The sequence below is a fragment of the Symphodus melops genome (genome assembly GCF_947650265.1).
Source record: "Symphodus melops genome assembly, chromosome: 18".
Lineage (NCBI taxonomy): Eukaryota > Metazoa > Chordata > Actinopteri > Labriformes > Labridae > Symphodus > Symphodus melops.
In genome coordinates, this window is record NC_136708.1 from 19,441,175 (window position 1) to 19,729,532 (window position 288,358).

At 42.0% G+C, this 288,358-nt stretch overlaps 6 protein-coding genes across 7 annotated transcripts; 4 read left to right on the forward strand and 2 right to left on the reverse strand.

The window, feature by feature from the left end:
* Positions 1–3,630: 3,630 nt before the first annotated feature.
* On the reverse strand, positions 3,631–14,780 carry prdm1b (PR domain containing 1b, with ZNF domain). The gene is made up of 7 exons (XM_079367854.1): positions 14,607–14,780; positions 13,951–14,270; positions 10,379–10,498; positions 8,787–9,027; positions 6,431–7,359; positions 6,183–6,311; positions 3,631–5,665 (listed from the first exon to the last, which is right to left on the reverse strand). Exons 2-7 carry the CDS (start codon positions 14,119–14,121, stop codon positions 5,090–5,092), a joined length of 2,166 nt encoding a protein of 721 aa, XP_079223980.1. The 5' UTR covers positions 14,122–14,270; positions 14,607–14,780; the 3' UTR covers positions 3,631–5,089.
* Positions 14,781–27,707: 12,927 nt separating this feature from the next.
* On the forward strand, positions 27,708–39,472 carry LOC306839515 (prolyl endopeptidase). The gene is made up of 15 exons (XM_079368267.1): positions 27,708–27,995; positions 30,292–30,366; positions 30,462–30,595; positions 30,711–30,841; positions 31,340–31,549; positions 32,040–32,161; positions 32,506–32,611; positions 33,452–33,643; positions 35,082–35,279; positions 36,667–36,770; positions 37,021–37,157; positions 37,363–37,457; positions 37,558–37,689; positions 38,177–38,333; positions 38,971–39,472. The coding sequence occupies exons 1-15, from the start codon at positions 27,954–27,956 to the stop codon at positions 39,263–39,265; spliced, it is 2,130 nt and encodes a 709-aa protein (XP_079224393.1). The 5' UTR covers positions 27,708–27,953; the 3' UTR covers positions 39,266–39,472.
* A 4,827-nt stretch (positions 39,473–44,299) lies between these two features.
* Positions 44,300–193,807, reverse strand: epha10 (EPH receptor A10). Its single transcript, XM_079367751.1, has 18 exons — positions 193,445–193,807; positions 157,206–157,270; positions 154,904–155,576; positions 102,045–102,200; positions 94,102–94,431; positions 79,119–79,243; positions 75,080–75,356; positions 73,439–73,547; positions 62,441–62,496; positions 58,587–58,712; positions 57,181–57,366; positions 54,375–54,436; positions 53,196–53,312; positions 52,218–52,304; positions 51,722–51,874; positions 47,934–48,124; positions 47,673–47,837; positions 44,300–46,515 (listed from the first exon to the last, which is right to left on the reverse strand). The coding sequence occupies exons 1-18, from the start codon at positions 193,521–193,523 to the stop codon at positions 46,401–46,403; spliced, it is 3,072 nt and encodes a 1,023-aa protein (XP_079223877.1). The 5' UTR covers positions 193,524–193,807; the 3' UTR covers positions 44,300–46,400.
* Positions 193,808–248,037: 54,230 nt separating this feature from the next.
* LOC306839032 (uncharacterized protein) lies at positions 248,038–253,891 on the forward strand. Its single transcript, XM_079367500.1, has 2 exons — positions 248,038–249,352; positions 253,757–253,891. Coding segments are annotated over exons 1-2 (1,257 nt in total). The 5' UTR covers positions 248,038–248,097; the 3' UTR covers positions 253,759–253,891.
* Positions 253,892–256,534: 2,643 nt separating this feature from the next.
* Positions 256,535–257,625, forward strand: LOC306839033 (uncharacterized protein). Its single transcript, XM_079367501.1, has 2 exons — positions 256,535–257,442; positions 257,534–257,625. Exons 1-2 carry the CDS (start codon positions 256,569–256,571, stop codon positions 257,554–257,556), a joined length of 897 nt encoding a protein of 298 aa, XP_079223627.1. The 5' UTR covers positions 256,535–256,568; the 3' UTR covers positions 257,557–257,625.
* Positions 257,626–263,120: 5,495 nt separating this feature from the next.
* LOC306839401 (uncharacterized protein) lies at positions 263,121–268,320 on the forward strand. Of its 2 annotated transcripts, none has more exons than XM_079368081.1 (2): positions 263,121–264,435; positions 267,978–268,320. In XM_079368081.1, coding segments are annotated over exons 1-2 (1,257 nt in total). In that variant the 5' UTR covers positions 263,121–263,180; the 3' UTR covers positions 267,980–268,320. The 2 variants fall into 2 exon arrangements, with proteins under 2 accessions (XP_079224207.1, XP_079224206.1); XM_079368080.1 differs by lacking the exon at positions 267,978–268,320 and adding an exon at positions 264,653–264,769 and having other exon boundaries at positions 263,121–264,561.
* Positions 268,321–288,358: the final 20,038 nt, after the last annotated feature.

Sequence of the window (288,358 nt, forward strand, 5' to 3'; positions counted from 1 at the left end):
TTGAAGGCTGCTGTTTTCTGCAGGTGGACTGACTCATGACTTCTCCTAGAGGGCTCACTCAAAACTCAGCCTTCTTTGTTCCTGTCATGCTCTCTTTTTCCTCCTCCCCTTTCCATCTTCTGCATTTAATTAACTAACTTGGGTTTGTCTATTTCTTTGGAAAGGAGTGAATGTAATAGGATCAAGACGCCAATGGCAATACCGTGTGGGGGAAGCTCACGTTTCTCGCTCAATCTTTAAAATGTCTCTGATTCAGATCAACTAAAAAACTAAAGGTGCCAAATTAATTTCATGTTGCAATATTGAAAACAGCCCTGCAGCAACATGAGTAAGAGTTCTATTGATATGTTTGGCCGATCAGGACATCTTCTTTGGAAATTTGAAAGCAAAGGAAATGACTATTTATGGACACGTCATTGTGTCATAAACCAATGTTTCCTGTAAAGGACTAACTTATGACACTGGTGAATATTTTCCCAAAAACAAATGGGACATTGTTGCGTCCATCCACCTCTGGATGTCCGGATTCTATTAGATGCATAATGCAATGAATAACTTCCCTGGAAATTTTCTTTGGTGCCCTTCATGTGATGTGTACCAAATCAAACTTCCCTTAGCAGAATGGACCGGATGGGTTGGGTGTACCTTTGCATGGCTCATGCGTCTGCTCAGATCATGTTTCTAGTGATCTGACAATGCACACTTTGTTGTATTTATTAATACAGAAGTGAGGCACGTTCACTCCAAACGCCGCTGTGTTCCATGTCTCGGTGTGTTTGCCTCTTAACCTGTGTGGCATGAGAAAGGCTGTGTGGTTCTGATTCTGATGGGCTTTAGAGCCGAGTCTGATATGTGGCTGGCAAACGACAGAGAGAAAAATAAAGGTTTACTTTCTATTCATAACTCAGAAGGAGAAAATTAAGACAGGCACTGTGGCACACCTGTCGCCCTGTCTTTACTGTACATAGAAGGCTGCTGCTGTTTGACTCAATCAGATCCTGATCATTTCTGTAAATGCGTGAAAGTCTTTTTTATTTTATTTACATCATCAAACCAGGTTTGTGTGACTGCACTGTTGTACTATATACCACTGGGCCAATGGACTATCCGTGGATAAAGGTTAAAGGTGTTTTGTTGAACTGTTTTTTTTTTGTCTAGTTGCATCAACTTCTTCTCATTTCAAACATTACTCAAGTGGATTTTTTTTTTTGTATGTGTCACTCAATTGAAACAGGTTTAAACATCATGCTCAACACCAGGTAATCATAACCAGTCACTGTCGGGTACAGTAACTGTTAGGTAATACAATGACAAAGCTAAAAAACACAGAAGAGGAATATAAAAAAGTAACTCTAAATAATTTGCACTAATAATATTTTATTCTAATTGATTTGCTTGCTAATATTTTACCTTAACATTGACAGCATGAGATCGAGGATACTCGAGGGTGGCTGGGCTCAGCCTTAAACTTCGTTTCGAAAGGAGCCAGTTGATGTGGCTCGGATTCTGTTTTTTTTTTTCTTTAACATGTTCTGTCTCTCTTTTACTGTCTTAGCTTAAAAAAGCAAAAAGAAAAGCCCCAAAACAATCTGTGGAAAAAAAATAGAAGGAAAGGTTACAAAGTGCTTCACGACAACTGAAAATGAAGAATTTAGATTTTAGCAGCTTTATGAAAAAAACGTGCTGATAGGAATAAACTTTAACATACAGAGTGGAAATAAGGAAAGCGTACCTCGTAGCAGTTGTTTTTAAACTGTCTTTAGCCTATAGCTCTGAGTGCTGGTTCAGTTGCTTCATTTCACTTTAAGGCTGAAGCAGACAGCTTTGAGAAGAAAAGGATTTCCTGTCACCCGTTTTAACGAGCACATTAAAGGGCTGAGGTTTTTGAATTCTGGTCAGTGGTGTGTCGGTGTTTGCTGTGAGGTACTCCCCCTCAGCAGAGATCACAGGAGGAAATACTATAGAAAGAGAAGTCATTGCACAGCAAAAAGAAAAAGAAAGTGGTTAAGACAGAGAGCTCGGGAGAGCATGAGAAAATTACTGTAAAAAGAAAGCTACGCTTCCAGTAACTTTGGTGTGGATTTGGCTCTACGTCTCACTGCTGATGGAGAGACGATCATTAAATAAGAATCATATTTTGGGGTTTTGTCTTCTTGTGGCCATAAATATGACAGATTGTTTTAGTCTAGAGACAAGCGGTGGGACAGAGTCACTGTGATCGTGTCTCGTCTGAGTGAGCGGTGGTCTCAAGGCAATTCTCATTTCCTTTGAACTCAAAGAATCTTTCTGTCCTCAGAGTACATAATGACACTCAGTGTTACATACTGTTGTTGCTGTAAGCATTAAATATTCCTACATCTTTACTTTTTAACTCGACAAAATTACTCAACTCCAACAATGACTCTAAAACAGGAGCCTCTTTTGTAATATATCAACCAGATCGTTGGCAGTACTCCCTCGGAGTTTCATTGGTGACTGATTAGTTTCATTTCCTGTATTTTCGAGGAAAAGCCTGAAGAGTAAACAATGAGGGGCACACAGCTGTGGACTTCCTTACGTTTATTACCAGAACGAGAGGGTAGAAATCAGGATTCCTGTCAGTGTGACAGGAAGAGAAATTTGGCAGAATGTCCAGGGTTTGTGCTTTTTTTTTTTTTTTTTTGATACGTCTGAGATTTGTTTCATTTAAAACGAGATGCTAAAGGCATTAGCATAAAGAGAACCAAGAGCCTTGTCATTCCCGAAAACAAAACATGAAACTCACTAAAGCAGCAGCATTTTGCTTTGAGGTTTCAATATGGAATCTCTCCGCGACTCCAAGTCACATAGTTTGAAATAGTGCAGCGCTTCACATTAAATGTAGGGCCGAACCATGTTGGCAAAAATTTGATTTTCTTTTTTTTCCTGCGATATATATTTCCAAACCCATGGAAGGAAATGTTACCAGATAAATATAATGTCTTTTTTATGTACATCAAAAAAAAATGTAATCAAATATTCACAATTAATATATTTTGTTGTCCTAATGTCACTTCTTATTTCAAATCTAAACCCTGTCCTTCTTTCATCTCACACTGAGTCCAGATCTCTGCAGCAACTCTGACGCTGACAGACAAGTAGACAACAATTGTGGCGAGAGAGAACAGGAGGAGCTTCCTTCGAGTTTCATGTTTCCTTGACGGGAATATGAGACTCCTGAGTGAAACATCTTGAGCTGCCTTTGTCTCACATGACGCTTAACTGTGTGCGTCCTGATTTCTACCCTCTTGTTTAGCTGCTAAAAGTAAAGACTCAGCGGCACATCCGCTCAGTTAACAACCCTTAAAGGTCAGTAAAAAAGGCCACGGCATTAACAAAGACTCACCTGGGAGAAGGAACACTCTGATTCTGAACTATGCATAAATGACAACTGCCTCGAGCGTCCTTCTGAATATCTGTGACGGCTTACCTGTATGTCTACATTTTACATGCAGTGACTCACTGACTCCATACGTGTAAGCGTGACATACCTTGGGTCACATGATTGACAAAACATGTCCGGACCTGCGGCGTACGCATCACAACATCGTTCAGCCCTGCTTCTGACATCTTCTTATAACGCATGTAAAAGAGCACACACCACACTTCATGTATGTAGAAACAATATCTTTAATATGCTACATCGTTTGAATATAAAAGTTTAATCAAAATAGTCTCTCACATATAAATTCTTAACATCTCATAACCTGTTTCAGAAAAATAAACTACGCAGACAAACAATTTGCAAGAGGAAAAAGAGCTACGACATGTAAAAATAAGTACAATACTGGCTCAGTAGTTTCATGTTCAAGATCATTTCCTGCCTTCTGGGTTCGGCTCAAACAGTGAGCACACAGATCCAGCGACATTATTTTTCATCCAGTGTTACCGAGCAAAAATAAGAACGATGATAGAAAACGTAGTTGCTACTCGTTGTTGTCCGGCGCTGAATAATGAGGTTCTGGTGTCTAAAGTTAGATTTGGATGCAGCTCCGGTTCACAAACATTAACAGTAAAGCTTTGTAAGACAGTATGGAAACACACATGAATCCTGTAAAAATCTACTTGGTGAAAAACTGAGTTTATCAGCATGTGAGATTTGACATTAAAACAGTAGAAGAGTGCAGTGAGAAAGAAAAAAGAAAACCCTTTTTTTTCCAGAGGATCTTGAACATACTTCATTGTAATGCTAGAATACAATAAACATATGGTGTTGTTGTTTTTTCCTTTTGGTGTTGTTTGGTTTTATCCAGCACAGTGCATCTGTGATACTTTACAGTTAAATGAGCTGTGAGATGATGATGAGAATGATTTGTCACAACATCCTCTGAGCCTCTAATGTAAGAATGAATAATCCAAAAACCGCGATACTGTACAAATTTTCTGTTGTAATTTTGGCAATTTCATAGTAACACACAGTTTAAGTTACCTGATTTCCCTTTTTTTTTAACTTAAATAAATAAAATAGTTGCATGACAGTAAGTAAGGAGTGGAGAGGAGGTTTGTGTCATACAGATAAGAAGTTCCACTCATTACACACACCCAAAGCTCAGACATACAAAGTACAACAATGCACAGAACGACAAGTGACGACAGGTTTTGTGACACGTTATTTTTTTCCTGAGTCCATTTTTGGTTTTCCCAAGAGGATTCGCCTTCCTCGGAAATATCAACACAACGATAACACACTATGATACAGCTAAATAAATAAAAGACGACTCAAATTTAAAAAAAAAAAAAAAAAAAAAAAGGTAATAAGTTAAAGCACAAAAAAAAAGGTTCTCTCTACCTGAGTGAACAAAGTAATAACACTTCACAGTTTAACAAAAATCCTCCCTGTTTTGGTTTTTCTTTTTTTCATTGACTGGGAGTAAGTACAATCACTGAATCCCCTTGCTCAGTCTTTGGAATGCTCTTATTTTGGTGCCACGCTCATTGGATTGTGGAAGTTCAAGCTTCCCTTGTGTCTTTCAGGGACGATAAGGGAAGCTTTATTTGGCGACGTCTGTTTTCTTGGTTGATGATATGCTGTATGTCCTTTTGATTTATTTGCCCTTCCCTCAGTTCGCTCTCACTGTCCTTCTGTCTTCACAGTTGGCCGTTTGTGGAGGTGAACGACGCTGGCCCTCTCCTGATAGGACGGTGAAGGGCTGTGGTGTGACGAAGGTAGAGCTGATTGGCTCATTTGTATTGTCGGTGCATTAATGGCCGCTGTCAGAGCTTTTAGCAGTATGGTGGCCTCCTTCTGGTCCTCCTTCCCTTCTCCTTCCAATGTACGAGACAACCAGTGCTCGACAGCTTCCTCCACCTGCACTGCCGACGCCATCTCCGTGAGTGTGTCGGCCTCTTGGCTGGCGTCAAACCTCTCCACCATCTCTTTCATGTGTATGTTTGTGGGTGCGTTGGAGTTGGCCAGGCAGCAGCTGCACTGGTGTATGCGCAGGGAGAAGCGGTGGAAGAAGGTCTGGGCGCAGAGCTGGCAGCGGTAGGGGCGATCGCGGCTGCTGTGAAGGCGACGGTGCAGTTTGAGGTGGATGTACTGGGTGAACTTGGTGTTGCACAGCTTGCACTGGTAAGGTTTTTCCCCAGAGTGGAGTCGCAGGTGTGTTTTCAGGTTGCTGGTGCTGCTGAAGCGTTTGTGACACACCTGAAAAGCACGAAATGCAAGGTTACCACTTGTTATTGAAGATCATATGACTGTTAAGTCATGTCAAGAAACTAGGTAGGGATTATAAGGACATTCCGGAAAAACTTGGCAGGGCAGTAGGATGTCATTGTAATGAATTTGGCTGTGTGGTATCAGGGTTGACCAAGTAATTCCAGTTTTTGGAAGCACTTTCATTAATCATCGAGGACTACAATTCTTCATTCATTCACTGTAAGACCAGTTTTGTTTGTCCTCACTTCACTCACGCCCGCAAAGTCACACTAGCAAACAAAAGCCTGAAGATGCGGTGACATGACTAGGTGGGTAGTGGCTCGATGAAAATAAATCAGTATCTGAATTACCAGAAAGGTTTGTGAGTCAGAAAGAAGGTGGTGTATTTTGGATACAGTGTTTACTTTCCTTTGTTATGCTTTTGATTCTACATCATTGTCATCGCAAGGCCAGTTAAGAGCTTTTATGAAGCTTAGGTTTGGTTAGGTTTTTTTTTTTAACACACCTGACACTCATGAGGTTTCTCCCCTGTGTGGACCAGGTGATGTTTCTGGAGGTGGGCCAGCTGAGTGAAGCTCTTTTTGCATAGGTTGCACTGGAACGGTCTCTCACCGCTGTGCACTCGGAGATGGACCTGGAAGCGACAGAGATCATACGAGACAATCGATGAGTTTCGTGTGGATTGGTAAAATGGAAAGATTGGAAACCATTCAATTAAATTACAAACACAAAAGACAGGAGATGAAGTTGTACCTTGAGGTTCGAGAGCTGTCCGAAAGTCTTGGAGCAGATATTACATTCATACTTGATCTTTCCGTTCTGCTTCTTCAATGGGTAGGGCAGGGATTTGTGCCCAGGGCCGTTGCGTGGCGCTGTGCTGGTTTTGGTCGTAGCCAGGCTTAGATTCATGGCCTCTTCACAACCAGAGGGAGACTGCTCCGGCGACTGATGCTGACTGCTGGGCTTGGGGACGGGAGAGAGCTCTGGGGTAAGCGGAGCGCCTCGTGGTGGTGACACATTTGGCGTTAGTTCTTTCAGACCCCCTTGTGAAGACGGAGGGTACGGGATGGACACTGGAAGAAGATTGGGTTGTCCAATGGGTGGATATGGGAGACCATCTGTACCCAGATAGCTGCTGTATTGGAGGGATCCCCTTGAGGGCAGCATACCGGGAAAGGGAGGAGAATAGGAGGGGAGAAGGAGGCGAGGATAGTGTGAGCTGAAAGGTGGAAGAAGCTGGTAGGCAGGCTGGAGGGATCTGGACTGCGGGTACAGAGGGTAAGATGAAACGAGGCCCTCCCTGTGCCCATAGAGGCCGTGAAGGTGAAGAGGAAGACTTCTCTGGGAAGACTGGATTGAAGGATGGTGATCGGGTAAGTATTGGTGATTGAGACCCGAGCTGGGCTCTCTGCGATCAGGCCGAGGGGAAGGAATGATTCCCTGGTCTTCTGGCTCTCTGTCGCTCGGCTCCTCCTTCTCAACCTTTTTACTGAAGTCCATGATTTGGTCATCGGGTGTATCGGGCGGCGTGTCTCGCTCTAACATCTCCACGTCGATCTTCTCCTCTCCGTCTTCGTCCCTTTCCTCTTTCACTTCTTTTGCTCTCTCTTTGAGCCACGTCTGCTGAGGTAGGTGCTGCTTGGTGTACTCTGGCTCATGTTCTTCCTCAGAGCGAGCGTATTCTGGAAGACAAGACATTGAAAATGATGAGTTTTGTCCCAGGTCTTGAAAGAAAGAACAATATTGAGCCCATGTGTAAAATATCTCTCTCATGTATAGATCAGTCAGAGTCCCTGACAACATGCCGCCCACAGATGTCACTCCCTCTTATGGTAAATGATAGTAGTTTCAGTTTTGACTTCACTTGTAAAATCATACAGTGAAGGTTTCTGTTTGTCAGTAGCAGTAGTGATTTGAGTGTGAGAGAGTAGGTTGGTGGTTGAGGGTGTGGGAGTCCCTGCGACATTTCATGTATGAGAAGCTGTAAACCAATTCCGAGTTTCTTTTGTGAAACTTTTTCTTGGTATAGCTGTCATACCATACTGACCACGTGAAACATGACACATCTCTTCCTTTTCCCTCCCCTTCTCTATCTTTTTATGAGAAAGCCTTTGTCATCATTACTGGATATCCATCGCCTTGTGATGTCTTTCAACTGCGTTTATCACGATCGCATTAGAGGGATGTACATGATCTGCACCTATAACTGCAGGGTTTGAATGACCTAAAGGCATCTGTTACGAAAAGGATTTTATCACATCACCTTTATGCTGCATTAAAAAATGACCTCTGCATTCGAGCGCTTCCTACCCATCTGCAAGAACAACTCCCTGAACTGCTTGTTTTTTTGTGAACACTTTGAAAATCAAACCAACAACACAACAATAAGCAATGCCAGACTTGTTCATAAAGATAAAAGCTTTTGTGATCTTTTAAGCAGACGAAACGATGCCTTAGTCACCAAGGTGAATTGCAACGCATCTTGTGTATCCAGTTGGCATGAGTCACCAGACTCTGTGGCAGCAGAGAATGGTTCAGGGTGATGAGGGCATGACTTGCTGTTCTACTAATAGCTGACAACAAATGACTCACAAAGGTACTTTGACCTGCCATTATTCTCCTTCCACTTCTCCTCTTTCCTTAAATACTTACGTCATTTACCACAACTCTTGGAATACTGAGATTTGTTTTGTCTACGTGAGTGAATTCCCCATGATGTCACATGAATATTCTGACGTTTTCCGTAAACCATCGGATCAAATAGCATCAGGCCAACTTGACTGCTGATAAAAGATAACATCAGATCAACATGAAGAGCGTACTGCGTCTTTATTGGCTTTGACTCGTGACTCGACTGATGCATACTTTGTGTAGTCGTCATTTTATCACCCCCAGATCTTTATCTTATTCTCTGTGCTGCCTCACTCGCAAACAGCTGATAATCTGTCCTTTCCCTCCAATCTGTCCGAAGAGATGCTTTTGATTGTTTGTGAAAGATAAAAAAATAAGTGAGTCAAGGGCACAACTTCCATTGCGTGTCAAAATTACAATAAATCTATGAGTCTGTTAAAAAGGACAAACACAACAAATCGGCTCCTGTTGCACTCACTCTGTTTGATGTCCACTTGTTGACTGCAGAGCCTCTGCGCAAACTCCTGGCTGTACCACACTAGCAGCTCCTGATTGGGCTCCACCGGTCGGATGGTGTAAAAGTAGATGTCTCTGCCGTTTTGACAGGCCACCAGGTTCTGCTCGGCAGCAGAGCGGGCTGGGTTGACGTAGCGCATCCAGTTGCTTCTGTGCACATCGTAGCCGTCGATGAAATTTTGGAGTTGCCCGCCGCTGTATATCTGCAGAGGAAGGAAAAAGGACATTTAAAACAACTCGTTGAATGCTCATCATAATGTTATGTTTTAATGTAATATTTAAATGTAATATTTAGTGTACACAATTTAAATTAAGTAGAGCCTTATATTATCAGAGCACATGCGAGCCAATACAAAAGAGGATCAATTTCATAAAAGTATTTAAAAATCAGTTTGATCAAAATCTCAATAAAACAATCCAAACATTTTTTTTTTATGTTCAATTTTTGGGTAATTTTAAAATGTGAAAATAATCACCTCTGCCATGTACAGTTAAATATCCTTAATCCTCCTCAGTAATAGGTTGAGATATATTAGTCTGTTCTGCTCTCTGTGTGTCTTGAGGGTTTGACTGTTGTGTGTGTTTATGCCCGTGCTGTCACTTTATTTAAAGCTTGGAGGCGTGGCTCACAGTCACTGCCCCCTCTCACTCTCCCTTTTCCTTCCTCAATTTATTTTCTCTTTCTTTCTCGCTCAGTGTCGTTTCTGCCTTGCAGTGAACTTCTTAGAATACATGACGGCGGTAGATTCAAGCAGGAGCATGTCCTTCACACACACAAAAACATGTATTTGGAAAGGAAAATGGAATTGACGGCTGCTTGACAGGTTTCAGGCAGACTGCCAAAAAAAATAAATAGATACAAGGCATGCAGCTGGCAGCACGTCCGTTCTCCTCCCACACCTGTGGTGGCATAATTACTCCAGCGCAACGTCAGACTTTCACTCTTGCAGCTCGGCAGTAACACCCCTTTGCACAGGTTTACAGGAAACACAACCGGAAGGCGACAGGAGAAAATCCTTTTTGGGAATTGACTCAGCAGATAAGAAAATTTCCTGAGTGACACAAGTGGCAATTTACTGACCAGACAGAAGAAGATAAACTACAGCCAGAAGGTTTGAAGGGGGGGGGGGGCGGGAAGACGAGGATTGTCCCTTCCTTTGTGTATGTGACACATGTTGTATGCATGACCTGAGTGCCGGTAAGGCTCTGATGACTGCGTAAGCATCAGTCCATTGTTACGTGCCAACAGGCTCGACAACTTCCTCTAAAAGTTTGACCAAAACTCCTGCAGTCCGTGTGAAAGCCTTTTTGTTTCCTTATTTACGTACAAACACAGGACTTGATGTGAAACTTCTGTATCTGAGCAACTGATTTATTATTTTGTATGAAAAGGAGCCGAGCAGAGGAAACATGTCAAAGACACATTGAAACTATTTGCATTGTTATTTCACAACATATACATTTTAAAGAATGTGTTTTAGCAGCACCACAGTACATGTGTATGGATATACAGTATTTTACATGTGTGTAAATGCATTTGATTGATTTCCTTACCCTCCAGAAGTATTTCCTGTTGGCCTGTTTGGGAACGTTGTCTTTGGTGTAGATGTCTCCTTGCAGGGGGCCAAAGCGAGTCCCCTGAGGGATGTATTCTTTGCTAAAAACACCCGTCACCTGGAACACAGACCAAACACTTCATTAGTTTTGGAGTCACTTTCTCATGGTGTCCTCTTTCAGTTTTGAAGATAAAGTCAGTCCCCAGAGGACGCATCATCAGGCACACGAAAGATGATCTTTTAAGACTCGTTACGGAACCGTTGGCCCTCTTGTTCCAAATATATCCCTCGCCTGTGTTTCCGTGTTAATAAAGTCCAAGTCGTTTGTGTTGTCACGTTGACCCAGACAATCCTGAGCCACGCTAAAACCTACAAGGTGACACACTTTTCACACTAATGAGTTAAACGAATAAAGAGCATTACACTTTCTCTGACCTACTCCACTGATCTCTGACCCGCTGCCCTCATAAAACACCGGAGAGAGAAGAAGAAGAAGAAGCCGTGTCACCTGGTGTCGTCAGGGATTTACAAAAATCTAAAAGTGTTTTCAAATGCACAGAAGACGAATCCTACACTTTGATTCATGAATCACAGAGTGAGGACAGTGTGAAGTATGAGAGGATGTTGCTGATTTTGCTCACCCTTGAGGACACAGACTGTGGATGAGGAAAGGAGTTCAACCTTTGTCAATGATTCAAGGCTTGTCCATATAATTGAAAACATTACACTTCGGAATGGTCAATGAGTCATTTCTGGCCTTTTCTTAAAACGAAGTTTTTAAAAAATAAATTTAAAAAAGGCATTGTGTAACTAAAACTATGCTTGCTTCGTGAGGACCAACAGGATATGTCTGTGTCCTTTTTATTGAGCAGAACAGCTTCAGGATTTTTTTTTTTTTTTTTTTTTTACACTTTCATAGAAAGTGCTGAGGCTTGGGGTCATCCCTACTCAACACACCCAAACACACGCCATCAGGCGTTAGCATCTGTGGCACACACACAGCCTCAGTGTCTTGAGGAGCTTTGTGTTCAATCCTTAAATACCCCCCTCCCCACCCAACAACCCCATTTTTAAATACACTTGCGTATTCCTGCCATGGAGGATATTATCTTTCAAGTTTGCCGTCAGGGGGATTTGCATGTCCTCTTCTGTTAAGTACAAACCTTAAAAAACTTCGACAATAAACACTGGACACTTTGCGTTTATCAACTCCAATTTGAAATGTGGAGTAGGATTTTGTGAACGATGCATAAGTACTTAATTAGAAGAACAGGTCACAGGGGGCAGCAGGAGTGTGTGTGTGTGTGTGTGTGTGTGTGTGTGTGTGTGTGTGTGTGTGTGTGTGTGTGTCGAGGCAGCTGAGGTGATTCCCGGATGCGATGAACTAGTGTGACAGCGACATTGTGCTTTTCTGGTGTTGCGTGACTAACGAATCGCTGTGGCTGCCTCTGCTTCTTAACCGCTCAGTTTAGCCAGGTTGGGAGGAAGAGGCAGGCGGTGTGGGGGGGGTGAGGAGGGGGGGGGGGGGGGGGGGGGGGGGGGGGGGGGTGTTAGAGAGCGGAAGAAAAGACGATGGGCGCTCTTAAGTGAACCCACGCTATCACACTCCTGAACGCCCTCCTTTTTTTCTCCTTCCCTTCCCCCCCCAAATCCTTCGTCTTTTCTTAACCCTCTTGGACAAGCACGTGCGCCTGCCAGGTCGAGGCCTGATGCCTAGCTGGCTGCCTGGCCGGCTGCCTGGCCCCAACGAAAGTTAATCATCTGGTTTTAACCTAAATCCCCCCCCCCCCCCCCCCCCCCCCACACACACACACACACACACACACACACAGACACACACAACCTCCTCCAGCTTCTCCTATCCCCTGCGTTGCCTCTATCACAGCTCCCTGGCACCCGTTACACCTCCCATCTGCCGCGTACCCCCTTTTCCAGCCCTTCCTTTCCAATTACCTGAAAGCTTTGAATGAATGACTGTGTCGGGAAAAGAGCGTTCAAAAAAAAGGTGTCATGGTTCACTGGAAGATAAGAGATGGCACAACGTTCCTGCTGGAAGCCAAATGTGCTCGAGTATGACCAATGCATTGATTGTCTCCTCTGTTTCCATTCACCCTACTTCAAATTTGACTCATCTTGTTGACTGACACACACTCAGCTGTGGAAAAAAAAAGAATCCCTCTCCTCTGGAATTTTCTAAGCGGTGCCTAAAGGTGAGTGGTAATGTGTGGGCACCATCCTGTGAAACCCAAACAAGGAGTGCCAGTCGTTACGAGCGTTACAGGAAATACAGTTCCCAGACTAAGTCAAAGGATTCTTTAGGAAAGCAAGCAACTCACAAGCCAGTTAAGTCATAGCAGATCAATTGGCAAGCATGCGTGGGTGTGTTTGTGTTCATGTCTCATCTTTTATCGGATATTTTGGACTTCCTATGTAAAAATCCTGTCATCACACATGTGCCTGCCATGAAGTGTTACACGTGAATCTTGAGTAACTCCTCATTAAAATATCATTCTCAGAAGTCTGATCTGAGACCAAGCGCTTTTACACGTTAAGTTTTGTGGTAAGATGTCCAAGCTAGCCAATAAACAACGACTGGGTTCAAAAATAACCCCCCAAAGAGATCGTTATCACCTCAGGTTTGCATGCTTTTTTTTTTTTTTTTTTTTTTCATGCTGCAGAAGTGAAGGAGGAAGATGTGAGGTGAGAGTATAGAGAGCGAGAGAAGAGGAACAACTGCTGAAAGTGTCGTCTGGGTCCCGAGAAAGAGGAACGGGGGCAGCGCAAGTTGACCACAAGCAGAGTGTTTGGCGTCAAGAGCGACTTCAGCAGAAGTTCGACATCTTTGTTTTTCTCCTCCTTTTCAAGGTGATCAATTTCTCACTGTCCTCTTTGAAATGCTGCGTCATGCCCAGGCACATACCTGATGTTATTTCCAAACAGTCAGCTGACATGGCTCAGAGACATTGCAAACGCTCTTCCTGACTCATGAGAGTGTGAGAGGACATAAGTTGGAAAGAAGGAAAGGAAAAAGAAAGAGGAGGGAAACTCTTTATGAGATAAGCAGCAGGTCACTGACATCTGCTTTTATCTTGAGTAAGAGTATCCGCTTGTGTTATTGTTTGTGGAAGGCAAGAGTTGCGCAATGACTGCAACATTACAGTGACATAATAAAAGAAGACCAAAAAGGCCCCTTGACCTCAAGCTGTCAATGGACTCTACATTGACACACACACACACACACACACACACACACACACACACACACACTGAGCACTCCAGTGTATATGTGAAGAACTCATTAGTCAGCAGATCTTTTGTTCCAAGAGCCCAAATGCAGATGGCCAAACATAATGTTATGCAACAGAATGAATATGTTCAAGATCGAAGAGAAAACTGGAGACTCTGCAATCAGCGTCAGCGACGTCAAGAAACCTGAAGTAAGCTTCAAGTTACAATTTGCTGGATTCAGATATAAACTGTTTGGAGCATCAGATGGCTGCTTGGTAGCCGCTTCAATGGTGTGTATATTATTAACGCGAGGACTATCTGGGTTAACCAAAGTGCTCTTACCTCATTGTCCGTGCTGTATTCGAAGGTGAGGTTACGCGGGATTGATGTCATGGCTTTGGGTAGGTTGAAGCTTGGGTCCGACACCTGGTCCGGTACAATGTAGGTGCAGTTCAAGGCAAAGTCCAACTCCCTCCACCCACTCATGGCTCCAGGTGTGCTATCCAGCTTCATCTTGACAAATGTGAAATGTAGCGAAGGTAGGCGATGGATTCAAGCTTTTTGGTGCCTTTGGTTTGGTTCAGGTTGCTTTTTGGTATAGAAGTACTTTGGTTTGGTTGAGTAGGTCCGTTATCTTAGGAACACTGGTTAAAGCTCAAGACCTGAAAAAGAGGAGTGGAAAAGATGTTAGTGCCACCGAAGGTAATGATTTCCTTTTTACTTTGATAAACATGCATATCTGCCAAGCGCTACTAGAGTTGGCTGTTTAATTCAGTAATTTCTCTTATTATTCATTCATTATTCAGGCAGCCGGTTCCATTCATGAAACACCATAGTTCATTGACACTCTTCCTGGCAACCATCCCAGAACTCGCCTTCAACCTCCGCAGCCATTCTTAATAAGGCCAGTGGATCAGCTTCTTCAATGCTGCTCTTTCTGTGTCATTTATCCATTTCTGTTACGTCCTGTGCCATAATTTAAAAAAAACAAGACTTACTTTTACACATTCATTCAGCTGTAGGATCCTCATGTCTTTGGCTATGTCATCCCTTGATTCAGCTTTCTCCTCTTTCCACTCTCTCTTCTTTCCCCAGTGTGTTGTTGTTGTTGTTGTTTGTTGTTCTGCGATTCCTTTCAGATAGATCCTTTGGGTATCCGCTCTTGCTGTGGTTACTCTTGTCACCAACACCAGAAACTCATGAGCACCGGGATTGCGCCAAGCTTTTTTAGCTCAACGCTCCAGCCAATCAGAGGCCGCTGTGGTCATGTGACTGAGCCATCTGACACACAACTGCTGGTTTTGGACAACAACATCAGTGACGTTGTACACTTGACCAGCAGCAAGTGGCTGTTGTGATGAATGCTTACGTATGTGTACACACACACACACACACACACACACACACACACACACACACGTCCATGCGCACACAAAGAAGACATGTTAATGAATGAATAAAAGAAGAGCAGATGGCTGGCCTGTTGCCACTGAAAAACACACTCATAGACTTTTGCTTGGTTTGGCACTTAATGAGCAATCTGCTGCCACTGTATCTCCTTGACCTACATGTTACTGAAGAACATCTTTAAATCAAACCCCTGCTACACAAACACACCCTCTTTCTTTCTTTTTTTTTTCATTTACAAATCCTGTAGTTCACACATGTATGTTTTTTTACAATATTTTTTATCCAATCAAGATTAACAACATTCATATGAGATTATATAAATAGTAAGTGTCTTGTAGTCTTACACACACACGTACACACACACATACACACACACACACATATAGGTGCCCTGTGCCGATTAGTGTCGATTCACAGGTACAGATGTAGGCCAGGTCATCCCTGCACGCAGGGAAGAGACTTAGACACCTGTCTGCTCGGCGTCCCCGTTACTTTCAGACACACCATGCAGTTATATAGAGCTCTGGGTCACCTCACCTGAATATAGCTCAGGGCAAAGATAGCCCGGAGAGGAGAGAGCAGTTAAAACAACATATGGAGGGTAGAAAGAGAGTGTGATTGTTCTATAAGGGGCATCCAAACGTGTGCAAACAGAAAGAAAAAGGATGTGATATTTGTGTTTTATCAGAAAAGCTTTGAAAACACATAACCTGACTGAAAGGAGTATGCTGGCTAATTATCAATATTGATACATATAACTGTTCTGAAAACAGCTCATTTCTTATTTTAGGTTTAAACTCGAGCTTCAGCATGCATCTTTACCCAAGTGGATTTGCTGTTACATAACCTACCAAATAGTGTTGACATTTTTCAAAATTAATAAAGCAATTTAATTCCTCATTCCTAAAATAAAAAAAAATCTTTTTTTTTTTTTTTTTAAAGTTAAATAGTGTCAATAAGTTGTATAAGCTTGTAAAAAATTACAAAGATAAAAGAAGCAAAAAAAAAAAAAATAGATTTGGGTAACTTTCACAATGTAATATGAAGCAGAATTGGATTTTCCACATTTTGACAAGAAAATTTAAAACATCCATTTCTGAAAAAGATGACTGTTGTTCTCATATTATTAGTCCAAAGACTTTACAATATATTTTAACTTTTTGAAACTACTCAATATGGTTTTTATTTCTTAAAATAGTTTTTGAAATGTCTTTATTTAAACTTTATTTGTACTCATCATTTACCCCTCCTCCTCTTCGTCTTCCCCTTTCTTTCCAAACTTGGCTGCTGAAGTAGTAAATTGGCTGCCATATGGCAAGACTACTATTCCAAGAGTGCAGCTTTACTGCCCAGTGTGGCGTGGGGGTTAATGGTGGTGTTGGTGGTAGAAGACGTGTGTGTGTGTGTGTGTTTGTGTGTGTGTGTGTGTGTGTGTGTGTGTGTGTGTGTGTGTTGGAGAGAGGAAGGGGAGGTGGGGGATTTGGGCTCTTTCACTGTCCTGTGCCTGGCTGGGCTAATTTCTCTAATTTGCAGACAGTCTGGGCTCAGGCTCAGGGCTCAGAGGCTAAAGACTCGGCACTCCGGGATAGCAGGCGAGTCGACTCATCTCACTCCTGGGCACACATCACATCCAGGTCGTCAAATAGCTCCAGACACGCTTTTCTCAGGGAGGGAAACTTCATCCACAGGATGGGGGCAAAGGGGAAGTAGGCCTTCGACTTAGGAGGGAGGGAGGGAGATAACGGTAACAGACAGACAGAAAGGATAAGTGGAGGAAAGACATGAGGTCAGCTCTATGAAAGCTGTCTGAGACGGAGAAAATCGGACAAAGTGATGTGACCTGAGACGTGATAATGCTTTGGAGACGGTGTTCTGTAATAGTCTTGTCTAAAAGGGCACCTGTTGACATGCAAGAGTCCGCTTTAGTGTCAGGAACAGTGCAAAAGAAAGCTGCCACCTGCTCCACCTGATCTCAAGTTAAGTAACACGTATGCTGTAAGAAAGTAACGGATAGCAAAGACTGAGAACAAACCGCTTAGTATGAAATCGGTTCGGAAAATAAAGCACCAATAAAAGATGGCTCATCCTCTGAAATCAATTTAAACCTACTTTGACTACTGCTAATGTACTTTGAGTTTACATGTCTCAAACAGTATTAAAAGACTTGAGGTATAACAGCTGTTAAATGATTACAACCAGTTTATAGAATGATTAAAGTTCCAGCTGCGTTTCATTTAGCACGCTCTGTTTTCATAGTGACAGCAGTGTATCCAGTGTTAATGTGATAAAAGTTGAAATATACGGCCTCCCCGTCCACTGAGATAACAAATAGGGCAATTAGGAGTATAAACTACAGTAAATAATCCTATTGTTTATCCATCAGTAACCACTGATTCCTCCTCTTAAGCCCCTTTACAGATGTACCTCAACCAATGGGCAACCAACACATGAAGGTGTGTGTAGCGACTGTATTGTGGCATTAATCCAAACAGATTGGAAGAGAAGAGCTACGATTTAATTAAGTGGAAGGAAACTCTTGCGCTTCAGCCCGTCCACAGAGAAGGACTTAGGACGCACAAAAAAAATATCCTTCAGTGGATAACTGCTGAAATCACTTTGGGCAATTTTAATGTTTGAATGTTGACGCTTACACCTTCTTTCTATCTGAAGGGATGCCGAAAGAAATAAAAGAAACACAAGCATTATGCTTACACTCACAGTATTCTACACTCACAATCTCTATTTTGAGTGTAAAAGTACATTCATGACAATTATGAGTGATAGTATGCTAGGAGAACGGGAAATGTGTAGTTGAATATTATTATTATTTATTTGTTAGGGACGGTGCATATGAATGAATTACAGCTGTGAAAGATGTCAGATTATAGCAGAGGTGCTAATTTCCATCTGTTGTCCCGAGGCAGGTAACAGAGAGAGACACATTACGAATAAGCAACAAATCCAAAAGCACAAGTGACTCAAGACAACATGTGGAGTGCCTGAAATTTCCATCTCACCAAATGTCACCGTCATAGCTTCAGAGCAATGTGGAAGTCATGTCAAGGGCATACAGGCTGCAGCATAACTGTGACAGTGAATATTCACATGCTGTCGTTTGTTTGAACTTTTTCGATGGAATTGAGTTAAAGTCAAGAGATCAAACAAGTGTACAGTCCTTCTGACACACACACACACACACACACACACACACACACACACACACACACACACAATCAAAACCAAAACCAAAGGCCCAGAATGAAGAAGTAGAAGACACCATTATGGAGAAGTAGAAGTCAAGCTTTTTTTTTTTGAAGCAGTCAAATGTTGCAACAGTCAGAACATAGAAAAACGACCATATTTGAATTGAGAACACATAACTGATATGCTGTCCTTATTCACACACTATGCCTAAAGTACACATTGTTCTGCGTTTACAACATGCAATTAGAGTGAGCAAAGGTGGTAGAAACTTTTTTGGCGTGCTGGTTTCAGTGTGTGAATGTGTTATCAGATCAAGGGTTAGCAGGTTTTTATTTCTTGCTTTCAGTCAGAATGAAAGTAGAAATAGTCCCACCAGTCGCTGAAGCATGATGACGGCGCACATGGTTTCTTTACAGCTGATCAAGCGAGAGGCGATGACAATGTTTACATTACTCATTCAATCGTTCTTATTTCCCAGTGTGCCCCCAATCCCTCTCATTCAAGCGGAGCTCCCCTCCCTCTGTGTTTTTCCCGCTCCGCTGTAGTAAACAGCTGAGCAGCAGATTTCAGAAAACAAAAAGAGGATTATTTGTCAGATAATGCATTGTTATGTGGTACTGTAGTTGTTGCTAGGGGCGACTTCTCCAGGATGTAGACGACCTATTGGAAGAAGCCAGAGAAACATGAAAACGGCTTGTTGTTTACTGACGCTGGCCAGCTTAGTTTTCACTCAGATCCTTTTTAACCGGGAGGATTAACCCCGCCGGTTCAACCTTAAATATGTAAGATTACATTACGGAATTTCATCTCTGTTGTTTTCCTGGAGGCATCTTTGTTTTGTTTCATGGGGTAGATGTCTTAAGTGGTTGTGCTCCTTATTCTGATCAGCTGGTAATTTGGTCTTCAGGGAACTTTCTATTCATCAAACAATGAGTTATGTTTCCTCAAAAGATGCACCCTTATTCATCTTCAAAAGAAACGCAATTCATTTCCTGTGTTTACATATCTGTCTGTACAGAATAGTGTAGAACTCGTTAGACCTGTAAAATTGCTTCAGAGGAGAAACTAAATTTCCCTGGAAGAGGCGCCTGTGTTAAAACCAATAAAATGACAGATAAGAGCCGCTTTTCAGCTTATGGAAGCAATCATGTTTACATACGGAAATAAAAATCCTGCATGTCGTCTCAAGGTCAAAGGGGTCAATGTATATAATCCAGGTATGATTTGAAACACTAAAGCATACTTGAATCTTGATGTTTAATCTTCTAGAAAAGGCCATTGCCCTGAGCTGTGTTGTTTTTAGAGGGGGTGAAAAAAAAAAAAAACCCGACTGAAATCCTCCTTTTTCTTTATCCGTCTTAAGATCGAAAATGTTTTCTCTCTAAAGAATCTAACCTTATAACTTCCTTTATTTCTGTCTCTAGCTTCTTTGGAAATCCATTTGAATTTCTTCCAGAAAAAAAATGTTGTAACAGTTCGTAAACACGACATTTTAAGGTAGGTCTTAACTTGATTTGCTGCACACTACTTTTTTTTCTGGTCGTGCAGCTCGAGAGTTAGCGTCTGCGGTTGGGATTATTTTTCAAAAGACAGGAAGAACACTTCAGTTTAAAAAAAATACCTGTCGACGTGTGTGTGTGTGTGTGTGTGTGTGTGTGTGTGTGTGTGTGTGTGTGTGTGTGTGTCTGTCTGTCTGTGTTTGTGTGTCTGTCTGTCTGTCTGTCTGTGTTTGTGTGTGTCTGTGTGTGTGTGTGTGTGTGTCTGTCTGTCTGTGTTTGTGTGTCTGTCTGTTGGTCTGTGTTTGTGTGTCTGTCTGTTGGTCTGTGTTTGTGTGTGTCTGTCTGCGAGATGACTGAACGAGGAGCAGCAGAGAATTTTTTACCGGCTGTTTTTTTATGTCCAAGCTTTCCAAATAGGAATCTATGATTCTTATACGTACTTAACTCTTGCTTTCATTCAATTTTCGATTAAAGCAGAAGGCTATATAGATAGCTAGGTGCACCATATCATAACGGTATGTACTACCTGCATGCTAGCAAGATTCAAAGTCAATATAACCACTTATAAGACACGTAAAGTCCTTTGGCAGCATGTTTTACAACCAGACGTTTAATTATTTAAACCCAACTTCAAGAAGGAAGACAGAGAGGCAGTATTTACTGTCAGCTGCAGCCTTAAGTAGCAATTGGGATATGAGGTGATCACTTATGTGATACCAAATATTAGTCATTTAAAAGATGCAGTTTGTGTGTTAAGAAGTTTGAGCATCCTCCAAGACCAATGCATCATGGTACTGCCACGTCGTAGCAGGCAGAATACAGGGAGGAGGATCCAATTGCAGAAAATATTTAACAAAAAAGCAGCCTCAAAATCAAAAGGCAAAAACACAAAACAAAAACTTACTCCACACGAAATCCGAAAGGCAGGGAACAAACGATCAACGACAGACTACAACTACTCACAACAAAAGACAAGACAATGAACCGACAAGAAACTTAGGCAAACACAGAGACTAAATAGACAACGGGTAATCAGACACAGGTGAGACTATCGAGACAGGTGAGGAACATCAGGGTAATCACAAAGGCGGGAAACACAAGGAACAAAGAGCACAAGACCAGAACACTGAGGACATGTACAAAGTAAAACCTAACACTGACACCACCACCAAAACCAGATCTACAAAATAAAACAGGAAACACTAAAGACTACACTTAAAACACAAGACAGGAAATAAACTAACAGGCAACATAGGAGGACACAGGGAAACACACTCAAGACTAAAGTAAACACGAGACTATGAAACACATTAAAGCACACAAGGGAAACAATCCACACTAGGAAACAAGTAACACTAAGGACAGAATGAAAACTAAAACTAGAAGAAACACAGAGACAAAACCAAACCATGACAGGTACCTCAGACAGACTGTACTTCTGGTGTAGAACATATTCAGTGCATGCATTGCTTATGCTAGTGTGTCCTTATGCCCTTTGTTAAATTGTTGCTCCACACTGATACTGCCAATCAGTACATCATTCACTGTTACTGTGTATGACACGCACACAGCTCAGCCACGGTACAATCTTTGTCAAATACAATCCAAATCTAAATCTGTTTAAAGTAGAAGAAACGTCTGCAGATGTTGAAATCTGACACTTTCAAGCTTCTGCGCGTCTGATTAACCTTTGACAGCACAAAACTAAGTGAGAGCTCACACTTTGTCACCAGTTGTTCTTGGCAGGCAGTGACTGTGGCAGACACAAATAAGCTATTTCATTTTCACACCTTCTCTGGTTTGCATGCCATCACAGAAGAGGAAGCAAAGCAACGGATGAGACTGAGGCCTCACAAAAACAACATCCTTATCTTCAATATCATTATCAGTAAACGAGTATAAGCTTGGTGCTGGGGACTTGTCTGGTATTTCCATGACATGCACATCCCCGTTGGCCTCGAGTTCAAAATGTTTTAAGTGTGATTTTTCTATGATGTGATTGCCTTCAACTTAACTTTGTGGACAGTACAAAGTTACGTTTTTTTTTTAAAATTAGAGTTGTTTTAACTTTTTACAATCCTGATAAAGCTGTTGTTGCTGCTGGTAAAAGAAAAACAAAACGTTATCATGAAATGTCCTTTAGTGTCATTTGCACAAAGATTTTCTTAATATATTACTTCGTATTGAAATTCATCTTTTTCAGTTCTATAGTCTCTTCCTCTTTAGTGTTTCGCTCTCACCTTTTGAATACGGACTTAGTGATGTATTCACATCAGGAGATTCGTTGTGGTGGTGCTATGACTCTCACAGTTCTCAATGTTCACACATCGGCTCTCAGCTGGTGGAGCAGAAGGGGAACATATGGATCGTTAGGCACGGAGCAGCTGCATATATGTTCTGCTTATTTAGCAGAAACTTTTTAACACCCCCCCCCCAAAAGAAAAAAAAAATCATGTAAAAGATTTCATATGGCTTTCCATGCTGCAGTCGCTCAGTCTGTAGGGACTTGGGTTAGAAACGAAAGGGTTGCTGGTCCAAGTCGTCGAGCTGGAAACTGGTGTGGTTGCTCAAGAGGTTTCCGTTCCCATCCTGAGTACTGCCGAGGTGCCCTTGAGCAAGACTGCACCAGTTCAGGGGCGTTCGCTGTTGGCAAGCCCACTCACTCTGACATCTCTACATGTCCACAAGATCCGGTTTGTGCATGTGGGCGTATTTCAGCCTGTGTGTGTTTGTGTAGCATGTTCAACAACAGAGTGAACAACTGAATATCCCCTCACCTGATTCATACAGCATATATCTTCTTCTTCTTGAGTTCAAATCCTGTTTTTGTTGTGACCAGATTGAATTGCAGTGTCTTGTCTTGTATTGAGTCATGCCGTAAGGACATTACAACAAACAAAAGACTAACGATACGCTTATTTACCACCATTGACATTCTGTGTCAGACATGCAGGTACATGAAAACTGCACCCATCATGTTTTCCTTCACCTACTGTTATGAGAGCCACATCTGGGAATTTAACATTTGAAATATTGAGAAATTCATATATTTCACAACTGTGGGACTTTAAATCCAAAACCAGACTCCTTTCAAACGAGGATGGCTTGAAGCAAAAATGAATCACATTTTCCAAACAGACACTTTTCTCTAAGTTTGAGACGTTGACTTTAAGATGAGCTATACCACGCACTTCACAGAGCTGCTTCGAACCACTCCTACACAAACAAAAGTCTCTTCGATCTCAGGGATCTTTGAAGGGAATGCACAGCTATGAAAACTCTGAATTCATGTTAATGCTCTTTGTGTAATAGACACATGGGCCTCTTTAGGCCTCATATTTACCTCAATGAAAACATCTGCATATTAAAACTGGAGTTTCACTCCTACCAACAATTGTTACCGACTTGTAGATATTTTACTGGGAACTTTTTTTACAGGGTTTTAATGCTAGAGGGGCCATGTTCCATTTTGGGATTCTTTTTTTCAGGTGTTTAAGAGCAGCTCATTTTGTGCGATATCTTAAACTGAAAGTATTTACTTATTAAGACATACAGTATGTAGATGAAAAAAAGGTATTTCTCCTAAATTAAGAGAACTAGAAGGGTAAAACTCCTACCTGAAAATAAAAAGAACAATTTTGGACTAAAAGGACCTGCATGTGAGTATCTTGCACTGATGTTTATAACATGGAGAAATAAATATAATATATTGCTAATATCTGTATTTTTTGCTGCAGTTGACCCCTGTAACATGTAGGCTAGTTGAAATCCCTGCAGATTTACAGCTTCAGCTCCATGCTTCGCCAGTTTATGGTGGCTAATTAGATTTATAATGCTTTCATAATCTGTCCATGCCATTGAACTACCAGCTTGTCATCCTGTCTTTTTTTTTTTTTTTTTTTTTTAATCTAATGAGACCCTCCTAGCCTCCAACTGTAATTATCGCTTTTGCGTATGTAGAAGGAAAAAATCAAATGAGGTCCAAAGGCAGTACAGTGTGGGGGTCAAAGGTCTCTGGGAGACTTAAAGACGAGGATGGGGAGAACACGGATAAGAAAGAGGTGATGTATGGGGGTAGCAAAGTCTGCACGCTTTCGGCTTGTGGTCAACAGGTGGGCTCCACGCGCGCTGCACCCCCCCCTTGCACAATCTCAGCCAGCTAAAGAGGAGGACTTTAGCCAATATCTGTCTGGCAGACAGAGAAGGGGGGATTTCAGCACCAAATCCAGCGGATCAATAAAAATGTCTGCTAATTAGGCTTTCAAGAAAAGAAGGGAACATGGGGGGGGCGGGATGAGAGTGAGGGGGAGAAAGAGAAAAACATCAACACAGCCAGTGCTGATTCAGAAGTCTAGACAGACAACAGAAGGAAAATCCGCAGACAGACATGCCCACTGTGGAAATCAGGTAAAGTACACAAGGTAACACCCCACCTCGTGCCAGTAGAGTCTTGCCATGCATCACCCTCCCTCCTCCTCCCCCCCTTCACTCTCTTCCCGAGTCAACAAACGGCAACCTCGCTGTGCCTCGGCGATCAGTTTTCTCTGACCCCAATCCTTCCTCCACCTCCTCCCACCTTTTTCTTTCCCCCCCTCCTTTTCCCTGCCCCTCCTCCTTCCTTATACTCTGGACATCACCACTTTGACCTAAATCTTCTCATTTAATCTTCTTCTTCTCTTTCTCGTCTTTTGGATAACAATCAACCCCCTAATTGTCTTAATCTCACTGGTCTTTTATTGTCCCCGGGGCGTCATGCGAACCGCAGAACAAAAACATTAACCACAGATCAATACTTGGCATCAGGCTGCGACCACCACCAGGGTCTTCATCGATTTTCACTCATTTAAGGTCGGGCTGAGCTGCTTCTGGAATTAATTAGAATAAATTTAAGAAAGGGCCCGTCAGAAAAATGATTGGTTTGTGTTGTCAAGGAAACTGATCGTTAAGAGTGGCAAAAAAATAAACAATGAGTAATAACTCAAATCACAGTGTCATCATTCAGCTTTTTTGTCACAGTCGGCAACTTTTATTAAACAGAGGAGCTGCAGCACTGCTTAAGGTGAAGCATAATACAGTATATTGACAATTTGTACAATGGAGGAAGAAAAAAAACATTTTGAGCATCTGTGGATTAAAGCCATCTGGAAATAGCTACGACACAATCCAGCCAGTGTAAACACCTTCTTCAAATCTCCCAAAAGCCTCTTGTTATGCTCTCTAAATAAAACAAATCTGTACATTGTCAATTTCTAAAATGAGAAGCTTATGGAATAGCACTCTCGGTTATATTACAATATGACTTTGGGCCCTGAGCCAACGATATTAGCTTGGGAGCAGCGGTATAAGCCCAGGATCAAGCTAAGGTTAGCGGGTGATTTGTGTATGATTTTGAAATGACAACCAGGAAAAATAATCAAGATATTCAGAACAATAACGGATTATGTGTTTCAATGGCTGCGCTCTGCACCATCTGTTGAGGAGCGTGGCGGGGGGGGGGGGGGGTTGTTGGGTGGGGGTAATGTTGTGCACTTGTGTGCCTGCGTGTGTGTTTGTGTGTTTATGTGTGTTTACATGGAGACGCTTTTTTACTTCTTCAATTTGCAATATGCAGATGTGTGTATTTTTGACTGCTGCAGCATTTCAAGCTGTTTTCACCACATGATGACGTTCTCATTTTCAAGTCGCTGTTTCTTCTTCAGATTCTACATTTCTTCTCACTCCTCTGCACACTTTTATTTTATACACAGCCACTCATTTATTGACATGTTATGGCCATGCATGTCTTTTTTTGTGTGTGTGTGTGTTTCACAACATCAACAACTCACCCCCTCCCTTCCCTGCTGCTCTCCTCTGTCTCTCTCTCTCTCTCGCTCTCAGTGGGCGAGTCTGGAGCTGAGTCGCAGTCAGATGACACTGTCTGACTGTGCGCTACTGTAATCTGACATGGCTAATCTAATCTCTCTGTCTTCACAGATTGGCAAACTACCTGGGTCTCTCCAGCCAATTAGGGCCCATCTGCACAGCACGCCGTGCAGCCTAAATCCAGCGACGGCAGGGCCCCAGCCAGACTAGTCGGCCTCAAAGATGGCTCAGGCTGTCTGGGGCCCCGAATATCTGCTTCCATAACAGCCCATCTGCCTTTGGCTTGGCCTGGTCCACTTTCATCCCCGCTGGCCCCACAGATTAGGGATCTTCCGCAGACTTGATGGCCAATTAAAGCTTTTGCTGCCACACAGTTGTTAGGTAATCACCAACGCTATGATTCATCAGCGCATTAAGTGGGCTAATTTGTGAGCAAATGTTGTCTTTTATCATTAAAGCGATTCGGAGAAGGTTCTTTTATACATCATAAAAATCGATAACTTGCAAATACATCGCGTTTGCAGCCTTAGATCAAAACCATAAAATACATCAAAAAAATAATAAAGGATAAAAATGCATTTCACATCCTAATAAGATCCTCTTACATGTCCATAGCTAATGAGCTGTTTATCAAACAATATCCTGTTTTTATGACAAAAAGGTAATGCTTGGCTTCCTTTTTGGTCAAATAAATAATACAAGAAATGTAAAATGATCATACACAATAGTTATAAGTTGTAATTGTTTTTCTGGAATTCTTTAGTATATTTATATACTACATATACAAATAGTAAGGTAAATACACTGAAACAAGGTCAGAGGCCCTCTAACAGCTTATTTTCTCATCAAGCCAGTCTCACTTAATCACCTTAGCTAAATTAGTTAGAAATTAGCCCTCTTTCTAACTCCTCGCCCACCATCATTCCCCTTCTTTTGATCCTCCCCCCTTTTTCTCCGCAGTAGTTTTCACAGCTTTTGTGGATTAGACAGATTACACGTCTGAACCTCTGTTTTTGTTTCTCTCTCTCTCTCTGAGTGTGTGTGTGTGTGTGTGTGTGTGTGTGTGTGTGTGTGTGTGTTTCAGTCACTACTTCTCAATCCATGTTAATCCAAGATGCACACTGTCTCAACATGTTGTTTTACCCCTGGACCTGATGGAGATTAAAGCAGAAAGATGCAGATGAATGGGAGCCATGGTACGATGTGTTCACTATAGGTGACTGACTCATTTCTATAGAATTGAATGTGTTCTCACGCCCACACATGTTCTATAGGTTTAAACAGAACTGATCTCAGGAACTTTCATGTGTGGATGACTTGCTGTTGTGTGCTACTTTGTATTTCCCAATACAGGTGTTTAAGGTGACGCACGTTAAATATTTGTCAGGTGGTTGCAGTATAGGCTGTACTTAAAGTTTATGTTCAGGAAATGCGACCTTTACGGGTAAAGAGGAAGTAAAGAGGAATGTCATAAAGACAGATGAGTAATAATGTTGTTGGGGGCTGTTTTTTTAAATCACAGATGTACAAACATAAAGTGGAAGTGTGTTGGTTATCAAACTCATTTTTGTTCCATTAAACATTATCTCATTTAAATGCCATGAAAAATCAATCGCAAACACCAGCTTCTCTACAGTTATTATTATTAATATTAACGTTGACGTATCCAATGACTGAACTGTATCCACCCTTAAACTCCAGCTTCCCCTCCCAGAAATGTCCTGTCAACTAAAACAAAGCAAAACATCAAATCACATGTAAAGACTGTGGATTTGTATGAGCCTATATTTTATTTTCTATTGGATAAAGTTACTGACCTTGCCTTTAATGATGCTTCTGCATCTAAACTAAATTTGGATGCCATACCAAATTACAGGTTAGCTGCAAACATGTCTTAATGTCTTGAGTGATCTCTGTTACTGTCAAGTTTAGACTCATATCATAAAGACATGGATGTAAATTGTTGGCTATGTTTTGTTGCAAAAATGACATCACATTAATAACACTTATGACTTCTCAAACTATATCTTAGGTTGTTGATGTGATACTGATCCATAACACCTTATCGCATGATTTATCTAAAAATGCACGTGAGCATACGTGGCGTATTTTACGTATGCCGTCACTTGCCCTGGTGACGCACCACTTCCTGGATAGTAAGCAGCGGGCGCGTTGTACAAACGTGTGTGTGTGTGTACGTCTGTACGTGGTGGTTGAGCGAAAGATGCTTTCACTTTCACTCCGCGCTAAGAATTGATTCAGTCAGTGGACACGCCGAATTCAGAGCAAAGAAAAGACATTTAAAAAATACACAAAGCGGCAACTTTAGGACAACCCGACAGAAAAACAGGAAGACTAAGAAACTCCGCTATGGCGTTTAAGTATCCGGCTGCTCGTCGGGATGAAAGTAAGGTCAGTGTGGAGTACTTTATTCACCTCTCTCGCGCTGTTTGGGTGTGCGCGCGCGTGCGTGCATGCTTCGTTCAGAGTCGCGAGCATACGAAGCTCAGAAAACGAGAGCAGGAAGAGAAAGACGGAAGTCATTCCGGAACAGGGGGAGAAAGGCAAATAGCGAGATATTGAAGAAAGAAAAACAAAACTTTTGAAGACCAAAAGTCAAAGTTTGAAGTCTTTCACATCCATCAGTCATTTAGGGTTTCCCTCTGACCACTGTTTCACACAGCTGACTGAATCATCGTTTCCTTTCTCCTGCAAAACCCCAGATCCCTCAATACAATTTCCACTTAACACTACATAGCCTACTTAATCTCCCCCCCCCCCTCCACACACACATATACATACACACACACTTATAGAATTATCACGTGGGATGTAATGTTACTTTAAATATGCATGAACCTTACCTGTAAGGTAAGGTAACAGTGTGATGCTTCAATATGTTGTCTTTGGATTTGATTGATTGAATTGTTTCTTACTACTTTATGATTTTTTTAAAATTTTGTATCACTGAAATACAGCACAATATTGCACTTATTATTATTATTAGTATTTTTTTTTCTAACTGAGCATGCATCTTCGGGTCTATGTTTCATAAGATGCTTGTAAACAAGAGCTTCAAGGATGGAAACTGTTTACAGATTGTTATTCGCCGCTGAAGGAAAGGAAGAAAAACACACTGTACATAACAATTGAGACAAAGAGTTACACATACACACCCATACATGAATGCACATAACACAAAATCATGCGAACACAGCTCCACAAAATGAAAATAACATTTAGAATAAACCAAAAATTTAAAATGGAAAATAACTTTTTTAGTTTTGTTTAGTTTTGTTCTATTTTTTCAAGAAAAAGTGGGTCTGAGAGCGATGTCTCTAAAGTAGTTAAACCATCCTTCTGTTGATGGAGGTTCAACACAGAACCAAGAATGTGTTCATGTCTATTCTACCTCAGATGAGCCTGCAAAGGCGATATTTGAGATTTCATTTTTGTACTATACGTGTACATCTGCATCATGGCTCATCTGTTCATATTTCTCCCTGTGGTTTCTATACTTGTTTAAATGACTGTGCTCTATATCACGCTGAACTGAACGAAGGGATACATCAATACATTTACTTATTAATTGTTAAATGAAAGTGCAATCTATCGCCTATAAGGAGTAATGGAAAAACAGCCAGGCCCTTGAAATGTTCTGATTAGTCCAATAAACTGTCCAATACTTAAAATGATCCAGGAGATAATTTGGTCATGGGTTCTTCTTCTTCTTGCCTCCAACTGTATAAGTGTCAGAATGAGCTTTCTAAACCCACCAGATGTCCTTTCTGTTTAGTTGCAGAATGTAAACTCCTCTTAAGGTGATTATATCTGGGTAATGAGGATATGATGTCAGTGTCCTCAGCAGCGTTTATGTCTTTATTATGGCCTGAAAGTTCCCCCTTTGACGCAGCACAGAACACTGCTGTGTTTGCAAACGATGTATCGTCAGTTTTCAGTTTTCAGAACTGGACTGATGACGTAAGTGCAGAGGGCATATTTGTGGTACACGAGAAGGGAAAACACCAGCAGTTATCTGGAAATGTCTAATTGATGAGATTAATTCTGACGCAGGAGGAACGTGGAACCCGGAGTTTCTCCTGTCAGACCCCGAGTGTTCCCTTTCCCCCCCTGCAGCGAGTCCGAGTTGACGGATGTGAGAACGCAGCAGGATATCCTGTGAGAATTCACTCCGAGCCAGCCAATGGGAGAAGGGAGTGACATCTGTGTAGTGGGACTTATTTGTGAAGCACTTGGTTACTGACAATCATTTATTTTATTTATTTTTTTAAATGAAGAACAATCCCGTTATTTTTATCTGTTAGTAACTCGAGTTGGAAACTTTAATTTCATCGCGGTTAGTTTTCCACAGGTCACTGTGCGACACATCCTCCAGCTGATCCAAAGTGCTGCGCTCAGATTCCCCTGCAGGTCAAACCGGGTAGAACACAGTGATCACTTTTTAAATGCTTGCAGCGGTTCAGCAACAGATTACATTGCTGTATTGTTTTTCTTTCCTACATAGTGCCGGATCTAAGTGCAGTCTCAGAAGATAAAAACAGTGAAACCTGTCAACACTTTGAATTTGATTCTCTTGCAGTTTAGTGATGCGAAGCTCAGAGTAAATTCAGAAGAATTTCGAAGCCTGCTTCTGAGGAAAAACGGGCTCAGCTGTCGTTGTAACAACAGTCATCTGTCTTTGCTGCAGGTGGACGACTACCATGGAAACAAGATCTGCGATGCTTATGCATGGCTGGAGGACCCGGATAGTGCAGAAACAATGGTTTGTTTGAACAGTTTGCATACAAATGAAGCTCTTTCTTCACCAGAAATTCCTTCGAATTGACACCGTTCTTTCTGTTCTTTGCACGTTCCCAGGCGTTTGTGGAGGAGCAGAACAAAGTGAGCATGCCGTACCTGGAGCAGTGCGCCGTGCGGGCGCAGTTCCAGCAGCGCCTCACTGAGCTTTACGACTATCCCAAATACAGCTGCCCTTACAAAAGAGGGAACAGGTATTACTACGTACAATTAAGAGGACTGAAACACTGTGGCACATGAACGTGACGAACTTGAGTTGCAGATCTAGTAAAGTAAAACATTTTTTTAATTTTCTGCTTTTATTTCTAGATATTTCTACTTCCATAACAAAGGTCTCCAGAACCAGGATGTACTCTACGTGCAGGACTCTCTGGATGGGCCTGCGACTGTATTCTTTGACCCGAATAAACTGTCTGAAGACGGCACTGTGGCTCTGAAGAGTAAGAGCACTCACACTCAACCTGCACCGTGCGTACCGTGTTTTTTTTGTTAAAAAAAAAAAAAGCACGGGATGCTTGTTCGGCTCTGGCACAGGTGGAAGAGGTACAGGCACAGATCCTCATGCACAAACACAAGCACAGGAAGAGGATGTGGACATGACGTATAATCGATTCCCATTAGAGAGAAATCCATGATTGTAAGAGGGCCAAAACTTCTCCAAATAAGCCTCAAAGTCAGTAAAGTTGCAGTTGTGTTCTACGTGCTGTTCTCTTTTGTCAGAGAAAAATCACTGATTCGCTATCATACAGTCTGTGGCCGCTATTTGACAGCTGTACCAGACATTTTCATTCCTCCTGCTCTATGGGCTTGCTCTTTCTTGCTCACACAGCTCCGTGTATTTGCTTCATGCACGTCGAAGTAGAGACGTGAAGAAAAGAGAAACACAGAGAGTCAACCTCGCCCTTTTTTTCCTCTCCCTTGTCCCTCTCTCCATCCAGTGGGCCGCCTGTCGGAGGAGTGCGAGTACTTTGCGTACGGTTTGAGCAGCAGCGGTTCAGACTGGGTGACGGTGCGCTTCATGAAGGCTGACGACCTCACACTTCTGCCTGACGTGCTGGAGAGGGTGAAGTTCAGCTGCTTGGCCTGGACTCACGATGCCAAGGGAGTCTTTTACAACTGCTACCCGCCCCAGGAAGGAAAAACAGATGGTAAGTAAGAGTCACGATGCTCAAAGATTCAAAGCCTTAAACTAGAGCTGAACGATACGGACCAATCAAATCTCAGCATTCGATAGCTGTTTATATATCTTGATGTGTTGTCCTGTGTAGAAATAACAAAAGCAGATCCACACGGGCTGAATGTCGCGCAGGAACTTTTATTATCAGCCAGCTGCACAACGTCCACATGAACACAACAAACATCAAAAATACGAGCTGTTGGTGAAATAAAAAGAGTATTACATGAAAATGATAGGGGGGGGTCCTTCCTTTTTAACAATTAAAACCACAGCTGTGTATTTCGTCATGTAGGTGTTTTTTAAAGTGTTCCTCGGAGAGGGAGAGAGGCGGAGGAAGGGTGAAGAGGGACAGAAGGCTGTATTTTGGATGCAACGCAAACTGAAATCAAAGCCTTCCACATTCAAATATTCTAACAGCTGCGACCCCCCCCCCCCCCCCCCCCCTCTGTGTTTCACTACAGGCACCGAGACCACCAGCAACATCAACCAGAAGCTCTACTTCCATGTCATCGGCAGCCAACAGTCGGACGACATTCTGGTGGCAGAGTTCCCTGAACATCCGAAGTGGCACAGTTCAGTAACAGTGAGTCCAGAGATCAAACATCTTTTAAAGCTTCATTTAAAGGAATGTTGCAGAATTACATGCAGCGAGAATGAATGAAATTAAATCAAAAAAGTAAATTGTGAAATGTCGCCCATGCATCCATTTTCTTCGGCTTGTTTGAGGTCATGTTGCGGTGGCGGCGTTCCCAGGCGAGACGGGGAAATGTGACTCCCACAACTGCTCCTCCTAACGAATCATCTTCATTCCTCTTTTAGGGGGTTGATTATGTGGCTGGTTGCTCATGACGAGAGTTTCATTCATCCGTAGAGATCGTGAGCCGTGCAGAAAAGACGACATTCAAAGAATCATGTGTGTTTCTCCAGATTTCCGATGATGGCAGGTATGCTGTTCTGTCCGTCACTGAAGGCTGCGAGCCCGTCAACCGGCTGTGGTACTGCGACCTTCAGGAGCTAGCCGACGGCATCACAGGTTGTGGAACACGTCCGGCTCAGACCGAAGCACCTCACATACAAAACACGTGGATGTTTTCTTTAGAAGCAGGAACAGAAAGAAGTCTGAGGCCTGCATGTGTCTCTGTCGAACTTGATTAGGATAAGATAATGCTTTTCTTGCTTGAAAGTTCAAGCAAAAAAAAGCTCAGTAATCCTTACATCTTGTCACATGGAAAAGACAGAAGGTAAGAAGAGTACAAGTCACCAGCATTAGTATCAGCTGGGCGTGAGCTTAGCCGTGTGTTTGCTGGGAAAAGTGATAGTCAACGTGTTTGTAAAGATGGCTTCACCGGCGCTGCGGTTGTCTCAGCTTCCTCTTTTGACAAAGGAGTAAAAACACCGACAAACAAATCCTTTCTAAGAACTAGAATCATTACTTTCTTGCTGCCAAGTGTCACAAGTCTTTTCTCAGAATTACCAGCAAATTTCTCACGTTTGAAAAAAAACGTTTCATTTTACTTTCAGTGTTTACTCTCAATACAAGCCACGTACTGTACTGCACACTTTGTAAGAGTGAGCTCTTCTTAAAGCAAACACTGACATTTCCACACCTTCAATATAACAAGGATCAGCACAGGAGTGTTGGAGGACCATGCAATGACTCGATTTCACTTTGAAAAAGATCATAATTGTGCATTTTGGCCTTTTTATGTCCAGTAAAAGAAAATCTTGATTTTGATATTTTCTAATGCAAGCAGGCTGCGTAAAATGTAATTGAAAAGTATTTTTTTTTAGCATGTAATAAGACTTTAATCACCATTTTAAAGGCAGATTTAAATCTTTTAAATTTGTCATTTTTTTCCCTTTTCTCCTTCAGGCCTGCTGCCGTGGGTCAAACTTGTGGACAACTTTGACGCCCAGTACTCGTACGTCACCAATGAGGGGACTGTGTTCACCTTCCGCTCCAACCTGGACGCTCCTCGATACTGCCTCATCAACATTGACATCCAGAAACCAGACAGGCAGCACTGGACTACCCTCATACCGCAGCATGACAAGGACGTCCTGGGTGAGACTGAGCAGAAATTTTCACAGGAATATAGAGCAGAAGGTCAGGACCCCCCCCCCCCCAGTACGGTATCAGTTCTCTTCACTGTGTCTTAAAGTTCACTCATCATTGGCACGACAGCTGTGTGGTTGTGTCGGAGCGTGTGAAAATTCCACCGAGTTCGGCGTACGTAGATGGCCAATACATGGAGAAGTAGTTCCACAAATCAGCCCTCAGACACTTGCACAAGAGTTTTTTCGCTGAATCTCTGTCCTGCCGTGATGACTGCTCAGCCACACACACGGGGAAGTGGTCGAAAAACCTCCGTCACAGGGAACTCTGCTCAAAAAAGTGAAACTTGGTCCATAAGCACTTCGTTGTACACTTTTTTGTGTGTGTGTGTGAGTCATTGGAGTTATGGTAAGCTAACTTAAATTTTACTGATTCATACAGCAGTGAATTTCCATGTTTCGAGTTGGTCCACTGCGGTCGGACTGAAAGTACAATGATGCACTTTAGCCTCGCTGTTAACAGAAGGCGTGTCCTCATCTGTTTAAAACTCCTCTTATGGGCACAGAGAGTGGTGGGGGAAAGGTACAGAATAAAATAATTACAACACACTGATGGAATTTTGAAATGTTCAATAACAGACAAAATGGCCCTTCAGGGTGTGTAAAAGTAGTTTATCTACATTGATTTGTGTATTTAAAGTTCCTCTCTATGAGGTACAAAACCAAACTGCATCATCAGCATAAAGATTGAAAAGTTCCATCTAGTTATTTAAAAGAAGATGTCAAATGCTGTCAGGATGTTAGCGTCCTGTTTTTTTTTTTGTGGAGTTTCTTGTCCGATGTTAGTGCAGCACAGTCAGATAAGACTTACTGGATCTGTGCAGTCCAGGGTGTAGGAGCGGCAGTTACTCATCTGACTCTCATCCACATTACTCACGTCTGCCTTTAAAGAACTTATGTAATCAAACATTGCAGCAGTCATCTAGCCTATATATACTTTTATGGGAGCTTTCCATCAACTTGCAGATTGTCCTGTCTCCTCTGTTTAAACAGAGTAATAGATTAGATTTGGTTTTGTGACACTGATGACACAGCTAAAAAAAAAAGACCTTCTTAAGAGTAGTGGTAAACCTCTGTTTCATAAACAGTCACGAAGGGGAAGGTAGCCTCTGTATCACCTCTGATTTTTCATGTGCAGTGAGTCCTGCATTGACTTGTTTGACACTTATAGGATGTTAGATTGCCCCCTGCTGGCTGAAGCTAAGAATGCATCACGTTTGATTAAAATGCTCCACAGCCTGCTTCTTGATTTAGCTCTATGCTTTGTTTTTTATGCTCATCTGTATTTTCCCCACGATCCTGAAACGAGGAAGAAGATGGTTCATTGTTGAGATTACTATGCTGTACATAAATCAAACATTTCCCCTTCAATTTATTTACTTCTGCAGGCCTCGTCTCCTGTGTGAACCAGCACCACCTGCTGGTCAACTATCTCCATGACGTGAAGGACATCCTGCAGGTGTACGAGTTGTCCACTGGTCAGCTGGTCAGGGATCTGCCGCTGGATGTCGGCACTGTAGCCGGAGTGAGCTGCAAGAAGAAGCACTCCGACTTTTTCTACAAGTTTTCCTCCTTCACTACACCAGGTATTCTGTCACTTCACCAGGTTTTTTTTTTCCTTTCATACTCCTTCAATTGATAATGGAAACTCAAAATGTACACTAGCATGAAATAATGATGCTAGCCCCACACAAGAAGGATCCATTAAACACTTTAAAAAAAAAAAAAAACCCTTTACAAAAGAAATGAATAGTTTTCTTTTCATTCAAAATAGATGAATGTATTTCTGCCTTGAAGCTGCTTTGTACCAATGACGGCCTCAAACACGCTCACAGCTGTACGTTTCATTTTCACTTTAACTTTTAAGAGCGCAGTGTTAGAAATCGTGTCATGTCAGCAACTACATTATCAGTTATTTGACTGTACAGTCAAAGTGAAAGCTCATATTATCATTAAATGTTACTTTTCCAAGGTTGAAGGTCCAATCAGTAAGATATGAACTGAATTAAATCATAAAATGACAAATATATCGTAATGAGATGCTGAAGTGCTGGCTCCTCTAACAACAATGCAGCAGCCGGTGTGTCTTCCTGCTAAGTTTGAAATCGGGTCTTTAATGGTCTCGGGACTGTGCCGTCCCAACTAACACCTGACACCCAACCGCCGCCATCAGAATGTGTCGTCCCCGCAGACATCGGCGTCCTCATTCATGCCCGACCTGTTCCGACCTCCAACTCAGCTGCAAGGAAGTGTGGACAACAGGAAGGCGAGGAATTAGAAAACCTGCCTGCACATTAGTCTACTCCTCTTTTGTTAAGCGTTTTGAGATAACACTTATTATGAACTGGTGCTGTACAAATAATAATTGATTGATAGTCAGTATTTGATTAGCCCAGAGGGGGTAGGCTGTTTTAAGGCACCCCCACAAACTGCTGCCTCTTGGTTTCTCAGGTGGACGGGCAAACAAACTGGTGTTGCAGCGATGGAAGCGGGCAAGCTAACTGGTTCAGCTAGAAGTGATTGTACCCGACCTGAAAAGCCTCTGCATGCTAAGACGCTCCACGAGCAGAAACTAAGATCAAACTAGGATCAATATTGGAGCTGCTTTTGAAAAAGAATGCAGAAAGGTTTACAGACCGATTCAGAGCTGGCTAAACACTGAAGCTTCATTGTCCGCAACCTGTGTGAGCATCAAGTCTATAAGGAGGAGGGGGTGAGGGGAGGCGGCTCTCTCCACGGTTCTGAATGTGCAGTAACCCTTTTAACCACTAGGTGTCAGAGTTCCATGTTGCTCCTTTAAAGGTTTTCCTATCGTGACACACAGACCTGAAAGAAGAATTTGTTGAGCTGAGTTTTTGGCAGTTAAATTATGAATCAGGAATGGCTCTTCAAACTTTTCAATAAATGAATCATCAGTCATTAAATGATCCTCCTGGATTCAAACCCTCATCAGCTTCTGACCTTCTAACCCAGGTATCATCTACCACTGTGATTTGAGCGAGTCCAGCCCAGAGCCCAGAGTGTTCAGGGAGGTGGAGGTCAAAGGCATCAAGCAGGACGACTACCAGACCAGCCAGGTAACATCCTCCTCTTATCTAATCTGTTCTTTCTATTCATGTTCTTATCTCTGTTTTATAAACGCGTCTGCTGATTGTACGCTCATCTTCTGATTTCCCTGAGTCTCCAACAATTCACATAAATGTTGTTTGGTGTGATTCTAAGAAAAGCAGAACACTTATGTGAGAGCTGTGCGGTTTAATAACACTCGAGATGATGAGCAGATGGTTCATGTACGGATGGTTTCTTCACGGTCTCGTACACGTACAGGTGTTCTACCCCAGTAAAGACGGCACCGAGATCCCCATGTTCTTGGTTCATGCTAAGGGACTAAAGAAGGACGGGACTCATCCCGTCTTCCTGTACGGCTACGGTGGCTTCGAGGCGTCAATCCAACCATACTACAAGTAAGAACCACTGCTAAAATAATCTCATCGAAACCAGTGATGTCACTGTCTTTCTTTTTTATAACGCCACGCAAATAAAGACAGAGTCCTGAGTAGCACTTTTTTTTCTTTCTTTTTTTTTTTACATAGTTGTATATTGTCATTAGAATGTGATGTTTGTGGGCTAACATTGCTCCTAACCCTGTCTTTGGTTGTGTGTGGTCAGTTCTGCCTACCTGCTGTTTGTGAGACACCTGGGCGGGGTCCTGGCTGTGGCAAACATCAGAGGGGGCGGAGAGTACGGCCTCACCTGGCACAAAGGTGAGCACTCCAGAGGAGCGCACTATTAAAACATACTGCAAGTTAGACCAACTCTGACTTTAAAAAAAAAACATGTCCTGTCATGTTGATGTGTTCGTAGCCGGTACATTGGGGAACAAGCAGAACGGATTCGACGACTTCCAGTGTGCAGCCGAGTACCTGATCCAGGAGAAATACACGGCAGCGAGCCGCATCGCCATCAACGGCGGCTCTAACGGAGGGCTGCTGGTGGGTAAGTACAGGACCAGAGTGTTTGTTTGTGCGTTTTTACAGACGCAGAGAATATGTTTGAAGATAAACTGTGTAAACTACTTCTCCCAGCGTAGAGCTCAGCTCCATTATCATACACAATTAAAAACTTCAAAGCTTCTAACGAGAACATCTATCGTACGTCTCCTTGTTCTTCGATCGCTGCTCCCCCCTCCACTCCCAGCTGCCTTCATCACAGTGCTTTGTGTTCTTTGTATTACATCTCAGGCATAATTACTAACGTCAAATTCATCTAACTGCTTAGCTTCAATTAATTAAGCTATTAAACAGCACATTAAACAGTGCTCTGTCAAATCATTTACCAGAAGCTGGCTGCCATATGGCGCTGCACAAACCCATCTAACGCCTTCCTGCTTGGTGTGTGAGCGGCCGTCGGAGGGAGACGGTCCTCGCATGTGTTTTGAAATGTTTTTGTTCTTTGATAATAACTTTGGAATACACGAACGCAGCGGCGTGCGTGAACCAGCGCCCGGACCTGTTTGGCTGCGCCGTGGCAGAGGTGGGGGTGATGGATATGCTGAAGTTCCACAAATTCACCATCGGTCACGCCTGGACCTCCGACTACGGCTGCTCTGACGACCCCGAGCAGTTCAAGTGGCTCATCAAGTATGAACACCAGCAGACACCACATCGTACTTTCTGTAGATTCTGTCACACTCGCTGTGTGCACACATCTTCCCTCTGAGTCAATGGATGGTCTTATGAGATTGATCGGTGTTAAATTTAATTTATCCGCCAATTAATTTGCTCTCTGTCATCTTTAAACTACCTTGGACAGTTGAGGTATTATAAAGTGAAATCAATCTGCTTTAAATCTTCTGTGGGTTTCTTTGTCTGTATTTTCAAAATGGTGACAGCCACCAATGGGCTTCAAAATGTCCCTTCTTTTACCAATGAGTGACGTCACTAAGAATATCTCTGTGTTATAGTCTGTCGGCTCTTCTAGACTGTAAACTTTGCACCACTTCACTGTTTGTTTTCTGCTTCCAGATCTCTTCTGTAAATATTTTTTTCCACCACTTTTAAACTTCATATTGTAGTTTTTTAAACGTTGAACAGTTTTCAATCCATTGGTCAATCAGTCAACTAAATTCCCTCTCTAAATTGTCGTTAAAAAACGTCTCAGGTTCTGTTCCTGGTTTTACTTTCATCCACATGCCTCAGCAGAATCACACAGCTCATTTAATTATCAGTCCCGTATCGTCTCTTCCCTCTCTGACTTTCCTTTCATCTTTCCCTCCAGGTATTCTCCGCTCCATAACCTGCCTCAGCCTCCGTACTCGGGGCCTCCTTACCCGGCCGTTCTGCTCCTGACGGCGGATCACGACGACCGCGTGGTTCCTCTGCACACTCTGAAGTACTGTGCCACCCTGCAGTATGGCGTGGGCAGCAGTCCCGTGCAGCGGCAGCCTCTGATGGTCAGAGTGGACACCCGGAGTGGACACGGTGCAGGGAAACCCACCGCCAAGGCCATCCTGGAGGACACTCACATCTTCTCCTTCATCGCTGAGACACTGGGAATCAGCTGGAAGGACTGAGAAGTGAGGGAGATAAAAACATGTATAAACAGAGAATCTACTTGAATGTACTGATTGATCGAGTACAGATGATCAAAAGGCTTTAAACAGAGTTTAACCTGCAGATGCACCAACATCACATGTCTGTTTAAAATGTACTTTAAGTTTGTTCTGGGTTTTTAACTTTTGACTAAACGTTCGACAATAAAAATCTGTTATTGCACTCTAGTTCATGTCTTATAATTTATGATGTCTTAGATCTAAAATATGGTTGTCTTAGTCAGAGGTTCCCAGACTTTTCAGCCCGTGACACCAAAAATAATGGTGTTTGCAACCGGGGAGCCCAAATGTCCCAGGAGGTGGTTACAACATTTATTGTTAATCACAACCACGCCCACTTTTAGGCCTGGCCAAACACTGGCATGAGAGCATCAGGAAAAAAAAAACCCCGACCGCGACAGACAGAACTGTATGGTGCAGTTTCCAACTTGTCCATCGAGTGGCAGTGTTGGACTGTGAAATCCTCCTCGCCTGGAATTCCACCTCAAGGTCAGAGGCTGAGTGTGAGTGTGGTGTCACTCCGCTTGAATACTTTGAGCGCTCTGTTCGATCCTTTATAATATCTCTGAGAGGTAGAATCAAACCAGGAGGCTCGAGTTTTATAAAACAGACTGGAACACTAAGGATGAGGACTTATATAAGGAGAGTGGACTTGTGTAGGAAGATGCAAGTAAAGGTAGGCGGGGGGGGGGGGGGGGGGGGGGGGGGGGTGTCTTTAAAGACTTAGCAGAAAAGTCCAGAGATGGAGGGCGATGATTGGGGAGTGGATGTATGGCGAGACAGTGAGAGGCAACAAGCAGACAAGCGGAGAGAGACTCAAAGTGCACTTATGGAGCGTCTCGGGAGGCGCGCAGACAGACGGGTGTTTAAACTGTCAAAGAGACGGAGAGAGAGAGAGAGAGAGAGAGAGAGAGAGAGAGAGATGGAAACTCTGAGAGAAAGTTGTCCGTTCGGTCACTCAGAGTTTAATCTCTTCTCAGTGGGAAGTTTGTGATTTCGTCAGACTGAACCCCGGGCCTTATCTAAGTACCCTCTCAGCACAGAGATAGGATGGGAAAGAGGAGAGGAGGCTGCAGGAGGAGGATTTGCAGACAATGACTCTGCCACAGGGGCAAAGCGGTTGAATGAAGCCGAGAAAGACAAAGCCGGTAATAAGCCGGACATACGAGAGACACATAGCGGGAGAGGGGTTTAAGCTCATGCGGCATAAAGGCTGGGATGCTTCTTCCTCTTCTCCCAGGAGCGTCCCAGAGGATCCAGGAGGCTTTTTGCTGCTCCCGTCTGCCTCTCTCTCTTCTCCCCCTCTTCCTCCAACGTCTCTGTTCTCATACACATGTACGAGCGCACACAGCCCTCACGTTTCTTTTCCTCCTGAGAAACACAAGCTTTTACCTTCCAAAGCCCCCCCCCCCCCCCTCCTCCCCCCAGCTCCTCTCCAGGTCCCCCTCCTGTCCTCCACAGTTTGTTTACTTTACTCCCCTCCATAATGCAGGGATTAATTTCTCAAAGCCGATTTGAGCAGCGGCACGCTTCGGCAAAGAGCGGGGAGCACAACTTTTGTGCTCGGGGAAGTTTCCCCTTCACACTGGCTTAGAGGTGGACCTTTTTCTCCTTTACACAGCCAGCTTTAATCTCCACACAGAGGAGAAGGGAGCGAGGGAGGACGAGAGGGGGAGCGAGGGCTCTCAACACACTGCTAGGAGTCACTAATGTCTTTACAGAGGTGTCGCCTGCTCTCCCATGAGCCTCTCTCAAATCTTTCACCTCTTCCTCTACCTTTTTGGACTTTCTCTCTCTCCTACACTACAACCTGTTTTTGTGAGAAAAAAAAAACAGAATTAGTCATTCACTCCAACTTGGTTTATTTGAGGATTTTTTTTCAAGATATTTTGGGCCCTTTTTTGCCCTTTTTGGATTGGACATCTAAAGAGAGAGAGAAGCATTATAAACACATAGATGAAGTATGTGCTAAAATGAAATTGCATTTTCAGACAAACTTAATCGTTATTTATCGTATAATACATTTCAAAATTGTGTTAAACTGCGAAAAGCTAGAGATTTATACCCTCAGAGAGGCTGTAAGTAAATGTATGTTTTTTTAATTCAGTAATTAAAAAGTAATAGACCGACTAAGAACTGGAAGCTCTTTCAGCAGTGTTTTATATTTCCTCTCAGTAATCTTCCCTCTTGATGAAACACCTCTCTGTATCACAGTCATAGTCTCAGTCGCTCGACGTTATCTGAAGGCTTTAAACACCTATTGAGTGTTGTCGTGATTTTTTTTCTCCCAAACTCCCAAGTACAACAATCTATATTCTGCATTTTGAAACACGATTTGCTTTAATCTCCTGTCTGTCTCCGTGTCCCAGTCTCATTTACGGTGAATAAACAGGCAAATCTGATTGAAGATTTACGCTAGAAACCGTGCAAAGCCTAATAAAAAAAAAAAAAAACAAAGAAAGACACACCAACCAACACCCAAGTCCCTCGCCGCTGAGGAGAATGTGATGTTTGCATACCAAGACATCACACTCACACTGATAACAATTATGGTATTGTACCACAAGGGAGTAGGAGGCTGATGGCCTTTGAGAAATTAACTATTTGCCTCATTTAGCATGTGTGCTGCCACGTCTGTGGCTTCTGACCCCCCGAGCACGCAGAGGGTCAAGTGTCAAGGCTCGGGGGATTTCATGACTTCAATCATGTAGATTAAAGCGGCTGTGTTGTCCCTCAACCACAACCTTGACGCCCAACCAGAACCCTCAGACTGGGTTTTCCCTTTAACCAACGCCCAACGCCAACCCACCACCATCGGACTGTGTCAACCGACTGCCTCCACCTAAGAAGTGTGGACAACAGGAACACGAGGAATACAATTATCAATACAATGATCCCATATTATGCTCTTTTTTTGTAAAGTGTCTCGAGATGACGCTTGTTATCAACTGGCGCTATACAGATAATGATTGATTGATTGATAAAGCCTTCGCCATGTTAAAGCGTATTTTACGCTGAATAACAACGTTGCACTGAATTTAAAAGTGAAAGTCAAAGATCTTTTGTGTATCGGCAGATGAATGCGTACACATTTGTGTGAAGCCGTCATTACTCTCTGGTTGCTCAGATGTAAATAAGAGTTTTTTCTGTTTTCTTCATCACATTACGTCTTGAATGCAGCAAAGAATTCTGCTGTAAGCCTCCGATAATGAATACCCAAATCCTGAGGAAGTGCACCGGGAGTTCAGGCGCGGTGGTCTACTGAGCAGCAGCATCTGAAGGAGGTGATGTTTGATTGCGTGGGAGGTTTGGAAAGCTGCAGCCAGCGATGTCTCGGAGATGAAACTCATTAAGTCTCCAACTCCAATCCTCAACTCCAATAAGACTTTAATATAAAAAGTATGGATCGCTGCTGCAACTGTAGGAGATAAATAAAAAAGATCTCATTCTCAAATGTATGCCCGTGGACTCGCACTCACACACAAATATGCATGCACTCACACACACACACACACACACACACACACACGGACTGACCCATGTGAGCAGGAACAGAAGCCCACACTCGCACACTCACTTCTTCACACCCACACAGTTGCCCACAGCAAACCTGCACAAAGTTAATTTGCATGTACAATCATTTCCCATACGCTTTGTGCTATTCTTAAGGTGGGTGTTGTGTAATAAAGCAGTAAGTAATATAACCTCGAAACCCAGCGAGAGAGAAAGACTTCATAAGTTCACATGGAAGAAAAAAGCAAAGAGAATAAAAGAAAGCCATGAAGTGCCTGAATAAGCAAAGAGAGGTAGCTGAAAGTTGAAGTGTTGTAAGTGGATCCAGAGCATTAACCCTGAAAAGAGAGATAAGTCTTAGGAGTCCAGATAGCTTTAAGGTTGGAGGGATGAGTGAGCTCTAAAAGCCGTCTGTTCATTTCTTAGCACCAACAGCGGAGTTAAAGGGTGACCAGGGAGTTCATCATGTAGGCCCCATTCACCCCGATCTGTTCTGCTGCTCTCTGAAGTCTCCACAAAAAAACCCCAGAGAATTTATTTCTTTGTTCAACCAAAACTTGTTTTTGTAACTAGAGTTGTGTTTTCTCGGCTAACTAAGCACACACAACTCTTCTGTCCTTTCAAAAGCAGAGTCACAGTTATTCAGCACAATGCTCGAACCAATCAGCTAATGTCAGAAGACTGAATTATGGCTGTGACTTCAACGGCATACTTTCATATTATTCATAATAGATATGACCTCACATTGAGTGTGTCGTATGTTCACAAATCATAGTATGCAAGTTTGTGTTTGACAAATGCCTGGATCTTTACTTGATTGGTTGGCATTTTTAAAAATGAAACGGGAGCACACTAGTCTATTACTATTAAACAAGTTATCACGTTTTTAGAACAAGCTGAGAATACAAAGTATCTCTGGTGCACAGGTTATCATGTTTGCAGAAACATTAATTTCTAAGAACAAGCTGCTGTATCTCGTCTGCTCAAGCTATTGTCTTGTTCGAACACATCTTGTAAATATAAGAAAACAAATGTGGCTCTTTATATACGGTCTTACTGAGTGTAGTTTCAGCAGCGTTTCTGCCAGGGACTGATGCCTGTAACGGGGCACCTCCTTTCTGTTCTCCTCTCAGCTCAACAGTGACGTGAGTGATCGTGTATGAAGACATGTTAGCCGTCCACATTTCGAAAGGTTGATGTATAGTTCATTAAAGAAACGTGTGGCATTGTGGGAACTCCAGACGTGGGTTCTTAGCACTTAATGGTTATGGTATCATAACAAGTTAATACCTTGTTATATTTTTGTAGTTGTCATATACGGAAAAAAATGGTTCCCCTGTTAAAAGAAATCTAATTGGCTAATGAACAACTACAGTTTAGAAACTGTCAATTATTGATAAGGAAATAAAAAACTCCAGTTTCTCTTCAGCTGTAATAGAAATGTAACTCAAAGGTAGAACACAATGAGAAACAACCCTTCGCTTGTATTCGAGCTTTTTTAATAACACTTTTCAATATTGCAACAGCCATCAGATTTTCTTCTAACAGGTAAAAATCATCAAAAAACTAACAAAAAGAACCTTTTTTTTTCAGTTTTATATTCCAAACAACAGAGAGGCTAAGGCCCTAAATTCAAAACAAAGAGAAAAACCCTTACACAGTGAGCAGATATATTCAACACATTGTTCTTCAAACAAATTATAAAAATAGATTTGGCATTTTCAAATACATATTTACAGTATTCAACATGTATCGTAATGGTCACAGTAACGGGGGGAGGGGGGGGGTCAACTTCAGTTCCATTCATTGTAGCGACAAGGTCCAATTTGTTGTGTGTGTGTGTTTACTCATATGTGTGCGTCAAAGGGGACGCCTGTGTGTTTCTTCAGAGGTGTGCGAGGACGTTGATGACACATGAGCTCATTTCAGTTGACGGAACATTTACTAAGAAAAAGAACAACAAAAACGTCTTTTTTTTTTCTGTTTTTTTTTTTTTTGGACCAACTACAAAGCAGGTACACATTTTGTTTTCCCACTGCAACATCGTATCTTTCAGTGTGTGTAATGATCAAATAATGCCTCGATGAACGTCTTCCCCAAAAGCAAGGGGAGGAGAGTCACTGTACAGGAGAGAAACCACAAAGCATGATGATAACAGCAACATAAATGTAAACAATCGAAACAGCTGCAAGTGAAATACTGACATTCTCGATTCCAGTCTGCAACACACACACACACACACACACACACTCACAGGTGCACACACACTGTGATGTTTACAGCTTATCTAATGATAAAGAAACTGCACTAAAACGAGTGTAAAGGATACACAGACACTGTCAGAACCTCCAGCTTCCCTTGCACTTCCTGTTCACAAAAACGTCTTCTTGTATAAACTTAATAAATCATCAAAAGAAGAAGATTCAACTGCTTTTTTTTTTTTTTTTTTACATTTAGCGAAATAAATAAACCTTTATTACCTCCTTTTCTGGAGACGTTTTGCATAAGAATTCTGTAGACATAAATAAATATGGATAAATATCTGAATCAGGACGTTCGTCAGTGTGAGCCCATGCTTTGTATTTCAACATTGTCGGTGGGGTTAGATGCTTTAAACACAAAAGGAAGACATAGATAAATCAAAGAAAAGATGACTTAAGAATTGTAAAACAGACAAATGAACAAACTTTTTTTGTTTTTTTTTCAAACTTTCGCCGTGCAGTTGATTCTTGCAGCTGTCGTCCAACCGCTAAGGAAAAGAAAAGAAGCGTCTGATGTTCCTGAAGGTTCATCACATCATAACTCATAACATACTGGAACTCTGCTCACCAGGTACACTTTTTAAATGTTATATAAGACTAGATTACTGTTTGCTAGCCACGTTGGTGCAGCCTGTTCCTGGTCATGGGACAGCACGGTCTTCTTCATTTACTGTTCACCACCATTCTTACCATGTTTGAGCTTCTGCACAGTTCTTCAGGCGACTGATTTGAGATCAGTTCCATTGTACTATGATATGATTAAGTGCCCTCGTACTAAATCAGTTCCTGCTTGACATGAAATCAGCTCTCAAGGTTCTGTGGAGAGACTTCTTTCCTCAAAGGCCAGTTTTATTAGTTTTTAGTGAATTCATGTTGTGGTAAAGGGAAATTTCCATCCGAAATATGAATGTTTCTTCAAGTGGTATCTTGTCCATAACTAGGTGTGTTTGCAGTGTAGAAGGTCGTCGCCTTTCCAGCATCTCTAAAGGTCAGCTTCAGACAGCTTTCATTCAAGTCTTTACACGCTGATCCAGAAAGTGCAGAAAGAGGTCACAACAAAAGTCATGACATCACTCCTCTGCAGTCCCCAAAATCGAGACACGAAACACTGCTCGTCTCTGAGGGGTTACGTTATTTAAAAAAAAAGGAAGGAAGGACTCAAGGAAGGCGTTATTGGGAAGGAGGAGTAGATAGAGCAACATGGACAGCAGATAGATCTGCTCGTCTTTGCTTTGGCTTGGAAGATCCCAGTCTCCTCCCCTCCCTCCCCTCCATCCGTGTGCAGGTCTGCAGCAGCAGCAGCAGCTGTTTTAGACTGTTTGTTAGACCTGCACGCCGCGGCCATGCATCTGGATGACCTGGGCTCTGAGAGTCTGGATGGCGGCCAGTATCAGCTTCTGGTGCTCGAGGGAAGTGATGCCAAGGCTCAGGACGTCCCTGTGGAAAGATGAAGACGGACCAAGGTTAGTAGAGACACATTTTGTCCTTTTAAGACATTGGCAAGCTTAAAACACTTAAGTAAAACAATCATGTGAGGAACTTCAGTTTGTGGGGATTTTGGCGCCCCCCCGTGTCTTATTTCATTGCTTATTTTGTCCTCTATATGTGAGTCGAAATCTCATTTGGCCTCCTTCAACAGTAGAATATGTGAATCAATCAAAAAATACCAAACACTCAACAAAATCTCAACAACTGCAAGAGAAGGACGAACTCCATGACTTTGGGACATGAAAAGAAAATGCAGATATTCAGACTTCAGTGAAATTCGAGGGATTTTACGAACCAGCCAATCAGAATAACGAGTCATAGGTGCCCGAATTTCCCTCCTGTGAGGTGGTAGTTTCCCCATTGGGGATCAATAAAGTTATATCCTATCCTATCTTAACCTATCCTAGTTTTCTGATAAGACCTGAGAAAACCAGGCCAACCGACTTTCTGTCAGGTCACAATGATGAATACAGAATCCATCGCCACCTGTTATCCATATCAATCATTCAAATTATTCGCTTTCTAAAAATGTGAAACAACGACGTTTCAGTAGCTTGTTTTGAATCCCTTTGCCACCTACCCTGCGGCAGCGGTTTCAAACACGAATTATAACAACTACCAGAAGTAAATAATAGTCAATCTTATCGCTTATCGTTTGTAAGTCATTTGGAGATTCATGTCTGTTTCATGACTCTTGAAAAAATCCTCATAGAAGCTTTAATGTAGGGAGAAATGTGTTGGATACGGTTATTTTAGTCAAAGCTGCTCAAATGACTCAAGCTGATGTCATAAAATGTCCTCTTTTAATTTCCAAAAATCTAAAAATATTATGTTCCTGCGCTTCAATTTCTTATCTCATATCATCAGCTCTAATGTATTTACTTCCCCTCGAGGGCCTGTCACAGAAGGCTTTCTTTAGGTGTGCTAATATTATCTCTAAAAGTGAAGAATTAAGAATTCTGTCTCATTAAAAAAGGGGACATTATTCCCACAGTCATTTATGTTTCATGCAGTTATCTTTTTAATGATCTGCTCTCATGCTATCTTTGAAAGCCGCCCTCTGCGAAGCAGCAAGTGAAAGGTCAGAGCTGAATAAAGCCACTCACTGTACAGTCATCCGCGCCACAGACTCTAAATAGCAGTATCCTGCTGCTGTGAAGTTGTCCTTGTATCGGCCCATGTCCACCGCGTCCAGCCACTCTCCTACTGAGTTAAAAGACGGGAAGGAGGGGAGGGGTCTCTCTGCGAGCGTGATGGATGAACTCAGGGTTCTGAAAGAGAAGGGAGAAAAAAAAAAAAAAGGTTAATGATGTGGAAATGTTATAGAAATAGAAGGAGTACACATTAATCCCGAGGCTATAGATTACCTGCGTGCAAGTGTGGAGGAACCGATGCCATCAGGGGAGCGAATGCTCTTACTGAGGGCTGAGTGGATCTGGCTGAACGTGGGCCTCTCTGTCCTCTCCTTCTGCCAGCAGTCCAGCATCAGCTGATGGAGATGTGGAGGGCAGTTTACTGGAGCCGGCAGCCTGAAACCATCCTCGATGGCCTTAATCACCTGAAAGAAAACAATGAACAAATATATCATCTTCTGAAAAGTGATTTTCCTCAATCAAGCTTTGGATGCATGTGGGGAGGATGAGAGAAAAGAATGAGAAGGTGAGTTTTGTCTGACAGGACAAATATTTAAAAAAAAAAAAAAAAAAAAAAACCTACTGAAATGAATCATAAAATGACTATAACTATATCATCAGACATTAAAGGAAATAACAGGTTATAAGGTTGTTCTCTTCACAGTGGAGTTAGCTTCCTCTTTCAAGAGGACAGGTTCAGCTTGAAAAGTGCTCGTGCTTTCATCACTTTATTACACCACCCTCAGTGTTGAATTGGTTTGTTTCCCTTCTTAGTAACTGAACTTATTTCCAGACAGCATGTATTAAAGGTCACATTCGGAGCGAGAAACAAATGCAACACTGATAGAAATTTCACGGGTAGATATGACTAACCTAAATAAACAAGCTGACAACCAAGTCAACAGAAATGTTCAGATATAAAGCACTACAAGAACATTGAAAAGTGTAGACACAGAAGATTATCTAAAAGTGAAGAAAGGAAATAACCAAGAGGAGTCGATTGTGAGTGATGGACTTCATCTGTGGATTTAAAGCTCTTTTAATCAAGAGTTTTTGCTGATTGTCACCTGCACACCAGGATCTCCCCAAACAATGACAAACATGTTTCTATGCAGCCTCCGTATATGACGCACACGTACTAACTACCAGGCCACCGGTGCCCCTTAACATGTTTCGGTTCAGGAAGTTGCCGGAGACTGGTCGTAGTAGGACTGGCTTCTCTGTTTTAGGTCTTGCACGATGGCAGTATAAGACACGAGTCCGGAAATCTCCATGACCAGTGCATTTCCAAAGCAGAGAAAAGGGTCTAGATTAAATCACAGGGACTTCATTTTATTTCATAATGTTCCAAGGGGTAATGCTTTCTGAAAGTACAGGGACTTTGCTGTACTGAGAGTTTCAGATTTGTCCATGCCGCAGTCAGAACACTGACAAAGCAGCAAGTAGTTTGAACATCTGGATGTGTTTCCATACCTTGTTTAAACCTTAACAGAAATCCTTTTAGTTTCTTAAAAAGAAGCCTGGATACTCTTGGAGGAAATGTAACTTCAGTGCCAGTTCACATGATACTTGATGGGGTATCTCAAAACTTCCATCAGCTGGAAACGTCATCAACGTATTTGAATTTCCTTTAATACAATCATACATCCAGGAGAGTACGGTTTATTCGTCACCTTGTCCACTCGGAGAGATAAACCTCTAACTACAATGACTCATCTTATTTTAGCACGTTTCATCCATCCCCTTGTAATCCTCTGTCTTCAAATAGCAGGGCATAAAAAGCCTCGCTCCAGACTTCCTCAGTGTTCCTCTCTCCTCCATCAAACTAATGTTGTCTCCATTCATCGCAACACCTCACAAAAGATTTCTTTTCTGTCTCTCTGTCTCTCTCTCTCTCTCTCCTGAATCACTGAGACACACAATCTCCTGAGAGGAGGAAGTCAAGTCCAAGCATAATCACAAAAATGGCATCCATCAGCGGCATTATATTCTAAAACACTCTCCTCTCTTGACTCACCCCCCCCCCAGCGCCCCGTTCCGCAGCTTTAAGCTCCTATTTCACTAAAGAGCATTCATAAAAAGCTTTTCAGCATTTGACATTTTCCATTTAATCAATGTTGGTAGGTAAAGGTCGCGATGGATCACAGGTGGACAGGCGGACCAACAATTCCGTTATGATATAATGTATCAATTTGGAGAAGATTAATATCCCTGGCACTCTACAAGCTTGACCTTTGACCTCTCCGTTGGAAAGTTTGATAATATGAACCTGAGAGGCTGAGGAAACTTTCTTCTGCTTTGTATAAAAAATAAATAAAAAAGTCACCAGAAACAAAAAGGACATTACTCTTGTGCCTGCTGAGTAACTCATACATATTCATTTTGGACATTCAAAAAGGGAGCATGATGATAATGTGTTGCTTTTAAGCGCCCACCTGAATAAAGTGTTGGCATCATTTTAAGATGGCAGTCATTTGAGAGGGCATTAGCATGATTTTAGACTGTTGACTGTTGTAGATTTCAATAGGTTTTGTTTAATACTCTAGCTAAGTTTGAGTTGGAACTCGGACGAAGCAGAAGATCTTGTTTCAAGAAAGTATTGTGTGACTTTTTGATCCAGTAGATGACGCCCTTGAGCACCAGCATGAACCAAAACAACTCGAGAGCTGCTTTGTTATGCTAGCAGGCTAATGGTAGCGCTCTTTAGTTTGCTCGTAGCTTCTCACTGCATGTACAGTACATGACACAAAATGATGTGACATTTAAATAAATACTCTACTTCTTTTCTGTAGTGCCTCAATAAAACAGCTTTTTATGCAACAGGATGAGCAAATTAGATTAAAAAATGGTTTCTAGCATGACCAAGTGGCTTTTTTTGGGTGATTCTGGGGTCCGTTTGGGGTCCAAGCCTTAAACCCACAGGGGGCCCCCTCCAAACAGTGTTCATCCCCATTATGTTGGTTTCCGCCCACATGTAGGGCTTGACAAGCATGACTCATTTTCTATAATACGAGTAAGTGTTATCACATGGGCCCCCATTAGGGAGGTTTCCGACTGTCATCACAAATATTGCACATGTTAAGGTCCTTAAAGGCGCCCTACTGGCCTGGAGCTCCGAGCAGTTATCTGCCAAGCAGCACCTATGATTTTGATGATAAATATGTCCACTACATTTTGAACATCTTGGTGAAATATAAAAATTATATCTCCAACCCTTCGTATGCATGCACACATTTTGTGAGTTTTTTTTTGACTACCTTTAGACCCTAAAATGTTTTATTTAATTTCACCCAAGCACAAAGAAAGAATCCCACTTAATGCTATCTCCTCATTATCTGCATTGTCAGTTTCAATAAACGTGAATAGTCTGCTGTGTTTGGCACACTTGTATCATGCTTTCAGCTGCACTTAAGAGATGTGATTTTCTTGTGAAAATAATTTTAAAAAAAGCAACCTTTTTTTTATTTTGAAGGACAAAGTAGCAGGAGTGACAACACCAAAAAGGAGCATCAACCCACATTGACTCGCAAATTATAGTTAGCTAGCAACAAGCAGCAGCAGGGGGCTATCTGCTGGACCATCTCTTCAAACCCTTTAAATAGTAAGTGCTTTACATTTTCTGAAAGCGTTCCCTCCAGAGGGGATTTTTTGTTAACACTTTTAAAAGCAGGATGGCACTCGAGGACAGGCGGAGGCCATCAGAAGGGGGTCAACGCGTCCTTAAGAGAAAACAGGATTGGTCATGGAGCTGATGCAGACTTAAAGAGGGGGACTTAGACCCTGTGAAAGCTTTCAGAGGTACTGTGGCTTCTTGGCTTTTCTTTAATAAGATCCAAGCTGGGCATGGAGTTCATTGAAGGAGGAGGTGAGAGAGAGAGAGAAAGGGAGAGAGAGAGTGAAAGAGAGAGACTGGTGAAGTGCAGATATTATATGAAAAATGGAGGGAGAGATTAATGGAAAGTGCCCTGCTATCTCTCTACTCCCTAACACACACACACACACACACACACACACACACTTACATCCTGGTTGCCCATATCCCAGTAGGGTCTCTCTCCGTAGGACATGACCTCCCACATGACAATGCCGAAGCTCCAGACATCGGAGGCGGAGGAGAAGCGGTGGTACTGGATGGCCTCCGGAGCGCTCCACAGCACCACGCTCTTCCCTCCATGCTGCCGGAGAGGAAGAACGGAAAGAAGGGTGTGGAGAGTTCAGGAAAGTAAAGCTTTAATATTCTCTTTGAAAAGCTTTGAACATATTTTTTTAGCAGATCAAAAGAATCTTGAGACGAGTGGGTTCACCTTGAGTGGAACTCGAAACATTCAGGGAAATCAAACACCGAAATTTCTTCTTACAGCTTAATTATGTGACCTCAGCTGCACTAACATGACGCGTGTTTGCCCTCATCTGGACCAAAGCTCATTACAAAATTACAACCATACACGTGTGAACCACTGAACAACAGGCTTTGTGCGGTGCTTTGAGGGTTTTTTACTGGGAAAGTTTTTCTCTTACCAGTGTTGTGTAGATTGCCTCGATCTTGTCCTCCTGTAGAGGTCTGAAGCCAGACACCTTGCAGCCCAGGTTGGCGTTAACAAGAACCTGAGATGGAGAAACACTGATTAGTATTGGTCACAATCAGAGTTAAGAACCTCAGTAATGAGGACTCTGCAGCCTGGAGTGAAAACTTTTTTATCACACAACAGACACCCGCCTGTGTAGAAGAAGAAACGTTTCAGAAGTGTTCTTAAAATCTGAAATGGACGTCATGACTTGAACATCAAGTCACAAAGCTGGCTCGCTTAACCTCACCTGTTGTGTTCATTTGTCAGGAACAGAAATGGTGTTCCCGGGTCAATTTGACCCGGTGCACGTGCACAGTATGTAAAATCTGCCTCTAGGGGGCTTTCACTCAAAACAATAACAAAAGATGACGTTGAGGCTTGCGGGATATCATGGTGCTAAGGTCTACTTATGGTGTTGTCTAGTCAGTGAACATAAAGAAAGCCTGCTTAGTCACACTTCTTTATTATTCATTTTCTGCGTTCTCAGTTTGACAGACAGGCTGGGTAAAAGTCACCTTGTCATTTCAACTTCTTGTGTTCAGCTTCACCAAAAAACCAACAGGCAAGTGATTATCAAAGATGTTGGCAGACAAGGACAAATTGTGCTCTGTAATGCGGGTGTGAAAACTTGCACAAGGCTGACACATACATCAGCCCACGCACGCACGCACACACACACACACACACACACACACACACACACACACACACACACACACACACACACACACACACACACACACACACACACACACACACACACACACACACACACACACACACACACACACACACACACACACACACACACACACACACACACACACACACACACACACACACACACACACACACACACACACACACACACACACACACACACACACGCACACCTCCTCTATCATCTCCTCCCCACCTGCTACCTCACCTTGTGTGCAGCCAGCCGTTTGTGGACGAAGCCCATTTCTGTGAGGTACTTCATCCCCGACGCCACCCCGGTCAGCATATCCATCAGCTGCATCACACTCAGCTGGCCCTCGTGTTTCTGAGGGCATCGGAGGGAACGGGAAAGGAACGAACGAAGATGGGAAAGGAGAGAAAGGTGAGAGTAGTGGGAGATGGTTGAATGGAAAAGAAAAGCGGAGAGGAAGAGAAAAAAAAAAAACACGACACATCTGTTACTACTGAACAATGTTGTGCTCACTGAGCTGAATCCTTTTATTTGGAGAATAAAAACAAACCAGGCCATTAATTCATATCGTTATATAACACGCGGTGGTGGTTCACAGAGCAGAGGGGCACAATAACAGTTTATAGAAAGCTTACAGCATCTTAAAGCCGAAACACTCCATTTGTGCTGTTAATTATGCTACGTTTTCCTTATTACCAGAATAAGCACAAGCATCTGCGCCTTGGGACTGTGCTACAATAATTCATATTTACACGAGCAAAACGTCTCGCTAGCTCTGAAAGAGAAAATCATGAAAAGGCCTAATTTTGTTCTGACACCATCTTTCCTTTATCTGAGATATTCTGACGCCTGACATTGAGCGCTGGCTCATACCGAACATCCCTCTGATGCCACTGTGATGATAAAAATATAGAAAATATCAGGTGAATTTAACATGGTTGTGGACATTACTTACACTACCAGTGTACCACCTGACGGACATTATGTTCTTGGACATTTTCATCTAAAGGATGATGATTAAATGTTTGACGGGTTTCTTCAATGATTTTTTTTTTTTTATACCTACAGTTATTCTAAAAAGTGGAAAATAGTCAAAATAAAGAAAAACCTTTTTGATTAGTATGTGTGCCTGAGATACAGATTACAGTATGTTTACTATAATAATAATATTTTATACTGTATTTTTGATAATGTTGTTACTGTTGTGTGTCCAAACGTTTTGATTGGTAGAGGAACATTACACCATGTTGTTGTTGTATCCTTTTCTCACAGAATAATATTAGTGTACGACTGTTGAGAGATTTTGGGGCCGATATTGATATTGGGGAGAGAAAAGAAGTGATGCCAATTCCTACAGTAGTATCACAACAACAACAACAACAAGGGACAAACATCCCAAACGTCCCATGAACTTACCCTGAGGAAGGAATCTAAGGATCCGTTGGACATGCTCTCCTCTATGATCATCATGGTGTTACCTGGAAGAAGATAAGGACACAAAACAGTTGAATAGGGAGGCAGGATGTCGGTTTTGGAGAGTTTGGCAAAAGAGAGTGAGAGAGAGGTAATAGAGACTGAGACACAGAGGAGGGGAGGGGAGGGGAGGGATGGAGGCGGGGAGCGAGAGAATAAAGTGAGTCTAGTCCACTTGGCAGCGCGGCAGGCATTGTGCGAAGCCATTCCTCACCCAGTGAACTGTGCTGAAGCCGGGAGAAACCTGTGTGCTGCCCTGGCTGTCTCAGCAAGTTTAACGACTCTCAAACACACACACACACACACACACACACACACAGTCCAGGTATGCATGCTTGTATACACTCCACACACACACACACACACACACACACACACACACACACACACACACACACACACACACACACTGGGCCCAGGCACAGATGGCACAGATCCAGCAGTGCTACGAAGTGCACAGAGGAGGAAAATAAGACTGCAGCAGTCAGAGGAGAGTAGAAACAAGCAGGGAGAAGCGGGGCATTATGGGAGTTTGAGAGAGAGAGTACGATAAAGCTTGATATCTAAAAATATAAATCTAGGATGACAGGCTATCCGCTCTGACAGTTTTTGGCAGGCATAATAGGGAAATGATAGCTTGGCATTGTTAAATCCACAATTCATGGTTTGCCAGTTTTACAGGGTGCTTAGGAGGCGATTTGGAAAGGTGACCAACAACACCCGGGAACTGTTAGTCAGCACGGAGACGCTGCAGTAAAAAGCAAGCCATCATGTAATTAATACGAGTTGGATTGGAGAATGAGTCAGAGGTTTAACTGTGTGCTGGATGGATGCACAGGCCCAGGGCCGCACACACTTCAGCTACAGTCAAAGAGTGGAATGAAAAAAAAAAAAAAGGTTACGGTTGAATTTCAGTCTATTATTATGGATATAAAGCAAAGATTAATCTTCAGCAAGAGCAGGCTCAGGGACTCGGGCTCGGCATCTGAGTGTCGGCGCAAAGAATCGTGGTAGTTTCAGGAAAATACCTGTACCTGAAAATAGTCTGTGTTTGCATTGTGAGACAGACTGAAAGTCGTCCATTAAAAACCCATTACAAAGATGAAGCTACATCACGTTTATTTCAACATATTCCACTTCCTTATTTCAGTTCAGCCGAGTCGTAAAGACCTGATAGGACAGTGGACAGAGTCAGCTGTCTGGAGTCAATACAGAAAGGTGAGCAGACAGTTTTAGCGGGACTACTTGGTGTTCGTTCTCAGGAGTAAATAGGCACCCTGCAGCCAATCAGAGCCAAGTATTGAGCCAAAGTCACGGTATAAATGAATGCAATCGAACAAAGGCGATGTGCTAGTTTAACGTCTTTCTTTGCTTTCACACCTTCATTAAGAGAGCGGGAGAGTGGATAGATAGAAGGAGGAGAGAATGACGGATGACGTGCAGTAAAAAGTCATAAGGTGGAAGTCCAGCCGGGAGCCACCGCTGTAAGAGCTGTTGTGTTGAAAGGATTGGGAGATTAGTAGGGAGGTGGGTGCTGTTTGCAGGTTTGCAGTGAAAGACAGCGGGGGGGGGGGGGGGGGGGGGGGGGGGGGTATATAGGGGGGTAAGTGATGTAAAGCAGGTGATTTGTAGTCTAACAGTCTATGTTTGTGTGTAAGTGTGTACTGTGTGTGTGTGTGTGTGTGTGTGTGTGCTGATGTGTGATTCCATGCCAAGTGAGGAGGCGAGCGAGCAGGTGTGTGTGTGTGTGTGTGTGTGTGTGTGTGTCAATGAAAGTGAAAGAGTGAGTGAGCGCACGTGAGCTCTGTGTGTGTGTGTGTGTGTGTGTGTGTGTGCGCACGTGAAGGGGGGGAGATTGGAGTGGATCTCAGGGCCCCGCTGGGTCTCTAGCACCAATTACTGTGCCCTGCACATCTGCTGCCATCCTACTGAGCACAGAGTGTGTTCGGGCATCGGGCCCACACACACACACACACACACACACACACACACTGAGCATCACTGCGGCAGTAACAAAAACTTCACAAACTCTTTAAAGCTTCTCCCTTCACCTGCCATTCCCATTAACCTCTACCTCATCTTCTCTGTCTCTCATGTCTATCTCCTCCGTCTCCTGCCTTCAACTTTTTTTTTTTTTTTCTTCCATCCTGTTTTCGCTCTAGGACCTCAATTGCTATCTGTCAGCGGAAAATGGGCCTTGATGTAGCTCGGCCGCCGCCGGCACACGGCGTCTGTGTGGTCGCACTTCACTCCTCTCCACTCGTCAACCTTCTCTTCTTCTTTCCATCTTCCCAGGCACGCCCCCTCTTCGTCACGTGCTTTGACCCCCTCCTTTTGTGCGATATTGGAGTTGGTCTGAGGATTCTTCCCAATCCTCTTTTCTCCTTTTCCCTTCTTCAATCTCTCTCCTAAGTCACCAAACACGATGACCCCCTCCACATGTGTGATATTGAAATGGTCCTGTTCCATTTCCTTTTTTTTTTTAACCCCATCTGCTTCCCTATGGCTTCACTTACTGGCCCTCCTCTTTCAACCTTTTATAGCTGAGGTCATGACTTTCCTTTTTGCAACCCCAGGTGGTCAAACTGTCCGTTTCCTCCTTTGATCCTCAGATCTTCAGTATTTTTTCCCCCTTTCCTTTCATCCTTCCCCGGCTCTCCTTTGTTTTCCCTTTTTTTCCCCTACGGTATTCCCTTCCTTCCAATCTGCCTTCTCCTTCTCCGCTCCATCTCCCTCTCGTCCTCCTTACCCGTGGTGATGACGCCCTCCAGCCGAATGATGTTGGTGTGGTCGAACTGCCCCAGGATGCCGGCCTCGCTCAGGAAAGAGCGCCGCTGTTTGTCCGAGCATCCAGCCCGTAACGTCTTTATGGCCACCGGCAGCTCTCTCTTACTGGGAAGCTTCAGACAGCCGCGGCACACCTCCCCAAAGTCACCTGTGGCGGGAGACACAGAAGAAGAGATCATGGCCCCTTATTGACAGAACTGAACGGAATGGAGGAACAATATGGCTGGTCGGATTGCTGGTAGTGCGAAAGAATCGGAAAGAAAGGGGGCAAAAGGTTGGAGCAGAACCAGACTGAGACGCATAAACATATCAGGGATGACGCAAAGGAACAGACACTGTGGAGAGACACAAAACTCAAAGGGATCAAAGAGACATCAAAGATCGGGTGGGGTGCAGGTGGAACATGCAGTACACACATATAACAGCCGGATCAGCCGAGCTCAGATCGAGCAGAGATCTGTCTGATTGAGCTGATTTGAACAATTTGTCTCGAGACACTTTATGGTGAGGGTGAGAAAATGTGTTGAGTTGCCACAAGATTACAGCAACTGGCAATAATCCGACTTTGTCTGCGGTTTAAACCCCCGCTGTGATTTCATATTTGATAATAGACGTAGTGAGGGGTTAGCGCCTCTTCTGCTTCTGTTACCGTTCCTTAAAAAGGAGTTTCATCATGTCTACTATGCCATACACTCCATTCCCATTAACTTTGTTTCAACCCTGCTGAAAATTAAAGGTGCAGTCTGAATATTTGAAATCTATTTACTCATCACAAGGAGTATTTATGAGTCTGTACAGACTGTTGTCTCGTAACATCTGTGTGTACTTTAAATGTTGAGACGTACATCAAATGTCATGGAGGTGCATGTTGGGAAATGTAGTCATAATTAAGTCTACTTTAAAATGGTGTTGGAATAATCCGAGAAGTAACTTCTGACTTCACAGATGAGAAATCCAGCATTCTGTTTGAGAGGATTTACATTAAATGATTCATTATTATTTGCATTTTTTCCATAATGTGAGAAACACTATTAATTTGCATTTCAAAACAGTTTTTCTAAAGTTTTTTTTTCTTTTCTTGAGCTAAGGTTACTCCACTTCCTGTTTGAATAAAACCTGGAGATGTATTTAATAACAAAAATAATTAATGCTGTCTGTCCTCGTCATTAGAGTAATGAAAAAACAAGTCTTCATTTCATAGCATCCATGTTGTTTCCACGCTTCGTCTTTCAGCTTAAAAAAAGAGAATTTTAAGGAGCATAGAATCCAAACTTGAAAAAGGGGAAGAGCGAGGATGATGTGTAAAATTTTGGATCTCTATCAAAAAGTTGTGCACAGAAAATGAGCTGTGTAGTCAGTGTCTTTTACCTGTGTGCACAATCCTCTCTATCTTGATGCTCGAGTTGTCCAGCTCCTTGGCGAAGGCGTGCACAGCCTGCATCAGATCCTCACACGTCTCCGGGTCGATGTAAGTCCTCCTTGTTGGGATCTTGACTGAAAACACAAAACGCACAACATGAGACGAACATCAAAAGTGTATATTTAGAAGTTGGCTTCTGGGCCAAGAATTTTCATGGTCATTACAAATCAATAGGACAGAAACACTTTTGACTACAGGCTTTTTCCTGCACAAGGAAGCGCATCTTTGTACAAATAAAAGTCTGGGGAAAAAGTCCATGAGGCACACAAAAGAAACCACTCTCACATGCAGACACCATTAAACTGTGTAAAAGCAAATGAATGCAGAGAGCTAGCGGTGTTTTGTTAGCATAGAGAGATGCCTGTGGCCCTGATGGAACCTCTCGCTTTGAAAAGGAAGCAAAAAAAAAAAAAAAAAAAGTCTCATGTCGACATTTCTTTGAGTTTTATTGAGGCAACATTTAGAGAAGGAATCAGTTTCCCTGCATCCACCAACAAAGAATTTCTCTGTATGATTGTTGAACATTAAACCAAACTGTTGTGTCTCAGAAGAAGCCCTCGCTCTTTGATCCAGAGACGGGAATCAATACTCGAGTTTCATCATTGATCTTTGAGAAAGCTGGAACATTTTCTACAATCAAGTCTCAAACCTGCTAGAGGTGGAAGCTGCACATCCTGTACATCAGTCTGACCTGTTTGGTTAGTTAGAGGATTTTATAAGGACACAGAATTAAAAACATACGGATGAAGCTCCCCTTCTAAACTTGATTGGATGATTTCATTCTATAATAGATGCTTCAGTTTATGTATTCCTTCTGACTCTAATTCCCTGTCTTTGTTTTGACCTTGTGAGCTCCAGAGGCAAAAAAGACAAATTTGAGATCTAAGACTCGGAGCGCTCCAGTTTGACTTTGTGTTTCTTACACTGGCTTTGAGTCTGATCACAGGGCTCTTCCACGGGGGCTTTTTAGTCCTTTCTGTTGTTTTCAAAATGTTATCTCACTTAAGCACACACACACACACACATACATTATGCAAAATCAGAGACGCACACAAACCACATTACAATCTTCAGTCAGAAACTGGGTCGGGACATAATTGACAGTAAAATGCTGAGACAGAGACTGTACTTGTAGATGACTCGCTGCTTTGTTGTTTGCGTCAGGAGTTTGCGTTCGAGTCGGGTACGTCCCGAAATGACGACAGTTTAGGGGCCTCAGCAAAAAAAAAAAAAAAAATCCTAAAATAACATCACGCCGTGTCTTCTTATGAGATAAATAGCAGAGTAGGTTTCGGAGTGAGTAAGTATAAGAGAACACAACTCTCTTACACACAAAAAAAACTGTATATAAGATCAGCTAATACACAATCTGAAGTCTAAACTCAACATGTATGAACACTTTCATGCCCTATACTGGATTTAAAGAGATAAATGGGGACTTTGTATTGCTTTATTACCACCTGTTAAACACAAAAATTTTCATTTATAGAGGACATTTGAGCTCCAGCTTGAAGGTACACACAATAAATAAAGAGACTGGATTCCTCAATAAGAATCGTGTTTCCCTTCATCAACTGCCATTTGTATTTACTTATCAGTAAGAACGAGCCAGCAGCCAATAATCATTAACCAATGGGATTATAGGTCTTAATTAGACCAGTGTCGGCCCCTTTCACTATGTTTTAAGGCTTATCTCCCCACAGAGGGTCTTTGCAGTTTCCATAAAAATCCAGGCAGTCTCTGTCTGAAATGTGATTACAGCTCCAAAATCGACCAGAAGGATCCTATACTGGCTGCCTCATAACTACTTATTGATCACACGCACACACGCACGCACACACACGCACACACACACACACACACACACGCGTGTACAGACTTGCTCACATACATGTATGTAAAGCAATAAATCGACATATAAAGATTAATCACAAAGCAAATAAAACCTTTTTTATTCATTGTCATGGCTGAGTGAATGATGCAGAGTCTTCGGTCATTAAAAAACACACACTGATGTAAAACTGTGCAGCAAACGTAAGATGTTTAAATGTTTTATAAAATGAGCCATTTTGGCGGAGAACGGCTGCAGATTTAGCCCACACACACACACACACACACACACACTGACACACACAGGTGCACGCTTCATTGGCTCTGCAGCTGATTAGTTTCAGGGTTAACAGCATCGCTGACATGAGCGATTGAGGGGAAACTGAAGCACGTTCACACCCCGCTGCATAATCTTCAGCGGACCACAGAGCATGCATGCCGAGCCACAAACTATTCTGATTTTGGTTTTTGAAGCCAAGAATTCCTTACTTTCCTCCTCCATTCATTTTCTAAAGACAATGTAGTCCCAGTTATGCGATCAAGCTCAGGCTGGTTTCCTAACCTGGTCTATTTTGGAGCCTGCAGCTCCTTCTTCTGGTGCCTCTCTTGACTATGTTTCTAGGTCACATCCTCCGACAAAACTAATGATCTGAGCAGTGTCACTTATGATGAGTCTCTCCATCTTTGCCAACTCACTTCTTACCCACCATCACCATCTCTTCCCCTCTTTCGCGGCGGCCTTCACTCACTTGTTTAGCCTACTTTCTCTCTCCTTATTCTCCCACTTTACTGCCCGCCTGCTTCTCTGTTCCCTCACTCTTCCCCCTGTCTGTCCGTGTTAAACTCTGGTCGTCAAGTGCTGTTTCAAGAGAATACAAGGCGAAGAGATGGGACAGGAAGAAGAAAATGTATGACACTTCTTCACACGCTCCATATGTTCAGACCTGCAGCAGCATGAGCGGCAGGTTGGACCGCGGAACAGAAAGTAGGCCCGAGAGATTGAAGAGAACAAAATCGTGTCTCTGTGCCTATTTATGAGAGTGTCCATGATGTGAAAAAAAGGGAAAGGAATAAAAAAAAAAGAAGGTGTTTTTGAAAAGCAGGACAAAAATGTATCTCAGTTTATGTGTGTTTGCTTGCGTGTGTGTGTGTGTGTGTGTTGCGTGCTTGTCAGCTGCTGGCATGTCTTTGTTTGGGCAGATTTAATTCCCAGCCGCATGGCTTCGGCTCATTATTCATCAGGCATAGTGCTCCAAACCTCTCCAGAGGGCTAAGCATGCTGGGAGATTAAACAACGCAAATGAGCATGCACACGCACGTGCCCATACGCACGCACACACACACACACACACACACACACATCAGAGGAAACCTCGTAAATCCATGCATACATTCAGAACATTAGCTAAGCACTAGCACGCACAATTACACACAAACAGGAAGAGATATGTGTAACTACTTCCATTCTGTCACTGTCAAACAAAACGCCTATTGATAGAGTTTAAAAAAAGCTTTATTTACAACCTTGTACAACATCATATAAATAAACAACAACATTTAGCATCTGTTGTGGAAACGCTGACTAGCTAACGTGACGTTTTCCGGCGTTTTTACCCTTCATCCCTCCCCCTCCTTTTCATCTCTGGCTCTTCATCCCCCCCCCCCTCCTCCTGATTTCAATCTTTCTCCATCATACTCATCCACATGCACGCACGCACACACACACACACACACGCACACCACCTAATGGAGTGTGTCAGTGTGCTTAGCGTGCCCTCAGAATTAAGAATTAATGCTGTGGCGCCGATGCCTCAAAAAGACATCCGTAATGCCGGCACATGTGTGCGTCTGTTTCCACACAATCCAGCAGACGAGACAGCTGAGGAAAGAAAAAATTCATTGACGGATTCCTCCGTTACACACAGACACACACACACACAGTGATATAGATGTGATCATGGCTGTCACTTACACTGGAAGTAAAGTTCCTCGTCTCCCTCCTGAGAAGCTTTGCTGTAGCCGCATTGTCTGCAACGAGAAACAGAGACGGCATCAAGACAACGTTTCATCCAGCATGACAGACACAAACAAATACAAGAATCAGACTTTTGTTTATCGTACGAGATTATAAGGAGAGTGCAATAACTGTTAGACAAGACACAGCGTAGACTAAGTATGATAGTGCCGATATAAAGAATTCATCAAGGCATCCAGAATGACGCCTCATGGCCGTCAACGCAAAAAGATCTGAGAAAGTGGATTCTCTGCCGGATTTGGTGCTGAAACCCAAGATACACATTGATGCTTGGTGCTTGGAACTGATAGTCTATTGTTGTGTGAGCCTGGTGGAGTCCTTAAGTACAAAATCAACACGCTAACACGCATGAGAAACTGTACTTTCCAACTGTACTTTGTACACACAGTTATCTCTCATCCCTGGCTTCTACAGGAGGTCTAAAGAGGAGGGAGCGCTCTATGATCTGCTGATGGCTTTTCGGCTTAAAGGAAGACTTGGCTCTTTACGCTCACACACTCACACAAACACTGTAAGTGAAAGATTAACAAGTGATGAACAGACAGTCTGGATGGCCAGCACTGTGCTTACTTGGATTAGAGCGAGGATGAAAAACAAGAGGGACATAGCCAAAGAACTGGAGGATGTTTTGATGCTTAAATCTACATCAGACACTGAAAAAAAAAAAAAAGAAGATTGGTGGAAAAATCCAAATCCAAATATTGTTCAGATTTTCTCTGGAAACACAAGGTAGGGAATATTTTAGCCTGTCCCTTTAGCTGAATCTGAGGAACCATGTGCCATCCTTAGCTTAAGGTAAATGACAGAACATTGTCAAGCTACAACCTCAAGCGCTAAAAAGAAAAAGAAGAAGTAACAGAAGTATCCAAATCTGCAGTTTCCTGAGTGGCCACTGGAGGATGCCTCCAAAAGCGAGTCAAGGCCCCGTATTCAAATATTCAAGTTAACAGGCATATTAAACGTTTTTACAGCCCATCTGAATCTTTCTTTTTCTCTCCAGTTCATGAACAGTATATATCATCCAAATTTAATTCTACTGAGGCTGAGAGTTATCAATAAATAGAGGAGTGGTTCTCTCTGTGTGACAGGTTTGTGCTGCAAGCTCTCTGCTACGTGTTACATCAGCTAACTTAGTCATTGACTTAAAATCGTTTTCTTAATTTTTTTAGGTGATTTTTTGGGGGGATTTTTTAAAAAAAAAAACAGCAGATCAATAAAACACCTTAATGTGCCATTTCTTGTGCTTACTTGCCGTCAATCATGTCTTATTTGGTGAGTGACATACTGTATTATGAAATAGTATTTGATAGAGTTTTTCATGTTGGCAAGCGTATGACAACAGTCTGCTACGTTCCAGAAACTCCCTGAGCCTCAATAATCATAAACAGAATCTCACTATGTGGGAACATAAATGGGTAACCAGTGAATGGATGAGGCAAGACAAAAAGCTGTTTAGCTAATCACTTGTTGTTTGCTTAGTCTTGTCTCATCTCCAGCACTACTTTCATTCATATAGTTTCCCTTATTAGTCTAAAATAAGAAAAAAAACAAGAAATACATGCAAAAATGAGGCCTTCAAAAAGTCTGCCGATGCTACAATGGGTGACATCATGTTGGCTACATGAATTATATTTGTAAATGTGTTCATGTCTGCAAGCATCAAAACAGCCCGTGAACACAGCACGGCTGGTTATCGTGTGTTGATGGATTACAGTCTGGCTGCTGAGCTTGAACACAACACGGTTATGAGGAGTTCAACGGACGTGTCTTTAAAATAACCTTGTGTGCGCATTGTAGTATGGTGAGTGCATACATGTGAAGGACAGAAACCATCAGCACTTCACATAGACCTGATGCACAGCTGGGAGGGAGTTCATGTGATTTTTAAGCATGTGTGTGCACGTGCCCGTTTCTTTAAGTGCGTGTGTTTGTGTTTTTAGCTGGAAATGCACGCTTTCTTTTTTGCATGTACGTGCACTGTGAGGGTCTGCACAAGGAAATGTGATGCAAGTGAGAGGCTGACATATCTCTCAGCCTGTGCAGCACCTCCGTCTGAGACAAGGTCAGGACCCTGTCTGTCAAAACACACCAGCATATACATGCAGCACACATCCTCAGGGCAGGAGATACCACACATGGGGGGGGGGGATGAATAGATAAAGGAGAACAGAGGAGGGAGGTGTGAGTGGGCTGAAGATGGTGGACATGGCTAAACTAGGAGTAACAAGATGCACGAGAGCTGGGGGGGGGGGGATGAGGTAGGTGATGAGGTTAAAGCTGAAGAAGTAATAAGTAAACCAGCATTCAAGTTGTGTGCGAGATCATGTAAAAATGAGATCCTGACTTGGAAAAACTTGGCTGATTCCCTCTCACATCCATACATCTGGTTGTCTTCAGTGTAATAAACCTAACTTTTATATATATTGCATATCAATATCAAATCAGACACAGATCAAAAAAGGATGGGGTGATAACACACGACCCGTAGGTGGCAAAACTGGGAATATCATGAATTAGGAAAACGGCGCATTTCTGAAAAATTGTAAAAAAAAAGTGTCAACATGAGTGATCGGCACGGGGCCTAAGACAAACATTTCACACCTAATTTATCATCTAAAAAGTGGGCTGCGTACTACTGCATATACCAGTACCTGTCTTTGTAGTGTTTATATTTTTAAATTAGGACATACAGCTTATAAAAAAAAGCAAAGTACAACAGAGAAGAGATAAGTCATCCCCAACTTTTGGCTGTATTCGAGAGCTCCGGTCGTTGCACTTCAATGCAGCAAAAAAAAACAAAAAACGTTTGAGTAAGTTGAGAGCTTGAGAAGCTGAGGAAGTGACGAGAAAATTGGAGGTTACGGGTAAGAGGATAATTAGGTAGAAGGCTATGCAAGGAAGAGGAAATAGTTGAAGAGGCACGCAGTACAGCCAATAAAACACAAAGTTAGGGGGCAGAGGAAGAGAAAAAGAGAAGTGCAGGGCAGGGGCAGCAAAGGGAAGCTGCAGTTAGGACAGAGTATAGCAGGATGAGGTCACAGAAGGACAGAAAAGCTAATGAACAGCATAAAGAAGTGCAAACAGTGTTCAGGGTACATGTGAAGTGATGTGAAGGGGGTGAGGAGACAAGGATGCAACTAAGCCTCTAAGGAAGGACAAGAGAAAGAAGAGGAATGATAGACTGGTGTAGTTTTGAGTCCTAAAACCAGGAAGTGAGTTAGCATTTTAGCACCATGGGTTCCTAACTCTAAAAGTCTATGGGGATTTTGAATGTGTTTGTGTTTAGACGCCTGAAATAAGGTCTGTGGTTAACACAAGCTGAAGAGATGTTGACGTTTTGTTAGACGAGATAAACTACGTTAACTAAGACCCCACTGGCGCCATTTTTTCGGGTTGGCCTACAAAAATACGTCATTATTACACCAGTCTATTGGCAGGGAATAAATGGCTTGATTCCATTACCTGCTTTGAAATGTCACAGATTTGACAGAAATAAAAAATGCTAATTCAAAGTAGTTCTCCTGGAGAGTGGCTTCCTTTTCAGCATAAATTTAACTGGAACTGTCTCCAACACATTTCTTAAGTTCATTTCATTTCGTGGTAGAGCACAATGCAGAGGATGGATTTAAAACTGGGCCAAACAGCTTGACAACAAGGGAAGGGAAAATAGTTTTGGCTTGCTGTCATTGTCGTGGCGAGAGCAGAGTTAGAGACAGAAGTGTAATAAAAAAAGAAAAGAAGGAAAAGAGGGAGAGAAGAGACAGCAGGACAACTGGGAAGAAATGAAAAGAGGGAGAAATGGGGGAGGGCGGGGGTGGGGGCGGGGGGTGCAGACATGCCAGTGTACCTGGGCATCAGCTGTGTGAAGGGAGGAAGAGGAGAGAGGAGAGGAGGAGGAGGAGGAAGAGTGGAGAAGGAGGTCGAGAGCAGCACCACGCTAGCAGGAGTAACATTGGAGGAGCTCGAGCAGACGCTGCTGGGAGAGAAACAAGGGAGGGGAGGGGGAGGGAGGGGAAGGGGGGAGGGGTGCCAATGTCAGATCTGGCTCTTTGAGGGTCAGTCAACATAACTTTGTATTGATTTATAGATTCCTCTCTCTCTCAAATCTTATCATTTCATGATGGAAGCTGCCAAGAAAAACACGCGTCAAATGACCATAATATGAAAACATACACTCTATATGGTGGACCTGTATCCTTCGGTCTATTAAACCTGCTAAAACTGGTTCCTATAGTGGGATTTTTAAAAAAAACTAGAATTCTGGATCGATCTTTAAATTTTATCACTTCTGAAGAACCAGATGGCAGAGAGAAATGTGTGCATGCCAAAACGCTGCACATTCTGGCCGATCTCTCGTCGCTGTCAGCTCAGCCCCATCAAACGCTCAACTTGGCAAGACTTTGCATCTTAGTCTTCGTCAATTAGGGATTTCTTTAAAGTGCATTTCCTTTTTCTTTTTAGGGATTCATTTAAAAAGAAATTAGGGCTCTTATTGTCAATCAAATCCCTTATAGGACCAAAAGCTAAAACTTGTTGGCCCATTTCTTAACACTCACCAACTTCTTCTCCAGCCTGTTTCTGGCATACAGAGCTCCATTCCCTCTTGCTGTAAACATAAACCTTTGAAATGGGTTTCAAATAGGCTCTTGCTTTTAAAAATACCGGATAATTAGTTTCATCAACTTTTATTTCAGCAAGAGAAAGTTGGATCGAATTGGCCTTTGCTCTGATACATACATTGGTGACACCTCCGCTAGTCTGAAGCCTCCTCTCTCCTCCAGCGACACCCCTCCAACTCCTCTCTACTCACGCTAGCAAAAACGAGTAATCATTAGAACGCGCCATGAATAAGCAAGCTGGCGACAGAATGTACCTTTACTCGAGATGATTGCCTGTGGCCTGCATTGTTGTGTTCGCAGGCTAATGCTAGCACATGTTGCTTAACTCATAGCTTCATATTGCGCATTCAGTGAATTGACACGGAATGACCGTGATCTTAAGACACAGCGATGTAGGTATACGCAAGGCCGTCCCGTCCATGTAAACGGGATGTAAACACGGCTACGACAACAGCTCTCGCTTCTCACTCACTGTACAGAGTCGTGACTCAGAGAGATATTTACTGAGGACGAATTTGATTTTTTGTAAATGTTCATTGATAGTAAAAAATATAGAATATTACCCTCTCTCCGTAAAACTGTCAGCCCTACAGTAAACGGAGAAAATGCCTAAAAGGTATCTGAAATGAACTGAGCCTTAACTAAACTGTGCAACTGTGTTCGTTTAGAAGTCCAACATACAGTACTGTATGTACTTAGGGAGCCGTTTTGCTTTTAAATTAAACGTATTGTATAACTGTGACTGCAGGTTTTGTGTTTTCGTAGTTGCTCCTCTGTGGTGCTCAGCTTGGGGAGCAGCATTAAGACGAAAATACAGACATCGGAATAAATAGGATGTAATTTAGCTTCAGCAAGGGATCATTTTCTATTAAAAAGAAAAAACTATGGGGTTCGTGCAAAAGAAAGCTCGAGTATAAAGAATGAAGATTTTCACTATATTTCGTCTGTTATTGTGGTTTTTAACAATAGAAGCAGCGTCTGCATTAGCCTATCATATACTCCTAAGTGTCTGATAATGTGTTAGGCCTACACCTCACAGTTTCACATGCAGACTTTAAAGCAGAAAAATGACTGATGGTGTGTGAATGAAGCCTGTTCACTGCCTGCTTTTTCCACCTCTGTGTCCCCAAAATTCAGCTCTGGAATAAAGTGCTGGTATGGAAATGGTAGGTGAGAGAGCAGGAAGAGAATGCTCAGTGACAGGTAAAGTGAGGCAGAGGAAATTCAGGCCAGCAGAGACTTAGGGATACACGGGAAATTAGAGCCAGTTTCACTTTTGGGATTCATGAATTTTATGCATTAGCATGACTCGGGTTTGTTAAATTCATAATGACACTTTGGTTTCTATCCATTGCTAATCCCTGAATGTTTTCACATGGTGATTTCTCCAAATAAGGGCACGTGGATGGTTCTTCATTCCAAAGCCCTTTTCTGCACACATTTTAACACATGATGTTTGACATCTTGAATCATGATCGGGTCCATCCCACATAGAATTTATTCACTTCTTGATGAGGTTTTTCTAAAACAGATTCATGTGGAACCACCAAAGTAAACATGAGATGTGTGATGGTGTGTTTTTTTTCTTGCAACATGAAGGCACTGATTTGTACATGACACAGATGAAACTGCACTTCAGCATTAGACTTTTTCTCTCGGCCTCCTCTTCTCTCCCTCTGCTGAATTTTCGAATCATAGCTTTGGTTTTTTTGTGTTAGCAAGAGTCAATGACCCTCTGCTTAAGTTCCTCTGCTTCTCCATCTCTTGCTCCTGATTACTTGTTACTCACTCACCAGACAGATACAAGCTCTGAGCAAAAAGGCACACACACACACACACACACACACACACACACACACACACACACACACACACACACACACACACACACACACACACACACACACACACACACACACACACACACACACACACACACACACACACACACACACACACACACACACACACACACACACACACACACACACACACACACACACACACACACACACACACACACACACACACACACACACACACACACACACACACACACACACACTTGTGGGACCAGTGAAGAATCAACAATCCCCACACTGACCAGTCAGGCCTGGGCTTCCTGGAGAGCTGTTCGGGCAATGTCCTGGAACTCCGGCTTTATCAGACTCTGTCAGGCACCAATGGACTGTGTGTGTGTGTGTGTGTGTGTGTGTGTGTGTGTGTGTGTGTAGGTGTGTAGGTGTGTAGGTGTGTGTGAGTGTAAGTGATGGGAAACAGTGTCAAGGAACGGTTTGAAAGGACTCTACAAAGATACCAGTCGCTCTCACTTGTAAGCTGACAAACACAGAGTGTCAAAAGAAGAATCTCTTGGTACCTCACGAGTGTCACTTCTGGACTCTATTTCAATCTAGCTGTCTGATGTGGAGTTGTAATCACATGACGTATTTTAAAAAGCTCTTCGGTCTGTTGGTGTTTGGGAGTGAAATATAGGATTCAAATAAACACAGAGTTCAATTTAAGAGATGAATTTTCACTGATTTCACATTTATATAGAACATTTATCTTACTTAAGGTGATCAGTTTGCGTGCCCCAAGTTTTTCTGGACTTTTTCTGGCTATGTACAGTAGCATTGATTTCAAAAACATTTCCACCTTACTTCTCCGTAGCCGGTCTATTTTTGATTCAACCAACTAGATACCATACAATGTGTGAGGGATAGTTGCACCCCAAGATCTTTACTCAACAACTCATACGATCATTTCGTTAGCCTTTACTTTGAATCAATGAGCACATAACAGGAATTATTGTTATGCTTTTGCAACAATGTCGCTAATGCAAAGGTAAAGGTCATAAGAATTATTTCTAAAAAAAGAGGAAAACTGCAACACAATGCTGCAGACAGAAGTATTGATTTAGAGTTGAATGAACTGCGTTATGATGTTATTTATATACGTTTATAAATTGTTGATAATGGTGCTGTAATTGTGTGAAGCGCTTATTGTCAATCCAGACAAAAAGCTGTAAAACCTCCACATCTGTCCCACAGCTTAAATCGTGTCTAATGTTATGAGAAGATGAAGGAGGAGAAATAACTACAACATCAGCTCAGCAGTGTGGATCCATTGACTGTTGTTAGTACGTTTGGACGGTGATATATATATTGTATCTGATACACAGAAAACAAGTGTTTTATTCTGAAGGAACCAACCTGCTGCTGACGCATCAAGAGGGAGACATTAAGCCAGACTTAGTAATAAAGTGGGCTTCAATGAGCGTGTCCTCGCCTTCATGTGTGTGTCTCTGTGTGCAGTGGGACTCATTTGCATGTGCCTGTATGTGCAGGCGGATCGATGTAACTGAGACCCCTCCAGCCGTAGCCGGGGGAGGGGGGGGGGGGAGCTGGCTGTCTCTGCAAACACGAGAGCACGGTAATTGAGGCATCAAGCCATTCTCTCTTTGTCTCTATGCAAAACATGAAGAGCAAGTTAATGGTCCAGCAGCGAGGAACAATGGAGGCCGCTTTCAATGAATGCAGCGATGGAATAAAAGGGAGAGAAAGATAAGCATTACTATTCAGTTGGAGGCTGCGAGTGAGGGCATGATGCTGCTTTTTTCTGAAAGCGACGGTACATTCAAATATATGAGTGCACTGAGTTAGCACATTTATACATATACAACATAACCGGTTGTTTCTGCAGCGGTGCACAAATCCAAACCGGTACATTCCTTTAAAAGATATTTGACAGACAGTCTCAGTTTGTTTGGAGCTGAAGCGAGTGAATAGAAGCCATTACTACACCCGCTTCATTCCCATCATTGCACTGTTTGTCTCTATATCACAATCCTCCCCTTTATAGGAGGTAGGCGTGGAGAAGCTACTCTGTCAGGCAGAGAGGTGGCAACAAAGTAGATCTGTGCAATCTCTCTTTGTATGCGTGTGTAGAGGGAAAAGAGAGGGATTGCATACAAACTATGCAAACAAATGCTCTCACAATCCATCTATAAATCTACTTGGACGGGTATCAATTGGAAGCCATGCAACTGAGAGGCAACCCCCCCCCCCCCCCCCCCCCCACGATTATTTGCTAGACATGAGTGTGTGTACGTGTGTGTTTGTGGGGGGAGTGGATATGTGCTGGCATGTGTGATGGAGTTTAAATGGAGTGTGTGTTTCTGTGTGTGGGCGTGTGTGAGGTGAGCTGGCAGAATATCTTTGGACAGGAGTCAAAGAGCAAAGTGGTTGGAACAGGAAGCAGGATTGCACCGTCTCCTCCCCTCTTTATCTGCTCGGCTGAATAAAACATGCACGTATAAGGCAAGATACACTCAGTGCAATAAACAGGGCAATAAAGCTGGCATTAAAAGCACCTGAGACGACGCGGAATGGCAGCACTAAAGTGAAACAATGACTGAATTATGTGGCTGGCCGACTGATTGTGCGATTGCGTATGACTTTTGGTGTCATAAACTTCAATGACAAATTCATTAAAGTGATACTTACCACAAAGCTGGACGAAAAAAAAAAGTTTTGTGGTTTACAAACTGTGACAAATGAGTGAGGCTCTGCAGGTTTATTTGCCATTTGCATCTACAGCCTTTTCTCAAACTATTTCCAACGTTCTTTATGACTGTTTTCCATTTTCATTGTTAATTAATACCATAAATAAGGATTTACATGTCTAGACTTAGTATCTGTCGGATCAGTTAAGTCTGGCAGGTTTTTCTACTTCATATCGCTGGTACCTAACCTAAGGTCCGGGTCAAACATCTCACAATGGGGGAAGCATTATCAATGAGAGCCAATAAAATTGATGTTGATCTTGGCGGCAATGAATCACCTGGTGGTTGGTCAGTTTTCATTAGCTTTATTCTGACGGCCATTTCAAGGAATGATATTTCAAGGTGACGTTTCGGCTTCAGGATTAGTGTCACCATAGCATAGTGGGGAGACAATGTGCATGAATGCATTGATTTAAACATTTGCAATATCCACATAGCCAATGGTGTAGTAAGACACATTTGTAAACACTTTTTAGACAGATCATGTTTATGTTTCCTCGGAACTGGAAACTGGAATGTAAAGTATTGGTTTCAGAATCTTGAGGCCAACACAGATGGTTGGCCTCAAGATTCTGCAAAATGTTATTGGACCAGCCCCATAACACATAAACGGTTGTGATTGGTCCAACTGAAATCAAATCAAATCAGGGCAAAAGGAAATCTGTCTGAAGGAGAGGGGGCCTAAACATTTTGGCCACAGCACATGAAACATGAGCTCACAATTTATGTTGCCCTAGAATATCTGAAGCTGCAAACACTGAGGAGCGCAGTGCAGCCCTTAAACCTCACTTGATGTTTTGACCTTTAGGAGAAAATAGTTCAAAAGCTTCCTCTGAAGAAACACTGCTCTTCAGAAGCAGTTTGATCCAACTCACAGGTACAATACGAGTGTTGCCACTATGATGTAATTACTGAAACATGTCCTCTTTTCACCTGAGGCTGCAGAGAGCATTTAAAGTTTGCAGAGATGTTGTCGTTACAATTTCTCCACTTTGCGTTGCAAAAAAGACTCAAATTGAGGCATTACAGTGGCCTGAGTGTACCACGCTGCCACTTAAAATCAGAAATAAAGCTTCGCCCACTGATTGCTGCGGTCTGAATGGTTTCCTCCCGCCATCACAAAAATGCTCAGAAACTGAAAGAATCCTGATTTAATAACACGGCGCGGTGCCCTGAAGAAAGAGGTCACACTGGTAACAACTCAAGTGTCATTCATTCGAGTTCTACACTTTGTGGAAATGTAGTGAAACGACGTGTTTGGGAAATCGGCTCTCGATGTGAAAAGTAATAAAAGTGTTGTGACCCCTTGAGGTTAAACTTGTGCATGGGTTTAAATGTGTGAGATGTCATTTTTAACCATTTCGTATCTCTTTACTGTTTTTCAATGTCCAATTTTCTTAGCCAGCTGCAATTACACTCTGCATTTCTAACATAAAAAAAAACTACATAAAGGGGGTTTGACCTTGCCACTGCATATTAAACGATGACAGTAAATTCCTTTTCAGAGTCAATACTCCTGTCAATGGATTACTGTAATCTGGATTAGAACAGGGTAGCGTGTGACAGTGGATTGAATATGTGATTGAGTCCATGATCGAGTGTTTGTACATGTTTGCATGTCAACATAACATGCTAAGGGTATTAAAAGCTGAGTATGATCACATGAGTTATAGGATGCTTATCGTGTATAGTTTATCAACAAGTAGTGTGTGTGTGTGTGTGTGTGTGTTCATGTCTGTAAATGTGTATCACCTCCTCCAGATGAGCAGTCCAACCCCCATGGAGAGCAGCATGATGAGGGCGGCCACAGACACGACCACGATGATCACCACCGGACTCTGCTCGCTGGACGCCAGCGCCACTGGAAACGACAGCACATAATCAGCACACGCTGAAGAACAAACACAGACTTTGCAGAAGAAGTGGATTTAGTTTACTGGTTGTCTAAAGGCAAGCAAAGGTGGAAATCCTTTTAACCTCCATTCTTTATAAATCCCCCTCATCCTGACACCTCTTTATTCATGACTGTCCATAAGTGTTGTTTGGTCTGTCTCTGACTGGGATTAAGAAAGTATAAACAAACAAATTCATTCTCTGCTGCCATTTCCAAGGTTAAGAATGAATTTCAGCCTTTACAGATCTACAGAGAGATGTAGAAGAGCACGCAGCAACAGTTGGCAATCTACCCAAACCTGAATAGTCATTTTCAGAGCCACACTTGCCAAAGGACCAACACTGTTTTTGTATTTTTATTGAAGCTGTGCATGTGCCAACTTTTACTGCTGAACTACAAAAAAAAAAAATCAACTGATAAACACACTTATACTTCATGCCAAGTTATACTTTATGCCTTATGCATTATTCACGACTCAATCATGTGGTTAGAGCCAGTTAGAGAGTAGCAAAGTGTAAAAACTGTTGAGTTTTTTTGTTTTTTTTTGCATGCTTGCATTTGGTGCGTGGCCATCGGAGGCTGCTTGGTTGTTGCCCTGTCAGATTTAAAGTCACTCGACACTTGATCTCGCCTCAGGCAGCGAAAGCAAACTAAATATGCATCAACTGAAAAGTTAATGTGCAACTAAGACCTTTCGCCCTGAAATGTGCATCAACGAACTGCTTAAATTTTTTTTTTAAAAAGTCTGTGTGTAGAAGCTGCTCTTTATGGAGCTCTGGAGGTTAGAGTCTGCTGGGGCAGCTCTCGAAGTTGAATTGTATAAATAGTGTCAGGGGCTAGCTTGGTTGAATACTTTGTTTTGTTGGTTGCCAGATTTAATAAAAATTCCTTATTATGGTCAATGTGCTAGCTAAGCATTAGCATCTACAATTACTAAATGTAGACAACAAGAATGCACTCAAAGCCTCCGTTTATAGTTTATACAACTTGCAACTACAAAGAAGAGTTTGGAAACTCCAGGTGCAAAGACGTTAACATCTGATTTATTTACTGGAGTAGGGAACACAGCTTTATTGTGTTGGAATCTTGGGTATGGTAATGTCTTTTTCAGGAAGTAGTCAGACCCAAAGGTCTCAGGTCTTGATTTTGGTGTTGTCCATGCATTCCAGATAATGGACACTTCGTCGAGCATAATCAAGTTCATGCCAGGTTCAAGGCATCATTCAGACACAAAGAGTCCTAACTAAAATCTCTGATGGCACACGGGACATAGTATGAACTTTCACGGAGAAGAACCGTTTCACAGCTTCCTGGTAAAATCTCAAATCTTCACACATATCCTTATCCACAGTTACACCCCTTCACTGTCTCTCGTCCTCGAACACTTTGCCTCACTGTGTGAGCTTGCCAGGTGCCTGTACACACAAACCCTCCATCCCAATCTGCCCGAGAGGATAGAGTGAGGAGAAAACGTGAGGAGGCGAAAAACGGCTACTCACACTCGCCAAGTGTCTGCAGCTCCAGGGGAGCGCTGTACGCTCCGTAGTCGATAGGCGGCGGAGAAGAGGGGGAGGACAAAGAGGAGGAAGAAGAAGTAGAGGAGGACGAGGCGGAGGCGGAGGAGGATGAGAGAGGGGAGGAGGACAGGGGCGAGGAAGGCGCCGGCGTGGAGAAAGGGCGGATGAGAAAGACATATGTGGTGCCAGGTTTGAGGTTGTTGACGCTGATGCGCGTTGCGGCGGTCTTCACAGTAGAATAACTCTGATCCTTTTGTTCCTGCAGAGACAGAAAGTAAAAAAAAAAAAGAAGAAAAAAAAAAAAAAAAGTGAGAGTGAGGAAGCAAAGAAAGACAAACAGGAGGAGGAAAGACAGGGAGCGAGACGAGTAGGTGGAATCCATTTGTGAGATGTTCATTTCCAAAGGCACAGTTTGTTAGCGCTCGAGGGAGGAGTGCGAGACGTTTTTGGTAACCAAATCAAGAGCTTTTGGTTTTCTATTTATTGATTCAGTGGAACAGTTTTTCAAAAGAATCACAGAAAGTTTTGAAGACAGATTGCCAGGACAACCTGAGGAGTTTGACTTCTTCAACCTTCTGTCACAAAGAAGTTTCAGTCTGTGCTTCGCAAATCAACCCTGACAGGAATAAAAGCACAAGTCGATTCATTAGAGAGGAAAATAAACCAAAGAGATTCCTTATCTGTTTTTCCCTCTCTGAGTGTGACTCACAACTTACACAATAAAGGGAAGGGAGAAAATGACACATTAAAACCATCGCTCCATTTGTTGCCTCATATGTTTGTTTTTTCAGCACGATATGATTGGGGATAAACGAACAGTCATCCTTGTGTGTTTGCATGTTGATAAAGATCACTCACACTGAGGCTTTAGTTGAACTGATCTACTCATCGGATCAATCTGACATACATGCAGAGGAAACATCCCACCAGCATGGCAAAGCAAACAGAAGGGAGTCTTTGATTACACATTAGGTCGTGAGGATTTTTTTGAGCTGCGCGCACAATCATTATTGCGTTCTTAATAATAGGTCCAAAAATGGCACAGCAAGATGAGGAAGTATAGAGAGCAGAGTTGGAAGTGTGATTTAATAAAGTAGGTGATGAATGAAAGGGTTCAATCGGGAAGGAAGGAGGCCAATACAGAGAAAATAAAACTGAGTTCTAATAAAATACGTGTGGGAGAAAAACAACAACAGAGTCAGAGATGACGCATTGTAATAACCAGTTATGAATAAGCACTGATTTAGTCATTACTGTCGTCAACAATGTGCTGTTTCTTTGTGTACCAGAAGAAGAAAAAAAAAGCCTTGATAGTGTTAAAAGACGATTTGAACCTTCCAAGAGAAGTGTGTTAGTTAGTGCTTGTTTTTATTTTGTTCATCATGATGTCATTTCTTGGACGATCTTCAAATGACTCACAGCCCCAAGAACTCTCCAAACTAAGCTGAAGGGTTATGTAAGAGTAAAAACTGTGATGACAAATCAAAACATTGAAATGTATTCAATGAACAGAGAAAAATACAAACATCAGACATGGTTTTTGAACAGAGTTCTTAGTGTTTTAAAAAAAAAAAAAAAAAATACTTCATACAGGTGCAGCGGTTAGAGCTGCCGCCTCACAGCATTCTCACCATGCATGATCAGGTTTTCTATGGGTTTCTCTGCTTCCTCTCACAGGCCAAAGACATGCTCATTAGATTAAGGGGGGACTATATGTTTCCGGCAAGAGTTATTGTGGTTGTTTGTCTGTGTGTGACAGCTGTGGGTAACCTCGTGCTCTTGCCCAATGACAGCTTTGATTGGCCCCAACCCACCAACGACCCGAATGGTACAAGCTGGATGGATGGATGGATGGATGGATGGATGATAGATGATGGATAGATGGATGGATGGATGGATGGATAGATGGATGGATGGATGATAGATGATGGATAGATGGATGGATGGATGGATGGATAGATGGATGGATGGATGGGTGGATGCAAGGATGGATGATAGATGGATGGATGATGGATGGATGAATGGATGGATGATAGATGGATGATAGATGGATGGATGGATGGATGGATGGATGGATGGATGGATGATAGATGGATGATAGATGGATGGATGGATGGATGGATGGATGGATGGATGGATGATAGATGGATGATAGATGGATGGATGGATGGATGGATGATAGATGGATGGATGGATGAATGGATGGATGCAGGAACAAACGAGGCTATTCTCTCAAAGATCAGACAAACCAGTCACATAAAAATGTCCTACAGACATGTTAGGGTTTGTGATGTTCTTTTTCAACACGCCTAACATGATAAAATGATGTCAACATTTTTACATGATTCCACCAAAAATGTCTTCGCGTTTAGATTTAAAAACAACGATAACTGAAGATCTTTATTTGGATTGTTTAGAATAAAAGACTTGCAGCCGTTCACAGAACCTGTTATTATTCAACCGTCTCTCATGAACAGACTCACAGAAAAACGATTATACCTTTATTCAGTTTTCTCTTCTCTCCTCTTTTCTTAATCTATCCATTTTAATCTGCTTTGGCAATAATGCCTTTATTACGTTCATGCCAATAGAGAATATTGAATTCATGAGTAATTTCATAAATACCTTGAGGTATTACCTTGTTTCAAAAGAAAGAAAAAGGCGTTACATCGAGTAAGCTCCACCATATTTTCTCTGACTTTAATAGTCTCTCTGCTGCAGTATAGTGGAATTGCATTTTCATTTCATGGCCCGTCAACAAATTCCCTGTCTCACTCTCATGGCTTCCCCATCTATCCCTATCTCGCTTTCCATTTATCTGCTTCCCTCATCCAGATTTTCTCCTCATAAAGCACCTTCATTTATTCATTTCTATCACCCCGCTCTTACAAGCATCTTTCCTTCGACTCATCTTCTTCTCATATGTCCCTAATACCCTCTGTAACCTTTTCTTTCAATCATGTATCACACAGGGGTCTCATTCCCTCAAAATGTCTCACTTTGTTTACCTCATTCCTACCCTATTTTTTTTTTCTTCCTGAAGACGTAGGAGTGGATCAGTGAGCAGCAGGTCTTTATTAAATATGGCGTAGCATAGAGAAGATGTAGAGGTGTGAAAGTGGGTGAGAGCGTGACACAGTCATACACACACACGCACACACACAAAAAAAAAAAAAGCCGCCTGGCGTCGTCAGAAAACGCATCGACTGAAATTGGCAGAGAGGCGTGAGCGTGACAGCTGTGGTTTACGTGCGTGACAGATTTGCTGTGAGAACTATGACCGCTGATGGGGCGGCCACAATCTGACTAAGTGCTGTGTTAAATGGGCGTGATGGGGCCAATGAAATTACAGTGTGTTTTTAGCAGAATTTGACTCCACATGTGATATGGAGTCGGGTTAATAGGACTTTGAATTGCACGAAAACATCTCATTTCCAATCAATGTCTTGATTCTTCTCAAGTGGTGGGTGAGGATCCAAAGTGGGTCGCCGAGCTCGTTTTCATCCGGTTTGAAATGTGCACCAAGGAAAACAAATGGTAACAAAAACTCAATGAAGCGTTTTCTTTGAAAACACGCTTTCTTTGCTTCTGTTTCTGTGTTCTGTCACTTTTTGTCTGTCACAGGTCCAAACTGCTCGGTTTTTCATGAAATAAGCATGAGTGGTTAAAATATGTCAACGTAGCTGTCTCCATACATGGGGCGTGAACTAACCACTCTGTACCGATGCCTTAATCACATTTTGCGTTTCTTTAAAGGCCTCACAGTGTCTAGATGTTTTTGGGAACATGGCTGTATAATCATACCAAAGGTGCAAAATCCACTACGCTTCACATTTACTCGTTGAATGAATTGGTCTTCTTCCATTTCCTGGATTCTTACACATTAACTTCCAGAAGTAATTTTCCTTCTGCTTAAAAGTCAACTGGAGAAAAACTTGTGATAAACACAGAAGACAGAAAAAGAAACACACGAGCTCAAGCCAAAGATTTTGGAGAGATTATGATGTAACAGTGGATTTACCTTCTCGTAGTATTTGACCTCGTATTCGGTGCGGCTGCTGTTCGGGTAGGACGGCTCCCTCCACACCAAGGTTATGCTCTTCTGCTCGATCTTCTCCGCTCGCAGCTCGCTGATCAGAGAGGGAGCTGCACAGAGAAGAGAGAGGAGGAGGAGGGGTGAGTTGAGGGACTGCAGTCTCATTCAATATAAATACAACATGGAGATCACAGACATCAGAAACAGTCTTTACTCTGCTGCATTTCCAGTTTTTTACTCAAAACTCGACTGTGCAGGCAGAGGTCACGGGGGGGAGGGGCAACTGAGAACTCTTGTAGAAGGAGAAAGCTGTCAGTGTTGCAGGAAACTGTATGTATAATGTAAACCCTGCTGTATCATGTGAATGTGAGAGGAGACGGAGAGAGAGAGAGAGAGAGAGAGAGGACAGGTAGGAGAGAGGGGACAGATTAATTATTGAAGCAGACAGCTTCATCGCACTCTGTGAATGGACAAACACTGCTTAGGTTTCTTTGTGCGAGTGTCTGAGTGTGTGTGTGTGTGTCTGGGTCGGTACATTGAGACTGACAATAGATCAATACTGATATGGATTGACTGACAAGTCCGCAACGACACAAGGCTAACAGATGGAGACGCTCCCGATCTGAACTCGCCGAGTCTCTCAATTAAAACTGACCTCAGAACTTTTTCTGACTCCATCTTGGAAGAGCGGCGGATGAAATTCAACCTGACGGATATTTCATCTCTCATTGATCACATCGGGCAACAAAACAGAAGATTAATTATCCGCACAAAGCTGTCCAAAATACGATGCCCAGGCGAAAGCAAAGCAATCCCATTAAAGAGCAGTTCTTTGTTTGTCTGTCAACAAAAGACAGGCAGCACATTGTATGATAATCAGCCAGCACCACCCACCGTTGCTTAAGTTATAATTACGTTGTGTATAATGAAGTAGCAAAGAGGACTGTCAATCACAGGTACTTAGAAAAATAAACGGGCGCAGTTAGAAGAGTGAAGGGGCTTTTATGTTTGGGTGGAGCCGTGTCATTAACGCCATCAAGGTACGGATTTGTAATGGAGCTGTAAAGTGTTGATGTATGGCTTTTTTTTTTTTGTACTACACGATCATTATTCGGATTTTCTTATGTATCTAACAGTCTTTAAATACTTCTACATCCAAATAAAGTGATCATCAGCATTTTCTCAGATATTTCTTCCAGTTTCTTTCTGTCCGTGCTTCAAGATCAGGTTATTAGATACAGTAGACTGACGGAGTTCCTGCACACTTCAGATCCAATTTAAAACCTTGTAAGGATCCTTGGGAACCCTACAGGAGTATATTTGTTCTGATATTTTGACTCTAGTACCATAACAGTGTGACTGAACTGAAGTGGAGGCGGGAACCACACGGAGGTAAAGGGCCAAAGAGTGAGAGATCAACAGTTTATATCAGTGCTACATGTAGTTCAACATATTGACATCATCAAAAGCGAAGAAGAACAAACTGGCGAGAAAGGAAACGTGATGAAGTAGTTTCAATACATACACAGAGATCTCCCGGCTGTGCAGTCTTTGGTTGTGTAGTGGTTCTAATATATAACACCGTTGTCCTGCTGGCAACAGTGAATTTGTCTGAATACGTCCTGCTGCGTTTACACAGCTGCTACCATTCACACAATCATGTAAAGAGGGTGCTGCCGAAAAAAGGAAAGAAAAAAGTCCATATTCGCAGTGAATAATTTGGCTGTGTGAATTCGCACGTCTCAGATGAAGATTTCAGGAAAGTTTCAGGAGCTTATAGTGCCTGTGGGAAAGCACACAAACAGACAGCCAGCACAGAGATACACTGTGTAGCCATCCAAATATGGACATTTCCTGTTTTCAAACACACCAGGATGGCAACCCCCGGTTCAAACTATTCCAAAAAAAAATCAATGGGTGACATTAGGGGAGATTCTTTGTTTTTTACAGTGCATCGTCGGCCATCTTTTCTCATTCTACCTGTAAACCCTTCAATCAGCTGACTTCCTCTTTCCGACCTTTAACCACCATTCATCTTCCTTACTGGCTGAGAACAGTAATGAATACGAGCTGCCTGTCACTCAAGTAGCACATGAGCCAAACTATGACAGCACACAAAGCACTCCACACATACACACAAACAAACAAACAAAGACTCAGAGCGGCTCCTTCACTGCTCCTCTCACACAGCAGGATATTACAGTGATTTTAGGCAGCAGATCAAAGACACACTCAATGCATCCGTCTCTATCTCTCTTTCTCTGTCCTTCTATGTTTTTTGATGTCTCTATAGATACAGGTATTTTCCATTCTTCATGGTGACTTCTGCAACAGCATAGATGCAGGTTGGGTGTGTTTCTGTATTTCTGTGTGCCTCCATGAGCGCTGATTTTATGCCTGCCAAAACAAGAAGAGAATAACAGGCAGCATAATGAACCTGCATATGTGTGTGTGTGTGTGTGTGTGTGTGTGTGTGTGTGTGTGTGTGTGTGTGTGTTCCTGGAAAGTAAGAATGTGGCTGACAGATTTTCTTTTTAATAAATACAACTAATTTGCAAACTCACATTTCAAAGAGGGGGGATCTAGTCAACATTCAACACGACTTTTTTTTCAGTGACAGTCTGTTTGTCAACTATCTGAAAAACTGAAATACAAAAATGATAATGATGATTTTTTTTTTTTTTACAACACTTTCAAATATTAAAGAGAAAAAACAACAACATTGTTCACTTGTGATTGAAAGCATTTAGCTTCAAGCTTAAACTTAACTCTAAAGGATTATCCCATGTAAATTGAATGTAGCCTAAAGGATACATATCTAGGATTTTAAATGTTTGGTCAGAGTAGCTTCAGGCTGTAAACAAAGAAAACGGCTAATGCACAGAGTTGGAAATAAAGACGAACAGATAAATGTTTCCTATAAATGACTCTGTGAAGGCATTCATTAGAAACTTTAGAAGACACAAACTGCAGCCAGGATCATGAGAAAGTAAAGCAATTACTCCCACAGCATTAAATAAATTAAGAAGGAGAAAAAAAAACAGCAAACACAGTTGATAAAATGATGGTTCTGAACAAAAGGAACACAATCTATTTCTATTTGTCTTTCAAACAGAAAGAGAAACGAAGTCTCGCACACCAGACCAGGAACACAGTGTCAACCTGCTCCTCCATCTCCTCCTGCAGCTATACGCTCCTTCCTGGTGTTCTGAATTATGCATCAGAGTACTGAGTGCCTCCAGACTCCACATCACACAGCTCAGTCTGACACATAAAACACAGGTGTGCACAATGTCTCGATGAATACACAATCACACAGAAGCTCCAGAAGGTTTACAAAAAAAAAACAAAAAAAAGAAGAAGTTATACAAAGGTTAAGCTGTCTTTCCACCTCTGCAGCTGAAATGAAGAGGGCTATAACTTGTGTGGCAGACAAACAGGCAAAGTGCAAACTGTCTGAACTCAACAAATACTGACCGTACTGCTGAAGAGGATATCATTATAATTGAATGGTGTTGTAAAATTACAGCGTCGTCCCTCTCTGACCTATCACACTTCTATACAGCTAAGACTCTGAAGAGGGCCCAGTCACCCTTTCTCCAAGGAGATCAAGTTGGCTGCTCCGTCCGGCTGCAGACTCGGCCAGCCAGCATGCAGGACAAAGAGACTCAGGCATTCATTTTGTCCCTGCTGCCAGTGGCTTTTTAAACGACTAACTGAGCTAGGGTTTTTTTTTTTTTATTCTGTGTCCTTATGGTGGATGTTGGCTGGGTTTTTGTATGTTTTTAAAGCTGAAATGCCGGACATAATTCCCTCTCATGGAAATAATAAAGAGAATCTTCCACCTTGAATCTGAAATGAGTACATTAACGGTTTGAACTTGGATTTTCAAGTGGAAGGGGATATTTCCCAAGGCCTGCAACTTATTCCCACAATATACTGATCTCACACTAGCTAATAAGTTGTGTGTGTAAAAATAAAATAAACCACCCTTTGGGACTTCAAGGGGGTTTGCAACCTTAACCCCATCCATGGAGCCTGGGTTACTATGGGGGTTAAACAGTTGTATAGATATACCACAATACTAAACTGTAGGCTACATGCTATAAGCCCCAACAGAAAATACTGTGCGTCTATGATTCAACGCAAACAACAAAGGGCCCAAGCAATGTGCACGGCAGAAAATGGTGGGTTGTGTTGGGTTTGGCGCCGTTTATGAAGGAGGAGGAAAACAAAGCAGACTGCCATCTGAAATGTCCTCAGAGACTCACACACGTACACAGACACAAGAACACAATGATTTTCACAAGTAATAGAGAAGAGGGGATGGCCAATATAGCTCTCAGCTCTGCCGCTGAAGTACGCGGCAGACGTTTCCAGAGCCTCATCACACAGCAGAGTCACTGACAGACACTCGTCAGCAAGATATAAGACTTCTGATAAGATCCAGAATGAAAGCTTTTCTGTACACATACCAATCACTCACACAGATAATGGTCTATAGACTTCAAAGAGACACCATGATGAGAGCCACAAAGTGAAGTATAATAGAGGGAGTTTGGTGCTGCACACAGCTGCTCCTCTCCATGATTAAACTGACATACAGTACAGGCTGTGAGTATACAAACCAGAGCCCGGTCTCATCGATTCTCCCTCTGTTTTTAAGGTCTCTTTATAGAAGTATGCAACATTATTGTACTTTTTTTTTAATTGTATTTCTGTATTTCACTGTATTTCAACCAAGCAGCAACCTCCAGTCTTGAAAAGTGGAAATGCAAAATCCTGCAGTACCTCAAGTGTCCACTTAGAGGCTGGCTCCTGAACCCGCTGACGTCACTCATGCTCCGCCCATTAATATCTACTATATTTGATCATTTCAATACCGTATTCAGTTATTATCGTTTAATGACCAGAACATCTTTTAGTTTAGGCTGTACAGACTTTAAATATTACAAAACGTTTCATGAATCCAACAAAAAAATGGAAGATAAAATGATCATATATATATATCGCAACGCACCGTAACATATGGTATCAGAATGTAACATAACTTAACGTAAAATAATGTGTACTAAATGAAACATAACATGGAAAATGACGTGCTTGAAGGCATGCTTCTTCGCTAACCACGAAGATTGTTCAGTTCGAAGTCAGACTTGGTTCTTTCTGCCCAATCAGGCACACACTGGGGGTCATGTGGCAGCTGTATGCTCAGCTCTCCACGCCAGGTAGATCTATGAGAAGACTTTGGTCGAAAATGGCAGCCATGGCTGTAGGCTGTAGCATTTATGTGCACTGAGGCAGCTGAGGTACAACTGGCATCTCTGTCGTTATCAAAGGAGACAGGCAGAGGAGCTGATCTCCCCAGAGGCCAAGGTAAGAGCACGGCTGAACATTTTGGACTTTTTTTTTTTTTTTTTTGTTACCCTCTTTTTACTTCCTCACTTCTACAGGCCCCTCTTCTCACCGCCTTCCTATCTCCATCTCCTCTTTGTTCTCGGGGGAATCAATCGTTCCCAGCGGGCCTGTTTGTGCCTCCACTGAGATGACATCCATCTCGTCAGGAGGGGGTTTCATTCTTCTATCTCTCAAAAACCTCTCCCATTTGCAACTTCACACGCTCCCATGTGGCTACACGCATATTAAAGAGTGATAGTGTTTGTAATAAAGAGAGGAGATAGCTACAAGTCTTAGGTTGGGAAGATGAGAGAGCTGTATCTGTCAGGCATGTTCCGGTTTAAAAGGGTTAATAAGGAAAAAGATTGAGTTCCCATGCGGTCGCAGCACCACTGGCTTCTTCCTGAGGGTTAAACGGATGGCGTGACGATTTATGTGACTGACAACAGGGGAGTGGGAACATTATGTTTCTTTTGGTGCTGCTGTCCCCTGGGCTTATTATACACCTACCGCCACAAGCGTTCGTGTCGGGGGTCCAAATCCCAGTGGAGTGTGGCTTTGTGTGCATATATTTCTTAAATTAAATGATCAAAGTTTCCCACAGAGAAGTAGCTGTTTGAGTTGTTCAAGTTGTTCATGTTCATGTATAAACACTCACTTTATTTGTACCAAAGTTGGTTTTTCATGAGCTTAGCATTTAAAGTATTTAAAAGAAATTGAAATGTTGCATTTCTTGTGGTTCTTTCCCAAACTCGATCAAATTTGGACATTCAAACATCCTGTTGACAGACGCTAATCTCAGGCCAGAATTCAGCTAACTTTCAGGGTAAGTTACCTTTCCACAAGAACTATCCTGGGATATACCAGAGACTTAATAAAGTCATTGAGGGTTTTATTCCTTTAAAAGTTAAAGAAGCAATATGCAGATTCCACTGCCAGGGGGCTCTAAAATAATACAACAATCACAAAAGATAACAATGAGGCTAGCATGAGGGGAACCACGGGAGTTCTCTCTGCTATTAAATATCTGAGCTAATGTAAGGGGGTATAAAGGCCAATATTAACATTTATGATTGGTTGAGTACTCTCAGCATTAAAGAAAAAATTTTAGCATAGCAAAAAAAAACCCAAACACAATACTTATTCTTTGGCTAATTTACATGATTTCCTGTTTCCCTTGTTTATGTAACGAGTGCCACCGTGGGAGTCATGATGTTGTGTTGTGGTGCCTTAAACCAGCACAGAGATCTATTTAAAGCTATACTTCATATATAATTGCGATATTTGGGAACAGTGAAAATACGAGTCAGGAAGGATATTCTTATCATGGATGTTCCTACAGGTGACGAATCTTACAGTCAGTTACATCCATTTTACAGAATACTACCTTTTTTGCACCGAACCTCCAAATAACGAAAAACAAAGCACACTGCTAGAAAAAGAGTTGTGTTAGAAATCATTTTCATCAAAGGATTTCAAAAAAAGAAATTCAAACAAATGCTGATGTTTTTTCATTCAGAGAGGGATGATGTATGGAAGACACCTGGACAGGGCTCATTTCCATCTAAACTGCGAGATTATATGCTGCAGTTGCTTGATCCTCCAAGGTGTTCCAGCATGTGTGTGAGTGTGTTTGACGTGTAGGAGAGCCTCAGTGATGGATTGATTAAATGTGTCAGTCAGTCAGTAGGTGGGTTGGCGAGACAAACAACAGGACTGAACAGTGAGCGAACGAGCAGACAGGACAAAGAGTCTCTCGCTGTGCGATATATTTGAAATAGCCTGATCAACAGAATCCAGCTGTGAAAAAACACCAGGGCCAAGTTCAGCCTAAAATAAAAACTAATGAAAATAAAAATAGTGAAACATTTCTACATAACCAAGGAATGACAATAAACTGGGCTTTATCATCTTTGTGTGGTAAGTTAAGAGCATTATATCGAGAAAAAGAAAACAAAAACCTTTTGCTTTTTTTAAAACTTTTTGGCTAAAGCTTTAAAGGGCTTACAAATCTGGCAAATCTGGCAACCCACACTACCACCAGGGGAGCGAGACAAGGAGCCGACTTACTTAAACTGCTCTTGACAGCTGCACACTGACTGACTCTGAACACTCTTCAGGCCCAGTGTGCTGCAGCCTGAAGGCAGAGACATGGTCTGATCAGGACACGTCCGTCAAGCCAGGCAACGTCTGCCCCGAGCCTCAAACAAATAAAAACACAGAACACATCCATATGCACAAAAACACACACACACACACACCCACATGCACGTAGAGTGAAGCTGACCCAAGCCTGCTGCAGGTGATTGGATCAGAAGGCGAGGAAAGCACTATCTGCTCTGACAGGCCTGGAAGTAAAGCAACATGCATGCAGACACATTCACCTCAGTATATTCTGCATTATTTAAAGACAGTGCACACATCATCAAGTCAAGTGCATTATATTTAAAAAAAAAAGAAAAAAAAGGAGGTGATCAAGCATATGGATTGCACTCTGGATTTAAAGAATGAATTGCTCGAGGAAGAATTGAGAACTTGAATTTAAAGGGAGTGGACTGATGGCAGAGGCTGCGATGTAAATAGTCCATCAGGAGTAACTCATCCCACTCATTCACATTCACACGCCGCTGACGAAGCAGAAGGAGAAACATGGGGATACATCGTACATCTATTGAACCCGCAACCTTTCGGTTCACAGAAGTCGAACTCTACCCACTGAGCCACAGATGCCCTGCAGTGATCCAGGACCCCATCGGATTTGTTCTCTGCTGCACCACTGGTTACTCATCCTCGGCAATATTTCTAATCCAACAGTTTTCACGAGTTAAAAAAAAAAAGAAGTCTCACATGGAATTTCATGTATAGAGCATCAAATGATTTCATTTTGTAGTAGGGTTCATTTAATCAAAGGGCTTGAATGCTCCCTACGTGTTGGAGGATGTGAAGAGGAAAGCAGAGGGAGAAGTCAAAACTCGGATGGAAATTGTGTGAAACAAAACAGTCCTATGACAAATATATATCTTATCAAAACACCAAATACTGTAAAAGGCACCCGGACTGACAAAGAGCTGTAAACATGTCTGCATTGTTGGTCTGATGAGCTGAACTGTCTGTCAGCCACCCACTGTGATATCAGAGTAAGCTGTCATTCAGAGAGACAAGCTGCATCCCTGCACAACTTTCTCTCTCAGCACGACGCCGCCAACCTCTGCTCCCCTCCAGCAACGAAAACCAACAAAAAAAAAACAAAAAAACAAAAAACAAAGCTGGCAAGCACGGATCCCTCTCGACAGCAGAGGCATGGTAAAGACCTCTCAAGGAATCAGGTGGGAATGAGAGGGGGATGAAAGTTTGAACTGTTCTTTCTCGCCTCTGAGAGTTTGTGTTCTCACCTGTTTCTCTCTCCCTCCTCAGAGTATTTTAGGCAAAAAAAAGTGCATCAAAGACAGCCCTCCAGCTTTGTATAATACTCTGATTATGGAGAATAACGTTTTCCATCCAAGCTTTGTTTTTGTTCCCGTAATTGAACACAACAATTCCCCCCGAACGACAACAAAAAAATAGCCTGTAAAAATCCACATACAGAGTTTACACACTGGAATAAGACCCTCAGAGTGCCTCTTCATAGACTCCAATTATAAGCCAAGAGGTAGGCAATTAAAATTCCCATCACAGGGTGAAAGAGAGTCTAAAGTGGCTGGGCTATAGTCCTGAAAAGTAGCTTGATGACTCTATTCATTTGGTGCCTGCTGAAGCCTCACCTTCCCATCACTTCTAATTAAGGAGGCAAAAAAGGAGGGGGGGTTTGACAGTGTGTGTGTGTTGGTTGGAGGGGGCGGGGGGTGACAATACAGGGGGGAGACAACTGGAAAGTAAATGACACAAAGAAGAAGCAGAGGAGGAGAAGGTACGGAAAGAGAAAAGGAGATATGAGCTGAGAGTTTTGGGGGTTTCTGTCAGGATGCAGTGAAAGTGCGACGCCGACTTAATTCATGCTCCACTTATAAATATTCAAACAGTCAAACAGAGGTGTGTGCACAGGAACAGGAGTTCTTAAAACAAGCTGAGAGTCAGTGAAGAGTGCAACTCTGTCAGGAAGTTAAATTGTCTGCTTATCATCTTTCCCATCGTCTCTTAAAACATCCATTACTCACTTTGCATCCATTTAGTGCGGGCGTATCTCCTCTCTAAAAATCTCTGTTTCCATTGTGCAAAGTCGATATGTCCCATGTGATCATGTGTGTTTTGGCACATGTTACATTTGTTGATGGTGTCCTTTTTAAAAAAAATTAAAGCAGGCCTCTTTAAGTCAAGTCAAGTTTTATTTATTGTTATTTCAACCTAAAACAAATGCAAAGAGTTAAATGTTGTTTTTCTGGGACTGTGATGCTACATTACATTACAGCTAATATGTGAGACATGAGAGGTCATAACACGAAGGACAAATGTAGTCATAACAGAGTGTTTTCAAACTGTGCTTAAGGTTCTTTTTTTTTTTTTTTTAACAAAAGTAAACAATATAAAAACTTCTCCCAACATTGATCCCGGGATTCTGCTGCATTCTGCTTCCTTTGACTTTAATCAGTGCAGGAAGCAGAAGGCGGGACAATGTGCTTCTCTTAACTTTACTGTTCCACCCTCCTGTATTTTTACACAATATTTCCTCTGCTGCTCGGCTCACATTTCCTCGCTGTCTTGTCTGCGTCTCTTCATGTTCCTCCACGATTTATCTCTAGACCTCATCTGCTGACTTTTATCCACCTCCAACAACATGCAAATGTTCTCCTTATGCAGATACTTTTTTTAAAAAAAACCACACTCGCACGACATGGAAACGTTTCTACTGTATGCAAACTTTTTTTCCACTTTGTTTTGCTCTTCAGCCTGCACCTCCTCCTCCCCTTGCACTCGGAAGACATCCTGCTCACAATGCTACATCCCCTCCACTTCTGTATTCATTCCTCTACCCTTTCCCTCTACCCTCTCCACCTTTTATGCGTCCATCTTTCTGGCCCGTGCAACTCTGCGGGAACCAACCATCTAAAGCCCCGCCAGTAATCCTCTCAGGATATTGAAATGCCAATCCTTCCTCCTCCCTGACCCTCCACCTCCACCCCATCTTTACATCCCTCCCTTCCTTTCTGCCTCAGCTAAAGTGCTTTGGATGTACCACTGGGGGAGGAAGACATTCACCCCGAGTGTGTTTTGGAGACATGCACACACGACAAATAAATACACGGAACCACGCGAAGGCAAGATGTCATTATCCTTTCTTGCACACACAAATCAAGCATGAAGTAATGCACCGAGCGTATAGCATACCAGCATGGTTAAGTGCACACGCCAAAATATGCACACACACATAAATATATATGCATCCTTAATCCACAGCTGGATAAGGGGCCCCATGAGCCCAGGGCAAAACTGATCCCCCCCATTTACCGAGCCCATGCCCCATCTCCTCACGCAACTCACATTACTATTCCCCCTCTCTCTTTCTGTCTTTTTATCCATCCTTCCATCCTTGACACACCATGCAGAACTCCCCCCCCTTTCCCCCCTCGCGGCCTGGTGAATTCTGATAAAAACCCAAATCTGTCTGGGAGAAATGGACTCCTCCACTGTACATGTGGAGGTTTGAGGGAATGCTCCTGAAATATTCCATTACATTTGGTTTTAATGGGGGGTTTTGGTGTCACTAGATTTAACACGCTGCTTCAGACTCACGAGGAAAGAAAATCTAAGTGCGTGCGTGGATTTAAATTGACCCCCCCTCCCCGCCACCACCACCCAGTGGGTGCATCTGTGTGGTTTTGGCCGTAATATAGCACCTTCCCTTTCACAACTAAGACCATGCCCTTAAATCCTCAGGCTTTCTCACCTCTCACCACCAGCTGCCAGCTAAACCACACCACCCACGGGTAACAGGCTTACAGTGCCCAGAACAACAAACGAAGATGGTGAAAGAGTTGTAGAGGAGGGACAAAGCAGAGAGATGTGGCGGAAACGGGCAGCACTGATTATGTCAGAAAGAGAAGATAGTGGAGAGAATGGTTGTGGATGGAGAAGGGCGAGGAGAGAGAGAAATTACCCGCTAAGAATAGGGAGTTTATGGGGAGAGCAGAAAAGGGATAAGGGGGGGGGGGGGGGGGGGGGGGGGGGGAAATGAGGGAGGAAATAGAGGGTAAAAAAAGAAGCTATCAGGACACGGAGAGGAGGAGGATCTAAAAAAAAAGAAAAGCCTATAACTAATAAAGAGATGAGGTGACAAGAGAGACGGGGGACGTGTGTGTGTGTGTGTGTGTGTGTGTGTGTGTGTGTGTGTGTGTGTTAGCTTTAGTCCAAATCCCTGCTGCAGATCTAATAAAGGTCAGTGAGTTTTGATGGTGAACAGTCTCAGTGTGGAGGTGAACACACGTGTACGGACAGAAGGTTGAGGTCTGTGCAGATGTGTGGATGTTTTTGGTGCCTGACCTGGCTGCAAATGAGTCATAACCATTTCCTGCCGCTCCTACATATGAGGTATACATCACTACACAATGCACAGAGCTTCAGTGCTTTATATAGTGGAGTGGAAACACACTGTTCAGCTGTTCAACAGGCAAAAAGTCCCAAAAAATAACTGTAAAAAAAAAAAAAAAAAAAGAAGGTTTGTCCGTCAATGACTGAACTAGTGAAAAATAAGCTGACCAAACTGCATCAGCCTGTTGCAAAACGGCCCATAGTCTGACGAGATGGTCCCTACAGTGATGGGTGTCTAAACTCAAGTTTTATCTAACTCCAGCTGTGATTGAGTTTTAAGTGGACATTATTTCCACCGGCCTTCTCCTAAGAGTAGCCTAACACGTCTGATATGGTTGAGCTGGCGTCGAATCCCATTTCAGCCCTCTAACACAAACCCAAGTGCACGCAGCGTTTAAACAGCTCTGCTCCTACTTGATCCAAAGTGAGATTGTCCATAGAGGAGGCCTGACAGCACCCGGCATTAGGCTTTAGTTGGTCAGCTGTTGATCTGAACCATGCTCTGCTGGCCATGTGAAGAAAGCGCGGGTCTTATAACAAAAGCTGACATGACTTTGGTGAAGCCAGGAGAGCTAAGCCAAGGCAGACAGAAAGTAATTTTACAGCACATTTCAAAATCAAATACCATTTTTAAAGTGCTGTCTCCCTGCCTCTTTTTTGATACCTCTCTCTCACACACACACACACACACACACACACACACACACACACACACACACACACACACACACACACACACACACACACACACACACACACACACACACACACACACACACACACACACACACACACACACACACACACACACACACACACACACACACACACACACACACACACACACACACACACACACACACACACACACAAACATGCACACACAAGCACACAGCATTAAACACCACACACCAAATGTCAGTCTAAATCCCTCCTGACACACAAAGTCATCTGAAACCCCAGCAAACACACTCCCTTAACCCCTTGTCCAATCCCTCTGGATGACACGGTTAGCGGGACAACTCACACCCTAATACCCCATAATAACCACAAATCAATGCCATGGCAACTGCTGACAAGACAGACAGTCAGGAAAGGGGAGATAAAAGGAAGAAAGGTTGAAAGAACTGAGGGGATGGGAAAAATAATCACATCAGGTTTTTCCTTTTCTAATGTAGTATTACCTAAGCTTTTTTTTTCTTTTTAGCAAGCAAGCTTAGGATAGCTCAGATGTAGCTTGTTAGCAGTGTTGGCTTCACAAACCAATTTTTAACTCATCTTAGATGAGCCAAGGATGAGTTCACTGACAGATCATATTCTTATGTCTTCAATCTAAAGAAAGCCAAGAGCTTTAAGACTGGTATGTTTTAGCATGTTAGCCACATAAGCATCAGCCAACATTGAGGTTTTCAAATGATGTTGGAGGTATGACTCTGCCTTGAATACACAAATGTAATTCACCTTCTTCCTAACCATCTTCAAAAAGAAAGGTGTTCTGTTTTCGCTTGCACACTGTAAGCTTTTTGTAAAAATCAATTCACCCTGTGAATTGAAAGATCAGGCCTTTGAGCAAAAACAAAACCGGGCACGAGAGCTAAAAGATCGAACTTGCATAAAGGTTTTGATAATATAAATCAATTAACCCCACTGTTTTTAGCCAACTGCCGGTGTCTTGTACCTGCGTGTCCAACAGAAAGCAGAAACTACATTTCTCTAAAGGATACAGAGTGTCTGTGGGAGACAGATTAATGATGCAAGCCACGCCCATAAAGCTTTCCTTTAGCCTTACACTTAACCCATGTGGTCCAGATGTTACACTTACGTAACATTTACAGTAGATCGACAGCACTGTGAGTCACACACATTCATTATAAATACTCCCAACACCGATCTACTTAAAGCCATCGTCCGTTTTACAACCAGAGGCACAATCTCAGCCATGAACCACACACAACATATTTGAAGAAAAGGACTAGTGCATGTTTTCATTAAAGTTGCTGTGTCCTAAAACTGAGGGTCATCTCTATCACCGTTTATCATTTATATAATCTCTGCTAAGTTTTGCTGCCATCTCAGCACTCTTATTCAACAAACAGCTCTCCATTCATTATGCAGCACATTTCTCTGTACTCATATTTAATTAGCAGCAAAAAAGACACTCTGCCATTCTAACTTTCTCTTCGTCTCTCCATCACCTGCTTCCCTGAGCAACACACTATAGCCTCTCTTCAACCTCTGTTATATTCATAACACAGCAGGAACGACAAGTACATATATGTACACATTTTTTGACATTTAAGCTTCAGCATATTTTTGAGCATTTCCTTTTTAACATGTTTTTTCCTTGATCTTCTTACACTCGAGCTCCTCCATGTAGTGTGACACTATAGTGCTGGCTGACAAGCCTAAAGTGTTTTCTGAAGCCTCCAGCTGGAGACTTCTACTGATTGAAATGAGCTCACCTCCACCGGCGAGACATCTTGCTCTGACCGCACTGTCAGGCACACTCTGAGTAAGTGGACAGTCTGTGTTGGTTTGAGTGTATATGGCTGCGTGGTAGTAAACTGGTTTAAAAAGATTACATCCTATAGGAATCACAGCCACAACCTTTTTACTCTAGCCAAAATTCAAACATTAACAATCAATAGAAACATTTCTAAACAACTTTCAACTTGACCTTTGACTCTTCTTATCAAACAAATCACTGCCAGTTACATTAAATAAGTTTACTATGAGTAATACCAATTGAAAAACACAGCAATTTATCTTTAGTTGGCATGTAGTGCTGTACAAATTGAACAAAGCTTTTAAGAGACTTCGGGGGATGCTGCTTTGTCTCATTTGAGAACATTTTGCCACGTCTCTTTTTTAAGAAATGCTGAGTGACCTCATTCTTGCTAAGATGTTTTTCATTTCCCGACAGTGCCAACTTGCACTGTAATTTAAAAAGTTTGAAGTACTTTTCTTTTTTCCAGCTGTACATTTGTGACATGGTTATTTAAAAAAAAAACAAAAAAAAAACAAAAACAAAACTCAAGCTGGGACTCACCAGGCAGGCTCGTTGACACATTGACCTGGGTGAAGAATCTCTTGTTGGGCAGCAGCTCTGACACTCCATTCAAGGCTTCAACGGTAAACGTGTAGTTTGTGTTGGGGAGAAGATTGACTAGAGTCACTGTTCTTTCTGTCAAGCCGACCTGCTGAGGAACAAAACCAACACTGGCCCCACACGGCTCGCACTGCCTCGCGACGCATCTGCGGCACCCCACACTGTAGGTCAGATCTGCTCTGCCCCCTGTGTCGGATGGTGCAGCCCACTCCAAGATCAGCGTGGACTGCTTGAGGGTGTAGACCAGGTCTCGAGGCGGGGAGGGTGGCCCTAGAGAGACAAGAGAAGTGAAAAAGTAAGAAATAACAAACAAGATTCAAGGTATTTTTGCTGCACAAAAAATCCCTCTCTTCTTAGTAAACCTCAAAAACATACCCTACTTTTGTTGATCTCATTTATTGGATTTCACACGTGAAATATGAAGTAATATGCTGACGATACCAGACTATAAATGTGAAGTTAGAAAAATGAAGCCCTCCTTGATACACAAAAGCAGTAACATGTTTAGCTCCAACATTGCTACCTGAATAACTTAAACAGAATATTCAAACCTCTTGTTGACGAAGTCTGAAATCTCCTCATGACTGATGGACTCATTTGTTATTACAGTTGGACTGCATGAGCTCAGTTTGCGCATGATGCTTTACAATGATCCTGTTTTATCCAGGATGTGGTGTGAACAAATGATTGTTTTGATGGAAGCCACCTTAAATGGGAGTAGGAAATAGAAAACATGATGCACCAGCACAAGTAGTATTATTATGCTTAGCGGTGGGAGTAAATTTACTGCCATGAGATGATACAGACTGACAGAGACTACAATGGGATTAAGGCCTGGTCTGTCTTCAAATCCACGTACATGAGCATGGATAACAAGTCTGTTGATTACAAACTGATGTCAACAACGCTGCATACGACAAATCCTCCGCTTGCTGTCAGTAATTAAAGGTGAGTTGCCAGGGAGAACGCTTTTAGCTACCCTGGAACATGAATCTGATTTAACATGAGTCTTGTAATGTGTCAGACTCATCACAACAGTCTGAGCTGCCTACTGTACGGCCGTGCATAATATAATCAGTGATGCGTGGCTTAAGGTAAAAGGTTGGACGATCATGCAGCCCTGATTTAGTTGTACATCTTAAAACCAATAAATCTGTAAGAAACACACACGCACTACTTGCCATGCACTGGGCTTTGCATCCAATTAACCCTCCTGTTGTCCTCATTTTCTGTATACACCCCGTGTCCTCCGGGTCAAAATGACCCGTCTTCACTAAACCCCTAATATAAGCAGCTTAATTCAATTTAAACACCAAATTTCATCTTGTTTGAAGAAACAACTTGTCATTCACCACAAAATGTGTGAATACCTGAGTTTTCCCTCTTCACTTCATTTCTATAGCTTATGAAAAGAAAAAAAAATGTGCAAAAAGGAGTTTTGAATGATTTTTTTATTCATCCCAATGACTCAGTTTCTTTATTTTCTCTTTCTTTCTTTTTTCAGTGAACAATTTAAAACAATGTACAATACAAAAATATGAAAAATAACATAACCCATTTAACTAATTGGCACATGTAGGGCAGTATGCAAGTGCGCAGCCTTTGCAGATATATTTCTTACACCTGCAGCACACAGTATGTGTTTTACAGTCCTTCTTTTGAGGGCAGAACTGACATCTCTTCCTCTTACTTGCCCTAGCTGGGGAAGTGGCTGTGGTAGCTATATCCTCAGGTTGATCAGGAGCTCCAGCACTCTGAATAGCTTTCACAACTGCTGCTGAGGCTTCTGTGCGAGGGACATGCTTCCTTCTTTCAATGAGTGGAATTACAAGTGCCTTTCCCAGCTGCTCCAGGAACACCCTCCTCTTGTTCTGCTTACGAGACATCCAGGTCGGGTTGATCTCTCTCCAAATCACAAAGGCATTGTAGGAGGAAACATCAATGATGTTATGGAAGATGACCAGGGGCCAGCGGGCAGTCATCCTTCTGCAGCTGTATGTTCCAATCACCTTATCTAGGTTGTCCACACCTCCCTTGTTGCGGTTGTAGTCTAGGATGATGACTGGCTTCCTGTCCTCACGATCGCTTACGTCACCGTCTGTGTGCAGTGTGCTCAGAAGAACTACATTCTTGTTTTTCTTTGGGAGGTAAGAAACTAGAGTGGTGGTGGGCGTGAAGGCAAACTTTGATGAGAATACCTCTCTCTCCTTTGACGCAAGCAGTGCAGGTGGGAGCTCAGGCTTGTTCTTTCGAACTGTACCAACCATGGTGATCTTCCTCTTCAGGAGCTGCTGTCCGAGTTCATAAGATGTGAAGAAGTTGTCACATGTGACATTGTGACCCCTCAGTCCCTCTGTCACATCAAGCACAACTCGCATCCCCTGGTTCTTCTCTGGGCATCCACTGGCTGTCTTCCCGGTATAGATTTGCATTTTCCAAGCATAGCTTGATTTGGCATCGCAAGCCACCCATGACTTGATCCCATATTTTGCTGGCTTGCTGGGCATATACTGCCGGAAAGGACAACGACCTTTGGACAGAAGACAATAGCATCAGTGATTAGTATCAGTGTCACAGAAAACAGTCAGACAAATCAATAGTGACAATCACTTTTATTACAAATATGAAAATAGATTACCTCTAAATGGAACCAGTTGCTCATCCACTGTTACGTCAGGCCCTGGATTGTAGAGGTAGGGCAGCCGCTCCACCCACTTGTCCCAGACCTCCCTTATGGCTGCAAGTTTGTCTGTCACACGTCTTGCTGGTCTTGACTCACGGTCATCAAATCGTAGCAGTCTTGAGTAGGTGTGAAAGAGTTTGAGTGGCATTGTGGCTCGGAAAATTGGCCTTCCACTCTCTGCATCCCATAGACTAGCTGCAGCCTCACCTCGGGACCTGTATACACCGGCTAAGATTAGCAGCCCTAAATAGGCATGCAGGTCAGTCTCATCCATCTTTTTCCAGCTGTCTCCGTATTTGCGAAAACCCTCCAGATTTGTCATCTCCAGGATTATTTTTTCTATTGCTGGTGTGATAAACAGGTGGAATGTAGAGACAATGTCATGGGCATGAGAAACGGCATACCTTGTGGGTCCTGGGGTCATCTTTATGATATTTTGTTCTGCATGCCTGCCATGTTGGTCATATGCTGCTGAGGACCATGTTGTTTTGCCATTTTTTGAAAGGAAAGTCTCTCTTTCAGCTTCAGGGTTTTCTTCTTCTTCTGAAGATGATTCGTCATGCTCTGGGTTGTATTCCTCCCCATCTTCTTCTTCTGATACATCCTCCACTTCTTCTTCTGAATCAGAGTTGTCTTGCTGGACATCTGAAAAAATCTGCTCTAGAGCCTCTTCAACGTTATAACGCACACTCATGGCTTCACAGAATTTGGGGCCCTGTCATCTGCAGCACCTTTATAATCTCTGGAAATCCACCGAAAAAGAGCTCTGCAGTCTGCGAGAACGCCTTTGTGTCGTTTACTTCTGCTACTGTCTTGTTCACGTGAACTGCTAATTGGTCTGAGACTGATCAAAGGCACAGCAATCCGCGAGAAGACCACTTCTGCAGCTGCTTGACTAAAACATTGTAACATTCTGTGGTGTGTAAATAACTCTGTGACCTTGATTTCAACTCTTTTTGTCTCACGGGTCATTTTGACCCGAATACCACCTTTGTACCTTTTTTTGTACAGCTTACATGGAAATGTGAATAAAAGCAACATTTCACTTTTTCTACTGTCGGTGCCAATCTAGGCAAAGTCATAAATTTTCAAGTAAAAAAAATATTGTTAAGGGGATTTTTTGGGGGTTTTTAACACAGTGGCGGGTCATTTTGACCCGAGGACAACAGGAGGGTTAAAAGCCCTGAAAGGGTATATAGAGTATGACAGACAGACACAGGTATTTAAGTCCAGTGTTTAAAGGGCAGTAAAATGTCATGCTACAGGACTGTAACTCATTAGTTGGTCAGTGTCCTGACTGGCCTGTGGCTTTTCCCACATGGTCCTTCCACTGAATAAAGCTTTCTCATTAAAGTCCATGCATTTTACATGTTTCTCTTACTACACATGAGTATGCATGTGCTGGGTGATGAATAAGTGAAGGTGTGCTGCTCAGTGTGTGCCGTGGAACACACCACAGCTGTGTCCTGCTCCAAGACACACGTGGAGCAGAGAGTTACGTAAGACAGCACTCAGTTTGAGAACACATACACACATGCGAAGAAGACACAGCTGGGCCTTTTCTGGAAAGCTTTCACTTCTTTTTCAGCCTTTTGCCCTTTCTGCAACGTTGCAGTTAAAGAGTCTGCGTTTATGTCACAGACAGCCAAACTAGCTAGATAACACTTTACCACCTTATAAGCCAAAGCTTACTTATAAGCTGTTATTGAACCCGTATTTTCCTGCCTTAGGCATTCATAGATATGAAATGAACTGTTGCAATAATGCACAATATGTTTGGTAGCATAGTGTAAGCTAATAAAATAGCTTACAATAGTATAGGCTGAGCTAGCAAATTCTAGCCCATGAGTTTAGCCAGGTATGGCCTTCAGGAATACATTATACTGTAGGTAATATACAAGCATAGTAAGATTGCAAATGTAACCAATGAGTTAAGATAGGTAGCTTTTAGTTGCCTCTACCTTCTAGCTTAGCCTGAAGTCCTCAAAAGTTTAATTTGTATGCTTTTGTAAGTTTAGAAAAGTTACATGAGATTTACCTGTAAAGTTAAGCTATTTTCATAAATGTAAATAAAGCAAATGAAATGTTGATGTTAGCTCTTTTTCCCTTATTTCTGAAGTAAATCATTGTGCTGCAACTTCCTCTTTCGGCTAGAGGTCGATTTAAAAATCCATTTGCAGAGACGTGTTCTTCAAACATCGTGCAGTACTTAGTTATTAGGGTTCCAATCATTTTCAATGCAGTGCTGTCAGCAGTAGTTCCACAATGGCCGAACTAAAAGCATGAAATATTTGGACCCCCACGGAGCCATTTCCCTTTTACTGTCACAAGGTTTTACCCTGCCCCTTCACTGCCCCCCCAGGAAATATTTAACACTGGGCTTGAATAGAAAATCTGTAAACAAGGATGTTGATTCGTCATGTCCGGGGAACAAGTTGGATTTCACTTTAAATAAGTTGGCTGTGGGTTTTTTTTCATGGGATTTATAAGAATTCAATTTAGACCGCTATTTCAAAGAGATAGCTTGAAAAGATGTTTAACATGTGAGAGTCTGGATACTTCACAGTCATCAGGAGGAAAGTTAAAACATTTAAGCAGCGGTATTATTGTTTAATTGCTTAGATAATAAGGTGTGCAAATCAACCCCTTAAGATCCCCCTTTCTTTTATTCCTATTACTCTAGATGAATCAACTTTCTCTTCCTTTCTCTCTCTTTCTCCATCCGTACCATGCGGCGGATTAGCCAAATCTGGGGATGATCATAATTACAGAATCAATGGTGTAATTAATGTGGTCATTAGGCAGCTATAAATGTTATCACACAGGGATCAGAGAGCTCGGCGATCGATACTGTAATTACACCCCTCCCATTGCCAGTGACCATTAAAGCTTGTACGACCGCAAATTCACACTTCTATGTGTACACACAAGTGAATGTTTATGTATACAAACACACATACAGACCTTTTGACCCTAAGGTTTTACTGCCCTGAGCACTCCTGGGATACGGAGCACCATTATTCCTCTATCTAATTACTAAGCTATATCAATAGACAGAAATCAATAGGGATACCCTGTATGGTCTTTGTCTTATTGGCCTTTTAGTGCATCTTTATTGGAGAAGAACAGTATTTGGTATGCGCAAAGGGGTGAGGAAAGGTAAGAGGTAAGGGATGAACGGATTATGCCAGAACAGCCGGTAAGAGATCATAGAGTTTGTCGCTTGAGGACAGAGGGGCGAGATTTGAGTCTGACGGAGGGTAAAAGGATGGGGTTGATAACACACATGGCAGAAATGGATGAAAGGATGAACAGGTAGGAAAATCCGAAGAGGCAGTTGTCTGCGACAAGAGTGATGAGTCGCCGAGTTGAGCAGACAGAGAGACAGAAAGGAAAGAAAATGTGCATTCAGGGGTCAAAATGGGTTGAAAAAAAAAAAAAAAAAAAAAAGGCGAGGTGGTCCGGAGAATGGGGTTGGATAATGGATGTATGGCAGAAAATGGATCAGCAATGTCAGGAAAAACAGGTGGAGGAATATGGAGAGAACGTAAGAGGTTAAGTGAAAAGATGGGGAATAAGGGGTAACAGGCTTTACGTCAAGAATACATTATGTTCACCCTATTCGAGGGGGGTGGAGGGTGATCAAAGGATAAAGTTTAAAGGTTAAGAGAACGAGAACACAAAATACCTTCAATGTTGAATCAATAAACATTTGATGCTCTGATGTCACGTAGAATAACAGAATTTCTTTAAAAGTTGACAGGTGCAAATCTTGAGAGTAAAGACGTTTCAACTGTTCAAAAGCGGATTCTTGCGATATGTCTAAAACTGCTTCTAAAACGTTTCCTCAAACAAGACAAAGAAACAAGAAAGGGGAAATAAGAAAATGAAGGGAAGGGTTTCTTTGAGCATATTAACGAACCTTCTAGTTTGTTTTTGTAAAAAAAAAGATGAAAAAAAAGTCTTAGATTACTTCCCAACTTTATCATCAGTAGAGCAGCTGAATGCAAATGTCACATCTCTACTCTTAGCCTAGACAGGCGGGTTGACAATCTGGGATGATTTAAAGAAACATCTGACTGAGTCTTTGGGAGGATTTTTCTTTGCGGAAGAAATGCTATACTAAAAGAAGGGTATTGTTTGAAGGAGGGGTCACGGTCGGGTGAGATGAGACACGGAAATTGTACCCTGAAGATGAGCTGGAGATGGGAGAATGAGGATGGATGGGGATGAAGAAAGTGGGGGCGGTGGGTGCAGGTCAGGAGGAGAGGGGATGACATGAAAAGGGGGATGTGGATGGAAGGATGCAAGGTGAAGGACAGGGGTAATGTGGCCCTGAAGGGTAGCCATCTGGTTGAATGGGAAGGTGAGGTAATGATTAGCTTACAAACAGGGAATTGCTCACTTAATGCAAAATGTCAGGATGAGTGATATTTATGCAATAGCACATACCAGGGAGTGCTGTTGTAGTGCATATCCGCAATCTCTGCTGTGATCTTGTTTTTATTCAACAGCTCCACAAGAAGCATGTGATTGGGAACAACAGTTTAATTCTCATTTATCTATTAAATCATACTTTATACTGGATTAAAACTAGGCTGTTGTCAAGGAGCACAAAGCTTTTTCTCTAATCTTCCCACTCTGTATGTTATTCTTCACATGCTTCATTTTTCTCAGACTGTATTGAGATGGACGCAAAAAAAAAGCAGCTTGGAGGTGAAGCCAAAAGACTCAAAGCTCAACCCCCTGCAGTATAGGTGCTGTATGACCCCCTTAATCCTGACACAAGAATCTGTTCCACTGTGGACTGTACCCACCTGATTTCTCGTTTTATAAGCAAATTAATTGTGCGTTTTCGTTAGCGTAAGCAGCTTCACGTCATATATTGCGGCTCTTCCTGCTCTTTCCTACTGCACAGACTCTGGATGAAATTCACAATAATGTCAGAATCCATCTCTGAGATAATCTGGTTTCATCCTGTCCAAAAGGAGGAGACTGATGAATGCTGTTCATTTGTATATAAAGTGACAGATTTTGATTCTTCTACAGAAATTCCTGTGTGATAGGCTGAGTGATTCATCTCGTCCAATCATATTACTCATACAGGAACTCATTGTTGTATATACGCTGGTATAGCCACTTGATATTAATGTAACAAAAGGCAGCTTGAGAAGGCAGACAGGAACATATATAAGCGTACTTGTGCAGGGCGCTGAGGGCGTGTCCAGGGGGGTCCTAAAGTGGTCTTCTTCACACACACACACCACAGATCCTTCCTCCTCTGCGACACTGTTGGCTGGGCAGGGGAAACACTCCTGCTGCCTGGAGGACATCTTATAGGAACCAGGGGGACACGCTGTGAAAGAAAACAGAAGAAAGGATTTCAGATTTATCTCCTGCATAATATCTGTATCATTAGAACAATCCCATCTCACAGTCCATACTACCAAACTACAGAGAGGAGATGTCTGAACACTTGATTTAATGTTGAACTGGAAGTCACGAAAAACTGGCACAATTCTTCAGCCCTTTCAAAAAATAATTCAGAGCTATTTTTAATCGCTTTAGCACATTAAGAGAAACTCCAGTATTCCATTAAGAACCTAAAGCCTGAGAAAAAAAGACCTCTAATCTCCCTCTCAATTCAGTGGAGAGAAAATTAAGAATGTAAGAAGGAAAAAAAAAAAGTGAAAGAAAGTGATCCCTCAGGAAAGTATGCACAACACAGATGAGATGATTAGCCGAAAAAGCAGAGGAGACTTTGGCTAAATCCATCTGAAAACAGAATCCTCACATCATGATCATGGCCTTGACAAATGACATCAAAGGCTGCTGCTGGATTGAATCAGCCGGGCAAATAACAACAAGGCAAGGAAATGTGCAAGCACGCAGCTGCAGAAGCCCAAACTTAATTGTGTCATTGTTGTGTTAATTTTCCACTCTATTTTTTTTCCCCAGAACTCTCCGTCTGTATGCAGGATCATCGCACAAGGGCAAAAAAAAAAAAAACAGAGAGAGAGAGACCGCAAGGGGTGAGAATGTGGGCGAGGGTGATAAGCACTCATGACCTTACGTGCCGAACACACAAATGCACGCAGTGTAGCACAAGCTTATCAATGCATGTGAGACATAAACACACACTCGCCAACACACACGGAATTAAACAGGTTATTTTACACTCTCCCTCTGCAGTGTGCGGTTTCATTTTCTACTTGCCGCGTCTTTGTAGCAGGTGGTAATGGCTGTGAAATCAGAGAGCCGGCAAGCGCTCAGAGCTCTGGTGTTCTCTCTTCTGAGACTGTATACTAAAAAGCAGTTCTGCATGAAGAGCAGGGCATGCTCCCTTCTCCCTTCTCTTTCCCATCCTGCTCTTCATCCCTTTTCCTTTTTTTTAATCTGCTTTACATTCAACCTTTCTCACCTTCTCTCTCTCTCTCTCAGGGCGTGTGCCTGTAATCTTTTCCCCTAACTCTCTCTTCAGTATAATAAAAGACACCGCGTATCATTTAGTCAATACACTGTTGCATGTTTAGGATTTTTATTCAATTGTCTTTTTCTTTCAGAGGCATCAGATCTGCTTTAAGCAAAGAAAAAAGCTTTTAACTTGTTTCAGTGTCCCAAAAAGTTTTGTTTTTATTTGATGATTGAAATATGCAGTTCAAGACATATAACTCCTTTTACAGTGAGTAGAGATTCTGTCATTCCAGACACAACTGTTGGAACAATACAAGAAACAGGATCCTTACTCACTCAGTGCAGTGAACACAACTAATAACCAGCCTGTTTTAAAACGGTAAACTTCTGCTGACTCAGCAAACCCGAAAAAACTCTGTGTCTGTTGTATATGTCTTCTTCTTTTCTGAATAACTTAAACACAGGCGAGACGAAAACACACAAAAAGTCCCTGACAACCTCACACACAGACGCTGCCAAAAAAAACATCACGTTCAAGTTCAACACCGAGGTGTGATGTAAGTCTCGCACTCTAAGAACTGATAGGGTCACTCATGAAGGCTGTGACAGGCCGTGTTGTTTCTGTTCATGAGAGTCAGAGCACATATTTCAGCCTGTGTGACTGAGATTGAAAGTGTATGCGGAGATTTAGAGGTCTGGAACCGAGCTAACAGTGTGTGCAGTTTGGTGGAGAAAGTTACTGGAGCATCTCTCCCATCTCTGGCGCTGTGTCACACTACAGTTCTTTAGAGAAAAGATGACAGAGTCAGTCGTAAGAGAAGCTAAGTTAAGATGCAGACAGCGGGTGCTAGGTGACACACAGAGCTGCAGTACCAAACTGCTTCAGCACCATGATTGTTCATCAAGACACAAGCACAATAACGAAGCGGGCCTCTGTTATTCCACCTCATTTACTCAGCCACTCCAACAAAATACACACCACACAAAAGGGCTGCCATTACACATCGATTAGCGGGCCGCGTCAGCCTCCCCTGGCTCAGACCGGTGTGAGGAAGCAAGCCAGTGTGTTTCTGCATCTGTGTGTGTGAGTGTGAGTTGCTGTAAGAACCTTGTAATCGACTTTCTAATATCTGTCATTACACAGATAAAAGCATCTCGCTTTCAACTCACAGCATAGCCGAGCACAGGGACATAACAGAAATACAAACACACACACACACACAGCTCTGGAGTAGAGACCCTTTGTTCCTGACCGTGTTGCTATCCTTCCCTCACCACGCCAAGGGCATCAAGCGTGAATAGCCCCAGAATCAAGGCACAATTATGCATAGATCTATAAGACCACGGAATGGGTTTCCGCATTTTCTACCCATCAAGCTTAAAAGCATGCTAGCCATAGCTGTGGCAGGCTGCGATCCTGACTTATCTCTTCAATTCAGCGTGGATCCACATTCTGCCTGCCTACCTTGGAAATGTGCGTCTAATGATAGGGGTGTATCAAGACAATATGTGCAGCTCAGATAACAAAAGGAGCTGGCTTTCCACGCTGCCCATCATTCTCCACAGTGAAGGATCATACGACGACACGCCAACAGGCAGTGCCAGGAAAGGTCACATTAGTCAAAACGGGCCAACGGCCATCTGCCAATGGGAGAATGTGGAATCTCTAAAACACATCCAACAGTGAGGAAAAAAAAAGAAAATCCTTGTGACAAAGACCACTCGAATCATTAGAAGACATGTTTTCTTTTGTCATCCATTCGGCGTTTCATTGCCAAGGTATACAAGTTAAACTGGAGATGAGAGCACCGGGGAGAGAGAACAGGAGAGGGGTTGGTTGGAGAAATAGAGAGACAGAAGGAGAAATCTGCCAGGACAGCTGGCAAACCAACTGATCAATTTGTCCAGTGTGCCAACGGGGGAGCCGCGATTAGACTGAACACGGCTGCAAATGCGCACACACACACACACACACACACGCACCAACACGCACGCATGCATAGACATATTTCTTCAAGGTGTAATAATATAGATATGCAGTGACACGCCAAGTCCTATAAGAAGGAGTGGGGGAAGGAAGATGAGGGCTGAATACCAACTGCTGTGAGAAATAGTTAAGAGAGACACACACAGACAAACAGATGGTGTGTGAGAGACAGAAAGACGGTCGGATGCATACTGTACAAAGGAAGCGCATTATAAAAGGAGGCTGAATGGACTCCTTCAGTTTGACAGAGAGACAGAGGTAGAAAAACAGAGACGCACCGACGTGCCATGCATACAGATGAGAAGCACTGAAAGAAGCACTGAGGGAGTTAGAATAAAGTCCTCCATAGTGGGAATGTATATACAGCTCTTGCACTGCTGGGTAGAGATCTTCAGATAGCTTTTTTATTACCCTTAACCACACCAATACAGATACCTAGACTTGCACCTATTAGAGACACTCTATCAATTCGATATGATTTCAATTATTACTGTTTGGCCTGGATTAGTACACTGAAGAAACGACTAAAAATGAACGAAGCCCTTTGACAAAAGCTGAGCTAACGTTAGCAGCAGCCTTGCTAGAATCTCCAAAACCTTGTTGACACGTTTGGAAATCTCCTGAAAAACTCTGGAGATTACACGAAGGGGCTGTATATGTGAACACAAAAAGACACATTTTTTTGCACAGACTTAAGCCGGAGTTTATCTAGATATTATCCAGAGTGCATAGGTGAAAAATGGCTCTGGTTTGCCAGAGGGTTTGCCCTACTGGTAGTTTTGTGTGATTGCAATTAATGTCATTTTGTCTGGTTAATGGAATACTTTACAAAATCCTCTTGTTTGTAGTAAAAGCCCGTCATGGCCTTGCTCCAATGTACAAAACTATCAAACAGCCCACACATCCAAAGACAGAGAAAGACTAAAGTCTGCACACCAGAAGCTGCTCCAACTAAATTTAACAACAATTATCACCACATGTAACGCTTTTGGTCCCTCGCCCTTCAACAGACATTTATCCTGATTTGTAATATACATCACAGAGCCATAATGACCGTACAGTAATTCTAACCATCCCACAGGCTTGAATTTGATTCCTTATCTGATTAGCATCTCACTCCTGTTTTACTGAAAGCCTTCATTTAGGCTCAAAAGGCGCTACTGGAGGCATGCCTGATTCTGGTAGCCAAAGTCTACTTCTCATTGGCCTACATTTTCTCACAAAGAGCTTGTTGGTGTTCATGGATAAAATAAATAATGGGGAAGTAAAACTTGGTATCAATTTTATCACGTATTTAAACACTGGAGTCATGATAAAAATGAAACAGTGAGATATGCCAACAGTTTCCCCATCTAATGAATAAAACCCAAAGGCCATCAAACCCACATTTCACTGAGTTCACAAATTACTTTAATAGACTTTTGTCTTTGTGGGAGGAATCAATTTATAGTTTGCCCTTCTCTCTAATTCTTTTCTATAACCTTAAACATGGCCATTAATAAATCACGAAGCACTTAATACAATAAATGTGGGCAATGAATTGTTCTTTGCCTCCCTGACAGCTCGCATTAATTAATATTAATAACAGTGTAAGAGCTTTTCTTAAGACGTTCACACAGACACCCACTCATAGCTTTACCCCCACTGTTAAGTACACACATCCATTGAAGAACGAACAATATGCGACAAAGCAGTCTTGGCAGATACATAGATCTGAAACAGACTAAAGGGATACAGTCTCAAACGTTTGTATGAATGAATGAAAAGGAGGAAAGAGGGTGAGGGCATGTCTGAGCGAAACAGGGGAGAGGGGACGTGATTTCAGCAGGTGGAAATAAATAATTCAGAGAGCTCTAATTCAGATCAGTGCCCTCTGTGTGGCTGATGCTGATTCTGATGCTAATTCTTTCGGCTGGTAGGCAGCTTTAACATCCACAAATGAATTCTCATTACCATCTAACAACTTTGAAGGTCGCCTGTAAAGACACACACACACACAAAATAAAAAATAATAATTATATATATATGGAGGTAAAAAGAGAAAAAAATGAGTGATTGGTACATAGACTGTTTCTGGGTGAATCAAATTATAAAAGCGTGAAATGATAATGAATATGCCACCCTGGACCCGTTGAAATATGACTGAACGTGATGGATTCAGTCGTCTCAAAAGAGCCAATATTTACTAAATAATGGGATTTTGGCTTTAAAAGAAAATAAAAATTGGCTGGGCGAGAACAAAAGTTTAGAGATATTTTGTATCCTGAAAGTAGCGTAAAAAGGATTGGAGGACTGCCAGTATGAATTTCCAAGCTTAGGCAGGAAGTGCAAGCAATGAATGGACAATGCACCCTCTTTAGTCAGAAACAGCTGTTAGTCAATGGGCAGGACACATACACTGTTCCCACTATTGATCAAGGAAATATAGTCGCAGAGAACTGATGCCTGATACTAACCCTTCTCAAAGCAACACTGTCCCTTTTCCAACTTGAGATAGAAGTTTTAAAGGTTTATTTAATAGTATAATAACTTTCAACAGAAAGACAGGCGTCTCTCCAAAGTCCACAGTTTGGCAAACCCCTTTTACCTGCAGAATAAAAACGGTAACAAATGCAATTATTGTTGTTTTTCAATGTGTGTTGTTTATTGTAGTTCACAGATTGTGTCTGAAAAAAGATGTTTTCACTTTTTACATTTCAGAGGATGTTTTTCTGCTTCATTTCTGAAAAAAAACTATCCGTTACATTTCCTGGAGACCCGATGGATCCAAATTTACATTAACTCTTAAAATGGGCAGATAATAATTTGGCTTATTTGGCAACTTTGGCTTCTCTTGTGAGAAGTGGGTATGGCACTGGTTATGTACAAGCCTTCAGTTATGAATAAGAAGTCAGTAAGTCAATTTATGAAGGGTTTGATTCAAAGGCCAAGGTTGAGCAGAAGAGGACGATGACAGATTAGACTAAGGAGAAAAACAGAGTGACTGAGCAAAAAGCAGTGTACATCACTGGGAAGTAGCATCAGGCTGTATCGTTTACAGGTTCACAGCCAAGCTAGAATCCAGCACAGGGGTGCTTTTGGCTAAAAGCTAACATGCTAACTAGCTTATAGAAAAACTCTAAAATCCTGATACCTACTCTTGTGCACAATTCAAAGACATCCACTGTTGCTAGTGTGAACTTTTTTGTTTACATGCTCAAAATAGCTAACATGCTAATGTCATATGCTGTTATCCTGATTAGCTCTGACACCATCTTGGTTTCGCTGGTAAGCATTCAAACTTTGCAAAGCAGCACGAAATGTTAAGTACAGCTGAGACTGATCCAGGTGTTATTAGTTAAGCATACATTTGATAAAGAAGGTAATAGACATGTTTAAGGTATATATGTTAATGCTCTGCTTTAAATAGAATTGTTTCCCCTAAAGCCCTCGTGGTTTATCTTTACATTCAGAGATGAAACTTCACTGATGAAAAAAAGCTGTTTTGTGACACTTTCCAGATTAGGACGTTTTTTAAACAACTCTTTAAACTCGTTCTTCATCCAGTGTTGTAACCTGTCAGCACATCTAGTTTGTTTTGCAGCTATGACCAAGCCCCAGATTACAGCATAAATCCCTGTTATCAGCTCAAAGTAAAGACCTCATTTACGTCTACCCACTGACTGGCTGCTGCCTCAAAGCGTAATCGGGAGGAGAGCTCTGAGCCATGCCATTCAGGTCAACGCTTTGCTTTATCATTTCATGCTTTGTTCTGCCCTGGTTACCACAGACTGACATCACATAGAGAACACAGGAGGAAACTCGTGAACAATGCCGCCAGGGGTATTAATGTCAGTGGTGCTTTGTATGAGCTTTACACCAGAGACATGTCTAATTCTGCTGCACACACACACCCACACACACACACACACACACACACACACACACACACACACACACACTAATCCACACACACAAAAATGTACACACCAAAACATTCATCACATTTGTCTAAAGAAAACCCAACATTTCAGATTGAACAGGAGCGGTTACATCCTGAAACAGACAAAGAGCTGTCCAGTTACATCACCTCTGCTAATGCCAGGTCTGCACTGTTTTTATCAGACAGAGAGAGCAGACAGGAACAGACAGGAAACCATCCAGACGGACAAGCTAAAACAAAGCCCTACAGAATCAGAATCACTATCAGAATACAAGTATACAGCTGAACCCTCAAGCTCACTGACAATAAAAAGGTTAGAAGTCTCATGTGTGTGTACTGTGGCGTAATTGCATATTTAACAGGTTCAAATGGAATAACCCATACTGGAAAATTCACGGTCCTGCTGATTAGAGCAGTCACATGTATGGATGGAGTATTTAAACACATACTGAGTCGGTGAAATAAAAACTGCAACAGAGAAGTCTGTCATTGATTGTTGACAGAGCCTCTTCTTCCATTCCCGTTTTCACCGCTCTCTGTAATACCCATGTCACTCTGACGTTTACCTTTCTCCCATCTCATCTTCTCAAATAGCTCTTGATTGCTATCTGCTCTGCTCCCCGCCAAACGCTGCCCACACACCCCCCTCCATCCCCCTGCCCTCTCGCTATCATGTTTGCTCTCCCCATTTTTGTCTATTATTCGCCACCTCTGCTTTGGTCCGGCATCATTTTCGCAGGATTTTATCAGCAGCTGTGGAACAAAAGCCTGAGAGGGAACAATTTCAGGATAATATCGCCTCCTCTCCTCACCTGTCAGTCTCACAGAAACGCACAGACAAAGAAACACACATGTACTGTCTGTGAATATTGCAGACGCTAGGTTTTGTTCCTTTTCACAGTTTGAAAGCTTGTGTATTAGAATCAAAAATCTTAGGGAACAACTAGTTTTTTACCCAGCGCTCATCAAATATGGCAGCTTTATCAGTGGTCTAGCTCTTTACTGTTAGTATTTAATTAGGCTTTGTGGTCAAGTGATTGACGTTTAATATGCACCAACAAGTCGGACTTTGTAAGTAATACTTTCCAGTAATTTACATAATTACGTTTTGATGGCTTTGAACTCAGAGATAAAGCAAGTTCAGAAACATTTCACAGTTGGATGTGCAGCACATGCTTCACAAACATTAGTTAAATGATATTCACCGTTTGAAACAAAGCTCTCACTCCAAATGGAGCAAACAAGGGAAACCTCCTAATGAGTAAGGGCTAAAGACTACTGTTGAGTCACTGACAGCCCAGGACTTACCCCCTGTATGATAACAGCTGTAATGTAGTGGTAAAATTAATATACAGATAACTCATTGTTAAGTCACACAGAGGTTTAATCATTGTCTGATCCCTGGAAAGTTGAAAAACACTGTGTTACCAGCAGCGCTCAACGGTTGTTTTATTGCGTCACTTTAGCTGCCTAGCTTCAATTTTCCCTCCAACTGACGGCATTATGGCTCATTTAAAAATATGAAACCAGCACTTGTGCACAAATCGCAGTTTGCTCTGCTTAGCAGTTACGAGGCTTTTAAAGCCCATGTGTGTTTTGCGAATGAAAAGGTCTCTTTTGGGTTCATTTGCAGAAGTTTAGCGCCTTGAAACCCTTATGTGAATCAGGTCCTGAAACCATTTTAGAAGATTGGCCGTCGTAGTTTTCATAAACTTTTTCATCATAAAGATGGACATGAAAACAAAAAGACAGCTTGGAGAAAGAAAGCCCTTAAAAAGGCAAAATAGATGTTTTAACACCTATCTGAGAAGCCTTGTAAGATGGCCTGCAGGCTCTCAGCCTTCATGCACCACTGATACCCATTATCATCGTCCTTTCCACCTACCTCACATCCAGACAGACAACACCATGCTGGCTCCTTACTGCACACACCCAACTTGCATGGAAAACAGTTTGCTGCACAAGTCAGTCTACCAAATGTTAAGGTGATACATTGTGCATGCGTGAGTGTTGCTGTGTCTGCATTGGAGTTGCAAGGGAGCATCCAAGTCATTTCCATCATAACTATATCAGACACAAGTCAGCAAACACGTTTGCATGTCAATGTCAGGCAATTTCAGGTCGAACGCTCGCAAAATGAGATTCAATGTTCTGCTCTTTTCAAGCAGCTTGCTGTTGTGTGTATGCGTGTGTGTTTATGTACGCCATCTCTCCTGCCTGTCATACTCCACTAAAACACAATTCCACCTTCAAACCGAGAGCGAAGATAAGCTTAGGAAAGAGAAGTAATATTGATTGGTAATGCTGCTGAAGGTTATAGACGCACAGCAGACCCTTTTAGACACTTACATCTCTCCCTATTTGTAATGGCAATATGTAATGTCATTCTTCACTACCTCCAATTCCTCATGTATAAAAATGCATCAAGCGCCTGTCTGCGGTTTGTCAGCACTGTGAGCACGCTGTACACAACAATCAGAGTGGGGAGAAAACATTGATTGGAAATGCCGTCAATATTTGTGTGTTTTCATAGACGAAGATATCAAAACTAAAACTCCAAGACAACTGAAAGAGAAGAGACTCTATAGGAGAAAAAATGTTTGTTGCATTTTATTCAGATTTTAATTCACGGGGACAAAAGCAGAAAGATGTGATGTTTCCTAGACATCTAATAATATACAATATGTTAATAGAAGATAATCTTATTCTCTGGGGAAATTATTTATATGGAGAGTAAAGAGTTTTTGTTTTCTTGTAAATCGCTCATTTGCGTGTGTGAATGTGTGTGTGTTTGTGTGTGTGATACGGCTTGCTTATGGAAATAAACGAGCATAATCTTGTGCCTGCAGTCTGTTGTGACACGTTTCATTCGATTCTTTTTTATCGACTATTCAAATCTGGGATTTGAACTAAAATGAGCGTTGCCTACTAATGACATTCCATTTTCATTTGCCTCATTCGAATCAGCCATTTTCATAAAGACTGACCCAGATATAGACAAATTGGCCTGATAAATTTGATTCCCCAGAGTGCGGATAGACGAGCGCGGCTGCATCCCATTTAAGTACAGCAGAGAGGAAGGAAAAAAAAAACCTGCAGCACATTCGATCTCGTATCCTGTCTGATTGTTAAACGAGAGGAGGTCAAGGGTAATCAGATAACTCTTCAACCCTGGAAGACGCACCTATTAGAGTCACTTAGAGGGGACCAGGCTGGAATAAGGTGCATTTCAGTGTGTGCTTATGCAGTGTCATTATGTATATGAGTGCCTATAGGCACACAGCATATTAGAGTCTAAAGAGTGGGAATGATTGAAGTGTGTGCTTGTGCATGCATGAAGTAGCACCAGGATTAGGTATGCAGATTTGAAAATGCAAGCATTCGTTACAGGTTGTATTGAGAGTGAAAAACCATCTGAGTGCATTCCTTTGCAGAGGTCCTGTTACAGATACTACCATGTGGAATTTACATAATGTAGTTTCTAAAACTCTCCAGTATATTTATGCATGCCTCTTTTTTTTTTTTTCAAATATGCAAATGAGGCAGACATACGTTAGAAACACTTCTTTATATAACGTCCAATACACCATCAGAATGACTAAGGGGCAGGAATGATGTGCATTCACGCACAGAAAACTGTTGCATATGTTTACATTGGAGGTTTTGTACCGGAGGGTCGCTAGTTCAAGTCCCAATATATGGAAGTTGGTGTGGTAGCTGGATAGATTCCAGGCAAGGCACCAAAACGCCCTAAACCGCTCTGGTGCACTCCCTGCGTTGCAGAGTGTGGCAGCCTTACTCTGACATTTCTCTACAGGTCCTGTTTGTGCATGAGTGTGATTCAGACCGACAGTATGTGTGTGAGAAACATAATAATAATAAAAAAAAAAAAAGATATAAATCATATTTATTTATGACGTTAACGTCTTAAGAGTATTTGAGTCTGATAAATGTGATCCAGGTGTTGTAAAATCAATGAGTGATTGTGTTTAATAATCATGATCTCAATATCAATCAAAATAATCCTGATCATGTTTAGCACTAAAACACAGATGTTTTTTTTTTTTTTATCTTTACGTAGTTAAAGTGGACGTAACAAAGTGAACATTCTGCTCATCTCTTTCTGGGTTTCTCTCCACTTTATTCTGTCAGTATTTTATTCATACTGTATAAGTCTAACATATATTAAAACAGCCCTACACCAACACCTTACTGATCCTTTTTGACATCTAACCTGTCTGTAGGAACTCAGGTCATGAGGTCAAATTGTCCAGATTGTCCAGGGAATTTGGAAAGCACTATCTTTTCATTTCATGCAAACACAAGCATGTCATTCCAGCAAGTATTGTGCTTGTTTCTATTGGATGTTGCTGGACACTTTTTCCCTTTTTTCTCCAAAATATGAACCAAGCAAAATGCATGATGTTGTTGTACATTCATTCATTTGTTAGAATATGTACAAGTTGCTAGGCCACTGCTTTCCAGCTGCAAAAACATTCACCTCTGATTCATGTTTCTATCTTTGCTACACTGCGAGCTCCCGTGTTCAGCTGACCACCTAATCCCTGCTCATCGCTCATCCCCCTGCGACATTTGAGATCCACCATCCCGGGTTATTAAAAAGCAGAACGGCTGCAGAGATGGATGGAGACAGTGGTGGGGGGTCACTTGGACCATAAGGTTGATTAAGTGTTTTCACTTGCAGGGGGGGAGTCATGGTCAGAGCATACGACACATCGAATGTTTTTGGAGGGTGGGTAGTAGACGATGTGTGTGTGTGTGTGTGTTGGTGTGTGTGTGTGTGTGGGTGTTTGTGCGTGGGTGTGCACAACACCCCATGTGATGAGGAACAGTTGGTCTATCAAGGAGATGGATGAGGTAGGTCGATCCTCCAACCCCTCCCACCCCTTTTCTGGGTTTAACGGCTGAGCTCTGTGTTAGCGCTCAGAACACACATGCTGAAACATGAACATGGATTCTGTACGGCTCATCATTTTGATCACCGCCTTCACTTTCATCAAATGGAAAAAGCATACTTTTTAAGGATCATTTTCGGCTGCTGAATTTCTCAAATCAGTTTTGTTGCCACAAAAATACAGCTAGGATGCAGCAAGGATAATGTCCAAGGGAATGGCATTTCACCCTCATTTAAAATCTGATTGACTGGAGCCACCCCAAAGTCCAAACCAGGATTGGCTGTGTACCCTTTTGACCTTTTTTTGTGAACTATTTTGTCAGAACTTTAGATTGTGCAGAAAACATAACGTCCTTTGAGACCATACAACATTTATTTTTAAATTTTGCACATTCCCACAGCGCTTATTTATAGAGGTAACAAAAATGATACACATGAAAATAACATGTACGATACTACAAAAGAAGCAGTTAAAGGTGATTTGATTGGTGGAGATGGAAAGGGTGACAAAAAATGATATTCTGATAGCTAGGTGTGCCGAAGTTGGGCGACGACCAATCAAAATAGTTTGGACACGCCCCTGCAGACAACAAGGTGCTAATCACAGCTAATGAATGTGTTCCTGTGATAAAAAATGAGGGAAAAGTTACAGACAGGAGAAATGTAAATGAGGTGAAGACAGCGAACAGTTAAACTGCACTTTTTACACTGAAAACAGTCTTTCTAAAATATCTAAAAATGTCTGCAGTTCTTCAAAGTCAAACACGTGTAAAGCACGATGTTATCGAATTATAAAGAATGCAGTGAAAGACAGAACATCGCGCACACACACACACACACTGACAATGAGCGGACAATTATCACAGTTTAGTCTTCCTGCTGTTTGAATTAAAAATGAGGCCTTGCAACACAATCAGGGGCCACAATTAAGCTGTGAAGGTAAAGCGGCCCTGACCTTGTTGTGTAATTAACGGACTCTTCTTTCATTAATCCCCCACCACCCATCTCTTAGCGACCCCCCTACACATCTTCTCGTTCACTCAATGCCTCCCTCATTCTAAGCAGCCGTTTAATTAAGACATGCAAGATGGCGTCGCGAGGAGTCAGGGGAGGGGAAGTCGAGCAATTAGTGGAGGGAGAAAGGAGGTAAAGAGACGTTTGAAAAGGAGAGAGAGAGAGAGAGAGAGGAGGATAAGAAGACAAGCGATGTACGGAGAGTGAAAGTTCTACCATATTTACTTTTCAAGGATTTGAGAAAGTTAGTTTGCGAAAAAGTAGTTCCTGAAAATGGAACAACATAAAAGGAAATAAAACAAGGAACTCAAAGCAATTAAAAAATATCTACATTATAGGAAGTTTCATTTATCCTTTACTGATTTATTAAATAGCTCTGAGGTGATCCGTGTTTGATTAAGTGGTCTGATCAGACAGCCTGAGAGGGATCGCTTCTGTGCCCTCTGCTTCTACGTCTAGAGAGAGTTCAGAGTCTCAGTCTGAGATAAAACCATAAATGTGTATCCAGTGCAGCCATATTAAATATTAATGGTGAATTACCATTAACACACACTGACATATATATTGCATTGCCAACCATAAAGTAGGGTCGACGTTTCATGCACTTAAGAGTATTATGTTAGTTTCAGTTATTTAAAGCTAATGTGTGACGCAAATGAGAGAGTGATTCCTATGTCTCAGGAAAATATTGTTTGTTTGACTGGAAGTGAAATAATGGGCATGATCTTCCCATCTCCCTGCACAACTTTATGACCAGTTTACATTGAGGTAACGCCACAAGTTTAATCACTCTTCTCTGCGTTTTTGAGGGATTAAAACTTTTTGCCTCTCGTCAACTTTCCTTGATTGGAAAAATCTTCTAAAGCATCTTCCCCAGCTCTGAGCCCTCGGAGAAATGTCTTTAAAAGTTTTAAATGGAGAAAAGTCCTTTCAAATCTAATGACAGGTTTTTTCTTGCTGCTTTGAAGGGTTTTTCACTTCACTATGAGCGCAATCTTCCTCCTGGCACGTACACACTCAAACTTTCAGAACACTCTCCAAAGGTCTTAGCTTGGAATTATGGTCCAGACGCTGAAGCATGTGGAGACAGACTGCACCAGACAGTGAGTCATCGAGAAAAGGGACTCAAAAACATTACGTCGCATGTGTGCGTTTCTGTGTCAGAGCATATGTATGTGTGTGTTTGTGTGTGTGTCCACTTCTGTGTTGGTTTGTGTGTGTCCGCGAGGGCCTTAGGGCATCCGAAACAGCCAGCTTTTGGTAAAGCGCAGCAACGCTTACAATCTGTGTTAAAAGACGCCCTGCTGCCTCGAACCAACTGCTCAACAGAGCAGAGAGCAACTAAAAAAGAATAGCGCCGCATAAGCAGACGTGACAGACGTTCAGAGACCCACTTTGCGGTGCTGTTTAGTGCCTCACTCAGTGCTGTGAGCAATCATCGTCTCATATAGGCAGAAACACGCTGCAAGCTTCAGCTTGAATAGGTAGAAGACAAGTAGACAAACAGGTGGCTGGACTCCTGCTGTCTAAATCAGAATGGACTTAAAGATGGTGGGAAAAGTCAGCAGGAAAGAAGTTATGAAGAGAAAAAGAAGGAAGTTTTGTTTCCCCCAAACTCAACAGTACATGCTAGTGTCTTAAAGCAGGAAAAATACAAGACATATGAGTTTGATTTTGTTGAAACCAACATTAAACCAGGCAGTTTGACGCCCTTGATATTTGTGACTCCATTTATTACATGTTGCAACCGCAGACTGTTTCTTGAAATCCACTTTTGTGAAACCACTTTTAGAGCGAACCCATGATTGAAATCCACCCCAAATGTAAAATTACCAGAGTTGGTGTTTTAACCATTTAACCCATTCCCTCCCTGACCATTGTCTGTTGTTTTGCTGTTGATTAAAATGCCCAGATTGTTACGACGTCAAGACAGTTTGATAGTCAGACCCCTGATATCAGTCTAAATATGGGCATTGGGCTTCCATCTAAAGCCAAACACATCTTCAGTCTGGCGAGCTTTCACTTTTAACAAACAGTCCATTAAAGATTAAAGCAGTTTATTTTTAATTACTGTCACGGTGGCCTTCTAAATTCTTAATATATATGAATACACATAAACACTTTCTGACTCATTAGCTTCTAGTGAAGGACCACAAATCCTCAGAGTCAGAGCATTTCAGAGATTTCAGGAAACTCTATTAATTGACCTAATGAACATTTGGATAAAGCACAGTGTCAAAGAGCTGCTAAAGAGAACATGCTGTTATTTTACTCCAGTGAATATGAGTCAAACACAAGTTGTCAGACAAGCTGCAGACAAAGTAGTCACTAAAAGGCATTACAGGCCTGGCTGATGTTAAAACCAACTGACCGGGCAGCCACAGTGCTTGTCATAATTTTAGGTAGAACAGGCTGAACATTCACACCACAGAGCCGTCAACATCACTTACAATCAAACCCTGACACTAGGCGGTCCAGTTAAAGTGAACGACTCCACATCTATCTTAATGCCTCACTGGACACAAGCTCCTCCAATGACTCTACTTCACTTCACTCCAAAAATATCTGTTGTCCATCACTGCTACTGGTAAATGTTAGATGAGTTAACCTTCATTTAGGAGTAAAATCCTCCAGAGCTATCTCTTAAATCTGGAAGAATCACAGACTGTATATTCAGATGAACGGCGTAACAGCCGCATTGGAGTGAAGCCAGAAGACTTAGCGCTCACGCCGCTGACTAGCTGCAGTAAAAATCATAAACCTCGCCTCCTCTATGTTAACAGAAGCACCATTATCTCCCTAAACATTGCAAAACTCTCTTTCACTTTGATGTTCAGAGATACTCAAAGTCTCTTTCTAGCTTTGCTGCCACTGCGAGGAAAAGGACCAAATTAGCACAATAAACACTGGGGTCGAATCTACAGAAACAGCCGTTGGCCAAAGTAAGAGCTAAAACTGAATAATACTCAAATGATGCTTTCACATATTTAAATAAGTATTTGCTGCAGCTCCACTGATGCGTGAAGGTGATTGATGCTATAATTAGGTGTGACAAGTTAAAGTGACCACATCCAGTCACACTGGAACTAAATATCTTTTTTTATTAATGCAGACTGTGTGCACATGAAACAGACAAAAACGAGAAACTTTAACGGCAACAAAAAAAGCTTTTTAATTGCAAAAAAAAAAAAAACGCCAACAGAAACATATTTTTGCAAAAGATTTTGCAGAAACTATTGCCTGTAAGAGTTTGTGATTTTCCAAAAGAAGAATAAACTCTTCCACACAGTGTGTAAAAGATGACAGAGGTCACGGAGGGAGAAGGAAAGACAAACTAGCAGCATTATTTAGCTGCTGCGTGGGAGTGTTATGAGTGCGAGTGTATCGATTTGTCCTTCCCCTGAAGCGCTGTAGCTTCATCCCTCCCTCCGCATTTGTTGGGCTTTCTTTTCACTCTCTCAGTCTCTGCTTCCTTTTGGCTGACACCCTTCCTCACTCGGAACTGAATTGCTGGAAGGCGAGCCCGAGTGGACTGCAAGTGTAGGTGTGTCTGTGAGCGTGTGAGTGTGTGTCACACAGAAGAGTTCAATATAGCCCTCATTTTCTGTATTTATAACTAAGCCTCACTGTGGGGGCACCGCTGGAAGAAAAGGGTACAGTGATTACTGTACAGGTCAAATCCTTGTTCTCCACACAACCAAGACTGCATCCAGTATTGATCCAACACCATGTTTCACAATGAATCACTTTGGGATATTTTGTTCTTGCTATAAAAACAAAAAAAAAGAAAGAACATGGATTGTAAATGCACTACACCATCTCATTATTGTGTTTTCTGTTTTGGTGCACCTAAATGAAAAGGCTCAACTATTTATGAATTTCAGCGGGGAATATTGGCCTTTATACAGTTCTTCAGATTGATCTATTGTTCATATGTTAATGGTGATTAAATATATTGTTAATTTAGAAAAAGTTTGTCCTCTCCCTCTATTAAAACAGGCCCATGCTACAATTTCCGAGCAAATTACAGCTTCAGTGTAAGAATACTCAGTCCTCGTTTAGTTGAGTCCCTACATTTTTTTGCTAACTGATTTAAATTTTCTATGTTAAAATTCAATTATATTCCTCTCATTTAATGCCAAGTTTGCTGCTTGTAGTATTTTTGCTTTGCTATCTTGACAAATTTACAAAAAAGAAAATCAACCAACCACGTGTTAAAGATAAAATATGTAGATTCAGCCACCAGGGGGCTTTCAAACAAAACTACAATAACAGAAGACGACGTTGAGACTTGCTGGGAATCATTGGGAGTCCTCTCTGCTATTGTACATAACGTTTAACCGTTTCTCTTATAATAACTTCCCAGTCCTCGTGCCTTTGTGTGGCCTGTATTAAAAGCTTTGACTCAAGATTGAACACATCACCTTTTTTTCTTTAAATGACTTAGCAATGATGATGCTACAGGGAAATACTTAAAACAGCTATTGCCAGGGACTACTTTCATCAGCGGATTGATACGAAAGCAATACAGTGTGTTTGGGATTGATCAAAAAGCAAACAGTGCCCATGTTAAAGTTAAAGATGTACTTATTTGTACAGAGTCAATGTAGATGTTAAGCAGTGGTGCCTCATCAGTAGAGGGCGCTAGGACAGACCTTCATCCTACTGTTCCAGTGTTGTGTGGCCTTCTCTTGGAAATGATGTCCAGCAAAAAGGTCCTGCGGGTCCTAGATTTTCGTAGAAGAGTCCTTGTTATGGTTCACTGAGCTTGTTTAGAAACCCTGTAACTTCACAGTTTTGGCCTTCAAAAGACATGAAAACTCCTCAGACATACACACACACTTACTACCTCTGTCAGCGACACACACTTATCCTGTGTCTTCCTCACTCCTGCTCCCTGCCCTCTGCTGTGCCGTGTCCTTGTTACAATCCTGCCTTTGGCACATCAGCCAGCTGTCGTCGCACACAGGGTCATCTCGGTTACACGACAAGTAGAGCTTATACCGAAGCAACAAAATACTGAACAGACAGGACAGGAGAGTGGGCGATTTTTGCTTTTCCTTGAGTTGCATTTATTCCACATTTTTTATTCTCTGGCAGCTTCCCTCTACGTCAGGCTCAAGGTGGGAAGGTCAAATGCTGTCAGAACGTTGAACTGTCCTGTCCTTATGTGCAAATAATCGTAACTCATTAATCCCAAAACAAGGCTATTCCAGGCACTCTGTTGAATCCAATTTTTCTCCCACGAAAATGGTCCAAATAAATGTGAGTGTAGCTTTTAGCTCGCTTTAACTTAATCTAAATGCATCAATATGGTGTGAAAGCATTACCATAAAGGCAAGGCCTCAAACCTGTCGGGAAGATGTTCTCACACTGAGTGAGAAAAACATTATGTGATTACATGATATGTTTTATAAAACATATATCGTCATAAATCCAGAGTGTTGATCGTGGATACTTAAATTGTGATAATGATAACACGAATATGAATATGTCTTTCTTACAACCCGCAAAATAACGGCGTGACAATATTACAGCGTTTGAGTTTGTATAGCTGTGAGTGAAAACATAGTAAAATTGAATGTTTGTGAAAACGGTTAGCTGCCTTAAAAAACAATAAAACACTCAGTGATATTTGAAACTACTTGTTCGAGGCTGGAAAAAAAAGTGAGGAAGGAAACCGATAATGTCGAGGCAGAGTGAGATCAGTTTTTCGAGAACTGATGAAACTCTGATTGCTTTCTGGCAGGGCTGGATGGGTCATCGCTGCCGGATTCAGTTTCAGGTCGGTCGGACAGTTGTTGCCTAAAAACCTTCCCATTTGGCTGCGAGCCTCTCCCGCCCTCCACCTCCTGTGCTCCTTCTCTTGCCCGCTGTTGATCTGCATTGCTCTCTGCGCTGACCTCCTAAGCCCACTCTCCATCCATCCATCTATCCATCCATCTCGCTCTTTCACCTCTGTCCATCTCTCTTCCCTTCGCGTTCTCTCTCGCTCAATCTCTCTCTTTCCTCCCACCACTCTGTCCGTTAATACATCTCACTATCTCTGTGCCCCGAGGAAGGAGCAGGGAGTGAGTGGGATCACTCCGACTGTGCAAGGAGCACCCGAAAAAAAAAAAAGAAAGCATCCACATACACTCTGAATCCTGACCCACACATGCACACAATCATACAGAAACCCTGAAGCACAAACACCCACAACTGTTCCCTTCCACTGCTTAATAATCTGCAGGCTTTCTCCAAATATGATTCAAGCTTTTTTGTTGGCAACTCCGAAAGATTCAGAGCTGCAAGTGTGCTTGGTGTAATTTCCCTTCTGCTATACAGCTTTCAGGCCATCGGTTTCTTAGATAGAAGAAGAACGTATGATAGGGTGAGATGACAGAGGAAATATATACTTTAATAAAATTGCAGGAACTATCAATTCAGGTGTAGCAAAGTAAGTGAAATGAACAGTTTCCATGGTTATGTGGGGATCAAATGCAGCTCTAAAAGCGAGATGAATAATAGAGATTTCAGGCCGCAGGCTGAGATCAATGTAAGTGTCTAAAGATCTCCTGAACACAACAGATGATCTGCTTTAACCACCTGTGTTCATGAACTACCATCAGTGATCATGAACCCTTTGAACCAACCATATTCACCGGCAAGACATCACAAGTGTCCCCAGTGAGTCGGACTCAACCAAATCCTATTTGATACTTTGAAACTTTTCATTTAACTTTTTTTTTTTTTTTTTTTTTGAAAAAGAAAAGAATGGAAGTTTGTTTGGTTGGTTTGAGTCCAGAGGCCAAACCAACTTTCTGTAAGAGTTTCTGTGAGTTGGAGAACTTACAGCCCAGAGAAACCTGCACCATGGAGAGTGAGCCTGCTTTGGCTAGAAGCACTTCCTGCTCGACTGCAACTATGGACTAATAAAGCACCACTTACTTTAAAAGTCAAGAAAGTTTGATTTCACAACAGATTAAGAAGTTAAAGCTCGTTCATGTGGCGGACTATCAAAGAGCTTTATGGATGTATCAGCTCCTTCTACTGGGTTTATTTCAAAGTCTGTCATTAGTTGATTGAAAATTAATTTTACATCCAACTGACAACTCGTGAATATAATTAAACCTTGAGAAACTGTGTTTTTTTAAACAACTTTTTGCTTAATAAAGATTATTTTTTTTCCAATCTTATGTCAATATCACTTTTTTTTTATTTATTAGAAAAGTATTTATATCCACAAAAAAAAAGCTTCTTTGAATGATAAAGTTTACAAACTGTAGACTGAACCTCCACTGCAGTCAGATGAGAAGACTCTAGCTTTAGTCCCCCAAACCAAACCTAAGTTCTCACTTCAAGGCTTTGATTTGGAATAAAGTGTATCAGAACTATTTAGGGACAAAGTGTCGTTAGCCTTTAGGACACGCTGTTTTTACACACACACACACACACACACACACACACACACACACACACACACACACACACACACACACACACACACACACACACACACACACACACACACACACACACACACACACACACACACACACACACACACACACACACACACACACACACACACACACACACGAAAAAGAGGAAAAAGGTAAAACAAGAGTGAATAAGACATTGGCTTAGAACTCCCTTTTCTTTCTCGGTCTGTCTCGCCTCCTTGATTTTCTCTTAGTCACAGAGCAGTGAGTGTAGAGACACAGCGACAAGGACAATGCCGACTCTCATGTGAAAGTCTTGTTTCTGCCCTGCCAAGTGGAAGATAGCAGTTTTGTCACCAAGTGTGCTGTAGATTTCCAGACACACACAGAAATGCACACTACTGGGCGCAGTATTCAGGTGGTTTGTAGAGACATAGATCTTCTTTTGCAGACATCCTGCAGCATGTCAGAGGAAAAATAGATAGATAGAGCACAGAGGGGAAGAAATGTGGTGCAGCCCACAGGAAATTTAAGGAGACACTTAAATCTAACATGTTTACCGACACAGCATCTTAAAGATTTCTTAGTACCGTTTCTGTTCTTTCTTGCTGTCCTCTTTGGGCGTCAGTCTCTGATGAAGGGTTAGACTCAGAAACTTTACACGTTGTGATATCTTTCAATTAATGTTATTAAGAGCAGCCTCTGGTGTGCAGACTTAGTTTTTTTTTTAGCTTTTTTTTTTTGTCCAGCACCCAGTATCCATACCGTGCAATACGCTGGAATTATGTTAGGATATATATATAATAGGAAATGCCACTGATGTATGATGCAATACGATGTGCATGTCACCACATTTCATTGGACTTTAGTGCTGCATACATATAGTTTCCTCTGCAGAGGAATCAATAAAATAAAGATCTAGAAACTAACGATCCTCATGTAAACAAAAGGAGTTGATAACGTTCATTTACTTGTTCGTCCCTCTCTTCAAGTAGCACTTTCAAACACAAGAGAAAACAACTCTATGTAACATTAACTGTGGTTTAAACAGCCTAGAAAAACAACCGTACTCAGTTCATAAATGTCAAAGTAAACACAGACTGTTATTGAGCTAAACAGTTAGTGTGGGCTTTGATAAGTGAAAGAAAGGACGCTGCAAGAAAATATTGTGCGTCGTTGAGATGATGATTACAGACCATAGTCACACGATAATTTCAGCATGAGTGTCACAGCAGCTTGTCCAATGATCTTATCAGAAAGCAATATTTCTGTTGATCACTCTTAAAATTATATAATTTCTTTAATTCTATATTTCAAATTAAAGCTCCGGTTTATGGCTTACAAGTGATGTCGAGGTAAAGAAAGAGAAGGATGCTTTCTGGAAAAGAGTTTTCCACACTTGATGGGGAATTGTGGCAACTCTGCATCACTCGGAGGGTAAAAGGAAGGTTATTCTATTACTGTGGAGGCATGAGGATCAGAGCTAGTATACATGGGATGGAATAGGGGCAGCCGAGCAGCTGGTAGGGACGAAGGAGAGGTCAAAGGCTGCTGTTTGAGTCTGGACTACAGGCCTGGAGGTACCGAGCTGCCATGTACACCAGCGGCAGGCTTTCAAATCCACTCTCAGCAGCTACAGGACAGAAGAAAGTGAGTGACAGAGGAGAAATGATTTTCCTCCAGTGGCGGCATATTATATCACAGTCGTGTCCCTAAACAGAACTGGCAACAAACACAAACAATTAGCATGAGCTGCGCTGCTAGCGGAATATGTTACAGCAAATTACTTTCGACAACACGACTGATGTGGGCTGATTACAGGCGGCTCATTTTGATTATAGTCCAACTCTTCAGAAACAGTCACAGAGGAGAACACGAACCATAAAACGGGACATAATCATCCCTGGTACGTGATTAAACAGCTTTTAACTGTTAATATTGTTTGCTGTTCTTTATTGGAGGAATAAATTCCAGAACTGCCGGGGCTTTGTAATGAGTTGCTAACAGGAGTTGCTAATTTAATTTAAAGCATAAGCGTTGCCAGGTTTGTCCATGCAGCTACGCTACCCTATGTAGAATAATATTTTTTTCCACTCCATTGGCTTGCGTTTGGGCCTGTGCTGGAGTGTGTGCGTCCCACTGTGTCTATGAAGAGCCCTCATTAGTATTTCCTCAAGACACTTGTTGTGTGACTCTGATATCTACCACTGAGAGCCGCGATAATTGGACTAGAATGGGATCTGATGACTCTAAATGGGCCCCGCACTCGTACTTACCGAGCTAAATGGCCACAAAGCCTGCTGGGTAGTATTCAAACAAAGAATGCATTGCTATGATTGGATAAAACAAGTGTAGTACCTTTGTCTGAATTAGCCTGCTTGTTTTTCAGCTGACAGAGAACAGGGCCCCCTTTTGTAGTGCTCCTTTTTTTTGCACGCACGCACGCACACACACATAAACCACACACGTAAAAATCTATAAGTCCTTACCATAAAAAGGAATCAACGATGGAACAAAAGGAAACGCATGAGATTATTTTCCATCATAGGTACAACCAAATAATGCATGACCTTTGCTGAGCTAAGAACCCTCGCTTCAGCCCCACTCCACACGCACACACACTGAAACACACAGAGCCGCATTTACACAAAAACACATCCACATGATTGCAGTGAGAACAAAAGACAGAAACATGCTGAAAGATAACACACAGCGGTCAATAAATGACAAAAGCCATTCAGTCGCTCATCCATCCTTCCTTTTATTTAAACCTGTCTCTCATCGAGCGGATGTGATTGGCTGCTGGTGGGAGACAGCGGAGAAGGGGGAGATGGGAAAAGGTACGGAGGGGTTTATAAACCAGACCAACCTCGCCAATTAGATTGATTTTCTGAACGAGGGGGTAAACAGGTTGCCAAGGCAACGGTTAACTGGGGATTTTAACCTGGCGGGGGGGGGGGGGGGGGGGGGGGGGGGGGGGTCCTATTCTGTCTTTTTGACTCTGTTTTGGACAGGGGGGCGAGTCTCTGATGGGAACACACACACACACACACACACACACACACACACACACACACACACACACACACACACACACACACACACACACACACACACACACACACACACACACACACACACACACACACACACACACACACACTTGTTTGTCACACATTTGTCGTACATCCTGTTATTTATGGTTAACCTTTACAATTTGTAAGCCCCTGCATTTATTCATTTATTTATTCATTCATTCATTCAGCTTTAAACATTGTACAGAGCTCGGTCTGAGTGTGAAAACACCTCTAAAGTGTGTGTGAATCCTCTGTGTATCTATTGATTTACTATGAACACACAAACATGCTGTGGCTGCGGCGGCAGCAGAAGAAGACATGTCGATAAACAATCTTGAAAATTCACACCTAATTGTGTTTGATGGCAGGTCTCTGCAGATCAATAACAGCAGACACATGTGTTAATGGGCACATACAAGTCAGTAGGAACACACACAAACACACACACGGTATATAGTGTGTGGGGGGGGGGGGCTCTTTGGTGACACCTGTAAATGTGGATTATATTTTTTGATTAATTAATCAACCAAGTAGTCAATAAAAAGCCATCTCTGATAGATTATTGTGATTAAGGGTTTTCAAGGTTATGTCAATAAAGCACATCTTGTCAAAGGCTAGTGTCATATTTGTTTGATCACCATTATTTATTTTTTAAACTAGCACTACTTTTTTTTCTATTTTACAAAGAGTTTGCTTTGTCATGGCAAACAGGTCTGCTGACAGGGAGGGGGACAACCGGACCAGTGGTCCCGAGTCCTGCAGGGTCAGGTCGACCCGAGTTCACAAAGCATGTCCTTTAAATTGTACTAATTGTGCTTAAAATAGTGGTCAAAAAAGTTATTGCATATAAAAAAAAAAAAAGTCATGAAAGTTGATGATTCATCCAAGGCCAATCTGACATTGAGTGGGCAATAACTCGTGAGTTTTTCAGAATTCAATGAATTTTTTTTTAAATTTTAAATTTTTTTTCTGCGACTGACAAAAAAGACGGTGGGTAAAGAAAAAAAAGTTGATATCTGTAAGAAGTTGTTAATGAAAAATGAAAACCTTTTTAATTACTTTTTTTACACCACATGATGAAAAAATAGAGGGGGGGGGGGGGGGGTTCCTACTGAGCCACTAATTCAAGCCAGGGAGAAAAACTTACTGTAAGTTTTTGTGACTCTAACTCGTGTCATTTAAGTTAATTCCTGATTTCAGTGTGTGTGTGTGTGTGTGTGTGTGTGTGTGTGTGTGTGTGTGTGTGTGTTCTTTGCATCTGCATGACTTTAATGTCATTCTGTGAGTGCAGACAGACTTGAAGTAAGCCAGCCACCCTGCTGACACATCTGTCTGTTAGACTTACTCGCACACTGAGAGCTGAAGATAAAGACTTCTGTCCTCAGCCTTCCTCGCCACACACGTCAGAGCAGACACGCACACACACACACACACACATCTAGTCTACTATGCCATATAGATGCAATGTATGTCATGTAATGTGTGCATGAAACATGCTGACATGGCGTGAGACTGATTGTAGGTTAGCACCCAGCAGCAGGGTCACACAAGTGGGGGGGGGCACTTATAGAAATTGATGGGTGGTGCTGGGATGGAATGTGGCAAATGAGAGGGAATGGGAGACAGAATAAACATGCTTCATGAATAATTCAATGTAGGCCATGGCCCTAGAGACATTGACTTTTCTGCTCTCACACACACTGCAGGCAGGTCACTTATAACGGAGGGATTACTGTGCTCTCATGACAAGTCCTGTCTGAGGAAGCGCCTCGGGCTGAGCGGAAAAGCCAGAACGAAAGGAAAAGGTAGTGAAAGAGGTGAAAGGAGATGAGGAAAAACCTTGTGAGGACATTTATAAGGTACAGGTTTATTTTCATACTCCCCCCCCCCCCCCTCCACAAACCCCTGAATGTTTTGATTCACAGCTTTCTGGCTTCTTAATCGCTCTTTGATGTTGAGGTGTTTTCTCTCTAACATTAGAAAGGAAGATGCGAGAGAAACTGGAAAGAGTGTGTGATTTTTTTTGATCGCATGCAACAGGCCTTTGTTTGAACTTCGGCGTGCCACTTGTAAAGCGCGTGTTAGGAGCCCAACGTCAGCCGCCAAGGATGCAACTTGAAGTTTGTGTTGTCCATCGCTAACCGCCAGTAAATCTGCTATTATGGTAATACCAAGGACGGAAATGCAAAGCAGAATCTTTCATCTTCTCTGAGCCCACAAGACAGCGAGCGACCCTGGCCTCTCAGATCTGCTGGGACAGATATTTCACAGTCTGACAGCTACTTAAAAGTGGCTTCCAAAGCGTCGCTCCAAACCCATGCCCTCCCTTCCTAAAAACACGCCCTTCATCTCAGAGTGTTACATGGCCACTCATGTTCCTCTCTTTCATCCGTCCACCCCAGCTTTCAAACAACAAACAGATAATAAAGGGTTCATTTCAAGTGCAGCCCGTGAACAAACAGGTGTGTTAGAGGAAGAAAGGGCAACCAAATTAAAGAGGCTGTTGCAGGCAGGAGCAGCAGGGAGGCTGTCTTGCTCTGCGGGAGAAAATGCGCCACAATTTCACTGACTGCATCGGCACAATCAAGAGTATACACACATGCAAGAACCAATCAATCAGTCGATGGTCTCCGTAAACCTATAGTTTGCGTTAAGTGGAGTGCATTCACTCACAAAATGCCTCCTGTTGGTGTGTAGTCGACCCTGACCTTCAACAAACCTGAACGGAAATAGAATTTCATCCGCAGGGATCAATAAAGGATCACATTATGATTATTACTGAGGACCAGAAGCATATCCGCCTCCTCCAAAGAATCCATAACTGCACAAATGTAGTCTTCTCATGTGAGACATGTCAAGTATGTGAACATCCATCTCAGTTAACTACCATTACTTTTGCTGTTCTTGATAATATCACACACAGCATTTTTAATTTTTTTTAATTTTGCATCTGTAGCCATCAGCCTGAATTAGCTGTCGTCGCTGTCATTGTCCTGCTTCTTTTGGAAGTGTGGTTGAGGTGGAGGTCAGGGACAGGAGCCAGGGTCACCCCAATCAAGTCCTGGGTGAAAGGACTGGGTTTAATCTCCATGACCCTCACGACCTGATATTTTCGCAAACCATAAGCATGTACTTTTGTCTTCACTATACCAAACAGATTCCTTGACATACCAGCTAAGCAAGTAGAAAACAAAGAATGCTGGAGTTGAAACAGAACATATGAACTTTATGAATACATGCCCAAAGAGCTGTGACAAATAGTCAGTATTTGATTATTTGATGTCGGAGATATGCTGCCTTTCAGCCACAAGAGGAGGAGAGAGGGTGGGACGATAATGCCTGAAAAAAACCATGATACTCTGCTTAATGCCAAAGATGTTGACTACTCGGTATGACAAACAACAGACATTATTCTGTGACTCTGTACGACGTGCCAAATGACTGTGACAAAGCATCGATATCTGACGACCTTGCATGGGAGACGGGTCAAGGATTTGCTGCCGTTTGGTCTCATCATTAAGGTCTCTCTTAAAATTGGTGTTCATAGTTATTCAGAAGCTGCTGATGGGGCTGCATAAAAGCTCTTATTTCAACCACACACTCTGAAACAACAACTTCAGAAAACTAAAAGGAGGAATCGTGGCCAAACAGTTGTACTCACAAAGAGCAATAGCATGAAGAAATGTAGAGGAAAGATTTGGGCAAAAAGGACGGGAACAGACAGAATGAAAAGCAAAAGAGAGAAGAAGAAGAAGAAGAGAGGGATCAAAAGATGACAATGTGAAACAGATGGATGCTTAAAGACAGACAGGTTTGGGAGGAAGCAAGGAGGAAGAGAGGAAGAAGAAGAAGAAAGAGAAATCCATACAGGACGAAGAAGGCGGAGAGCGAGGGATGAGTTTGTCCTTGACTAGTGCCACTGTTATCTTCACGCTTCATCAGTGCTGATATGTGCCGCTGACAGACAGACAGACAGACAGACAGACAGACAGACAGACAGACAGACAGACAGACAGACAGACAGACAGACAGACAGACAGACAGACAGACAGACAGACAGACAGACAGACAGACAGACAGACAGACGCTGTACGACATGGCTCACATCCCAGAGACATTTAGCATGGTCTATAAACCTTGCACTCACACTCACACAGACCTAGCTTATTCATGTATGGAGCCTGGCTCTAATGGCACTGCTGTCATTATGACGGCTGATGCAATTACATCACCGTTTCTGGGCTACGGATAAAGCACACAACCAATCACGAGTGTGAAAGAAATCACAAAGGAGATGGCATTTCTTTTGTTGTCTTGTAGTTAAGGATGGAAGCTCAAGGGGAAAATGACGATAATGCTGCTGCTTTAATCAATTGAATGAAGATCAGCGAGAGTTACAAGCATGCAATAGAGCCCTCCAGCCACAGCTCGAGCCCCAGCTGATAAGCTTTGATGGTTGTTTCATTCCTCAAATTGTGTGGGATAGGAACTCCACGCTCTAACAAATGAAGGGGCCCGCCTATTTTCCTCCCCGCACGATGATCCCTTAACAAGGAGTTAATGATGGTGTTTTTCCTGGGAAGGTTTCTCTGACGCTGAGGTGGAGGGATTGTGACAGGCACCAGGCGCGGCACTGAAGAGGCTTCAGCTGAGATGAAGCTGGCGGGACAACGATGAGAATACACAAAGGCTGGCTCGGGAGTACATCCGAGATGATGTGTGTATCTGTATGGATGTGTGTTTGTGCATAGCTGGGTAATTGGGATATCTGAGATTTCTGGGCTATGTGTGGCAGAAGTGGGGGTGATTCCCCTTCCCATGCGTGTGTGCTAATCTGTAGCGTGCGGGGCATATACAGTACACAACATACCATTATGTGTGTGCGCATGTGGGTGTAAGAGGTTGGGCTTTTACATAGCGTGTGGAACATGTCGGTTGTGTGCATGCACAGTTTTGCCTTCACTCTGAGCCCCAGGCTAGTTTCATGCTATAGGAGGAGATCCAGAAAGACATTAGATGTTTGCGTGTGTGACCACTGGGGAGTTTGTTCTTTAGGGGCTGTTTGGGCCTCTTCATTTACTCCTTTTTTTTTTTTTTTCAAATTCCCCGATTCCCTTTTCTACTCCTTTAAGCCTGCAGCAGTACACACACACATATATCATCATAATGCTGAAGCAATAGATGCTAAAAAAGTAGCAGTAATGAATTAATGATGTCATTCACACGGGTTGGCGCTGAGGGGGGGAGGGTGGAATTAATTCATGTTGCCCAAAGTCCTATGAGAGACAGACAGAGGGACAAATTAATGAACTAAAATTGGAGATAATTTAAGGTACGCAGGATGGTATGTTAGCTAGCTTGCATTTAGCTAACAAGCAACCAACATTTTGTTTAAACTACACATTACATTACGAGTAGCAACCTCTGCTGCCACAAATCTATTGTTTTATAACTAATATCTAAGCCAAGAATAATCTATATAACACACTGAGTTCCCTTCAGGCGGCATGCTAACTCTTTGGATGATGCTAATTCATGATTAACTAAATTTGACATAAGGTTACTAACACACCTAAGCACTTTGAATTTCATTTATTCTGTCTGGTTCTGGACACAAATACGTTACTACCATTGTGATGAGCTGGAAGAAAAAAAATCGTATATGAAAAAGAAAGTGAAAAGGCTAATAGTTTTCTTTTTCTATTTAGGTTAAACTGAACTCAATGACTTGAACGATTCACAGGTCTATTTGAACAAGTTCTCCATGATTCCAGCCTGTCTCACTCCTCACTCTTTTCCATTCTCTCCATTTAAAGTCTTTTCATTTCACTTCATGCTGAAACCCTCCCGTGGATTCTTTAGGAAAGCGCAAATGGGCCAATTATAGATTGGAATAAAGTTAAGCATATTTTGTATCATTGTGTGCATGACAAGAGCTTTCTTCAAGAAAGGAAACCATAAAAAGTGCAGTGATGGGAACACCTAAAGAGGGAGACTGCAGCCGCACAGAGAAGACTGAAAAGAAGGGAAGCAGGAGGGGCAGCGATTATGTGGAGATGGGAGGAGGCGCGAGGGGTGAAGTGTGAAGTAATGAGGCCAGAATGAGGGCTGCAGCTGTGTCGTGTCCAGCTGAACAGACAAGACACGCACACGCTGTGAAATACACACTGAAGCAAGCCAGCCGTGGGGACTCCAGAATGACAAATGACAAAGTGACAAATGTGTCTTTAGGGAGAGCAGGGCGGCAGGAAGCGAGAGTTCTGAGGGGTTAGAGGAAAACACAAATCCCTGAACACTAGACCACACGCACAACGATAGACAGGAAGAGTTGGCAGAGTGTGTAATTACACAAACACACACACACACAGATTGATGTAATGATTCAAATATTATACTGAATATTTGTCAATTTGTGCTTCATCTAAATTTGTCATTCTCGTCGTTATTTGTACTCGAGATGCGACAGAGTAGGTTACAATGGACTTGAAGCATTTGAAAAACACACGCGCACACGCACACACACACACACACACACACACACACACACACACACATTAATAGAAACTCTCCCAAAAACTCGACCATGTCAGCCTATGTGCTCTTCTTTATTGATTTTTTTCCCCTTTTTTGCCCTCCTTCAGTGTGTTTTGTTTGGTTTCCCCTTACCCACAATGTTTACGAGGCATCCTGTGGGTCAGAGACACACACTAGTGGAAGTGGGGAGAGAGAGAGGGAGACAGAGAAAGAGTGACAGAGAGCGAGAGAGATGGAAAAAGAGAGATAAAGAGGTGGAGGAGGAGATAAGAGGTTTGCCACCAGGGGTTATTGCCTTTCTCACACTGGGTATTGACTCGCCCTATCAGGGGGGGCGGGTTTTTCTGGGATCGCCCTATTAAATACGCACACCCACACACACACACACAAACATAAATCTTTCCTAACTTTACTTTGTCTATGTTTGTTGCATGAGAGAACTGATCAAACAAAACAAAGTCATATGGAGCAGCTGGCAGCCAAAGTATCCTGTGCCCGTGCACTAATTGGCATCTACCTCCTGTGAGACGCAGGAGGGCCATGGACAGACATGCACACACTGCGGCTGAAGGACGTAGGGGCATGAGAGAAGCCCCGACAAGCGGGGAGAAAAGTGGAAGGGAAACAAAGGTATCGATCAGAGGAGAAGGAGCAAAAGCGTGGAGGCAGGAGAGAAAGAGAGCCGTATCAGAGTGTCAGGAAGAGGGATGAGGGGAGCGACGGGAAGCAGAGGAGGACAAGTCAAGGGGAAGGTGGAGAGGAACGAGGCGTAATCCCCCCATGTGGAGTTTAATGGTTTGGCCCAGCGGTCGAGGGCGGCTGGTGGGAGGTCTAAGGATGGATCGATCCAATCCCTCAGACAGGGGTGGGTAAAACTTTTTGTCTTTGGGAAAGAACAGCTGAAGGGTGAAGAACAGTGAAAAAGTTGGGGTGAGGGCGAGCAAGCAGGCAAAAAGAAAAGGAGAGAGAGAGAGAGAGAGAGAGAGAGAGAGAGAGAGAGAAAGCTGTAAGGAGACTCAGGGGGGAGAAGAGTTAGGCTGGTAGGAGTAAAAGGACTGATCTCAGTAATGATGTTTGACCATGCAGAAGGGCTGGACATGCAGGACTCCCCCTGTAGACAGACACAACTGAATGATCCGTTGTACTTGTCTGTATTTGCACATAGTTCAACTAAGGGAAGTGGAGGATATAGAAAGTAAAGGGCACAAAAAAAATATTGGTAAAAATACATAACTAACATTAAATTATTCTACATGACCTAAAAACTTTAGTTACACGTTTCCCCTCAAAACTTCAATCAAAGATTCATCTGGATGACTTCAGCAGTTTGAGTGAAGAAGTGGGTTACTTGCAAAGTTACAGGCTTTTCAGGTCATGTAAAAAAATCACTCAGTTACTTTTATTTCGCTGCAGTCCAACGAGGGAATGTCATTCAAGGAAAGACACAATGAAAATAATCAAACAGCTATATCCTTTCAGGAAAACGATTTCTACAATTCAGAACTTTTTTTTTTTTATTGATTTTTTTGGGCTTTATGTGTCTTTATTCAGAGATAGGACAGTGAAGGAAACCTCCATACTGTACATTGGGCGTACCCACTAACCACTAACCACGAGGCTACTGATGCCTCTCAACTGAGCTATGAGCCTCAAAGACGAGGGGTAGACCCTCACAATGTACAGCACACACTGTGTCGTGAGGTGCTCTGGATTTATCCAGATGCTGCTCCCCCAGAACAAAACACAAAGAGTCAGCACCAGAAGTTTAACAACACCGCAGATGCCCAAATATGAATTATTCTCTCACAGCAGATTTATGCAGCCCTGTGATCTTCAATTTACAGTTCTTTTTTTTCCTTTACTGCACGTTCACAGCCTATCCAAAGACAGATAACATTTCCCCGCATCCTATCCACCTCCCATCACTCACTTTTACCACTCTCCCTTCATCCCTCCTTCCATCCCTCCCTCCCTCCCTCCCTCCCCCTGGTGTAAATCACATCAGTGAGAGAAGCGGAGCAGAGAATCTCTCTTTCTGAGAGAGGAGATTAGGAGTGAGCACAGACAACTGGATTTAAATAAAGATCACCTTCCCTACGGGGAATCATCCCTAAACTGGGAGTGGGGACGGACTCATGTGGACATTTAGTCTGTGTGTGTGCATGTGTGTGGCGTGTGTGTGAGAGTGTACATAGGGAGTAATCCAGAGTGTAAAAACTGCCTTCATGTGTGTGTTTCTGTGTAAGCGTGTGTGCGTGCGTGTGCGTGTGTGTCATGGCGATAACTGCATTATAAAAGCAATCTGCACTGAACATCTCAACCTGAATATAAAATGAGATTTGTTTTGAGCTTGCGGAGTTCAGAGAACAATCCCACATGCACAAACACACATATCACCTGCCTGATAACATGCAAATACTGACACCTGAAGGTCAGCTGCCCCACTCTCATACTGCACCTGTAATGCATTGTGGGAAAAGGCAGAAAATTTACCGTTTGTTCCTTATCGGAAAGTGTCACATGGAGTTAGCCCCCCTCATATATGGCTTTCACTCTCAGGTGTCTGAGTAAATTTAGCACCTCCTGCACACACAGCTACTCGTCCAGTGTCACATGAGCTGGTAAAAGTGAATACTGGACAGTTTTATAGGAACATAAAGTGTGCAGGAGGGAGCTCAGTATCTTAGAAGAAATGACCACACCAGGATAGACAACTGTACGCCCATGATTCTTCTATATCACTGTTTCTATCACAAAGACTTTCATATTCATGGCTCCGTCGGGATTATTAATGGAAATATGAGTTTTATCTTACAGGCAGTGTGCTGCTCAGCACCCAACCACCATCTAAGACACCGAGCAAGCCACCAATCTTCACCTCTTTGCTTCTTTAGAGATACAAGTCGGGGGGCTCCAAAGAAGAAAACGCATCACTACTAAAGATTAAATGGACAAGATATCTCAGTCGGCCTTTAACATCTTTTAGCACTCATTATGAGCCATACACAATGTAAAACACATCAGGAATCAATCGTCGGACCATCAGAGAGTTAATAAGTTAAAAACATTTTAATTGATAAGTCAAAAGAAGAGAGAAGACGCTTAATGGATGAATGAAATTTGGCAACTTTCTCTGGTTTGTATTCATGTAAAAATCTTTCTGGTTTGGTGTTGAATTTTTGCAGCAAATTTAAAAAACCTTCGCACATCCCTTTCATAAGACGGGTACGTAGGAAAGCAATCTGTCCATAAGGTAAACTTCTGCACACTGTCTAACTCGCAAACAAACATTTACTGCCAACGTCTGGTAGACCTTCATCAGGCAAAATGAACTATTGCAGAAAATACATAAGATTGGAAAAGCCCGAGCCTTGAGCTCTGTGGACCTTCAATGTGCATTTTTATTAGCACATCACGTAACGCATAAGGAAGAGCTGTTGACTCATGTTAAGACATAATTACACTCATTTCTGAATGATCATTTCTCGTGTTTGTCCCGAAAAGTTCAATTAAGGAGTTCAGCTTTGCGTAAAATATCTGCATTACTTCTTCCTTATTGAACCATGCACACTCTAATTATGGAGAGATGGTTTATTTTAAGTGGAGGACACAGGACACACAATGTCTCCTACTTAACCCAAAAGTTCAGCCTCAGTGTATTTGCATGTTAAGTCCAAGCTTTTTAACCCCCGCTTGTTTTAGTTGGATAGTGCAGCTATGCAGGCGTGGTGGCGGTGAGCTTGAGGTGAGATCACAAGGACATTTTACTTCTGTGATGAAAGCAGATTGTTTTGCAAATGCACAAAACCCCACAGGGACAAATGTGGAAGAAATGTTTGCAAGAAAACAAACAAAAAAAAAAACGTCCTGACTCACACAAACTAACAAAACTGAAACACCTTCACTCTGTACTTAGGGAAAGAACAAAGAAACAAACCTGAGCTAAAATCAGAGCACTTTACATGCATTATTAATCGTGTACATTGGGTTTCCCTGAATTACAGAACAATGAGTCCCAGCACTGTTTCCGCTAGATTGACTTCAAAACCACAAGAGCACTGGTGTTTTTTTTTCCTGAGCACGCTCACAAGGGCGACACTAATACCCCCTCAGCCTGGATGGTGTTGCACAAGATTATTCACAGTTTATCCTTGATTTATGTGGAATCCCTTCGCTGTGTAATCAGAGAGGGAGTTTATGCATTCATTTAGAGCATTATTGCACGCTTTGTTTTTAATGCCAAACCCGATTCATTCTTCTCTGTGTACATCGCATTAATAAGCACAAGAACACATTTCTCATCTCAGAGTCCTCTCTGTGGTCTAAAGCGGAGATTTTTTTTAATCTTCTCTGAAACAATGCAGTCAGCAGGCTCACGGGGTCGAGCTGGGAAACTCCCTAAATCCATCATTCTCTCTCTTACAAGCTCCTGCATCCGGGCTCCAGGAAAGTCTGATATCCAGTTCTTATTATTTTATCCTGGGGCAAAGCCCGTCTTGTTCCAAGCCTTTCGGCGGGGGAGGTTTCATGACAACGCATTTGCCATGAAAGCGATGCATGTTGAAATTTGATGGGACATTTTTCGGATTGTTTCAGGGGTTTCGGTCGGAGCTGAAGTTGGCTTGAAATGTTGAGATCCTGGCCCCTATCAAAACGAGGCAGCAGGCACCAAATACAGATCATACACAGCCCACAGTAAACAACATATGGGGACTGGGTTTGACCCATGACAATGTCAGGTACATCTGTTAAAAACGTAAACAGTAGAAGAGCTGCTATGTAACTTTACCTGGATTCTAACATCTATTATTTGATAACCTGTTCAAACTCTGACTAAGGCAAGTCCAAAGATGAGATTCAGATCAACCTTGAAATACATTTTATAAGCCCATAACTATATTATGGGCTTATACAGGAGCCTATATGAGTTAGACAACTGTGAGGATTTAACTTCCAGGGAGGAAGGAGAAGAAGACAATCCATTAGTTTAACAAAAGAAAGAACCCTGGGAAGACCTTCCTCAAAGAAAGGGTTTGAAGGGCAGAAAAAAGAGCAGACAAACAGATATCAAGAAAAACAGCATGTGTGGAATACACAACTGCTTTGTCATGGACAGCAGACAGTAAACAAGAGTGAGCCCCCAAGGTTTTCTTCCTGTCACAACTCTGGACGGGAAATAAAAGAGGAGAAAGGTATCAGCAATCAGAGGAATGGAGGGCGGGTGTAAAGTATGGGACGATGCAAAGAGAAAGAGGGACATTAAAGGAGAAGAGAAGAAGGGGACAGATAGGAGGAGAAGTGCGGTTTCGCTCGCCGGCCCGGTCCTCCTCCGGCCCATGATTCATTGCAAATGAAATGTCACCCTGGCAGGCAGTAATGCAGGCCAACCCGCTCCCCTGCAGCCTAATTGAATTTTACAAGCACATAAACAACAGTCAGCTAGGAGAGAGAGAGAGAGAGAGAGAGAGAGAGAGAGAGAGAGAGAGAGAGAGAGAGAGAGAGAGAGAGAGAGAGAGAGAGAGAGAGAGAGAGAGAGAGAGCGTTATTAATGCTAGTGTTTACAGGTAGAGGCTTCTGATGTGCCATCAGAGAGTGTGTAAGGGCCTCTGGGGAACCATCGTGCAAAGCACACAGATGGAGGGGACGCCAAGGCAAGCTTGCAACTAACACAACTCCCTCAAGAAAAACACACACACACACACACACAAACACACACACACACACACATACACAAAAAACCACATATACCCATGACACTAAACCTGTCCGCCCTGTGAGACACATACTAGCTAGATACTAAAGCATGCTTTTAGCAGAATTACAAGAGTCACGTGTAAAAGTTCAACAGCAACCGTAGAAACAAAATGACCTGGAGTATATTTCACTGGACCTTTTGAATGCAGAAAAGAAGTAAACTACTTTCTGCTTTAATTCACAGGTCCCAGAGCATTTCAGTAATTCACTATTAAAGATACATACTGTGTCAAGTGTTTGGAAGGTTCCTGGAATGTGTAATTTGGTACTAATTACATCCCTGGAGGCTTTTATGCAACACAAATTAGTTAAACAGGCAACAAAAAAATGTGGTTCAGCTAATAAAACATTCAAGCATACAATGAAACAAGATTAGAGATAAAACATAAAACATAAAAGTCACTTTTCAGGGTTCAAATGGGCATTTTCCCCCACTAAGTGAAATTGTGTCTTTATATTACACTTGAAGTCAAAGCAAAATTACTTCAATGGTGCTGCTTTTTTTTATTTAAAAGCTACAGAGAGGAGTTTTTAACTTACTATAGAAGAGACTGAAATGAATACTGATGACTCTTCATGACCTACAAAGCCAAAAGAAACCATCATCAAGAAGACCAATTATTTCTAAACAGCTATTTGACATGCCTGTAATCCCTGATGCAGAGTAGGTGTCAGATAAGGATGTTTTTTATTTGTCAGAAAACACAATGCACAACTTACGACAACAAGATCAACCGAAAGGAGAATTGTTCTCCTTTGCCTATAGGGGGTGCCAAAATCAACACAACCAAAACCAAAAGAAAACCAAAATAAATGCTTTATGGATGATTTGAAAATAAAAACCCAAGCTTAACATTTCTCTCCGTCATCTCAGTATAAACTCTGGACGAGTGTGGACTCCAGTCGTTAAGTAAGATGTGCTGGCAGAGCTTTTCCTGCAGATGACAGCCACTGCAGACAGTATAGGAACAGTCAGCAGAGTCCCCTCAGGCAGCCCCGGGGGCCAGGTCAATTTGTCGTTTCCTGATAGAGGACATCACCTCTGTGACAGGCGGGCAGGTTGGCAGGCTGAGAGAAAGACATCAGCTGCATCAGTACAGACTCGTACTGCAGCAGCGGCGGAATTCGCCAACGTTCACAAATCTGATTGTAAGGACAGAAGCAGTTTTCATTAAAAGCTCTCTCAAATATTATATCAGAGGCTTTCTTTAACTTGTTTTTTATTACTGAGGGGTAAACCACTTTAATTCCACCGCCTATCTTCTTTTCTGAATACAACCAATCTCTAAGGGGTTTGCAGGATAATAACTGAAAATGTAGAAGCAATAAAGGTTCAATTAGTTCAGTAAGCTCAGCAGAGAAGTGACAAAGCAGGTCTTTCATCTTTAAGAAAACTGTGTACGGTATATCAACACAACCCACTGTACAGTGATTCCTTATCTCTGGTCAACTTCATGCCAGTCGAGATGGTCACGAACAGCTCTGACGTGGAGTCCACTAACAAGCGCTCTTACAGGACGCATACCACAGAAGCTTTTTCATTGATGTCGATTTCCAGTCAGAGTAACTCCTGACAGGTAGGCTGTTTACAAGGCGAGAGGAACGTCTGAAATTATTCGGAGCGTTGTACAGTAGAATGGGGGTTTGACCAACGGGTGATGTCACAGTTCTGTGGCTTGACAGCTCAGCGATCTCAAAGGGACAGTTCCTGCGTGTCCGGTTTGGCCAAGGGGTGTCAAATATTGACATCATCCAAGTCACAAACAAACTTATCCATGAAGCTACAATTCATTTTTTAAAGTAATTGTGTTCGACACATTAGTGCATGGCACAAGGCATGGACATGGGTGGAACAGGAGTAGTATTATGAGATCCAACACTCAAAACCAAGCTCTTGGTGACCACAAGGGTTTACAAGCTTTCCAATTTTCTAACCTTTGATTTTTTTATAGATGTTTTACACAAGCTAAACAAAGATGAAAACACTAAAGAAGCATTTTTACGTTAGAAATTGGGGGTTTAAAATCAGATTTTGGGGCTTGGAGATGATCTTTGAATGATTTAAGATAGCTCAAGCCCCTAATCCAGTTATTACAATATGACTAACCTCTAGGAGTTTCAAGCCACTCTAACCCCATTCACGTTTGTATTGTATGACATCTAGTGTTTTTGTGTCTTACAGGTAAAACATAACACTTATAGGCCAATGCATTGGTGTGTTAAAAAAACAAAAAAAGAAAAGAAAAATTGTATTCAAAGCCAAATCTGGTATACAAATCGTTGGATTCAGTCCTAACTACATCCCTTGTTAGACAGACAAACTCTTCGGCTCCACCATTTCAGCTCCACAAACCAGTGAGCTCTTTCCAGCCTCCCGAGTGGCTCTATACTTTCACAATAATTGTGCAACCAAAAACTCCATCCTGCTTTCATTCTGTCTTCAAACTGCCAACCTGTCACACAAAATGTTTGTCTAGCAATCTAACAGCAACCGAATGCGAGTCTCTCTGTCCTACAGCCACCCTGACTGCTTATTCATCTTCCTATTTAGCAGCTCTTCTGCTTGTTTTTTTTTTTTTGCCGTCTGTCCCTCCTCTGCCCATCTGTCTTTCCATCTAATAGAGCACTAGCTAGTCTGTCTGCTCCCATCTAGCTTACAATTGCCGCCTCATAAACTGGGATGAGATTTATCCTTGTGCCAAATGAGAATAACGACATGCGATAGATGACGGCTGGCTAGATGAGATAACGGGGGGGAAGGACAAATAAAAACAGTGAGGGGCAATGGGTGCACATTTGTGCGTTCTTGTGTGTGTGTGTTTGGATGGTAAAGACTGAAGGTATAAGCTGTCAAGTTCATTGGAAAGACAATAAAAATCCATCACACACCCTGATAACAAGCTGACAGCCTCATTGCTCAGTTTTATTACTTGGGTGTCATGTTTTTTAAAAAAAAAGGTCGAAAAGGTAACTAATGCCTGTCTGTAGTTTTTCTTATTTAAAATTGGGCCCAGCTGAGTGTGTGTGTGTGTGTGTGTGTTTGTGTTTATGGAAAATATCCATTGCTCAGCAGGACTCCAACCCTCCCCTGCTGCCTGTGACCTTCCCTCCAAGCAGGCATCCCTGTTTTTGCTTATTTCCCTCCACCGTCTCTCAACATCTAAACCCCTCCCTTTTGCTTTCTCCTTCTTCCCTCTGGCCATCCATCCTTCCTCTCTACTTCCCTCCGTCCTTGCCTCTGTCATCACTTGATCCACCCATCCCTCTCAGTCAGACTGGATGATGCTCGCAGTCCTTGATCCAGAGCCTGAAAAAGGGGGCTTCATAAATACATCATCCATCAACGCTGGCAGGGGCAGTTAAAACCACAAGACACGCACACCATTGATTCAGAGAGTATGTTGTGTGTCGTTCCTTCAGCATGACAACAAACACACACAATGGACCGTACACATTCGAGCTAAAAAAAAAAGGGGGGGGGGGGGGAAATAAGAGCATTCAAATGTGCTTATCAGCACTTGATTGTGTTTAATGAGATGGATCACTGAGTGTCCATGTTGCCAAACATGCACATGTGTGTTGTGCATTCCCATCCAGCCATTATCTATGCATTATGAACATGCAAACAAAGAGGGAAAACAACAGAGTACAGGGCAAACAGTGTGCAGCTCTCGTGTCCACATGTATGTTAATGAATCCATATGCAAGGTTTTACGTGTGTGTGTGTGTGCGTTGCCTGTGCACGGGCAGGCATGTGTGACCTCGTGTTGGATTTTTCAATCTGTGCAAACACAACGATGGTTCAGTGCGCCACAGAGACTCTCACTGTTCCGCACTCCGCCCTCTCAGTGTGCCCTGCGTGATGGATGATAGGGAGGGAAAATAACTAATTCAACACTAGATTTACATTGTTCTGGATGGCCAGAAACACCACACACACACACACAGAGGGAGGGAGTCAAATAAGTGGGGAGTGAATCTCTTTTTAACTATTAGTGCCAACTCTGCAAGGCCAATAGAAACAAATACAGTAGGTGCTTATTGATGTGTTTTTATAGCTTTAACATGAATACATCAAGAAAAACAAAAAAATAATGGGCTGTGAAAACAAACACATTTTCACATTTTGAAAGAATACATTACTGGATAGAGGAGAACCAATCTAGGTAAAGTTCTGTAAGTCATAGAAAGGCTAAACTTCTTACTCCATGGCTGATTCGTTGTTTTGAATGTCACTTTGGGATCGGCTTACTTACTTACTTCATTTCTGTAACGTTTAAAAGTTGAATTCATCATCAATAAAATAAGATTTTAAATTGAAAGTCTGACGAGTTCTGAAGCACACTGATGGAAATATACTGGAAAATTCTGCGTCGGCCACAACAGTCGGGTCAGTAACGCACCTAATAATGCACAACGCTTATCCTTCATAAAATCAAAACTTACGAGTCGGAAAAAAAAAATTACTCCATGTTCAGTGTATGCAGATAAAGCAGTCAACTATTCAGATGAAAAATGTTTAACCAGGCTGTAAACAACACACTGCAGTCAAAATGGGTATTTTACATGAATTTGTGTATTACTTTCAGGGGTTTTGCATCTAGCTTCAAGTGGACACTCGAGGAACTGCAGGCTTTAGCACTTCTGCACTGGCTTAGTTTCTCAGCATCGAAGGTAGCAGATTGCAATATGCCTCTCTACTTCATGATACAGCTGTGCACTGGTTACTAATGTTGAACATTTAGATTATCATTATCTTACTTTGCAAATGTTCCGTTTTCCCTGCAAAAATGAACATTCAACCAGTATGCTGATGACATGCCTCTTTACTTGTGCAATGGTCACATGTTGTTTGATAGATTACCTTTAAGGATATTCACCTGTGGGAACTGTGGACACTTTTTAGCAAAAAAAAAATATATGTACGTAGGTCTACTCGGGAATCTTTTCTTGGATCCACCATCTAGTGGCTGTTAAGGACCTGCAGCTTGAAGCGTTTCTCTTTATTAGCCTCACCATTCTGCCTACTAAATCTTCAAACAGAATACAGGCAAAGACAAAAAAGTAAGAGGGGTGTCAGAAGATGAGAAAACAGCAAGAGAGTAACACAGGCAATCACAGGGGAGATTCAGGCACCAGGAGTTGGGTTTGTTTTTTCATCCTTCAGAGACACTTATGAAAAGATTTGATCTTCTATTCAGTTGGCATGGCCGGTTCTTCTCTTTGTTGCACAGGAGGGGGTTAGGACATCACAGGAAATTAAACCTCATCAAGCCAAGATAGGGAAGCTCTTTCAAGCTGTCATCTCTTAATTTGTGTGTGTTTGGCGGAGCGGGGGAGGGGACAGTCCTGCTTTGTTATTCTTGAGAGACACATTTGGAGTTTCAGTATTTTCTGAGGCAATTTAATCAGGTCTTGTGTTCCGTAAAACTTTCTATTTTGGGTGGGTTCATAAGTGCAAAGAGTAAAGTAGAACTACCATTAAGGCAAATAATGTATGCTGTATACTGTACATGTGTTGCTAAATTAATTCCCTTTTTGGCTGTGTAATGTGAACACAGGGGATATATGAATCAGTTAAATTACACTTCATGTCAAAGTAAGTGATTGTAATTGGGACAAAGTTTGTGGTATATTTGATGAACTAAGAAGTCCTACTGGATTTGTTTGGAGCCACTGAGGTGAAGAATGAAGGTTAGGTTTATTTTGTATGAGATTGTTTTTTTGTAAAGGCCTCAGTTTAGTTTCATGTGCTTTGATTTTGGATGCGTCTCTGTCCACATGCATTCTTATGAGTGGTCGCCCATGTCTCCGTCCCGCAATTCCACCCCCGGCCCCAATCTCTGGGAGTGCAAGTGGACCAGAGGCTCTGCAGGAGACCTTTCTACCACAGTACAGAGAAAATGTCACCCATAACACTCGCCTCAGGATGCCAATCACTTCACACTGCTCCCCACAGTGGGTGTGTTTGTGTGATAGAAAGAAAGAGAGAGAGAGAGAGAGAGAGAGAGAGAGAGAGAGAGAGAGAGAGAGAGAGAGAGAGAGAGAGAGAGAGAGAGAGAGAGAGAGAGAGAGAGAGAGAGAGAGAGAGAGAGAGAGAGAGAGAGAGAGAGAGAGAGAGAGAGAGAGAGAGAGAGTAGGGAAAGAAGTACTCGAGACAGGGAGAGAGAAAGTCCAAGGGACACGTCCACATGTGTAAAGACAGCCTGAAACAATTATTGATAGAGTGCGTACTCAAAATCCCCGACATCTCTGTCGGAATATGAAATAATATTTAGCCAAAGTGTATGTCTGGATTTATGTTTTTCGGTTTTTGCTCAGTGATGTGTGAGCGTGAGAGTGCTAATGAGCCTGTCCGTTCAAGGGGATTATGGGATGTCTAGTCATTATGAGGACTACAGGTGTTTGTGGAACTATGCATGAGTATACATCAAAACAATGACTGTGTGTGTGTGTGTGTGTGTGTGTGTGGGTGGGTGTGTGTGTGTGTGTGTGTGTGTGTGTGTGTGTTTCTGTGTATGAAAGCGTGTTTGTGTGTGTGTTGAATTGAAGGCAGGCCTTGGTTAGGCGTGAAGACAGAAACAGATGGAGTGGTTTATGGACAAATAACGCACACGAGCCTGTGAGAGAGTGGGAATAAGCCCATGTCTGAGCATGCATATGTGGTGTTGTTTGCTTCTGTGTGTTCATGCGCAGGATGTGTGTGTGTGTGTGTGTGTGTGTGTGTGTGTGTGTGTGTGTGTGTGTGTGTGTGTGTGGATCTTCAGATGCACATGTCCAAGAATTCCTGGTGAACATTTACACGCATATGTGTGGGCGTGTGCATCTACGCGCGCGTGTTAGAGGGGTGGGGGATTTGGAACACGGGGGCGCAGGTGTCCCTGGAAATGCCAAGCCATTTTCCATCAGGCCCCGCTTTGAATGTGTATCAGAGTTTACAAAGAAGGGTTGCGTGACAGGGAGGGTGATGACAAATGACAACAAAATGAGGAAGGCAGGGGGATGGAAAGCCAAGCTGGCACAGGCTGTGATGCCAGGCTCCCTGTGCAGCCAGGGGGGGCAGGCACTCTGTCCTCTCGGCGGGCCCCTCAGCCGAGCTGTGAATACAGAGACAACAGCCGGTGTGTAATACACACACAGACACACACACACACACACACACACACACACACATACACACACAGTCCTGTACACAGAGTAGCAGCAAACATCGATGGTAACACAGCCTGTCACATGCAAACACACGTAAACCTACTGTATGTACAAATGCACAGTTGGGTAAGAGTTAGTGCAACGAAACCAGCACAGAGAAATATTGTACCACAACAATAAGCGTCTATAAAGAAAACCATTAATTGCATTGACAGAAGACATCTGAAAGTTATCGACTGATGTCTTTGATGGAAAGTCTAAGATAAGTAAATCGACAGTTGATATGGTCAGTGACTCACAGGCCACAGCTTTACTCTCCAGATCAATGACGCATAAGACGGCTGAGTGTATTCTGTGGAGTTAATTGAAGACATTATTTTTCTATTTTTACTGATACAAACCTAAAACACTTGGAGAAAGAAGAAGAAGAAGAAAAAAAAAAAGAGTGCACGCCTCTCCTGAGGTCCAGTGTCGACAGCAGAGTGACAGGAGCAACAATTTTCTTTTACGTGAATCTATTTTTTTTTTTTTTTTTTAAACAGAGTACGAAACAAAGGACGGGAAAACGCTGAATGCTTACTCTCACTTTCTCGGCCCTCTCCACTCTAACAGCATGATTGACTCTCACAGTTTCCCATGATAATGTACCTAAATTGTTTCCTACTCTTAATCAGCCTTTGCCACTGTTAATGATAAAGCATATTCTTGCTAATGGGGCTAGTGTTCTGGAGAACAATAAACAAGGACATATTTCGAAGACGGCCAATTAATCATTTTATTGGAACAATTGACTGAATTCCACACTTGCTGACATTTGAAGTGCTATTTCTGATACTGGCATTGGAAGTTGGAACGACTCTACAAATATGCATGCTCCATGAAGTAAAAAAAATAAATAAATAAATAGACTGGATTGGCAGGTGTGCATGGGTTCTAATTCATTGTACCCAAATCTCTTTATACAACCACACATATGAGAACAAGCACTACCAGTACTTACAACTCCATTTGCATATCCTCTTTTTTTCCCCGTCATACCTCTCTATTCAGTTTTTCATTCAAACTAATTTCACCTAATATGACTTCAACATGTTGATCCAAGCAGGTTAAATACCTGAGATTTCCCTCAGCTTCTTCTAATTTCACAAGTCTAGATACAATCATTTTTATGGAGTGTGATTGCTGCCCTCCTCTGACCAAAGGAGAAGGAATCTGTCTACTTAAAGAAACTGTGGTATTAATGGGCTGGTTTAATGTTAGCACTTACATTAGAAAAGCTGTGTGTGTGTGCGCCGCTGCACTAGACGACAGAATGAGCACGTTTCACCGAGGTTAAATGAGGGCAGACGGATCCTTAGACTGATCCCACATCCCCTCTGAACAGATGGAAAGTTATTAGTTGAGGTTGAATTAGGAAGAAAGGGGTGATTGCGGGACAGCAGGGCAATGACTTGACCATGCCATCTCACTTACAATACATCATTTTCAACAGGAGTAGGGGGAGACGCACAAGGTTCAGTAGCCAGATAGCATTTACTGTATGTAGTCCAGCCTTCCTGATCTGCAGGGAAAAAAAGAACTTATTGCAGAGCATCTCCTTCTGCACGCTTGCACAAATATAGAGAAACACTTGTGGTGTGTCTCGAGCACCAGCGCCCCTCTGCTGCGTCACCTCAGGACACAGAATCACACAGTCTGACACAATCAGACTTATCGTGAGAGCAAAGAGGCAGCTTGTCCTAAACCAACCTTTTCATGTACCAGAACATTTCACCCTCAACTCTCAATCTGTGCCTCGTCTGCAAACTGCGGCCCGGAGTCACGTATGTGCACGAGCCTCGGGCTGCAGTCACTCGAGTTAACACGACATGGGTTAAACATCCAAGAAGCCGCTTCATTATTTATTATGTTATTAATTATTTAATGTACTTTTTAAGCCGTTTCTTGCTTATTTGCCTGTCTCCATATCAAGGGAAATCTAAAACTGCAAATCTTACCAAGTTTGTTTCTGTAAATTTAAAGTATAAAAAAACATCATTTTACCGCGAATAAGCTTCCTTCACCTGAAAAGCCCAGATGAATGTATTTTTGAAGTAATGAGTAAAAAATGAGTTTCAAGTGAACGTGCAAAATTGACATTTAAATTTTCTTCAGTCAAGAACTTGAAGTTAAAATAACGCTGCCTTCAATGGTAACTATTCTTTATTAATGTTAAACTATTCAGGCCTTATGTTCTGCTTTTTAGAGCTAAGCTTTTTAGAAATTAGATGTTCTGTGGACTTGTCAGGTGAATACAGCTTAAACTGAGGAGAGAAGAGTTTGTCATTTTTACACCATCTGTACAAACTGCACAACTTGTTTTCACACAAGGTTCATATGACTTGCTTGGAATCAGCAGGTGTGACAGGTTGCAATCTGTCAAATATGATATTTTTCCACATTTGTTCAGAATGACTGCAAATGGAATTATATTCATGTCAACAGATGTAACTATTTTGTAAACACGTGCACATTATCCTTTATGCGGAAATTACAAGCTCCTGAATGTTGTAGTTCAGATAAATGTGTCTCATAGGGGGAGAAAATGTTTCTGCACTTATCTGTAGCGCTGTTCATCGTCCCTCATTGTTCCATTCTGATTTATATTCGGTTCTCTCTCTCTCTCTCTCTCTCTCTCTCTGTGTTTCATTTCTACTGCTGAAGAATTACCAAATTCCCCTACAGAGGTGCATTTAAATTACATACTTACATTTCATTTTTTCCCTTCATGATTTAAAATAAGAGCAATCTAATTCAAACTCCCTAAAGTGAGAAACAAAACACACAACTGTGGGGATTATTACACACTTTAGGACTCCTACAATGATCATGAAAGCATCAAATTCATGAACAAAACCAGAGGGGGGGGAAAGAAGGGGAGATTGAGCTGCTTTGACAAGCTGTCTTCTTTTCCTTAATAATCTCTCTTAGTCCGTTGCTAACAACACACCTGTCACTCACTTAAAGCCACGCGCCTCTCTCTCTCTCTCTCTCGCTGTATTCCCTTCCTGGACTGAATGTCTGTTTCAGCTCAGTGGTCATGTGTGAGGCAGAGAGAAATGAAGCTGTCATGTCGCTTGAGTTAGCAACATGATTAAGCTGGATGCCAACCTTTTCTAACTTTGATGCATTCGTGTCGGCTGTATTTAATTCATGAGTCTTGTGAGCGGGATTGAAAGTGGTAAGAGGAGCGACGAAGAGGCAAAAAAACATGCAATTTACACATTTCTCTGGGTTTTTTTTTTTTTTTTTTTGCTGATTCTTCCCTGTGCAAAAGTTACATTTGCCTTTTCTTCGTCAGGTGTTACTTCTTCCTGACTTCATTCCTCTTAACTTTCTCAGTTTTTCAACCTTTCAACCTCATCTCTACATCTCATATGACACTCATTTCCGTCTCCTTCTCCTGCATTGTCCCCTCGCTTTTCATTTACATGAATTTACACCCATCCTCCCGTCTTTCTCCTCTCTCATACCAATCTCTCATTGGCATCTCTGCGCATCACCATTGTGTGTGTGTGTATATGTGTGTATATGTGTGTGTTTGAACTCATTCTCAGCTTTTACAACTCATATTTTATGCATTCAGCTCTCGTTCAGAGCAACTAACAACTCTTCTCTGCAACGCTGTGTATCCCTTCCAATATTTTTTTCCCTTTCCTTCATTTCTTCCCTCGCCTTATTCTCCCTGGATGAAGGGAAGGCAGGGGAAGGATGAATGGTGAATGCTTGGCCTCCCTCCAGCTCACATTTTCAATAACCAAGGGACATTTTAATGGTCCGTCTGCGCACGCATACAGGTGCGCTTCGTGTCTATGTGGGAATGTTTCGACATCAAATGTTTGTTGGTCCAAGTGTGTCCACTTTGCTGGCTGGCTAAATAAATACATCAGATGCCGAGCTCAAAAGAACACTGGTCTTTCTCCCAGGGGAAAGTGAATTATTTAAAATGAAAGCTGGAGAGAATGATGACTAACAGGAGCAGCTGACGTGGCCAATGAGGAGAAAGATGGAGAAGAACGAGAGGGAGAAAGAGGATAGGGAAGGCCAGATGGGCTGAGGTGGCACAGAGCCAGGAAGAGCTGGTTTAAAGAAAAAAGGGTTAAAAAAAAAAAAGTGTAATGAAAGCAGAATAAGAGAGGAGTGAGAAGCTTGGGAGGGAAAAAAGGAGTGGGAAGTAATAGCAGCTTTTAGAGGAAGGCTAAAGATTTTTTTTTTTAAATTTTTTTAAATCAAACTGAGGGAAGAGAAGAAGGAAATGGAAGACAACTGTCAGAAAAAAAAAAGTTCGGGAGGGTTGAGGAGGACATGACAAGAAGTGACAACAGACAGAGGGAAGATGAGAGCAACGGAGGGGGGGGGGGGGGGGGGGACTCCAGGAACATATGATTGGGCACTGGTGCCAAATTTGGAGCACATGCAAACACACATGTTGTCCTTCTGGCTCCTACACACACACACATCAGATTAATCTACTCGCTTCTTCTGCAGATTTCAGCCTGTTAACCTGACTCACCCCGCCTCACCCTGACACATGGTCCTTACAGGGGGGAGTTTTGGAGGGACTGGAACAGTCTGTTAGAGAGAATATTGAAAAGACAGAGGGGGGCTGGAGGAAAAAAAGGAGGAGAAAATAGAGAAACAGAAAGGCGGACGACGGGAGTAAAGGATACAAACTAAAAGCTGTTTGGGAGGAAGTACGGCTGAGATCTGCGGGATAGAAATTAAGCGCAGCATTTTTGGGACACAGCGAGTGCATGGGGGGGGGTAAATGGGTGAGGGAAGTTAAAAAGAGAGCGGGGGGGGAGGAGAAGGGAGGCGTGTAGTAAATTACAGAGGGAAGGAGAGCAATAGGAAGGAATAGCAGGGTGGCGAATGTGCCTGGAGATGGATTGTGGAGGAGCAAACAACAGAGATAATAAGAGAATCTGCTGAAGGCACGCGCAACACTCAGTAATTATATGGAAAGAGCAGCCTGCCTTAATTAGAACAGGATGGAGCTCGTGAGTGAGATAGAAACACACACACACACACACAAAAAAAACACACAAATAAGCATGAAACGAAGCATTTGCGGTGTGAATTATTACATAATTTATTTTTCCCATGGTCTCTTTCTGCTGTTGGCGGTTCATAATGAGATTGCAAAACACGTGTGCGTTCATCATAACGATTTCATGTAGTGCAAATTTGTGAATGCACGCAGGGTCTGTGCACGCTAGGCTTGCTGACGGAGCTAAAGCAAAGGATGGTCCTGCATGTTACAGTATATCACTTCTAACTGCTCTGTATTTTCACTCTACACCTTTATTACTCACGAGGAGGCTGACTGCGCACAATGCTAATTTTCAATAACATTCTCCTCAACAGTCAATCTTCCAGGATTAAGTGTTTCTCGTTCAGTTCAGAAAGCAGGATGTCCTCCTTTCGTTCATTCCTTTATCTAGGCTTCATATCTTGTAGCTCATATTTTAGCAGACGAAGCAAGCAATAAACACGCTGCTTCCTGTTTTACCATTTCTAAAATGAGATATTCAAACAGCTGTTACTGACAGACAAAGGGGAGAATTTAAAAAATCTATGTATTTATTCTACACTGATTTAGATCAGGTGTGATCAGGTCCTGTGTCTTCTTTTTGTGTGAACACATTTGTATTGAGTTGGCAGCATGTATACACACACGTATACATTCTCTAGTGTCAACGGTCAATTATCAAAATAAATACAAAACAGTCGCAAATTAATCACGAGACAATTTAAATGCATCATATTATGTGTGTAGATCTACAGGACAATATAACTAAATGTTCGTTTCTTCGAGTGAGCCGAGCGGAAACATCTTGTTTTTAGCCGTTGCGCTAAGCTAGGCTATCTTCGTTTGACTCTCCTCACACCTCTTGTTGCTGTGAAGCAGAAAGCTGTCACACCGAAATCTTTGCATCAATAAACTATTTTTGAATTCCATCTTACTTCAGACCCAATGAAAAGATAACAAAAATAATAAATCACTAAGATCATGTAATTATGAAAAACAACAAACCCACCTTCTTCTGTATAAACTGAGAGTTTGAGGGATATTAGTCAGAGCTAACTGCGGTCCCTCAACTCATTAAAAATCAATTTACTGTATCTTTGTCAGCAATTTAATAATAAATGTGTCTGCATCAGCATTAAAAGAGCAGACAAGTTTAGAGAAGGAATTTATGACAACAGAAGCTTTAATCTGAGTTAATCCAGTGCCGTCTGTGTCGCTACTGTCACATTGTGTGTGCTAATAATCCTCTCCTCTACTGGCCAACACTATCTGCTTACACCATTATCAGTAGCTACTCACTGACTGTTCAATATTATTGACCTGCATGGAGACACTTACTGCATTTGCACTCACGCTGGTGCGCAAATAGAGCAAGGAGTAAATAAGATGTAGCTGCAGAATTTGCACAAACAAACGCACAAACACACACACGCACAGAAATTAGCTAAACATTATGTTTATGATAAGCTGCTTACAATTCATTATGATACGTTTCACAGCAAGTGTAATGCATTTTTTCCAAACAAACTTAGACACACACACACACGCACGTGCATGCACACACTGCTGTTCTGGCATAATGCATTTCTATCAGGCACACACAGAGACACTTTCCGGCCCACACAAAATGACATTAATATAAGCCTGTGTGTGTCTGTGGTGTTGTTGCAGACACTAAAGCTTACTGCTGAATGTGTGTGTCTTGACTGCTATATGTGTGTACGAGCAGTCCCAGCGCAATTCCTCAGTTTAGTGGAGCATTACGGCTGATCAATAGCTCTGGTGCAGTGGGAGATGTCGGGTTTTGGGCTGCATATTCATGCCATAATGGCTGAGCTGAGAAATGAGGCACTACAGGATAAAATGTGTGTGTACAATGCGTGTCTGTGTGTGAATCAGAAGAGGAGCCCTGTCCCCTTGGAGACCACATTGTTACTCGCTTAACTTCACAGAAGTAAGGTTCGAGCATGAGCAACAAAAAAAAAAAAACGTTTCTTTTTAACCTTCTGTTCACTCTTTCAAAAGTTTTAACCAACCTGTCTTTGTTAGGAATCCCTTAATTTTCTCTCCTTACCATCGTTTTGCAGTTCTTCCTCAGAACTCGACACAGCGCCCAGTGTCTGTTGGTTCATCTGTTCGTCAGATTTTATTGTCCTCGGCTCGGCTTTTATTGTTGAAAAAAGCATTGTGGGTAATTACAAAAAACAGGTCAAGCAACACATACTTTGTTTACACACGGAGCAACTGCCAATTTCAGTGAGCAGTACTTATCTCCAACTGTCAAACACTTAGCGCAGAAATTGTGCAGCGCAGCCAAAGTTCTGCATGACTTACAATCAGCAGAGTTTCTTCCATCAACTTTAATACTATAACCTTTTTTTTTTAACTTCCCTCTTAGATTTTTGTTTGTTGTTGGAAAGAAAACAGAGAATCAGCATAAAGGAACAAGAAATGTTTGCAGATCCACACTTTGTATTGTTCTGTATTAATTTGCTTCTGCTGCTGTGTTCTTTTACAAATGTCTCTTGCTTCTGCTTTCCCACCATTTAAAAAAAAAAAAAAAAGTTTTACTTTTTCTTCTCTGATGCTAAGACGAGTTTTTGGCTAGACATGAAACTGACTGAAATGACGCCTCTTTATAATCTGTAAGAGCAAACCAGACCATCAGAAAGAAGACTGTTTATATATAGCTATTACTTATGCTGCAGGACAGGGGTCACATAAAAGGATTGAACAGATTGTTAAAGTAGGTTTTAGGTGATATACTAATAACTAATTTCAACATTTTTGTCCAATGTGTCTTTTTGTCTCTATGAACTAATGCTGGTTTAAGTGTAGTCATAGGCAATTACATTATTACTATAATCTATTTTAACATAGCAGCATATGGGAGGAGCGTACTACCACATTTATTATAATTTACTGACCAATCACAAAAGAGTTTTCCTTTGAAACTCTCATTCAAAAGAAAAACAAATAACAGAATATTTGGATTTTAATCCAGTCAACCAAAACAATATCAACCTCTTCTAAGGAGTTTAGCTGCATTACAAGACACTCAGTCTGACTACAACACCCACGCTGCATTGCACGACAACTCAAGATGTGCTGTGAAAGCTAAACAGCAACAACCATGTGATCAAAGGGCTGCTGCTGTATGAGCAATGGGTTGTGACAAAAGACTCCCATAGTGTCCCTCTCTGTTTACGTCAGAGTGTGACACCCCACGCCACCCACCCACTTTACACTCAGCACTCCCGTGGAAGTATGCGTCTGTGTGTGTAGGGCCAGTCAGAGCGCATGTAAATGTAACATGAGAGGCCGTGGTGTTACAGTCGACAGGGCAGCGGCATCAGAAGAAGGAGTGCTTTAGTCATTGAGTTCACACTCACACACGCAGAGATTGCTAAGCCTTGCAGTTCACACAACACGCCTCACGTGTCGATGTGTGTGAGAACAGTCTTTGGAGGTATCATGACACAAGGTAGGATCAGTGACACAGCGAGGCCCTCAGCATCGATGTCATTATTAAACAGAAGGCACACATGGATTGAAACACCGAGAAAACGGTTTTCTGTACCTCTATTGTCTTTGTGTGAAAAATAGCGTCCGTTTGGTTTCCTTTTCTTTGTCTAAGCACTTGTTAACACTGCTTTCTGTTTGATTTCCTCTCTTATCCCATGCTCACATGCAGCGATTTCTGCTATTCCGCCTCACTCTTACAGCTTCTATTGTATCTTCACAGCGCCTTTCCCCCCCCCCACACAGAAATCAACCTGTCATTCCTCTCTTTGCATTTCTCTTCTTTTAATCTTCACTTTATTCTCTCAAACATGTAGAGCTGGGCTTCTCATTCCCAATTCCGATCCATCTTCATCTTTCCCTTGTTTCGTTGTCTGCCCACAGTTCGACCATATGGAGCAATCAATGACTTTTTTAAGTGGCACTTAAAAAAAAATCAAAGGTATCAGAGGAGGAGTATCAGGCCGGCCCATAACATGGACCATGGGAAATTTAAATGAAAGGGTACAACTTGCCCTACATGGGTTTTAAGGGGTATGAAGATTTCACAAGTGTATTGAGGGCTCAAATCATTTCAGAAAGGGATTTAAAAAAAGACACACATGCGCATACAGGATCGTATGCTCTAATGGAGAGATGTTAGGGAGTGAGGGGCTGCACAGAAAACGCCCATGTTGGGGTCAGCACCTCTGCAGTTCTTGGACTGGTGACCCAGACTGAGCTACAGCTACCCCTACATAGGGTACCAGAAGAAGTTAATTTAAGAAAAGGGGTACCAGAGGCACAGTAATCTAAGAGTGGGGTACCAGGGGTATTAACATTAATTCATAGGGTGTTTAGAAGTATTTAGACTATAAAGTGTCAAGGGAAGGACAAGATAAGGTAAGTGGACCAGGGGCTGAAAAAAAAAACCCAACCCAGTTGATTCTGCTGGATACTAGAAGAAATGGTCATACCGTGCTTCACTAAAGCTACTTTAAAGCGGGATATTTCACTTTGCTTTTTTGCTCATGCTTGAAAAATTATTTAATCTCAGTTCTTTCTGGCAGAGCCCAAAAGACAAAAACGGTTTTTGATGTGTTAAAACCGACTTCGCTCTCTCCATCTTCATCCTTCACATCTTCTTTACAAACATTTCTATTCTCTGTTCTTTCATTTGCTTCTTCAGTTCTCACTTCTTTACACTGTTTTTTTTTTTCCTCTGGCATTTTTGTTTCTCTGTCATCTCTTTCATCTAACCATGCATCCCACTGTCTTGATGTTCATCGCCTACCTTCACAGCTGCTGTGTCCTTCCTCGTAGCCGGCGCTGCAGCTGCACTTCCCAATGGGCACCAGCCATTCCCCTTCAGCGCTGCAATGCATCCTGGGAGGACTGTCTGTGTCAACCTCAGAGTTATTGACGCAGTTGCCGCGCACCTCCACTAGTGTGGCGAAGGCGGCCTCAGCCACCGTGTCAGGGAACACCGCCAGGTTTTGGACAGTTGCTAGGCAGCGTTTGTAGTACACCCGCACGGCAACTAGTGCCACGCACGCGCCAACGTCCTGGAACGCCAGGTGGAAGCCCTTGCGGTTGAGGTGGCCGATCTCGCGTACCTCAGTGTTCAGCTTCATCTTCCTCTCGCCCAGGTCGCCCTGCGTGAAGCTCTCATCGGCAGCAATAGTGTCTATCTTAGTGTAGCGGTCTTCTCGAGTCACGCCTCCGAGGTCCCTGTCCGTCTCCACGTAGAGGAGGTTGAAGGTCTCCTTGCAGGTGCCCGCCACGCCAGGTATGCTGTTACAGTCGCGCAGCGTGAACTGGAGCTCCACAAAAATGCGCTGGCCGCCCCGCCGCGCCACCCAGCCCGTCTGCAGCCAGTTGTTCTGTTGCATTGGCTCCATAACGTTGCACACCTGATACGTCCTGATAGGCTTGTACTTCTCATCTACGCCACTTATCTCCTCCCACTGGAGAAGGGACGGAGGAAGGCAGGGGAGGATAAGACAGGAGGAGTAAAGAGATAACAGTTAGAGATATAGTAGAGAAAGAAAAAAAAAAGAGCAACAGGAACGTAGGAGGTGCACTGAAATTAAAAGTGGGAAGAGAGGATTGTGTGGTTAAAACGACAGAAGAAGAAGCAGCAGGGCTCGACGTGCGAATATGAGGGGGTGAAAGAGAGAGAGACAGAAAAGTGAGGCGACTCCGAAATGCTGACAAAGACCGTTAAAGTAGTGACAAAGAAAGATTACATTCTGCAGGTAAACAGTTTAATGACATGATGTGATGAGTGGGTGTCTGGAAAGCATTAGCACTCAGATTCTTTATTAAAGTCACAGAGAAAATGACAAACAGCACACATTCACGGCCATTACATCGGCCTTTAGTGCCGTTTGTAAAATTCAGGGTCACACCTTCTTCGCTTTGTCAGGCGGCTTCTTTTGAACTCCATCGCCTTTGGTATTAAAACTAGTGGTATTAGAGAGGAGTGTTGATGAAATATTTCTGCCTACACTGTGCTGACTCACTCCAAGGACGAACGTCAGAATCAGAGACGCATGCAGCGGAGTGAACTCCAGGTTTGAAATATAATGTGGTCAAGTGGAGCGTGGCTTCTTTTTGTTCACATTTAGCCTCCACTTGATATTTTGTAATATTGATGGAGAGTGGTGGCACTGATTTATATTCTCTGTGCTAATGAGCTGTGAAGCCTTGTTGTCATTAACATACTGTGAGATGGAGGTTGTTTCTGCTGTCGGGGTTTGATGATAAAATCGATTATCTTACAAATTTATTCGGCCGAGGTCAAAGTTTTTATCTGCTTACATTCTGTTGGTACGTACAGCCTCCACATACCTTTAGTGTGTACCTCTAAAAGTCTAGAAAGATGACATTATTACCGTGATCTAGAAATGTCTGACATATACATTCCGATCTTCTCAAGCCTTGTTTCCTTTTAAAGTGGACATACAGTATTATCCCACTTTTTCCATCTTTTCCAACAGTCCCCTGAGGTCACCAGAGGAGGTTTGTGACACTGTATGAACTCTCAGAACGCTCCTCAGTAAGTGTTTTAATATTTGCTTTGCATGCTACTTCAAACTGACTTTAATGTAGCACAATCTAGATCGTGAGCCCCACGGTGAATAGCACAGGTCAAAGGTCAACCTTGAGTCGGAAAGAGGGTGACCTCTCCTTGCTAGGAGCAGATTCTTAGAAAAGAAAAAAAAAACTCCTGCAGTCACATTTTTAGATAATTGATCACTCTGGAGGGGGGACCATTTTACTGTGACACCATACCAGTGAGGCCGGTTTTGGAGACAGTATCCTAGCTTAGATTAGCATCATTGATAAATGGTAATGAAGAGGTCTTCCCTCGAAGGGAGAGTAATGCATGAGGTTTGACAAGGGATGGAAAACAGCAAGAAAACAGTACAAGACAAGAAAAAAGAAAAAAAAAGCAGAAACAGCATGTCGAGGAGAACAGGAGGGGTTTGTCGAAGCCAGCTGTTCAGAACGCAGCCGTTTTCCGGAGCCTCGAGTGTGAAAAACAAAAAACACGTATGAGGACAATGAAAAATGCAAGTAAGCACACTTACTCCGTTGGGGGGATATGAGGTCCAGCCCAGCTCTGCCTGAGTCTCTTTAGAATTCAGCAGCACCACTGCAGCAAACAAACAGACAGACAGGGAGAAGGGAAGAGGTCAGACTTTATTGAGTGTGTGCTTTTATTTAATCTTGTCAGTTTAAATAAGTCTGTCAACAGGGTCATAACAGCAGAACACAATATGAAGTCTCGCATCACGACAGAGTGGCTTTGAGATTACCATTCTAGCGGAGTACGAGCAACATGACACGAAAGATTTGGATCGCACCGGACAGCCGTCGTCATACAAAACTCTGGGTGTGTTCGTGCATTAACACAGTGTGTTGAGGACTTAATCTGGAACTTTTTTAAACCAGTAGAGAAACACTGGTTTACCCCCCCCCCCCCCCCCCCCCCCTGTTAAGCTTTCATCGATGCAGCAGAGAAAACGGTGTACTGAAATGCCTGCGTCACAAGCGTTTCTGTTTCAGGACCATGGACAGGGAACGAGCACCAGCCCCAGTCTGTTTTCAGCACCACGGACAGTTACATGAGAACCAAAGTGGAGGGAGGCGAGTGAGAGCTCAGCGGATGCTGCTCATTTAGTATTAGCTGCTCAAAGAACAGACACGGAGCAAAGGGAACACGGAGCAGTTGAGCTGACCTATTTTGAAGTGCAAGTACTTGTTCATTTCAGAGAAGGTCTTTACACAGCGGCAGCAGGCGTGGAAACAACTTTTACCTTGCCGCCATCATCGACGATAACGACTATTTAAAGTACTTGAACACATTTTTTCTGTGTTGTACAACTCATGGCTGTATTTCACGTGTGTTTGTGGAAACTGATCTTTATTAACACATACTGAAAGTTAACTTCAAATGAGTGTTCGCTTCTGGGATAATTCAATGTGCCTTGTTTTGGGATCAATCCAAAAAATATAACCCAGATTTAAAAGCATGAAGAAATACGTCTGTACTAGTAGTGTCAGTATATTTACTCCTACGAGGAAATATCTCTCTCATTACAAATATGATGCGTTAAATGTATCCGAGTACTTCGGCGACATGGTTTAAAGAAGGCTGAGTGAGAAAGGCTTTTGTCTGATACCCAGCAGGCGTTTTTTGAAAGCCATCATCAGCACATTCATCTTAATCTATTAAATAATATCCACATCTGTGGAGACATATGGTGAGCTGCATTGAGCCTCATTTGAAAGGATTTTGCTGATATCAAAGTTAGCCACGCTTTAAGCTTGTCTGCTTAAAAAGACCCCCCCTCCAAACACCCGGCCCCCCCCTCCCTCCCCCCTCCCCCCCTTTCCCCGAACATACACGCACACTTTCACGCTTTTTTGCAGGCCGGCTTGCACCTGCAGCCTCAAGGCTACAACGAGGCCTGACAAGAAGACAGAACCATCTTTTGCTCAGTCTGCTGCACTCCTCATTCCCGAACTGTGTGCTTCTTTCATTCCTGTGCTTGAGTGCGTTTCACGGCTTAAACTTTTGTTTTCATGCTTCGACTTCAAACCACTCCGGGAGCCTTGTACATGAAATATAACCCCGCGTTGATTCCTTGACGTACGACCGTTTCTCTTCACCCTTGAGCAGTCCCGGCACTCCTAAAAGACTCTCACTCTGATCGGCTACCCGCTGCTACCTGACAAATATTTGGCCGTATCTAGAACAACTGGGCACATGGACGTCCCTGTGAGGGCAGAATAGAAACCTACACGGTCTGACTAACGCTGTAGACCTTGTACTCTCAGTGAGTAAGCAAGCTTTGAAAACTGACTGTCACGGTAAGATGTGCGGATTCACCAAAAGAGAAGGTAGATGTTATTTATGTTTCAGCGCCTGCACAGAGTAGTGTTAATAATACACCTGGATGAAAACTTACACAACACTTACAAACAGAAAATCACATAGAGCATCTTGACTCAGACCCCTCAAAGGAAGAATATTAATGCAATGTAGCATTTCTGCTAATTGAGGTTAATTAAAAATAGACTAACTCTTCAGTTTAAAAAGCCAAAACCCCGAAGACACCAGTGATTCAGTCTCTGTTTGTGTTTTTCTTTAAAGGAGGCATTTCGGCCTTGGCTGGAGTACAGGCGCTGCTTGCTAGACCAGGAAGGATCCTTTACTGAACACTTAACTTGATTGTTTTTTTTGGGGGGTTAACATTGCTGGGTGCCCAAAGCGTGGTTCTGTAGTTAGCTGATAACATAGTGGCATTCTGGAGGAGATTAGAGCGGCAGAGGCCAAGGTGGCGGAGAGAGACACAGAAGGAGGCTGAGACGACGAGAGGAAATAATCAGCAGAAGAGGGTGAAGAGCGGGCAAGAACGAGAGCCAACATGAAAGAGAGAAAGACAAAAAATAAAAATAAAAGTTGGCATCAGAGACAGAAGAAGGAGAGGGAGGGGGAGGGGGACGGAGCACATGCAGTGCAAATATCTGAATAATACACAGGGGGGATCAGCGGGGCCTTAGTGAGCAGTCAGTCAGTCAAAGAGAAACTCAGAGGACAAAGTTGGCACTATGATCACACGCTGAATACATAAGTCCTGTAATCACAGCGCAGTTAGACAGACTAATGGGTCTTTAGGGGAAGAAAGGAGCAGAGAGTCATACAGAGAAAGACGGATTAAAGAGACAGAAAAACAAAAAGTTCAACAAAGCACTAAAAAAAAAAAAAAAAAAGCAGGGTCACCAAGAGAAGGAGAGAGGGGAAGAAGTTCGAGAAAGAACACGTGACGGAGAGACAAAAAAAACTCTCCCTCTCGGCCACTGACAGCTCTGACTAATAAGCCGTGACACATTAGCTCCTAAACACCATTTTCAAAGGTTGTTTCATAAATAATTGCACATCATTACAGGGACAATGTGGGTGTGTGAGCCAGTGCACACTTTTTTTTTTGTTGTTAGTTATGCCTCAACCTATTGAGGACACACAGGACAAAGCAGATTTTCATCACAAAATATGAAACACGGTCGCAGCCCGACGACAGATCCGGTAATAGAGCCTGGACAGACTAATTAGTTTAGTTCATTTAGAGCTTTTGAACCATTCAAAACGAACACATACACATTATGCAAATGCATTGTCAATGTGAAGGATTTAAACAAGCAAGTGTGAAAACAATGGTGAACATGACGTGAACTTGCAGAATGGTTTTAGTTACATTTTATTTATAGAGCAAAATGACCCCTCTTTATGGGCACACACTTAAGGGGTGAACTTTTATTATTACTTTTATTCCTTTTTGTTCCAGAAGGGTTCAAGCCGGCCTCAGTTCTGCATTTTTAATATGGCGACCACCGACCTCACATCGACTTAGTTCATGTTTATACGTTTATACAGTAAGTGGATAAAAAATAAGCTCGACAACATCGTCCATAAAGGACGCAACAAATATACAGAGTAACATTCGGATGAATGGTTCTATCGAGCATCCTGCCATCTTTGATGTTTGGGAGGATGGACTGCCGCAATATGCGGAAAGATTAAAGCTCCAATGTGGAACTTTTGGCGCCCCCTGTGGACAGTTTTATTTATGTTTTATCTCTTTGTCCTCTACAAAAAGGCACCTTTGCAATCCTGATATTAATCGCCTCATCTGACATGCACCCCGCAGCAATGGTTAAAGGCTTTTAGAATAACGAATTAGAGATAATCAATCTTCCTGCTGATGGTCCTGTTTGCTTTTGTAGGTCACATGTGAGACTACTCACACGGGCTTTATAAGGCAAATAAAGAGATATACAGGACATATGTTGAATTGAAAACATGCAATATAGGAAATGAAGAAGTTGTGTAAAGTAGCAAGAAAAAAAGCTTTTCTGAAGAAGATAAAAAAACATGATAAGTTACAAGAAGACAGCACACAAGCTGCCACCATAATGGAGCGAAGTCCTTTCACGATGGCTGTCTGAAATTCAATCCTCTTCACTCCGGAAACTTTTAAGTTCTTGGAAGCACTCTTTTGAATGAAGAGCAGGTAAAAGCTGGCATACAAACAGCAACGCTGAAAGGAATCTTTTGTGCACATTTGTGTCCCTGGGAGTTTTCAGGCTGCAGGAGTGAAGTCTTTGGTCTTCAGATTGTACACGTTCATGTAGTGCGTGTCTGCTTCTGGGGGTTTTCTGAGGCCTTTTCCTTCGTTTTACATTCAGGCGTTGTGTTAAAAGCACAAGTGTCTTCCTCCTCTCCTCACCATCTCTCTCAGCTCTCTTTGGCTGCCGTGATATATTAATTGAGTCATGCCGTCTGAGACACAGTGACGAATGCAACAGCCAGCACAGAGGAAAGAAAAAATGCAGAGTTACACGCCACAGCAGCACTCAGGTCAAGTCTTCAAAATCTAAAAAGTGTTTTTGGTGCGCAGGTAGCACTCAGAAAGAGGCAAACACTGAAAACAGCTTTGCAAAGACATCTCTGTCACAGAGGTGGATTCAAGGGCGTTCTCCATCTTTCTGCAGGAACTACATCATTTGAAATGTTTGATTGTTCATAACTTTCAATGCTGAGCATTTAATCTCAAAAGGGAAAGAAAATAGAGCAGAAAAAACAAAGAGCTTTACCATGCCAAATAAACAAACATATAGTGTGTGTGTGTGTGTGTGTGTGTGTGTGTGTGTGTGTGTGTGTGTGTGTGTGTGTGTGTGTGTGTGTGTGTGTGTGTGTGTGTGTGTATGTGTGTGTGTGTGTGTGTGTGTGTGTGTGTGGGTGGGTGGGGTGGGGGGGGGGGGGTTACCTTCAATGTTCAGTAACAAAGAAACTGGTCCCTGCTGAAACCCAGCTCACGAACACAATGTTGGACACGAGTACATTCCAACAAACACAGATGATTTTAATCCATCCCAGTGGAACGGGCTCATTTCATAATTCGCCTCGATAATGTTCTATAGCTTCATGGCAGGATTAGCTCTGGTGTTGGCTGTCCTCACCACGACCTGCAGCATGCTTATCAACCAGTTTACACCAACGCAGGCAACCAGGCTCTGAAGGCTCAAACCTGCCCCAGAAAGAAGCACAGGGACGGGGATAAGTACAGGCCCATCGGTGCTCCACTGGGACGACCTATTGTCAAGCCTTCATCCTTCTTTTCAAACCAAAGACTGAAGGAGAGGCTGGAACGTGAAAGAAGTGAGAGGAAAGTGTGAGATAAAACAGAGCTGAAGCCTTGAAACTACAAGAAGACTATCGTACGTCTCACAACATTTGAAACAGACTGATGGACTCCACTGCTTTGAGACTTGAATATCATGGGAGATGGAACTTGAAATCAAATAAGTGGGCATGCCTTACACAGTAACATACATCATGATCAGAGTCAGCTTTTATCTGATTGAGGAACACATGATGATTTGAAGTCAAATGTTGAGATATCAGATGCTATGGGACTTGCACTGTTCAAAGTCGTCGTAGAAAATCAGAGCTGGCTCGTATATGTGCAAAAACAGCAGTAAACAATTAGGCTTTTTAAATGATTTGGTGACTCCATCTGGATAACTTGAGAGCTGACTTTGTCTTCTCTAAAGAGACCTAAAAGCTTTACAAAACAACTCAATCATCGTGAGAAAAATGTAGGCTATACACAACGAAAGGTTTTAAAACCACCTCACACAGTTTGCATCAAATGTAAAATAACAGACGCATCTGTTTCTGAGGGTTTTTTTTTTTTCTTTTTACACAGAGATAGTTTGTTTATCCCTCAAGAGTTAGCATGGTTCTTAACTCCCCCCTTAAACAGACTTATGGAAGCAGAAGCCCACTTGAGGCCGGTCTGGATTTACTGTCTGGCTCGAGGACACTGGAGCAGGTTGGGAACACGGGACTTGTAAGAGTCGCAGCCCTCGTTGTGAAAAATTGTGTTTGCTGCACCGCCCTCCTGCTCGAAGACGTGGGAGGAGATGAAAATATATAGTTCAACAAAAGCAACCCAGTAATACGGCTGTAGAAGAGATAAAAAAAAAGGAAAAAAAAAGAGGATAAATGGATGGGGATATGAAGTGTCACATAAAAACACAAACAGGCACATAAAAGATAAATGCTGTGTGTAAACGGAGACGCACACACAAATCAGACACAAACACACAGGAGCTAGTGAGACAAATGGTGGCAGGGAACTAACTTTCTCTCTCTCTCACACACACACACACACACACACACACACACACACACACACACACACACACACACACACACACACACACACACACACACACACACACACACACACACACACACACACACACACACACACACACACACACACACACACACACACACACACACACACACACACACACACACACGCACACTCGCAGCTCTAGCAGCAGAGCACATTAACTTCCAGCAGGGCTCTCCTTTTAACAGACTCATTAAACTTTCAACTTGGGTAATGTGACAAACTGTAAAGAGAATAGACGGTCCACTTCCTAAATCCCAGCATGCAATTACGGACGTGATGCATGACAATGGGGTTACGAGTTAAACGCTATCACGGTGCTGTGCATCCGTCTCTCGACTGCATCATTTGAGAAAAACTGTCGAGCAGCGTTCATCAGATACAGATGCGTGTACTCACATAAGTAGATGTTCAGAGTGATTCAAGTTTGTTAACAATGATTTCAGCCCTGATAAAGTAATGGAAACAGTAAAAGCTTCAACATCAGCAGAGATAGCTTCGACAATTATTCATGTAAGATTTGAAAGGAACTGAAGCCATCGTGGACAAAATGTGCATGAAAGCAAAGACATCAGGTGATGTCGGAGTTTCTGCTGTTTCTTGATAACAGCGAAAATATTTATATCTCAACTCCAGAGGTGAGGGACAGTAAATAACAGGGTGTGTAGCGTTCATGTGCCTTGCCTATCATTTTTCTGGATAATCACTTCCGATCTTTCCACATCTTCCCCCTTCTGCATGTTCAGGGTTTTCTCCTCTCCTGTAGGGCCGGTCCTGAATCTGAATGACCACCTGTTCAGAACATTCGCTTCCAGGGGGGGAAAATCGAGCTCGCATGTGCATCTGTGTGAGTTCGGATGTTTGTGCGTGCTTCAGGGAACGAAAAGAAAAGAGCCCACGAGTGAGTCACAGAGTGTGTTTAAGAAAAAAAACAAAAAACAAGGGAGGAACAAAAACAACGCTCAAGGAAAGAATGACAGTAAGGGGGCCAAAAAAAAGGTTAAGTGAGGCACCCGAGGAAGAGAAAGGAGTACCATTTAAGTTATACCTGCTGTTACTGGATAAATACACACCTGCAAGGTTTGTTTTTTTTACAACCAAGTGCTGCTGCACTCTGAGGCAAGGACATACCCTGAGTTTTATGTCCTAGTGAGACACGGGAAAAGGAAGACGAAAGCTCAAAGGAAAGGAAAGATACCGACAGAAGGAAGGCAAGAGAGAAAAAAACCATCGGAGGAAAAGGAGGAATAAATAAAAAGGCTCGAGGCCGAGCAAAGTTGTTTTCATTTGTTGGGCCCTCTAATGATTGTAATTGGCGGAGAAAGCAGTGAGACGAGTGTCAGGTCTTGTTTGTAGGACAGAGTGGCTCCTGTGGACACATCTGAGAGGACAGGCTCACACATGTACCTTTTGCTGTCCTTTTTTTTTTAAAGCTAATTTTTGATCCTCCAAACACATTCATGAACTAAAGCTGGAGTCTTCATTCTGTTTTGTACAACCTCTAGTAACTCTGCTGTTTGTATTATATATATATATGCAGAATGCAGAATCGGTGTCTGAGCATGTTTAGGCCAACATGGCCATTTATATGGTCAGCTTAAGAAAAGTTTTGAAAAACAAAACACAATAATGCCTCTTTACCATTCGTGCCCAGGGATATGTACCACATTAAAATGCACAGACAGCTACAGACAGCCCACAACGCAGGTCAGATAGTGGATGTAAACATGAGTCCTGCCTCAGACGAAGCACATGGCCAATCTTTGTTCAGGATTTTGGGGTGGCAATTCAGACATTTTGTCCCCTCTGTTTGTTTATTAGAATAACAGCCGTCACCGTAAAGCGCTACCTATGCCATTAAAAACGCTCTTCTCACTTGTCTTTGTGACTTTGGTCGAGGAAAGAAACTGGTTTAAGGGAAGGAATGAGCCGCTTAAAGGAACATCTAGAGTTTGAGGACTATTTCAAGGAGCGGTTAGCAAGCGGACGAATGCAAAAAACCACTTCAGGAACAGTCCGAGCACTAAAGGCAAAGTGCTGGAAATAAAACCCTGCAATATTCCATGCGTGGCAGAAATCAGGAGGGCAAACATGGTGGAGACTGTCGCATGCACGGAGAAGAAAAAAACAGGAGGATGAAGATAGAAGGAAGGTAAAAAGTCAAATATAGATGATGACTCAGCTCGCTGTAAATAAGCAACACAGTGAAGAAAAAGGTTAATTCTTTGCAGCCATTACTTGGTAATTAAAATGACTATGTGGTGGAGAAACTGGCAGCTCATTCATATACCTTATTAGCATTTACAGCATTAAACGTGACACTAATTATTCACTTCTAAGAGGAGACTTTGTGCAGCATCAGTAGTTGTAATAGAGGCAGAAATGTGAAGCTCAAATGGGCCTTCTTTCCTCGATAGCCGGTTTCCTGCATGATATCTGCCGGAGCCGAAAACAACCCACCTGCACCGCACAAATTAATTTTGAAGAGACATTACTTCAGAGTGTGCTCCCTTTGAAGCTTTTGTAATCCACTTCACGCACGTAAACTTGACACATGGAGCTCCAACACAACAATAAAAGGGATGGTTTGATGTTGTCGGATGGAAGTTAAAATCCTCTCTCTGTGTCTGTCTGTCTGTCTGTCTGTCTGTCTGTCTGTCTGTCTGTCTGTCTGTCTGTCTGTCTGTCTCACACACAACGTGCTCTGTGTGGGAAAAATCATACGGATGATAAGGTTTACATTACGAACGTTTTTAAATCTACAAAGCCACATTTCAGTCGTCGTGCAGCAGCTGAACACCAGTTCCAGTTTGATCTCGTCAACTCCTAGATTTACTTTAAAACGCAGAAATTGCTGAGTGATGAGAAAACAACGTCAACCCCAGTCAGAGCCTGCAGGTGGATGCTGCTTTAAGTGCAGCACTGGTACCAGACAGCAAGGCACTGACAGAACAGAGGGAGAGACGGGAAGCTTAAATAGAACGCTCAATTTGGAGGATGTGTGTGACTGGAGGTTGTGAGAATGGCGCCCGTCAGTGGAAAAGAAATCTTTACAGCTCGAGTCCTCTGCCATGAGCTAGCTTGCATGTAAAAGAAATCAAATGAAAACAGGCTTTTGGAAAACATGGACCTTGAATTAACGGAGAAAACTAATCCCTATTGTACCGCTATTCTTAGAAGTTGAACCATTTCAGGTCTTTTTTCCTTTTTTAGAACAAACAAGACTTTAATTAGCTCCAGCTCTTACGCAACCTTGCATCCACACATAAGAGTATACATTACTGTATTTATGACACAACAGCATATGGCAAAGCGGTATTATTAAGGCATCAACACTGCGTGTACATATGTGTGCTGATCAGTGAGCCAGAGTTAAATGTGCTTACATAACATGATAAAGTCACAGAGGCAGATAGAGCAGAGACAATTCTCGACTGGAAATGGATTTTCTCGAAATAACCGTGGAATTTTTTTAATTGAGAGAAATAAGAATTTATACTAGATATAACCTGGTTGTTTTTTTTCTATGTAAATCAAATTTATTTTACAACCATATTTGTAATTAATTGAGTCTTTGCATTATTTTCTGCTTTCAAATCTAACAAAGACGCGTCTTGCAGTTGTGTTCTTTATGCATCATCATCGAGTATGAACGTGTATGTGCGTATGAGTGAGATGTGCTTGGCTTGTGTTTGTCTGAGTGCTGGTGCCTGTGTACATATTTTATGTTCGATACGCTGCAGCTGGATTGCTCCAACAGAGATTTGAGTCATAACATGCAATGAAAATAAAGATCTATCTATATATCATCTGTGTCACCAAGCTCCGTGTCAAGCGAAAGCTCACCGTCCTGACGCTCCCACAACACCACACACAAGGTGAACATCGGGTAAAACATGACACGTTACATACAGCAAAGAGATTTCAAAATAAAAGACTCAAATTAAAGTTGGTTACCTTCATGCATCCATAAAGTTCCTGCTCACTATTTTTGGAAACACTTCTATGCAGAATTTGGCATGCATAATATACGTGGACCTGTGTCAGCGTATGTCATGCATGACTGGACTCCAAACTATGCATGCCAGCAGATACTGGATGTATGTAAGTGTGTGTGTGTGTGTGTGTGTGTGTGTGTGTGTGTGTGTGTGTGTGTGTGTGTGTGAGAGAGAGAGTTTAAAATCCCACACACACACACAGACACACACAGGCGAACTCTGGTTTTAATTCTGGGCAAGCCTCACTTGTAAGCCTTTCAGAGGACTGTTCAATTATTGAAGTCTGTATCTTTGCACTGTGCCACTATTTCCTCCTCCATCTTCTCCCTTAGTCTCCCCTCAGTCCAGCCTGCAGACTGCATTATTTAACTCGACACTCATTCAGGCCACTGTCTTCAACAGAGCACCTGCCGGGGCCGTACAGTGTGATGTCACTGCAACAGAGAAAAGACGGCAGGACAGGACAGGTGAAGACAAGGGGGTGCGTGACAACAACAGGAGAACATGTTGCTCGTCTTCTTCTCTTGTCGTGTTCATACGTCTGTCTATTTGGTCTCACAACTCTGTGTCATAGCTCCTTATGTTTTCTTTTAGGAGAGGACGGGGGAAGAGAGGAGAGGAGGGGAGGGGAGGGGAGAGGAGAGGAGAGGAGGGGAGAGGAGAGGAGGGGAGAGGAGAGGAGAGGAGGGGAGGGGAGGGGAGAGGAGAGGAGAGGAGAGGAGAGGAGAGGAGGGGAGAGGAGAGGAGAGGAGGGGAGAGGAGAGGAGGGGAGAGGATTTGAGTTACATAAGTCAAGAGGCGCTCCAAGGTTTTGTGCTGACTTTGTTTTCCCTTTGGTTCAAATTTGAGAACCACTTTAGATTCAATTAGTTCGTCTTCTACTACATTCACCTCTCCACGTCCTTTTCACCCCCCACCCCCCACCCCTCTCTATACCTCCCCCTTTCTTTCTTTCATTCACTGAAGGAGAAATTAATTACAGATACCTGCAGGGACACACTCGGGTCAACATTCACAATCAAACACAAGCACACTGAAACATCATGTGATCCATGAACGATCCACATCTCACCACAAACATTTATTACATTGATATTGTTTTCCTCTCAGGACTCTCAATGCACAAACTGCACTGACTGCAGAGATCAAAGAGTCAACTATAATAAAGCATTAAATGGATACAAAGCTCCCAAACACTAACATCAACTGGAATCACTTTCTCTCCTATTTTCTCATCGTGCACTGCAAAGCAAACATCCCGCGGTGCAGAGGTAAACAAAACACCTCATCCAGTCACCGAAGAGCAGACACACACCTACTCCAAAAAACAGCTCCACGAAGAAGTGACTCCTTAAAAACAGTTATTGTACAAAGATGAGAAATCTCAGGTGTCACTCAGAACATAACTGATCCCAGACGGTAAGAGACCAACACGTCTCAGAGCAGCTACAGTTGCCTTTATAAAAGTCACGAGATACATTATAGAAGAAACAAAGACATTGGCTAGTTAACTCGAGGTGACGAACCAACCAACAGTACACACCCCCCAACTAATATTTTACTGTTGATTACAGACATTAACATAAAACATGGACGGAGCCTGAGTGATGTCACCCAATGATTTCTGAAGAACTGTTTTGAAGCCAAACTATAATTTTTCATACAGAAAATGCTAAGTCCAGCTAGCTTTCAATCAATTTATTAACAAGAAAAACATTGGAGTGAAGTCCGACCTAAAGCTTTCCGGGCAAACGGCAACAAAGCGGCTACATTTCAGTCAAAACAGCCACATCCTGAGTGATGAACTCTCAGCCGTTATAACATAGATATAGATAGATAAGATATTCACTCCCTGTACAGTTTTAACCAATACAGATATTTGTTAAAACAACCATAAACAAAAGAAAAGACTTCATCCTGTTGCATATCTCCAGTTCTGTGTTCTGAGTTTTTATCCTGAACATTGTCACTGTAACCAGAGTATTTCTCCTCACCCTCTGTCTTCTTGACATACTGTCAGATTAAAGTCGTTCCAATATTGATACAAGTGCAACTGTTCTGTCGCCGCTGTTGTCTTATAGTTGCCACTGGCCACTTTTGTTTCCAAGCGGTTTCATGGACACCTGCTTTCGTAAGCGTATTCAAAATGTTAGCAATTGGCTAATAACTTAAACCAGAAGACTCCCCTGAGCTGATTCAGTCAGAATCTGAATCATCTTTACAAGATGCTCATTAAATACATGGCCGGTAAAAAAAATTACAAGCCTCACATGTACCCTTTCTTTTAATTAAACCAGGTTCCTCCACCACAGGACGCTGCAGGATACTGTGCTACTTAGTTTCTTGGGGGTGATACAGTGAATCATGCGGACTTTACTTACAGAACCTTTTAAAGCTCGACTTTTGTAAAACATTCAGAGCATCCACTTGCTCGGAGGGAGAAAGGGAAGAAGTGGAGTTTTCTCATTTTAATGCAACAACAAGCCACTTTTTATTGTGTTTGTTGGCACTGATTTGATCAAGATATCAGACACTACTGGAGGTTTTTTTGTGCATCCAAACTCGTTTCACATGTCACACAGCAAGACACTCGTCTGTCCATCCCCCATGTGAGCTGAATGATATCTTCCTGAGGTTGCTGGTTGGTCTTATTTGAAATCACAGCAATCACCCAGCCATGCTTCACTCAGAAATCCTCCTCTGCCATGATTGCTATTTGCCTCTGTAAGCCCCTTCAATCCTGAACACTTTGCAGAATGATTGACAGTGTTCCCTGGGGGAGAACAATAGTTAGACGTTTGCATGCATGTATATTTATACATCTATTAATAACACACACACACACACAATGGACATCATTAACTTGCATTTAATCTCCTATATGTTGTCTAAGCATTTGCTTCTATATAGAGGCAGGCTGCCTGGCTCCCTTCTGTCCTCTAACAGTCGCACATTTTGAAATAACCTACATCCCACTCGGCCATGAAAGCCGTATAATGTTTGTAAAAAGCAACACATAAACCAGGATGATACATATGCATATGCCATCTGGTGAGCATGTCAGTAAGACTGGATTATTTCACATTCAAGAACAAGATAACCTTGTCTTTAAGCCCACTTTGTGCTTAAGCTCACACTGTTACTCCACTGTTACTGTCTTTCTAAATACAGTAGTAAAAAAAAATAATAATAATAATAAAAAAAAGTCCCTGAAGAATATCTGAACAAATCCACTCATGAGTGACAATACATTTGAGAATGACTTTTGGATTGCTTAACGGGATGAAATTAAACATCGTAAGCCCCAGCTCATGTTTTTTTTTTTGGTCATGTATTTCCAATAAAAAACAACCACAGTGTCAGTCACGGATTATCCTGTCGCTTTCCACTATTTCATATGTATATTCTTTTTTTTTTATCTTTTAAGCACCACAATCAAAGTTCCATTCACTTGCAATATACCAGATTGGCAGAAAAAAAAAATTAGATAAACAGAATGTGTCAGATTGTTAGCGTGAAGCAGAAGTGACCGAACAGTGAGATACCCACAGTGATAAAGAAGAATCAGGGCTTTTTGCGATCTGGGTTAATCTTTAGAACAGTGCCACATAATCCTTTAAAAATCCTCAAAATAGTACAGCATCAGTGTTACTGTATGTTGGCATACAGTGTACGTTTGCCTGGCTGTGTTTGACCATGTCGTGACATCGAGGCAGAGCTTGTTCTTGACTGCAGCCTTTAAGCGTAACCATCCAGCACCTGACTAAGTCCTCGAAATCGTCCAGACACGAGTACAGTTCCCGTATGTTTCTGCAGTTCACTGAGAAAACCTATTAAATTGGCACGTTTGGCTAAAGCTATCTCAAAAAACAGAAGCACTGTTCGGATCGACTGCCAGATCAAGGCACCAGTAAATGGCAGAGACGTAATTGGGGGGGGGGGGGGACCCAACTGTGTGCCGCCATCGAAGGGGCTCTGTTGGATCCTGATGGTTAAACACTTCTTTGTATTCCAGTGACAAAGTCTACTAAATAAAATCAGCACTCTGCAGGCTTCAGAGATCCTCGAGCTCTATAGTTTCATCCCTTTCTCTCTTGTCTTTCCCAAACGCTCCCCCATGTGTCTCATAGCTGCCCTTAGGCGAACACTCCTCACCCTACCTTTGCTCTTTGATTCTCTCTCTCTCTCTCTCTCTCTGCCTCTCCGTGTCCTGTTCCCCTGTTTTTCTTTCGTCTTTTTACCCTCAGCGACATCCCTGCCTCATGTCGCTTGCCATCAATTCATCCTTACTCTCCTTTCCTATCATCCGAGTCATGTCAGCACTATGTCTGTGGACCTGTACAGCCTTTTGCCGGCTCCCTGCGGGCCCGGCACCCATTATCCTTGGCATCGATCTCTGCAGGACCAATGAGCGATAGCAGCAGTGGACGCAGAAGAGATAGAAGGAGAGACGAATGGATAGACGGACGGATGAATGTGGGGAGTGAAGAGAGAGGGGCGGTACTGGGGATGAAATGAGGTGGGTGACAGATAAAGTGGGCCGGACAGAGAGGAGAGAAGGAGGGAAATACAAGAGAGGTAAAGAGGGGAGGGAGACGTTGATGAAGGGAGGGAGGGTGGGCATCGAGGGACCATTCGTCAATAGCCAGCAGTGCGACCTTGGGGATCGATGGGGCCGACAGCCAATCAGTCAATAGGTTCCGTAACTAGCTCTGCAAGGCAGGGACGGAGGGGAGAACGAGAGGAGAAAAGATGACCTGGTCGTAGAAGTCGATAGGGCAGAAAAACAGACCGCCTGTCTGATCTGACAAAAGTCCTGAATAAATGGTAGATAAAAAACAATGAGAAAAGACTGAACGGCAAGAACGATGGCGTGAGAACACGGGTTCAACACTTTGACAGAAGAGGGATGAGAGGATATGAAATGTGCAGATTTGTTTGATAGTCCACCAAGAGAAAAGAAAAAAAAAAAATCAGTCTTCAAAATACCTAAAATCGATCTGTTTACTTCCAAGAGGCAACGCCTTTGGCAGAATTATGACTCTAGTCCATTGAAAAGTGTCATGACATCTTGTTGAAGTATGGGAAGCAATATAAAAACAGGTGTCACTGGAAGACAAAGAAAGCTCTGGACTAAAAAGTGGCTTTTTTTCATAAAAAAAGGGAACTTGAATAGTGGCCTTTGGGTGCTCCTTAAAATCAATAAACAACTATGACCAAAGGAAAATAAAAAGCTAGCTATAATCTTGCCAACTTTCAGAGAGGAAAATAAAATTGGTACCTAAACCAATCTCCAAAGCCAATCAACTTCAAAAACAGCACCAGAGCTCCAAACACATAGTGTTTGTGAGCTCACGGAGCTAATTTCACAAAGTCAAACAGTCTTGCTCAAAAACAACACAAAAATGGTCAGACCATATTCAGGCATTAGCAAATCAAAAGGCTCGTACGCAGGCTGGTCAGAAGACGAGTTGTTCCAAGGGCAAAACCAGTAATGGTCCAGTTTAAATCGCCCATTCGGCTGGTATAGTACTGTTCGGTAGCTAAATTTGAAGGCCTGTTTAGAAGCAAAGAAAGCTTTCATGCTGCTGTCGGATGTTGATCTTCAGTCCTTGTAAACTTGTGTTCATTCTGCGTTTTTTTTTTTCTATCATTTACAAACTTTCTCTAATGGAATCCTGCCATTTAGCTCATATCCAACAAACGCTTAATGATCCTGCAGTGCAGCTGGGTGATATTAGATTCATATCAGATGGGAGCTCATCAGCAGAATGAGGACGACTGCTCCATGAGAGACTTGCTGCTGCAGTAGTTCAAATACAAAGACAGAAAAAGGGAAAAATGAATTTCTAGGAAATGCTGGAAAAAAAAAAAAGAGTGATATGTAGAAATAGTGAAGCTCGGCAGCGAGTGGTGCCTTCTTGATTAGCAAAAAATACACAGTACACACAAACTGATTGGTGCTCGTTGGGAAATCAAGGTTATTAATTATCAAGTCAAGATGATAAATAAATAATGCGTAGTGGAGCACTGTGAGCGGTTAGAATGCCAGATTGTTCCAAACCACAGCAGCAGTAGGTCAGTAATTAATGAAATCAAAGAGCTGCTTTAATGAGAGACAAAGAGCACTTCCTTTACTGATGACTTCCCCGGAGGTAAACAGGAACCTAATGGGACAGAATGCTAAAACAGGGAAGTGATAGTTTGGCCTCAAATTCGCCAAGTGCAAAAATAGTAAAACAATGGTTCTTTTCTTTCCACCAGAAATGATTACAATTCAGTTCTCCACAGTCAACTGTTTATTTGCTTATCGCAGGGCCGATAATAGAACAGAATTAATCGGCTAATTCCTCATCTTTGAACGACCAATTCCACTGTTGATGTAAATGGGTAAATAAGGCAGCTCTGGTTGTACAGCGCGGGCTGCTTGGCTGACTAGAGGATTTAATTATCGGTGCTAATTACTTGTTTTCCTCTAACTGTTAACCACGGGGCCGCCACTGCCGCTGCTACTACACTTGTGTGCGCGCTAATGCCTGAGGCAGCTGCCGGGTTTCATGGGAAGAGGAGGCTGGAGAGAGCGCGGCGCAGGGAACGAGGACGTCTTTTCTCAGCTTGCAATTATTAGTTTGGTTGCGTGTCAAAGCAGGGGATTGTGACTTTGCTGAGAGAGACGTTCATGTGTTACAGGCTGCAACAAAACTGAGCGTGTGCACAATCTGCTGCCATCCAGTCACAACCGGAGATGCTGAAGTCACATGGCACGTGTTCAGGCCGAGATGTCCAGGGCACATGCCATGTGACTTTTGCATTCGCAGTTTTGGATCCAGCTGGGCCTCTTTTTTGTTGTCATCCCCTGTACACTCACTCCATCGTCTGATCCCATGCTTCATAATATTTAAGAAATGCCAACAAGTGTGTAAATGGAAATGGTAAATGGACTTGAGCTTGTATAGCGCTTTTCTAGTCTTCCGACTACTCAAAGCGCTTCTTACACCGCAGATCACACCTACCCATTCACACTGATGGGCTGGATATAGGCCCATCCAGTAACTATCCATTCATACACCCCAGACGCAGCAGGGGGAGCAATTTGGGGTTAAGTGTCTTGCCCAAGGACACATCGGACATGTTGCTCGCAGGAGCTGGGGATCGAACCCTCAACCTTCCGATTGAGGGGCGACGACTCTACCAACTGAGCCACAGCCGCCCCTATTACTATTACCTACACCTAGTACTATTTGGTGTTTGTACTTGAATGGTCAGTTTCAAAAGTACCTTTCAGCTCCCGAATAATTGTGTCTCTCATCGGTCTTAACGTTAACATTCCATCATTTTTTAAGTGTCATGTTTGCTTCACCAAACAACGTTCTCGTCCCACCATTACAGTCGGCTTCTATTGTTCTGTCACTGTGGATCATCAAGTGGCGGCTTCATTGTGCTGTACACTTTAGAAGCATGTGTCTCTGTTTGAAATCAATACATAAACATTAAAAGGATTTATGTATGTATGTGTCAACATCGCCCCGCAGTGTGTGTGTGTGTGTGTGTGTGTGTGTGTGTGTGTGTGTGTGTGTGTGTGTGTGTGTGTGTGGAAGCTCAGCTGAGAGCAGACTTCAGTGCTCCATAAATATTACCAAAAAAAAACAAAAAAAACTGGCTGAAGGGAAGAAAAATAATTGTATGTAACTTCACTTATCGTCATAACGGGCTGCTTCAGACAACACAAGGGGGCACCAACATGACACCTGCACAGTGAGCGTTGAAAAGGTTTCCTTATACATGACACAAACACGTTAAGTATGGGCTTAAAAAAAGAAGAAATCCATTGACTACCTTTAAACAGTATAAACCATCTGTCTGGGTAAAATGATATGGGGATTATTATTATTATTGATCTGCAGATGAGGCATATCAAAGAGTATCAGAAGTATAAGTATCGATTAGCAGGATTTGTATCTGCACCAGTATCTATACAATATTAACGATACACACCACTAGATGTTAACAAGTCATTATTAAACCAACCATCTACTTAAAACTACTTACAACAACATTACAGTCCATTAATGATCAGTTAATACACTATTTATGAATATTAAATCAAACTTTATTCTTGGCTATTTTGATAGAGATGGGAAACGGGTAAAAGTTTCACGTTGCTTGCTTCTCTTGTTCCTGATAATGATTCTTCTATCTGAGAAAATAATTGGTTGCTTCATCGTTAACAGGAAGCAATCTTTAGTTGCAGTGTGTCTTGAATTTGGATAGAAAAGGACACTTACATCAGTGATTGTCCATTATGACTGTCAGGAAAGATCTACCGGTAGACACTCATTTATGTAACTAAGAGGACATCAGCGTGCCTTTGTGTGTCTCTGTACATGTTTGCTCATTTACAAATGAGACGAAGCGTGTCATTATGGAGCCGACATCCTCAGGACAGACATGTAGCGCGTGAGAAAAGCAACATGTTGAGTGATAAAATGTGCAGATGGGGCTCGAGGTAATTATAGTCCATCAACATGACGGCACAGTTTCACTAATCGTTACCATTAATACACAAACACACACACTTTGCTTGGAAAAATAGCATTTTCATAATTAGCCCTGACTAATAGGGCACAGATTTGGGGCTGTTGAAAACACAGATATAAATTCATTGACAGCAGATGGCTGTTTTCCAAATTTCTGTCGCCACCAGTTAGAGAAGCTTAAATCTTTTTACTGTTACTGCAGATCAAAATCTATCAAGCGTTTTCTTACACAAACCTCAATCACACTTACATCCCTTACAGCTCATTAATCCACATGCTTTTTTTTTGTTCTCTTGGAAAGCTTCTTTCTGCTCTGCTTCATATTAATCACACACACTATTCCCTAAACATAAATTACCCGACACACACACTTCCTTACTGGTAGCTTTAAGCCCTGCAGTTGACCTACGGATCCCTGAGGAGTTACAGGGCAAAGATCCTCTGTCTTGACCCTTAAAGTCCTCCCTGACATTGTGTATCAAACAAACACAACACCCCATGAAGGGCTCAGAGGTCACGTCCCCGGAGGTCTCAGCCTATTGAGTAAAAGGTTGCGTCTACACGACCCAATCAGATCACCTCGAGTGGTTTGTAGAGGGATTTGATTAAATGTATGTGCACCTCATTTTACATCCAGAACGCCTTCAGGCCTTTTGTAGCTCATGTGCAAATCACAGATGATGGATTGACTCAGGCATTTGATTATGAGGTGCTTTTAGCACCTTACACAGATGGCTTCACATGCAGGGAGAAAACCTCAGGCACAGTCAGTTCTTTTGTTTGAGACTACTAAGCTGCTAGTAGATACATCTAACGTATGGCTCAGCATGCAAAGTGATAGCAATCATGTTTCCATAGCAAACATTTAAGGCTGTATACCCTCGCCTTTACAGCAATTATATGATAAGGTTATAAACAACAACTTCTTTATCTGAACATTACAAAAACAGATTGGACATATTATTTTTAGACAAAAAAAAAAAAATCACCTAATGTGCACTGCTTGGCAGGTAGTTTGAAATAAAGCACACTAGCTACATGGTAGCAGCTGTTGTTTCTGTAAAAAAACATGGTTGTAACAGTGTGGATTTAAGAGAATTTCTTTGAAAAACCATAAACACATAACTAAGTGTTCCACTACTTGTTCCATTCTTTAACATACATGGGAGGTCAAAGAGGGCTGTTTGCTAACTGCAGCTAACCTAAGCTAACCTCGTTTTTAGGAGCTCGGCTGGATTTTTGTTTAGTCCTCTATTCAGGGTTAGTGTAGTACAGCAGCTAAAAATACATTTTGCTTTCATCTACAGGAATCAACAGTGTTCAGTGTCTGTAGAAACTCAAGTGTAGGTGTCAAACTTTGGAGTTGTAGTAGTTCCTGAATATCTCAAGTGTATGTTCAACCAAATTGCCGTAAAATAACCTTTAGGAGAGCAGTTTTGGCGCCATACTGCACGCTCCTTCACACACCATTTCCTACACATTCATATCAGAGCTTGCATTCATTTTAGTTAAACTTATGAGCTCTGGACTGCAGGGTGCTGTAAGCAGTGAGAATGAGGTCCCGCATCGGCCAAAGACAGCTTATGGTCATGTTATAGGCGGCTGGAGCGGAAAGAATGGATAGAAGGAGGAAGTGCAAAAATATCAAAGGGGAGACAGAGGGACGGATGGAGGGAAATAGGGATGAGATGACAGATGATGAGGGCAGAGCAGGGTCGTGGTTTCGTGGCTGCTGGAGCCCTTCAGAGGCGAGTAGCGTGGCACACAGCATCACTAATGAAATCTGTGCATTCAGAATGAGAAATGGTTGGGTTGGGGTGAGGAAGAAAAAAAAAAGCTGGAGGAGGGAGCAAACTGTGTGCTAGGGAAAGAAGGAAAAGAAATATTAATAAAATCATGTTAGGAAAAAAAAGTATGAAAGATAGAGCAGGAGGGGGAAGCAGAGCATGAGTGACAGGAGAAAAAGAAAACAAAGAAAAAGACTAGAGCAGAAGCCTAATCTCCATATACTGTGATAGCAGGCAGATTTGAATTTAGGGCCCGTCTCTCATGGAGCTCCTATAAATAGGGACGAGGTGCAAACACCAGGCAATTTCACTGCAACACCAAACACAATGCCTGATTGAGGGCAAATTAAAATGCAAATGCAACACTTCCATTTTTCCAGATTTCACCTGTGAGATAAGCAAAGGACCTCTGTTTTCTTCATAAAGTGTGGAGGTGTGCAGAAGTGTGTGTTTATGTATGTGTATATTTGTTTGTTTGTCAAGTTTGAAATGAGATGAGACAGGAGGGAGACTGGAGGTGAGGTTGTATAAACAGATTAGATTCACTATTGTCCTCTCCGAGATGCATTTCAATTGTCATCCTGGCTGCCTTTCCTCCTGCCCTTGTCTGCCAGAGATGTCTACAGACCTTCAACAGGCTTTGACTTGATGAGCATTGAGGAAAAAAGAAAAGGAACAGTCATAAATATAATGTAATGTTTCAATATATTCGAGCTACTTTTGACCCCATTAAAAATATTTTATTTGCTTTTTATGAAGTTAAGTCTATATTTTGAGTTTGATGTTTAAAAATATATTCATATTCTTTTCTTCTGAAGGCAGGTCGTCAACTCTCTGATTTGTGAAAGTGCACAGCATAAACCTTACGTAACAATGCTTTGTAGTGAACGAGAGGTGAAATAATCCCGGAATGGAGACGTACTGTAGAGCCAAGATATGTGCAGACAAACACTGGACGTTCCTACTGTGGAAGTGAAACCACGCCCCTCTCGCGATCTATTAAGGAATGGCGTAACTGGCCAATTAGAATCAAGTATTCAACAAGGTTGTGTAATACAGATGTGCTTACTGAAGTCATTGTCAAATGTTTTTGAATAAATCGTCCTTAGTATGTAACTGTTCAGGTGGCTTGTATTTACCGGTCGATCTGTAGAAATAAACAAAAACAAAAAAACAAAAAAAAACTACTTCATAATAAACATTTGGTTCATTTCTATTGGTTTGTGGTTTAGATGACTATGGGAAAGGGGTAGTTTGAGGAGTGCCATCACCCCAGCTGGGGAAGCTAAAAGCATATCTGATCTGAGGGTATTATTTTGAAGGTTAAGCTAGAAAATCCACAGAATGGAGTCTAAGACTCATTTCTACACCTTACATTGAAGGTTAATCCCAGAGAAGAAAAATTCAGAGGCATTATAAGCCCATTAAAAAGATTTAAAATCAGTATAAATCAGCTTTCATGAGCACAAAGTGCTTAATTGTTAACAGATTTTGGTTTAGCCCATTAATTGTTACAAAGCCACAGCTTCACCATATGAATTTAAACCGATCCAAGTCACGGGTCAGAAACACATTCAACCGCTGTGGTCACATGGTCTCAGTGAGCAGAAGGTTTGCTGAACAAGCCAAGTGAAGGGCAAATGTCACCCATAAAATGCTGCCCAGTGACCAGTGGTCACACGGTTTGAATCATGGCAGAATTACAAGTCGTTTCCACAGACAAATAGAGAGAGGTTTTTTAACCATACCAAAGAAGAATACACAGGAATTAAAGGCCAGGCAAATATAACACCACAATGAAAAAGGACACAGAATAAACCAGTTTGTTCTTTAAGCCACTCTTAGACTAACTGAACTGAATTTTTCATCAGCCTCCATCCTCAGGGGGAGGTCCTTTTAAAAGCAAGCATGCCCTCCTGCTGTATGTATGTGGGCTTGTGTGAACCAAGAGTGACTGTGGAGACTTTAAGTGTGCATCTGTAGGCTTGTCACGTGTGGCTGGTAAATGAAGATGTGGGACTTTTTGGGGGCCTCTGTAAACACGCATTCTCACAGATTCTCGGAATATTGGAAAGACGGGGGAAAAAAACAAGGACTTAGTCAGAATACAAGGACATGGTAATATATTCATTAATAAAATTGACTCAGCTGTCGGGTGTTTTTCCTGAGCCCTTGGCTACCTTTCAGTCTCAGAGCAGGCGTGGTGAGAACAAAAGGGAATGACAAAGCAAAACAAAACGATCTTTTGGACGAAAGAAAACCTAAAGAAAAGAAGGGAGAACACAGATTGTCTGGTTTTCATGCTAAATTAGACAGGAAATATAAATGAGGCAATGTAATTAACTACTTATTTTTGATTGCATGTGTTCAAGCTGGAGCTAAAATTACACATTAAAAGAGCAAAATGCACCTTTGAGGGTGTGATCACACTTAATAATTTCTAGGGCTTGGAGTGACTCTTGAAATTAAAAGCAATGCACTTGTTAGTAGATCCCGTCCAAGTCTTGGAAAAGAAAATATTCCAACCATGACGAGCTTCATTCTCCTCTAACAATTAGGAACTTCCCATATTTGCATCTTTACACAAACCACTTCTCTCTGCAACTACTCCTAACAACTCTGATGCTGGAAGAAAAGCACTCTTAGTCATCTTGGCTGCATAGTTGGCGGCTGGTTCGTTAATTGACTCAAGTCTTGTGCGTTGCCATCTGAGCCTGCCGTCTGCGTTGTGCTGCCTCTCTGCGTCATCGTCAAAATCCTCTAAAAGCCCACGAGGACACACAGAAAAGCGAGCACACACACTGCAATTACTAAGCAAACTGAATGTATGGAGGTTGACGGTCGCTGGAAAGCCCAATGTTGCTTTTGGCTGTGGTGCTGAAAGTTGATTACTGGAGCTAAAGTCTTTGTGCCGGAGACAAATTCTTCAGCACAGAAAACAATTGCATTCCACAAACTGGTGACCAATTTACATTCACATGTAAATCTACTCAATCCTGAGCCAATGAATAGGCTTCATTGAATGCTTTAGTGGCATTTAGTGATTTAGTGGCAGGCTCCTTCAAATGACCTTCCAGCAAAAGTCCATTACTTTATCGCTCTGCAATAATACCACACATACACACTCAAGACTTCAGAGAGGCAGGTAATTCGCCATTAACTCAAGCCACTCAATCCCTGAAACACTGCCAAGTCCAATTGTGTGAGATGGAGTAAGAGAATGTGAAAGAGAACGACAGAAAGAGAGAGGTAAGGACAGATGGAAAGAGCAATAGAGAGAGCGCAACAGAGTGAGTGGAGGGGAAAAAGAGGAGATGGAGGACGGTGCTTTTATTCTGCCCCGTCCCGTGCAAAAGCATTCCTTCCCATCTGCCCTGGAGAGAGTATCCCAGTCGCCTCAGCTCCATACCAGTCGGACCATCTGACCACTCCAGCAGGCCTCACCACGGAGAAATATGCACATAGAGATGACTTGCTCGCAGTGACATCAATTAATGCACATATAATCCCCCTCTGACAAAAGGAGAAAAAGGAAAAGCTGTGCACAAGTACAGCAAATAACTTAACAGAACAAACAACACTAATTGGCCTTCTTGTGATTTGTTCTCATGCAAATTTAAGTGCAAAGAATAGAAACTTAACAAGTACGGTACACAAACAACAACACCCCACATAGAATGCCTACATTGCCAACACCCTCATAATATCCCTACATAACCCCATTTTAATCAATTCATCCATGGATGGTGTTCCCAACAAACACACAGCAATGGAAATGCAGAAAAGAGCTGCACAAAGTAAACGTATTAAACATGAGGGCTTACCAATTATAGTGGATAAAAACACACATCAACAAATTCAGACCTTGTCAGCACAGAAGTAATAATCATAGCTACAGGCTGGACCAGGAGCAGATACCGAAACACGGTGTAATAATTTCAGAGCTTAAGCTGCACAGGAGAAGAAACGCTTTTCAGTATTTAATCTTAAACATTCCTTTTTCTGTTCATTGCTTTTCATGTTTACTCTACAAGGAGGAACTGTAGCGTCTGATTTATCTTATGGTATGTAGGCTATGTGCGTATAAAAACCATCTCTGGTAGAAAAAAAATAGCCAGCATGAATCGACATTAATGCAAGTCCTCACGCTCTAACTTCAGGTGAAACGAGGATAAAGAACAGCTATTATCTACTATTGATGTTCGGACTTCATTCATTGGCTAAGTCACCATATGTGGATTATCCGTGGCAACAGAAAGACAAACAAAAAGAAAAAATAAAGAAGACAGTACTTCTACACAGCACTAATCAACTAGCTTTGATATTAACAATAAACTAGGTAACTCTTTGTATTAATTCTCTGCAGATTTATCGAAAAGTGGCTCTTTCACTGAGCCACCTTTGTGAAGTTCAAATAGCCTCTTTAAGCTAGCTGGTTTGGTCTTGGCTGAAATGTACACTTTACAATTTCATGCAAAGTCATGCTAACATTATTTGCACATGCAGCTAGCTTGAAATCTGAATGTTTATCTTAGCTGTTAAATACAGCAAATCACATTGTGTTGATATGTTCAATTTGCCAGAACATGACAAGTTATTTATCATGGTATACTTTGTTATGTTGCCGTACAGCGACAATGTTTTCTCTTGGATTTGATAAGAGTAAGTCCAGGGTTCAGTGAAAGGTTTTCCTTCCAAGAACTTCAAATAAAAATTGAGAAAGCCCCGGTTCATCAGGGTGATTTAGGGTGCCAGGGTTGCCAGAATGTGGATAAGCCTTCCAGCTGGGGCACATAAATTCTACTTGTAACAGTTGGTGAAGAGTTTTCATTATCCTTTTGTGCTTTGTGTCTTGATTTTTTAGCATTCTTTTGATGACTGTTAGTGTTACAACTGGATTTGGATATTTTCTTAGCAAATAAAGCCCGTGGGTCTGGCACCTGCGCTAGAACGCAAGCTAGATTCACCATCTTTACTGAATCTGTATATTGCTTGAGGAAAAATGTTTTCCTCTTTTGCTATGCCAGGGCGAATGATTGATGCTTTAGGGCATGATTATGCATCGAGCAGTTTTAAACTGACAGGATAAGAGTTCAGAGAGATGTCACTGTACTAACATATTGTGGAAACAGCACAGGAAGAATCGCCTTTGGTGCTCAAACTGTTTTGTTGACAGACAATCACTGGCTGCTGCTCTCTGAAGTAACTGATTAATCAAATGCCACACTCTTTGATTGGCTGGCTTGCTGACAGACAGGAAGACAAAATGGCAACGGGCATCTGGCTGACTTGATATCAGTTGAAGAGTTTTCTGATTGACGGCTTGCTGCCTGATTAAATGGCTCCCCAGCTAGCTGTCTTACGTGGTTGCTTGGTTGCCAGATTACCTGACTAAATGGTGGGTTGTTCAGCCAGCTGGGTAACTGGCTTACTGATTGGCTGGTTGGCGTGCTGATTGGCTGGCAAACTAATAGATTTTTTGCATTTACATATATAGCAGAGAGGAAGCGGAGGAACAACAGGAGCATTCTTCACCCAACCATCCTCCACTGATGACATTTTGATTGCAATCACGGCTAAGCAGGCGAAAGAGAGAAACATAAAATGCACACATGCACATGTCAAAGACTGTACTTATGGTTGGTATAATGACATGCATATCAAGTCGCCAAGAGTCCAACAACCTGCAGCAAACAGGGAAACAGATTCAGGTGTATACAAAGACCAAATAAGTAGCACACATTGTGCCTATGTAGTTCCAAAAAGGCAACATTAAAATAGCGATTAGTGATACATTTATTCCCTAATTAAGTAGTATTTCATTTGCGTTTCATTGAATTACACTGGCAGTTTTCGTTTACCAGCAGAGGGCGCTATATGGATTACAACAAGCATTATCTGAGTTCTTGCAGTGCAAACACAAAAAAAGGTAAGGGTCATTTAATCGTTTATAGTATCATGAAAAAGAGATTCCTACCGTCCAATCATATCCATTAGTATGAGGTCATGGTTGATGTTTCACTATAGAAAAGGTTAAGGCATCCTGCAGTGTTCTATGAATGTCCTCAATGTGTTCGTATTATCTGTGTTTATGTGGATGCAGCACTTCCAATATTATTTCGAGGATTAAAATGCACTCAGCTCATTTTGATGGACACGTATTATCGTGAGAATCATTGGATGTATAAACATTGCCTCCCTTTGTTGATTAGAAAACGATCTGTACCTTTAATCATATTGCTCTTTCATCTTTCGATATCTGCTTTATAGACGTCTGCAACCTTTCTGAAATTCTCTCCGTGCCTCACTTTCTTTTCCCGCTCTTGTTCGGTAAACTCAGCAGAATAAGTCTCTTCTGCTCTCATCCGACCACTTAGCCTTTTACAGCCTTTTCAGCTATAACTGGCACTTCTGATGAACTGGACAGATCAGGTCCCATGCTGCTACGTTAACCTTTTTTGCCTCTCACCACTTACTTTACGTCCTCTGCCACCTACAAAGCGCTCTCTCCGACTCCTGCGCTCGTCTTCTGATAAACTGAGAAGAGCAGGTCCCATGCTGGCGTGTTAACCTGCCTCGCCCACTCACCCCCATTACATCCTTTGCCATCTACGCCGCTCACACTCTCTCGCCCTCAGCCCAGTCACTAACACCCTTTCATTATGGATAGTCTTCTCGGCGGGGGGCTTTTGCCTCAAAGACAACCTGTTTTCCTCATCCGTGTCGGGGTGGAGAGGGTTGCAGATGACGGGGTGCGATGAGGTGTACAGGAGGGGGGGAGGGGGTCATAAAAGTGACTGAGCTGGAGCCGTGCGATTTATGTATTTATTCATCACCGAGGAAGCTGCGTATTAAAAGGTCGGGCAATTTTCCAGGTCACTGACCAAACCCACACAGTGAAAAGAGACGGGTTGAAGAGGACAGACGAGGAGGAGACAAAGCGATAAAGAGAGAGTGGCTGCAATGGCAACCTGGTAAAGGCGATATTGGCAGTTGGACACACGTCGGTGCCTTCACACCTCAAGTGTTTGTGTGCCAACTTTGCCTAAGCCCCCCTGTTCAATGTGCCCATGCTGGCTGTTTGTGTGTCTGAGGTTGGTGTGTGTGTGTTCCCGTCTGTCTGCACGCTGGCTGTGGTTAATGAGTTTGAAAGGTCAAACGCCCCTCTGAAAGATTAATGGGGTTTCCTAGGCACGGGGTAATGGTTTATGGGCCCAGCCGGACACATTTCCAACATGACGGTCATTACCACCTGTGAGCTCGGACAGAAGGGGGGATCACAAGCAAAGACAAGGACTACATAAAAACTGCTGGGCAGGGGGCTTGAGTAGACGTTTAACACGTGATGCTACGAGCCTGACAAGAGAAAAAAAAACAAATAGGGACAATTTGAGGTCACAGGAGCGCCCTTGTCTGAAAGGCATTTTTATACTCTGTAAGTGACCAGTTGTTACATAACAGATAAAGAAATGCTTCAGCATGATGCACAGAAAAGCATTACACATAAATAATGCTGCCATGTTTATAGAAGAAATGGCGGTAGTTGGTTGCGAAACATGCGAGAGTGAGTGCAGAAACGTGATGCAGCATTGAATCAGGAGCAAGAGAAGAGAGTGCAGAAAGATGTACAATAATAAACATGTATAATTTAAGGTGCTGATTTTTTCACCTCTTCTGCAACACACACACACACACAAAATGTACTTCTCCTGGCATGTGTTATCGGTTTCAGACATTGCAGGGGGAGAATCGGCCGACATGGAAAGCACATTAAGAAGCAGTGTCTGAAGGTCAGCCATCCTCAGCAAGACCCGGAGTAAGTCAGGCGGACACCGGCATCGCAGAGAGGATGATGGGAGAGAGATACACCGAGTTCAGCTGTACAGGTGTGTGTGAGGTCTCAAAATATGCCACGTGTGTGTGTGTGTGTGTGTGTGTGTGTTTGATGGCTAGAAAGAGAGCAGACTGCTGAGAGCACGGGCAGGAATAGATGTGGTTCCTCATGTGTCTTTAAAACACGGGCTGCCAGTTGGGCACACAAACACGTGAAAAGCCTCGCAGAGCTATGTTTTAACAAGATGAGAAGTCACTCCTGTCTGTTCACATTAACTGTTACATAACTGAGTCTGGACTATATGGCCTCAGCTGCAGCCAATCTGAAATACACATGGCAAGTTGGATGACCTCGTGTCTAAAACAGGATCTCTCCCAGACGGATGCTAACAATGAAATGATGAATGACTATACACAGATGAGACTCTCCTTATGGTAAAAACAGCTAAATCTTACTGCAGGTGCCCTGAAATGTCAATATATATGGTACTGACTTAATGATTATGACAACTACAAAGAAGGAAGTCAGGCGAAGCTGATCAAATGACAGTCTGCACAGAAAGTCGCTGGTAGTTTTGACTGTTTTCTGAGGGATTGTGCCAAAAGAACAAGCTGCCATTTCTGACATCATTGTAGTGAGGACATGTTTGGTACTTCCACTTCACTAATATGAAGTAGTTAACTGTCGTGCCAAAAAAAAAAAAACAGTCGATATAGTCAGAGTTTCCTCCAACAAGAAAGGCTTCCTTGCCTCGTACAAACTATGTGGACCTCCGTCACCTCAATGACAGTGTGATGTGGCCTCCTAAACCAGCCTAAATTGAGGCTGATGGTCTGTAAGCCTACCTCTCAAAGAAAGGGCAACACATTTAACCCTTTTGTAGTGCACTGTCTCGACACACAAACACATGGGGAACAATTCCTTCCCAAGCGTTTTACTCAAAACAGCCAATTTAAAAAAAAGATTGCTGTTTTACAGGGTTCAGGGTCGGCTCATTCAAATGTGAGTCCACTTTAGTTATTCATTGATTACAGATCCTGGATACTAATGATTAAAAAAAACGGTAGAAAATTTGTAAACCAACTGATCTGAGGCCAAAAATAAGTAGCTGCAATTTTCAGGGTTTTTTCAATTGTTTACACGTCGCCATGAACTGTATCTTACCAGTAGCTCCAGTTTCTTCAACAACAAATGTAATGCAGAAAGTAGCAGTCCCAGTTGATATATTGGGTCTGTATTCATGAGTTTGTTTTCCATACTCAAGTCCAAACGAGTGGGTGTTAATGTTTTCACCATCAGAATACAAGGAAATGAAAATCTTTGGGAGTGCGAGGATGTTGGACTGACTGATCTCCGCCGAGTTGTCAGTTCAATTCCCAGCATGCCCGCCCACATCGAGGGCTTGCATTAATGCAGTTAGTGTTTACTCTCAATGCAAAACACCCTGAGCCCAAACTTCTGCCAAGAGCACAGCTCCAGCTCTGCACAAACACACCAGTGACATTCATCAACTTTAGACACCTCAGGACTGAAACGCCTGCCAACGAAAACTCTTCTAATCCATTAGCATCCCAACAAAGACTGCAAAGATGAATAATGTTCGAGACATCCGGATGAGAATCAGTTGGAAATGTGTCTCATACACAAGATGCTGGTGGTGTGGGTGGTGGGAGATGTTTGTAATTTTTTTATTAAACTTTTTTGCATATAACCTTTAGAGAACCTTTTGGAGAACAGGCCCTAGAGATGTTTACATAAGGCTCTGGCATGAAAGCCGGATGTGTTTGCTAAAGCAGCTCTGGCTCTGCGCTTCACAAACAGTATGCAGCTTTAGATGATCTTTTTCTCTCTATTATATAAAAATAAACACTCAGACTTCCTTTCTGCTTTATGATAATGTAGGTGACTTTGCAAATAATGGAAAAAATGGGAATAAAAAAAAAATACAAGACTGTCTGCTTACTAGGAAACACAACCAGTGAACCTCAAGTCCTTAAATTACTGAATGTGAACTACATGGGACAAATACTATTACAGCAACAACATGAGGGAGTTACTTAAAATGTTGTGATTCGAGGAGAAAATGCGACTTTTATGAAGGACAATTGAATATCTTGGCTTTTTAATTGAACAAATAACGTTTTTGAAATTGTGATTTTTCTTTATTTTTCTACTTTCTCAATGTCTACAGACCAATGAAATACCTGATAACAATTGCCAGAGCAGCAGTCTCCAGTATTGAAAAATGCAGCCAATGAGGACGTTTGAAAAACTGCAGTTTTTCAGCCAAGGAATCCATTTAAGTTCTTAAAATCAATTAATACATGAACACGTTTACAGCCCGATTAAAAATAAACTACTTTGGTATCAAGAGGTCTTTTCTACTCAGGTACAACTCATAGTTTTGATTTTATTATCTTACCAGTTATTCATACATTGGTAGCAAATAGGGCCAATCTGACCTCTCATCAAATGGAGGTCCTGGGTCTAATCTGAGTCAGTCTCGGGGGTCCTGAAATGAAATGCTCGGGAACCAATCAGGTAACGGATTTCACTGAAGGAATACTTTCCGAATTGTTTTTGTCTCTCCTGCTGCCGTTTGTGATCTAAGCCTATTATCTCAGCTTCTTTGTCCGTGCTGAATTCATTTCACTGCTGCATTGATTTAATTACGACCTGCACCTAATAACACTTCATCATATTTTCAGATAATTAACCATAAAAACAAACTGCTTAAGATTTATGGAAGACAGCTGAATATAGATCGACTTGATTGAACTCTTCCTGAAGCTGCTTAGTGTTAGGATGATTTGAAGAAAAGACAGCAGCCCCAAAAAATGACGGGCAACATTGCAACATTATCTTCAACCATCTTATATAGAGTGCAAGCAAATGTACGTAAACATGGAGAAAGCATGTGCAGACAATGTTGCATTCGCATTCCACTAATCAGCCGCTGAAGAAGCGGTTTTGCGCATACATTCATCACAAGAAAATGATGCAGTCCATCTGCAGTTCCTTCATCTATCACAGCTGCACAGAGCCCCTTCCTCACTGTCCAATATGGCTGAAGCACCTGCTAAATCCCACACACATGCACACACAGAAAGACACACTCCCATCCTTCTGATGGCTCATTCTTGCCGATCCAGCAGAACAGCGGCGATGCTGCTGTAGCACCGTTCTCACCCTGTACAAAAGAAATCAAGTGACCCTATTGGGATCCAATAGACATGCATATACACACAATCCACCCCTCCATCTCAGTCAATGCGTTCCACTGGAGGGGGATGTAAACAAGGTTGTGGCTGGGTTGCTGCATTGACTTGTTGTGGGAACCCCTGGTCTGTTTGATTACATGTAACATACAGGAGGTGTGGAACAAAGCAGTGCTGGCAGCTTACAATTCCCTCACTGCCTGCTCGCTTTTTCTCGCCTCCAATTTTCTTCCTGTCATCCACCAATCCCGCGCTTTTTTCGCTCTAACCCGGCATCACGTATTTCTCACCCCTCGACCTAACCACGCCTCGTCTCTCGTTTTCTGCTTGTGATGCATCATTTTTTGGGATGAAACTACCCCCTCGCCGCTCCTGAAAATGACTCCTCTGCCATCTTCACAATCACTCTGACCTTTCGTATTCGCCGAGGTCGCCATAATCTGATCCGGGTTCCAAGGCCGTCCTCCGCCGGCCAAAGACGGAACGGCATGCAGGGGCCTCGGTAGAGGCAGCAGAGCAGTAATAAGCCGGTATCAATCACACACAATTAGTCCCATTAGAAGCCAGGAAGGGTGGAGAGCTCCTCTACCGCTAGCTTGGCAATCATTGGTAAAACCCAGTATTAGTCAATCACTGCTTCTAAGAGTTAATTACATCATTGAGTAATCATGTGACATATGAGTGCATTTTAATATTGAATAGTCAGTTTAATTAAGCTGCGTTTAAGTCAGCAGTAAACAGAAATTGGAAGGATTTTAAATCACGATACGGCAGGTTGGTCAAAATAAATGGCACTACTGTCACACTGTATTCCAAGAAAAGCACTTAAATAAGCAGCAATTTATAGTCTGCTTTGCATCACTGTAATGGATATTGCAGCAGATCACTCAGTAAACTGAAAGTTGATAATGGATGATTCTGCAAAGCTCAATTTTACACAAAAAGTCTGCTGGGATACAGTCAGAAAAATGCAGGTTTACACCTACAGATACAATGCAGACGAGACAGAAAAACAGACGTATTTGTAGCTCTTAAGGTTCAAAGTGAACACAAGGCAGATTTTAGAGGGACAAGCTTATACATAAAGACGACAAAAACAACGCTATTCAGAAGCAAAGTCCTCCTGTGTCGGGCAATTTGAGCTGAAAATGCAACTATGCAAGTTGAAAATGTCTCAGCTTGAGCACCAAACTTCACTTTCTTTCCAAGGCCTGAACACTCCACTTTATAAAAACGCACAGAGACAAAAAGATGGGGAAAAAACAAAAGCATCAGAGTCCCTGGTACGTTTGGAGATCAGTCACATACACACAGTCTACAAGCGCAAACAGGCGTCCACTCGGGGGGTCAACGAGGACACTGAGGCGGAATTAAAGCTGCAGTCTCTGGCAGAAAAGTTAGACAAACTCTCCTCCAACAACCTGAAACTTTCACCTCTTACTCTGCTACACGGGACATCAGCGGCGAACTTTAATCTCCTGCGCTGTAGTGTCACGACAATTAGAAAGGGAAGCAGATTTTTTCACAAATGCTTCAAGACATTTTAAACTTTAAGGCTGATTCCGAAGGAAGTTTACATTTATATAACGGAGGAACATTTTCAAGCATCCAGGGATGACTTGTAGACTCAGAGCAGCAGTCACATGGTCTGCGTTTTAAAAGTAGACTTTTCAGATGGACGAGTGAGTTTCTGACATGTCTAATAGTGTATATGCTGCGACTTTCCACAGCTTCACAAGGCATGATGGTAGGAAATGCCAGCTGTAAATTACACATGACATGAGGTGCTTTTTGAGGCACAGCTGTGTAATAAGACTGAAAGAAAAACCATTCGGAAGCCTGCCAAGCACAAAGGTGCTGTCAAGTCACCTCCAAAGACTCAGACATGACAGGGCATCAAGCGAAGCCGCACGCGGCCGCACAATCAGGAGGATCCCACAGGTTACGCTGAGACTCCCTCGCCCTCAATCACTTCCCTCCTCCCTCCATCCGTCAGCCTCTATTGTTCTGTGGCGAGCTGGTGCCCTCGCTCAGCCTGCTGCAGAGTGGATGGATGCAGCGGGAGGGAGGGAAGGAAGGAAGGAGGGAGGAGAGGAGGAAGTAAATGAGATCCCGATGAGATGCCAAGGTGTGTTAGTGGTGAGGCGTGGAGGAATGAGAAAAGCAGCCTGAAGGGAGGGGAGGGGGGGGGGGAGTGGTTAGATTGACTGCGTGTGAGGTGTACGGGATAGTGGACGCCCCGCTCCCTCCCCCCTCAAAACCCCCCTTGAACATATTAGTGTTTGCTAAGTCAGCTCAGGATGCAGGAGGTTTTACCAGGAGAGGAGGAGTGGAGGAAGAAGAGGTAGAGGATGACATATGGGCGGTGGGAAGAACAAAGGAAAACTGGAGGACGGAACAGAAAAAGAAAGAACTACAACATAAGAAAATATCGTGTTAGTTTCAACAAAGAGAAACAGAACAAAGACCAGGAAGAAGGGCCAAAAAGACAAGAAGCGGAAGGAAGAATCACAACCGAAAAAGAAAAAAAAACAAAAGGAAAGGCTTTTGGCACTTGTGTGAAAATGTAAAACTAAGCTGCTGAAAGATTAAACGGGGTACAAGGACGCTCTGAAAAAGCGACATCTCATAAAGTAGTGAGCAACGAGACACATAAATACTGTAATATAATCTCAAAGGGGGCTTTAGCAGACGCTCTAAATTTTCTTAAAACAGGAAAGACTTGTGCACACACTTCCTTTGTTAAATCACAGCTCTCACGGAAGAGCTCCCTTCAAACAGGTAGTTAAATCACCTTGTTTGATTTGCACATAATCGTAGAGAAAAATATAAAGAAGCGAAAACGCTCTCCAGCGTTTCTTCTCTCTTCGTCTCTCCCAAATCCTTGAAAACAGCGAGAAGAGTCTCTGCCAATAGCAGCCTTCAGGAGCACATTGCTTTCACAGCAATTAATCGCTGTCACAACATCAATTAAACAAAAGCTAGCTTCCAAATCCGGCTACCCAGCATTCCAGGGAACCGAATCAATCTGGCAATGAGTGAGCTTGTGCGTGTTAGCGTGTGTGTGTGTGTGTGTGTGTGTGTGGGTGTGGGTGTGTATGTTGCACCCAAAGCTGGAGAGAAGTGTGTTGAAATAAAAGGAGTGTGTGGTTGGTTCCGTGTGCATGCACTGAAGAGGCTCTAAAAGAATACAAGATCATGTCACACCATGCGTGTGTGTTTCATGCGAAGGCTCGCATGCAAGAGCCAAACATACGTGCCAGGCGAGTGTGTGCACCTGATGATGAGTCGCGTGTGTGCATACGAGGGCATTAAATGTGTGTCAATGATGTATGGCTTTGTGAGTGTACATGCATGCCAAATGTATAAGATAGGATAGCGTTTATATTCGATCGAATGATGAGCATGTGCATGTCTATAAATCCCCTCTTTAGAGCCACATCATGCTCTAAAGAGGCATGATTATGGTCACTTTCCTGGCTTTAACCGGCAGGTCACACACACTTATACTGCACTGTTCCCGAGTTTAGATCATGTAAGGTATGTAGGTTTCAAGTATTTATAAAAGCAGGCTGCTGGTAAACTGTTGAACCTTAGCAGAAGTAGCAGAAACCTAGGCAAAAAAAAAAATCCTGATCTGAATACCAAATCTGCATAAAATCTTGATTAAACGCCCACTACTCTGCTGTCTTTCTGTTTTTTAAAATGATCCTTAGTTCACATCCAATGGGATAGAAAGAGAAGGTAAACCAAGCAAACAGCTGGCTACTTGTTAAAAACGGACAGAGGGAGTATTTGTTAGAGAATAAGTGAGCACTAAATCGGAGGAGAGTTTAGAGGCATGCAGGGGGGTTGAAGAAAAAAAAAAAAAAAGGCTTCATCTTTATGCCTCCTGTCGTCCATGCCACAGCATCAGAGACAGCCAGTGGATGTAAAAGACAAAGAAACCAGTTGCACAAGAATGCAGAGGCAAGAGCTGAGCAAAAGACGTTAGTGTTTGTGACAACCAACCGGGGGTTTCTCTCTCATAACGGGAACCAATCTGACTTTTGCTCCCTGAATAAATCATAAAGTGGATACTGAAGCAGACGGTGGCTCAGTTACAGTCTGTAGCAGCAGGAATGTGATCACTGAATACAGTTTTTGTTTTTAAAACAACATTTTCACACACATCCTACATTGGTGATTTAGTTCACTGCCTGTTTTTACTATCTGTTCCCTGAAGTCGGCACAAATGAGAGGTGTGCAATATACATTGAAGGTTTTTTTTTTCTTGACAAGCTTTTGGATTAAAAAGCCCTGCTTGACAATTTTTTTTTTCTTGCCACTGTGACAAATATTTTACAGTATAAAAGCTTCTTATCTGTCCGCAAGTGTTGATTATTTGGTGAGAGACGCTTACAGTTTTATGAATGCGTAAAATCTGTCTCACAGCCTTTAGAGAGTCAGGCTTCATATTTGGTTTAGAGTGTTCGAACTTCAATAACATTAATATATGTTTTTTTTATTATTATTATTATTGTTACTAGTTATTACACCTCGGTTCTCTTCCCACAGAGAAGTGCAATTGCCAAACTCCGCTGTGTGGACATCTGTCTGTCGATCATCGCTTACTGCTGCTGCGGAGACCAGTTTGGATAAATCCGAACCAAAATCATCACACACACACACACGTTGTAACATACCTTCCTCGGCGTGACAGGGTTCCTCTATGTTCAGCAATAATATCCAAAGCACCGAAACCAGCGTTTTACGGAGATCCATGTTTGTCTGGCCAGTTCCGCGGAACTCTTGTCATCTCTCTCCAGCCTGCGCGCGACGCACCGCAGCAGAGACGCACTTCACCGTTTGAATGGAGAGGGAAGCCGTCTGGGCAAACAGTGCTGGATCCGAGCAGCCACTCGGCCTATTTCATATCTCGGGGGAGGGTTTACCGGGCGAGATTGACACCGCGCGAGCGCAATGAAGTGGGATGTGGACTGGAGGGTACGCCAGGGTCGACCTATCAATGAGCTGCAAACCTGAAATCTCCGCGCAGGTGTTTCCAATGCAACCAGCGGAGTCAGCCCCGCAGTCTAGTGCATTTTTACAGACTGTGATTTTGGAGAAAGTGTAGAAAGTGAGGGTGTCGGGATATTTTCTGTTAAATACCAGAGTAAAGATTATTTTCCTCTACTCACAGAAAAAAGAAAAAAACTCAAAATATCTTTTTTCTATAGGTGGACAATTTTTGGCATTTTAAAGGGGACATATTATACACATGCATCACCTTTTCAAACAGTCCCCCTGTGCTCTAAATGAAACATCTGTGCTGTGTTTTGGTCCAAATATAACATGAATCAAGCACCAGAGGAGGTTTGTGACCCTGTAGAAACCAGCTCTCTCAGAACGCTCTGTGTTGGTGTGTGTGTGTCTCTTTAAATGCAATGAGACCCCCGAGTTTTCCTGGTAGACATCGTTCCTCTGTAAAGACAATAATAATTGCAGACCTGTGCAAAATGTTTGCTCTAAGCTGGAGGTGGAGTCCATGGGTGGAGATACCAGGGGAGGGGATTGGTTCGCCACCGCCCACAGACACCATAAGAAGGTGTTGTCTTTCAAACCAAAATTCAAATAAAGCAGAAAATCATATTTTCATTTTTAGTACCTTGACAGTTTCAGGTTTGAATCGACACATTAAGTGTTTTAAAGAGGATATTCAAGAAAACAAAGTAATTGGTTAAAGAGCTCAATTGTTTTCACAACTATACAAAACTTTATAGGAAGTACTTCTTTTAAAACCGAGACAACAGAAAACACATTGACAGAATGTACATGACCTATTGCAAAAAAGCCAACATTGCAGACAGAACAGTCTTGGACTTGTTCTAAAATATATATACCTCAGAACAAATGTGAAGAAAATATTAAACGTGGGTTTCATGGACAAAATCTTATGAGTTTAATTTAACCCTCTGAAAGTTAACATTTATAACACAGCATAATGTAATCATCATAATGGATTGTGCATAACTTTTAGTAAGATTTAACTTTTAGTAAGATTTTAAGATTAAGATTTTAGTAAGATTTTTAGTAACTTTTAGTAACATTTATTTTTCACCCAAAGTCTAAAATTGACTTGAGATCTTTTCTATAAGGGAAATCATTTCCTCTCTTAAGGGCTTATTGATCTGATGCTCCTGAACGTGAGAGGTCTCAGTGTACGTGTTCTGCTCAAACTAAATATTATTGAGCCTTCCTCTGCTGGGTTTTAGAGGGGAAAGAATGAAGACATCCAAGAGGGCTGTTTCAACGTTTTGCATCATAGTAACAGTAATACACACACAGACCAGCGGGCCTTCTCATTGTTGCTTTTCCACGCCACTTACACACACATAATCAAGCAAATTGATCAGTCCCACATTTTAGCTTGGGGAAGGAGAACTGTTTAGCTGATTGACAAGCAACAAACGGATTTTCGTAACGATAACACTGAGAGGTAAGGTTGAAACTTTATTTTATTTTTTATTTTTTCATTTTTTTTGGATGACTGACTGAGATTTGAAGTCAAGATTGAATGATGATCAATATGTTACGATTTCTCCAGAAACACTGTTTCCTGCACACTGCCACAGTGTGCGGGACACTCCTGGATGATACGGCATGGACTACATGTCTGCCAAACCAGTAAACAGAGATTACCTTTGGATGAAGGAACACATTAGGTTTTAGATTAGACTTCCTCAAAAACATTACCCAGCCATACACCTGAGGTATTATTATTAAGCGTGCACTTTGCGGCTCTGCACCATTTATCTCCAGCTTCTGTCATTTAGCTACGATTCAAACTTAATTGATGTGCTCATGAAACGGCGAGTCATCACACATTATTTTCCCCTAAAGGAAGCCCATAACAACTCTGTCATAAATACAATCAGTAGTTTGCAATATTCCACAGACTCACACGATACCCCCACTGTGTTCAATGGCATGCACTCCCACAGACACACACACTTCCTATATGCTCTATAATTAACAGTAAGACTCATTATCACAGTTGTCACCCAGCTCCCCCCCCCCCCCCTTCTCCATCTTCGCTCTCTCTACTCGACCACAGGCTCACACACATAAACACACCGCTCACACAGATTATGGGGCCATCAGCCACACTGATCCTCCCCAGCAGGGGGGTTACAAGCTGCAGTTCGCAGAGCTGATGAACATGATCATCTGTCCTCCTGTGTGGTCATTACTCACTGAGGACGGAGGCCAACAGCCCCACTCCCTCACCCTGCATCTCTGCGCTCACAGGCTTTTTATGAACAGGCACACAACAAGTCTATTTTATGCTCTTACAACACATAACCACCACGACTTTGACAACTACAAATATTTATATGGTTTACCTTTATTTACGTAGACAGGACAGTGAATGGAGAAAGTGTAGAATGACGTGCAGGAAAGGAGCCACAGGTCAGACTTGACCCCGAGCCACCAGCTTGGACCACGACAGCCTCTTTCCATAGGAAGTGCCTTAAGGCCATCAGCTCTCTGGTAAGTCGGTGTTTTTAATGGTTAATGGTTGACAAATTGAAAAAGGAAGTATACCTCCAGCCTTAGGTGTCCACCATAAGCTCCATTTTCCTCCTCAATAACCCCCCCCCCCACACACACACACACACACACACGTGTTTGCATTATTGATCAGGGACACAATCACTAGGGAAAATAGAAAAAGATGTAAATCACAGCCTGATAGAGAAAGGGGCGGGGGGATGTCAATTCCACACACAGAGAGACAGGAATGCAGCTCCGTTTTGTACGTTCATTCCTCTGCAACAAACTCGAGCTGATGCTCTGTGGCTGCTGCGGCCTCTCTGCTAATCGTCATACTCACCTGACTGAGAGACGGGGAGGACAGGTGAGGAAGAGCAGCAAGAGGAGGGGAGGAGGGAGCGAGGTCACTTGAGCTCTTCATCTTTTTTTTTTTTTTTATCTCGGCAAAACAAGACGGCAACAGAAAAAAAGCAAATGGGAGAAGAGGCGCTTAAGTGCATGTGTGAATAAAAGCATCTGAGTGTAGTTTAAATATCATACACATGGTCACTTAGGACTACATCAACCCTCGGCTGGCTACATCTGAAAATACTACAGATGTAGTCTACAAAAACAAATGAGGTTATTTTTGGTAAAGATCTTAATTCAAGTAGCTTGTAAAGAAAATCCTTGTGTGCTCGGTGTAAATTCAGTCCTTTAATGCAACCTTCGAACGTCACACGATAATATGTGTGTCTTTTTAAAATGTGGCTTTTGGGTTCATCCTGGACGTAGATCACCCCAACTATCTCCTGATGCAAACCGTACAATCAGTAGGAGGCCCTGATGTAAATATGGGTCGTTATGATGATGGCCAATTCATCAATGTCGATGCTCCCAGTGACAGCTGAGCGAAGCTGTTTAAAGGCTGTTTTAAACACTGGCTTCACACGGACGTCACTGTGCGTAAGTTTCTATATTGTCTGACATGCTGTCCATTCTCTCTCTACTTCTCCTGCATGATGTCACAGTAATTTTTGACACCTTTTGGGATTTAACAGAAGCATGGGAGGAAAGGGGGGGATGGGGATTGGTTGGGAGGTGTGAAGAGAAAAAAAAGGGAGGCATGAGGAGAGTAAATGGGGCGATGAAAGGAGGTGGTGGAGGAAGCGGGTGTTTGATAACAGCAGCCTCCAACTCCCTGATGTATTGTACTATAGCTGTGGAATTCCCAAGACAGGACCCTGTAAATGCTGCCAAGTGAAAAGGTGTTAATGTGTCTTTGAGAGAGATATACGCCTGTACACCAACACGGCACATTTACACACACACACACACACACACACACACACACACACACACACACACACGCAAGGACATGTCACGCACACACCCACACAACAGTGTTGACAACCACAGATAGAGATTGTTTTAAACAGACGCAGGGGAGCGGACATCACCCTTTGCTTTATTCAGATGCGTGTTCAGAGAATCGTCATTCCCTTTATGAGATGATTAGCTGCCAGACGTTAATCACACTAACATTTCATAATAAAATTAGAGCACGGATACGCTCTAACAAGAGCTCTGGACAGATTACTTTTATTGCCCTCATTAGTATTTCTATAATGGCCTGTTTGTAATTAGTTGAATAGATTTATTGCAATCATACTTTTTTTTAATTAATGCCGATGAGATAATAACCGTTACGTGAGTTTTGGCTATATATCCGCCTTTAAATCATTGCAAGGGACAGAACATGCGGTGTAAAAGAGAACGGGGGGGCGACATGAAAGTTGTAACTTTAAGACTTCCCAAGGATGTTGTGGAGTCACTTTGTTGTCTTTACATTAGTGTCATCGGAGAATTGGGTCACACTGGTGTCCAGGTGGTGCATCCTGGGAGAGATCGGTCCGGCAGCCCATGGGAGGACGATCGTCATTGGCTAATGAGTCCTTGTGTTGTCATTAGTTTCAGGTACAAGAGTTTCTGGTGTCATTAGAGTCATTAGAAACGGTTGGAGTGACTTTAAAACATGAAGTGGTCATAGAGGTGGAAAAAAAGAGATCAGACTTTTTTTTACCTTTAATGAAAGGAAAAATACAACAAGAAAGACACATTTACAAATAGAGGTCTTGCATTGACAATATTACGGTAAGCTTCTGAAAGGAGCAGGACGCCTGACTGGAGTAATTATTGGACAGCTTCAATGTCCTCTGTTTGTCACAAATGTCCGTTTGGTCCCAAAGGGGAGGCGTAACAGCACTCAGAGACCTTTGGTAGACCAAACCGGATTCCCATATATTGTTGCTTTTAATGTGGTCATGCTTTGCTTTATCTCTTATCTCTATGGGTTATGCAGTTCCTCGATAGTCTGCTTGAGGATGGCTCCAGGAACACCGAAAGTCACATACACATGACTGGCAATCAATGACACACGCAGTACGGGGAGGGAATTATTTTTTACAAATGACTCCATTCTGATTTTGAAAACGATACGAGTTGTCCATAGCAAGGCAAAAAACTGACATGAGTGACTGGTGGGCACAATGTCACAGTTCGTAAAGAGGCTTAAAACCCGCCTCAGCATTCTGGCAGTAGCCATTAATTGGAGCTACTATCCTGGTTAGTGGTGGGTGGCTGTGTCACAGTGTGCAGATAGCTTTGATCAGCATAGCAGGCCGGCGTTGATGCAAAAATCAAAAGCTAGTTTGACCCTCTAGTAATTGTTGCACCAACTGGCGAGTGTGCCGGATGTTAGTTTACTGGCTTAATGTGCATGTCCTAAGTTAAATACAGTCAATATAGAATTCACGTTCTAATAGTCAATCTATTGAATAAGTCTACGATAGGTCACCTTATTAAGGGTTGAAAGCTTTATTCTTTAATGCACTGGACTTATTCTAAAGTCTTAGCAGTCCTTATACCGTTCATCTTAATTTGGAAATATCACTTCAGTTCCTGTTTTTCTTTCTGGACTTGGCTGAATGAAATGAATTCCCAAAGAGTCGCTTGCACACTCTTCAATTAGCTGATAACACGACTCACGGATGCTGCAGCCAAAAAAAGAGAAGAAAAAAAAAAACCAGAAACTTGTGTGATTGAGGTGAAGTTGCTTTTGAAGTGGGAACGTTTCCAGACGAGGTGTTACTGGTTGTGACCTGACATTTCCCGGCTGAGCACTCAGCCAATTGAAATAACAAGGTAGCACAGTGGGGATCAGTTTTAAATGCTGGACACAAGCAAGATCTCTCTCGCAGCAAGATTGCTTCCAATTCTGTGAAATTAAGAGGACAAGAACATGTGAGATGTCGCCTGATTATACCAAGCTGTCCTGAAAGGTAGAAGATAGCTTTTGCCGGGGAAAGATAAACATGAGAAGAACATCACGCTCTGTTGCTAGTGACAAACTTTTTTTTATCTTTTCTCTGTGAAACTCATCTTTAATTTCTGCGAGTAGAGGGCAAGAAAGGAGACAGGAACTGAAGTAACGGGGGGAAAAAAAGGAAGGTGTGAAACAGATTTCATATTGCAGAAGAATAAGGGGTACGCTGGAGTAGAAGGAGGCCACAGTAATGTTCGTATCAAACCAACAGTCAAGTCCCGTGTGGCAGTTTACAGATAAGACCTGTGACTAAGTAATCAGGACCTTACAGTGTGATCTGCTGCTCAAAGACGCGTTCCCGGGTACAAAATCTGCCCGACGGCCTCATTTCTGGACCGCAGCAGGCCGATCATGAGGCAAACCGCACGGCAGGAACTGAATCCGATATCTTTTCTTCCAAAGGATTGTTATTCCAGCCAGCACAGATACTGAGCTACTACTTTAAATATCAACACAGATAACACAGAGCTATCATGACTCAGATAAAGTTCAATTATACTGTTTACACACAGAACCCGTTTGTATGAGGCCGTGTGTGTCTCTTTAAAGGATCCTTTTATATTTAAATCTCTGTGTGTGTGTGTGTGTGTGTGTGTGTGTGTGTGTGTGTGGTAGTTCAGGCTTGCACGGCGGTTTATCAGACATTGAATACACTCTGTGCCGGTGATGGGAGATTAGGGGATGCCACTGTTTCCAATTTCTAGAGCCGAGTTCAGACAGCCGGGAAAATGGAACAACAGTAACGTCTTTGGCTTTTTACTTCACCTCTTTTTTTAATCCCTTATTTGCATTTCTCTCCTCTCCTTCTTTATTCTCACATCGTCTTCTATCTACCTGCTATTCCAGGATCCATTTTACACTTGATTCCATCTCTTCTACACAAAGTATGTAGAATAGAGTGACTATAAAAAATTATGCACGTTTCATTTTTTTTATTTATTCTTTTTTTTTTTTATTACAAAAATGAAATAATTTTAGTTAGTGTTTTGTTTTTTTCAGAGAATAACAACTTTAACCACAACCTAAAAATGAGAAAAGGAGAAGAAGAAAAATTATTACCTCTTGAGGGTGAAAATGCAGTTCTCTTCATCTGTACTGCAAAACAGCAGTAAATCGTGTTTGGAAATGGGCGAAAAGTGTGCACTATCAACACCCACCAAACATGCAAAGCCACCTTCGTTGGCTCCAGCTGAGAAAAAATAAAGCTCAGCGCAGTGGGTACTGTAACAGTCAGACCCTCAGCAATCACATTATGTTCTCACTAAGCAGACTGATCCCAGCAGCCACACTTTAGCACTATGTACATTCTTTCTTCCTCCTGAAAGAGAGGAGGGCATGAAAAATCAATTGATCTAAGTATGAGGGAAATAGAGAGAAAAAATAAAAGAGGAGAGAAGAGGCCGAGGAGAAGTGAGAGTGAAAAATGTGTTGGTTTGTCAGCACGGGCTGGATGTCTCAGGGGAGGACGATGGGAATTCATCACAAGAGACAAATTATATTGCAGTGGTATCCCTCTTTCCTGAGCTTGTGTGTGTGTGACTGTTGTGGTAACACTTGTGTGTTGCAAACATGCACTCACAAAGTCAATCCAAGAGGATGGGCGGATATTGTCATTTGAGTTTTAATCCCTTCAGTGCACGGGACGAGTCATACTTTGGACCCTGACAGTAATCACATTATTGACCATTTAACCTGCACACCTTTTTACACATACATTAAAGGCAGCACTGATGGACGTGTGGGTGGGTAGATGAATGTTTTTTTCACATTTGTATGGTTTGAAACATGAAGGTTTGAATGTCATTTGTGCTCATTTGCGGTATGAACAAGGTTCCATTCCTGCCTTGCATTGCCTCTTATATGGACACTTAAACACTTACTACACTTCGAACAAAGGTCACTAAAGTACACAGATTGTGTAACTCGCTTACTTAATAAACTTCTCCATCATTAAATACTGTTTTCTGCAGTAAACACAATATCTATTACAAAGAGAAAAAAAACTCTTTCTTGCATTTTAATTTGCTTAATCTCCCTCCTGAAACAAATGTTGCGATTCAGCATGCAGTGGCAATTGTTTTGCGAGTAACACCTCATCATAGCTTGGAGTCGGAGGGTTCAGGCTCACTACACAAACACAAAATGCACAGTGGCATGTGTAGCACACTGTGTAATTAAGCATCTACCTAATACAGGGCACAGGGTGTGAAAATTAGATTACAGCTACGCAAATCAAAGGTAGTTTAATAATAACCTCACTGCTGCAATTAAGACATCCAACTTTGCGCTCACTGTAGCCATAGTAACGTGCAAGAAGCTGACTGCTCAACCTCCTACTGCTTTTTATAATCACCATCGGGATAAAAATGAGACAGTACAATACAGTCTATCATAAGCACCGAGAATCACATGAAAACAAAGACCAAATCCAAAGAGATATTCTCCAAGTCAGAGAACATACTGTAGGCCTGTAGGTGTGTGAGTGCACATGGGCGACTGTTGTGTTTAAAGTCAGTAAATCATGAAGCACCTCGAAGTTTATTGAGAGGCACACACTGGCAAAGTAATAATCATTGCTGCCAAAATGTAAAAAAAATAAAAAAAGGCTCTCATAAAAAGTACTGCAGTTTATTCATTAAAACAGCAACCTAACAGTATCTAAATGTTAAGAGGCCAACACTTAAAGTAGGTAAAACATTGCACAAGAGCGAATCACATGCCGTTAAATCCAGTCCATTAAACATCAACACATAGGCCCACGTAGCTAATAAAAAGTAGATTTTTTTCATTCCAGTGAGGACAGTGTTGCTCCTCGTTATCGTGCATTTAATAAATTACAGCAATTATTTTGTGACAAAGTCATGTGACAATGTAGAGGCCTGCAGTAATACACAGGCTCAGTCGAGCTTGCACCAATGTGGATTGAAAACACGTTTTCAGGGCGGAAACATGACCGTTCTGAGCTGCAGGATGTTACAGGGTCAGTCTGCACTGGATGACACTGTAACTGTAATTGCAAGAAACAGTTGTTTTTCCCAATCCCTTTTGACGCCACTTTGCCATGCATATTGTAGATCAATGCAGGCAGAGAGTGAATCAGACATTAGCGTATGCTGGGAGATATGGGAGCTGGGCTTTTTGACAGAATCCGCACCTATACAAACGATGCATTTGCAAAGGTGATAATCCAGTTTTTGAGCCCAAGACAAGACAGAGTCGCAATGTGATGAACTGAGACAAAACCAAAACCTTCAAAGCGTTTTCTTAAAACTGTTTCAACCAATCTTGAGTACTAAGACAGTTGGTGAAATTTGTTTTAATATCTAAAAATGATAAATTAAACTGAAAGGAGGTATACATGTAGTTAAAGAGACATGATAGAAATATGCAGAGAGTTGATTGGAAGGCTCAGGTTCACATATTGGTGTTTGCTCCCTTTCAAAGGAAAGAACTGCCTGCTTAGGGGTCCAGCAGTGGCTGTGTGTGGGAAGAACATTAGGTCAGTGGTGCCAAGAAAGGGGACAATAAAGAGAGCGAAATATTCATGGCCAGGAGAAGAGAAAGTGACAGCCACACAGGCACAGTCGGGTATAGATTTGAGGCAATATAGAGGTCTATGACCAGGGTCAAACTCTTTTCATCACCTCTGTTTATTCCCCGCTGCTGCATGATGAGGACTTTAAATTACACTTAGATTGGATCTTACCAAAAAAAATGAATATGAATATTGTGGTTGGAGGCTGGCAATAACATCGGTCCGAAGGGTCCACTTACAGTAGAAACCAATCTCATATCAATACACTCCGAAAGATTGGGCTGCAGCTCGAGCTGAGGCATTCATCGGCGTCATCTTGAAGCTTAACAGATGGCAGATCTTCTTCTCTTCCTTTTTCTTTTTTGGCCGCTCTCAGAGAAAGAATCATATGAGGTAAATTACAGTTGATAGCTTGGTGCAGAAACAAAACCCCTCTGAATGTAGGCTTTTTATGATTTCAAGAGAAAGGCTTTAGATTGTCACTTCCTTCTAAAAATGATGCTGAGAAACATGTGCAGAGCATTCCTATGAAAGCTCAGTATTCAAAGTGAAAGTTGACCTATCATTAGTTTCTGTAAAGGCTATCAAGCTTTTATGAGTCTACTGAGTCCCTTGGGTCCTCAGAAAAGAGCAGCTACAGGGCACTTTGTCCATGTCTTTTGTCTGCATTGTGTCTGGTTAGACTTACATACCTACTGCACTGTGGACAGTCTAATCTAAAAGCCTACCTGCTCAGTGTTCTCACCATCATCAGCCAATTATTAAATGAAACAAATCTATGCCAAATGGAACAATAGATCGTGTCTGTTATTTGATGTTTGTAAAACCCCTATTGTGTGACAAATGCTACAATGGTAATTGTGAATAACAGACATATCAACTAATTTTCCTCCTTCCATTCATTAGTATGTTTGTCATTCACGTAGCTTCTTTCAAAGAGTAATACTTTGGGCTGGATGTGATACTACTGAAAACAAATGGCAGCATTCAGATATTTCCAAGTATTATTGGGAAGCCAGTTAGGGTCTGTGTCCTTTTATATATTTTTTACTGGTAAACTCTACTGGTCATACAGGGTTCTGACAGGACATTGGATTATACTGGACCCTTGTCAGCATTATCAACCTCTGTAGAAGCGTCCTGCAAGATGATAAAAAGAAAAGTCTATTGACATTTTGAAGCGAATGACCGTAAAGGTTAGCAGTGATAAAGGCAGTAGAAGATTTGGAGGTTGGTGAGAAAATCAAGACATGAGCATCATGAAGGTCATGTTAGGACCGGCTCGTTTGAAAACGCTGACTGGCCTGGAAGGGCAAATTAAGTTTAATCTTTGCGGTGATTTCACCCATCGGTTTATGAAACTGCCCAGCGATGGCAGCCGCTGTAAAGTCAATTCTGTCGTAGTCAAACTATTGGTTAATTTAGTAACAAGAAAAGAGGTGGAGCAACCCAAATCTTTTTTTTTTTTTGCACAAAGGCTGATGACATGTTTATTTCTGCAGTGAAATGGACATTTTAGCATGGGTGAGGATGTGACCTCTGGGGCTTTTGCAGCCGGTCGTAAGTTGACCCTATTGCAACTGCAGTTGTATGGACTCGCTTCTTTTTTCCACAACAGTGGGTACCGCTTGGTGTTTACCAAAAAAAATAGAATATGGAGACTTGTTCGTTCCATCTGAGTAATCCGCATGGTCAATTCAGATCATCAGAAGCCAACGGTAATAACTTCAGCATAATAAACTACAACAATTGTTTGTGTAGGAAAATTGATGATGGTCTTAAACTCTGCTGCTTGTAAATCCTGTTTTGGGCAGTCTGTCAGTCTTTAAATGGAAGTTGTTGTGTTATGTGTTGACGCTTGACAGCTTCAAAACATTTGTGGCTATTTGCAGCTCGGCTTTGTTTACAGGTTATGAAGATGAGTCAACATCCTGCCACTCCTCTCCCAACATCTCCAACGTAGCTGACGATGCTCAATTTTGCTGCGACAACAGCACTATTTGCATAATTGATTACACCTAAAGCTGATGGAGCAAGGTACAAGAAAGCTAAAGGATGAAGAGCTGAGCATATGCTAATTCAAAGCAGAATATTCATGATTTCCCATTGCGGTCCCTCTCTCTGGGATTTCTCGAGGCGGGTGAATGAAAAAGTGTTCCCAAACTTTGGCTGAACTTTCTTTACCCTTTATTGGAATTAAATATGTAATAGTCGGTTGCATGAAGCTAAATTTGGGATTTGTAGGCACTGGAATATTAGCAGATTTTCTTTTTAATGAGCCTCATTTGGCATGTTGCTTTATTTCTGTTTGCTTGTGTGGCACGTGATTATGCTTACCAATGTTGAATTTCATGTGCTTCCAAGGTCATATTCATGTGTAATTTGTTTATGTGTACGTTTTAGTGTGTGCAAATGCTTTAAGATTACATCCGGCTTTCAAATTGCTTTGTGCGTAATATTTGTATTCGCAAGAAATGCATTGACATCTGGAACATTTTGTGTTAAAGCAATCTCTTTAAGCATTAATTGGATACTGTGATTTGGTGTGCAGATCAGGTAAATCATTCCCTCCTTCTCAGCCTTCAACGACGAAATGGAAAGTCAGACAAGGGCATCTTAGGCCTTTTGGAATCATGACGTACTTTGGAGATGGTAAGTGGGAAACATAAACACGTAAATATAAAACATGGATGTGGGGAAGCTGATAGCCCAGAGGTTATGCTGTTTGCCCTCATGTGTCTTCAATGCAGAGGCTGGTGGTTTGAACCGAACCTCAGCACTTTGCTGCATGCCATCCTCTACTCTCCGCTCCCGACGTTTTCCATCTCTCTTCAGCTGTCCTGTATAAAAAAGACAAACAGCCCCCAAAATAACTTTAAAAAACAAACAAACAAACATGTCTTTATTGTTTTCTAAAAAGGCGTTTTGAAAGGCAACAATGGTGGACCCCATACTTTCAGTCAACAGTCAAACAGGCAACACTGAGAGCATAGCAACAAGATCATATTTACATCTCACACAGTTTGAGAGGCGACACTTTTTCTTCTTCTTTACCTTGACAGGGCTGACATCACTCAAGAGAGAGAGAGAAGCTTCTTATCCAAACAACGTGATCACAGAGAAAACGCTTATGGAAATATATACTGACACACAACTGAGATTATTAACATCAGTCACTCTAATTGTGCCACAGAAACAATCTGTATTATGCACACATCCATGCACAAACATATAGATACAATCACATGCATGCATAGATATGATGTTCATAGGCACATATACATACGCGGCCATAGGCTTTAAATACTCACTTTGCCTGGTGACAAACATTGGCTCTTGAATTTATACATTTTGTACAGATTAATTTTCTTTTATGACTGAGCCAAAACTAAAACTGTCCAGCATCTTGCTTCATCCTTACGCACGCCCACATGGGCCACTTCTAGCCACACAAAAGAAAACCACACATTGTACCTGGGGTTTGAGTCAAGGGTGAATAAAGACTAATTTTTATCTGAGTTGAATATCAAACTGACTGAATTTGGCCATGCGTCTGTAAATCTGTTTAATGTTCTGCTTTCTTTTTCATTTTAAATGAAAAATGCATGTGGATGTTTATATGTAAAATGATTATCCAAACATTTAACTTCCAGTCCATGCACATACAGAGACACTCAAACACACTTCTAGTATGTTAGCACTCCTCTTCCTGCTTCTTGGCTCAGTAATGTACATCAAAAGGACATTAAACGTCTTTAAGTGATGCTGTTACAGTAAAGCTCTGAGTACTTCAAGTTCACTTCCATCCTACTTTCATTACCAATGAAACACTTACTTCTAAATGTCTACTTCCACCTCTATATAAGTCTCCTGTATCATGCAGTAAGCTCAATCTAACAGTCATTCAGCCTCTGGTTTGTCAGCGTGTTTACGTGTGTACCTGCTCCTCATTGATTTAACCAGGTGTTTGTCATTGTGTTGTGGTTTTGTTTTACAGCACGCTGGTGTAGCTTCAGTGTTCTGGTATTGGATTTCTGAGCAGGAGGGAGATAAGGCTACATGTGTGTCCTACTGCTTTACTGCTAACAGATCAATATACTGAGAATAGAGACTAGCAGAGGAAAGAGAAAGAAAAGATTATAACTAAGCATTTTAGACCGAGAAGAAAAAGCCCTGCGTGTCGCCTGAAATTCAGACCCTTCAAAATATATTAAAGCAGTGGTGTGTGTCTGATCAAAGTTAAGCAGTAACCTGTTGGAGCGCAGATACAGATCTGACATTATATTGGGACATAGCCTCATTTATGAATATCATTTTCGTGGTGTTGCCAACCTACTTACCTTGCAATCCCCAATTATGTAGATCTAACAGACATATATTTCTACCTAGCTGCTTGATTGTTTGATAATGGCTGCCATCTTTCACTTTGGGGCCTCATGACCATAACACATTCTGTAATTATGTTTTAAAGGCAGCACAGTAATAGGGTTATCTACAACCAGCCATTTTAACTTGATTGACCGCATTCATGTTGCTTTGCCATCGCTACTCAACTTAATAGCACTTGAATACAGAAAGATCATTATCACGTTGTTAAAAACGGTGTCCACAGTTAAAATAAATGCATCATAAACATCTTTAAATAAATGATTCTTCTCTTAAGGTAACAGTGCCTGGCCTATTGTCACATGAAACCTTTTAAAATTAGGGTTAGCGATCTCTTTGTGTTTAACAAGCATCATGTTAAACAACATCCAAGCTTCAGTCTGAATATCAAGCTAGAACTGAAAAGTTCACTGAGAAACAGGACGAGCATTTTCTTTCTGTGCTACCACTGACAAGAGCTGCCAAACTGTCTCTCTGTTTTTATAGCAATGTCAATAAATATTGACTCTATTATATCACCTTTAAAAGATGTTTTGGCATATTAACAAACATTAGCAAACAAGTATCTACTTACTGTACAAATCTGGTAGTTTCAGCATTCATTTTAAAGCAACCTAGCCAAGTTAATTTAAATATTCAATCTCCTTTGAGCTATGTTTTTGTCCAAAATATTGCTGATAATTGAACTCCTGCTAACAAGCGTGTTGCTAACCTTAGCTGTCTTCTATTTAATGCTAGGCAGGAAGTGCAGAGTTGGTATAATGGCGTCTTCTCGATAAAAGGAAATAATTACCTGCTGCTGAAAATGAAGGCTAATGTGCAGGCAGAGATTGAACCAAAACAATGTTGCTAGTTGGTAAAACAAACACGTTGACTGAAAGATGCTAACAATAGTTCTTTGAAGGTTTATCTTCATTGCATAGCACGCAGTCACATGATCCAGTTTTTTGTGTAATAATATTCATTATTCATTTTTACTGAGGGCTGCCAAGCACTGTATTAGTAGAGTTAACTTAATGCCTACATCCCATGTAAAGACATGAAATACTCAAATATTTCATAAGTAATCTTATTACTACCTTACAGGTATTTAAGATCATAAATGTATGTAGTTCTAAGGGAACAAATAGGGTGATAGTTACACTTAAAAAGTCCCCAGGACTGGTCTGAAAACACCTTTGTTTGTTTCATACAACATATGAAATGAAAATAATACAAGTACCTCAATATGCCTAAAGGAGGAGTATGAGCATTGTATGAATATCTTTAGGTGTAATCCCACTTCACTGCTTTTATACATACAAAAATAAATTGACACATGTGTTGCCTCTGTAGTTGAAAGAAGAAGAATTAACCAAAACCTGATTGGAAAAGAGATGACGTCAATTCAGCTCAGCAGCATCACCTAAACCAGGCCAACTGAACCACCAGCCCAGCAACCCTCCCACCTGCCTGTGGGCTGGTGAGTATCCTCCTTAGAGACGACACACACCTACAAACACACACATTCTGTCTCACTCGTGGCCTGCCTCTCTATCACATTACTCTGTCTCCCACAGGCCAAAACCATGAATCTTCATTCGGAGAGATACAGACAAAGACGGAAAACGAGACCGAGGCTACACAATGACTGCAGTGAGTCAGTGCTTGTAATGTGATTTGTCACTCCCTTTGCTCTCCCTCTGATGTGATTACGGGACGGGCTTCGGCCGGCCGTGTCAAATGAGATGGTGGCCTCTGATAGGAGAAGCAGAGCACAAACCAGGAAGTGCTCGGCCCGGCTTCAATCTGTCATAGTGGAGCTGAGAATACCTAATTTAAAAACAGGATGACTGCTAAGATGTCAGGGGACTGTGGAGGTGTGTTTACCGCCTTTTTTATGTGTTTCTAAAGGAATGAAATGGACTTGACAGCAAATGCAGTATATACTCTCATTTCTCTCTCTTACACACACACACACACACACGTCTACATCAGATACCCTTTGTATTATCTTACAGTCACTAACAACATCTATCACTTTCTGTGTTCCTGTAGTATGTGGTTCCTCTGGGAAATGGAGTATCTGCTGAGGTAGTATTTTAATATTATTCCCATATTTTCATATCACCAGTGTTTTAAATGGAATTGTAATTAAAACTTTACTGAAAGACAACTTCCCCATAAAGGACAAAAAAGTGTATTGCATCGTGTCTTTAATATACGTACTTGCCGGTCATTATGCGTATGCGAACAAGTGCCTGTGATGGCTGCCGTGCATTCGTTGTGTCACGACCCGGCTCCGAAGACCTGACAAAATAGGAGAGGACACCATCTTGTCTTCTCTCTCTCTCAAGAAACCGCTGGGGGATTGTAGCCTGAAAGCTAATTGAGATGTGCCCCTACCCTGAGCTTCGACCACAGGGTGCCCCCCAGTAACAGCCAAACTGAACGCCCCTTTTATTCCCTCTCAATGGACACTTTATATCCCAGCATACCTCAGCCAACCCTGACAAGTGTTCTTGTATATCCGGAATAAAGTACATTCATACAATGGTCCTTGAAAATGACCATTGTCTGGTCTGTCGTATGTATGACATGTGTTTCTGCTGGAGGTCAAAGAGGCAGGTTACTACAAACGTTTGTCTAAACAACCAAAGAGGTAGATCAAGTCAATCGACAATTTCAAACCACAAATAGTTTCAGACACTCAGTGGCCTCTTTTCACTTGATTTAACTCAACTTTTTAGCTTATTAAGTGGATGACAGTTAATGTTTCCCAATAACTGAGCCAACCAAGACATATTATTCATGACCGGGGATGTCTTGCTTATTTTATTTGGAAAATGATTTGGACAACCATTAAAAACTGTTTTTGTCCGACTGGTGGTGCTTAAAACACACACACACACACACACACACACACACACATCCAATTACAGTTTTTGCAGAAGAAATGATTGACTGACTTTAAGGGTCTAGCTGTATTTTTCAAAAGTCTATTTCCTGTTTTCTGTGGAAAATGGGATCAACTTTGCTCACAAAAAACAGTGTTTTAGATAGAACAAAAAACAGTCATTTCTCCACAGTGTCTTCTCAGCTTATTGTAATTGGCTTTGGAGAAACTTTGCATTTTGTTTCTTTGTCTTTTTCTTCTATTTTCTGCCTGCAGCAAAACATAACCAGTGTAGTATGTGAGAGAATCCATTGTCTGAATTTTCCAGCGAACAATTAGCACACATGAAGGGACTCTGCGATGTCTGCCAATGAGAAACAATAATCAGACAGCCCTGCATGCATGCTTACCAGAGAGCAACAGCCCTGAAGCTCTCCCTCCCTCTCAGTCTCTCCCCTTTGGCCCAGCTCACTAAAACACATCCACCCTGATTTAACCTATTTCCTCTGTCAATCCTCTCTTTTTGTCTCAATCTCTCCTGTCACATTTTCAACACACCATCGCTTCATCTCTGTTTTCATTTTCTCTGTAAATCCTTTTTATTGCCAATCCCTGTTTTTTTGTTTTTTTTTCGCTTGATGCGCCCTCCCCCTCTTTATGTCTCCCTCTGACTGGTAGCTTAGGGGGGAGTTGGCAGCTGCTAGCGTAGTAGATTGGATGGGAGGAGGAGAGTGTGTGTGTGTGTGTATGTGGGGGGTTATGGCTGGCATGGCTCTTCCACTTGGCAGGGGGAACCATGGGTAACTTGGAGAGGTAACCTGCACCCAGTGCCAGTGTTCAAGGTTAGGCTGGCTCTGCATGGGTGCATCCAATTGACCCCCATCTGTTCAGCAGGGCTAGCTTGACCTAATCTCAAGTGCTAGTGGCTGACTGCAGGGTGTAGAGACGGACAAACACATGTATGCACAAACACTCACGCCACCAACGTATGCAATAATGCACACATGCCCTCATTCCTTGTCACACACATGAAATCACCCACTGACACAAATCCACTCACATGCCATCTTCTTTCCCCTCCATAATTCTGCGTTTCCTCACATGCCAATGCATCACGCACATTACGCTAAACTTCCTCTTCAACTTAATCCTCCGCTGCTTAATTTATTTTCACTTCATTTGCACCAACACATCATCACGCACATTTTTAAATGACTGTAAAAACCCACAGACCTCTTCACCGCTATAAGTAATCTTTCCTGCCCATATTTCAGCCCGACACGCATCTCGTCCACAGTTAGCTGCAGATAGGAGGTGTGTCTTCATTTGCAGAGATCTAATTGCGTTGCACTCACCCACAGAGACATAAGTGGTACAGTTGAGGGTAGGTGGAAGTGGATGAATAAATAATGAATCGACTTCAACGCTATCTTTAATCCTTGCAACCCCCCAGTGAGCTGACCTCAGGAGGTAAAGGCACGCATACCGGGCCGAGCTAAATATATACTTCATATCTTACTCCTCTCTGTAATTCAAGCTGTGGTTCTTAAGCTTTTTTTTTTGTTTTTCTCACTCGGAAAGGCCTTTAGGATTACAGGCAAGATTAGCTGTTTAACCAACCGTCAACCTCTGGGGCTGAGAAATAAATCCAATGCTGAAGAGGGAAAAAACTGTATTTCATTAAGTGACCACTTGAGGCCCCATATCCAAATACCCATCTTTACACCAGAGTGAAAATATTTACAACCTGGTAATGAATTTGTTTTTGTTTTTTTCATGAAAGGCGCATATGAGTTGAATTAATTAAAATGTATAGAAAAATTGTTAACAGATATAAGGGGTGTAGCTTCTTGGAGTCACTTCGCTGGGTTGTTAGTGACAGTTTAGCTTTGATCATTTAAGGGTTTCTGACCTTTCGCCTCACTCCAGCGTATATTGTGCATAATGTGGTCACTTTTGGCTAAAAACAAACATGGTGGCAGCAAAAAAAAAACAAAAAAAACAATCTTGGGTAGAAGTCAAACCAATAGGTGACATTCTGGAGGCAACATCTATTATTATCATCCGGAATTTCCCCATTGGGGATCAATAACGTTATATCCTATCCTTATTAATACAGTCTATTTGTGTTTTTGTTTTTTTTGTTTTTTTTTTGCCATACCTGTATGTTTGGTGTGTTTGCTTACCAACATGCTCAGAAATACACGCGTGCACATGCTCCTATGGGGAACTAAGCTTTAGCATCTCAGTGTCTTTCTCATGCTAACATGAAGCTAATATGTCAGACAGTATCTGCTGCTCTCTGTGGCAGGGAGATAACGCCTTGGCCAAACATTACCATCAACAAGCCAGAGAGGTCACAGCCTCAGCTCGGATAACAACTGCAGAAAAATGTTTATCTCTCCCCATCAGCATGTCAGCCACCCTCACCTCCTCTGCCTTTTCTCCTCTCCCACCTTGCCCTGAGCCACTTTCTTCCCATCTTTTTTTTACCCTCGCCTCCATGACCTCTATGAATGTGCAAAAGGAAATTATTTCAATTCGTTTGAAAATCCAGCAGGAAGAATAAAGAAGGGAGAAAAAATCCAATAAAATACCAGAGCAGAGGGAGGAATCCCATTTTCCACCTGCCATTCCCAGTGTTGGCAGGATAATAGCAGGCATCCCGGTGTTGGGATAAGCTGTGATAACAAATAGCTCAATCTGCTCCGTGTCTTCATCTGCTGTTCTATCTCCCTCACACACATAAAGCCACAGAATAATGATTAATGGAGGGAGCAGAGGCCTCTATCAGCTCAGGTACATGAAGAACACCGTGGTGATGTGCTGCTCGATGGATTAGAAGCTATGGCAAAAGATGAGATGGGAGATTTTTTATTTTTTTTTAGAAGTCAGCAGGGGGACACGTTCACTTCTGTTGGTTTTTAAGATAAGTGAAAATGGCCCAGAGAGTCTTCTTAAATTGTTTCCATTAAACATGAGAAGAATTAAGAAAGCAAAGATCCTTTTTTCTTTTTCTTTGTTATGACGGATATAGATCCACAGCCTGGTGTGGCACAGGCTGTTCACCAGACTATGAGCGGAGTAAACGGTAATAAAATTCTTCTTAACAAGGCTTTTTTACTGCCTTCCGACTGTTTTCTTCTCATTTCAGACTCTCGCTTCATGTTCCTTAATGGTCTCAGTTTTAAATTCACCCTAATGAGGCAGGGAGGGGAGATGGAGAGGAAGGGAAAGAGAAGGCTGAAACAAGGAACTGTGTATATGGACTTTGATAAAAGGTCAATGTTTTCCAGAGTATATACAGTATGTGGTCATTAAGGACAAATTAGGTAATTCAGGCACATGAGGACTCATCATAAAGTTAATAACCATCATGGTCCTTTGGTTAATTTGGGAAGTAGAAGTGGACTAAGCCCTCGGATCCAAGAGAAGAACCGGCCAGCAGGAGACTTTTTGAGTTGCTTGCAGGTGATTGTATAAAACCAGATGAGAAGATTACTTTTCCATGGATTCAATAACTAAGGTAATATTTGTCAACAAGTGTTTGATCTCAGTTACTTGATTCCAATGATGTACATGATTCTCCAATACAGTGCATTTGGAAATGTTGGTCCAATGTTGGAATGAAAACAGCTAAAACTCTTAGCTTGAGACTTTAGAATAGAGTTTACAAACCAAGGTTCGAGGCTATGGGGACTACGTCCACTCCCTTTACATACTTTATTATTTGAAAACCAAACAGCAACCTCTGGGATTGAACATGAAGTCAATGCAAAAGGGGAAAAAAAATGCATTTCCTCAGGTGACCACTTGAGGCTGGCTCCAAATGTAAAGGGATCGGCAATAGAGACAATGATAAAATGTTTTCTTTTTTACAACATCTCTACCTCTTTGCCTTTTGCTAAATGGATCAGAACTTGGGTTGAGATCTCATTTACCAACATGGTGACCACGACCGTCGGGCTTCAAAATGTTTCTTCAGAAACTGATGGCTGATGTCACTGAAACTACGACCATATGGAAAACATAAACATGTCTTTGCATGTTTGTTAACCAATGAGGGCCTCCAGAGCGAAGGACTAGTATTAAAAGCCATTCTGCAGCTATGGGGTTCTGCACACAATTATTTCTTCTCCAGCAAAGTTGAGTTAAGGATATTTTACAATTCATCATCTCTAATCCACCTGCCACAAAAACATTAGCTTTGAGAGAATATGTCAGTGACAAAGTTAATTAAAGCTAAAAGGCCAGCCATCCCCTATTTAACTCGCGCTGTATTGACAGAGATGTACAGGGACTCAGATAGACACGGACACCGAGCATTTGTCATCCATCAACGAGCGAGGACGGCCTGCTGCCATCACCTCATGAGACCCGTCAATTCCATTATTCCTTTCTCTGTCCGTCTCTAACTCACTCTGCCTGTCTTTCATCTCGTCTTGTGTGTGTGGGCGTCTCACACAGATCTGAATATCTGCTGCAGCGTGTTGATGACTTTACCTTACGGAGAGAGAGAAGGTCGCCGAGGAGGGCAGAAACACACAAACACACTCTCACTAATAAAAAACACACACAAATGTCTCGGACAAAAGTCACTCTTATCACACGCTCATGTTTGTGCACACACACACATATTTCAATGAAGTGCAAGGGGGGGGGGTTCTGGAGGGAAGTAATCTCCCATGAATATTCCATCCCAGCAGCAGCGAGCCATTTTAATTATCAGCCCCTCCCAGGCCCTCGGTGAGGTCTAGCCCAGGTAAATTAGGCTCAGCAAACACCCTGTCTTCAACCACACCACATTCAATATGATGTCAAATAGAGCACAGCGGTCTCCCAACACACACACAAAGCATGTTGTGAGAGCCGAAAGTGTGTACGTTCACGTGTGTGTGTGTACGTGTGTAACAGATGGGGATGGAGCAACACGAAAGACAGGAAGCTGCAATCGCTGTGTGTCGAGGATGTGATGAAGCGAAATACACACACTCGCACACGCGCACACGCATGATGTCAGCATGTAGGTATGTCTCTTAAGGCCGTTTATACTTTATCCATATTAAGGTCAGATGTTGTTGCCATGGCAACGCAACTAATCCCATCATATTTCAGGGGCTCAGACCTAATCAGAGCATTAAACTGTTTCATCTCACATTTATGTCATGTAATGTAATCTATAATCATGCTACAGATGTACAGTTCTTAGCAATAGCTGACAATCATTCAACAACAAGAGAATAAAAAGGTTCTGTGTTTAAATAAAAAGACTTACACTCATGTAATCGCAGAACATTCGTACAGAAGAAAAGTACAAGGATGTGTTATTTTGTCATGATATATTTGTTCTATCCTTTTGCCTCAGATCCTCAAAGTGAAAACATTTTTCCTTCAACTCCATTTGCATCGGAGCCAACTGAATCGAATCACACCAAATAGAATCGCACCAATTATTCTGTTTTTTAATGAATCAGTCCTGATTGGGATCTTTGACTTTGAGTCAAGTTTAAATCTGATCATCTTGTAAAGGAGAAATGCACAAACACAGTAAAGAGCAGTGGAAGTGCAAAAACAAAAAAACATGTGTAGACATGGGAAACTTCCAGATCCTGCACTTGAAGATTAAAAACAATATTTTTGTAAATGCTCAAAACATACCAACATGTTCTGCAACATCCGAGAGAGCATGCAGTTGAGTGTGTTTACGGACAATTAAAGCATTGATTATCCAAACAGATTTATTTTGCCACACTGTCAATGTCTTAATGTTGTTTTCAAGCAGACGAAGTTTGGCTTCGGTCCTCTTCAATAATAACGATGAAAATGAAAAGCCTCATTGAAAGAAACTGTTGAAATCTATCCTGGTTCATGCCTCACTCTTAGCTCCTTGGTTTATCAAAGTAACTCAGTTTGGGATGGGATCAGGTGAGACTCACATGCTCAAGTAAAGATATCTATCATCTCTTATCTTATTGATGTTTAATCTACCCTAACCCCATCTCCCCTCTCTGCCTTGGCCAGTGGAACAGAATTGGGTGGAAGGAGGCCTTCTTAAAAACACAATCTTCAATCTCTGCACTCTCTGAGCCTCCCGCTCTCCCAGGAGAGATCAAACGGCCCCCCAGCGTCGCGCTACCACATTTAGACCTACTAATGATTTGCTCCCTAGTCCTCTTTGGCACTGCTACACTTCTAATCACAAGGACATCCAGTGTGTGATCTGCAGAGACCTGCCTACTTGGCAGACGATTATCATAATCAGGACAGGGCGTAAGACGGGTATTTAATTAGCCATTCAGAAAACACATCAGTACACTCAGGGGCCTCGGAAGTGTCTGGCAAAGATTTACCACTGCTTTTAATAGTAGGAGGCCAGTTTTCAAGTGACACAGAGCCAAGCTGAACAACATAATTTAAGAGTGTCGAGAATTCAAAAAGTGAAAAATGCAAGATGATCCATACGTCCTTATAGCAATAAATGTATTTTTCATTAACAGAGTCAGGTTTGAGTCTTTAGCAGGGACAGCGTGTTTTGAAGAGCAATCATTGTGTTGTTGTTTTTTTTTTTTACACGTATGAAGGGAGAACTTATTGTGTATCAAACTGATTTGATTCTAGAAATCTTAACGATTACATTTATTGTGAATCTTTTGAATCCGTTAAGATCCGCAAATCATCTCCCTGCTTTCTTTCCAAGCGTGACGTAGAATAACATACAACACGTTGGTGTGTTCTAATTTGTCATGTCTGCAGCTAAGTTAAGCATTTTCTTTACGCGACAAAATCAAGAAAACAGATCCAATTATGCGCATTTCAATCAGCATATAAAATTAAATCCTATTCCAGGTGATGTGTGGAGTGACCTCTGGCTTCAGCTTCCAAACACACCACAAATGTATGTATATAATACAGATGGTGATTGTCACACCTTGGTCTGCATGTGGGAATGAAACTGTGTAATGAATCTGGTGTTTTGTTTAATGTTATTAGTTATGCTGGATTTATTATTCTGTGCACAAGTCATGTCGTCTGCAGATCTGTATGTGCTGTATTTTTTCCTCCTTCAGTTTTTGACTATCGGACCAGTTTTCTTCTTCTGCTGTTTAAATCATAAATCCGTTTTTATATCAATTCCCTCCTCATTTTTGTGAAATGGAAATGACTGCTTTTTGTTTCTTAAAATGTCATTAATTGTATCCTTGGTGTAAAAGCTGGTCTTTATTTTAGCTTTTAAGTACCTTTCATCTGGGATTGACAGTTATGAGCAAAACAAAACAGAGTATTTAATCTCCAGAGAAAGACGCTAATAAAAAGATTCCATTATAGATCTAACTGGTTCACTAAGCTTTTTTACCAATGCAACTTTTGGATCATTTCTTATGCATGAAAAAAGCAATAACTTAAGTATTGACAGTTCAAATTTTTAAGAATATCATATTATTATCATTTTAACAAATGTGTTTCCTAATTTCGACATGGATTAACCGATTACTACATCTGCTGTTTAGGGGCTATGCCTGGCAGAGTGATGGTGTGTATAGCCTACTGTATGTATACAAGAACACATTACCGTGTCAATCAGACCGGAACCAATCTTCTCATTGCTTCACATATTATAATGCATTAGTGTATTAGGCCACGCTATCTGCTCTTCTAACTGACATATTAATACCATGTGTGTGCCTCATCCCCATACTGGAGGGAATGATGAAACATATTCAGCAGGGGAACACACTTGGAAAAGCCCAGAAACAGAAACCTGCACAGAATGTCGTCTGCCATTTTCACAAGGCGACCATCTTCCTGTGTGGATGTGCACAAGGTAGGAAGCTCAAACTGTTTAAATGAGGTACATTTAAAAAACATATTTAGCTACTTCTACCCTCACTACTGTTTAGATGGCAGCTGGGATTAGCATTCAAGCTAATATACAACTTCCAAGCTAAAGGCAATGTTAGCTTAAAAGGAATAGTTGAATGCTAGCTGTTAGCTGTTGGGACTTAACTGTTGATAACTATTGAGTTATAAAAACAACACATTTGATATCTTATTGCAACAGCTTTATCTCGACGTCAAGTCGCGATGGCAGCACATTAAGCATGTGATTAGGCATGTCAGTACGAACATCCAACTCCCCTGCAAAATTTTCAAGCACCTCTTGGGGGATTCTGAGGGACAGCCTACCCAGGCCAGTTAAAATATATGATCCCTCTAGTGAGAGCTTGGTTTACCCAGGGGTCTCCTCCTGGTTCAACCTGCTTGGAAAAGGAAAGTGTTCAAGACGCATCTTTATCAGATGCCAAAACCCCTTCAAGTGGCTCCTTTCAATAGGAAGGAGAAGGGGCTCCACTACAAGCTCCCTCTGGATGCCTGTGCTCCTTGACCTCTCTCTTAAGCTAAGTCTAGCCACCCTTAGGAAACTCATTTCCCACAAGTATTCAGATCTCATTCTTTTGCTCACAACACAATGTAACAACATCACATGCTTATGTTAGCCAGGAAGTGGTTAAATGCTAACTCAAGCTATTGTCCAAGTTAGCTAATTAGTTGTTAAATATTGTAAAAATTTGGCCCAATGTTCTACTATTTTTTTCCTTGAGGCCATCAGGACTATTCATTGTCTCTGATTGAACTAAAGTTGTGGATTATAATGTTTTGTTCCTTGAGCTAAGCAGTAGGCCGACCGCATTTAAGCAGCATTTTCATCTTCTATCCGAACTAACTAGAGAAAAATAGCTTCCATGTGAATAAGGTGAAGGTTTTTTGTTTTTGTAAAAAAAATGTTTTAAAAAAGACTGGGCTAGTGGGATTACAGTATTAGCCCAGTTAATATTTATTGTAGTTTACTTTGACTTTGGGTTTTTTTTTCATTTAAATTCACTTGGTTTTTTCTTCGTCCCATTCATTTGTAGAGCAAAACACTGAAGTCAGACAGAAACAATGCTAAGTAAAACAACCTTGGAAAATAAATTAATCACTTTAACAGGAGTGAAGGAGTGTTAAAAAAGAGAGAACGAGAATGAGACACAGTGTGTCATAAATATTCAGTTCTCAAGTGGGGCAGCATGCCACGAGACTCTCTCACTCTCTCTTAGGTTGCTGTTTTGTACGTTTACTGCATAAATCACACAACTCAACTCCGTAACATTTGGCATGCAAACAGGAGCTGCCTCTTGCTGTCTGTGAGTGTGCAGGATGCCCGCCTGAAGCAGTTTTCCAGTGCGTGTTTGCGCATGTGTATTCACCTCAAGCATCTGTGCAGAATGTGCATGAACCCATTCACACATTTCTTACTACTTGCATGTATTAACCAACGTTGCGTGTTTGTGTGGTCTTAATATTGCAATAGACACCCTGAAAAAAGAGAGATTACTTCTCTGACACTTTCCCTGAGTGGTGAGATGTGTCGTGAGACCTACTTTTGTTAGCGTGGAGATGGATTGCTGCAACTTCACTTCCCATAACCCCACTGTCACTTGGACAACACCAGACAAGTCCTGCATGCTGTAATAGTCTCACGTTTTACTAGACACACTTAATACAACTAAAAAGAAGATAAAACTATGTCTCAGTAGTTACATGGGGTTGCTAAATTTACCGAAACACATTTTTAATTAAGTATTTTTCTCAGTGAGAGTCAACATTTATTTTACAAGGGAGTCCTAACCAAGACAGCAACAAGAGAAAAGCTTGACACTATAACAAGCAACAACTAAGTTATAGAAGAAATGAACAGTGTTCAGCTGTAAAATACCTTCATACACCAAGCATATCCTTACTCCTATATATATTCACATATAATAAGTGAAGAAGGAGCAAACATTTTAAATGCAAGGCAAAGTGGGTTTGTGATGTAACATGTACACATATAAACATGTTATGTTAAGCAACTTTTGTAGCTTGTTCCAGCATAGAAGCACCAGAGGAGAAGCTGGGGGAGATGTCCATTTCAGCTGCAGCAGGTGTTGATGTGCCCTCTAACGTTTGACCTTGCTAAAAGCTTTGCAAGCAGCAAACTGGAATCCTGTTGAACCAACGTTACAGTTCTGTAAATGTCATACGCACTCTACGCTGTACTTTTGGTACAAATGTGATGCACGTAGTCCCTCCAGCTCATAGTGATATCCATATGCAGATCATGACGATGATGATATGATGTGACCAGCATGCAAGCCTTAGAATGGCCTCCTTAAGCCTTTCACAGTTAGAAATCATGGCCAAAAAAGAGTAAATCAACTAAAATAGGATTTGATTTAAGTGGTGTATTTCAACACATTTCACATTCTAAGAGTAGCGACTGCATCAAGAACAAACTGAAAGCAAATGATTTTGTAAAAAGCAAGGTAAAAAAAGAAAGAAAAACACGTTTGTGCTGACTTTCTTTAATCTTATTCTGACACACCTTTATAACATCTATTTAAAGACAATAACAATGTTTTGTGTTGTTTTCTTTTATATAAATCATCTAGCTACTGGAATATGATATTATACTTTGTTAATGCAAATACATTCTTTAACAAACGTCTTCTCCAAATCCTTGACCAACTGGATTTCAGGCTACAGATAATCGGGACTATCCATGAAGTGTTTTGCATATTATAACGATGCTGGACAGTTCTGCTTGTGTCATCTAGAGAAAAAGTTTCTGGTTGCAGAGGGGAATCAGAAGTCAGAGGAAGAAGCCAGAAGCGGGATTGGAGCTCGAGGACGAGACTTTCGGATAATCCTAGATAATCCCTCGAGCCAAATCTCGGTCAAAAAAGCAACATATGGCATCAGACAAAAAGAGTGTGAAGGCAAGCAAGAGGGCAACTTAACAGCTGCAATTCGGTCTTGGATGATGGAAATCAGCTGTCAGCTTTACAAGTCTGCAGGGTGTTGAGAGTTTGAAACCCCTGACTCACTGCAAAGGCGGCTGTGGCAGTTTAAAAACAAAGGAGTGCACAGTTAGGTGGAGTTAATTTATGCTTTTAAGTTTAGGCGAAAACTTTTACCGAGGACAAGTTCAGGTGAGTCGGGGTAAAGTCAGTCTGGCGGACTTTCAAGGAAATCAAACACAAATCAGTGTGTGAGGAGGGGAAATGATGAGACTTCAGTGGTAATTGACTTGATTGATTATAGAGATCCCAACGGTGGGCGAGGTGGGAGCGACAGAACACCTGCAGTGGAGCTCCTCGATTTTTCATCAAGATAAAGGACATCCCTTCATCTTTCGGAAAAAGGAGTAAAGACAAAGAAACGGCCACAGGACAAATGGAGTGGACCTGGGAGAGAGAGAGGATAAAAAAGAAAGAGGCTTTATATACAAAAGGAAATAAAGAGCCTCCTCAAGGGATGAAGATGCACTTTTTGTCTGTTTTTTTTTTTTTTTTTTTTTTTTAAAGGAAAATGTGTGGGTGTTCAGTATGTGCACAACTGCCTCATTATATTTGTTTCCCATCAGGGTCACAACTATCCTCCACAGACTCTGGCTCTCTCCACCCACACATGATTAGCACACAACATAACACCGAGTGTACAATTTATTTACATCTCACACGCATGTACGCAGCTCTTGCTTTTCATCTTTGCGTCTCTCACTTCCTCCTTCCATTTATTTCTCTCACGCCCTCCTTCAAGGATCGCCCATCCCTCTGCTAATCCCAGGAACTGTTGAAAACTGTCCGGCGCTCGGATCCTCTGCCTGAGATTAAGACGGACCTCGCCTCATTAGTGCCTCATTAACACATCAGATAGAGGGTTTAACGGAGCAGAGCACAGAGAAGGTGTGGGGAGGAGGAGAAGGTTCAAAAAGAAGGAGGGGGGGAAGAAAGATAATGGACATGCATGAAACGTTGATACATAGAAAATTAGCTTGAGGAGTTTTTTTAGCAGCACAGAGTTGGACCTCCAGTTTCAAAATGAATCTGGGAGATCACTACAGGGAGAGACACGAACACAATTAGACAATGTTAGCTAGGAGGGAGGGTGGAGAATAGGAATAGCATCCAATGTTTATCGAAACGGCCATTCTCAAACACTGAATATTCAACAAGTATGGTGAGTCAGTTGGACAAAAAGCATACACACATTGCATATACTGTAGGAATGGCATCGTGTGACTTTCACAGTCTATCCATCTGACAGCTGTCCAGTGGTAACTCACAGTTACGTCATTTCTAATCATGTGTGCTTCTTAACATCTGCGATTCAGACAGCTTTCAGTGGGTCAACGTTGACATGAAATTAAGGCACGCACAACTCTGATGAGCTCAATGACATGACTTAATCGCCACATTTTGACTTGAATTAGCCTTTCAAGGGAAACGTGGCACGGCACATAGTGGAGCTGTACAAGATTTGATATAGACAACATATGAAAAATGTGTGTGTAGTATGGAACTACATGTAGCAGACATGCTACAGTAGTGTGCCTCTCAGTAGGTATTTCTCTTAAAGCAACACAAATAAGAATTTTAAGAGACAGAGGGACATATGTACAAGCTATGAAGTGCTGTTTTCTTATTTAAACTTTTACAACTACAACAAATAAGCACTTGCCTGTATGCAAGTATACATTATATTTTGAAGCATCGTACCTGGAGGTTAATTGTGGTTGGTTGGGTTGATGTACAGAGCAAAGTGACAGCAGAGACTGGGGTCGGATTTCTAGAATATGAGGGCTTGCATGAATATTTAAATGTTCAATATATGTGAACAGAATAATGAATCTGGTACTGATAGAAGTTATTTGAATTAAAACTACATGCATTAAAGTACACAAAATAATGATCACGAAATCTTAAAAGTGTAGACAAAAAAAACTGCGCTCCACCTCTATTGTGGTGTAAAGTCTGGATGATTGCCTTTGCAAATTATCTCACAAAAAAAAACACATTTTAATTCACAGCCAGCCTTAAAATATATTTCTCAAAATAGCAACCGATTTTCACCAACGAAATGCCATGAAGTGAATTTCTTTTTGAAGTAGGATTGTGTTTTCTGTGTGGAGTGATTCCTGGATGTCTTCTGATTTACAAAGAAGAAAAAAGACCATGAACCACGTTATAATGTCGATGCTTTTTTGATACAAAATGCATCATATGAAATGTGTTACTTTTATGTTTTAATAGGTTTATTATTTAATAACAGTGCACATTTGCTGTACGTGAAGTGAAAACATGAGCGACAGGGTTGCTGGTCTGCTAAAAGGGATCATAACTTGATGTGGTATCATTGAAGTGAGCAGCTATCTCTGCGCCTGCTTTTATCAATGAAACTCCTCTGATAGACTGGTACAGATCTATTTCTCTACTGCCTTGACATTTTCAGCTGAGGACCCCCTACTGTATCCCTGCAGGCTTATTCCCTCCCAATTTAAACAAGTCTTTCACTTGTACAATTAGTAGCAGGCCTAATTCCTGTGTCCTCAGCTCCTACTGCCAACCCATTAAAGCAAAGGTCATTACTGTGGCCTGCTGCAATCAAGTCAGCAGGCTTGCAGGCTTTGCTTTGAGTAAATCCCCCATGTATCAATGTGGTTTAAGCTGAGCAGGCTGATATATCTGCTATCACTGCAGGAGGTCGGGGAGGCCGGGATGGCAGGATGCCAGCTAGGACACTCACAACCACTAATGTGCAAGTCATGATACCCATGAGACATTGTCAGGCAAAGGTGTCCCTATATTACCAATTGTATTCACCATAGTGGTAAATCAATTCAAGTATTACAGTATATTGTCTCCCAAAACAATAAATGTCAGATCAAAAGTGATTACAACTTTAAGTATTGCAAATAAGTGTTTCCAGAATAATAAACACAACAAAGAAATGTAAAGAGTTGATTAAACAGTGAGGTAATCTTCTCTTTGGCTGACACAGAATACCACCTCAAGAGTATAAATGTAACATGGCACTGTATACAGGTTATATTATATTCAAGGTCATCAGAGTTCAGGTTCAGCTGGTAGTATACCACATTGTTAAGCTCTATAGATTGAGGAAGCACTACAACTCTTTTCAAGTCACTGGGTTGTTCTAAGTTAGATTGAAACAGCATTGTCCTCTTCTGTCACCAACGGGTGACTTCTTAGAAATAAAACAAAAGTCCATGGTCTCGCCAAGTCGCAAAAAGATAAATACCACAACACATAACTTCCCCAACAAAGCCCTGCCAATTTTGTTTCTTATTAAGCTGAGGCGGTTCCTCAAACTGGTGGACACCAACAGTTCTCTCCTCTCTTAGTTAGACAAACAACTCGAGTTAACACTGCTTCTATAGGACAGGGCAGCAAAGTACATTATAGCGAATAATCACAGGACGCAGGCAGCAGTACAATAACTGCCAGACTGCCTGTATTTCTGCTGCACCTGTTATTGAATAATGACAGAGCTAAATGCAAGTTCCACACAGGCCGCAATTTATCATCACCCATCGACAGCTAGCTCACAGATGAGCGAGAGAGGGGGAGAGAGAGAGAGAGAGAGTATGAAAGAGTTAGAGGAGGGTGAAGGAAGAAATGCAGAGGCATGAATAATGGAAGTAGTGTGGTTTGTGTGTCCCCAGCGCTCGCAGAATTACTCTCACTTTGCAGCATTTAATCAATGACTCTCCCTCTATATTTTAAATCCCTCTCTCCTGTCCTCCCTCTATAACAGTTTTCATTTCGCAGCGGGGTCATTTGTATAGCAATATGCTGTAATATGACCGCCCTACACACATACACTGATGTGCACAAACTCACAGTCGCTCTGAAAGAGGAGGGAAGGAAGTAATAACATCCCCGTGTCGAACTCTGAGAGATGACTTTCTGCTACTTTAAAATCCACAAACACAACTCTCCCCCTCCTTTCTCCCACAACTTATGCAAAAGCAACCTGGAGGCAGGATCATTCATTAAGTGGGACAATCTTTCCACCTGCTCAGATCTTCGGTTGCTTCTTTATCGTGGTGTTTTCTCTTTGTTTAGACGCTGACATGTTGCCAATAGGGGCAAAAGAATTCATCTCCCAGCAATGTCAGTTGTGCAAAACAGAGAGACCCGCCCCTGTAAATGAAAATGAAGGTAATGAAATATTGTAAAGAGGAGTTTATCAAACTAAAGAAGGAAAAGTGTGCACTTCCACTTTAGTTTTGTGCCATTAGATCATTTCGATCAAGAGAAGTGAAAACAGAATTGACTTTTATTTTCCAGATCCACGTCACATGAAACTCCTAACACTTTAATTCAGTCTGTTGTTTCACCTTTCTTAGTCCTAAAAAAAGCATCAGCCATTACACTTACACTCCAGCAACCATTCTCTATGTCACTCATTATTTACTCATTTAGCTTGAAGTCATCCAGTAAATGGACAAAGAGAAAGGCAGTGTGCTAATGTAAGTGGTGGCTCAGTTTGCATCACACAAAGGACAGACGAAGAGCAACAGAATACACTGATTTTTATCTTGGGATGACTCTCTTTTGTTTTCTTTTGTTCATGTTTTAATGCCTTTTTTTTTCTCCTAAAGCTTCGCACAGCCACCTCACAAGACAGCTGAGTAGGAGAGCAATGTGTCCAGACTTAAAGGTTAAAGGTAAACTCCTGCACGCTGTCTAACTTGCAAACAAACAGTTATTGGCAACGTTTCGTTAGTAGACCTTCATCAGGCAAAAAGTCAGAAAAGAATGAACAATGAAAGGATTGTGAAGTTTCTTTCGCTCTGTTTAAATGGATTGACAGGTGAAACAATAAATGCAGCGCTGCAGAGATTGAATGGATAAAATGCACTAATGATTGATATTTGACACCTTTAAGACCTCTTATGAAGCAGCTCTCCAACACCATTAAGGCATTTAGACCTCACTTGAGTGTCCAGCTGTGACAAGGTAATTGGGGAACTAGGTTTTGAACTTATCTCTCCATTACACTTGCCAAGAGAAAAGCCAAGATCAAAATGATGCAAAAATATATTTAAAAAAAAGAAACCGGGAGGTGTTGGATTTGAATCAAATTGTAGCTGCAGGTTGATTTGATGTTTGCAAAATGACTTTTATAGATTTTCTTTTTTCTGAGTGTGTGGATCCTCTTGGGCTGGAAGGCCCTCTGCATAGACCCAAATAAATAAATCAAAGACGGAAAAGGAAAAGAGATTGGTTAATGTTTTTGCAGGCTAACAGAATGAGAAAGAAGATTTCTAAATTCGGAAAAAGTGGTCAATGAGAGACTGCATAAACATCAGTGCACATTATCCCTGTCTTTAGAGCTCCTGTATGTGCATGAGGAGTGTGTTTATCATACAGTAGATAAAAATCATTGTGACCTAAAGTAAACAAGACCATCAGATTAACTATTTCTATGTAGTTTTTAAAATACCTCGAACTGCCGCCACTGAATAAGCATGACACGGCAATACACAGTGCACAGTACAGAGAGCACCAATGCAGCCGCAAAACAACCTTGGCTAATGATATATCATGTTAACTAATTTTGCTCATGTTAATTCATGCCCATGTTTTTCCTCGCTGTAAACACAAATTTACATCTCCTGATATGATAGGATTAGATATCCTTTAATGTGCCCGTAGGGAAATTTGTTCCAGTGAAGATCAAATCAAACGTGCTGCATAATAAAATAAAAAAAAACATCCCAACAACACAGCCGAGTGTCCATGGAACAGTTTAAATGCACACATAAACACCTTCTGGCATTGGGGACCTATTGCATAACGTCCATGGACAACATCCTATATTTCCTGCCGGTGGAGGATCTCCACAGATGTAGGCGTGTTTGAACTGGTTCAGTCCACGCTGGGCGATCCTCATTATCATATCGCAGACAGCTTTTCGAAAGACAAACTCTTGTTTTTGTGTCTTTTTGATAATAAACTTCATAGAGATTTTTTTTTTTTTTTTTTGGAAGGGTAGTTTTTTCTTTATCGACATTATTTTCAAAGCGTCTGTAACAGAACTGCAATCAGCGGCTCCCCCTGAGCATACAGCTTACCAAAGCAGACTGTAATCTCACATCTTTTCATTCTCTTTAAGACTGCCTGATAGAACGATGAACAGCACGATGAACATCGTTTTCACTCCACAAACTTTGAAAAATAACTTTTGTTAATGGTTCACAACCTTGTAAAAAAAGACTCGCACGTTGATGTTAAAAACTGCAGATTTCAAAATTGAGAAGAAATGCATTCTGTACTTATCATTGATGATGTTAAGTAGTCGGTCCCTCCAGGATTTCACAGACTGTTTTGTCACTGATGCAGCAACCTGATGTTGCAGCAACCTTGTCAAACAGTTGCAGTGAAATTTGCAATATTTAGAAAAAAAAACCTTAAGTTTACAACAACTCAAACAAATGATGCTGAAGTTAACATGATTGGTCGAATTTACTGAAGAATTGTGGTGATGAAAATAAATACATTTCTGTTTATAGTAGCGATGTCAACGTCCTTATAACCAATGACTTTGTGATGCCATGAATGAAAAGAACAAAAACCCGTTGTTCCGGTTACATTAGCTTTCAAACGTTTTTCCTATTTTAAAGACAAAAATCCTCTTATACAAGTCGGACTGAAAAAAATAAATAAATTGGCCAGGCCACTACATGATGTAAAGGATGATAAGTACTTCCCACAATACAACAACACAAACTCATGTATCATACAAACTTGTCTCCCTGCTGGGACCAGGCCATGTAGAGTTCAAGGAAAGAGCGGGCTGCTGCAGCTGCTGCTGACTTTTCTTGGCAAGACGGAGATCTTGTGCACTGCCAGAGACTAAATTAACAAGGCCTCCTGTAATTAAGCGAGTTTATTGGCCTCCAGGGAGTCGCTTCTTCTCATACTATTCCCATTCAGCCTTGTTGATATCCCTTTCTTCTTCCTTCATTTCCTTCATCCAGGGAGAACGCAATCCTTGTCAAAATGGCGTGTTTAAAGTGCTGCTTTGTGCAAAATACACAAAAACATAAAAACAATACTGCTGACTGGAAACACTACACAACACTGAGTAGTGGTTGCAAGCACATCGGAACAAATGCACACACGTGTGTTTGTTAGAAATCCAAGACAAACAATCACATGGCCATCCCCACACACACACACACACACACACACACACACACACATAAACTGATCACACATAACACACATGTATGCAGGTATGAAATGTTGGCTAATGATGTGCATGGGATCGCCTCAAAAGGTTTGGACTCAAGAGTGAACCACACATCTGTCATCCAGCGCGTCTCTGCTTCCATTCGCCTTTCAATTATACGTTTGTCTTTGTAGTGGCTGAGTTGAGCCCCGATCTGCTACTGATCCGACCGCAGAGCCGACAGAAATAGAGCATCCTCCTTATCCAACCATCATACCCCCCCCCCCCCCCCACAGACCCTCCATCCTCCCCTGAGGCTTATGCAAATACTCTTCCTGTGATTTCCCCTTCCTAGGTATACTGTGCTTCTCCCTCGATGGTTTGTTTTGGCAATTACATGGCAGGCTGGGAAAAAAAGGTAAACAACTAAAAAGGGAAATCTCTGAACCAGTAAATGTATCAGAAATGTTAGGAGGAGTGTTGACAAAAAAGGATGCACTTCAAGCGAGGTATCGCTCTTTAATCAAATCATAGCTGGAGGTTGATCCGACGTTTGCAAGAATTCTTTCATTCTTCTTTCCTTCTGTGTCGGGATTGAGTAGAGCTCTGCATGCTGATAGTCTAGTGGTTGATGTGTGCAGCCAATGTACAGCGGCTAAAGTCTTCCAACCTGACCTGTGGCTCTTTCCTGTGCATCATTCCCCACTCTCACTCTCTCTCTCTCTCTCTCTCTCTCTCTCTCTCTCTCTCTCTCTCTCTCTCTCTCGCTCTATCTCTTAATAAAGGCAACAAATCCCCAACATAAATCTTCAAAAACAGTTATGCATGCTTTCACAGTTCCATCAGCTATCACATCTTGATTTAATCACACTCCAATATTTTCCTCAGAGATACAGACACACAAAGTTAATCCACAAAACCAGAAACACAAACTCTATTTGACACACAGCGGCTCCTACACTGTGAAAAGATGCCTCAGAACACAGGCCGACACACTCACAATTTGTCAGGAAAATGTGATTACAGCGACAGAGTGAAGAAGAAAGAGAGAAGCAGAAACCATGAGCGAAAAAGAGAGAGAGCAGTAAAACAGAAGGAGCAGAGGAGAGAGAGAGAGGAAGAAAAGAACGAGAGCTCCACAGGCTACGTAACATCTTCATCCTGAGATTAGTTCAAATCTGACAGGTTGCCATGAAAACAGAGCTGGGACCGAGGCAGACTAACAAGAGCCCGGGCCCGGGGAACTGTACACTACCAGTCAGACGACATACACACATAAACCCACCAACACACACAAATACACACATAGACCCACCAAAACACACAAATACACACATGCCGGCTAAATGCATTTCAAGCGAGTTCTGTGATAGTGTAGCTTGGTTTTAAAAACCCAAAAGGCATACAGAAGAACAAAAAGGTGGACGGATGTTTGTGTGTGTGTGTGTGTGTGTGTGTGTTTTCTGAGTCATACTGAGGCCAGGTTCAGGGCCCTAAAGGAGCAGATGACAGAAACTTAAAAAGTTCCACACCCTGGACATCGTGTGTGTGTGTGTGTGTGTGTGTGTGATCCTTTAACTGTGAGTTTGTGAAAAGCTGCAGACACATCTGCAGAGCGATTCAACAGAAGCGCATCCCTGAGATGAACCTTCCCTTGGGCTGACTGTTACATCATTCTTCATTCAAGTCCACCATATTTGAAGCTGCGTTAAAGTCAAATCAAAGTCTCTGCATGGCGTCAAAATACCAAAAGTTCAGTTTTTTTAGAACAAGATCACACATAGAGACGCACAAAGAAAGGTCCTCCATCCTGCATCTATCCATCGAGTCGTTCTGTGTATACTTCAGTGTCTCTGTTCTGCACTTTTTTTGGTGGTATTTTTTTTTTTTTTTGGTCTTGTGATTTTTTTGTTTTTCAAAAACCTAACTCACCAGTCTTTTAGAAGTCTGGGTCAGTTACTTTTTATATTTCTGAATTCTTTTTCTCATCAAATGTTCAGTCAGTCAGGTCATCTTAAAGGGGTTGCCATTTCTTGCGTTATAACACAAAGGTCCACCAGATACCAATGTGTTATTAGAGAACGTCAAAAACAAACAAATACTTCACGTTAAATTTAAAAGAAAGTATTTGAGAGCGAATATGATATCATATCTTTTCTTCTCTCTTCATTTTTATTTTTTACTTTTATTTCAGCATGTGTTCAGTTTCATGTTAGCTGAGGAGCTTCAGTCATTAATTCAGTTTCAGGTCATTTACGTTTGGTCTGCTTCACACTAACTTTCAGTACATGTTAAAAAGAATAGCATCTAACTCGGAGCGAGATTTAAAGTACTCTGTTAACACTCATAAAGACAAGAACAATTTGAGAGTTGATGTTTAAACAGCATTATTGACTGAAAATGTGGCATACCTGTTCTATAAGACAGACATGAAACGTATGGCAGAAGCAGCTGCTGTGTAGACAAACTGAGCGATGAGAAGATCAATAAAAGTCTCCTGTCTGTGCAGAGCCTGAGCCTGGAGGCACAGAGACTAGCTTAGCATAGAGCCGCTGACTTAGCTCTCTCTTCGTTTTCAAAAATACACCTCGTTCTTTAATGTATTCCTTGAAGGCAGCAAGGTAAGAGCAACGTTGGAGGATTCATGGTTTGGAGCTATTTGCTGGCCAGACTGAACTTTAACAACACTAGCTTTAGCGACGGCTGTCTGGCACCTAAGAATAATAACAACAAAGCCAACCCATTTGTCATAGCGCTTTAATCTAAAAGCAAAATGAGAAATAGTTTTACAAAACTATGTACTATACGTGCATGGATGAAGTCTCAATGATGTCACCAAGGTTGACTTTTATAGGTGTTTACTCAGCCTATTTACAGTCAAAGAGCACGGACCTACCCTTCGATCAGATCTGCCATACCCCCTTTATTTTTAATAACAGTTATTCTTTGTAAATATTTTATTCGCCCTGTGTGCTGATAAAGACAAACTATTCCGGCCAAATCTGTTTCTTGTACCATGCTGTTACCTTATTTAAATGTGCTGTAAAAACGGTTAATTTAATGTTGCTTGTGTAAGTGACTTCTGCGTCATTTGGAGCCAGCCTCTAGTGGACACTCGAGGAATTGTAGTTTTTTTGGCTTCATTTTTAAACACCCAAGGTTGACGCTTGACTGCGACTTGCTTTAAATGAAAATTAAATAATCTAAAGAACAAGCAGTTGGTTCACACATCCTGTGTACAGAGGTCGTAATCCAGGGGCAGCCCATATTTGACTCCGACATTTAGCACCTTAATCATTCCCCACTCACTCGCCTTGGTTTCCCATTTTAGCCACTGTCCTATATAAATACCGACAAAAAAGTTAAAATTGAAAAATTACATTCCACTGGATGAAATACAATTGAAAAGCCATCACTCTTTAAATTGAGGGGAGTGTAAAAGTGTTCTGACATCTTGCTTCTGTCTGTTGTTTCTTTTTGACAGCAGTACTTCGATTTAACCGGTACATTTGACTTTAATCCCTAATTCTCAGCTCAAGGCTAAATGAAAAGGATGAGAGAAAGTTGAGGTTACTAACACATTTTTTGTTTGGCAGAAAAAAGTAGGATAACTCCTGGCTGGGGGAATGGATGAGTTTGGAGAGCACACATGCAGGTAAAGGTTTCTTTTCATCCATTTTGGCAGCTTCTCCTCCTGCTATTTTTCCCTTCTCCTCCTTGACTTTTCTGTGAACTCTCTCCACTCCCTCCCTTTTTTTCTCGAGCAGAGGAGGATTCAGATTTTTTCTTTTTTTTGAGAGAGAGAGAGCAGAATAAGTACTTCAAACTCGCAGCTGTCGTTTTTTTTTTTTTTTTTACTTCTCATGCCCTGTGTCTCCCAAGTCAAGCTCACTTTCACCAGTGGATGTGGTCTTGTCTCTTCTGTCCTTCTAATCTATGATCCTCTCCTCTTCTGTCCTCTCCTCTTTACTCATTTCACCTCTTATCTCCTTTTACTCCTCACTACCTCCTTCCTCCCTAATCTCCTCATTTCCTCTCATTTCCAGCGCTCTTGGCTTCCCCCTTTTTAACTACGAAAAAATATGCCTGAAAATGAGATGATGTAAGAAAACCCTCAGCTTTTGCAAGAGCAGTCATGAACCCAAACACTGATTTATGGGTTTTATAATTAAATCTTTACATCTTTTTTCTCATAACTTTGGGAGCACAAAAAAAAAAGAAGCAGAGCACAAAAGAACGATGGAGGTGTGCTAACTTTGACAGATGTCAAATACCTCTGAGCAAGCAGTGCGATGTATTTGAAGATCAGCAGACTTGATCACCTGAGAAATATGGCTCTAAGTTCAGCCCTTTTTCTCCGACCAGCTCTCACAGAAGAGAAAACCGATGGGAGAAAAAGAATTCTTTAAATCCCACTCCTTGCCGAGACGTTGGCAGATCTCCTCCCTCGGTGCTCCCAAGTTATCCCTCCGTGCTTTTCATGTTTTGAAGACTTGACAGAGCTGCCACTTATTAGCAGCATCTCAATACCGGTCTGCTTCTTTTGTTGTTCTTGTTAGACAATCTGAACATTTTTACTGTTTATGTCTCAATACCTCCGAGACTCCAGTAATGACGACGTGGATGAGATTAGAAAAAGAATACATAAGCGTCAGTGGAGTGGTAAACAAATGATGAAATAGTGTTTTATTGTTCTCTGGGCACAAGGCTCTCGCCTACTGCCGCTGTACAGCCGAGGCGGAGATGGTTTCACTGGAAAATTAGGCGTCTCTAATGCCGGCTAAGCTCTTAAGCTGCTCATTTTTTACGCTTTTGTTGCCCTGGTTTTCACTCTTACTCCCTTTGTCTTTTTGTGTCTCAGTCTCTAACCGCTCCTCTCACCTTTCCTCTTTCTCTTTTTCAGTTTCTTTCTAACTTTTTGCACCGCATTTTTCTTTCTCTCTCTCTCTCTCTCTTCTCTGTCCCTCGCCTTCCTGTCTTCTATCTCTATCTTGGCTGCCCGCTGAGAGCTGTATTGTTGCGGTCGGTGGCTGAGAGTTCGAGGAGAGGAGCACGGTCAGACAGAAGCAGCCATCCACACCGAGCACAAAATAAAGCTGCTTGTTCAAAAGTCCCAAGACTTCAGCTTTCAAAAGCTGCACATCTTTGTGCCGATCTTCATTGACTTCTTCTTTTTTCTTTTTTTTTTTTTTTCTCCCGACAAAAACTGTCTGATTTATCTGGGTCATGTTTTAGTCCAGCTGAGTCATGCCCTTGTGAGACTGTTTGTCAAAGCTACAAAATAAACTGTCTGCAGCCAACTGCACATTCAACAGGGAGAAAGTTCCAACAAATTTAAGCTTCAAGGCAAAGATGGAAGAAAAGAAGACGTGCAGGTGAAGGACAAGTGACGTACAAACTGAGAGAGAAGAGAGAAATGTCTCCTAAAGGACCAGACAGCTTATTGTTTTCATCTACTGGATCCTCGCTCCTCAATAAAGCAGGAAGATTTGTTCCCTTTTTTTTTTTTTTTTTAAATGAGGAGACTCGTCTTCTTTCATACGGTGATATGTCAAGAAAACAGACTACTCAAAATGATTGCTTTAAAAACGTTCTACTTTTTAACCTCAAACACCTCTCCAGAAAGTTTCACACATTTCCACCACGAGAGGGACTCTTCATTTGTAGTTGTGTTTAAAGACATGGCACTGCACAAAAACAAGTGCTGTGAACCTTCTTTTTTTTTTTTAAACTTTTATCACCTATCTCAATTTTGGGAGGTATTAATAAGCAAAAAGGAAAACCAAAGAATATTCCCCTCGACTTTAAAACCTCCTCTTTTCTTGAAAATTTCATCCACTTCTGACACAAGAGGGACTCTGAGAATATAACTGTGTCAGACCTAAACAGGAGAGGATGTATGGAAATGAAAACAGAGAATAAGATGAGAGGAGTGAGAAGAAATACAGCAACAATAAACAAACTTGAACTTCGAGGCCTAAAAAGAGCGGAAAAAGTCCAACTTGAGTTTGAGAAACTCCTTTTTCACATCACCGTGTTTTATTTCCTTTCAGACGGCAACAAAGCATCGAGTAAGAGAGAGGAGGTGAGGAGGGAGGAGGGAGGTATTTGAATGAAAAGGAGTGGACATGTAAAGAAGAGGAAGGTGTTTTATCACAAGTTCTCCCAAGGGTCTCTCTTTTTCTCGTGTTGCTCGTCGGTGTGGCACAACGCTACCTTCTGGCTGAGCGCAGGAATTTTAGTGAGCTCCAGGGGGAATGCGCTCCTCGGTCACACACACACATCTCGACACACACAAAAGAGATAACATATAGCACCTAGAGCTGGGCACAACCGTGTTCAAAGGCTCCATATGATTCTCTTTCACAGGACTGGCGTTGGAAAAAGAGAGCGGACGGAGAGCCTCAAAAGCCTCTCTCCCCAAGGAGCCGAATGGATGGACGGATGGAAGGACGGAGAGGGGAGATGAAGGGTGGAATAGAGACGAACAGGGGGAGGACAGGAGCATCAAACTGTGGCGGCTGGTGACGCGAGGTGCATAGGAATTTGGGGGCTGAAAGCAGGAGGGAAGGAGAGGTCAAGAAGACAGAGATGCTGGAAAACTTAGCAAATAAAAAGGGAGAAAGTGGCGGACAACAGGTTTGCATGACTTACCAAAGTCCCTGTCAAAACAAGTGCGTGAAAACCTCTCATGAATTAGGTTTTATTTTCAAATTTATGATGAACTAATATTTGCTGAATTTATGAGGATTTTTAATGGGCTTTTATGTCTCTTGTCTTTTTTTTTTTTCATTCTGACCAAAAAACAAACAAACAACTTGAGTTGAAATACTTGAATAAAAAAAAAGAAACCCGACGTCACTTAAAATGAAGAGACAATTCTCTGAAGGCTCCAACACACATTTCAAGGTAATCTAAACTTCTTTTAAGCAGTTTTAAAATTAACTATAATAATTTATCATACCACACAACAATCTTGTAGCCAATGTGGAAGTTCAACAAAGTGCAGTTACTCCAGTGTCCACTAGAGGCAGGCTCTGAAAGGCTCAGAGGTCACATACACACCCATTCTTGATTCATGTTTACAGCTTGGTTTTAAAAAACACATTTGTTCTGAAAAGTTCATGGCTTCATCTGTCAGGGAGTTGAATTTGATTTGATTTATTAAAGGAGGAGAGTTATGCATTATTAGGGGCCTTACTGACCTGACAAGCAGGCGAGCTGTAGCTGTTTGTCCGGAGGCTACGACTCCAACTCTTTGCCTCTTACACCGCGAACACCAAATTAAGGTTGATACGACATTTCCAAAAACAAATGAGAGACGTCACTTTGACTAAAAGGTGTACCACTCCTACAGGCGCCTTTGAATTTAGCACATAAATTACCTGCTACACCTGCTCATTTTTACAAATTCCTTCAAAAGAGTGTCAAAACTTAATTAATACAACTTTGATTCTGCTAGGTTTTAATTTCATTTCTATTCATCTCCTCTTCATATTCTTAATAATTACATCAAAAAAAATAATTGGATGGGAACTATACCACGATAAAGATAAAAAGAGACTATTTAAAGCAGCTAATGTCTTCTGGCAGACGATGAGGAGTGAAAGATAAGTTAAACCAGCATGAACACGGCTGAACTCTGGATGAACCCTGTCAGGCATGAGGCTTTTTTTTTCTTTTTTTTATCACTTTTGGGCCCCAGATTTCAAAAAGAGTTCTTCTCACGCCTCGAACTATTTAGCATATTTAATCTTTTATCTTGCACATTTCCTTCCAATCTTCTGCAAACACCTGTGAGGGGGACTCAGGGAGGCGTGAGCCACTGGGATCACGCACACAAAAACACTCGGACAGCGACGTTACATGACAGCGCGACCTTTCCGTGAACCCAACAGAGACTGACAGTCACAGAGACAGACAGACAAAGACCTCTGAAGCAGACAGACAGACACAATCAAGTGGGAGGAGATCAGTCCTGTTTTGACACTCACCGCGGGGATCAAACAGAATTCAAAAGATTTTCTTTTTCCTCGCACTCGAATTTTATTTTCTCGGGTTTTTTTTTTCTTCGCTCACCTGTCAAAACATCTGGAACAAAAAGCGCCTCAGCTCGGACTGCGAAAACACTTCAAACAAGCATCGTCCTCGCTGTACACGTGCACAAAGCACTTTGCTGACGCTCCGACCTCTAACCACATCAGACAAGCAACAGCTGGTTTGAGACAAACTGCTTCACTCAACCAACACACACACACACACACACACACACACACACACACACTGTGGTGGCTAGGGAGTGCAGGCTAACTGGAGGAAATGAAGAGGAGGATGAATTGTAGTAGTTTGTCAGCACAGCTACAATTAAAGTTGTCAATAGTCATTATGGAACGAGCCCGGGGAAACCCTGGAACCAAACATTGACATGGTAACACATCCCCCAAGCCACACAGTCACACACACACACACACACACACACACACACACACACACACACACACACACACACACACACACACACACAAGGACAGACATGACACACAAGCCATGAACTCGACACGGTTAGATACAACCAGCCATGTAACACAGCGAGCAGCCTGACGCTGCCAAACTGTGATCTTTATTGGAAACTGTTATGAACTGGACACAACACAATAAATATGCTTTTAGTTTCATTGAAAATATTTTTTTAAAGATCGCCCTGCCACAATAAAAGATCAGATTTTTTTTTATTTTTCTTTTCCAAGCAGGTTTGTATTTTCCTCCATTGCTGTTTTAAAAGGATCTTCAGGGCAGCCTTCTTACTGACAATAAATAAATCTTGCATTGTTTATGTACCTTAGGAAGAATGATTAAACTGAGGAGTAATACTGTGCAGAGAGGTTTCTTTACAAATGGGAGCCAGTGTGGTTGAAAAATTAGACGTTTCATAATCAATATGTTAGACAGACGGAGCAACTTTCTCCATTTTTCTGTTGTCTGCATTTTAATTCTTAGTTAACCAATCCTTGTGATGTTGTCAGCAATATTACTTATTATTCTACTTGTTTTACCTGCAGAGTTCTGTCTTTGATGTTTGAGGCTAAAACTAACATGCTTGATGAAACACATTCATATGCAGGTTAGACGGCGCTCGCTCCCTCAGCCTCCGAGCTAAAGGGCGTCTGCTCGCTGTCTGTCTTTGGATACCAGGGGACCTGATTAGCACCAACACGCATTAAAAAATACACACACAGACACGCATGCACGCACACTCACACACACACCTTACCACAGGGTGCTCCTATCAGCAGCCTTCTAAATGCCAAGTCACCGAGCTAACCATGCAGAACTAACGCTCAGCACTTGCGTACAGCCTTCCATTTCTTACTGTGTGTGTGCAGGTATTAAGAGTCGAGGTAAACTAACACACACACGCGCACACACACACACACACACCTACACACACACACACACACACACCTCTACACACACACACACACACACACACACACATATTTTGGACCTGTAGCCTCGAGAGATGAAAAAGCTCGGAGCAAAAGAAATTACATGAATGCATCACAAACTTTAATAAAACAAGGCCAGAGCTTGTGCATAGCAGGTGGGTGTGTGTGTGTGTGTGTGTGTGTGTGTGTGTGTGTGTGTGTTGTGATGGATCGTATAAGAGTCCAGCAGGTTTCAGGCTGGATACGACAGACCCTCTCTCAGGTGATGCCAGGCCCACCTGCCTGTGTGTGAGTGGGAATGAGAACACAGAGCAGCCTGCAGGTGGAGAAGTGTGAACCTGGGTGTGTCGGACTCAGAGACTACTTCATGTTCACCTGAAAACTTTTCATTTACACCAAGACATTTTACAAGATGTTCTGCGGCAGATATTTAAGGGGAAAGCACCACACAAGCTCAGGTCCATTTACCATCTACACTAGCTCGACGTCACGCACAAGAGGGAGATGTTTATTTCTGTAAACTCCTCACTTCTGTGCGGAGCACTCAAACAGCATCACAAGGCCGAGTATTTCAAGCCCAGCTGTGAAGAGGAGCATCTGAAATGAATCACCAGGACCAAGATTCATAATCCAGTTCCTTTGTGACGTCTTTCTGTAGACCAACACTGGATTGATGAAATTGCATCATCACGCTCGTTTTTCATAAACGAGGCCTTTTGGCGCCCGGGTGTGAGACTCGCTCCTAATGACTCATAATGAGTGTCCTAATTTGTGGCAGCAGTGATGAATCCAAATGTGAGGAATGCAACATCATTTCCACTACTTAGCGGAGGCTTTTATCTAAAGCACCTTGCATTACAGCAAGTATGAATATTTTTAGCATGAGTGGAGCCGGTGGGAATTAAAAAGACCATGAAGAATATGGGTCAGTGTTTGTTTTTCATGTAAATCCTTTTGAACTAAGATAGAAGAGGAAATGAAACAGTCGTTTGTATTAAAGGCCCTTTTACGAGGGCACATAAAGGTAAATGTTGTTTTTTTAAGCTTTCACTGTGAACATTAGTTTCAAAAAATGATGTTTGTTTTAGAGTGTTTTCAAACCGACCCATGTCAGAGCCTTGATCTGAACGTTTAAAGGAGCCCCGTGGAGATTTTTGTAAACACAAAGTTGTGACAGATTAAAGTCATTTGAACCGAAGCACGTTGTGTAAATCAACATTTTCTAAAGGAATAAATAATCCCTTGTGTGCTTTTTTTTTTTTTTTTTTTTTGGTGGTAAAAGTTCACCTGACTTCCTGTAATTCAGATTACATAATTTACATAAGCAAAACTACATTTCTGTTGGGCAGCGGGCCCATCAGAGAATAAACCTTCATAGAGGCAAATAAGGTGGTGAACAAACACATCTGGAATGACCTACACAAACACAACAATGGACATCAGCAACAAGCTTTATCAATGCTGTCAAGACCAGATGTGACTCTTCGCAAGTCTGACTGGTTACACAGAAAAGCAGCACTTTTACATCCAAACTTCTTTTTATTTCTGTGAATCATCACAAGCGCACATCGAGTCTGAAATCTCAGAATAAAACAGATGACGTCTGAATTTTGTGATCGAGCTTTTTTGCCAACTTATTTTGAAGGTTCTGCAGACTCATGAGTCTTCTGTACATTATTACTTTGTGCTGAAGTGTGGGAGAACTTTTGCTTGAACTGAAGTCACATAAGCCTCTGTGACTTCTAGCCTCAGTTACATCTGTGACTTCATCCTGACCATGAAACACTACGGATTTATCACACCGGCAGTCGAACAAACTTTCACTCCTGTTGCATACAACGTCTGGGCAGACATGTAAATCCAGTAGGATTTTATGTATTATAATTTGTGCTCTGTGGTGAATATGAAACTGGTAGAATGCCAACATGTGCTTCTGAGTGCATGCATAATGTACAGCTGTATGTTTCTCCCTGTTCTGACAGCCTCAACACTAACAATCCCATTCAACTGAACACTGATACAGTACTAGCAAACATGGACAAATCCATACAAAATTAAACATACTTTACACAGTCACATGATCCCACGTGTGCACACAATCATGCACCTATGCACACACAGCCTCTGGACCCCATGCCAGGTGCAGCTGTGCTTTCACAGAGAAACAGCAGGACCCGAGCTGGGGTATTTCAGGCTGCGGCGGCCAGATTGAATTAAAGCCGGATTAATCCCTGTAGAATTTGTGTCATTCTTCCAAGCAACACTAAATCCACATCAAATTATACAACCCACCTCCCACTGCCACGACCATTTACTACCACCACCGCCCGGATCCATCCACAGGACTGTATATAGCAGTCAGCCTCAAGTCGCTGTATGTCTTTGCCTCTGCTCTGCTGTCGTCTGTGTTTCTGCTTCACTCTGGACCACATGATCTATGTGTCCTCCACCCTGCTCTCCGCCAACCTTTTGCTCCTCTCCAGCTGTGACTGACGGCTGGAGAATTAATTGATAGCGACAGGCCCTAAATCCAGCGGAGGAAACTTTGGAACGGTCACTGAGTTCAGTATAATAAAAAAGGTGGCTGGTGTGTGCCTAACACTGAAGAACACATTTTATTGCAGTTACTCAAGAAGATAGAGACACTGACTGAACATACCAACATCTGGATCTCGACCTCCTGGCACCACGCCTACTGACATGTAAAAGAACATTTCTATGGTTGGTAATTTTGCATCTAACCTTTTGTTCCAAGGATAAATTTGTTTACAGTTTACACAAAATATTAGCCAGCAGTGCTAAGGCATAATGGTCAAACATTTATAAAGTCATGTGCTACAGATTCAGAGCTACACTGAACATGCTAAACCCTCAAAAAGTCTTGATCAGTCCAGCAAAATGTAACCAAGTTTATTCATCAATAGTTGAGTTAAAATGCCTTGTTCAAGGGCAGATCAGCCGTACACAGGGAGAGCACCAGACCCACATCCATACCTTGGTCAGTCCTGGAAATTGAACAGGTGACCCTCCAATGCCCAACAAAAACCCTTACGGACTGAGCTACTGTCTGTTTGATGTTTAAATTACTACAACATTGAAACCTGACTAATTCAAATGATGTTTGGTCTGGATGACAGCTCACACCGGATTGATCGAGGCTTGTGCCGACTCGTGCAAAGCATGTTAAGTACTTCAAAAAGCATAATTCCTACATTTCAAGCTTTGACATTTAATATAATTGAAAATAGGCAAACTACTCGGACCTGTGCATACTTTTTCTTTTTCCCCAAAGGTTCAATAGCTGAAACTTAAAAATCACAGTCAGAAATAAAAACTTGTTCAAACATTTCAATACACCTGTGTCCTGTTATGATAGTATAGTCTTGACGGTTATGAGCAATTCTAAAAGGGAAATCTTGAATCAATTTTTAAATAACCTAAGTGAAATCAAATACATGGAGTTAGTCACAGTGTGTTAAGTTATTTTAATTGTCAGAATAGATGAACTCAGCATCCTCCATTGGTGCTACAATTAGATAATAGCTATATGATGTCATTGTGCTTTTATTTTTGTGTGTCATGTGACCTGCAATGCTCAGTTAATAGTTTGATTGTCTTGTTTCCCCCATTTGTAGAGATACAGTAGTTCACGCTGAAAATAGAAATAGAGATCAGCAGGGGACTGGGTCACTGGGTCTACTCAGTTTGTCCTGCTAGAGAGTCATGATGGGGTTGGCACTTAAGGCACAGCGGCTGAATGCAGCGCTGTAATCTGGGAATTTTTAATCTGCAATCCCCTGAACCACTTTGTAAATCTCCTGATGAGAATTCAAGAAGTACTTTTCATCTCCGCCACACAAACCTGGAGAGCTTTGTGGTCTATCTTTGTTCGATATGTCGGATAAGTGGATTGGACGTGTGAGCGGAGTATCATGCGATGCGTGTGTGTGTGTGTGTGGGTGGGTTCAGTTTGTATGAGCTCGCCTTGTCTCTGCGTGTTTGACGGACGTATAGGAGCTGAGCGGGGAGCGAGGTGATGCGTGAGGGAGCAGCAGCAGATGCAGAGAGAACGGCAGCAGCCGGTGGCGTGTGGCTGGCAGAAGAGTTCATTTCCTGGCCGGGCCGACGTGCTCAACAAACGGGAAACCTTCCTCGCTCACACACCAAACACATATGTGTGAGCACACATGAACAAGCGCATCATTGTCTCGCTCACACACAAGTTTCCCATCTTGTTGAGCAAAACATTTGCAAATGGACGACTGTAAATGTTTACACAGAAGACAGGCAAACAGAAAGTTGCTGATACAAAGTGCAATACGATCAAATGTTTGTTTGTGGGTTTTAAAATCATTCAATAGGTCAGTGAAAGGTTTTTTTCAGATTAAAAAAAAAGATCACAAACTGAAAAAATATTTCATTATTTTAGAGTACTGAGCAGTATTCCCTCTACCATTCTGTCTGAGGGACAGTTCGCCCCCACAAAGCATACAGCATGTTGGATTGGATGTTCCGACAAACATTTCTGAAAAATTGCGGTCCCAATGTCAACAGAAGATTGTGTAAATCATCATACATGTTATATTACAGTTACAGTATTTCCATGACGCATGCACAGAGCTTAAAAAAACGTTACATAACAAGCTCTGTCCCATTTTCCTGATCACAGGTCAAGAGTACTCTAAAAATAAGGGCAGTACCGCAGGGGGTTAGAATTTGGATTATTCCCACTTTATGACCATTGTAATAGCTCTGTGCAGTTGTGTGAAGTGCAATTTAAATACTTCCATCAGCACACTTGCTGGACTGAGAGTGTTGGACGGACCAGCCAACAGAAAGATGAAACAATCCAAAAAGCTGCTAGCAAACATTTCAGACAGTAAGCAGCCCTCCTCTCAGGATGCATCTGAACCTCAGGCAGGGTCTTGTTTGTTGCCCCAGGCTTTACATGGCTGTTGTGCCAAACAAAGAGTTAGACAGCAAAGTGTTTCTGCGGTGTGTGAATCACATAGAATACAAAAACAATACAACAAACCCAGCTGGATCTTTCTCTGTGACGATGCTAAGTTCTGTCTCTGACCATCAGTTTTACCTCTTTTCACAATGCACTGTGGGCTACAACAAGTGGACTACAGTATATATAGGGTATTATAATGCACACTCAATGGTGTTTTTCATCATATAGTTCAATACATAGTGGGTAGTGTCTGGAGCGATCATACAGGAGGTCATCAGAATGAGGTGAGAGGACGAAGGAAAGGGGCAAAAAAAAAAAACGAGGTGAAGAGCTGATAACACAACCCAACCATCTGCCTCTTATTCTGCATATCAGCTGTTGATTTTTAAAAAAAGGCCAGCGCAGATTTTTGAGTATTTAAACCTTTATCTGAGGAGGAAACATGATTGTCATTAACCAAAATATTGCTGCACAGCCAATACAGCCACCATAGCAACTAGAGAGTTGGATATTTGTAGAGAAAGGTCACGTTTTTCTATTGGCAGGTTTTTAGAAGTACATTTCAGGCAAAGGGGATTTTAAATCAGGAAAAAACACAAAAACAAGGTCATTTACATGTAGTGCCCAAACTAAAAAAACCCTCAACAAGATGTCAATGTGTCTTTTATTCCATTGGTGTCGGCTTTTACAGAGAAATGGAGAGAGAGGAGTGAAAAGGTGACGTCGTAATATAAAGAGAAAAGAGGGCGTGTAATCCATGTGGCTACTTTGTAATTAGCTGACAAAGCTGACAAGAAAACCAGCGAGTGACTGAAGCATTAGATTAAACAACGTTCTGTATTTAAGAGCCACGACCGCACGCTTCAGTGCCCGGGGAGTGCAATCACAAAGCCTCACACACACACACACATAGAAATACACACACTCATACTTGTGTCAAACAAGAACGTAGGCTCACACACACCCACCATAACCTTCCATAGCTGTAACCGCGTAACACCACCACTGGCTCTTGACAACAGTCTAATTGGTAATTATTCACATGCCCCCCTCCTGGGAACTACAGATCCTAATGAAACCGCTTCAGCGTCTGGCGCCGCAGACAGCTCCTTAGTCCGCACACACACACACACACACACACGCAAACTCACACAAAAAGTCTTACGAGTACAAACGCGGCAAAAAAAACCCCACAAAACGAGGGTGTACAAAAAAGGTCCCAGAGGTCAAGAGGAAAGTTAGAGGGTTACGAATGGATGGAAATAAGATCACAAGTGAAGGCTAATTAAGTTGACCTTTGGAACTGACAATGACCCCGCTCACAAAAAGTGAATCAGTGAGACATTGTTAGTGACTAATAGAAAATGATTCATGCATTCAGTCTGTGTAAATGATGCTTTAATTACATGTTTGATGCCTTACAGAAGTCCTAAAAACGTAATGTTTTCAGTTCTGTCACATCTCTTTTTAACCTGCAGTGCCATATATGATGTTTGCAATGCATGCTGTATCTACAGTAAGTGTGGTTTCATTGCTACGGCTTCTCAGTTTAAATGTCATTTCTGAAAATTACTGGGAGGTAGCTAAAGTTAGCAGCACTTGAATCCAAGACAGGTTTGCAGAAGGGGACAAATGTGTGGTATCGTTCTGAGCCAGTACCAAGAGGATAATGAGTTTTTCCTAATTCCTCTCAGTACATGTGTAGCATCATTTTTTAACGTGGTTCTTATGCAAAGTCTATTTTTCAGCCGTCACGGAATATGTAGATATTTAATGGCATGAATGATATGGATTATAAACAGTTTACAAATGAATGTGACTGTCGAGTCATAATCATACTTGATGCTTAATGACTCCCCCCATTTCACTAATGTCCAGCTTTGGTGTCATTTCTGCAGCATGCAAAAAGGTTGGCAGCCATTTTCCGATCCAATACGATGGCTAAAAAGGGCCCGCTGATTGCTGTCATGTTATAATCAAGCCATTTGCATATCATCACATCTGATGAGGTAGATTACTTGGCTGGGAATTCTGTGACTTGTAATATGAGGGTGGAGGATGGTGAGAGGCAGATTGAGGAGAAGAGGCTGCCAGAAAGACAGCTGTGGGGAAACAGCTGAGAAAAAAAAAGTCGAGTTTAACTTTGCAAAGACATGCGGACATTTATCCTCCCGTCACTCAGAAGGAAAGTTAGAGGAGGTCAGTATTAGGCGAGCGGGAGATCAATTTTGGTCAATCACGACAGATTAAGTAATATGACATAACAGATAAAAACTGCGAGGAGGTGTTTTCAAACTGCAGAGAGGTAAAACAACGTCACACTTTGCACACAATGTTTCTGCTTATCGAGCTTTTTCCAAGTATTTGATTTCACAAAAACAAAGTGTGTTCTTGTTTGCCTGTCACGACAAATTCATATAGTGTATTGATTTTGACATGACAGGAAAGGAAAAAGACAAAACTACATTTTAAAAGCTAACACGGTGAAATGTAACAGGCACCGATTAAAGCAGCCTTCGGAAAACAATAGAGATCTTTGCCTGATGCAGCCGGAATATTTCTGTTCTATAATTTTAGGCCCAACTTTAAGCAAAAGGAGAAAGAAGATCGAAGAGGTTTTAAAAAAGACAGCTACTCTTAGCCGAGTTCAGCAGTCTGGGAAGATAAATGCTTCGTAAATGACAACAGCAGTGAACACAACCTCTGTCACACCATCCCCTTTTCTCTCTCTCTCATTGTGTCATGGAGCACAGGCCTGCCTTATGATGACATTAAAGTGTAATGGAAATAAATAATGAATGCGGTAACCTAGTAATCCCGAAGTTTAGCCCCACTAAATTGTAGATGAGGCTTTTGAGGGAAGGATATGTGTGGGTTATAGGTAATACTATAGGAGGGAAAACACGTCATCTGCATCAGCTGAAAAAAAAAAAAAAAAAACAATATGGAGTTTATGAATTATATAGGAGCCTATTGGCAAGCTGTGAAAGAAAAATGAAAACCTGTGTGGAGCGGGGGAGGGGGAGAGAGTGAAAAACAAATGGAGACACAAAAGACAGGGACGACGAGAAATAACCAGAAATAATGCAACAACTTTGACTTTCCTTGTCTATAGATGGTGGGCTTCAATTAAGCAGATGTTATGGAATGATGAAATGAGAACTGCGATATAGGCGGTTGAAATGTAACAGACTTTAAGGTCCACTGAGGCTCACTGTGATTTATGATTACATGCTTTAAAGTTAAGAATAGAGTCGACAGCGAGAAAGTGAAGGGAGAGTACCATCAGACAGATTAGCATGAACGCAGAAAAAAAAACCATCTGGCACTCTTCTGACTGACACACAAACTCCATGACGGCTGACAGATGTACATGTCTTAAAGAGTCATACCGCACACTCACACACACACACACACACACACACACACACACACACACACACACACACACACACACGCAAACACACAAGTAAAGCAGATGAATCACTGTGGCATTCATTACCCCTCAGGGTGCCATCCTCTGTGCGGAAATGTGGCGGATTCCTTCTTTAATAAATGTGCAGGCTGCTCCCATTCATATATTTATATCTGCTTATACACCTTGTTGAAAGCACATCCAGGGAGATGTTAAGCTATAGAGCTTTTTTTTTCTTATCTACTAAGACAACTGAGCATGCCATCCTCCTCCCCTTCCATCCCCAATGTCTTTTATCCCCCCCTTCGCCCCCTACTCTTCCCCCTGTGCTCACCACCCCTCCTCCATTTTCAACCCTCTTTCTCCACACTGCAGAAATGGGATTTGAGAATTTTGGGTTCACGCGGCGGGCAACCAGTCTCGAGGACTAAAAGTTTCTGTTCCGTTTCAATCATATAGTTTGGGGAAAGTTTCAGCGAACCGCCTCACAGCCTGGAGACACAATATGATAAGGAGGCTAGCTCATATCTGATAACCAGTTGCATAAACACAGAGCGAGAGGAGAGGGGACAGCCTTCACTGGCTGATGCAACAGAAATAAAGCTGGATGGATATTGTAGCTTATATTATAGTCTTGTGTTCATACATAATAAGACTTCATTTTCATACTGCCCAGGCTGAGACACATACCAACACGCCCACGCTCCCTCCTCCTCCTCCTCTCTGTAGCTCTTTCTCTGAACACTGAAAAGTTGCAGAAGTTGCATGAGGCACCAGGAGCTTTTCATGTACGGTCAAGAAGTCAAGAGTTTGGATGTTTGAGGAAGACAAACAGGACTTTGCAAAGAATCTGGACTTTACTTGGCACTAAGAACTAAATATTTAGGGCCCAAAGCATCTTTATTTTTCTCCCGCGACTTTGCTGCCATTTTTGACAGTCTGAACGTGAATGATAACTTACCAAAATTGTCAAGGTCAGCAGGTCTGGCTAAAAAATTATTTAGAGATTCATGTTAATACAAAGCATGTCCCTGGATATGAACAATACGGGCTATTAAAAACATTAACCATGCCAGGACCTACATAAAACCCTAAAAGATGGTGATGGTTAAAGATGGTGTGATACCTTTCACTTAAACTACTAAAAGTCATGATCCATGTTTTCAAACTCTCTTACCGTATTACAACGACTGCCAAAACTAAACGTGGGCAAAGTTTCAGATCAGGAGGTGAAAGTATGTTGGAGAAATCAAAGGATCAGTCTGAAGACTCTGCACCTTTGACACTTGGAAAGACAGATACTTTATTGATCTAGAGGGAAATTCAATTCTATTAGATAGCATGCAGGACACAGACATTAGATACAATGAACAGTAAACAATAAACAACCACTGGCCCCCCCCTTCCTTATATATTAGTGATGCAATGATGTAATAGAGGAAGGACAGTGGTTGTTTATTTTTGTTTATTGTTTTAAAATGCTCTGGAAGCCCCGCCCTCTTTCAGAACATTCACGTATCAGAGCCAATCAGAAGGCAACAATTTAGTGGAATGTTGGGCTGCTTTGAAGCTTGAGTTATGAGTCATTAAAGCACAACGAGAAACTGGCTTTACTGACCACACGGACAAGACGAGTTCATCGCTCGAGAAGGATCAACTACAGTATCAACTGCAGAGAGCATTTTAAACAGTTTGAGACAACTTCAAGTCTGCAACAGCCTGCTCAAGACTTAGTTTACAAAAGTCTGATAAGTAAGAGACATGGATTCAAGACAGGAATCAGGAAACCAGGCTTCTACTTCTGCTGCCCCTCAGAGCGCTCAGTATCGTCCTGATGAGGTACATTACCTGAAAGAAGCCCTTCAAGGTGCTAAAAGCCAGATTGGGAACCTTCATTGTCAGAGGTTCAATGACCAGGTGTTTTGGGAACATGAAAGGCGGAATATGTGCCATAAGATTCACAATGGACGGTACAGAGCCAACCGGCTGCAGGACATCATGAGCATCAGGGAAAAGGAATTCAAAGACAATCTTGAAAAAAACATCCAGACAATCTCCAAACAAGAGCTGGAGATCTCCCGCCTCAACACCTCTCTCAAGTTGAAGGATGTGGAGATTGAAGCTGCCAAGCGCTTCAACAAGGAGCAGATGGAGAAGAATGACGCACAATTGGAGGCACAGAGGCAGATCAACTCTGAGCTCAGAGATCAAATGTTTAAGGCATCTCTGGAGATCCAGAGGGCTGCTTCTCTGCTGAAGGAGACCCAGATGAGGTTGGACCTTGAAAAGCAGCAGGTCCAGCAGAGAGACAGCTTCATAGAGGCTCTCAGGAAGGAGAAGGAGGACCTCTCCCAAAAACTTTTTGAGGCCTCCACCCAGCTGAAGAGCAGAGAAAATGAGTCCTTCCAAAAAGATCCCCAGGAGGAAAAATACAAGGCTCTGCAGGAAAAGTTCATGAAGGAGATGGAGGAGAAAGAACAGATCTGGACCTCCAGAATCAAGAAAGTAGAGCAGGAGAAATCCGAGCTGGCAGAGGAGAACCAGAAATTGTGTAAAAGTGTCAAAGAGTTGGAGACGGAGAACAAAGTCCTTGCAAAGACAAATGAGACTGTGACGACCCAGATTGATGTGCTCGAGATGACTGCTGAAAAAGAGGCTGATCAGGAACAAACCAGAGTCCTGGAGGCAGAGACCGAAAACAAAGAACTGGTCAACAAAGAAAAGATCCTGGTGGCCAGAATCGAAGAGCTCGAGACAGAGAACGAAGAAGTCAAGCTCCATCTCAAGAAAAAAAAGAAGAAGACAGGCTTCTTCTCAAAGACTTTTAAAGGGGAAACAGATGAGGAGCAACAAAAAGAAAAAGAAGAAAATGAAAGGAAACAAAGAGAGAAGGAAGAACAGAAGAAGGATGAACAGAGGAAGAAGGAACAGAAGAAAAAAGACAAAAAGGAGAAGACTAGTAAAAGAAGTTTTTGGAAGTTCTGGTCGAAAAAAGAGAAGGTAAAAGAGGCTCCTTGTAGCCTGTCAGCTCAGGTATCAGTAGCTCCATGGTTTCCATCCTCCTCCACCTCGATCTCCTTCCTCCTCTTTTTATCCTTTCATCCAGCCTTCGCTCCATCTCCTGCCCTTCGTTCCCCTCTTAATCTATGACGCTGCGGGATTGCACGACAGTGCCACCATTAAGACAGTTCCTGGTTTGAATCCTCGGCCGGTCTTTCTGTGTGGGGCTTTTCATGTTCTCCCCGTTTGCATGTGAGGTTTCCTCTGGATGCTCCAGTTTTCCTCCCAAATAATCAAGACATTCGCTTAATTGGCCACTCTAATAACAATAATAAAAAATGGTGAACATATTTCTGCATGTGTCTGCCTTTCACTTAAAACACTATAACATAAATAATGAACACCTTGTCTTCCACAGCTGTGTGATTTGTGACTGTATTGAAAAGATGAAAAGCAAACATTTCTACAGAATTAAAACTGTGATGACAGTTTTTAAAGACAATTGAGCTATGGTGCAGTTTACAAAACATCATCACCATTGCTCTGGGAATAAAATACTTTAAAGTATTTCTAGGATCTCTGAGGGCCTGCATTGAATGGTTTTAAGTTGTAGTATCCTTATGCCTCAGCAGGTCTGGCTAAAAAATTTGATATTTTCATATTTTCATTAAAAAAAAAAGTTTATAAAATGACTCAGTGGCGCCCCCTTGAAACCTTCAAAAAGGCCTCCCCGTAGATGTTTTTTTGTCCTACATGCATAACCATCTTTATGCACATTAACCATGTCAGGACCTACATAAAACCCTCTAACAACCTGTTAAAGCTATTTTCTTAGGCCAATGTACCTCTCCTTTAATGCTCTAAACTTGCAACACTGTACTGACTGTGTACTGGCTGTTCGCATTTTGCAACATTTCAAGGACACTTTGTTTATCAGAAACTAACACACGAGCATCACGCCACTTCTGCTAAAACTTCTGCTGACACATAGTCTGTAGCTGACGTCGCACACAAACATTTTAGAGGACGCAGCTTACTACCGTAAATTCCGGACTATAAGCCGCTACTTTTTTCTCACACTTCGAGCACTGCGGCTTCTACTCCGGTGCGGCTAATGCATGGATTTTTTATGGGGGACAATGAGCTTCTGCCGCAAAAACATTTGACTTCGTCACGTCGGATCTTAATATCAGTCATTTTGCGCTTCATGCACGCACCCTCATGATGGAAAACACACGGAGAAATACATATGATGCAGCTTTCAAGTTAAAGGCGATCGACCTGGCTGTCAAAGAAGCTAACAGAGCTGCTGCACGTTAAGATGACACTGACAGCGACAACAGAGACTGAGGAAGTGAGTAATGAAGTCATTCTGAGGCAGTGAATGGATGGACTTTTTCTTGTGAAATATATTACGGTCATCTTTTTCATCAGCCGTGTTACAGACACCGTCGGCTAGGCTTCGTATTGTAACGGTTCATGTTGTAAAGTCAGTAGTTGATAATGTGTTCATAATTCCGATTATGTGGAGAGTCAGTGAATGCACCAGCGCGAACGTGTTGAGTGGCTGTATGAGAGAACGCTGGGGGAGAGAGTTGGATTGTTACGGCAAGTTATGTGTTGCTCTCTGCTGTAAACGGCGTGGTCACGGCCGACAGTGATCGGGTTATTAAAAGTTATTATTTGAACGCTCTCGTCGTCCTTAAACGTCCGTACGGACGCTACAGTATTTGCGGATGTTACCGGTAGCCTACGTCTGTGTAAATAGCTCTTGTTATAGCGTGGACACCTGCGGCTTATAATCAAGTGCGGCTTTTATATGTACAAATACATTTATTTACTTATTTTTAGCCGGTGCGGCTTATATCCAGGTGCGCTCAATAGTACGGAATTTACGGTACTTCATCTTGTGGCTTCTGACATTTGTGGTCTATCCTCTGGTTTTTGGTCGCGAGGTGGACAGATAAACCCTCGGTATCTGCATTGAATTTCCTTGCTTTATTAAACCTTCTGGTTTGTTCAATTTGACTCTGAGTCTCTTCTCTTCCTTCTCTAAGAAAACCAACACGCACAAGGTGACTTAAAAAACCTTGAAATAAACCATAGTCAAAACATTAAGGAAGTCTGCCATATTTTTTTGGATGCAAGAAAAATTGGCTGAAATTCACATTTCACAGGTTACCTATTTGAACAAACTTGTCCGAGGGCGTTCAGCCGATCATTGCAAGCTCGATGTCAGTGTGTTCGAATAATAAAAACACAAGTATTAGGTTAATTGGCCACTCGATATTATAATAATAATAATAGAAAATTATAAACATATTTCTGTATTTCTGCCTTTCACATTAAAGACTATAAAATAAATCATGAACACCTCACATATGAGTCTGTATCAAATATTTTCGATGGTAAGTATTTAGAGATTCATGTTAATACAAAGCATGTCCCTAAAAACTGGACAGGCTCTTAAAAACATTAACCATGCCAGGACCTACATAAAACCCTAAAAGATGGTGATGGTTAAAGATGGTGTGATACCTTTCACTTAAACTACTAAAAGTCATGATTTATGTTTTCAAACTCTCTTACCGTATTACAACGGCTGCCAAAACTAAACGTGAGCAAAGTTTCAGATCAGGAGGTGAAAGTATGTTGGAGAAATCAAAGGATCAGTCTGAAGACTCTGCACCTTTGACACTTGGAGAGACAGATACTTTATTGATCTAGAGGGAAATTCAATTCTAGTAGATGGCATGCAGGACACAAGACATTAGATACAATAAACAGTAAACAATAAACAACCACTGGCCCCCCCCTTCCTTATATATTAGTGATGCAATGATGTAATAGAGGAAGGACAGTGGTTGTTTATTTTTGTTTATCGTTTTAAGATGCTCTGGAAGCCCCGCCCTCTTTCAGAACATTCAAGCATCAGAGCCAATCAGAAGGCAACAATTTAGTGGAATGTTGGGCTGCTTTGAAGCTTGAGTTATGAGTCATCAAAGCACAACGAGAAACTGGCTTTACTGACCACACAGACAAGACGAGTTCATCGCTCGAGAAGGATCAACTACAGTATCAACTGCAGAGAGCATTTTAAACAGTTTGAGACAACTTCAAGTCTGCAACAGCCTGCTCAAGACTTAGTTTACAACAGTCTGATAAGTAAGAGACATGGATTCAAGACAGGAATCAGGAAACCAGGCTTCTACTTCTGCTGCCCCTCAGAGCGCTCAGTATCGTCCTGATGAGGTACATTACCTGAAAGAAGCCCTTCAAGGTGCTAAAAGCCAGATTGGGAACCTTCATTGTCAGAGGTTCGATGACCAGGTGTTTTGGGAACATGAAAGGCGGAGTATGTGCCATAAGATTCACAATGGACGGTACAGAGCCAACCGGCTGCAGGACATCATGAGCATCAGGGAAAAGGAATTCAAAGACAATCTTGAAAAAAACATCCAGACCATCTCCAAACAAGAGCTGGAGATCTCCCGCCTCAACACCTCTCTCAAGTTGAAGGATGTGGAGATTGAAGCTGCCAAGCGCTTCAACAAGGAGCAGATGGAGAAGAATGACGCACAATTGGAGGCACAGAGGCAGATCAACTCTGAGCTCAGAGATCAAATGTTTAAGGCATCTCTGGAGCTCCAGAGGGCTGCTTCTCTGCTGAAGGAGACCCAGATGAGGTTGGACCTTGAAAAGCAGCAGGTCCAGCAGAGAGACAGCTTCATAGAGGCTCTCAGGAAGGAGAAGGAGGACCTCTCCCAAAAACTCTTTGAGGCCTCCACCCAGCTGAAGAGCAGAGAAAATGAGTCCTTCCAAAAAGATCCCCAGGAGGAAAAATACAAGGCTCTGCAGGAAAAGTTCATGAAGGAGATGGAGGAGAAAGAACAGATCTGGACCTCCAGAATCAAGAATGTAGAGCAGGAGAAATCCGAGCTGGCAGAGGAGAACCAGAAAATGTGTAAAAGTGTCAAAGAGTTGGAGACGGAGAACAAAGTCCTTGCAAAGACAAATGAGACTGTGACGGCCCAGATTGATGTGCTCGAGATGACTGCTGAAAAAGAGGCTGATCAGGAACAAACCAGAGTCCTGGAGGCAGAGACCGAAAACAAAGAACTGGTCAACAAAGAAAAGATCCTGGTGGCCAGAATCGAAGAGCTCCAGACAGAGAACGAAGAAGTCAAGCTCCATCTCAAGAAAAAAAAGAAGAAGACAGGCTTCTTCTCAAAGACTTTTAAAGGGGAAACAGATGAGGAGCAACAAAAAGAAAAAGAAGAAAATGAAAGGAAACAAAGAGAGAAGGAAGAACAGAAGAAGGATGAACAGAGGAAGAAGGAACAGAAGAAAAAAGACAAAAAGGAGAAGACTAGTAAAAGAAGTTTTTGGAAGTTCTGGTCGAAAAAAGAGAAGGTAAAAGAGGCTCCTTGTAGCCTGTCAGCTCAGGTATCAGTAGCTCCTTGGTTTCCATCCTCCTCCACCTCGATCTCCTTCCTCCTCTTTTTATCCTTTCATCCAGCCTTCGCTCCATCTCCTGCCCTTCGTTCCCCTCTTAATCTATGACGCTGCGGGATTGCACGACAGTGCCGCCATTAAGACGGTTCCTGGTTTGAATCCTTGGCCGGTCTTTCTGTGTGGGGCTTTTCATGTTCTCCCCGTTTGCATATGAGGTTTCCTCTGGATGCTCCAGTTTTCCTCCCAAATAATCAAGACATTCGCTTAATTGGCCACTCTAATAACAATAATAAAAAATGGTGAACATATTTCTGCATGTGTCTGCCTTTCACTTAAAACACTATAACATAAATAATGAACACCTTGTCTTCCACAGCTGTGTGATTTGTGACTGTATTGAAAAGATGAAAAGCAAACATTTCTACAGAATTAAAACTGTGATGACAGTTTTTAAAGACAATTGAGCTATGGTGCAGTTTACAAAACTTCCTCACCATTGCTCTGGGAATAAAATACTTTAAAGTATTTCTAGGATCTCTGAGGGCCTGCATTGAATGGTTTTAAGTTGTAGTATCCTTATGCCTCAGCAGGTCTGGCTAAAAAAATTGATATTTTCATATTTTCATTAAATAAAAAAGTTTATAAAATGACTCAGTGGCGCCCCCTTGAAACCTTCAAAAAGGCCTCCCCGTAGATGTTTTTTTGTCCTACATGCATAACCATTTTGATGCACATTAACCATGTCAGGACCTACATAAAACCCTCTAACAACCTGTTAAAGCTATTTTCTTAGGCCAATGTACCTCTCCTTTAATGCTCTAAACTTGCAACACTGTACTGACTGTGTACTGGCTGTTCGCATTTTGCAACATTTCAAGGACACTTTGTTTATCAGAAACTAACACACGAGCATCACATCACTTCTGCTAAAACTTCTGCTGACACATAGTCTGTAGCTGACATAGCACACAAACATTTTAGAGGACGCAGCTTACTACTTCATCTTGTGGCTTCTGACATTTGTGGTCTATCCTCTGGTTTTTGGTCGCGAGGTGGACAGATAAACCCTCGGTATCTACATTGAATTTCCTTGCTTTATTAAACCTTCTGGTTTGTTCAATTTGACTCTGAGTCTCTTCTCTTCCTTCTCTAAGAAAACCAACACGCACAAGGTGACTTAAAAAACCTTGAAATAAACTATAGTCAAAACATTAAGGAAGTCTGCCATATTTTTTTGGATGCAAGAAAATTGGCTGAAATTCACATTTCACAGGTTACCTATTTGAACAAACTTGTCCGAGGGCGTTCAGCCGATCATTGCAAGCTCGATGTCAGTGTGTTCGAATAATAAAAACACAAGTATTAGGTTAATTGGCCACTCGATATTATAATAATAATAATAGAAAATTATAAACATATTTCTGTATTTCTGCCTTACACATTAAAGACAATAAAATAAATCATGAACACCTCACATATGAGTCTGTATCAAATATTTTCGATGGTAAGTATTTAGAGATTCATGTTAATACAAAGCATGTCCCTAAAAACTGGACGGGCTCTTAAAAACATTAACCATGCCAGGACCTACATAAAACCCTAAAAGATGGTGATGGTTAAAGATGGTGTGATACCTTTCACTTAAACTACTAAAAGTCATGATTTATGTTTTCAAACTCTCTTACCGTATTACAACGACTGCCAAAACTAAACGTGGGCAAAGTTTCAGATCAGGAGGTGAAAGTATGTTGGAGAAATCAAAGGATCAGTCTGCAGACTCTGCACCTTTGACACTTGGAAAGACAGATACTTTATTGATCTAGAGGGAAATTCAATTCTAGTAGATGGCATGCAGGACACAGACATTAGATACAATGAACAGTAAACAATAAACAACCACTGCCCCCCCCCCTTCCTTATATATTAGTGATGCAATGATGTAATAGAGGAAGGACAGTGGTTGTTTATTTTTGTTTATTGTTTTAAAATGCTCTGGAAGCCCCGCCCTCTTTCAGAACATTCACGTATCAGAGCCAATCAGAAGGCAACAATTTAGTGGAATGTTGGGCTGCTTTGAAGCTTGAGTTATGAGTCATTAAAGCACAACGAGAGACTGGCTTTACTGACCACACGGACAAGACGAGTTCATCGCTCGAGAAGGATCAACTACAGTATCAACTGCAGAGAGCATTTTAAACAGTTTGAGACAACTTCAAGTCTGCAACAGCCTGCTCAAGACTTAGTTTACAACAGTCTGATAAGAAAGAGACATGGATTCAAGACAGGAATCAGCAAACCAGGCTTCTACTTCTGCTGCCCCTCAGAGCGCTCAGTATCGTCCTGATGAGGTACATTACCTGAAAGAAGCCCTTCAAGGTGCTAAAAGCCAGATTGGGAACCTTCATTGTCAGAGGTTCGATGACCAGGTGTTTTGGGAACATGAAAGGCGGAGTATGTGCCATAAGATTCACAATGGACGGTACAGAGCCAACCGGCTGCAGGACATCATGAGCATCAGGGAAAAGGAATTCAAAGACAATCTTGAAAAAAACATCCAGACCATCTCCAAACAAGAGCTGGAGATCTCCCGCCTCAACACCTCTCTCAAGTTGAAGGATGTGGAGATTGAAGCTGCCAAGCGCTTCAACAAGGAGCAGATGGAGAAGAATGACGCACAATTGGAGGCACAGAGGCAGATCAACTCTGAGCTCAGAGATCAAATGTTTAAGGCATCTCTGGAGCTCCAGAGGGCTGCTTCTCTGCTGAAGGAGACCCAGATGAGGTTGGACCTTGAAAAGCAGCAGGTCCAGCAGAGAGACAGCTTCATAGAGGCTCTCAGGAAGGAGAAGGAGGACCTCTCCCAAAAACTCTTTGAGGCCTCCACCCAGCTGAAGAGCAGAGAAAATGAGTCCTTCCAAAAAGATCCCCAGGAGGAAAAATACAAGGCTCTGCAGGAAAAGTTCATGAAGGAGATGGAGGAGAAAGAACAGATCTGGACCTCCAGAATCAAGAATGTAGAGCAGGAGAAATCCGAGCTGGCAGAGGAGAACCAGAAAATGTGTAAAAGTGTCAAAGAGTTGGAGACGGAGAACAAAGTCCTTGCAAAGACAAATGAGACTGTGACGACCCAGATTGATGTGCTCGAGATGACTGCTGAAAAAGAGGCTGATCAGGAACAAACCAGAGTCCTGGAGGCAGAGACCGAAAACAAAGAACTGCTCAACAAAGAAAAGATCCTGGTGGCCAGAATCGAAGAGCTCGAGACAGAGACCGAAGAAGTCAAGCTCCATCTCAAGAAAAAAAAGAAGAAGACAGGCTTCTTCTCAAAGACTTTTAAAGGGGAAACAGATGAGGAGCAACAAAAAGAAAAAGAAGAAAATGAAAGGAAACAAAGAGAGAAGGAAGAACAGAAGAAGGATGAACAGAGGAAGAAGGAACAGAAGAAAAAAGACAAAAAGGAGAAGACTAGTAAAAGAAGTTTTTGGAAGTTCTGGTCGAAAAAAGAGAAGGTAAAAGAGGCTCCTTGTAGCCTGTCAGCTCAGGTATCAGTAGCTCCTTGGTTTCCATCCTCCTCCACCTCGAACTCCTTCCTCCTCTTTTTATCCTTTCATCCAGCCTTCGCTCCATCTCCTGCCCTTCGTTCCCCTCTTAATCTATGACGCTGCGGGACTGCACGACAGTGCCGCCATTAAGACGGTTCCTGGTTTGAATCCTCGGCCGGTCTTTCTGTGTGGGGCTTTTCATGTTCTCCCCGTTTGCATATGAGGTTTCCTCTGGGTGCTCCAGTTTTCCTCCCAAATAATCAAGACATTCGCTTAATTGGCCACTCTAATAACGATAATAAAAAATGGTGAACATATTTCTGCATGTGTCTGCCTTTCACTTAAAACACTATAACATAAATAATGAACACCTTGTCTTCCACAGCTGTGTGATTTGTGACTGTATTGAAAAGATGAAAAGCAAACATTTCTACAGAATTAAAACTGTGATGACAGTTTTTAAAGACAATTGAGCTATGGTGCAGTTTACAAAACATCCTCACCATTGCTCTGGGAATAAAATACTTTAAAGTATTTCTAGGATCTCTGAGGGCCTGCATTGAATGGTTTTAAGTTGTAGTATCCTTATGCCTCAGCAGGTCTGGCTAAAAAATTTGATATTTTCATATTTTCATTAAAAAAAAAAGTTTATAAAATGACTCAGTGGCGCCCCCTTGAAACCTTCAAAATCGCCTCCCCGTAGATGTTTTTTCTTCCTACATGCATAACCATCTTTATGCACATTAACCATGTCAGGACCTACATAAAACCCTCTAACAACCTGTTACAGCTATTTTCTTAGGCCAATGTACCTCTCCTTTAATGCTCTAAACTTGCAACACTGTACTGACTGTGTACTGGCTGTTCGCGTTTTGCAACATTTCAAGGACACTTTGTTTATCAGAAACTAACACACGAGCATCACGCCACTTCTGCTAAAACTTCTGCTGACACATAGACTGTAGCTGACATAGCACACAAACATTTTAGAGGACGCAGCTTACTACTTCATCTTGTAGCTTCTGACATTTGTGGTCTATCCTCTGGTTTTTGGTCGCGAGGTGGACAGATAAACCCTCGGTATCTGCATTGAATTTCCTTGCTTTATTAAACCTTCTGGTTTGTTCAATTTGACTCTGAGTCTCTTCTCTTCCTTCTCTAAGAAAACCAACACGCACAAGGTGACTTAAAAAACCTTTAAATAAACCATAGTCAAAACATTAAGGAAGTCTGCCATATTTTTTTGGATGCAAGAAAAATTGGCTGAAATTCACATTTCACAGGTTACCTATTTGATCAAACTTGTCCGAGGGCGTTCAGCCGATCATTGCAAGCTCGATGTCAGTGTGTTCGAATAATAAAAACACAAGTATTAGGTTAATTGGCCACTCGATATTATAATAATAATAATAGAAAATTATAAACATATTTCTGTATTTCTGCCTTTCACATTAAAGACTATAAAATAAATCATGAACACCTCACATATGAGTCTGTATCAAATATTTTCGATGGTAAGTATTCAGAGATTCATGTTAATACAAAGCATGTCCCTAAAAAATGGATATGAACAATACGGGCTATTAAAAACATTAACCATGCCAGGACCTACATAAAACCCTAAAAGATGGTGATGGTTAAAGATGGTGTGATACCTTTCACTTACACAACTAAAAGTCATGATTTATGTTTTCAAACTCTCTTACCGTATTACAACGACTGCCAAAACTAAACGTGGGCAAAGTTTCAGATCAGGAGGTGAAAGTATGTTGGAGAAATCAAAGGATCAGTCTGAAGACTCTGCACCTTTGACACTTGGAAAGACAGATACTTTATTGATCTAGAGGGAAATTCAATTCTAGTAGATGGCATGCAGGACACAGACATTAGATACAATGAACAGTAAACAATAAACAACCACTGCCCCCCCCCCCCTTCCTTATATATTAGTGATGCAATGATGTAATAGAGGAAGGACAGTGGTTGTTTATTTTTGTTTATTGTTTTAAAATGCTCTGGAAGCCCCGCCCTCTTTCAGAACATTCACGTATCAGAGCCAATCAGAAGGCAACAATTTAGTGGAATGTTGGGCTGCTTTGAAGCTTGAGTTATGAGTCATTAAAGCACAACGAGAGACTGGCTTTACTGACCACACGGACAAGACGAGTTCATCGCTCGAGAAGGATCAACTACAGTATCAACTGCAGAGAGCATTTTAAACAGTTTGAGACAACTTCAAGTCTGCAACAGCCTGCTCAAGACTTAGTTTACAAAAGTCTGATAAGTAAGAGACATGGATTCAAGACAGGAATCAGCAAACCAGGCTTCTACTTCTGCTGCCCCTCAGAGCGCTCAGTATCGTCCTGATGAGGTACATTACCTGAAAGAAGCCCTTCAAGGTGCTAAAAGCCAGATTGGGAACCTTCATTGTCAGAGGTTCGATGACCAGGTGTTTTGGGAACATGAAAGGCGGAGTATGTGCCATAAGATTCACAATGGACGGTACAGAGCCAACCGGCTGCAGGACATCATGAGCATCAGGGAAAAGGAATTCAAAGACAATCTTGAAAAAAACATCCAGACCATCTCCAAACAAGAGCTGGAGATCTCCCGCCTCAACACCTCTCTCAAGTTGAAGGATGTGGAGATTGAAGCTGCCAAGCGCTTCAACAAGGAGCAGATGGAGAAGAATGACGCACAATTGGAGGCACAGAGGCAGATCAACTCTGAGCTCAGAGATCAGATGTTTAAGGCATCTCTGGAGCTCCAGAGGGCTGCTTCTCTGCTGAAGGAGACCCAGATGAGGTTGGACCTTGAAAAGCAGCAGGTCCAGCAGAGAGACAGCTTCATAGAGGCTCTCAGGAAGGAGAAGGAGGACCTCTCCCAAAAACTCTTTGAGGCCTCCACCCAGCTGAAGAGCAGAGAAAATGAGTCCTTCCAAACAGATCCCCAGGAGGAAAAATACAAGGCTCTGCAGGAAAAGTTCATGAAGGAGATGGAGGAGAAAGAACAGATCTGGACCTCCAGAATCAAGAATGTAGAGCAGGAGAAATCCAAGCTGGTAGAGGAGAACCAGAAAATGTGTAAAAGTGTCAAAGAGTTGGAGACGGAGAACAAAGTCCTTGCAAAGACAAATGAGACTGTGACGACCCAGATTGATGTGCTCGAGATGACTGCTGAAAAAGAGGCTGATCAGGAACAAACCAGAGTCCTGGAGGCAGAGACCGAAAACAAAGAACTGGTCAACAAAGAAAAGATCCTGGTGGCCAGAATCGAAGAGCTCCAGACAGAGACCGAAGAAGTCAAGCTCCATCTCAAGAAAAAAAAGAAGAAGACAGGCTTCTTCTCAAAGACTTTTAAAGGGGAAACAGATGAGGAGCAACAAAAAGAGAAAGAAGAAAATGAAAGGAAACAAAGAGAGAAGGAAGAACAGAAGAAGGATGAACAGAGGAAGAAGGAACAGAAGAAAAAAGACAAAAAGGAGAAGACTAGTAAAAGAAGTTTTTGGAAGTTCTGGTCGAAAAAAGAGAAGGTAAAAGAGGCTCCTTGTAGCCTGTCAGCTCAGGTATCAGTAGCTCCTTGGTTTCCATCCTCCTCCACCTCGATCTCCTTCCTCCTCTTTTTATCCTTTCATCCAGCCTTCGCTCCATCTCCTGCCCTTCGTTCCCCTCTTAATCTATGACGCTGCGGGATTGCACGACAGTGCCGCCATTAAGACGGTTCCTGGTTTGAATCCTCGGCCGGTCTTTCTGTGTGGGGCTTTTCATGTTCTCCCCGTTTGCATATGAGGTTTCCTCTGGATGCTCCAGTTTTCCTCCCAAATAATCAAGACATTCGCTTAATTGGCCACTCTAATAACGATAATAAAAAATGGTGAACATATTTCTGCATGTGTCTGCCTTTCACTTAAAACACTATAACATAAATAATGAACACCTTGTCTTCCACAGCTGTGTGATTTGTGACTGTATTGAAAAGATGAAAAGCAAACATTTCTACAGAATTAAAACTGTGATGACAGTTTTTAAAGACAATTGAGCTATGGTGCAGTTTACAAAACATCCTCACCATTGCTCTGGGATCAAAATACTTTAAAGTATTTCTAGGATCTCTGAGGGCCTGCATTGAATGGTTTTAAGTTGTAGTATCCTTATGCCTCAGCAGGTCTGGCTAAAAATTTTGATATTTTCATATTTTCATTAAAAAAAAAGTTTATAAAATGACTCAGTGGCGCCCCCTTGAAACCTTCAAAAAGGCCTCCCCATAGATGTTTTTTTGTCCTACATGCATAACCATTTTGATGCACATTAACCATGTCAGGACCTTCATAAAACCCTCTAACAACCTGTTAAAGCTATTTTCTTAGGCCAATGTACCTCTCCTTTAATGCTCTAAACTTGCAGCACTGTACTGGCTGTGTACTGGCTGTTCGCATTTTGCAACATTTCAAGGACACTTTGTTTATCAGAAACTAACACACGAGCATCACATCACTTCTGCTAAAACTTCTGCTGACACATAGTCTGTAGCTGACATAGCACACAAACATGTTAGAGGACGCAGCTTACTACTTCATCTTGTGGCTTCTGACATTTGTGGTCTATCCTCTGGTTTTTGGTCGCGAGGTGGACAGATAAACCCTCGGTATCTACATTGAATTTCCTTGCTTTATTAAACCTTCTGGTTTGTTCAATTTGACTCTGAGTCTCTTCTCTTCCTTCTCTAAGAAAACCAACACGCACAAGGTGACTTAAAAAACCTTGAAATAAACCATAGTCAAAACATTAAGGAAGTCTGCCATATTTTTTTGGATGCAAGAAAAATTGGCTGAAATTCACATTTCACAGGTTACCTATTTGAACAAACTTGTCCGAGGGCGTTCAGCCGATCATTGCAAGCTCGATGTCAGTGTGTTCGAATAATAAAAACACAAGTATTAGGTTAATTGGCCACTCGATATTATAATAATAATAATAGAAAATTATAAACATATTTCTGTATTTCTGCCTTTCACATTAAAGACTATAAAATAAATCATGAACACCTCACATATGAGTCTGTATCAAATATTTTCGATGGTAAGTATTTAGAGATTCATGTTAATACAAAGCATGTCCCTAAAAACTGGACGGGCTCTTAAAAACATTAACCATGCCAGGACCTACATAAAACCCTAAAAGATGGTGATGGTTAAAGATGGTGTGATACCTTTCACTTAAACTACTAAAAGTCATGATTTATGTTTTCAAACTCTCTTACCGTATTACAACGACTGCCAAAACTAAACGTGGGCAAAGTTTCAGATCAGGAGGTGAAAGTATGTTGGAGAAATCAAAGGATCAGTCTGAAGACTCTGCACCTTTGACACTTGGAAAGACAGATACTTTATTGATCTAGAGGGAAATTCAATTCTAGTAGATGGCATGCAGGACACAAGACATTAGATACAATGAACAGTAAACAATAAAAAACCACTGCCCCCCCCCCCCTTCCTTATATATTAGTGATGCAATGATGTAATAGAGGAAGGACAGTGGTTGTTTATTTTTGTTTATTGTTTTAAAATGCTCTGGAAGCCCCGCCCTCTTTCAGAACATTCACGTATCAGAGCCAATCAGAAGGCAACAATTTAGTGGAATGTCGGGCTGCTTTGAAGCTTGAGTTATGAGTCATCAAAGCACAACGAGAGACTGGCTTTACTGACCACACGGACAAGACGAGTTCATCGCTCGAGAAGGATCAACTACAGTATCAACTGCAGAGAGCATTTTAAACAGTTTGAGACAACTTCAAGTCTGCAACAGCCTGCTCAAGACTTAGTTTACAAAAGTCTGATAAGTAAGAGACATGGATTCAAGACAGGAATCAGGAAACCAGGCTTCTACTTCTGCTGCCCCTCAGAGCGCTCAGTATCGTCCTGATGAGGTACATTACCTGAAAGAAGCCCTTCAAGGTGCTAAAAGCCAGATTGGGAACCTTCATTGTCAGAGGTTCGATGACCAGGTGTTTTGGGAACATGAAAGGCGGAGTATGTGCCATAAGATTCACAATGGACGGTACAGAGCCAACCGGCTGCAGGACATCATGAGCATCAGGGAAAAGGAATTCAAAGACAATCTTGAAAAAAACATCCAGACCATCTCCAAACAAGAGCTGGAGATCTCCCGCCTCAACACCTCTCTCAAGTTGAAGGATGTGGAGATTGAAGCTGCCAAGCGCTTCAACAAGGAGCAGATGGAGAAGAATGACGCACAATTGGAGGCACAGAGGCAGATCAACTCTGAGCTCAGAGATCAGATGTTTAAGGCATCTCTGGAGATCCAGAGGACTGCTTCTCTGCTGAAGGAGACCCAGATGAGGTTGGACCTTGAAAAGCAGCAGGTCCAGCAGAGAGACAGCTTCATAGAGGCTCTCAGGAAGGAGAAGGAGGACCTCTCCCAAAAACTCTTTGAGGCCTCCACCCAGCTGAAGAGCAGAGAAAATGAGTCCTTCCAAAAAGATCCCCAGGAGGAAAAATACAAGGCTCTGCAGGAAAAGTTCATGAAGGAGATGGAGGAGAAAGAACAGATCTGGACCTCCAGAATCAAGAAAGTAGAGCAGGAGAAATCCGAGCTGGCAGAGGAGAACCAGAAAATGTGTGAAAGTGTCAAAGAGTTGGAGACGGAGAACAAAGTCCTTGCAAAGACAAATGAGACTGTGACGACCCAGATTGATGTGCTCGAGATGACTGCTGAAAAAGAGGCTGATCAGGAACAAACCAGAGTCCTGGAGGCAGAGACCGAAAACAAAGAACTGGTCAACAAAGAAAAGATCCTGGTGGCCAGAATCGAAGAGCTCGAGACAGAGAACGAAGAAGTCAAGCTCCATCTCAAGAAAAAAAAGAAGAAGACAGGCTTCTTCTCAAAGACTTTTAAAGGGGAAACAGATGAGGAGCAACAAAAAGAGAAAGAAGAAAATGAAAGGAAACAAAGAGAGAAGGAAGAACAGAAGAAGGATGAACAGAGGAAGAAGGAACAGAAGAAAAAAGACAAAAAGGAGAAGACTAGTAAAAGAAGTTTTTGGAAGTTCTGGTCGAAAAAAGAGAAGGTAAAAGAGGCTCCTTGTAGCCTGTCAGCTCAGGTATCAGTAGCTCCTTGGTTTCCATCCTCCTCCACCTCGATCTCCTTCCTCCTCTTTTTATCCTTTCATCCAGCCTTCGCTCCATCTCCTGCCCTTCGTTCCCCTCTTAATCTATGACGCTGCGGGATTGCACGACAGTGCCGCCATTAAGACGGTTCCTGGTTTGAATCCTCGGCCGGTCTTTCTGTGTGGGGCTTTTCATGTTCTCCCCGTTTGCATATGAGGTTTCCTCTGGATGCTCCAGTTTTCCTCCCAAATAATCAAGACATTCGCTTAATTGGCCACTCTAATAACGATAATAAAAAATGGTGAACATATTTCTGCATGTGTCTGCCTTTCACTTAAAACACTGTAACATAAATAATGAACACCTTGTCTTCCACAGCTGTGTGATTTGTGACTGTATTGAAAAGATGAAAAGCAAACATTTCTACAGAATTAAAACTGTGATGACAGTTTTTAAAGACAATTGAGCTATGGTGCAGTTTACAAAACATCCTCACCATTGCTCTGGGATCAAAATACTTTAAAGTATTTCTAGGATCTCTGAGGGCCTGCATTGAATGGTTTTAAGTTGTAGTATCCTTATGCCTCAGCAGGTCTGGCTAAAAATTTTGATATTTTCATATTTTCATTAAAAAAAAAGTTTATAAAATGACTCAGTGGCGCCCCCTTGAAACCTTCAAAAAGGCCTCCCCATAGATGTTTTTTTGTCCTACATGCATAACCATTTTGATGCACATTAACCATGTCAGGACCTTCATAAAACCCTCTAACAACCTGTTAAAGCTATTTTCTTAGGCCAATGTACCTCTCCTTTAATGCTCTAAACTTGCAGCACTGTACTGGCTGTGTACTGGCTGTTCGCATTTTGCAACATTTCAAGGACACTTTGTTTATCAGAAACTAACACACGAGCATCACATCACTTCTGCTAAAACTTCTGCTGACACATAGTCTGTAGCTGACATAGCACACAAACATGTTAGAGGACGCAGCTTACTACTTCATCTTGTGGCTTCTGACATTTGTGGTCTATCCTCTGGTTTTTGGTCGCGAGGTGGACAGATAAACCCTCGGTATCTACATTGAATTTCCTTGCTTTATTAAACCTTCTGGTTTGTTCAATTTGACTCTGAGTCTCTTCTCTTCCTTCTCTAAGAAAACCAACACGCACAAGGTGACTTAAAAAACCTTTAAATAAACCATAGTCAAAACATTAAGGAAGTCTGCCATATTTTTTTGGATGCAAGAAAATTGGCTGAAATTCACATTTCACAGGTTACCTATTTGAACAAACTTGTCCGAGGGCGTTCAGCCGATCATTGCAAGCTCGATGTCAGTGTGTTCGAATAATAAAAACACAAGTATTAGGTTAATTGGCCACTCGATATTATAATAATAATAATAGAAAATTATAAACATATTTCTGTATTTCTGCCTTTCACATTAAAGACTATAAAATAAATCATGAACACCTCACATATGAGTCTGTATCAAATATTTTCGATGGTAAGTATTTAGAGATTCATGTTAATACAAAGCATGTCCCTAAAAACTGGACGGGCTCTTAAAAACATTAACCATGCCAGGACCTACATAAAACCCTAAAAGATGGTGATGGTTAAAGATGGTGTGATACCTTTCACTTAAACTACTAAAAGTCATGATTTATGTTTTCAAACTCTCTTACCGTATTACAACGACTGCCAAAACTAAACGTGGGCAAAGTTTCAGATCAGGAGGTGAAAGTATGTTGGAGAAATCAAAGGATCAGTCTGCAGACTCTGCACCTTTGACACTTGGAGAGATAGATACTTTATTGATCTAGAGGGAAATTCAATTCTAGTAGATGGCATGCAGGACACAAGACATTAGATACAATGAACAGTAAACAATAAAAAACCACTGCCCCCCCCCCTTCCTTATATATTAGTGATGCAATGATGTAATAGAGGAAGGACAGTGGTTGTTTATTTTTGTTTATTGTTTTAAAATGCTCTGGAAGCCCCGCCCTCTTTCAGAACATTCACGTATCAGAGCCAATCAGAAGGCAACAATTTAGTGGAATGTTGGGCTGCTTTGAAGCTTGAGTTATGAGTCATTAAAGCACAACGAGAGACTGGCTTTACTGACCACACGGACAAGACGAGTTCATCGCTCGAGAAGGATCAACTACAGTATCAACTGCAGAGAGCATTTTAAACAGTTTGAGACAACTTCAAGTCTGCAACAGCCTGCTCAAGACTTAGTTTACAAAAGTCTGATAAGTAAGAGACATGGATTCAAGACAGGAATCAGGAAACCAGGCTTCTACTTCTGCTGCCCCTCAGAGCGCTCAGTATCACCCTGATGAGGTACATTACCTGAAAGAAGCCCTTCAAGGTGCTAAAAGCCAGATTGGGAACCTTCATTGTCAGAGGTTCGATGACCAGGTGTTTTGGGAACATGAAAGGCGGAGTATGTGCCATAAGATTCACAATGGACGGTACAGAGCCAACCGGCTGCAGGACATCATGAGCATCAGGGAAAAGGAATTCAAAGACAATCTTGAAAAAAACATCCAGACCATCTCCAAACAAGAGCTGGAGATCTCCCGCCTCAACACCTCTCTCAAGTTGAAGGATGTGGAGATTGAAGCTGCCAAGCGCTTCAACAAGGAGCAGATGGAGAAGAATGACGCACAATTGGAGGCACAGAGGCAGATCAACTCTGAGCTCAGAGATCAGATGTTTAAGGCATCTCTGGAGATCCAGAGGGCTGCTTCTCTGCTGAAGGAGACCCAGATGAGGTTGGACCTTGAAAAGCAGCAGGTCCAGCAGAGAGACAGCTTCATAGAGGCTCTCAGGAAGGAGAAGGAGGACCTCTCCCAAAAACTCTTTGAGGCCTCCACCCAGCTGAAGAGCAGAGAAAATGAGTCCTTCCAAAAAGATCCCCAGGAGGAAAAATACAAGGCTCTGCAGGAAAAGTTCATGAAGGAGATGGAGGAGAAAGAACAGATCTGGACCTCCAGAATCAAGAAAGTAGAGCAGGAGAAATCAGAGCTGGCAGAGGAGAACCAGAAAATGTGTAAAAGTGTCAAAGAGTTGGAGACGGAGAACAAAGTCCTTGCAAAGACAAATGAGACTGTGACGACCCAGATTGATGTGCTCGAGATGACTGCTGAAAAAGAGGCTGATCAGGAACAAACCAGAGTCCTGGAGGCAGAGACCGAAAACAAAGAACTGGTCAACAAAGAAAAGATCCTGGTGGCCAGAATCGAAGAGCTCGAGACAGAGAACGAAGAAGTCAAGCTCCATCTCAAGGAAAAAAAGACGAAGACAGGCTTCTTCTCAAAGACTTTTAAAGGGGAAACAGATGAGGAGCAAAAAAAAGAAAAAGAAGAAAATGAAAGGAAACAAAGAGAGAAGGAAGAACAGAAGAAGGATGAACAGAGGAAGAAGGAACAGAAGAAAAAAGACAAAAAGGAGAAGACTAGTAAAAGAAGTTTTTGGAAGTTCTGGTCGAAAAAAGAGAAGGTGAAAGAGGCTCCTTGTAGCCTGTCAGCTCAGGTATCAGTAGCTCCTTGGTTTCCATCCTCCTCCACCTCGATCTCCTTCCTCCTCTTTTTATCCTTTCATCCAGCCTTCGCTCCATCTCCTGCCCTTCGTTCCCCTCTTAATCTATGACGCTGCGGGACTGCACGACAGTGCCGCCATTAAGACGGTTCCTGGTTTGAATCCTCGGCCGGTCTTTCTGTGTGGGGCTTTTCATGTTCTCCACGTTTGCATATGAGGTTTCCTCTGGATGCTCCAGTTTTCCTCCCAAATAATCAAGACATTCGCTTAATTGGCCACTCTAATAACAATAATAAAAAATGGTGAACATATTTCTGCATGTGTCTGCCTTTCACTTAAAACACTATAACATAAATAATGAACACCTTGTCTTCCACAGCTGTGTGATTTGTGACTGTATTGAAAAGATGAAAAGCAAACATTTCTACAGAATTAAAACTATGATGACAGTTTTTAAAGACAATTGAGCTATGGTGCAGTTTACAAAACATCATCACCATTGCTCTGGGATTAAAATACTTTAAAGTATTTCTAGGATCTCTGAGGGCCTGCATTGAATGGTTTTAAGTTGTAGTATCGTTATGCCTCAACAAGAAAGAACACGGTTGTAGTGAAGGACATGGTCATTATCCAAAATCGATGTATATCATCACACGTATGATGTGGGAAATACAAAGCCACAGTAGAAATCTTCCCTTCTGAAGAGCAAGACATAGATTTTCAAACTTTCCCAACTCTATCTCCTACATATCTGTTTTGAGAAGGGAAGTGGAAGAAAAGGATGGTTATGATAATTTATCCAAGGCATTTCCAAAAACAAGTTTCAGCTGCTTTCAAAACAGGCAACTTCTTCCCCCACATATCTCTCAGAGATGGTGCACAACAAAATCATTTATGCGTTGGTGCTTGGTATACAAGTTAAAGAGCTGAACAGAGATTTAAAGTAGATGGCACTTTGCTAGTGTAAACTCTGCGACTGTTATAAAGTGATCCAGTTCTCTGCAGAATTTCAACTTTTGCAGGACCATGTGATGGGAAGGAATGGTGGGGTGCTGATGGCTTTTGTCAATTGGTTTTTCAAAAACTGAATAGTGACAGTGAAGGGGTGAAAGAGAGTGCATTTCAATAACAGAGCCCCTGCATGAAAAGGGAAGAGCTATTGAAGGTTTCAGACTGGAAAAAGTGGTTCATCGGATGAATAAAAATACCAGTTTATTTGCCTGGTCTCGTAAAAACACAACTGTTACTTGCGTGCTTTGAGGATCCCAGATGTGTGTTTTGTTTGGTCACTTTGGATTTTTCCTTTTCTTATTTTTGAGAGAAAAACATTGAGCCGCAAATTTCAAACAGGCAGGAACAGCTATCAGCAAAGAGAATCTAATCTTCAATCAACAACACCCACAGACAACATTTGGAGTTGAGTGACAAAACAAATTTACATTCCTTCGATGTTACGCATCCTTTGAGTGTGTACTTCTCCTTTTCATTCAAGGGCACACTGTATAAGTGTAAGATGCTGAATAGAAGGCAGGCAGGTGTTTGCAATGGAGGAAGCTAATGACACTTTAAGGTTTCACCACAGGAGGCTCTACTCAATGCCGCCTGCCTGCAGCACACTGACACGTCGACTGCATCGCCCTCCATTACACTGGATGTGATGTGTGTGTATTTAACTATGTTCACCTACAAAAGCGTGTTTGTGTACCTTTTCCCCAGGTGCCAGTATAAGAAGGTCAAATGTTTTCTGAATATCGATCGTCTGGCATCTCGATGGGTGGTTTGTGCCATGCCGTTCAGCTTGGGAGCCATGATTGATGCCTTGTCAGTCTGTCGTCGCAGTGAGGGGAGGAAGCCTGTCAATGATACATAAATTAACAGCAGAAGGGTCACAAGGCGGGCAAAGGGGGGAGATACAGACATTTTTAATTGACTAATTAGTTGCCACGTTTGTTTGAAACATTAATAAAAAGGGCCTCTCAGAAGGGGCATTTGTGGAAAATCAAGGATACAGTGGTTTTATGTTGGTATAAGATAAGCTAGTAGTGTACAGACGTATTTAAAAATGATAATTCAAACACCAAAAGTCAACTGGACTTGGGTGAAGTTTTTGGAGACGTTCGTCTGTCTCCTCGGTAAGACTTCTTTGGTACTAAACTGACTGGTCTAAGCCAGCGATAAAGTACATTTTGGCTGTCAGTGTTTAAACAAAGAAGAAGTAACAATTACACGTTTTAGAAAGAACAAAATGTTCAAGGATCATGCTTTTGCAATTAGTTCCCACCAGAGAGTTGACATGTGCTTAATGCTGTAGTAACACCAATCTAAAGCTGTTGTTCTTTGTCTGTAAATTTCCCTAATTTTGAGTGAGATGCTGCCCCAAGTAAAGTAGAAAAATATCTTATCCAGTTCACCAGTGAGGATAAAACATGGAGATGGAGATTGGTTGATTTGGTTTGGCATTGGAGCAATTTTTCAAATTGAGGTCATTGCCTTTGGCTCCCTCTTGACCTCGTGGATCTAACCTATGACCTTTTGATTATTGATGGATAATTGACATCATGGCTAAAAGCAACTGAAACACTTAAGAATAATGAGAATAAGAAGGTAGATGCACATTTTTCTAGAGAAATGTTCACTATGATCTACTCTATCAATGTCTCAGGGTTTCCAAGAAGGAGCTGGAAATGTTACTTCAAATAGGGAAGTCTAATCTGATGCTCAGCAACGAATTATTAAATTGAAGCATAACATTTGGGAACCAAATCTGGCTTCTGTTACGTATTACTAAAATATATGCTATTGATTTGTGCTGAACTTGTTCTTTAATTTACCTTCTTACCTAAATGTAGACTTTAAGAGTTATTTCATCTGCAACATTAAAGAACAATAAACAGACCTGAAACCTATTCACTGACTCGTACATACGAGTCAAACTAGTAAGAGTATTTCCTGTACAACATATATTTTCTTAGATTTTCGGTTTCCTGTGAAACACTTTGAATACCTGCTGGACACTTTTTAAACTGTACATGTCATTGCACAATTAGACTAGTAGGACATAGCCAAACATTTTGGTAGCTAACCACAGTATAAAAAGTCCAGGTTATACAATTTCAGATTTAGAATCTTTCTTCAGAGTACTTGGTAAAAAAAAAGCAAAATATTTTAAGTGTCAGCTAGAAGTGAAACACTGTTTCTTGGGGGGGAAAAAAACATGTTTTTTCAGCAGTTGATTTCACATCCCGCTGGTGAGCTCCAAGCCCACCACCAGCAATGAAGTCTCTACCTGAGTGAAACAGAGTAAGAATAAAAAAAAAAAGAACTGAAACAAAGAAACAAAGCGGAGAAAAAAACATAAAATTATCATACTATTGTAGTGAAGATCAATTAGTCAGAGGTTTGTTTCCTCTACCAGCTCCTCCTGAACAGATGTGCTGCACCATCCTATTCTGTTCATTCGGAGACCTCTGACAAACAACAGACGCTTCATTACATTCAATGAGCCTCCCTCACAGTTGAGGTAACACACCTCAGTACCTGCAGCCTAAAAAGACTTTCTTGTTGTGTGACGTTGTGTACTTTCTGTAGCTTTTTTTTTGTTTGTTTTGATGTAATGAAGGAACCTTCCTCTTTCTAAAAACCCGACAAAGCATTTTTAATGAAATAACTTACATTTACGAGCAGCATGTTAGGAATGTTGAAAACACTTCAGCTTAATTAAAGGACAACCAATTAATCTAAACAACTCTAAATTAACAATGAATTGTGAGGATAATTCATGGTGCAATCTCTGCATGCCAACTAACTTTCATTTCCCCCTTAAATCGCTCCTGGAATATGTTCTGCAACACTGGCAGCCAGCTGTTATCGCCATGAATGAGACTGTCGTAAAAGAGAAAAAAAAGAAACTTCCTCTGATGTTGTTCACTAGCGTGCAAACAGCCTCTCTCTGGCTGATGGCACCAGGGAAAGCACTTACTGGCACGACGAGGGCACAAACTGCAGGAGAGAGCACGGGCTGCACGATATGGGGTTGTAAAAAATGTACCAAAAGTGTGCAGCTGTCAAAGAATTTACCCTCACCCCCACTTTCAAATAAGTAGAGTTGTGTTTTTTTGCCATTATATTCAAGCATGTAAATGTGTTGATTTATTCATCAGGCCTGGGAATCTGAGCAGAAGAGAATAAGCGTGACAGGATGGGGGGTTTTGGGTGCTTGGTAATACGTCAGCTCTGGTAGTCATCACGAGTTTACACACAGTTTTACAAACTAGCTTCTAAGAAAAAAACAAAAACAAACTGTTAACACAAAAATACACCTATGAGCAGAGAGACTGGTTTCAGGAGAGGGTTTGGTCAACTTGAGTTTTGTGTTTTCGCTGCTCCAGCATTCGGATTGATCCGTCCTGATAAAACTGTGCTTCAGTAAATCAACGGGTAAGGTGTTTGAGCTAAAGGTACAAAGTAGAAGCAAATTGGAGTTGTCAGACAAACCTTCAACTGGAAGACAAGTTGAAGGTGTCATGTGAGCACACTTGAAATGCCGTTAATGTACCTTAATGTAGAGAGGGCAGTTGACATGGCATTTCTGGAAGGTCCAAGTTAAACCAAAAGTTGGACTGTTAGCTATGCATGACACTAGAGATAAATAATTTAGTTTGAAATTAATATTAGCCCTTCACATTTCAGAAACTATGATGTTGATGACTATGGAGCTTTAGTAAGTTGTCCAAAAGGTGGTGACACATGCACAAATCAAAAGACACACACAGAAGGGTGATCAGGTCCTAACTTCTTCTGCGTCTCTGTTTTCTGTCTCCTCTCACCCTCAGCCCCTCGTGTATTAATCTGTGATTCTAAAGACCTGATTTTAGAGATCATGAATTATTCATGAGTGAGCTGGGACGACAGGTTCAAAAGAGACACACGCAGTAGCAGGCTTCCTGCTGTGCCTGATCACTCCGCTGAATACAATTAGCAAATTTCACTTATGACCGACACCTTCACAGGTTTTCAAAGTGGACCACACATACTTCCCTTATCTATCCTCTCTGGCTTCCTCGAGTGCTTTTCCATCATCAAAACCTCCTGTGAGTGTTTATTTAAAGGATTTAGAGGATAACAGCTGCTGTCATTGAGCTGTTTATCCTATTATCATGATTGTAATGAAAGTCTTCATTTCGCTGCTCTGCTGCAGCTTTGATCGACCTCCTGGTAGTGCGCTCATGTTGTTTTTTAAAAATCTATTCAGAACTGTGTGCACTGACACCGCTGTCTCAGCTAATGTAGTTTTTAATGCTGAACAGCACATGCAGTGCAGTTTTTACTAATTAGGCAGTTAATTACTGTTTAAATGTGACTACTGTGTTTCCAATCTTCCGTTAATGGACCTTGTCATGTGAATACAGAAACAATAGAAAACACGTCCCCAAATCCCTGTTTTCAGTCAGTGTTCAATGAAAAGAAAAACATCTCCTGGACACATCAGTGGATTAAAATGACAGAAAAATAAAGCTGTATGTGAGCGTATCTCTATTAACGAGTCTGCTGATTCCGATCATTTTTTTTAAGTTTTCTGGTTTTAGGAGTTTTAGGAGTAGTAGTGTTTCAGCAGCTGTAATTTCAGCAACATGTCAAAATGCAATATAAATGTCATAAACCTGCATTCTTTTCTAATGTCCAAAGGGGGGCTAATGAATGTAGAATCAAGTTGAGAAAAATATTTCCTGACATTTTCTTAGGCCATTAAGTGTTTTTGTGGTACTCAAGACCGGTCTGGAGACCACCTTTTGAAGGTCTGGTCTCAGAATTAAAAGTATTTTTACCAGGTCTTGTCTTGGTCACAGATAGTAAATCCAGACCACCACTGATTGGCTATTTTTCCAATTCAATACTGTAATTAGAAGGAAAATGCCCTTTCCAAATAAACAAATAACTTCCAATCATTCATAATTTGGAATTTCAAACGATTTCTATTCCCGGCTGTCACGGTCTAAGAGAGCGACGCGTCCTCTGCACACAAGCTGATCATTTCTTAGTGATACTAAGGGTCTTGGTCTTGACTTGGTTTTGAACCCTAACCGCTAAAACCCAAGACCAGTGTGGGTATGTCTTGGTCTCGGTTAGTGTGTTCTTGACTACACAAAAGTCACAAAAAAGCAGCTGAAGACTCTTCTGTTCAAACGTGCCTTTGTCTAATCTGTCTCTGTATTGTATTTTATTGTGATTGTGTTTTTACTTTTTTTCTGACTTTTCTGATTGTGAAGCAGTTTGTGACGTTTTTATGCTCTTGAAAGGTGCTATATAAATAAACTTTTACTTACTTACTTACTTACAACACCACCAATAAGTAACTTCTATGAGACAGTGTCGCTCCAGCAGCAGCATCCCTGCGATGAAGAGTAAACCAAACAGTTACTGGTGTTGATTGTGATGAAAACTACAAGTGTTCCCTTTGAACTGAAAAAGGGTCTGTGAGTGGGTAAACACATCTGTTTATTTTACTATTCATCACCTTCAAACTCACAGCCTGGTGCTTGACATAGCCTTTAATAAAAGCTACCAATCATGAATCACTTCCAGTAGTGTCCCATGGAGACTGTGAGTCTGTCAATGTGTGTGTCTTTCTGTCGTCGTGTTTGCCAAGAACAGGAAAGAGTGTCTTGATCAATGCTAATGGTTTGTGTGTGAAGGTTAGTGTGTATGAGTGTGTTTTGAAGCGTCTATGTTTTGTATCTAAAAAAAAAAAAGGTTTGAGTCCTTCCTGTCTTTCTGTGTTCAAGGAAATTGCTATTGATGAACTGAAGGAGAGCACGCTGTTTTAAAGGCACGACACAGCATTAATGCAGACTATCACTTCTTGCAATTATTCCCTTCAGAATCTTTACGAATCTCACACACACACACACACACACACACACACACACACACACACGACTCTAAAACAGGGCTTGACAGGGAAATGAGGACACAACTTGTCTGTTAATGCCGGATAGAAAGGAGCTGTCGGACAGTTCTTCTCAATCCAGCTGTTCAAAACCTAATTTGGACCTAAAAGTCAGTAGAGCTGGTGACACAGGGTTTTTGCCCTGCTGTTTATGAAGACAGTGCTAAAGTCCTTTGATATATTAAAGCAGTACACGGTGATGTGGACGATAACATTATATCTATCTTTTGCTAAAAGAAGTCTTTAGATCTCGAGATGTGACGTTAAAACATCAAGTCTATGTTTGTGTTCACATTACTAGAAATTCAGAGATGCAAAAGAAAGAACTGATGACTGTGCTGTGTAAATCCGTTATGTTTGCTTTGTGATTCATACGATATGGAGATAGTGCAGGAACAGATTTTATATTTACTTTCAACTGACGCTGCAGTGCAAGTGAAATGTTTCGTTCATTTTCAGTTATGTTGGAAAGAAAACCTTCAAATAATCAAATCCAAAATTTTAGGCACAAAAAAAGACATGCGTGTTTGATCAAGCATCTTCCCTGCCTGAATCATTTCTTAAATGAAGTCAGCTTCAGCTTTGCAGCATCTCGTGACTGCTTCATACACGTCTTTTTCTTGTGCTACATGTAAAATGGATGAGCACCCTGCTGTGAGAAGACTTTAGCTGAGAATATCTTCTTCATTATCCGACGACTTCTGTCATGGAAAACACGGTGAAAATTACCCGGATCGTGAAAGAATGAAATAATTCAGACCGTCATTGAATTAATTCAGCTGTAGCTAGACTGAAACACTAATCAGCTCCCTTGAATACCTCTAACAATGTAACTAAGCAGCCAGGAGTCCTCATTAAAACCAGGAGTCACGGTGTCTGTGTAAAAAGAGGTTAGGTGTGTGTGCCTGTAGGCGTGTTCAACGCCTTTGTGTTGAATTCATGACTGGAGCCAGAAAAAATACTGCATGAGTTATTGCAAAAGCAGGATCACACCTGCCCCTCTAGCTGTATGTCCTGTTGTTAATGTGTGTAAGAGGTTATAAGTCACACGTTTCCAGAAAAATAGTTCTAATATTTGCTAGAAATAGAAATAAAACTCTTGGATGATTGTGATAGTGAAAAGGATCTCGTCTGCACTTTTATGATAAATTTAAATGGATTTCAACCTTCAAAATCTACAGATAAATTAACGTCCACATATAACCAGCTCGGTGAACACAAAGTATATCTATTTTCAGGCAATTTCTTCCTTCATTAATTTTTCAAAATTGCCCAAAGGCTGCAAGTTTCTATTTTTTCCATGTGAAGTATGATCATATGTGTGCTTCACATATGTAATCTCTTCTTCTAAGTCATCTGTGACCTCTCTAAAGTCACCCTGAAGCGTTATACAGCTTGAAAGCAAAATTATATTGGACTCAATCAATATTAAGTAACATGAATTTATTCCTTTCTTAGACATTTATAGAACTATATACAGAGAAATTGTTATGCCTACATATTGAAACAGACAAGGGGAACAAATGAGCGTTATAGCCCGGAGTTATAGCGACACATAATTTTTTGAGAGCTTGTGCATTTTCTGCTATTTTGTTGCTTGAATTAGTTGCAATGAAACCAGAAGGGGAAAAAAATGTAAAAATCCAGGAGTTCACTGCAGCGTGCTCGCCTGCAAATTACAACAAGCCAAAATCAAAATCCAGTCACCAATCCAAAACCCAGCATACCTGCTATTTGGTGGAAAATCCATCCCCCCTGCTGTCAGAGAGGCTGCTCTGTGAGTCAGGTCTCTGCAGGGTGCTCTGCGGGACACTCTGAACCCCCCTACAGGCTTGTCTGTCACTGATTTGGAGGAGCTCTGTTTGTCAGTCATTTGAATGAGACTTGTCCCGATAATGTAAAAGGCAAATGGTTTGTTCGGTTGACTGATAGATTGATTGATTGTGTACAATGTTGATGGATATTGTTATTGAGCCGACTCCTGCAGGAGACGATGAGAAAGTGGTTTACGATGTCAGTTGTGTTCATCCAATCAGATTGTAAGCAGCGTGAGGGAGGGAGTCAGAAAGACAGACAGGTGGATAGAGGTCATCAGTTATACAGTGTCAGCTCTTTCTCTGTAATCTCAGTTGTGGGGGTGGAGACAGGGGGTTTAATTTCAGCCAAATAATACACCTGAAAGAGAGGGATGAATGCTCTTCTCAGGGTAAAACAGATCACTTGACACGACCATCAACAACATCACTGCAGCAGTTCGATTTCCTGAGTGGGAAAAAGAAGAATAGGCTTTTGTGGTCATAACTTTGGCATTTTTGTCGAGTTCAAACCGAGCAAATGTGAGATGATCTCCAGATGACAGTAAATATATTACTGAACAGCTGAAGTTATTAGAGAGAGAAGATGTTACATTAGTGGTCACTCAGGAAATCCAAGTCAAAGGTTGGCTAAAACTACTTCACACACCCTCACTTCATCATCTGTATTGAAACATGTAAACACAGTAAAGGATTAAGTCTTAGCAAAGATTAATACGGTTGTTATTCCCTGAACATTAGTGTGACTTTCAGGATATTGACTATTGTTTAAGTCTCCCAGTGGCCACCAACTTCACATGGAAGATGTCCCCATTTATCGTTTTTTTTTTAATGATCCAACATGAACCACAAACAACAACCTTCAAGCTAAAAGCTACACTGAAAATTTACATTTTTGCATATAATTAATAAAGTTCTAAAAATGGCAAGACAGGGTCCATGTATCATTATGTTGTATACAACCTTTACTATCTTATTTCTTTTATTGTGGTTAGAAATAATCATGTTAACGTCTGGACTAATCCTCCTCCCATGGTGCAAAAGCCAACTAGAATAAGTCTACTTCTTGACATCATGTACTTTGTAAGGGTTTGCCATTGATGCCCAACTTTTAGAGCTATAAGAACGATGGTGATTGGTTCATAAAAAAACAAAACCTTTTTTCCTATTTGCAGAATTATGGTTTCAGCTAATCATATTCCAACCGACTCTTTTTTAACTTTAAAGACATGAACGTGCTTTTAACCAATCAGTAAAAAGTTTCTCACAATTTTTTTTGCAATTTATCAAAGAAACTCTTAAAAGCAACCCAAAAAAATAAAGAAAACCAATGAAGCAGCTGAATACACACTGTTTTTGCAGATGTCTCTTCAGCGATTACTGGCCCTGTCCGTGGTGCTGAAATGACCAAACCAGCCTCAATACCAAGCATACTGCAAAGTCTCTCTCTTTCACATACTTGTGTACTTACTGACATGCTTGTACATCAATACTTCTGACACACACGTTAAGTTACTGAAGTCCCCATGCTGCCTCTTGAACACAAGCTAAATATCTTACTAGATGCCGTACTAATACAACGTCATCCCAGAAAAGATTGACTCTACATGCATTAAACTAAACCTCAGGTATACTGTACTGTACATTTCGAGTTTTTGTCACTGATTCTTCCTCCATATACCTTAAAAGAAAACGCAAAAATGCAGATATCAAACTTATTAGTTGTTGCAATTAAAATGACATCATATATTACAGAGGGGAACTGCAGCACACACACACACACACACACCTACACACACACACACAACAATACCACAGGCAGAGCAGAGAGATCAAGATAACACTAATACGTTTCTGTGATAACGGGGAGATTGAAAGGATTTTTGCATTTTTTGACATCAACCTGAGGACAAACAATCCCATCTGGAGCCCACAAACATAATGAGTCAGTAAATCTTCAAGAAAAAGGGATGTTAGACGTTATCGCCCACATCCAGCTGATAAGATATGAGATATGATGTTTACAACTGTTATCTGGTGCAAAATCATTGTGTGTATGTAAAGCTCAGAGACAATATGCCTATGAGCATATAGGATAATAATGTCGGATAAGCGCAGGTGTTATTTACACGATGCAGAGTACATCATCATCTGAAATAGAAAACTGAGACTGAGGCAGATATATTGTCATTCTACTGCTAGCAGATTATTGAAGCTGTTTCTTTACAGCTTTTGCGTCACAAAGCGCACAGCAAGGATCTATTTATGGTTTTTAAATTGTTTTGTGTCGTTTCTTAAATACTCAACGCAGGGTGAGGATTGGGTGTTACTTTCAGTGTCAGTGTGTTTTTTATCATTTAGTGCTACAGCTCTGATAATATAGATATTTGCGTCACGTCATTCTTATTCGTCAGTGCTTATAAAGAAGTTCTTGCTGTAGCAGCAGGGTTGAAATATCGTCTTTTCAAAATCTGACTGGTTCTTTTAGTAAAACATTACAACACTTATCATAATGTTAAAATATGATTTTATATGGAGTCCAGAAGAAATCGAGTTAGTTTAGGAAACTTGACTTTAACTAGCTGTGACAACAATCTTCACATGCACTGTATAATAAGATCAGTCGAGTTGTGCTGTTTCAGAAAGTGTTGGGAGTGAATCAGCAAAGAGCCTCTGAGCACAAAACACAGTTTTCATAGAACAAGAGAATGATTTAAATATTGTTTGTTTGACCGCATACTCCTCCTCCTCCTCCTCCTCCAGGCTGTTGCTTTAGATATCGCTGCGCTCTTATTCAACTTGTTCTGTTGTGTCAATATTAAAAACTCGGCGTGTATCTGACGAGCTCTTTTCTCTCAGCGAGTCTGTCTGTGTTCGTTCATGACGCTTGTTTTACCACCTGAGGTCCTGACTGCCAATATATGAAGCAATAACTGGCTTTCACGAGTGACGGCGGTTTTTGGAGTTTAATAGCAATTTAATGAATTAGAATCTCCAAATACTGACACTTATTGCATCCATGTTGACTGTAATAAAGCGCCGCGGGAAAATTTGCAATAGATTAAACTACATTTTACTACAAGTCACACTTATTTTAGCTGCCTATGAAGGCAGAAGCACTGGAGTGTTTGGAGCAGTATAATTAATGTCAGAAGATTTAATTAAAAGTTAACAGGTGTAAATGTCATACTCTTAGACCTATTTGTCTTTATAGCTTATTAGAAATAATATACATCTCTCAACATAATCATATTATTAAAACGACTTCATTTGCATACTCAGTCTCCGAGTAAAATGTAAACCGCTTATATACATGGATATGAAAGCAGTGAGAGGAACACTGCATCTCTGATATGTTACTACAGTGTCGAGGAAGCAGCACTCACAGTTTGAAAAAGCCAGTGGAGTGTAAATGCCAAAAGGATGTGGTTAGCTCTCGATAGCTCCAGTGGCACCTATAACTCGTGCACCCAAAGGAGCTTCAAAACAGCTTGAAATGGAACTGAAAACCATATCTGCTGACAACTGTGATCTATATTTCAGACTGTGGTTTAATGACTATATTAAAAGCCCTATTAATCTCTGGTAATGATTCTGCATGGTTATTGCCTCGGTGCACTTGGTGAGGATGGTGGTTTGTGCGACAGGCGATGGAGCCCACAAATCATTTTTATTGTCAGCTGTCACACTGAAGTAAAGCATTTGTTAACATTTGGAAAATGACGTGTAATTAATAGAGAAAGTATTGAGGGTTAAACGACAGCTTCTTGAATAGATATGGGCCACTAACCTCCTACTCAGGATATTTCTTGGTTTCCTGTAGCGATATCATGGAACCAGAAAATTAACCTTGTATTCATATCAACCAGACACATTAATGTTCCTCTTCCTGTTAAGCTATTCTTCCAACCAACACGTCTGACAGCTTTTCATCCCTTTTTCGACACTATTCCGCTTTTGTTTCATCCGCTGTGGACACCTCGTGGTCTTTGCTGTCGTTCCAAAACCGGGAAATGAACGAGCCACAAGTCCAACAGTAAGAGAATAGTTTGAGCCATACTGTTTGAAACATTTCACACAAACAGCCGCAACAGCAAATTTTAAAGCAAAGTTGTTGCTAAAACGTGATCACAAGAAGCTGCAAGGTACGATATTGTCCAATATGTTGCAGGCAGGGTGTCATTTCCTTACCTTTTGTGGATTAAGATCAAAGTTTATTAACTTCACTTGAGTTTTTCTGGGGCAAGTCTAAAATGTGTTACGGCAAGTTTTTAAAAAAAAAGGGTTGGAAATACTGCCTGAGATGGGACGTTAACTTTCTGCAGCTGGTAATATGCAGCGAATTGTCTGCCAAGTCAAATGAAGGACATCTCATTACCAGGATTGATCTTCAAAAGATGTTGTCAACCGGGCTTGGCTCTGTTATCTTCTGACTGTTGCTCTTTTAGAGGCTCCTCGTCACGGTATAAAATAAAGAGAAAAGATAAAACAAGAGAAAGTCAAGGAAAGGACAGAGGGCAGGGGTTTAAGGCGGAGGGAGAGGGAAGCGGGTGTTATGGATGACAAGGGGATGGAGAGATGCAAAAAAAAAATCAGCGGATGGAGACAAAGAACGGAGAAACAAGGACGTCGACGGGCTTTCATGTGTTCCGTAATTGAGCTTGAAATGGCCCTGTATTCAAACTTAACGGCAAACTTTTACTCACCTCCCCGTTTCTCATTTACTGCCTTTATTGCACTCTCTCTCTCATCTTTCTCTCATCCCTCGCTCTCTCTCTCTCCCTCCCTGCCACCCTCTCTTGTTTCCTTGTGCACATGAAAGCGACAGGCCTGTCTGGTAACTGGGTTATGAATATTAAAGTCCAGCTTCTCGACTTGTGTTTGTTGCCAGGCCTTTTGAAGGCATGTCCACTCACCGTGCAACCTTTCCTCTACCCTCCTTGAGCCCTTACCCCCTTCATCTCCTGTTTATTAACAACCAAACATCCCATCTTACTCTTACACCCTTCATCCATTGTCCCCATTTTGATCCTCCTCATGACATCAGGTGCCAATGGCAGTATTTAATATGTCTCTTTTTACCCTGTATGTGCAGATGTCTCTTTGTTTGCCCAAGTTATTACATGGCTGTCTGCAGGAGGGTACTTTGCATGCCTACCAGGCAGCGTCTCAGAGTCATTTTAGTGTGGCAGCGGAGACCCCAGGTGTGAGGAGGATATTAGAAAAGGCTCTTATTGAGCCAGTTTAAATTAGACACAGTTTAGGAGGATGCATTTTGTCAGGGCTGTTCCATCTTTGGGAGGTCCGTAATCTCTTTTGGATTGAAGATAAAGTAGTTCCTCGTCGAAGACAGAACCTCATGTATCAGCAAAAACTGAGTGTTATTGTACTTCTTCTGCATCAAATGTCATGTGATCTGTGTGTGTGTGTGTGTGTGTGTGTGTGTGTGTGTGTGTGTGTGTGTGTGTGTGTGTGTGTTCGGGGTGAGGGTCTATGTTATGTACCAAAAAGCCAACACTGTTCAGGGCCTCAGACTTTCCCCTCTCATTGGGGAACTCTGCTGCAACCTATTTCCATGGAAATTAAAGCTTAATGCCAGACATCATGGCTTTTCCCAAGCACACACATACAGTACACACAGACACACACACACACACACACACACACACACACACACACACACACACGCAAACATCATACTGACGAAAAGAATTGGAGCATGTGGAAGTTTACAGAGCAGAACTCTGGGACTAAAAAGCAGAGATGGATGTTAGATGTATAAATATGGAGGGCAGATAAGAGGATCAGAGAATCAGAGCATTTCAGACTCTCACTCATCAGATCTCTCATCAGGTTAAACAATCACACGATGATTACTTAATGCAGCTGAAACACAGTGGGAGACGGGAGGTAAATATCAATTCGCTCAGGTATGATGATTTTTTTTCCCCAAAAAAACTCTGCTGTGATCAGTACTGTGCAAAACAAGTCAGTCGGGGGGAATAAATTGAAATTACATGCTTTTAAGATACATGCAGTAAAACATTCAAAAAACAGCCTGAAGATTAATTCTGGAGTGGGGAAAAGCGTTCATAAATTAACATAATTACAACTTGTGATTCGTCCACTCACTCAACAATCATGATTTCCTGCAGTGCTGTTATTAAGAAGTATCTCTTCTTTTTTCTTGTCTAGACAGTGCCTGATAGTGTCTTTGTGTTACGGCACTCTCCCTCACTTTAGGGTTTTTGTTTTCAGCCTTTGGAGAAGGCCTGAATTCTCTGCAGTTCCTCAAGCATCCACTTGAGGCTGGCTGCAAAAGCCACAGAAGTCACATTTACACAAAAAAAATCCAGCTTTTACATCAGAAAAAAAAAAAAAAAACCCGCTGGCAACCACCATCGATGGGCCTTAAAAGTCTAATAAGCTGCTCTCACAGACGAGTTATACGACCATATATCAAAACTTTTATTCTTTGTACTTTGCCAACTCATAAGACTAGGAACAGTAAACAAAGAGTGGGTCAGCAGTGTTACACATCTGCATCTATAGAATAAGAGGTGAATCCAGACTAGTGTCCATCATGGACTGATGTCGAAGGTTTTGTCTTCATTTAATGGATACCTCTATATTTCAACCAATCTCTCTTTGTTTTCTACGTTGTCTGAACTTTGCGTTTTCAAATTACGCCCGGCCAGGACTTTCTGAAGCGTATTTTCAACGCTTGTGTTAAGGCAGGACTCAAAAACAGCAAAAAACCTCAAAATAATTCAACAATATAACCGACTATTTCCTTTGTCCTTAATCACATCTTTCACTTCTGCATATCTGAGCTTTAACCTCAAGTCAGGTAACAAGCCTCATGGCTGTAATGCTGTTTGTGCTTAAAATCAAACTTCACATAGAGCATGTGGAAGCATATATCTCATCATTACACACGCTCGTCACACAATGTGCTTCTACAGTATAGCTTCAGTCTTAGTCCTGTCCCACTGAGGCGATCGTAGAATGCAGACCATGTGCACAAGAGGAGGTGAAGTAAGACTAGAAATACAATCCTGTACAGTGACACCCACACAGAGATACAAACAGTCATACTGCTCCAATACAAACAGGATCACACACACACACACACACACACGAAAAAGGTGTGTGTGCAGCAGCGGTCAGCCCAGGGGAGATAGCGGTGTTTGTCACTAAACACAATGATTACCGTGCCCTCACAGTGTCTGGATCCTCTTCCATTATTGACTTCAGATGAAATCCCGATCGATTGATCACTCGGCCTGAGACTCTGCGCAGCTGTGTGTGTGTGTGTGTTTGTTTGTGTGTTTGTCGTTGTGTAGTAAGTGGCGTGCATTACAGGTAGAGCAGACACTTTTCTTTTTAATTTTTTAGTGATCGCAGCAGAGGATCGGGTCGACGTGTGAGTGTCTGAAAGTGTTTGTGTATTCCACATGTTTACAGTGATGTTTATGTTTATCTGGATGTGATGATCACGTATATGATTGTGTCCCCGAGCGAGAGCTTCCTGGAGGTCTGAGTGGGAGGTACAACACACACACACATGCACACACACCCACATAATGACACACACAGTGAACTAATCTACCCAACTTCCTCAGGGTGTAGGATGAAAGGATTTTTTCTTTTAAACACAGAGCCGTCTGAAGGACCCTCATACATATTTCATCCTGCGGAGCTCATCCTGCTTCCATAAAGCAGATTAATTGGACATTTACTCAGTCATCAATCGATAAGGAAAAATATCAGTATTACATTCTCTCCTAACCCACGCTCACTTAGGTTTTCTATTGCTCTTATGTTTTTATCAGCCTGTCTGCTCTCCCTGGGGTTCACTGAAGTAATGGCCTGGAGTGGCCATTACCGCCGTGTCAGTCCTGGGTGATCTCGTCAGCCAGAAGAAGTGCTGTGTAATGTGTGTCCGTGTCACAGCCGCACTCACACCAGTTTAGTGTCCGGTTCGTAGCAATTTGCTGCACCCTAAGATATTCTCAGCAAGGATGGGTTGTGTTTGGGTTTTTTTTCTCCGTAAATAAAGCAACAGCCAATCACAGCAGGAGGAAAGTTTGTTAACATCTGTGGTCCTGCAAAGTAAAGGAGCAACGCAACACCTGCTACCGAGTTCCTAAATGGGTCAGCATGACGTCAAAGCCGATGTTGTATTTATAAGCCGTGACACATCAGAAATCCCATTTCACTTAAGTATAAAATTGGTTTATTGGTTCTCATCTTTAATAGGTCGTTTTTAACTCAATCTGCTAGTTGTGTTAGATTTGCTGCAGCAAGAAGACTCGTCAGAGTTAAAAGGCAAACAAGGTCCTTTAAACTTTGTAGAACGAGCACGTATCTGAGGAAAAGGTTGGACATGCTTTGAATAAAGACTTTTCTTATCTTAAGATAAACTCTTCTGTGTCTGTAATGTGTTTATTTTACTACTTCCTGTGTTGGCCAGGACACTCTTGTTAATTAAATTCTTAAGCTCAATAATTGGTTCAATAAATTCTGAAAAAAAAAAAAAAAAAAAAAAAAAAAATCATTATTACAACCACAAAACAATCTGCTGACCTGACAAATATGTTGATCTGAAACTGAGATGTCCTTTGAACACCCAAGTCATCAAACAATGTGGACACTTGGAAGAGAAATATTATCAATGAAATGATGTTTGTGATTCTATTCATTTTATGTTTATTTGATGTGGCAACATGATCAAGCAATCAATCAGTTAATAGCTATTAATGTGAGCACTGTTTTTTAGATTTTAGCCATTATATGAGTCCTTAGATCAGCGACTGTACATTAGATAGACATGGATTATAAGAGGGGTAATAAAGTCTCCAGATCCACCAGGTCTGCCTTTTCTTCTATTTGCTTTTTGGTTCACTATCTGGCCTTTGAAACCTACCAGGCCGAAAGCGTAACAGGAGAAATACTGCTCATGAGTTGCAGTGGCTGCTAAAACACGGTTCTTTATGGTAACAGAATGAACATTTGTAACTTCCACTGCTAAAGAGGACTCAGGTCCCTGTGCTGTCAGGAGCAGCTGGAGACGCCTGAAATGAAAACCGTTTCCCAGTGGGCGCGCAGCCTTTCCCTTCCCCTGGAGTGTGTTTTACGACGCAGAGTGTGCGAGTGTTGCTTTAAGTCGCTCTCCTCGGTCTGAACGTGTCAGACAGAGTGAGCAGGAGAAGAAGAGAGTCTCTATCAGGCGGGAGCTCAGGGAGGGAGGAGAGGTAAAAGGCTCTTGCTGGAGGCCAAAACTGTTTAACTTCAAATCTGAGGCTGTGTTGCACTACTGAAGGGTTGTTTTTTTTGTCTTTGTGATTGTGTGGCACATTCTGGATGTATCACAAGTTAAAACACATTATTTACATGCAGAAAATATATGTTTAGAATGATCCTCTATGAAAAATGAGGCAGAAAATATGAGTGTTGGCACGGTCACGACTGTATCAGCAGGTACAGAAAGAGAATCTGTCTCCTGTCTCAGTCAGTGTAGAAACAACAGCTCAGAGTCTCAGCGGCTTCAATGTAACACTGAAATTGCTCTCACTCATCATTTCCCATCAAATATACATGTTTGTTATCATTGTTGTTTCCTGTTTTTCTTCTGTGTTTCACAGTTAATTTCTCTTTAAAGACTTTAAAGGTTAGCGTGGAAACTGCAGAATACAGAAAATATTGTATTCCCATTTGAATCATTAGTGTCGACTATTTAAAGTTGGTATATAACGTCACTGTGTGCATGGATTTTTAGAACATAGACAATCGACAGGGGTTTTTTTTGTTAATCGAAATTGGCGGAAATTTCATCAGGAAGCAGAAACTGTTATCACGGCATATTATATTTTTAGATGTAACAGTTGATTGGATGATGTGTCCTTTTTGTCCTTTTGGTGAAATGCATCAACAGATTTGTCAGCACATTAGATGGAGATAAAATGATCCCAAAATGACGAAGGTGACTCTTTCATTACTGCTGCCACCTCCTTACTTAATAACTTTTTCAGTGTACAAAGAAGTCATTTGTATATTCTGCTGCAGTGATTTCCAAAGTGCAACACAATCTGACCTGTCTTATTTCAGTTCCCGTGCTTGTTTGTATGTTTTATATGAAGGAATGTTTGTGTGACTCACATCTGCCTGCTCTTTATCAAGATTTATAGATTCTATACAAAAATGTAGAATCTGTTCTTTGCCGTTTAGATTTTCAGCGCGTGAATGATTCTGCTTTTTCTGTTTTGTAGCACATTTGTAGTCCGAGCTGGATTGACCAATCACGTTTCAGCATGCTTTGGCCTGTGCAGGAATGTGGAGAGCAAAAAAGAGTCAGAACATTATCCACGCTTTAACATACCTGAGCACACCTGCAGCATTCTGTGCCACTCTGCATGGAAGGGCAGCTAATGTTCAATTTTAGATCGAGGGGTGCCAGAGAGCCTCGTGGTTATGTTGCATCCCACATGCAGAGACTGAAGGCTCGAGTCCTGATGATCTGTCACCAAAGATAATCAGCTTTTAGATTACCTGGCCACATGACAAACCTCAGCAATGATCGATCCAGCCTCCATTCAGCAAACATTTGAACACATTAAAGCTCCTTTTAAAGCCCTCGATCTGTTAAGAGATCATTTATAACTGTCATCTGCTCGCATCGTGCTCATTTTACTGCACTATGAGGTTGGGACCGTTTATTCTTTCATCATTCTTCGAAAGGCGTTTGGTGACCTTTGCAAATTCCCAGCATAGCCCCATCCGACTTTAGCCAGAGAACAGATCTGTTGGAGAAAGTTCTGCTCTGTTTTCATGCTCCTGTGGGTTGGGACAGGTCTGGCTTGATTCGGTGCATCTGCAGCCAAAGTCCTGAGATGAGTCCTTTCTGATCAAATGAGTCCAGACAGGTGGTGATAAATACACTGAACATCAGCCTCTCCAGACAGGCAGAGAGATGATACAAAGTGGGATCTGGAGAACATGGCAAGAGGGGGGAGGAGGAAACAGCTGTAAAGTCGAGGATAGGGAAAAGGGGGGGGGGGGAGATGGTGGTGATAAAAGAAGACGTTAGCGTGAGAAAGCTGTGGATAGAGCCAACTGCCCGTCCTCCTCGCAATCATCAGCGCTCACTTTTCCTACATCTTCTCCTCCCTCCCTCTCCTCTCATGTCATCCACTTTTCCGTTCTCACTGCCGATCTTTCGAACGTGCAAGCACCTTTCACTCAACGTTTCCATTATGCATTGCGTGTCATGATGCGCAACATGAATTATGTAGATTGCCTCGACATTTGGCTGCAGGAAGAGCGATTTCTGGGCGCCGCAGTAAATGCCACTCAATAGAATATTGTATTCCTGCGCAGATACACACTGTGTAGGAGTGTGTTTGTGTGCAGATTGCATTCAAAGTGGGAAGATGATAACCTGCAACGGTTTAATAGAAACGCTCCACTGGTGAAGTTGTCTTTCTAAATTCACTAATGCAAAGGAATTCGGGAAGTTAGTTTCCTCATCCAGAGGGAGACGAAGAAGAAAAAGAGAGTGAACGAGTAAGAAGAAAGTGACAAAAGAAA

Bases quoted from the DNA above. Each gene is read 5' to 3' on its own strand.
- LOC306839032 (XM_079367500.1), top strand. From the start codon at position 248,098: ATGGATTCAAGACAGGAATCAGGAAACCAGGCTTCTACTTCTGCTGCC.
- epha10 (XM_079367751.1), bottom strand. From the start codon at position 193,523: ATGGATCTCCGTAAAACGCTGGTTTCGGTGCTTTGGATATTATTGCTG. The intron at 157,271-193,444 runs GTATGTTACAAC...TGTTTGCTGCAG, and splicing joins ACCCTGTCACGCCGAGGAAG to TGGTGCTGCTGAATTCTAAA. The intron at 79,244-94,101 runs GTGAGTCCCAGC...TTCTCTGTGCAG, and splicing joins TGTGTCAACGAGCCTGCCTG to CTCCCTCTCTGATCAGCGAG.
- LOC306839401 (XM_079368080.1), top strand. From the start codon at position 263,181: ATGGATTCAAGACAGGAATCAGGAAACCAGGCTTCTACTTCTGCTGCC. The intron at 264,562-264,652 runs ATCTATGACGCT...GTGGGGCTTTTC, and splicing joins TGCCCTTCGTTCCCCTCTTA to ATGTTCTCCCCGTTTGCATA.
- prdm1b (XM_079367854.1), bottom strand. From the start codon at position 14,121: ATGAAGCTGGATAGCACACCTGGAGCCATGAGTGGGTGGAGGGAGTTG. The intron at 10,499-13,950 runs GTAAGAGCACTT...TCTGTGTTCCAG, and splicing joins AATACAGCACGGACAATGAG to GTGACGGGTGTTTTTAGCAA. The intron at 7,360-8,786 runs GTGAGTGCAACA...CTTGTCTTCCAG, and splicing joins ACAAGTGGACATCAAACAGA to AATACGCTCGCTCTGAGGAA.
- LOC306839033 (XM_079367501.1), top strand. From the start codon at position 256,569: ATGAGGTTGGACCTTGAAAAGCAGCAGGTCCAGCAGAGAGACAGCTTC. The intron at 257,443-257,533 runs ATCTATGACGCT...GTGGGGCTTTTC, and splicing joins TGCCCTTCGTTCCCCTCTTA to ATGTTCTCCCCGTTTGCATA.
- LOC306839515 (XM_079368267.1), top strand. From the start codon at position 27,954: ATGGCGTTTAAGTATCCGGCTGCTCGTCGGGATGAAAGTAAG. The intron at 30,596-30,710 runs GTATTACTACGT...TTTTATTTCTAG, and splicing joins CCTTACAAAAGAGGGAACAG to ATATTTCTACTTCCATAACA. The intron at 31,550-32,039 runs GTAAGTAAGAGT...GTTTCACTACAG, and splicing joins CCAGGAAGGAAAAACAGATG to GCACCGAGACCACCAGCAAC.